General features: G+C 47.4%; 2 protein-coding genes and 1 long non-coding RNA gene across 5 annotated transcripts in view; 1 reads left to right on the top strand and 2 right to left on the bottom strand.

Moving 5' to 3' along the window:
* Positions 1-106315, bottom strand: part of ASXL2 (ASXL transcriptional regulator 2) — a 131873-nt gene extending 25558 nt beyond the window's left edge. Inside the window, exons 1-6 of one of the 2 annotated variants that reach the window (XM_040348220.1) lie at positions 106088-106315; positions 74740-74822; positions 71104-71212; positions 47501-47660; positions 12935-13050; positions 6456-6591 (exon numbers count right to left, since the gene is read on the bottom strand). In XM_040348220.1, coding sequence (XP_040204154.1) covers positions 6456-6591; positions 12935-13050; positions 47501-47660; positions 71104-71212; positions 74740-74822; positions 106088-106183 — 700 coding nt within the window. In that variant the 5' untranslated portion in view covers positions 106184-106315. Of the gene's footprint in view, positions 1-6455; positions 6592-12934; positions 13051-47500; positions 47661-71103; positions 71213-74739; positions 74823-106087 lie in introns of those variants that run through there. The other variant, XM_040348221.1, reaches the window with a different exon arrangement.
* Positions 106316-140345: 34030 nt separating this feature from the next.
* Positions 140346-146166, top strand: LOC120936103. The gene is made up of 3 exons (XR_005748586.1): positions 140346-140950; positions 145513-145647; positions 146080-146166. It is a non-coding gene; the product is annotated as an uncharacterized LOC120936103 (long non-coding RNA).
* On the bottom strand, positions 145679-277859 carry KIF3C (kinesin family member 3C). 2 transcript variants are annotated; one of them, XM_040348217.1, is made up of 8 exons: positions 275984-277859; positions 172051-172158; positions 168947-169069; positions 162340-162458; positions 162134-162250; positions 160053-160164; positions 152289-152464; positions 145679-147067 (listed from the first exon to the last, which is right to left on the bottom strand). In XM_040348217.1, exons 1-8 carry the CDS (start codon positions 277391-277393, stop codon positions 146974-146976), a joined length of 2259 nt encoding a protein of 752 aa, XP_040204151.1. In that variant the 5' UTR covers positions 277394-277859; the 3' UTR covers positions 145679-146973. The 2 variants fall into 2 exon arrangements, with proteins under 2 accessions (XP_040204151.1, XP_040204152.1); XM_040348218.1 differs by having other exon boundaries at positions 172051-172152.
* Positions 277860-288358: the final 10499 nt, after the last annotated feature.

Genomic DNA, 288358 nt, shown 5'->3' with positions numbered 1-288358 from the left:
GTTAGTCCAATGTACCTGAATCTACCTATCTGTCTGTAACTTCTGAACTGGCCAAACTTCGATCAATGTTCAATGAGAACTGAAGACGATGTTTGAATGAGTGTCTTAGGCTGGGTTCACACTATTCCCTGCATCCAAATTTGCATGTCAGGGGATTGTGACTGGCTCTCTATGGAGGAGTCCTGTGCGTCTTCTGGTTTGTTTCAGGTCCGAATTCAGTCAAAATTTAGGACCGAAATTGGATCTGAAACGGTGAACAGGGAAGCACCGACCCCTGCTGTGAGCCCCTCTGTGCCGCAATGTGAACCCAGCCTTAAACATTACAGAACAAATTAATTTGAATGTAACTACTAATTATATATTATGAGCTGGATAAATGAGACCTTTCATAGACTCATGGAGTCCTTAGTGGTGAACTTTTCAATACTGTACATAGGCCCCCTTCTCAACTGTACAATGTAATGGCGTGCAGTGAGCTGCAGCCATTCATAAAACCCCCTCCACTGGCAGTATTTTTTTATACTTATTCTTTACAAAATCACTTGAAGTCACAGGGTCCTCTTTGCCTATTCTCTGGGATGGAAGGTCCTCAAAAAGGCAGAGAGCCCTCTCTGCACCATTTCACAATGAATGCAAATCATGGCGATACCCCTTCAGGGTTAATGACTCCCTGCACTCACTATATGTCCTCAGTCTTCCATGTTGAGTCATCTCGAGTGTCATTCAACATGGAAGACTGAGAATATCTTGTGACAGAAAAGGGGTGCTGCATGGCAACAGTTAAAGATAAAAAATAGTATAGAAGCCTGATCTGCTATTTTTTTTTTTTGCAAACAGACATTTTTAGGCGAATAAAATAATAAGCCCAGAATACGGAATCATGCACACGGCCATAAAGCATACAGAGCCTGTGTACTGATATTCCCAGGGTACAGTGCTGTGAAAAAGTATTTGCCACTTCCAGATTTTTTTTATATTTGTCATACTTAAATGATTCAATTTTATTTTTAAAAATGTTATTTTTAATATTACAAAAACATAACCAGAGTAAATACAACATTCAGACTTTAGATAAATTCATTTATTAAGGGGAAAAGTTGTCCAAATCTGCCTGACCCTATGTGAAAAAGTAATTGCCCCCCTAAACCTAATAACTGGGTGTGCCACCCTTGGCGGCAACAACTGCAATTAAAGTGGTTGTAAACTCTCGTTTACAACTTTATGTTACAGGTAGGCCTATATTAAGGCTTACCTGTAGCGAACAAGGATATCTCCTAAACCTGCACAGTTTAGGAGATATCCCTGTATTTGCATCTGCCGACGTCATGCGGCACATGCGCACTTAAAGGAACACTAAAGGCAAACTTTTTTTTTTTTTTTTAAATAACAAACAGTGTTCCCTAACCCTGTCTTCTGGGGTCCCTCGGCGGCTGTCTTGGCTCCTCCTCGCAAAAGCTTTCCACCTTCAAGCGAGCGAGCATGGTGGAAAGCTTTTGCGAGTGCGCTCCCGTGATACAGCCGACTGTATCACTCGGCCCCAGCTGATTATGCCTTTGCCTTGCTATTTTTTCAGTTTTTTTCGGAGGGCTTACCGTATTTATCGGCGTATACTGCGCACTTTCTTGCCCTGAAAATCAGGGAAAAATCGTAGGTGCGCGATATACGCCGATAACCCGCTTTCCCGCGCCGAGTTTGAATACTGCGCCGGCATATACCGAGCGCAGTACACTCGTGTATAGTCGGGTCCTCTCGCGCCTACCCGACTATACACGAGTGTACTGCGCTCGGTATATGCTGGCGCAGTATTCAAACTCGGCGCGGGAAAGCGCAAAACGAGCGGGGAGGACGCCGGACCCGACGAAGAGGACACCCGAAGCCGCAGACGGATGCCGGACCCAACGAGGCCGCCGCGCAAGACACCAAACTGTAAGTACAAAAATCTTTTTTTCCACAGGAATTTCGGGGCAAATTTAGGGGTGCGCGCTATACCCCAATAAATACGGTACTTCCACTTTAAGCATTTGTGATAACTGGCAATGAATCTTTCACATTGCTGTTGAAGAGCCAATGGCTGTGCTGCTATCAATCTATCCAATTAAGAGTCGGGACCCCGTGGAGAGAGGGGCGGCCCGCAGAGGAAAATTTGGGGTTCAGGTAAGTAAATAGGGGGGCTGGTCACTGCATGGTGTTTTTTCACCTTAATGCATAGGATGCACGAGGGTTTTCAGCACCTTTGAGTCCAGATTTTGACTAGGCCACTCCAAAACCTTAAATTTTGTTTTGTTTTTTTGAGCCACCACCATGTGTGACTGTTAGTATGATGTTCTTATTATGAAATGCTGTATTAGTTTTACACCAGATGTAACGGGACGCACACCTTCCAAAAAGTACAACTTTTGTCCACAGAATATTTGCCTAAAAGTCTTGGGGATAACCAAGATGTTTTTTGGCAGATGTGAGAGGAGCCTTTGTGTTCTTTTTGGTCAGCAGTGGCTTTCTTCTTGGAACTCTCCCATGGATGCCATTTTTGCCCAGTCTCTTTCTTATTGTTGAATCATGAACACTGATCTTACATGAGACAAGTGATCAGTTCTTTAGATGTTGTTCTGTTTTTTTGTTTTTTTTTATGACCTCCTGGATGAGTCGTCGTCATGCTCTTGGAGTAATTTTGGTAGGTTGGCCACTCCTGGGAAGGTTTACCACCATTCCAAGTTTTCTCTATTTGTGTATAATGGGTCTCACCGTTGTTCACTGGAGTCTCAAAGCCTTAGAAATTACATGTCAATGACTTTGTTTCTCATCTGTTCTTAAATTTCTTCAGATTGTGGCATGATGTGTTACTTTTTGAGATCTTTAAGTGTGCTTCACTTTGTCAGACATCTATTTAAGTGATTGCTTGATTCAACAGGTCTGCCACTAATCAGGTCTGGGTGTGGCAAGACCAATCTAACTCAACTTTCCAAAAAATGTGTTTAATCACAGTTCAGTCATAATTTAGCAGGGGGGGAGAGGGTGAAAATACGTTTTCATATAGAGCCAGGCAGGTTTGGACAGCTGTTTTTCCCCTTAGGGCCCTTTCAGACGTGCAGACCTTATGTCCGCTTTTTCATCCATCCGTTTGCGGAAGAAAAAGGGACATACATTGGTCCCTATGTGATTGCGGGTGTCAGCGGATAAACATCCGCTGACACCCGTAATCTTCCGCTTCCGCAAAGATCCGATTTTGCAGAGGGAAGAATGTCCTATTTTTCCTTCCGTCTGCGGATCGGATGAACACAGACACACGGTCCGTGTTCATCCGATCCCCCATAGTGGAGAGCGGAGAAAAGACAGGGCGGTCCCTGCACAGTGTGCGGAGACCGCCCTGTCATCCGACGGCTCAGCGGGGATCTACGGAGCGATCCCCGCTGAGCTTACGGGCACACAGAGGCAGATCATTACTGGTCCGCCCCATGTGAAAGGGCCCTTAAAACGGAGGTTCACACAAAAAGTGAACCTCCGCTTTTTGGATCCCTCCCCCCTCCGGTGACACATTTGGCACCTTTCAGGGGGGAGGGGGGTGCAGATACCTGTCTGAGACAGGTATTTGCACCACTTCCGGGTCTGATCCCTGCGGGGAATCCAGTCTGTGACGTCACCCGTCCCCGCTGTCTTCTGGGAAACACTGTTCCCAGGAAAGAGCGGGGACCAGTGACGGCGCGCCGCGATCCTCGCGCATGCGCAGTAGGGAATCGGGCAGTGCAATTGCAAAGACTTCCTGATTCCCTCACCGAGGATGGCGGCGGAAGCAGCCGCGGACCGAGCGATTGCTCAGGCTCGGCTGCTGACATCACGGGCGCGCTGGACAGGTAAGTGTCCATTTTTTAAAAGTCAGCAGCTGCCGTATTTGTAGCTGCTGACTTTAAAAAAATAAAATAAAAAATCAGCGGAACCTCCGCTTTAATAAATGAAATCATTATTTAAAAACTGCATTTTGTATTTACCCGCATTATCTTTGTGTAATAGCCCCCCGGTTTTACTTACCTGAGTCCTGTATTCCCCCGCCGGAGACGCGCTCTTCCCCTCTGCCCATTGTCTCGGCTCTTGATTGGACAGATTGATAGCAGCGCTGCCATTGGCTCCTGATGGTATCAATCAGATCCAATAACACAGGCGGGGCCAAGTCAGGTATTCTGCATCTATGGATGCTAATGCTGGACTCGGGAGCACGCCCGCAAGGCAACCCCCCAGGAGAGCGCTTCTCCTATGGGGTTATACGATGCAGGGAGGGGGACCCCAGAAGTTGAGGGCCACTCTGCAAAACGAACTGCAGAGTGGAGGCAAGTATGACATGTTTGTTATTTTAAAAAAAAAGAAGCCTTGGAATCACTTTAAATCTAATTGAGATGCTGTATCATGACCTTAAACAAGCCGTTCATGCTGGAAAACCCTCCAATGTGGCTGAATTAAAACAATTGCAAAGACAAGTCAGGCCAAAACTCCTCCACAGTAATGCGAAAGACTCATTGCCAGTTATCACAAACGCTTAACTGCAGTTGTTGCCACCAAGGTTGGCACAACCAGTTCTTAGGTTTAGGAGGAAATTTCTTTTTCGCATAGGGCCAGGCAGGTTTGGACAACTTTTTTCCCTTCATAAATAAAATGATCTTAAGATGGCATTTTGTATTTACTCGGGTTATCTTTGTGTAATATAAAAATTTGTTTGATGACCTAAATCATTTAAGTGTGACAAATATGCAAAAAAAAAAGTCAGGAAGGGGGCAAATACTTTTTCACAGCACTGTTCAGCTGATCATTAAGTGCTGTAGAAGAGGGAGCCGTACGTGGTTGTGTGTCAGGGATTGTGGAAAGCACCCGCATGCACACCAACCTATGCTCCGAACACACAGTGGGGTTGATTTACAAACCCTGGAGAGTGAAAAATCTGGTGCAGCTGTGCACTGTAGCCAATCAGCTTCTATCTTCAGCTTGACAAAAAAAAAACCCTGGAAGCAGATTGGTTTCTATGCTGAGCCACACCAGATTTTGTAAACCAACCCCACTGTCAGTATGCAGGCACTGGCAATAGTGAACGTTTTGTTCCATTGTAGATCAGTGGTTCTCAACCTGTATAGTGCCGTGACCCCTTTATAAAATTTCCCAAATTGTGGGGACCCCTAAGGCCTCGTACAGACGAGAGGATATCCGCTGGAAACGGTCTGCCGGACCGTTTCCAGCGGATAAATCCTCTGGCGGATTTGGATCTGATGGCTGTACACACCATCAGATCGAAATCCCCGCGGAATACATCGTGCGCGACCCTGGAAGGAAAATACTTCCACGCATGCGTCGAATCATTACGACGCATGGGAGGGAGGGGAGCGGACGGACTGATCCGGTGAGTCTGTACAGACGACCGGATCAGTCCGCTGGACTGGTTTCCAGCGGATAGATTTCTTAGCATGCCAAGAAATTTTTATCCGCTGGGAATCCGTCGGCTGGATTTTTATCCGCTGGGAAATGTCCGCTCGGACGTACACATGACCGGATCTATCTGCTGGAACTGATCCGCGGATCAATCCCAGCAGATAGATCCGGTCGTGTGTACGGGGCCTAACAGTAAAATTATTTTTGTAGTGTGGGTTGTGGGCACTCAGAGAAAGACAAGTAATTTGCGCCCCTAACCCACAGACATTTATCGCTCCCTGAGTCCCTTCCACTCGTACAATATTAAAACCCCTTATGGTACATTTTAGGATGTACTACTCTTTCTCTTTGTTCTCCTTTTTTTTCCCTTTTATCTCTCTCTATCCTAATTTCTTGTTTCCCCCATCCCTCGCTCTCTAGCCATCTTTTTTTGTTCTTTCTCTCCCTTTTTCTGTGTTCCTCCCCCTCTTTTCATACTTTCTTTTTTATTCCCTTTCTTACTCTTTGGTGGGGGGAATGGGATGAGTGGCAGTGCAGCAGGGGGTTCTCATCAACCAACTTTGGTGCTCTTGATCAAGGTCACCTGCTGATCTGAGAACTGTAGTGGGGGCTTTTAATGGCAACTATAATCACAGGTAGTGTTACTGTGTGTCTCTGACTTTGTGGTGTCTCTTAGCAGTGACACCTATGCCGAAATAAGGGGAAAGGGTCACCTCCAGCCCCTCCCACTTCACATTCCTCACCAGTCAGCTGACCTCTAGTCTCTGCCCCCCAGCCATACCGTGAACTGAATGGGCAGCTGCGATGAGGCTGAGTGGGCGGCCGCATGCGGACGGCCACAGAATCCAGGGACAGCCCTGCTGGGCAGCTGCGAGAAGGCTGGTAGAGCGGTGCAGGCTTCAGGAACAGCCCAGGATTCAGGGACCCATGGCAAATCGTCATTTGACCCCCGAGGGGGTCCCGACCCCCAGGTTGAGAACCACTGTTGTAGATGAAGTGCCAGAATCAATCCGATCTCTAGTCAGAAAGCAGACTCCTTGTGTACGTACTTTGTGCCGGCGCCGACTTGGACGCTGCGATATTGCTGGTGCTCTTCGCGGCCTTCAGTAAAAGGTGCTGGCTGGCCGCGACCGGCATCACAGCCCTGCGTTGCTGCTTCTTCCGCTGTTGTTGTTGTTTCAGGGCCTGCACAAGGGACAACCACAGCATCATATAATAAAGGTTTCAGTATTTTACATACAGTCATGGAAAATAATAACACAGAGGAGGAAAGCTGCGTGAGCTTTAGCTTGCGGATCTCTCACAATGACAGCACGTGGCGCCCCTAGGGACTCGGTCCAACTCCCCAACAATGATTTTATAATAACCTGAGCATACAGACCTCCCCTTCCTGAACCCCACACTGATCTCTACAAGTAGAAGAGCACACCAAGTTTGTATCTTTTATGAAGTTTCTACGAGCATGGAGAGGTTTTCTGACACCTTGGGGATTTTTGGTTGTTTTTTTAACTTCTTATTCATGACAGGTTAGCTTGGAGAGAACATGTGGCGCCACAACTTGCCAGCTTTACCCCTGACTAGCTAGGAAACCTTCCTCGGTGTACCCCTCTGAAATCGGATTCACTTTGTTAACCGCTTCATCCCCAGAAGAATTTACCCCCTTCCTGAACAGAGCACTTTTTGCGATTCGGCACTGCGTCACTTTAATTGACAATTGCGCGGCCGTGCGACGTTTCACCCAAACAAAATTGACATCCTTTCCCCCCCCCCCACAAATAGAGCTTTCTTTTGGTGGTATTTGATCACTTCTGCCGTTTTTATTTTCTGCGCCATAAACAAAAAAAGAGCGACAATTTTGAAAAAAAAAAAATATTTTTTTGTCTTTTTGCTATAATAAATATCCCCCCCCAAAAATATATAAAAACATTTTTTTTTCCCACAGTTTAGGCCGATATGTATTCTTCTACATGTTATTGGTAAAAAAAAAAAAACAATAAGCGTATATTGATTGGTTTGCGCAAAAGTTAGAGGCCCAGATTCACAAAGCGCCGACGTATAACAAGTTACGCCGACGTTAGTGCAAATGTGCGCCGTCGTATCTGTGCGTCAGACCCACAAACAGATATGCGCCTAAAACCAGGCTACACCCTGCCGACGTAGCTTGCTTACGCCGGTGTAGGGTGGGCGCACATTTAGGCTGGGTGCATGGTGGCCCTCCCATTGATTAGCCATTCAAACATGTAAATGAGGGAAATACGGGATTCACGAACATACGTGCGCCCGACGCAGGCTACGCGAGGTGCGCGTAAGTTGTACGTCCGGCGTAAAGTTATTCCCCATAAATGAGGTGCAACCCAGCAACAGACATGCAAAGGTGTGCACCAGGGAACACAAGCCGGCGTATTTTATTTTGGACGTGTGTCTGGCTGGGCGTAGGTTACGTTCACGCCGTACGCAGTGATCCGGCGTAGTTTAGGCAGTTGTTCCGACGTGGTTGTGAGCAGGCGCAGGGGGATGCGTCCACGTCACGGCGCATGCGCAGTTCGTGATACGTATCTGTCTGGCGCTCTGCCCATCATTTGCATGGGGTCACGGCTCATTTGCATGGGTCACTCCCACTTCCACCTACGCCGGCGTACACCTTCAAATCCCACGCCACGCTGGCGCATTGTTGAGAGCACTGGCTTGCTGAATGCATTGCTTGCCTCTCTGTGCTGCGTTGGCGTAGCGTACATTGGTTACTCTACGGCGGCGTAAAGTGCGCCTTGCTCTCTGTGAATCTGGGCCATAGTGTCCACAAAATAGGGAAAAGATATATGGCATTTTTATTAGTAATTTGTTTTTATTAGTAATGGTGGTAATATGCGATTTTTATCGCGACTGCAATATTGCGGCGGACACATTTGACACTATTTTGCGATCATTGTCATTTATACAGCGATCAGTGCTATAAAAATGCACTGAATACTGTGTAAATGACACTGGCAGTGAAGGGGCTAAACACTAGGGGGCGATGAAGGGGTTAAGTGTGTCCTAGGGAGTGATTCTAACTGTGGAAATGTCTTATTTACATAGGAATCTCCCCGTTCTGCCTCTCCATGACACCAACATCGAGTTTGCTGGGCCCGCGGACTCGGTCACAGCGAACGCGGCAAACTAAAGGGGACATACCTGTACACCCATTTGCCCACCACTGCCATTGTGCCGACGTATATCGGCGTGCAGCGGTCGGCAAGTGGTTAACCTGCCCAACTGTAAATCAGAACTCCAGTCTGCATCAATTTTTATACGCTGGCTTAGTGGTTTGCAATTCAGCCTTGCAGCACTGGGACCTTCGGTTTCAATCCCACCTAGGACACTACCTGCACGGAGTTTGCATGTACTTGCGTGGGTTTCCTCCTGGTTTTCTGGTTTCCTCCTACACTCCAAAGACTTGCTGGTAGGTTAACTGTCTCCTGTCTAAATTAGCCCTAGTATGTGTCTGCATTAATGTATTCATGTGAGATAGGGACCTTAGATAGAGTGTAAGTTCCTTGAGGACAAGCCTTCTCATTTTTCATGCTGTTCAGCATTTCTTTCCTTATTTTATTTCTTTAATTTCTTTCCTTATTTTAACATTTATGTGAAGAGGGGTACATCTTCTGCGGTCCTAACACACTTCATTTGTTAGGGGGACGCTGCGGCTCCTCCATAGATACAGTACAGTGAGCGTTGTCACCCGAGAACAGAAGTGTCTTACTAGCGGAATCACCATGTGAGATAAAAGGAAAGAAATAATAATTAATGCCAACAACACACTGGTAATATACATTAAGCTTAAAGATGAATTTTAGTCTGAAACTTAAGTCCTGCTAGAACACTTCTGGCTGGCCCCTTCTGTGGGTATAGCTAGGTAAAACTAAGTGCCTCAATCCAGGAATACACGGTCTCACCCTGCTCTGCACATGCTCAGTTGCTCTCTATATTTCAGCATGGTGCTGCAAATCAGAGCCACTAGAGGACAAACTGCTGACAGCCTAAAGATTTACCGTTGCTCAGGGGCTCTGGGCTTCAGCAAAATGGCGGCCCCCAGCAAGAAGAAACAGGAACAATGCTGGAGGCAATTTACAGTACCCACTAATGTTGGTAGCATAATTATCAATGTGGAATGTATGTTCCTTGCTGTGACGGGAGTCACTTTGGGTGGAGGGCTTGTGGAACCCAGCTTACCTTGGAGAGCACTGTAACTTGTCCAGCTCCCCCCGTCCCTCCTATGTGTAAGCTACCCTGTGTCTATTAGGGGCACAGGGAGACCGAGAACCCCAGTCTGGTCTGCCTAACCCAACTCCCAGTACAACCACACCGGACTCAGCATTTCATTTTACCCCTGTTATCCTGGATTCTATATGTGTGGTTTGTGCTGAAGGAATGAAGGAGCTCTTTCACTTGGGACTTTAATATTTCTGAACAATATCTCTCAAGAAAATATGAAGATACCGTATTTGCCGGCGTAAAGGACGACCCCCTAATTTTACAGGAAATATGTTGGTTTTGGGATATACTCGCCGTATAAGATGACCCCCTTCCTACAAGTCTGTCTGGAAGCTGAGGGGTAGCCGGAACAACCGCTGACAGGAACAACCGCTGACAGAAACAGGCTTTTTTCAAATCTCACTGTGCCATTACATGCCTCACTGTGCCATTCCATTACATGCCTCACTGTGCCCTACATTACATGCCTCACTGTGCCATTACATGCCTCACTGTGCCATCACTTGCCCCCACTGTGCCATCATTTGCCTCCACGGTGCCATCATTTGCCCCCACTGTGCCATCACTTGCCCCCACTGTGCCATCACTTGCCCCCACTGTGCCATCATCTGCCCCCACTGTGCCATCACTTGCCCCCACTGTGCCATCACTTGCCCCCACTGTGCCATCACTTGCCCCCACTGTGCCGGCCAAGACGATCTCCCTACCTTATGTTTTTGCAGATTCTGTCTTCCAGGCTGCGGGCATCCATGATTCAAAAGCTGCGCCTTCTCCTCAGACTGTTCCGTGATAGGCGGAACACAAATTTTCCCAGCAGGGCCTCTGTTCAGTGTTCCGCCTATCACGGATGTCCTCTCGTCCGAGGATGAGAAGGCATCCGTGATAGGCAGAACACTAAACAGAGGCCCCGATGGGAAAATGTGTGTTCCGCCTATCACGGAACAGTCTCAGGAGTAGGCGCGGCTTTTAAATCACGGATGCCCGCAGCCTGACGGAGACTGTCCTCGGCGTATAAGACGACCCCCGACTTTGGATGCATTTTTTTGCATCCAAAAAGTCGTCTTATACGCCGGAAAATACGGTAAATACATTTCACCTTTCAGATTGCTAGATTGTTTGAGGTGTGGCTGTATCCCATTGTTCTATTGTTTGTGTCTGCCTTGGGAGCAACCTATTATAGGATGTATATGTCTATGTGGATTAGCTGTGTGGGGGGGGGGTTCTCCAGCAGCCCCTCCCAAAGAGGGTCTACTATTGGAAAGTTGAATACGCCTGTGTCATGCTACTGGTGGAGGTAACATTTACCCCGCCCTGTGTCATTATGCAAAGAGGGGGATTGTCCTCTTGAGTGTATATCTGTGTGGACCTGTGTTTGATGTTTTTCCACCCTACACTGATGCTTCGACAAGTGGCGGGGTGGGCTAAGGGATCGTGGATCAGGCTGGTTACTGGACAAAGGGAGCTTATACAGCGGGCAGACTCCTGAGTATGGGGGTCTGTGACACTTACTAAAGAACATCATTTTTTTTATCAAATTGTTATGAGTAAAGTTCTGCTTTAATTTTTTTACTCTTGGGTTTCAGCACACTTCTTGTACATTTCAGCATATCCCAGCAGTACATTGGGGAAACTTCGCTGTCATACCAATAAATCATGTCCTATTCATATTTTTGCACTAGATTGGTATACAGAAAAACCACAAACTGCATTAACCTACAATTAATAATGCATTAAAACCAAGATGTAAAATATTTTTTAACACCAAGATTTTTCAGTAAGAAAACAACATTTCTTTTGCATTATGGAAGTAAAAAGCATTGGATATCTTCAGCACACTACTCTGCTGCCACCTGCTGTACAGAAATCAGTATGCACGCTGAAATCTTAGGGCCAGATTCTCAAAGGGCTTACGACGGCGCAACGCCATCGTAAGTCCTAATCTGGCCCGGCGTATCTATGCGACTGATTCTTAGAATCAGTTACGCATAGATATCCATTAGATCTGACAGGCGTAAGGCTCTTACGCTGTTAGATCTTAGATGCATTTTTTTTCCCGCCGCTAGGTGTCGCCGACGTCGTTTTCCCCGTAGTCTATGCAAATTAGCTATTTACGCGAGATTCCCGAACGTACACGCGGTCGACGCAGTGAATTTACGACGTTTCCGTAGCTTTTGCGACACGCAACGTTGCCCCTGCTATATGAAGCTAAAAGTGCAGGAACTCCGTTCCCACGCATTCCCACAGGACTTGAGCCCTGGCTACCTGACATTTACATGAGTCTCTTGAGCCACTGGCTGCAGACAACTGAACCCTTTCATTAGAAGGCCCTGTGTATACAATAACCTAACTGCTACAGACAACAGAAGACTGTGGCCCAGATTCTCGTAGATGGGCGCAAAACTGTGCGGGCGTAACGCATCTGATTTACGCTACGCCGCCGCAAGTTTTACAGGCAAGTGCTTTATTCACAAAGAACTTGCCTGTAAAGTTGCGGCGGCATAGCGTAAATCACCCAGCGCAAGCCCGCCTAATTTAAATTAGCCGAGTAGGGAGCGTGGAGCATTTAAATTAAGCGCATGCGCCGTCCGGAAAATAGCCCAGGGTGCATTGCTCCAAATGACGTCGCAAGGACGTCATTGGTTTCGACATGAACGTAAATGGCGTCCAGCCCCATTCACGGACGACTTACGCAAACAACGTAAATTAAAAAATTTCGACGCGGGAACGACGGCCATACTTAACATTGGTTGCCCCTCATATAGCAGGGGCAACTTTACGCCGCGCAAATCTAACGTAAACGTTGTAACTTCACTGCGTCGACCGCGCGTACGTTCGGGAATTCGCGTATTTAGCTAATTTGCATACTCGACGGGGAAAACGACGGAGGCGACACCTAGCGGCAAAAAAAAAAATTGCATTTAAGATCCGACAGCGTAAGAGCCTTACGCCTGTCGGATCTAATGGATATCTATGCGTAACTGATTCTAAGAATCAGTCGCATAGATACGACGGCCCAGATTAGGACTTACGACGGCGTACATTGCGTTGCTCCGTCATAAGCCCTTTGAGAATCTGGGCCTGTATGTCTGTCTTGCACTCTACACTAAGATAAGTGCCTGTAGATACATGTGACGAGACCTCACCTTCCAGCAGTCGGTAGAGCTTGTGTGACAATACAGTTCTCTCTATTATGTTATGGATGGACTGTGTGGTGACAAATGAGGATGTGATGTATATGGAGTGACACGTGAACCTCCCCGCTCGTCCCCTCTGTTACCTGTTTCAGTGCTTTCTTGCTGAGCTTCTGAGATGGAGAGATGACTTTCCCCGCAGGGATGGGGGGTGATGGACAGCTGGGCTGGGGTGAAGATGGCTGGGACACTCTAGATGTAACTACAAAGCAAATGAGAAACAAAAATATGAGTTCTGACGATCGGAATGACAATGGCACATCTGAGATAGGACATATAGGATGAAGTAGTGCTGGCTGTCTTATACTAAAGCTGGGGGTTTCCTGACCCACAATGCACGCTATACTACACACCATTCATCCCTACACCCAACGTGAAAAGGATTGTTATGTTCGGCACATGCGTGTATGTTCGGTGCATTTACATTTTGCAAATGTAAAGGAAATTTGTAAGTTCTGTATATAATTGTATTCTAATTTGTATGTATTGCACACCGCCCTCCCTGTGCACACGGCACCAATAATGTTTTCATTCTCTTGAGTCCTGATTAGAATTAGCCTGCCTATGTTACGCCCCTTGTCACCATAAAAGTACAATTGTAATATTAATGTGATACCTACGTAGTCATGTGTATAAAAACCTTCAATTGCGTCAAAATAAAGCAGAACAGTTGTTTGGAAAGATGCAGAGTGCATCTTTTGTGTCTGTTCCCTACTGCAGTAGTTATTATTCATTTGGAACCACTAATCAATATAAGGATAGGAGTTGTCTATCTATAAAATATCCAGGACACAGAGCAGCGAGTATTTAACGTGACACTAACTGCTTGCCGACCAGCGCACGACTACTGTATTTATCGGCGTATACTGCACACTTTTTTGCCCTGAAAATCAGGGCAAAATCGTGGGTGCGCAATATACGCCGATACCCGCGCTGTGTTCGAACCACTGCGCCGACATATACCGAGCGCAGTACACTCGGGTATAGTCAGGCAGGCTTGGCTCCTCTCGCGGTCGAGCGGGGAGGACACCACGATGGCCGCAGAAGGACGCCGGACCGGACGAGGACGCGATGGACGAGATGGACGACAGGCATCCAAACTAAGTATTTTTTTCAGGAATTTTCCTTTAAGTTCGGGGGTGCGCGCTATACGCCGGGGCGCATTAAAGCCCGATAAATACGGTATATATGTCGGCAGCATAGCACGAACAGCCAGAAGGACGTTTATATACGTCCCCTTTAAGATCGCGGCATTGTGGACGCGTGCGTGCCCGCGGGTCCCGTGGACTCGATCACCATGGGGATACCTGCGCTCGTCTCACGGTGAGGAAGAACCGTTACATCAGCATCTCCCCACTCTGCCTAGTGACAATGACAGTGATCACCGCTTCCTGTAATCGGAAGCAGTGATCACTGTCTTGTCACACACAGCCCATCCCCCCTACAGTAACAATCACTCACTAGGGCAAACATAACCCCTAGGAGTGCCACCTAGTGGTTAACCGCTGGGTCCCTGCAACAAGGGCACATTGACAGCTGGGTCCCTGCAACAAGGGCACATTGACAGCTGGGTCCCTGCAACAAGATCGCACCAACAGCTGGCTTTCTATTAAAATGACACACTGACAGCGGTGTTCCTATAACAAGTATTGAGAGACAGGTTCAAAACAAAGGCACATGGCTGGTTTGCTACAACAAGGGCACAAAGACAGCTTGGTTCCTATCACAACGGCATGCTGACACCTGGGTTGCATCAACGATGGCATACTGACAGGGGGATCCTACAACAATGGCGAAGAATTTTAGCCATTAAATATACTATGAAGTCTTACCCAAAACAAGTCCAGGACTACGCCAACTGCTACTGAAATAGTCACTTCTGTTCACTACAGCGATATAAACGGTGTGTAACCTTCTCTGTTAGAATCTCACGCATTGTTTTCAAGATGCCAATTAGTCAAAAAGCATTCCAAGCAAAAAAAAAAAAACGCAGAACATGCCTTTAAGAAGTGCTGAGAAAGGCGTAATAAATAAATGCCTTGTGTTTTTTCCCCAAAGGCTGTGTTTTGACATGTGCTTTCCAAGAAGTTCAGATTGGTGGTGATTTCAGCTGGGAACGCGACCATGGGGTCTCCGCCAGCCGCCCGGCCCAGAAACTAAAAATACATCATTGGTTCTCCTCTAAGCTCGGCCAAATTGCACAGTCAGCAGCCAAAAATAAACCAGCTTTTACAGCAAGCATGTAATCAGATCCAGATGTGAGAACCTCACCGACAGTCAGCAGGCTTTAGGGAAATTTCTTATATTACAATAGTCTAGGTCGACTCAGTAAATTTTTGTGCTGATTCAACCTGGGTGCGGTTACATCTCAGCATGGAACTGTATGCTTTCTGTGCCAATAAAGGAAATACAAACTTTTAGCTAGAGAGGTATGGGCTGGGTGGGGCTGGGTGATGCAGAGATGTGGCAGCGCTGGGTAAATCTCAGAACAGGATGGGCAGAAATACAAAACCATGTCAAGTAAAACGGCTCTCACATATGTATTCCAAAAACAGGTTTAGATTAGGTTTGACCAATACTGTTTTTTTGCTGGCGAGTACTAGTACTGAAAGTTTTGGTCAAGTATTCACCGATAAAGAGTGCCAATACCTTTGTGGTGCAATTGAATCCATACAAAATGAATGGGCTCAAATTGCACTGCAAAGAATCACATGCAATTTGAACAAGAATGTGGTGTGATTCCTGTCTGAATCGCTTGCAGTTTCCCCCACCGATTCTATGTGAACCCAGTAAAGACAGAGAAGCCCTGTGAAGCAATGGGCAAGGTTAAAAGTACATATCTGTAATACTGTATGTACGTTCGTGCGCGGTGACGCCAGACGCCACGTGTGACGGGGGTTCGTCAGGTTGACGAGTCCCTTAGCTTAATTAGGATGCAGGTGATAGAGTGGAACGTTCACTTCGTGAGCCCTCCAATCACCGACATTTTTCCGCCCTAGGTATTGGTCCACACTTACCCTATGGGCGTACACTCACCTGTACCCTATCCACAAATAAGACAGATCGCTAGATTGACGTAGGGCGCCACATCTTTATGGCGTAGCGTATCGTATTTACGCTACACCGCCTTAAGTCAGAGAGGCAAGTACTGTATTCACAAAGAACTTGCCTCCTAACTTACGGCGGCGTAGCGTAAAAGGGGCCGGCGTAAGCGCGCCTAATTCAAAGGAGGATGGGGGGGGGCGTGTTTTATGTTAATGATTGGTGACCCGACGTAATTGACGTTTTTACGAACGGTGTACATATCCCAGTGTGCATTGCTCCAAAGTACGCCGCAAGGACGTATTGGTTTCGACGTGAACGTAAATTACGTCCAGCCCCATTCACGGACGACTTACGCAAACGACGTAAAAATTACAAATTTCGACGCGGGAACGACGGCCAAACTTAACATTGACTAGGTCAGCTACTTGTTGGAATAACTTTACGCTGGAAAATGCCTTACGTAAACGGCGTATCTTTACTGCGACGGGCGCACGTACGTTTGTGAATCGGCGTTTCTAGGCATTTACATATTCTACGTCAAACTCAATGGAAGCGCCACCTAGCGGCCAGCGTAAATATTGCCCCCCAAGATACGACGGCGCAGGCCGTCGTATCTTAGCTAGGTTTAAGTGTATCTCAGTTTGAGCATACACTTAAACTTACGACGGCTTCCATTCAGAGTTACACCGGCGTATCTGATACGCCGGCGTAACCCTACCTGAATCTGGCTAAGAGTCATTACCTACAAGTTGCACAACTTGAGACTCTACAGCCCCCTGAAGCGAGGATATGGGTTCTATATATGCACAATAAGTTAGTCATACCTGGGTATACTCCATCTGCTGTGTTGCTTTTCAATAGCTCTTCCAATACTGCATTTGCTATGGCTTTTCCATTCTCATGCCGCGTACACATGACCGTTTTTCATGACGAGAAAAATGCAATTTTTTTAATTGGTCATTAAAAACGACAGTGTGTAGGCTCCAGAGCATTTTTCTCGTTGTGAAAAAGGGGCATTAAAAATTTAGAACATGCTTTAATTTTTCTCGTTGTCGTTTTTCACATCGTGAAAAACGGTCGTGTGTAGGCTTTAAGGCCCTGTACACACGAGCGGATATCCGATGAAAACGGTCCGCCGGACCGTTTCCATCGGACATTTCTGCTCTGGATTTTGATCTGATGGCTGTACACACCATCAGATCAAAATCCCAGCAGAAAACATACGCGGTGACGTGGCCGCGCCGTCGCCGCGACGATGACACGGTGACGTGCGCGACCCTGGAAGGTAAAAACTTCCACGCATGCGTCGAATCACTTCGACGCATGCGAGGGATGGGGATCGGTCGGACTTATCCAGTGAGTCTGTACAGACGACCGGATAAGTCCGAAGGACAGGTTTCCAGCGGATAGATTTCTTAGCATGCTAAGAAATTTTTATCCGCTGGAAAACGGTCGGCTGGACAAATGTCCGCCGAAAAATGTCCGCTAGGCCGTACACACGACCGGATTTGTCTGCTGGAACTGATCCGCGGATAAATCCCAGCGGACAGATCCGGTCGTGTGTACGGGGCCTGACGACGGGAAAAAAACGTGCATGGTCAAAAGCAAGTTATGAGACGGGAGCACTCGTTCTGGTAAAACGTTTAGCGTTTGTAATGGAGATAGAACATTCATCACGCTGTAACAGACTGAAAAGTCTCTCACCTAACTTTTACTAACACGAAATTAGCAAAAGCAGCCCAAAGGGTGGCGCCATCCGAATTGAACTTCCCCTTTATAGTGCCGTCGTATGTCACCGCGCTTTGTTCGAGCATTTTTTTTTTTTTTTTACAATCGTGTGTATGCAAGGCAGGCTTGACAAGAATCACGTTCAGAAAGGCGTTGTTTTTTCCATGACATTAAAAACGGTTGTGCGTACGCGGCATCAGTGTTTTCATCTCTGAACTTGGGCTGCTCATGTTATCTCCCTACAGACATGGCTTTCCCTTGCTGTCTATTACTGCTCCCAAGAGACTTGAAAATGCCTGTTTGTGCATTTATACGCTTCTCATGTACATAGTTTATATTAAATTATAAATTTTTCTATTTAAAATTTTGTGCTAGGGTAATCTCTTCCTTTTCTGTCGATCCTCGGGAGTGCTTGCATATATGCGGCAGCAACATCTCCCACCTCACCTTTCTTCATTTTTGCATACATTTTGTTTGGGATTTTGAAATATTGCCATATTCATTCCCAGGGGTTTCACCCCCCTTTCTCCTATGCAATGGGATGCTGTGGAGAGACAAGGCCTAGGAACCAGAAAAATTCAAACTTCGACGCGGGAACGACGGCCATACTTAACATGGCAAATCTAACTATACGCCGCAAAATACCAGCTTTAACTATACGCCGGAAAAAGCCGACTAGAGACGACGTAAGAGAATGCGACGGCCGCGCGTACGTTCGTGGATCGTCGGAAAAAGCTAATTTGCATACCCAACACGGAAAACGTCGCAAACTCCACCCAGCGGACGCTGAAGTATTGCATCTACGATCCGAAGGCGTGCGAAGCTGTACGCCTGTCAGATCGAACCCAGATGCCGTTGTATCTTGGTTTGAGGATTCAAACTAAAGATACGACGCGGGTAATTTGAAAGTACGCCGGCGTATCAGTAGATACGCCGGCGTACTCTCTCTCTGGATCTGGACCAGTGTGTCTTAGGATATAGCTGTGTTTACCACATCATGGCTATCATTATTTGCTTTTAGTGACGAACTGTGTTATTTCTGTTATATTTGTAGTGCATGTAGAGTTGTTTAATAAACCAATACTATCTAAAAATAAAAATACATTTCTAAGATACAAGCAAGCTTTCCAAGAAGGAAGAACAAATGGCATCAAAGGTCCAATGGAAGGGGTGCACATAATAGTGTGTATGTCAGGTCTCTTAGCCCAGCCAGGGCTATGCTATGTAACATAAGGGTTCAACACAACCATCTGTTCAATCAGACATATCTCATATCTCCTCTGTATCTGCTAATCTCTCTCGCTCCTCTTCCAAACAACCTAGATTCACCAGACGACCAAAACAACGTTGATATGGTGAAAATCCTCCACCCACTAAACGACCCTCCGAGCACTCTACTCCTGGCAACACTGGAACTATGTCAGCATCGGCACACGGTGATGTACCGAGCCCCCGCTATGTGGCGCCCATAGGTGTTGGGTCTAATGCTTCTTCTCTTTTTTTCTACACATAATATCCCCACCATCTTTTTTCCCAAAAAACAGCAGAACCCTCCTGCCCCCCTGGTTCCAACACCAATATAGGCAACAAAGGACCTCAACCCCAATTCAATGTAGTCAATCTGTCCTCCTGCTCCCTCACATTAGATTAAATTAATGTCCTGTCCAAGGGACTTACCTTTTGTCCAGATCACAAATTGGATACATTTGAGGTCATGCACCTTTATACATGCAAGCTTCTACCAAGAAGCATGTACGATAAAAGCCAACCAGGGCCAGAGGAACCGCGCACCTCGAGTGAACGCCAAGCCATGGCAAACCTCATTGCTTTGCTATAGGAGAATGACTCAAGAGATTTAATTAAAACCATCGATATTGAATCTCTATTACTGTAAATCAAGTAGATGACCCACCTATGGGCACTGCCACCACATATGATAAACCATCATTAAAGAAAAAATCTGACATGTACCCAGCTCCAAGTTCCAACCATGGCATTGCCACTTTCTTAAGATTAACCTGCCAAGAAATTAGATCCTTGGATACTTCATCTAACATCTAAATATCCACGTAACCTTACCTTAAATGAAAAGCTGGCCCTAAAAACATTGGCCCGGATTCACATACATCGACGCATATTTATGCCGCCGTAGCGTATCCTTTTTACGCTACGCCGACGCAGCGCAGAGAGGCAAGCACTGGATTCACAAAGCCAGTGCTGCCAAATCTGCGCTGGGTTTCTTAGGCGTAAGTCCTCGTAAGTCCGCGTGAGCCATGCTAATGAGGCGTGACCCCATGCAAATGATGGGCCGAGCGCCAGATAGATACGAATAACGAACGGCGCATTGCGCTGTCCCGTGGACGCATCCCAGTGCGCATGCTCAGAATCACGTCGGAACGAATGCCTAAGATATGACGGATCACTGCCTACGGCGTGAACGTAACCTACGCCCAGCCATATTCACGTACAACGCAAACAACGTAAAATACGACGGCTTGTGTTCCCTGGTCCATACCTTTGCATGGGTTGCGCCTCATATATGGGGAATAACTTTACGCCGGACGTACGACTTAAGCAAACCTTGTATATTATGCAACGGGCACAAGTACGTTTGTGAATCAGCGTATTTCCATATTTAAATTGGAAATCAATGGGAGCGCCAGATGCCAGCGTAAATATGCGCCCACGATACGCCGGCGTAGGCAAGTTACGTTGGTCGGATGAAGCCTATTTTTAGGCGTATCTGAGTTTGTGGGCACGGCGCATAGATACGACGGCGCATATTTACACTTACGTGGCGTATCGAGATACGTCGGCGTAAGTGCTTTGTGAATCCGGGCCATTGTCTAGGAATCATACAATAACTATCAAACCTTCAGATAAAGGAGGAAAACATTGTCCTTATGGGGGGGGCCTGTGAATCGGTGAGAGCTGTAAACAGTGGGGGGGGGGGGGCTGTGACGAGGTGAGAGCTGTAAACAGTTGGGGGGCTGTGATGAAGTGAGAGCTGTAAACAGTTGGGGGGGCTGTGGTGAAGTGAGAGCTGTAAACAGCTGGGGGGGGGGGGCTGTGGTGAAGTGAGAGCTGTAAACAGTTAGGGGGGCTGTGGTGAAGTGAGAGCTGTAAACAGTTGGGGGGGCTGTGACGAGGTGAGAACTGTAAACAGTTGGGGGGGCTGTGACGAGGTGAGAGCTGTAAACAGTTGAGGGGCTGTGATGAAGTGAGAGCTGTAAACAGTTGGGGGGGGCTGTGGTGAAGTGAGAGCTGTAAACAGCTGGGGGGTGGCTGTGGTGAAGTGAGAGCTGTAAACAGTGGGGGGGGGGGGCTGTTACGAGGTGAGAGCTGTAAACAGTTGGAGGGCTGTGATGAAGTGAGAGCTGTAAACAGTTGGGGGGGCTGTGGTGAAGTGAGAGCTGTAAACAGCTGGGGGGGGGGGCTGTGGTGAAGTGAGAGCTGTAAAAAGTTGGGGGGCTGTGACGAGGTGAGAGCTGTAAACAGTTGGGGGGGGGGGGCTGTGAAGAGTGGGGGAGTTTACAGATGAAGGGGTGGATCCTAAACAGCTGGGGGGGGGGGGGCTGTGGTGAAGTGAGAGCTGTAAACAGTTGGGGGGCTGTGATGAAGTGAGAGCTGTAAACAGTTGGGGGGCTGTGACGAGGTGAGAGCTGTAAACAGTTGGGGGGGGGGTGAAGAGTGGGGGAGTTTACAGATGAAGGGGTGGATCCTAAACAGGAAGGAGTGGGATACATTTTAGATTAGGAGGGGCATCTGATTTTAGTCTTGCCCGGCAGCTCAAAACCAAAAATACACCTCTGGGTATCGGAGAATTTGCACGAGTATGAGTACTTGTGAAAATACTCAGTATCAGCACTCATACCGGTATTGGTACAATCCTAGTTTAGATATTTGTCTGAAATTCAGTTATAAATGTGTTTTTAAATGCAAGCAGTGCAAATACCTGAATCTGCAGAAAATCTAATGCCTCGTACACACGACCGGTTTTCCCGACGAGAAAACTGCCATTCTTTTTGATTGGTCGGGAAAACCGGTCATGTGTATGCTCCATAGCAGTTTTTCCGACGAGTATGTGTATGCTTTTCCGAAGGGAGAAAAAACTTGCATTCTCAGAATCAAGTATGAGATGGGAGCGCTCGTTCTGGTAAAACTAGCGTTCGTAATGGAGATGGCACATTCATCACGCTGTAATGGACTGAAAAGCACGAGGCTAAAAAGCGCGAATCGTCTCTCACCAAACTTTTACTAACATGAGGATCAGCAATAGCAGCCCAAAGGGTGGCGCCATTTGAATGGAACGTCCCTTTTATAGTGCCGTTGTACGTGTTGGACGTCACCGCGCTTTGGTCGAGCGTTTTTTTGACTGAACGTGTGTATGCAAGGCAGGCTTGAGGAATCACGTGAGGAAAAACATCAGGTTTTGGCATGTCAGGAAAATCGGTCGAGTGTACAGGGCATAATAGTGTGTATGTCAGGTCTCTTAGCCCAACCAGGGCTATGCTATGTAACAGAGCTGTGTAAATTCCAAAAGTGGATAGACAGAAATACAAATCCTTTGGCAGGTTAAACAATACTCATCTTTTCATTTCGATTTTTGTATGGGGTTAAGCTTTAATTAGCCAGATTCAGAAAGACTGGCTTAACTTTGAGGCGGCGTAGCGTATCGCATATACGCTACGCCGCCGTAAATGAGAGAGAGTCAAGTGCTGTATTCACAAAGCACTTGCCTCCTAAGTTACGGCGGCGTAGCGTAAATGGGCCGGCGTAAGCGCGCCTAATTCAAATGAGGAACAGGGGGGCGTGTTTTATGTTAATGACTCGTGACCCAACGTGATTGACGTTTTTAACGCATGCGCCGTCCGTGGACATATCCCAGTGTACATTGCTCCAAAGTACGTCGCAAGGACGTATTGGTTTCGACGTGAGCGTAAATTACGTCCAGCCCCATTCACGGACGACTTACGCAAACGACGTAAACATTTCAAAATTCGATGCGGGAACGACGTCCATACTTAACATTGGCTAGGCCAGCTTTTTGTTTTATGCCGGAAAACGCCTTACATAAACGGCGTATCTTTACTGCGACGGGCAAGCGTACGTTCGTGAATAGGCGTATCTCGCTGATTTATGCATTCTAGGCGTAAATCAGCGTTCACGCCCCTAGCGGCCGGCGGAACTAGACAGCTAAGATACGACGGCGCAGGCAGTCGTATCTTAGCTACATTTAAGTGTATCTCAATTTGAGAATACACTTAAATGTACGACGGCTTAGATTCAGAGTTACGACGGCGTATCTACTGATACGCCGGCGTAAACGTCTCTGAATCTGGCTAAATGTGTATACCCTCGTCAAATGTTATGAAACCCACAGAGAACACACTGAAGAGTCATCACTTCCTGAGAGAAGAGTATAAACATATTCTATATGTAGAAAAGAACAGAAATGACCCGCAGTACACCAGTGACAGCTCAAAGCATACAAGTCAGGAAGCACCTGCGCTACCCCAGAATCACCGCACACAACACCTGCTGTCAGGGTGGCCAGCAGAGTTTTTACATACAGTGTGTCTTAGGGGAAAGTATAACGGTTTTCTAAGTAATTTCGTTCTTCTGTACTATGGTTGGTATAAAAATGTGTTTAAAAAGTTTATGCAAGTATGTACATTATATACTGTACAGTTGTATGCAAAAGTTTAGGAACCCCTGACAATTTCCATGATTGTCATTTATAAATATTTGGGTGTTTGGATCAGCAATTTCATTTTGATCTATCAAATAACTGAAGGACACAGAAATATTTTTGTAGTGAAATGAGGTTTATTGGATTAACAGAAAATGCGCAATATGCATCAAAAGGAAATTACACAGGTGCATAAGTTTGGGCACCCGAACAGAAAAATAGCATTAATATTTAGTAGAGCTCCTTTAGCAGAAATATCAGCCTCTAGACACTTCCTATAGCCTGTAATGAATTTTGGACCATCCCTCCTTACAAAACATCTCCAGATGGTTGCAGAGCATGGACAGCCCACTTCAAATCACCCCAAAGAGAACAACAACTTGCAATTGGCCACCTAAAGTGGTTGTAAACCCTTTACAACCACTTTAACCTACAGGTAAGCCTAGATTAAGGCTTGCCTGTAGGTGCTTGAAATATCTCCCAGACCTGCGCGATATTTGCAAATCGCCTTACAGCAATTTGTTCTGCGCATGCGCCAGAGTTAGAAAGGGCACGCTGTGCCCTTTCTAACTCGAGTCATGTCGTGAGTGGAGGCTCCCACACACATGCGTGACGTCACGCAACTCCGGCCCCTCACAGAGCCGGAGTTTGAGGCCAAGGAAGGAAGAGGGATGAAGAATGGCCGCTCGCTACTCGCGAGGAAGACGGGGACATCGCGGGCTTCTCCTGCAGGTAAGTGTCACATAATGGGCTACTATGCGATGCATAGTAGCCCATTATGCTTTACCTTTGCAGGGAGACTCTTAAATACCCTTTCTCATGATTGGATGTACCTGTCTATGAAGTTCAAGGCTTAATGAGCTCACCAAACCAATTGTGTGTTCCAATTAACCAGTGCTAAGTAGGTATTCAAATCAACAAAATGACAAGGGTGCCCAAATTTATGCACCTGTCTAATTTTGTTTTGATGCATATTGCAAATTTTCTGTTAATCCAATAAACCTAATTTCACTACTAAAATATTACTGGGGTAGATTCAGAGAGCAATTGCGTCTGCATAACCATAGTTACGCAGCGCAATTGCTTACTTGCCCCGGCGTATCGAATGCTCCTGATTCAGGAACCTCAATACGCCGACTGCAACCTAAGATATGACTGGCATAAGGCTCCTTATGCCGCCATATCTTAGGCTGCATTCTTACGCAGGCCACTAGGTGGCGTTCCCGTTGTGGTCAGCGTATAGTATGCAAATTGCATACTAACGCCGATTCACAACCCTACGCGAGCCCTGCGTACGCAGTTTACGTCGTTTGCGTACGCCGGTTTTTGCGTAAGGCTGCCCCTGCTATTAGCAGGGGCAGCCAATGCTACGTATACCAGTCGTTCCCGCGTTGCGTTTTTGAAAAATTACGTCGTTTGCGTAAGTGAATCGTGAATGGCGCTGGACGCCATTCACGTTCACTTTGAAGCAAATGACGTCCTTGCGACGTCATTTACCGCAATGCACGTCGGGAAAGTTTCCCGACGGAGCATGCGCACTACGCTCGGCGCGGGAACGCGCCTAATTTAAATGATCCACGCCCCCTACGGGATCATTTAAATTAAGCGCCCTTACGCCGGGCAATTTTCCGGAGCGCACACGCAATTTACGGAGCTACTGCTCCGTGAATCAAGCGTGGCGCAGGAAATTTACGGAGGCGCAGCGGCAAAACGGTGCGCTGCACCTCCGTAATAAATGGGCAAATGTACCGGAATCTACCCCGTGTCCTTCAGTTATTTGATAGATCAAAATGAAATTGCTGATCCAAACACCCAAATATTTATAAATGATAATCATGGAAATTGTCAGGGGTTCCTAAACTCTTGCACACAACTGTATAAGATTTGGTCAAAAGTATTTTAGTAAAAGTAAAAGTAAAAATTTCGACTAAGCAGAGTCTATGGAAATAGTATACTTGGCCTTTGTTACAGCCTTTTGACACAATTTCCAACAAAGTGCTAATGTTTAACCACTTGCCGACCAGCGCACGCACTTTTACGTCAACAAAATGGCACGGACAGGCAAAAGGGCGTACAGGGACGTCCACTTCAAATTGCCGCCGTGTGGTCACGATATTGCATTATTTTCAAAATTGACGCTCTATTTTTGTTTATAGCGCAAAAAAAAAAAAAAACGCAGAGGTGATCAAATACCACCAAAAGAAAGCTCTATTTGTGGGGGAAAAAAGGACGCCAATTTTGTTTGGGAGCCACGTCGCACAATTGTCAGTTAAAGCGATGCAGTGCAGAATCGCAAAAAGTGTATGCTTATTGTGCAGAAGACAGTAAAGGGTGTGCTTGGAATCGGTACCAATACCAATACCAGAATCGGTATCGGGACAACCCTCACCAGAACCCCTGTGTCCCTCTACCCCCCACATTCCAAATGCACAGATCTGTAGAAATAAATTGAGGTCTATGGAAAGTCTTCAAATCCCACTATTACATTTCTCTGAAGGCAACAAACCTACATTTGTACATTTCCCATCAGGGTCAATGAAAAAACATTCTACAATGCAGCAAGCAGAAAAAATAGACACTGAGGGCCAGATTCTCAAAGGTGTTACGACGGCGCAACACCATTAGCGCTGTCGTAACTCCTCATCTGGCCCCGGGTATCTATGCGACTGATTCTTAGAATCAGTTGTGCATAGACACCCATTAGATCTGACATGCGTAAGGCTGTTACGCTGTCAGATCTTAAAAGTAATTTTTTTTCCCGCCGCTAGGTGTCGCATCGTCGTTTTCCCCGTCGTCTATGCAAATGAGGTAAGTACGCGAGATTCCCGAACCTACGCGCGTCCGACGCTGAGCATTTACGTTGTTTCCGTAGCGTACGCGACGCGTAAGGTTGCCCCTGCTATTAGCAGGGGCAACCAATGTTAACTATGGCGGTCGTTCCCGCGTCGAAGTTTAAAAAAAATACGTCGTTTGCGTAAGATGTCCGTGAATGGCGCTGGACGCCATTTACGTAAACGTCTAAGCAAATGACGTTGGGGCGACGTCATTTAGCGCAATGCACGTCGGGTAATTTACCCGACGGAGCATGCGCAGTACGCTCGGCGCGCGCCTAATTTAAATGGTGCCCGCCCCATTTGAATTGGGCGGGCTTGCGCCGAGCGAATTATCGATACACCGCCGCAAGTTTACAGGTAAGTGTTCTGAGAATCAGAATGTAAACCTGTAAACCTGCGGCGGTGTAGCGTACAGCACATACATTACGCTGCCCAGGAGCAACGTTAATGTATGAGAATGTGGCCCTGAAGTTTTAATAGCACCCTTTTCTTTGACAGATGAAGTCTGAAGGGAAGCTGTAGTGCTACATATCTCGGGATGAATTCTAGTTACTGTGCCGGATTTAGATACAATGGCGTATCTGTCCAGCCCGCGTAACGTATCTCAGATACGTTACACCGCTCTAACTTTGGGCGCAAGTTCTTTATTCAGAAAGAACTTGCGCCCTTAGTTACGGCGGCGTAACGTATGTGTTGCGGCGTAAGGCCGCGTAATTCAAATGGGGATGTAGGGGGCGTGTTTTATTTAAATCTAACTTGACCCCGCGCTTTTGACGTATTATTTGAACGGCGCATGCGCCGTCCGTAAAATATCCCAGTGTGTATTGCTCTAAATGACGTCGCAAGGACGTCATTGCTTTCGACGTGAACGTAAATTACGTCCAGCCGTATTCGCGAACGACTTACGCAAACGACGTAAAATTTCAAAACTCGGCGCGGGAACGACGGCCATACTTAACATTAGCTACCCCTCATTATAGCAGGGGTAACTATACGCTGAAAAAAGCCGAACGCAAACGACGTAAAAAAAAAAACGCCGGGCGGTCGTTCGTTTCTGAATCGGCGTAAATCCTCATTTGCATATTCCTCGCGTAAAAATACGGAAGCGCCACCTAGCGGCCAGCCTGGAATTGCAGCCTAAGATACGACGATGTAAGACACTTACACCTGTCGGATCTTAGGGATATCTATGCGTAACTGATTCTCTGAATCAGTCGCATAGATACGACCGTCGAAACTCAGAGATACGACGGCGTATCAGGAGATACACCGTCGTATCTCTTTCTGAATCCGGCCCACTGAGTGTGACGGACCGCCTGGCATCTCGCCTGGGTGCCTCTGCCAAACCGTGCCTCCTGCCCTCCAAACCCTTCCATCAGCCCAATAGCGAATACCAGCCCTTTACCCCAAGTATCATATGCGGACAGGATTTTGAGGTTACAAATTAAAAGGAACAACCAAAGAAATAACTCTTTATTGAAGAGAAATACAGGTTGTTTTATACACTTCAAAAAAAGGGGCAGTCACTGCATGAAGGATAAAAACATATAGGACACATCGTGGTAAAGATCCCACAATTATTAGGTAACGTGGTAAAGGTGCCACATGACTCATCACATCCTGTATGTTTAGCAAACACACAGAAACAATTAACAATGGGAATTTGCACCAAGGAGGCAAACAATGAGAAATTACACAATAGGAGAAAGACACTAAAAGTCATTGTAATTTTTTTTTTTTTCATAAATAACAAACATGTTCTACTTCCCTGCTCTGTGCGAGGGTTTTGCAAAGAGCGGCCCGATCCTCATTTTCTGGGGTCAGCAGAATGGCACGGGCAGGCAAAGAAACGTACAGGTATGTTGCTTTGAATCTGCCATCTAGCGTGCGCGTGCACGCCACATGTGCCGGCGCAACCCGCAGACTCAATGTCCGCCGGTGTCCCGCAATCGTGTCACTGAGCGGCAGAACGGGGGGGATGCTGTTGTAAACAAGGCATCTCCCTGTTCTGCCTTGTGACAGGACACTGATCATCTGCTCCCTGTCATCAGGAGCAGCGATCAGTGTAATGTCAAAGGAAGCCCAGCCCCTTCACAGTTAGAATCACTCCCTAGGACACACTTAACGCCTTCCTCACCCCCTAGTGTCTAACCCCTTCCCTGCCAGTGTCATTTACACAGTAATCAGTGCATTTTTAAAGCACTGATCGCTGTATAAATGACAATGGTCGCAAAATAGCATCAAAAGTGTCCGATTTGTGTCCGCCGCAATATCGCACGATAAAAAAATAAAATAAAATAAAATCGCAGATCGCCGCCATTACTAGTAAAAAAAAATAATAAAGAAAAAGCCATAAAACCATCCCCTTGTTTGTAGACGCTATGGCCCGGATTCACGTATGAGTTACGGCGGCGTATCTCCAGATACGCCGTCGTAACTCTTGAGTCCGTGCCGTCATATCTATGCGCCTGATTCTTAGAATCAGTTACGCATAGATTTGGATTAGATCCGACCGGCGTTAGTCTCTTATGCCATCGTATCTTAAATGCATATTTACGCTGGCCGATAGGGGCGTGTACGCTGATTTACGCCTAGAAATATGTAAATCAGCTAGATACGCCAATTCACGAACGTACGCCCGGCCGACGCAGTACAGATACGCCGTTTACATTAGGCTTTTCCCGGCGTAAAGTTACCCCTGCTATATGAGGCTTACATGAGGCGTACCAGTGTTAAGTATGGACGTCGTTCCCGCGTCGAATTTTGAAAATTTTACGTCGTTTGCGTAAGTCATTTGCGAATAGGGCTGGGCGTCATTTACGTTCACGTCGAAAGCATTGGCTTCTTGCAGGTTCATTTGGAGCATGCGCACTGGGATACTTTCAAGGACGGCGCATGCGCCGTTTGTAAAAAGCGTCATTTACGTGGGGTCACATTAAATTTACATAACACACGCCCACATCTACCACATTTTAATTAGGCTGGCTTACGCCGGCCTATTTACGATACGCCGCCGCAACTTTGGTTTGAGAATACGGCACTTGCCTGTCAAAGTTGCGGAGGCGTAACGTAAATTGGATAGGTTACGCCCGCACAAAGATACGCGATTCTACGTGAATCCTGGCCTATAACTTTTGCGCAAACCAATCAATATACACTTATTGCGTTTTTTTTTACCAAAAATATGTAGAAGAATACGTATCGGTCTAAACTGAGGAAAAAATATTATTTTTTATAGATTTTTGGGGGATATTTATTATAGTAAAAAGTAAAAAATATTTTTTTTTTATTTACGCTCTAAAAACCGCAGAGGTCATCAAATGCAACCAAAAGAAAGGATGCATAGGATGCATTAAGGTGGAAAAACATGAAGGTTTACAACCCCTTTATATCCGAAGTAATAATACACCAAAAAGGTCCCCCAGGCACACACCTCCTAAATAATGCCAGGTCCCATAGTCAGTAGGCAAGAGGATAGCCTGCAGTCCTCTCCAAAAGCCCCTGTCCTGGCTGGGTCCTGGGATGTATATTAGTTACGGGGGGCTAGATTCACATACACTACGCCGCCGTACCTTGCCTGGCGTATATTCGAATCCTCAGCGAGTTCGCGCCGTAAGTTACGGCGGCGTAGTGTATTTCTGGCGGCGGATTTCAAATTGGGCGGGTTTCATTTAAATGAAGCGCGTCCCCGCACCGAATGAACTGCGCATGCGTCGTCCAGAAATTTCCCGCCGTGCTTTGCGCGAAATGACGTCGCAACGACGTAATTTTTTTAACTTAGACGTGCGTTACGTCCATCCCTATTCACGGACGACTTACGCAAAAAAAAAAAAATTGGACGCGGGAACGACGGCCATACTTAACATGGCAAGTCTATCTATACGCCGCAAAATACCAGCTTTAACTATACGCCGGAAAAAGCCGACTACAGACGACGTTAGAAAATGCGACGGCCGCTCGTACGTTCGTGGATCGTCGTAAATTGCTAATTTGCATATCCGACGCGGAAAACGACGTGAACGCCACCCAGCGGACGCCGAAGTATTGCATCTTAGATCCGAAGGCGTACGAAGACGTACGCCTGTCGGATCTAACCCAGAAGCCGTCGTATCTTGTTTTGAGGATTCAAAACAACGATACGACGCGGGAAATTTGAAACGGCGTACTTGCTCTATGAATCTGGCCCTGGGCAATTAATGTGAACTTATCGACTCAAAACAAAACAATTTTCATCCCAGGAGACAAGGAATGTCAGCTTCCAGCTGATGCATTTCACTTTTTGATAATCTCACAGGTGTAATAATTATTAAGAAAATAATAATTAATGTTATATTGAATAATTAACATTTAAAAAACAAATTGAGAACAATCCACACTCCTTTATTGACACACAAGTCACTGATAAGTATTATAAACACGGCTCTGGCTCTGTTCCCGCACTGACATCTACACTGTGTTGCATCACCTGTCCCTGGCAGCCTGCAGGAACTGAATACGGGAAGTCGTTCATACATGTCAGCGCCAAGACTGTGACACGGCTGTCACCTCCCTCCTCATTATGGCTGGTCTAATGCTGGAACATTTCTGATCCCTGCTATCAGTCAGACAGCCGGAGAATAAACGTCAAAATCTTACCAGTAGCCTTTGGACTGAAAAGGGGTCAGTCACCTATATTTATTATAAGTTTTGCTTAACCACTTCAGCCCCGGAAGATTTTACCCCCTTTCTGACCAGAGCACTTTTTACAATTTGCCACTGAGTCGCTTTAACTGATAATTGCGTGGTCGTGCGACGTTGTACCCAAACAAAATTTGTGACCTGTTTTCCCCACAAATAGAGCTTTCTTTTGGTGGTATTTGATCACCTCTGCACCTTTTTTTTTTTTGTGCTATAAACAAAAGAAATTTGAGAATTTTGAAAAAAAATATATATATAATATATAATATATATATATATATATATATATATATATATATATATATATATATATATATATATATTTTACTATTTGCTATAATAAATATATCACCACATTTTTTAAAAAAAAAAAATGATTTCTTCCTCAGTTTAGGCCAATATGTATTCTTCTACATATACTTGGTAAAAAAAAAAAAAAAAACACAATTAGGTAGATTCAGGTAGGGGCGCGCTAATTTGCGGAGGCGTAGCCTAGCGTGTTTACACTAAGCCGCCTTAAGTAAGAGAGGCAAGCACATGATTCTCAAAGCACTTACCTCCTTACTTAGGGCGGCGTAGTGTAAACGCGGCGGGCGTAAGGGCGCCTAATTCAAATGGGTTGGAGGGGGGCGTGTTTAATGGTAATGAGGCTTGACCTCACGTTTTTGACGTTTTTTGGCTACTGCCCATGCGCCGGGCGCCTACATTTCCCAGTGCGCATTGTGGCTAAGTACGCCGTACGGGCCTATTGATTTCGACGTGGACGTAAACGACGTAAATCCCGATTCGCGGACGACTTACGCAAACGACGTACAAATTTCGAATTTCGCGGCGGGAACGGCGGCCATACTTGACATTACTATTCCACTAGGGCCTAGCTCTAACTTTACGCGGCCTATCTCTTACGTAAACGGCGTAAAAGTACTGCGTCGGCCTGGCGTACGTTCGTGAATCGGCGTATCCCCTCATTTACATATTCTACGCCGACCGCAATGGAAGCGCCACCTAGAGGCCATCCAAAATATTGCAATCTAAGATAGGACGGCGCAAGCCGTCGTATCTTAGATATGTTTACGCGTATCTCTGTTTGAGCATACGCTTAAACATAGGTCGACTTAGATTCTGAGTTAGGTCGGCTTATCTACTGATAAGCCGGCCTAACTCTACCTGAATCTACCCAAATAAGCGTAAATTGATTGGTTCGCACAAATGTTATAGGCCCGGATTCACGTAGAAGCGCGCATCTTTCTGCGGGCGCAACGTATGCTATTCAGGTTACGCCTCCGCAACTTTGACGGGCAAGTGCAGTATTCTCAAACCAAAGTTGCGGTGGCGTAGCGTAAATAGACCTAAGCCTGCCTAATTCAAATGTGGAAGATGTGGGCGTGTGTTATGTAAATTTAATGTGACCCCACGTAAATGACGCTTTTTACGAACGGCGCATGCGCCGACCGTGAAAGTATCCCAGTGCGCATGCTCCAAATTAACCCGCAAGAAGCCAATGCTTTCGACGTGAACGTAAATGACGCACAGCCCTATTCGCGAACGACATTTACGCAAACGACGTAAAACGTGAAAAATTCTACGCTGTTCCGACGTCCATATTTAACATTGGTACGCTTCATCTACGCCTCATATAGCAGGGGTAACTTTACGCCGGGAAAAGCCGAACGTAAACGGCGTACGTTCGTGAATTGGCGTATCTAGCTGATTTACATATTTCTAGGCGTAAATCAGCGTACACGCCCCTAGCGGCCAGCGTAAATATGCAGTTAAGATACAACGGCGTAGGAGACTTACGCTGGTCGTATCTTATACAAATTCTGGCGTATCTGATTCTTTGAATCAGGCGCCAAGATACGACGGCGTATCTGGAGATACGCCGTCGTATCTCCTACGAGAATCTGGGCCATAGCGTCTACAATCTATGGGAAAGATTTATGGCATTTTTATTATTAGTTTTTCACTAGCAATGGTGGTGATCTGTGATTATTAGTGGTATTGAGACATTGCGATGGACAGATTGGAGACTTTTGACACATTTTTGGGACCATTGACATTTATAGAGCGATCAGTGCTATAAATATGCAAGGATTACCGTATTTTCCGGCGTATAAGACGACTTTTTGGATGCAAAAAAATGCATCCAAAGTCAGGGGTCGTCTTATACGCCGGGTACGGTCTCCGTGCAGCTGCGATCGTCATAATTTCAAAGCTGCGCGCCGTCTTCTCAGCACGTCCTCGCTGTCCTGTGATTGGCGGAACAGAAATCTTCCCAGTAGCGCCTTTGTTCTGTTTTCCGCCTATAACGGATGCCTTCTCATCCTCGGACGAGATGAGAAGGCATCCGTGATTGGCGGATCATAGAACAGAGGCGCTACTGGGAAAATGTGTGTTCTGACAATCACAGGACACGCTGAGAAGACGGCGCGCGGCTTTGAAATCATGGACGCTCGCAGCAGACGGAGACTGTCACCGGCCTGCAAAACGTGAGTGATGGCACAGTGGGGGGGGAAAAGTGGCGGCATGCAATGTGATGGCACTGTGGGGGAATGCAATGTGATGGCACTGTGGGGGAATGCAATGTGATGGCACTGTGGGGGAATGCAATGTGATGGCACTGTGGGGCATGCAATGTGATGGCACTGTGGGGGAATGCAATGTGATGGCACTGTGGGGCATGCAATGTGATGGCACAGTGGGGGGGGGAAGTGGGGGCATGCAATGTGATGGCACTGTGGGGGAATGCAATGTGATGGCACTGTGGGGCATGCAATGTGATGGCACTGTGGGGCATGCAATGTGATGGCACAGTGGGGGGGGAAAGTGGCGGCATGCAATGTGATGGCACTGTGGGGGAATGCAATGTGATGGCACTGTGGGGCATGCAATGTGATGGCACTGTGGGGGAATGCAATGTGATGGCACTGTGGGGGAATGCAATGTGATGGCACTGTGGGGCATGCAATGTGATGGCACAGTGGGGGGGGAAGTGGGGGCATGCAATGTGATGGCACTGTGGGGGAATGCAATGTGATGGCACTGTGGGGCATGCAATGTGATGGCACTGTGGGGGAATGCAATGTGATGGCACTGTGGGGGAATGCAATGTGATGGCACTGTGGGGGCATGCAATGTGATGGCACTGTGGGGGCATGCAATGTGATGGCACTGTGGGGGCATTTAATGTGATGGCACAGTGGGGGCATGTAATGGCACAGTGGGGGCATGTAATGGCACAGTGGGGGCATGTAATGGCACAGTGGGGCTTGAAAAAAAGGGGGTAGTCTTATACAGTGAGTATATCCCAAAACCAAAAATTTTCCTGGAAAATTAGGGGGTCGTCTTATACGCCGGGTCGTCTTATACGCCGGAAAATACGGTACTGTATAAATGCCACTGGCAGGGAAGGGGGTTAACACTAGGGGGCAATCAAGGGGTTAAAGGGTCACTAAAGGAAAAAAAAATTCGCGTTCGCTACGTCGCCGCTAGTCTAGTTTCCCGTCGCAAAGTTAGTCGTCGTTTTTGGTGCCCTAACTTTAGTCAGCAAACGTATTGCTGTCTAAAGTATGGCCGTCGTTCCCACGTCGAAATTTAAAAAATAACGTCGTTTGCGCAAGCCGTCCGGGAATACGGAATTATGCTACGCGCATCGCCGTTCGAAAAAAATGACGTCACGGCGCGCAAAGCACGGCGGGAGTTAAGAAACGGAGCATGCGCAGTAGGTCTGGCGCGGGAGCGCGACTAATTTAAATGGCACACGCCCATTTAAATTGGCCCGCCTTGCGCCGGAGGCCGCCGGCGTAGTTTTCATCGCAAGTGCTTTGTGAATCAGGCACTTGCGATGAAAACTTGCGGCGGTGTAACGTATTTATGATACGTTACGCCGCCGCAGTTCTACGTGAATCTGGCCCAATGATTCCAAACATGCGTCAAATTGGTTCTAAGCATATGCAGCAGTTTTGTGCATCGGAAATGGCTACACATCGGAATTTCCGTCAAGAACTTTTGCCGCGTAAATTGGATGTGATTGACAGCAGCACGAGCCAATGGCTGCTCTGTCATCAATCCATCCAATCAATGGCCAGACTGAGTGGAGAAGAGGATGTCAGGGGCGAACGCAGCAGGGGAACAGGCTCAGGTAAGTAAAACGAGGGGGGGGGGGGGGGCTGGCCATCATTGCCAGGTTTTTGTTCACCCTAAAGCATAGGATGCATTAAAGCGGAGTTCCGGCCACAATTTCACTTTTTAAATATAAATACCCCTGTAATACACAAGCTTAATGTATTCTAGTAAAGTTAGTCTGTAAACTAAGGTCCATTTTGTTAGGTTGTTGCAGCATTTAGACACTTTATAAAATAGAAATTGGCTGGGGCCATCTTAAGTGTGGGCATCATGAAGCCAGACTGTATGACTTCCTGGATTTCAGCCTTGCAGATCTCGCACATGCTCAGTGCTGCACAAGCAGTGTAATAGGTTTCAGATCAGGTTTCAGCACCTGTACTGTCCAAGTCACATGATTCTTCGAGACTGGGGAGTGCACAGACTCCTGGAAAGTTACACCCACTACATTCCCAGGCGTCTGTGCGGTGTAGGTTAGGAAGCTTAACCACTTCCATACCAGGTACTTACGCAGCTTCCCGCCCAAGCCAATTTTCAGCTTTCAGCACTGTCGCACTTTGAATGGCAATTGCGCGGTCATGCTACACTGTACCCAAACAAAATTGGCGTCCTTTTTTCCCCACAAATAGAGCTTTCTTTTGGTGGTATTTGATCACCTCTGCGATTTTTTTTTTTGCGCAACAACTAAAAAAAGGCTGAAAATTTGGAAAAAAAATTACGTTTTTATTTTTTTCTGTTAATTTTTTTGTAAATAAGTTTTCTCTTTCAATTACGGGCACTGATATGGCGGCACTAATGGGCACCGATGAGATGGCACTGATGGACATCGATGAGGTAGTACTGACGGGCACAGATGAGGTGGCACTGATTGGCGGCGCTGGTATGCGACACTGATGGGCACACATAGGCGGCACTGATGGGCACACATAGGCGGCACTGATGGGCACACATAGGCGGCACTGATGGGCACACATAGGCGGCACTGATGGGCACACATAGGCGGCACTGATGGGCACTCATGGGCGGCACTGGGCACTCATAGGCGGCACAGATGGGCACTCATGGGCGGCACTGATGGATACTTATGGGTGGCACAGATGGGCACTGCTAGGTGGGCACTGGGCATGGATGGGCACTGTGGGGTGGCACTGATGGACACTGGGGTGGCGCTGATGGACACTGGGGTGGCGCTGATGGACACTGGGGTGGCGCTGATGGACACTGGGGTGGCAGCACTGATTGTTGCCAGTCAGTGCCCATTTGTGGGCACTGACTGGCATCTTTTTTCTTTATGTTTTTTTTTTAGACTTTTTTTTTTTTTTTTAGCTTTTTTTTTTTTTTTGCCCACCCTGGTGCTCCAGGGTGGGCATCCCTGGTGGTCCAGTGTGGCGATCCGAGGGGGGGCTGCACTGATAAACAATCAGCGCTAACCCCCCCTGTCAGGAGAGCCGCCGATCGGCTATCCTCTACTCGCGTCTGTCAGACGCGAGTGAGGAAGAGCCATCGGCGGCTCTTCCTGTTTACATCGTGATCAGCCGTGGTTGGACACGGCTGATCACGTGGTAAAGAGTCTCCGCCGGAGGCTCTTTACCGAGATCGGAGATGCAGGGTGTCAGACTGACACCCCGCATCACCGATCGCCGCGATGCGCGCCCCCACGGGCGCGCGCGGCATTAAATCCTGCAGGACGTTCTAGAACGTCCTGTCAGGATTTCATAACCACTTCCCGGACGTAAATCGGCCATAGGCCGGGCGGGAAGTGGTTAAGCACCTGCAGTTGTGTTCAAAAGTATTCAACCCCCAATGCTGTAAAGGGTTTTAGTGAATTTAGTGTACATTTGTAATTGTATTCAGAATGAAATCCTACAAGGACTTCTTAAAGAACCATATGCAACTAAAAATACATCAATTGGTTTTGTAATACAGTAGTAAATGTTTCTTTTGTGAATTCTTCATTTACACAATTATTCAACCCCTTAAAGACTACCACTCTGAAGAACAGAGGTTCATTGAAGTGTTTTCAATCAGGTATTGAAAACACCTGTGGATGTCAGGGATAAAGCCAATAAAGCCTAATAAGCACCAATTAGGCAGCTTTAAAATGACTTTGATACTCGGCTCCTTCTAGACATTTACTGGTGTGGTTACAAACATAGGGAAGTCAAGAAAATGGTCCAGGAAGACAAGAGAAGAGGTGATTACTCTTCACAGGAAGGGCAATGGCTATAAGAAGATTGCAAAGATGTTAAACATACCAAGAGACACCATAGGAAGCATCATTCGCAAATTCAAGGCAAAGGGCACTGTTGAAACGCTACCTGGTCGTGTCAGAAAGAAGATGCTGACTTTGACTGCTGTGCGCTACCTGAAGCTTAGAGTGGAGAAAAGTCCCCGTGTGACTGCTGAGGAACTGAGAAAATATTTGTCAGATGTGGGTACTGAAGTTTCTGCTCAGACAATACGGCGCACACTGCGTAATGAAGGCCTCCATGCCAGAACACCCCCTTGCTGTCTCCAAAGAATAAGAAGAGTTGACTGCAGTATGCCAAAAGTCATGTGGACAAACCACAGAAGTTTTGGGATTGTGTTCTGTGGACTGATGAAACAAAATTAGAACTGTTTGGGCCCATGGATCAACGCTATGTTTGGAGGAGGAAGAACAAGGCCTATGATGAAAAGAACACCTTGCCTACTGTGAAGCATGGCGGGGGTTCAATCATGCTTTGGGGCTGTTTTGCTTCTGCAGGTACAGGGAAGCTTCAGCGTGTGCAAGGTACCATGAATTCTCTTCAGTACCAGGAGATATTGGATGACAATGTGATGCAGTCCGTCACAAACCTGAGGCTTGGGAGACGTTGGACCTTTCAACAGGACAATGATCCCAAGCATACCTCCAAGTCCACTAGAGCATGGTTGCAGATTAAAGGCTGGAACATTTTGGAGTGGCCATCGCAGTCACCAGACTTAAATCCGATTGAGAACCTCTGGTGGGACTTAAAGAAAGCAGTTGCAGTGCGCAAGCCTAAGAATGTGACTGAACTGGAGGCTTTTGCCCATGACGAATGGGTGAAGATACCCGTAGATTGCTGCAAGACACTTGTGTCAAGCTATGCTTCACGTTTAAAAGCGGTTATAACTGTAAAAGGATGTTGTACTAAGTACTAAGATTGAATGTCAACTGGGGGTTGAATAAAACTGATAATGATGTGAGCACAGAAAAGACATTTGTAGTTATTTTATTATAAATGTTATGTTATATTTGTCTGACCTACACGTGCCTCTTTGATTTAATTGTAAGCAGGATGACTGAATGATCAAAATCAATGTCAAACTGGCCAAAACAATCAATTTCAGAGGGGGTTGAATAATTTTGAATACAACTGTAGGTGCAGGAAGAGGGAAGATTAACTATTCTGCCTAGAAACAACACTTTGAAGGCATCTAGAAAAAAAAAAAAAAAATTCTTAAAGGACTAATGACATTTTTTTAAAACTACTGATGTAATGTTATATTTATGGGTGGAACTCCACTTTAAGGTGGAAAAAAAAAACCTTTACAACCCCTTTAAGTCTCTAACATATTCATAGAGGGGCAGACAGCAATGGAAAATGCCTTTCAGGGGCAAGAAGTCAGTCAGTAATGCTGCTGTGCTCACGTGCAAACATGGTGCACACTGATAGGAGGAGATGGCAGAGGTGAGCTCCTCGTTCTACTTCTATCACTGTCTCAGAGAGGGGCGGGACCTGTAAATCTTGCAGTAGATAAAACCTGCACAGATGTCTCTGAAATTGCGTCCGGAATCGGGATTCAGCTGAACTCGCACGGCTCATTGTGAACCTAGGCTTAAACCTGGGCTTAAAGTCCACGTTGTTTTGTTAGAACTCCCATTCCAAGCTAATAAAAGGACGGCACACATTATGCATTTGAATTGCCCCTACCTGGAAGCATTTCTGCCATACTGTCTGGGGCTGTTGCATTTTTTTTGTTCTCAAACGTATGACAGACCGATGGATATAAGCTAGAATGACAGACAGACAGACATGGCACAGGAGGGGATTTCTTGGCAGTTACAAGAGTGAGTGAAAATGTGTTTGGTTGCCCCAGATCAGCTCCTATAAAATGCATATGTATAACAATGTGCTCTCACCTGTAGCCTGCCGCTGTCTGTCCATGGTCCCCGCAGTCGCCCTGCACACTGATCAGATACTCCGTCCCTCCAAGTCCTCAGAGCCCACCGCTACAATCTCACAGTTTAGAGTTTTGTTTTTCTGGTGACATACGTTGATTCTTCTGCTCTAATAAGGAAGTCGTGGTTTCTACATATCGGTTTCCTGTTTCAGACACGTATATGTATCTTGCCTGGTGATGTCATGTTCACAAGGACTCTATTCCTCATCAAAAGTATACCGAGATATACATCAGTTGTGTCTCTAGATATACAGAAGTTTGGGTCTCCGGAATAGCAAACAGGGGTCTCCGGAATAGGAAACAAGGGGCTCCAGAATAGGAAACAAGGGGCTCCAGAATAGGAAACAAGGGGCTCCAGAATAGGAAACAAGGGGCTCCAGAATAGGAAACAGGTGTCTCCGGAATAGCAAACAGGGGTCTCCAGAATAGCAAACAGGGGTCTCCAGAATAGCAAACAAGGGTCTCCAGAATAGCAAACAAGGGTCTCCAGAATAGCAAACAAGGGTCTCCAGAATAGCAAACAAGGGTCTCCAGAATAGGAAACAAGGGTCTCCAGAATAGGAAACAAGGGTCTCCAGAATAGGAAACAAGGGTCTCCAGAATAGGAAACAAGGGTCTCCAGAAAAGGAAACGGGGGTCTCCAGAAAAGGAAACGGGGCTCCAGAATAGGAAACAGGGGGCTCCAGAATAGGAAACAGGGGTCTCCAGAATAGGAAACAAGGGTCTCCAGAATAGGAAACAAGGGTCTCCAGAAAAGGAAACAAGGGTCTCCAGAAAAGGAAACAAGGGTCTCCAGAAAAGGAAACAGGGGTCTCCAGAATAGGAAACGGGGGTCTCCAGAAGAGGAAACGGGGGTCTCCAGAAGAGGAAACGGGGGTCTCCAGAATAGGAAACGGGGGTCTCCAGAATCGGAAACGGGGGTCTCCAGAATAGGAAACAGGGGTCTCCAGAATAGGAAACAGGGGTCTCCAGAATAGGAAACAGGGGTCTCCAGAATAGGAAACAGGGGTCTCCAGAATAGGAAACAGGGGTCTTCAGAATAGCAAACAAGGGTCTCCAGAATAGGAAACAGGGGTCTCCAGAATAGCAAACAAGGGTCTCCAGAATAGCAAACAAGGGTCTCCAGAATAGAAAACAAGGGTCTCCAGAATAGGAAACAAGGGTATCCAGAATAGGAAACAAGGGTCTCCAGAATAGGAAACAGGGGTCTCCAGAATAGCAGACTTGCAAAGGCTGTGTGTCCAGTACCACAAATATTTGGCTGCTGTGTCTCCAGAATAACAATAATGTGCGGCAGCAGTGAGGGGGGGGGGGGGCGACAACTCACAGTAACCATAGCAGGTGTGCAGACCCAGGAACACAAACCCACCAGTCCCTGGGAGATAGAAGAAACTGGTAAGAGGCCTAACTTTCTAGCAGCAAAAAAAAGCTGAATATCAGTTTTGGGTAGAATAGATCTATAACCTTTGCAGACATGACTGTCCAGGTCAAAGCTAGGGCTTTCCAGCTGCTCTTCCATTTGCAATAACAACCTCAACAGAAACATGGAGTGTAACACCCTATATACGGTACATCGTATGGACAACGTTTTTTGTTTTTTTTTTAAAACCTGACCATCACATTCCCAAACTATGGGCATAAATATGGAGTTGCCCTTTTTGGATACAATGGCTTTATTACACGATTCTGGGAAGGCGTTACCCAAGATTTTGCAGTTTTTCTGTTGGAACTTGCGCCCAATCAACCAAAAGAGTATTTGTGAGATTGAGTACTGATGTTGGATTGGGTTGATGTCAAGGCTCTGTGTAGGACAATAGAAGTCCTCCGCACCAAACTGGTGAAACCATGGGTCTATGGAGCTGGCCACCACTTGAGGTCAGGTACTGATATTTGAGGAGAAGACCTGGCTCACAATTGGCATTCCAATTCATCCCAAAGGTGTTAAATAAGGTTGAGGACATGGTACTGTGTAGAACACTCAAGTTCTTCCACATCAAACTTTTCAAACCATGCATTTTTAAAGGTGGATTTGTGCACCTAAAAACTCAAATAGTTTTGAGGGATGTCCATGTACAGTATCTCACAAAAGTAAGTACACCCCTCACATTTGTGTAAATCTTTTCTTCTATCTTTTCATGTGACAACACTGAAGAAATGACACTTTGCTACAATGTAAAGTAGTGAGTGTACAGCTTGTATAACAGTGTACATTTGCTGCCCCCATAAAATAAATCAACACACAGCCATTAATGTCTAAACCGCTGGCTACAAAAGTGAGTACACCCCTAAGTGAAAATGTCCAAATTGGGCACAAAGTGTCAATATTTTGTGTGGCCACCATTATTTTCCAGCACTGCCTTAACCCTCTTGGTCATGGAGATCACCAGAGCTTCACAGGTTGCCACTGGAGTCCTCTTCCACTCCTCCATGATGACATCATGGAGCTGGTGGATGTTAGAGACCTTGCGCTCCTCCAGCTTCCGCTTGAGGATGCCCCACAGATGATCAATAGGGTTTAGGTCTGGAGACATGCTTGGCCAGTCCATCACCTTTACCCTCAGCTTCTTTAGCAAGGCAGTGGTCGTCTTGGAGGTGTGTTTGGGGTCATTATCATGTTGGAATACTGCCCTGCGACCCAGTCTCTGAAGGGAGGGGATCATGCTCTTCCTCAGTATGTCACAGTACATGTTGGCATTCATGGTTCTCTCAATGATCTGTAGCTCCCCAGTGCTGACAGCACTCATGGAACCCCAGACCATGACACTCCCACCACCATGCTTGATTGTAGGCAAGACACACTTGTCTTTGTACTTCTCACCTGGTTGCCACCACACACGCCTGACACCATCTGACACCAAATAGGTTTATCTTGATCTCATCAGACCACAGGACATGGTTCCAGTAATCCATGTCCTTAGTCTGTTTGTCTTCAGCAAACTGTTTGCGGGCTTTCTTGTGCATCATCTTTAGAAGAGACTTCCTTCTGGGACGACCGCCATGCAGACCAATTTGATGCAGTGTGCGGTGTATGGTCTGAGCACTGACAGGCTGACCCCCCCCCCCCCCTTTAACCTCTGCAGCAATGCTGGCAGCACTCATAAGTCTATTTCCCAAAGACAACCTCTGGATATGACGCTGAGCATGTGCACTCAACTTCTTTGATTGACCACGGAGAGGTCTGTTCTGAGTGGAACCTGCCCTGTTAAACCGCTGTATGGTCTTGGCCATCATGCTGCAGCTCAGTTTCAGGGTCTTGTCAATCTTCTTATAGCCTAGGCTATCTTTATGTAGAGAAACAATTATTTTTTTCAGATCCTCAGGGAGTTCTTTGCCATGAGGTGCCATGTTGAACTTCCAGGGACCAGTATGAGAGAGTGAGAGCGATAACACCAAATTTAATACACCTGCTTCCCATTCACACCTGAGACCTTGTAACACTAACGAGTCACATGACACCGTGGAGGGAAAATGGGTAATTGGGCCCAATTTGGAAATTTTCACTAAAGTGTGTACTCACTTTTGTTGCCAGTGGTTTAGACATTAATGGCTGTGTGTTGAGTTATTTTGAGGGGACAGAAAATTTACACTGTTATACAAGCTGTACACTCACTACTTTACATTGTAGCAAAGTGTCATTTCTTCAGTGTTGTCACATAAAAAGATATAATAAAATATTTACAAAAATGTGAGGGGTGTACTCACTTTTGTGAGATACTGTATTTTTGTAGGACAATCAAGGTCCTCCACACCAAACTGGTCAAAGTATGACTTTATGGAGCTGGCCACCATTTAGGCTGCATTCACATCTGAGCGACAGCCGCGATCGCGTGTAGCGGCGTATTTTGCCGCGAGTACAAAACTTTCACTTTTTTTTTTTTTTCTCTCAAAGTCTTCCCATTGCTGTCAATGGGAAAACGCCTATGTCGCCTGAAAAAAAGGGTCCGGGACTTTTTTTCAGGCGACAGGCGTTCGGCGTCTATGAGATGTGAACCATCTCCATAGACAGCAATGGGAATTCTCCCCTCGAGCGACAGAAGCGTCCGGCGTTTTGTCGCTCAGGTGTGAATGGGGTCTTATATGGTCAGGTATTGGTGTTGGATGAGAAGACCAGGCTCACAATCTGCATTCCAATTTATCCCAAAAGATGTTCAGTATGGTTGAGGTCATGGCACGGTGTTGGACACTTAAATTCTTCCACATCAAACCAGGTCTTTTTGAAGCTAGCTTTGTGCACCTGAACTCAATAGTTTTGAGGGTTGTCCATGTAATTTTGGTATAGTATATACCGTATTTATCGGCGTATATCGCACACTTTTTTCCCCTTAAAATAAAGGGAAAATCGTGGGTGCGCGATATATACGCCGATAGCCGCTTCCCACGCTCAGTTTGAATAGAGCGCCGACATATACCGAGTGCCGTACACTCGGGTACATTTGGCTAGGCTCGGCTTCGCTCGTGCTCACGCATAAACGTCACAGAGCATGAGCACTAGCGAAGTCGAGCCTTGCCGAATGTACCCGAGTGTACTGCACTCGGTATATGTCGGCGGAGGCGTTCAAACTGAGCGCGGGAAGCGGGGACTCGACTTGAGGCACGCGCTGGAGAAGCCGGGAGGACACCACCGAGGCCGCAGACGGACGCCGGACCGGACGATGGACGCTGGGCAAGACATCAAAACTGTAAGTAATACAATCTTATAACATTTTTTTTTTTACAGGAATTTCGGGGCAACTTTAGGGGTGCGCGCTATACCCCAATAAATACGGTACCTACAAGTATTGGTCTACGTTGTTAGAGATAAAATTGCGGAGACCTAGAAAACCATGCCGGTGCATTGCCATGAAATGCGATTTGCCATGAAATGTGATGGTCCGCCTCCATCTCATCCTATTGGCTCACTCATGTCATGTGACATATAGACACGTCATCAGTCTCAGCTAGGCTATCATAGGGAGAGGATGTCCTCTCCCTGTGATAGCTTCAGCTATATATGTGGATGAGGGCTCAAGTGTCGCCCCTCCACCTCTTCTGCGCCTGCTCCTTCCATAGAACTGAGAGTGATACCCGTGTAACCAAAAGATAATATAAAAGTCGTATTGGACAGTATGGGGGATTTCCAGGGTGCAGAATGCAAGAATCAAAGCACAGAGCTGGTATATACTGTTAGGAAGGAGAAGCCAGTGTGATATGCACAGCTCTGTGAGGAGCAGCCTGTGTTGCAGTGACTGCATTGCTCGTGTAACAATGTATAGAAACAATGATCTCACACACATCTATAGGCTGCCTCTCCCCTCCTCCTGCTCTCAGGCTGTGTGACCAGCAGCACACACACACCATGGGCAGCCTGTATAATGGAGCAGCCTCCCATCTGCCTGCCCCCTTCTCCTCTCTCTTAGCCCTTTGAAGAGCTGCACGGGGGCTGACCTCCCTGGGCTGACCTCCCTGGGTGTGCGAGTAAGCTACATTTAGTACTACAGCTCCGTGCAGCTTCAGCTATTACAGGGAGAGGAGATCCTCTCCCTATGATAGCCTAGCTGAGACTGATGACGTGTCTATATGTCACATGACATGAGTGAGCCAATGGGATGTGATGGAGGCGGACCATCACATTTCATGGCAAATCGCATTTCATGGCAATGCACCGGTGGGGATTAGATTTTAACATGACTTCAGCAATTATGTAAACAAATTGAAAGACTTGTACGATGCAGAGCAGTGCTGGCAATAAAGTCAATCTGACAGAGTTGCAAATATAATATTAGCCTAAACAACATTTCTGGCTCCACTGCTACCACAGATCGTTCCAAGTCAATTGTGACAAATAGCAAAAGAAGTCTTCATTCCACAAACCCACAGGAACCTGGAGCTCCATTCAAACTCACTACAGAATCTCCTGAGGGGTTAAATAAACTGATAAGTACCTCCTTGCAGGGTCCACAGAGGAAACAGAAGTGCCACACCATTGGTTTCTAGTCCAAAAATATATTTTATCCTGTAATAAAATGTTTGCAGACACATTTTGGAGGCTTATGCCGCGTACACGCGATCGGTTTTCCCGTCGGAAAAAGTCAGATGTGAGCTTTTGGATGGGAATTCCGACCGTGTGTAGGCTCCATCGGACTTTTTCTGACGGAATCTCCCTGCCAGCAAAAGTTTGAGAGCTGGTTCTCTATTTTCCCAACAGAAAAAAAATCCTAGCGGAAAAAACGTTCATCTGTATGGAGTTCCGACGTGCAAAAAAAACACGCATGCTCAGAATCAAGCAGAAGAGCCGAACTGCCTATTGAACTGCATTGATCTCGGCTCATCGTACATGTTGTACGTCACCACATTCTTGACGGGCGGAATTTGGTGTGACTGTGTGTATGGAAGACAAGCTTAAATGGAATTCCGTCGGAAAAATCATTCAAGGTTTTTCCGGCGGGAAAACCGAACGTGTGTGCGCGGCATTAAGCTACCTCCATTCATCAGGGCTTGAAAAGCTGATGGCAAGATATTGGACTCAAAAGGGTTAAAAGATAGGAAAAAATAGGATTTTTTTACTCACCGTAAAATCCATTTCTCTGAGTTCATAGATGGACACAGCATCCTTTGACAGTAGGGTTATATCCGCTTCCCTACTGTCAAAGGATGCTGTGTCCGTCTATGAACGGAAGAGAAACACAGTAAAAAGGATGCTTCTGCAGCTGGTTGTTGTCTTTCCTTTCTATTAACAAATTGAACATCTCTTTAGGATCTACAGTCTCCTACCAATACATAAAAAAGTACCTTGTTGCTCTCATAACAAGATGCAGCCTGTTAAGTAAATGTGAAATACAATTTAGGTAGAGTAACCCCTGACTCCATACCCACACAGAGGCACTTGCTAGGTCTTCCATCTACAAAGACTCTGATGACACCTAGCCGGGAGTGAAGTGGATGGATCACAATGCAAATGGTCCAGTTCCTCTTCTCAGTTCCACTTGGTATACTTGGTCCTAGCAATATGTGCAATAAGCTGACGTCATGACAATGACGCTCTGACCTCTTCCTGGTAAGTTGTATCCAATTTATGCAGAAGTGTTACAGTATATGTTAAAAAATGTACAACCACAACATTCATCTGGGGCAAGCAAATGAACTGGTATTGCTGCTGATAAAAGGCAGGGATGCCAGTTCATAGGTGGCATCATTCTAAGGACTCTTGCACACAGGCACTTGAGCTTGGGCAATGTAAATTCCAGTGTATTTACCCTGTACGGAAAGCCCTGGTGCTGTGTACAGTCACCCTACAAATTCTGGAGCTACCTTGTGTTTGCCTAGGTACAGGGGAGGGATGTCAGCCTTAGGCATGGGGGCAAGTCCAGTCAAGTGGCCCATAGAGGGTGGAAAAGTGATGGATCGAGGAAAACAGTCTAAAGCCCCATACACACTATCAGTTTTCCTGACGGTTTTCTCTTCAGGTTTACCAAAACCATCTAATATGAGGTCAAACCTCAAGAGTTTAAATTTGTATGCAATCAGGCAGGCCCTTGTACTACATGGTTTTGGTAAACCTGATGAGAAAACCGTCAGGAAAACTGATAGTGTGTATGGGGCTTAAGATTTTTCATGATCACAAGAGTCCGCACAGAGGCTCCCCTTACATCAGAGTCCGCACAGACCCCATATACATCAGATCTGATGTAAGGGGTGTTCTGGGAAACTTGATTTAAGGGTGCATGCTGTGGACTATTGTGTAAAGAGGGTCTCTGCTCACCAAAGCCTGCCCCCCCTCCCCTTTAACAAAGTCCACAGAGCACCCCTTTTTGTACACTGGGAGGCAGGAGAGACTAGAGAAGGTGAGCTTACCAGGATGGAGGCTGAGACGCAGGCAGGCTGTCTGATGCTTTTTTGGGTTCAAACTTCCTGTCCAGTGCCCACACATGCCCGGAGGGTGTGGGCAGGGCAGACTCAGAAGGAGAAGGAGCAGATGAGCTCTATCTCTCCTTGTGTCTGTGCAGAGAGAGAAGGGGATGTCAGCGCTGGTGTGCGCTGAGGCTGAGCTATGTGTGAGACGAGACATAGCTCAGCTCTGCAGCCATCTACCACGGAGCTGACACAGGCACGGCTGCACAGTGGGAGGTGAGCAGTGGCTGTGACCTGTGCTAACAGAGCTCCAGCAGGCATATTCCTGCTCTGCAAAAACAACATTTTGTAGTGGCGGGCCAGTGGCTGTGCATAGTGTCACCAGCCTGGGGGGAGATTTCCAGCCTGCCCCCCCTACCAGCCCTCCCCTGCCTAGGTAGCAGAAACTATAATAATCAAAAACGTAGTGACTGCTGCAGAGGCCTACAGGGCAGCCAAGGTGCTGTTCTATACCAGGCTGTAATGGGATCGATTTTTACCTTTCCTCTTCCAGCAACTCCTTCTCCTGTCTTTGTTGCTGGCAGCGCTGGTGCTGCTGCTGCTGGAGGTGCTGTGTTCTGAGCCCTGGGAATCCGACTGGGCTTCGCTGCTGTCCTCTGAGCAGTCCGACAATTCTTTTACCACATCTGCCACATCTTTCTGTAAGGAGAGAAGAAAGCATGAGATGGACACACATCTTCACATACCAAGTTTACAAAGCTCACAATGAGAGCTGGCAAGGCTCTGGAGCTTGGAGCTGGCTCCTTGGCCTAGATTTGGTGCAGATAATACTCCAGAGAAGCCATTCTCAATCAGGGTTCTGTGGAACCTTAGGGGGGGTTTTCCAGAATTGGCTAGGGGTTCCATTCTCAATCAGGGTTCTGTGAAACCTTAGGGGATTTTTCCAGAATTGGCTAGGGGTTCCATTCTCAATCAGGGTTATGTAGAACCTTAGGGGATTTTTCCAGAATTGGCTAGGGGTTCCATTCTCAATCAGGGTTCTGTGGAACCTTAGGGGGTTCTTCTAGAATTGGCTAGGGGTTCCATTCTCAATCAGGGTTCTGTGGAACCTTAGGGGTTTCTTCTAGAATTGGCTAGGGGTTCCATTCTAAATCAGGGTTCTGTGAAACCTTAGGGGATTTTTCCAGAATTGGCTAGGAGTTCCATTCTCAATCAGGGTTATGTAGAACCTTAGGGGTTTCTTCCAGAATTGGCTAGGGGTTCCATTCTCAATCAGGGTTCTGTGGAACCTTAGGGGGTTCTTCTAGAATTGGCTAGGGGTTCCATTCTCAATCAGGGTTCTGTGGAACCTTAGGGGGTTCTTCTAGAATTGTCTAGGGGTTCCATTCTCAATCAGGGTTCTGTGGAACCTTAGGGGGGTTCTTCTAGAATTGGCTAGGGGTTCCATTCTCAATCAGGGTTCTGTGGAACCTTAGGGGGTTCTTCTAGAATTGGCTAGGGGTTCCATTCTCAATCAGGGTTCTGTGGAACCTTAGGGGGTTTTTCCAGAATTGGCTAGTGGTTCCATTCTCAATCAGGGTTCTGTGGAACCTTAGTTTTTTTTTTCCAGAATTGGCTAGTGGTTCCATTCTCAATCAGGGTTCTTTGGAACCTTAGGGGGTTCTTCTAGAATTGGCTAGGGGTTCCTTGAGCTGTAGCTAATTAACTTCCCATTTGATTGTGCCTGCATAGTTCCAGGACCAACGCCACATGGCACAGTCAGTGGCAGGACAGCTATAATCTTTTTAGCTAGCTGTAAAGGGGGCATTTTGACCATCAATGTATGGAGGCCACCAATATAGGAGGCATCTTTCTCACTGTCCTCCAATAAATGTGTTTTAGCAATGGTTCCTCTGTTAAAAAGGTTGGGAAATGCTTCCCCGGATGTTTATTAGCAAAGCTGAAACCAGAATAAAGCTGAGCTGCGGAACTGGCATTCTGCAGGTTGCTTCATTCAATGCTACTTTTATTGGTGGTATACTTTATAACACAATCTAGTTCAGTCACTCCAGCTGATCGGCAACTCAGCTTGAGTGCGGCTCTGTCCTGCGCTATTTGATTGGGGGGGGGGGGGCAGGCCGACTGGGGGCCCGGGAGATGAGGATGGGTGGGAGGTGCAGGCTGCGAGGGAGCTGATGGAAGGAACAGAGCAGAGAGCACACACCTACCTGCAGACAGAGACTGGGATGGGGGGCAGAGCAGTGACTGCAGAAGGGGACAGAGCTAGGGGTCTCTCCCTCATCTCGCCCCTTACTCTCCTCTCTCTCAGCCCCCTGTCTCTCTCAGTCACCTCTCTCAACCCCGGGGATCGGACATATAGTGGGGTGAGCGGAGTTCTGTCCCCCCCTCCCACACCTCTGGATGCAGTCACATGACCTCTGACCTGCTGCTCTGAACACCTGTTGCAGTTTGGGCACTCAAGCTCAAAAATGTTCGCCATCACTGCTATAGAGCCTTCATTATCAACTACGGTTCTGTGGAATCCTAGAGTTCCTCCTGAGGTTGCTAGGAGAACAAAGAATAGCAAATTGACCAACAACCTAATGCAAGAGGGCAATTTTCCACTGACCATCAATGAATGGGGTTACTTCTACACTAAACACCAATATTTGGGGACAGCACAACTTGCACGATCTGCATTTTATTATTCATTTACAGATTTTACTGAAAATATATTTTTCATTTACATAAAAGGTACCATATATATTCGAGCATAAGCGACCCGAATATAAGCCGAGTCACCCAATTTTACCACAAAAAACTGGGAAAACGTATTGACTCGAGTATAAGCCTAGGGTATCCATCTGCATGCCTCACTGTGTCCATGTGCATGCCTCACTGTGTCCATGCCTCACTGTGCCCATGCCTCACTGTGCCCATGCCTCACTGTGCCCATGCCTCACTGTGCCCATGCCTCACTGTGTCCATGCCTCACTGTGTCCATGCCTCACTGTGTCCATGCCTCACTGTGCCCATGCCTCACTGTGCCCATGCCTAGACTTACGTTTAACATGGGAGTATATAAAAGGGGTGCCAGACTTTGAAAAATCGGTGCTATCCGGCCAGAGGTCCCCTTGTAGAGGAAGAGTGGGGCTATATGTGTGCCAAGTTTGAGGTCCAGTTGACCTACGGCCGGCTGGTACCGGGTCCCCAAAGTCCGGGAGATCAGGCGCAAAAAAGTGACTCGAGTATAAGCCGAGGGGGGCATTTTCAGCACAAAAAAAATGTGCCGAAAAACTCGGCTTATACTTGAGTATATACGGTAATAAAAATGTTCTGCCCTGGATTCCAAATACTCTAGATAAGACCCGTTAAAACGTTCAACAATTGTATTGTGAGGTGAGCTGTAGGTATAATCATTTTTAACGGGTTCACTGAGATCTAAAAATGATCTCAAGGTAGAGTTGCCACCTCATCCCTTTAAACCTAAACACATATTAATTACACAGGCTCTGAGGCTAATTTATTTCAGACAAGGCACTAAGCGAGTTCAATTACCACCGTAATCAGCCGCAGAACCTGTGTAATTAATACGTGTTTGGGTTTAGGCTCGGTTTCCACTAGGGAGACTTGTCATGTGACCTGGGACTGCAAAGTCGCATGACAAGTCATACCCCATGATTTCCAATGAGTACAGTTCATATCTGTGCGACTTCAAAGTAGTCCCTGCACTACTTTGGTCCCACTTTGATGCGACTTGAGGTCCACAGACCTTAAGAATATACAGGCATTGTTTCAAGTCACATCAAAATCATGGCAAAACCACATGACTTTAGGGTTGCAAAAGTGGAAACAGAGCCTTAAAGGGATGAGGTGGCAGCCCTATCCCAAGGGTTCATCTAGTGTAAAAAAGGTGGATAAAGGCTGCTATACAGAATCACTCGGAGTCTGCTGGGACTGCGGACATTGCACTCAAGATGGCGGCGCCCAGCAGTACGGATGGGATCAGGCGTGTTTGCAACAGCACGTGCAGAGCCCGTCAGGAGGTCGGCACTGTACAGCGCCAATCACAGGCAGCGAGACATTTCCCGATCTCTGAAGCCGCGGACCGGAAAAATGTCTCACTGCCTGTGATAAGCGATGTGCTGTTCCGACTTCCTGGCGTGCTCTGCACGAGCGGTTGCAAACACGCCTGAGCCCATCCTTAGCCAGCAGCAGTCTCAGGGCTTATGGATGCCTACACAAAGGAGGATCTTACAGGTAAATAACATACAAACAATATGCTAAATGTACATATCATTTTATGGGAAGGTTTTTATTGAAATGGTCTGGCAAATGGGTCTCTTTTCTGCTTCATGAACAGGTCTGCATAATTATATTAATTAAAGGGGTTGTAAACCCTTCTGACAGTGTACAGCCCCCCAGCCCCCCGTTTTACTCACCTGAGCCCATTCGTTCCCTCGGCGGAGACAAGTTCTTCCTCTCTGCCCGTTGTCTCGGCTCTCGATTGGATAGATTAATAACAATGCAGCCATTGGTTCCCGGCCGCTGCTGTCAATCAAATCCAATGGGGGCGGGGCCTGAGTCCTGCATTCTGCAATGTACACAGAAGCAGAACTCGGGGGTGCGACAGCACGGGTGTTCACCTTAGGAGAGCCTTCTCCAACGTGGGCACTTGATACGGGGGAGGAGCTACCAGCGCCGCCGAAGTCGAGGATCGGGGCCACTCTGTGCAAAACGAACTGCACAGTGGAGGCAAGTATGACACGTTTGTTATTTAACCCCTTCACGCCGATATACGTTGGCAGAAGGGCACAAGCATGTACCTGTACGTCGCCTTTAAGAGCCCAGCCGTGGGTCGCGAGCGCGCCGCTGGAGGCGCGCTCGCGACCTGGTCCTGTGCTCCATGCCTGCGGGACCCGATCGCCGCCGGTGTCCCGCAATCAGGTCACAGAGCTGAAGAATGGGGAGAGGTAAGTGTAAACAAACCTTTCCCCGTTCTTCCTAGTGTGACTGCCACTGATTGTCTGTTCTCTGTCATAGGGAACGACGATCAGTGAAATCACACTCCAAGCCACGCCCCCACACAGTAGTAATCACTCCCTAGGAAACACTTAACCCTTCCAGCTCCCCCTACAGGTTAACCCCTTCACTGCCAGTGTAATTTTCACAGTAATCGGTGCATTTTTATAGCACTTTTCGCTGTAAAAAATGACAATGACCCCAAAATGGTGTCAAAAGTGTCCTATGCGTACGCCATAATGTTGCAGTCACGATAAAAATCGCTGATCGCGGCCATAACTAGTAAAGAAAAAAAATTATTTATAAAAATGCCATAAAACGATCCCCTATTTTGTAGACGCTATAACTTTTACGCAAACCAATCAATAAACGCTTATTGCGATTTTTTTTTACCAAAAATATGTAGAAGAATATGTATCGGCCTAAACTGAGAAAAAATATATTTATTTTTTATATATATTTTTGGGGGATATTTATCATAGCAAAAAGTATAAAGTATTGAATTGTTTTTAAAATTGTCGCTCTATTTTTGTTTATAGCACAAAAAATAAAAACCGCACAGGTGATCAAACACCACCAAAAGAAAGATCTATTTGTGGGGAAAAAAGGACGCCAATTTTGTTGGCTGCGCAATTGTCAGTTAAAGCGACGCAGTGCCGAATCGCAAAAAGGGGCCTGATCCTTTAGCTACAAAATGGTCCGGGGCTAAAGTGGTTAAAAAAAAAAAAAAACGGGGTTAGGCTGAATTCACACCTAGGCATTTTTAGTGCTTTTTGCATTTTGAAGATTTGCACTGCAGTCCATTTAACATGGTTTCCTATGGAAACGGTTCTGTAGTGCAAATCTGCAAAATGCAAAAAGCACTAAAAATGCCATAGGTGTGAATCCAGCCATCCAACCCCTTTCAACTGTGAATATTCAGATACAGGTATAAGCCTGGTTGTAACCAGTTCTCTTTAAACTGCTGAGAGTTTCATACAACAGTCCACAGTACACAATATTCTATATAGCAGAGAGAAAGCAGATGGCGGTACAGGAGAGCAGAATACACATATTCATATCAGACAGCAGTGTATGGTCTTCTCTTACATGATTGCAGCGTGAAGAGATGGAATATGGGCTCAGGAATCAGGACGGGGCTCAGCAATCAGGAACGGGTGTTTACCTGCGAGCTCACCTGTCTCTTCCTGGTCACGGCACACCTGTGTCATGTGAGAGTAAACAGCTTATACCTGGCCTGCCCTGTTCCAGGAAGTAATCGTGTTCCCAGCTCGCCGTCTTATGGGGAAATGCTGACATAAGGTTGAAATAAACAGGCTGTCTGCCTATAGATAACCTGAATTGTTTCTGGAATCTGAGTCAATGATTTACCATCATGTCTGAAAATTGCTGTTTACAAGGCCAATCCACCCAACACTGATAGGCCTTGTACTCACGGCAGGACATGTCCGATGAAAACGGTCTGCAGACCGTTTCCATCGGACATGTCTGGCCGGGGACTGCCCGGGGACTTCTGTTCGATGGCTATACACACCATCGAACAGAAGCCCGCGCGTAAACATTACGCGGGGCGTGTCCGCGGTGTCGCCGCGTCGATGACGCGGTGTCGCCGCGACAATGACACGGCGACGTGGGCGGGCCGCCTTAAAAATGCTTCCACGCATGCGTCGAAGTCATTCGACGCATGCGAGGGATGCGGGCGGCAGGACATGTACGGTAGGTCTGTACAGACGACCGTACATGTCCGGGCGGACAGGTTTCCAGCGGACTGTTTTAAAACAAGTCCGGGAAACAGTTGTCCGCTGGAAACCTGTCCGATCCGTCCCAAAATGGTCCGCTCGGGCCAACACACGGCCAAACATGTCTGCTGAAACTGGTCTGCGGACCAGTTTCAGCAGACATGTTTGGTCGTGAGTACGGGGCCATATAGGAAGGGTGAAAGGGTTAACCACTTAAGACCCGGACCTTTAAGCAGCTAAAGGACCTGGCCAGTTTTTGCGATTCGGCACTGTGTCGCTTTAACTGACAATTGCGCGGCCGTGCGACGTGGCTCCTAAACAAAATTGACGTCCCTTTTCCCCCCACAAATAGAGCTTTCTTTTGGTGGTATTTGATTACCTCTGCGGTTTTTATTTTTTGCGCTATAAACAAAAATAGAGCGACAATTTTGAAAAAAATGCTATATTTTTTACTGATGTCTGTGGATATTACAGTGGGGGAGATGATGGTGGATATTACAGTGGGGGAGATGTCTGTGGATATTACAGTGGGGAGATGTCTGTGGATATTACAGTGGGGGAGGTGTCTGTAGATATTACCGTGGGGGAGGTGTCTGTGGATATTACAGTGGGGGAGATGTCTGTGGATATTACCGTGGGGGAGGTGTCTGTAGATATTACCGTGGGGGAGGTGTCTGTGGATATTACAGTGGGGGAGATGTCTGTGGATATTACAGTGGGGAGATGTCTGTGGATATTACAGTGGGGGAGATGTCTGTGGATATTACAGTGGGGGAGATGTCTGTGGATATTACAGTGGGGGAGATGATGGTGGATATTACAGTGGGGGAGATGTCTGTGGATATTACAGTGGGGGAGATGTCTGTGGATATTACAGTGGGGAGATGTCTGTGGATATTACAGTGGGGGAGATGATGGTGGATATTACAGTGGGGGAGATGTCTGTGGATATTACAGTGGGGGAGAGGTCTGTGGATATTACAGTAGGGGGAGAGGTCTGTGGATATTACAGTAGGGGGAGAGGTCTGTGGATATTACAGTGGGGGAGATGTCTGTGGATATTACAGTGGGGAGATGTCTGTGGATATTACAGTGGGGGAGGTGTCTGTAGATATTACCGTGGGGGAGGTGTCTGTGGATATTACAGTGGGGGAGATGTCTGTGGATATTACCGTGGGGGAGGTGTCTGTAGATATTACCGTGGGGGAGGTGTCTGTGGATATTACAGTAGGGGAGATGTCTGTGGATATTACAGTGGGGGAGATGTCTGTGGATATTACAGTGGGGGAGAGATCTGTGGATATTACAGTAGGGGGAGAGGTCTGTGGATATTACAGTGGGGGAGAGGTCTGTGGATATTACAGTGGGGAGATGTCTGTGGATATTACAGTGGGGGAGGTGTCTGTAGATATTACCGTGGGGGAGGTGTCTGTGGATATTACAGTGGGGGAGGTGTCTGTAGATATTACAGTGGGGGAGGTGTCTGTAGATATTACCGTGGGGGAGGTGTCTGTGGATATTACAGTAGGGGAGATGTCTGTGGATATTACAGTGGGGGAGATGTCTGTGGATATTACCGTGGGGGAGGTGTCTGTGGATATTACCGTGGGGGAGGTGTCTGTGGATATTACCGTGGGGGAGATGTCTGTGGATATTACAGTGGGGGAGATGTCTGTGGATATTACAGTGGGGGAGATGTCTGTGGATATTACAGTGGGGGAGATGTCTGTGGATATTACAGTGGGGGAGGTGTCTGTGGATATTACAGTGGGGGAGGTGTCTGTGGATATTACGGTGGGGGAGATGTCTGTGGATATTACGGTGGGGGAGATGTCTGTGGATATTACAGTGGGGGGAGATGTCTGTGGATATTACAGTGGGGGGAGATGTCTGTGGATATTACAGTGGGGGGAGATGTCTGTGGATATTACAGTGGGGGGAGATGTCTGTGGATATTACAGTGGGGGGAGATGTCTGTGGATATTACAGTGGGGGGAGATGTCTGTGGATATTACAGTGGGGGGAGATGTCTGTGGATATTACAGTGGGGGGAGATGTCTGTGGATATTACAGTGGGGGAGATGTCTGTGGATATTACAGTGGGGGAGGTGTCTGTGGATATTACAGTGGGGGAGGTGTCTGTGGATATTACAGTGGGGAGATGTCTGTGGATATTACAGTGGGGAGATGTCTGTGGATATTACAGTGGGGGAGATGTCTGTGGATATTACAGTGGGGGAGGTGTCTGTGGATATTACAGTGGGGGGAGATGTCTGTGGATATTACAGTGGGGGAGATGTCTGTGGATATTACAGTGGGGAGATGTCTGTGGATATTACAGTGGGGGAGATGTCTGTGGATATTACAGTGGGGGAGATGTCTGTGGATATTACAGTGGGGAAGATGTCTGTGGATATTACAGTGGGGAAGATGTCTGTGGATATTACAGTGGGGGAAGATGTCTGTGGATATTACAGTGGGGGAGATGTCTGTGTGGATATTACAGTGGGGAAGATGATGGTGGATATTACAGTGGGAGAGATGTCTGTGGATATTACAGTGGGGGAGATGTCTGTGGATATTACAGTGGGAGAGATGTCTGTGGATATTACTGTGGGGGAGATGTCTGTGGATATTACTGTGGGGGAGATGTCTGTGGATATTACTGTGGGGGAGATGTCTGTGGATATTACTGTGGGGGAGATGTCTGTGGATATTACTGTGGGGGAGATGTCTGTGGATATTACTGTGGGGGAGATGTCTGTGGATATTACAGTGGGGGAAGATGTCTGTGGATATTACTGTGGGGGAGAGGTCTGTGGATATTACAGTGGGGGAGAGGTCTGTGGATATTACAGTGGGAGAGATGTCTGTGGATATTACTGTGGGGGGAGATGTCTGTGGATATTACTGTGGGGGGAGAGGTCTGTGGATATTACTGTGGGGGAGATGTCTGTGGATATTACTGTGGGGGAGAGGTCTGTGGATATTACAGTGGGGGAGAGGTCTGTGGATATTACAGTGGGGGAGAGGTCTGTGGATATTACAGTGGGGGGAGATGTCTGTGGATATTACAGTGGGGGGAGATGTCTGTGGATATTACAGTGGGGGGAGATGTCTGTGGATATTACAGTGGGGGAGATGTCTGTGGATATTACAGTGGGGGGAGATGTCTGTGGATATTACAGTGGGGGGAGATGTCTGTGGATATTACAGTAGGGGGAGATGTCTGTGGATATTACAGTGGGGGGAGATGTCTGTGGATATTACTGTGGGGGAGATGTCTGTGTGGATATTACAGTGGGGGAGATGTCTGTGGATATTACAGTGGGGGAGATGTCTGTGGATATTACAGTGGGGGGAGATGTCTGTGGATATTACAGTGGGGGGAGATGTCTGTGGATATTACAGTGGGGGGAGATGTCTGTGGATATTACAGTGGGGGAGATGTCTGTGGATATTACAGTGGGGGAGATGTCTGTGGATATTACAGTGGGGGAGATGTCTGTGGATATTACAGTGGGGGGGGGATGTCTGTGGATATTACAGTGGGGGAGATGTCTGTGGATATTACAGTGGGGGAGATGTCTGTGGATATTACAGTGGGGGGAGATGTCTGTGGATATTACAGTGGGGGGAGATGTCTGTGGATATTACAGTGGGGGGAGATGTCTGTGGATATTACAGTGGGGGGATGTCTGTGTGGATATTACAGTGGGGGAGATGTCTGTGGATATTACAGTGGGGGAGATGTCTGTGGATATTACAGTGGGGGAGATGTCTGTGGATATTACAGTGGGGGAGATGTCTGTGTATATTACAGTGGGGGGAGATGTCTGTGGATATTACAGTGGGGGGAGATGTCTGTGGATATTACAGTGGGGGGGGGGAGATGTCTGTGGATATTACAGTGGGGGAGATGTCTGTGGATATTACAGTGGGGGGGGGGAGATGTCTGTGGATATTACAGTGGGGGAGATGTCTGTGGATATTACAGTGGGGGGAGATGTCTGTGGATATTACAGTGGGGGGAGATGTCTGTGGATATTACAGTGGGGGGAGAGGTCTGTGGATATTACAGTGGGGGGAGAGGTCTGTGGATATTACAGTGGGGGGAGATGTCTGTGGATATTACAGTGGGGGGAGATGTCTGTGGATATTACAGTGGGGGAGATGTCTGTGGATATTACAGTGGGGGAGATGTCTGTGGATATTACAGTGGGGGAGATGTCTGTGGATATTACAGTGGGGGAGATGTCTGTGGATATTACAGTGGGGGAGATGTATGTGGATATTACAGTGGGGGGAGATCTATGTGGATATTACAGTGGGGGAGATGTCTGTGGATATTACAGTGGGGGAGATGTCTGTGGATATTACAGTGGGGAGATGTCTGTGGATATTACAGTGGGGGAGATGTATGTGGATATTACTGCTGGGAGATGTATGTGGATATTACAGTGGGGGAGATGTCTGTGGATATTACTGTGGGGGAGATGTCTGTAGATATTACAGTGGGGGCGATGTCTGTGGATATTACAGTGGGGGATATGTCTGTGGATATTACAGTGAGGGAGATGTCTGTGGATATTACAGTGGGGGAGATGTCTGTGGATATTACAGTGGGGGAGATGTCTGTGGATATTACAGCGGGGGAGATGTCTGTGGATATTACAGTGGGGGAGATGTCTGTGGATATTACAGTGGGGGGAGATGTCTGTGGATATTACAGTGGGGAGATGTCTGTGGATATTACAGTGGGGGAGATGTCTGTGGATATTACAGTGGGGGAGATGTCTGTGGATATTACAGTGGGGGAGAGGTCTGTGGATATCACAGTGGGGGAGAGGTCTGTGGATATTACAGTGGGGGAGGTGTCTGTGGATTACAGTGGGGAGGTGTCTGTGGATTACAGTGGGGAGGTGTCTGTGGATTACAGTGGGGAGGTGTCTGTGGATATTACAGTGGGGAGGTGTCTGTGGATATTACAGTGGGGAGGTGTCTGTGGATATTACAGTGGGGAGGTGTCTGTGGATATTACAGTGGGGGAGATGTCTGTGGATATTACAGTGGGGGAGATGACGGTGGATATTACAGTGGGGAGATGATGGTGGAAATTACAGTGGGGGAGATGACGGTGGAAATTACAGTGGGGGAGATGACGGTGGATATTACAGTGGGGGAGATGACGGTGGAAATTACAGTGGGGAGATGACGGTGGATATTACAGTGGGGGAGACGACGGTGGATATTACAGTGGGGGAGATGTCTGTGGATATTACAGTGGGGGAAATGTCTGTGGATATTACAGTGGGGGAGATGACGGTGGAAATTACAGTGGGGGAGATGACGGTGGAAATTACAGTGGAAATTACAGTGGGGGAGATGACGGTGGAAATTACAGTGGGGGAGATGACGGTGGAAATTACGGTGGAAATTACAGTGGGGGAGATGACGGTGGAAATTACAGTGGGGGAGATGACGGTGGAAATTACAGTGGGGGAGATGACGGTGGAAATTACAGTGGGGGAGATGACGGTGGAAATTACAGTGGGGGAGATGACGGTGGAAATTACAGTGGGGGAGATGACGGTGGAAATTACAGTGGGGGAGATGACGGTGGAAATTACAGTGGGGGAGATGTCTATGGAGATTTTTAAATACTAAAGTTTGGTGCCATTCCATGAGTGTGCGCAATTTTAAAGCGTGACATATTAGGTATCTATTTACTCGGCGTAACATCATCTTTCGCTTTATACAAAAAATTGGGCTAACTTTACTGTTTTGTTATTTTTTAATTCATGAAACCGTCTTTTCCCCAAAAAAAGGCATTCGAAAAATTATTGCGCAAATACCGTGCAAGATAAAAAGTTGCAATGAAGACTTGATCCCTCGGGGAGATTAGTTAACTAGTATTCTCTTTCTTCAGTGGTTGGAAGGAGCCGCGGGGGTGAGGGGAGCTCCCTTACCGAGAAATGCGCGGGTGAAGTCCCCCTACTAGGTCAACACTCATAGGGTATAGCGAGTGTAAAAGCAGGGGCTTATAGATATCTCCGGAGGAAGGGGAGGAGGGCCTACGATCTCCTCCCCGCCGTCCGTTGATATCAAATAGAGTAGGGTAGGGGTGGGGGTCTATTTTTAGTTTATTCTTTTTTTTTTTTCGGGGGGCTTATTTTTAAATTTTTTTTTTTTTTTGGGTTTTTGGTTTTGTTTTTTTTGTTTTCTTTTGTTTTTTTTTTTTTTTTTTTTCTTTTTGTTTTTTCTTTCTCTTCTACTTTCTTCTCTCTTTCCTTCTCCTATCTTCTCCTCGCCCGTCTGGTCCCCCCCGGTGGATCCCCAGGTTGTGACTTGATCCGTTTCCGTGGGCACCTTATTGACTGGGAGATGGATACCGTGGCAGTAGTATCAATAAATGTTAAGGGCTTAAATATACCCGAAAAAAGGAAGATTTTGGTACAAGACTTGAAAAAAAGGGGAAGTAATATTGCTCTGATACAAGAGACCCATTTTAAAACAGGAGGGCCGTTCTATCTGGCAAGTGGGTCGTTCCCATGGGTGTATAATGCGACGAATCCAGAGGCCAAAAGGGGAGGAGTTTCTATTTTGATCTCAAGAAACACCCCGTGGGTATTTATGGAATCATTGGTGGATCCAGGGGGGCAGTATTTAGTGTTGAAAGGGACTATAGCAGGCATGGTAACTACCTTGGCCACCTTTTATTCCCCCAATATACAACAAGATAGTTTCTTGAAAAAGTTCTTGAATGATCTAGATGGTTTTCAGGAAGGTCAGTTGCTGATGGGAGGAGACCTGAATATGCCATTAGACCCAAAAGTAGATACATCATCGGGGGGATCCTCAGTTATGGGGGGCACTAGGAAACGAATTCAACATATGCTACAACAGGCGAGATTAATAGATGTATGGAGATTGATGCACCCCGGGGAGCGAGACTACTCATATTATTCTATTCCACATAAGAGCTATTCACGTATAGATTACTATTTTATTCAACATAACCAGCTACATTCGGTAAAAGAGGTTGGAATAGGGGAGATTACGTGGACAGATCACGCCCCAATTTCTTTGAGGTATGCGTTAGCAGATTCTCGCTCTTTGGGGCCTGGACCATGGAGATTGAATGAAAGTTTACTGCAGGTGGAGCCTATTTTAGAGGAGATACGGAGGGAAATAAAGTGGTATTTTGAGACTAATGAGACCTTGGATTGTAATTTGGGAGTGGTTTGGGAGGCCCACAAGGCGGTAATAAGGGGGGTTCTGATGAAGCATGGGGCAAGGATCAAGAGGGAAAGGGAATTAAAGGTAACAACTTTAATGACAGAAATTGTAGATCTGGAATCAAGACATAAACAGTACCCCACTCCAGAGTTAGAACGGGATTTACGGGCAGCTCGTAGACAGATCTCAGAAATACTTTTATACAGGGCTAAAAGGGCAATACAAAATGGTAAAAGGCAGAGCTATGAATTTGGGAATAAAAGTGGAAAACAGCTGGCAAGTTTATTGAAGGAACAACAAATTAAGACCTACATTCCAATGATTCAGGGGATAGGTGGAGAGAAAATGGTGCTACCTAGGGAAATTGCAGGGAGTTTCGGAGAATACTATGGTTCCCTATATAACTTACAAACAAATTCACAGGACCGGGTGGGAATGGATAACTATATAACCTCCTCGGGTATCCCGAGCTTAACCCCAGAAATGAGCCAAGAGATGGAAAAACCCATTACACTAGAGGAACTCCAGGAGGCAGTGAAGAAGGGGAAAGGGGGGAAAGCACCCGGGCCGGACGGATATACCATTCAGTATTATAGAGCCTTTTTACCAGAGCTGGGCCCATATATGATAAAAATGTTTAATAATTTAGGGGAATCAGGGACTTTTCACCCCGACTCATTAAAAGCGGTAATAGCGGTTATCCCTAAAGAAGGAAAGGACCCCTCCCAAAGGGGGAGTTACAGACCGATTTCTTTGCTGAACGAAGATTTGAAGCTTTTTGCTAAGATTCTAGCAGGGAGGGTCCAATAGAATATACCAGGACTTGTCCATAAAGACCAGGTGGGATTTGTGCAGAAACGGGAGGCCCGAGATAACACGGTTAAGACTATGAACCTGATCCACCTGGTTAGCGCTTCCCGAACCCCATATGTCTTTGTAGGGACGGATGCAGAAAAAGCATTCGACCGGATAAATTGGCAATTTATGTTTGCAGTGTTGAGACACATGGGGTTCGGTAGAAAGATGTTGCAATGGATTGCAAGTAGCTACACACATCCAGTGGCGCAGGTTAGAGTGAATGGAGTTTTGTCGTCACCCTTTAAACTCTCTAACGGGACAAGGCAGGGATGTCCCCTCTCGCCGTTATTATTTGCTCTGACAGTGGAGCCCCTTTTGAGTAAAATACGGTTGAATAACGGTGTTAAAGGGGTGTCTTTGAGAGGTGCAGAGTACAAATGTTCAGCATACGCAGACGACATGATGTTTAGTTTAACTAGCCCAATGGAATCCCTTCCCAAGCTAATACAAGAACTGAGTGAGTATGGAGAGTGGTCAAATTTTAAGATTAACTACGATAAATCGGAGGCAATGGGAGTGGCGATCCCAGGGAGAGATTTAAAGCTATTAAAATTAAAGTACAGATTTAGATGGTCAGACACCTCCCTCACGTATTTGGGCACATCCATCCCGGCGGACCTAACACAAGTTTTTAAACTTAATTATGTGCCTTTACTGTCTAAAATACGGGTCCTCCTGGATGGATGGCAGAGGGGGTTCCATTCTTGGTTTGGGCGAATCAGCATCGTCAAAATGAGTGTGTTGCCCAAGTATCTGTACCTCTTTCAGACACTCCCGGTCGCAATACCGAAATCCTTTTTTAAGCAAACACAGTCCCTTATTAATAGATTTATCTGGGCGAACAAACGTCCAAGAATTAAGGCTCGGGTAATGTCATTAGCCAAACGGGACGGAGGAATAGCGGCCCCAGACATCTATGGATACTACCAGGCGGCGTTACTATGTCGACTTGTTGATTGGAGCAGACACGCAGGGGACAAGCTATGGCCAGGGTTGGAGCAAGATCAGTGCGACTGTATACTGCAGAGGGCAGCATGGTGTTACCAGGGGCTCCCAAATGATGTTAAGAAACATCCGTTGATAGGTCCCACTCTTCGGGTGGCCCATAAATTATTTGCCAGAGGGATACTATCAACGGATGATTCACCACTTTTCCCAATTCTGGGAAACCCACAGTTTAAACCAGGCTGGATGAAAGGACCATTTAGTAAATTAATAGAGCAGGGGTGGTTCCAGGCTTCGCACTTCCTGAAGGAGGGGGCCTGGACTACTCGACAGGAGATGATATCGGGTGAGCTACCCTATCAACTCGACTTTTGGCGGTCTTTACAATTACAACATTATTTTAATACCTTGAAACCCCCAGCTAGTTACGGGCGGACCTTGACAAGGTTTGAGAGGTACTGCAGCGGGGAAGGGACCCTGCGGCACCCTTTATCGAGAATTAGAGAGTTACTGAACACCCCAACAGAGGAGTTTCAGATACCCTTCTTCCATAAATGGGAGCGTGAACTGGGGAGACTTTTTACAGATGAACAAAAGAACAAAATAATTCGGAATATTTTTGAAACTTCTATGTGTGTAAAGACTCAAGAGATGAATTATAAAGTCCTGTCACAGTGGTACCGGACACCGGAGGTATTGAATAAGTGTTATCCAGACATGGTAGATAGATGCTGGAGGTGTGGGAAGAGGGGAGGAACCCTAATGCATATTTTCTGGGCCTGTCCTAAGATTTTAAATTATTGGGGTAGGGTCCGGGAAATAACACAGAGATTTAGTGGGACGCAGCTACCAGACGAATGGTCTTTCTATCTGTTGCAAGATACAGAGATGTCAGCGAGACGATATAAGAGAACAATGACCTGCCACCTTCTAAATGCTGCGCGAGCATGTATACCAGGGACGTGGAAGCAGACATCTCCTCCAACTATAAGAATGTGGCTTAACAGAGTTGAAAATTTGAATAGAATGGAGGATTTGGTTTGGACCTCAAGGCAAAAACGGAAGGTATATTTAGAAACATGGGCAGAGTGGAACACATTCAGATATTCGGAGGAGGGAAAGGCCCTGATGGACGCGGATTGAGGGAGGAGTGGACGGGGGGGGACCTGATGGGGGGAGGAACTATGAGTATTTTTTTTTTTCTTTTCCTTTTTTGTTTTTTTTTGTTTTTGTCGATTGTGTTTTTTTCTCATTCTTTGGTGCTTGTTCTGTTTAGTTGGGGGGGGGGTATAGGGGAGGTAAGGCAGGAGGAACAGATTAGTAGCCCCAAGCCCGACGGGACACGGATCCCCCGTCGGTCAGGTGGCAAAAGGGAAGGAGGGCAAAGTGGTATTAGGGGGGCGGATCAACAAAGTAGACCTGGGGTAGTATGGAAGGATCAAGTATAGGAAGAGAGATAATGTAACAGATTATGAGCCTCCTTTCTTCCCCCAAAAGAGATCCACTTCCCCTTTACTTTTTTACTTTTACTAGATGAATTGTTATGAAGATAATACTGTTACTTATGTATTGACTGACTTAAACCAGAGGAATGCCTCCTAGGTTTCTGTATACTCTTGCTTTGCTAAAAACCAATAAAAGAAGATTAAAAGAAAAACACTCCTTGGATGCTCATAGAGCGTGGTTTGGGTTAATTGCAGGTGTGTTTTAAAAAAAAAAAAAAAAAAAAAAAAAAAAAAAAAAAAAAAAAAAAAAAAAAAAAAAGTTGCAATGACTGCCATTTTATTCCCTAGTGTGTCTGCTAAAACCATACAAAGAGCGGGGGGCCGGGAAAAGAAGAGACATGCAGATATAATGAGAACAATACACGGAGCGGGGGGAGAGATAAAGAGACATGCAGATACAGTATGGTTCTCATTACATCTGTATGTCTCTTTCTCTCCCGCCCCCCCGCTCTGTGTATGTTTCTCGTTACATCTGTATGTCTCTTTCTATCCCGCCCCCCCCCGCCGCTCTGTGTATGGTTCCTCGTCACTTCCGTGACAAATTGTGATGGTTCACTGAAGGGTAGTGTCGTAAATCCCCTGGAACGCATCGCATTTGCCGTTGGAACGCATTGCGCATGCGCAGTTGGCCGCCACGTGACTTCCGCAGCATTCTGCGATAGGGAGCAGAATATGACACTGCACCGGCGTTTTTGAGCGTTTTGCGTCCTTTCCCGTTGAAAAACGGCACTTTGAACGCAAATTTCAGGCGTTCAGACTGAGAAAAGCCAATAAACTCCAAAGCTCATTAACACTAAAAAACGCCCAGGTGTGCATGGGCACATAGGCTAACATAGAGTTCAGTTTATGGGCTTTAAAAAAAAAAAAGCCAAAACGCCAATAAACTACAGTTTATCAGCTTCAGTGTGCATGGAGCCTAAGGCCTAGTACACACGAGAGGATTTATCCGCGGAAACGGTCCGGAGGTCCGTTTCCGCGGATAAATCCTCTGGCGGATTTTGATCTCATGGTTGTACTAACCATGAGATCAAAATCCCCGCGGAATTCCGTCCGCGGTGACGTGTCGCGCCGTCGCCGCGATGATGACGCGGCGACGTGCGCGACGCTGTGATATAAGGACTTCCACGCATGCGTCGAATCATTACGACGCATGCGAGGGATGGATTCGGACGGATTGATCCGGTGAGTCTGTACAGACCAGCGGATCAATCCGTTGGACTGGATTCCAGCGGATCGATTTCTTAGCATGTTAAGAAATTTTGATCCGCTGGAAATCCATCCCCGGGGAAAAAAATCAGCGGAAAAATATCCGCTGGATCGTACACACCAGGGGATCTATCCGCTGAAACCGGTCCGCGGATCAATTCCAGCGGATCGATCCTCTCGTGTGTACGGGGCCTAAGGCTGCATTCACACATGAGCGTAGCTCAAAAATGCCCAAACCGCCCCATTTTTTGAGCTTCAGGCGTTCGGCGTCAGGCGTTTTGGAGTGAAGATGTGAACCATCTCCATTGAGAATAATGTATTTTTTCCCCTCTAGCGTTTTGGAGCGTCGCGCTTCAGGCAACAAAACCCTCAGGTGTGAATGGGCACTTAAGGTTCGTTTTTTTTGTAAATAACAAACATGTCATACACCTGCTCTGTGCAAGGGTTTTGCACAGAGTTGCCCAGATCCTCCTTTGCTGGGGTCCCCTGGTGGCGCTCCTCCTCTTCATCTAGTGCCCCCACGGAGTGCCTCTTTCCATGGGGAAACCCATGCGGGCGTGCTTCCGAGTCCTGCTGCTGCGTCCATTGACACAAACAGCAGGACTTTGCCCCACCCCCCAGCTACGGTGACACTGGTTTTGATTGACAGCAGTGGGAGCCAATGGCTCTTGCAGTTATCAATGTATCCAATGAGGACCCGAGACAGGGGCTGGAGCTGTTGTTCTCATCCCTATCACTGGAACGATCGGGGTTAGGCAAGTAAAAGGGGGGCTCTGGGGGGCTGCTGCAGCACAGAAGGTGTTGAGACTTTACAAAGTTTTTCACAGGCATGTGCAATTTTAAAGTGTGACATATTTGGTATCCATTTACTCAACGTAACATCATCTTTTACATTTTTCCCAAAAATTGAGTATAGTATTGTTTGTGTGCAAAAAAAAAAAATCATAAAGCCTCGTACACACGGTCGGACTTTTGACTGTGCAAGAGTGCGTCGGAAGTCCGACTGTGTTACGCCGACCGTTACGCCGACCCTGTTAACCAACAGGGATGGAGGCGTATGTTTTTCATATGCCTCATTTAAAGTCCCAATCCTAGTTTTCTTTAGAAGTCCAAAAGATAGAAGGAGAACAGGTTCTCTATCTAAGGTCCGTTGGACTTCCGACAAAAAAAGTCAGATGGAGGCTACACACGGCCGGACTTTCTGAAAAAAAAAGCCCGTCAGGCCCCGTACACACGTCCGAGGAACTCGACGTGCCAAACACATCGAGTTCCTCGTCGAGTTCAGTGTTGAAGCCGCCGAGGATCTCGGCGGGCCGAGTTTCCTCATTGAACAACGAGGAAATAGAGAACATGTTCTCTATTTGGCCCGACGAGTTCCTCGTCGGCTTCCTTGCTGAAAAGTGTACACACGACCGAGTTTCTCGGCAGAATTCAGCTCCGATCGAGTTTCTGGCTGAATTCTGCCGAGAAACTTGGTCGTGTGTATGGGGCCTCAGACTTTTTTTTCTCGGAAAGTCCGGCCGTGTGTACGAGGCATTTAAGTGTTTTTTTCCAAAAAATTGCATTCTAAAAACTGCTGCGCAAATACTGTGTGACATAAAAAAATGGCAAAACCCACCATTTTATTCTCTAGGGTCTCTGCTAAAAAAAAAATGATATATACACCGTATATACTCGAGTATAAGCTGACCCGAATATAAGCTGAGGCACCCAATTTTACCACAAAAAAACTGGGAAAACGTATTGACTCGAGTATAAGCCTAGGGTGTCCATCTGCATGCCTCACTGTGCCCATGCGCATGCCTCACAGTGCCCATGGGAGTCTATGGAAGGGGTGCCCAGCTTTGAAAAATCGGTGCTCCCTGGCCGTAGGTCCCCCAGACAACAAACTTTGCACACTTGTAGAGGAGAAATGGGGCTGTCATGCCAAGTTTCCGGGTCCAGGGGACCAACGAACGTCCGGTACCGGGTCCCTAAAGTCACCGGAGAAATGACCATTTAACATGGGAGTCTATGGAAGGGGTGCCCGGCTTTGAAAAATCGGTGCTCCCTGGACGAAGGTCCCCCGGACAACAAACTTTGCACACTTGTAGAGGAATAGTGGGGCATGTTTGGGGTCCAGGGGACCTACAGCCAGCCGGTACCGGGTCCCCAAAGTCTGGGAGATCAGGCGCAAAAGGTGACTCGAGTATAAGCCGAGGGGGGCATTTTCAGCACAAAAAAATTTGCTGAAAAACTCTGGCTTATACTCGAGTATATACGATATATATATATATATATATATATACACACACACACACACACACACACATACACACACACATATATACTGTATATATAATATTTGGGAGTTGCAAGTTATTTTCTAGCAAAAAATAAATAAATCGATTTTTACATGTAGAAGTGTCAGAATCGGCCTGGCTGGCAAGTGGTTAAACTTAAATAAATAAAATCCACAGTAGAATTGTACAGCGGCCAGAAATGCATGTCAGCACAGATTTGTTTGCTGTCCAAGCTCCTCAGGAGCCATAAAACCACAGAGCTCTAGTATGCAAATCTCAATTTTTTTTTTTAAACCGTCAAGTTTTAGCGTACCCTCTACTAACATCTGCTTTTCTCTATTGTTCCATTACAGTGTACATCCTCACTGACCAGAAAGAAGGTTTTACAGGCATGAGTTGGTACAACAGAACTCCATAGTGTCTTAAGAAAATGTGCATAACAGAACCTCAGCCCCACCACCCCAGCCGGGCCTGTAGTGCAGGGGTGCCCAACCTTTTGAACAGTCGGGTCCACTGAGGCGACTTGGTAACCGGACGTGGGCCACAATGAGCGGATGACAGGTCTGTGTGCACTCTGCATATGAAGAGCAGACCCAGACACAGCTCGCTCTACTCTATGGGCCCTCCAATACGATCCACCCAGACAGAGTTTTTTTAGAGGATCGGACTAGAGGTAGGTGGGTGTAAATTGACATTTACAGTACATAATGGGCCAATAGAGGTAAATGGATGGTCCGTCTGGGACCGCATGGAAAACAGACAGGCGGATCCAATTGGACCGATCAAATAAAAGGGGCCTAAGGCTGCTTTCATACTGATGCGCTGCGGTTTACCCGCACTGCAGTGCACCTGTGGCTTCCCTGCAGGTTAGCTGCACTTTGCCATAGACTTCTATTATATATGGAGTTGTGGTGCACTTTCTGAAAGCACACTAAGTCTGGGTTCAAACTATTGCGAATTTGATGAGGGTTTCTCTGCATCCAATTTGCATGTCAGGAGACAGACCGGCTCTCAATGAAGCCAGATCACACAGCTCCGGGATGGCTGTGGAGAGTATTTTACAGGAGTTCTGTGCGACTTTCAAGCCTGAATTCAGCCAAAAATTCAGACCAAAATCGTACCCCTACCTATTTACCAAAAAAGCAGTGAATAAGTAAAAAAAAAAAAACAAGAGCCGGCTTTTGACAAGTCCTTTATTAATAGCGCTGAGCTGTCTTCTCCTGCCGCTGTCTCTCTCTGTGCTATCTTCTTCCGCCGCCGTCTCTCTCTGTGCCGTTTTCTCCTGCCGCCATCTCTCTCTGTGCCATCTTCTTCTGCCGCTGTCCTCTCCCGCCGATGCCGGTTACCCCCCCCCCCCAAAAAAATAAAAGCCGCTGTTGTTCTGTGGCTGTCTTCCTCTGCTGCGTTGTCACCCACTGTCTGGCATCTGTTATATAGAAATGGGGCGTGGCTATCCGATGACGTCAATCGGAGAGCCCACCCTTGTGATGTCACAGTGGGAGGGCTCTCCGGGTGATGTCATCCTATTTTTTTTTAACGAATAACCGGCGGCAAGGAAGAAGACAGCAGGGGGAGAAGAATGCAGCGGGAGAGACGGTACCCGGAGAAGACAGCGGCGGGAGAAGACAGCTCAGATAAAGGACTTGTCAAAAAGACCCCGACCAGGGCTGTCGGTAAGAGGCCCTTGTCCCATTAAAGGAGTTCTCTGACCAAAAACTTTTAACCCCCGCTGTGCCCGGGCTGTAAAAAAATAGAAAATAAACTGTCACTTACCTGCCTACGATCCCCCGTTGTTCCGATATCGCCGTCCCGTTCTCCGGTCCCGGGCCCCTTCCGCTTCCTGTGTGTCGGTGACTCATAGTGCGCTCAGCCTATCAGCGGCCGCAGCAATGTCCCGTCGCGGCCACTGATAGGCTGAGCGCACTATGAGTCACCGACACACAGGAAGCGGAAGAGACCTGGACCGGAGAACGGGACGGCGATATCGGAACAACGGGGGATCGTAGGCAGGTAAGTGAAAGTTAATTTTTTTACAGCCCGGGCACAGCGGGGGTTAAAAGTTTTAGGTCAGAGAACTCCTTTAACATGGGGGCAAGGTGATTTGGGGTGGGGTTGGGGGGCCAGAGCCCCCTCTGCCCCAGAGCACCCCCCCATGTTAAGGGCATGCGGACTGGTATGGTTCAGGAGGGGGGGGGGGGGGGCTCGCTTGTCCCCTCCCTTTTCTGACCTCCTGGGCTACATGTTTGAATAAGGATCTGACCAATTTAAAGTGGAACTAAACCCTCTTTTACAGCCAAAGCTGCCATCTTGGCTTCTGTGTGATCTGCAGTTGCCATGGTGCTGCAAGTGATCAGTTATGACACCAACCGTTTGATGGCTTGACAGTACAGTTGAGAGCACAAACAACTGTGACAGTTATCAATTACTGCATGCCTTGAATATAATGGTTTAATGGTTTGTTGGAAATTCCGACCGTGTGTAGGCTCCATCGGATATTTGCTGTCAGAATCTCCGACAAGAAAAATTTGAGAGCTGGTTCTCAATTTTTCCGAGAAGTAAAAGTTCTTGTCTGAAATTACGATTGTCTGTATGCAATTCCGACGCACAAAAATCCTACGCGTGCTCAGAATGATTAAACATAATTTTCCTCGGCTCGTCATAGCGTTCTTGAAGTTTGGAATTTCCAACAACATTTGTGTGACCGTGTGTATGCAAGACAAGTTTGAGGCAAAATTCCGTCTAAAAAAAATCCACGGTTTTGTTGTCGGAATTTCTGATCGTGTGTACGTGGCATTAAAGTGGGAGTAAACTCCCTTGTATGATTTTTACCTATAGGTAAACCTGTAATAAGCCTTATCTATAGGTACAGCAAATATCCCCTAAACATGTATAATTTATCAAATATTTACTTTAGATTCCGCCAGTGACATCACAGGCGCATGCGCTCTGAAGGAACGGCATACCTGTGCCGTTCCTTCAGAGCCGTGCTGTAAACAGTGACTCCGGCGCGCATGTGCGGGAGTGATGTCTTAGCTGGCTCGGCTATTCATGTCGCCGAAGCCCACGAACCCAGAAGCAAGACCAGGTTAAGATGGAATCGCCTTAGGCTCTTATCAGTTTGGTTGCCCTTCTCTGCACTTTCTCCAGTTCCCTAATATCCTTTTTGTGAACTGGGGCCCAAAACTAAACTGCATATTCCAGATGAGGTCTTACTAATGATTTGTACAGGGGAAAAATGATATCTCTCTCTGCAGTCTATACCTCTCTTAGTACAACATATGCTTAAAGTTCTTCTTTAACAACCACCAGGACAGGCTGACATTGTTCTTAGTGCTGTTTTACCCCATGGCATAATAAATGGTCTTACCTTCAATGTGTAGACCCCCATTCTGCCAGGAACTTTGTAGAACATGCCCTCTTCCCCCCGGGAGTTGGTATGCAGCATGGCATTGAGGCAGGCCAGAGGGGAGGTACCACTGAAAATAAGCACAAGATATGTTACACAACAAGATGTCACCACTGATCCGAGAAGAAGAGAGCTGTCATTTATCACAATGAACTGGGCTGGATAAATCTTAGGAGCAAGGTGACACTTGGGCCTCAATTTCCAGGTGCTTTTCCTTTCATTGTCAGTGCATTTCCGATAAACTATATGTTGACTATAAGAATGGACTGAACATTGTCAGTGAAAAAAAAACACAGTATATGTACACCGCAGGGAACACGTTGTCATTATGAGCTATAGCAGATAAGCAAAGATCAATAGCCCTGCCATGTAGAAATCACTGATCTAGATTCCCATGCCTGCCATTCACGTCACCCAATACCTGGGCACTTAGTCTTATGATCTTAGGGGAAAGGGGGGGGGGATCAGGGTTTATCTTAACGTTGATCCTCTGTGCCCCTGTAGATGAGATCACATTTTTAACACCATGGGAGCTCAGAGAAACATTTCCTGCAGGACAGCTAAGCAGGTTCTTTTCTAATCATTAAAGTGTACCTTTACCCTAAACCAGGGGTACTGAACTGAGGTCCAAATCTCAAGTTTGTGCTATGAAAAATTGTAGTCATTGAATGTCTATCAAAAATTACAAATTTCCATAGCATTTCAACAGTATTTATCAAGTTCCCCCATCAGAGTGCCCTCTTACATCAGGTGTCCCTATCTGAGTGCCCTCAAAGATCGGGTTGCCCTTTATTTCAGATGTCTCCATCAGAGTGCCCCTATAAATCAGATTCCCCCATCAGAGTGCCCCTTTATATTGGGTGCCCCCATCAGAGTGCCCCTTTATATTGGGTGCCCCCATCAGAGTGCCCCTTTATATCGGGTGCCCCCATCAGAGTGCCCCTTAACATCAGGTTCCCCCATCAGAGTGCACCTTTATAATTGGGTGCCCCCATCAGTGTGTCCCCATAGAGCAAAGATTGGGTTCCCCTTTATATCAGGTGTCTCCATCAGAGTACCCCTTTACATCATGTGTCCCCATCTGAGTGCCCCCAAAGATCGGATTCCCTTTTATATCAGGTGTCTCCATCAGAGTACCCCTTTACATCATGTGTCCCCATCTGAGTGCCCCCAAAGATCGGGTTGCCCTTTATTTCAGATGTCTCCATCAGAGTGCCCTCTTACATCAGGTGTCCCCATCTGAGTGCCCCCAAAGATCGGGTTGCCCTTTATTTCAGATGTCTCCATCAGAGTGCCCCTATAAATCAGATTCCCCCATCAGAGTGCCCCTTTATATTGGGTGCCCCCATCAGAGTGCCCCTTTATATCGGGTGCCCCCATCAGAGTGCCCCTTAACATCAGGTTCCCCCATCAGAGTGCACCTTTATAATTGGGTGCCCCCATCAGTGTGTCCCCATAGAGCAAAGATTGGGTTCCCCTTTATATCAGGTGTCTCCATCAGAGTACCCCTTTACATCATGTGTCCCCATCTGAGTGCCCCCAAAGATCGGATTCCCTTTTATATCAGGTGTCTCCATCAGAGTACCCCTTTACATCATGTGTCCCCATCTGAGTGCCCCCAAAGATCGGGTTGCCCTTTATTTCAGATGTCTCCATCAGAGTGCCCCTATAAATCAGATTCCCCCATCAGAGTGCCCCTTTATATTGGGTGCCCCCATCAGAGTGCCCCTTTATATCAGGTGCCCCCATCAGAGTGCCCCTTTATATCAGGTTCCCCCATCAGAGTGCACCTTTATAATTGGGTGCCCCCCATCAGAGTGCATCTTTATAATTGGGTGCCCCCATCAGTGTGTCCCCATAGAGCAAAGATTGTGTTCCCCTTTATATCAGGTGTCTCCATCAGAGTACCCCTTTACATCATGTGTCCCCATCTGAGTGCCCCCAAAGATCAGGTTCCCCTTTATATCAGGTGTCTCTATCAGAGTACCCCTTTACATCATGTGTCCCCATCTGAGTGCCCCCAAAGATCGGGTTGCCCTTTATTTCAGATGTCTCCATCAGAGTGCCCCTATAAATCAGATTCCCCCATCAGAGTGCCCCTATAAATCAGATTCCCCCATGAGAGTGCCCCTTTATATTGGGTGCCCCCATCAGAGTGCCCCTTTATATCGGGTGCCCCCATCAGAGTGCCCCTTTATAATCAGGTGCCCCCATCAGAGTGCCCCTTTATAATCAGGTGCCCCCATCAGAGTGCACCTTTATAATTGGGTGCCCCCATCAGAGTGCATCTTTATAATTGGGTGCCCCCATCAGTGTGTCCCCATAGAGCAGGTGTCCCCACTAGTGCCAAACCTTAAATTTCACTTAGGGAAAGGGATATCACAATTCCAGGTAGGTCAGACAACAGTAAACCTCTCCTCCAGTTTAGAAGCCAAAGGTGCTGGCAATGCATATAGCAAGGAGGTAGGAAGAAGCTAGCTATGATTAAGCGCTGTTTGATAGTGTGAAACGCATCAGCTCTTCTGCGGCATGTATTTTTGATTACATTTTTTTAATAAAAGTCAATTTTCGGAGTGCGGCTGTCCAGAACTTCTTCCTATCTCATTTCTTAAATTTCACTTGTGAACCATCACAGTACTCCTGTAGATTGGTACAGCCCATCTAAGGCAGGAGTGGGAGCCTGAAATAGCGTGCTGCAGAGGGTAGGAGCTGAGTAGAGAAACTTGCTGAAGAAGGTGGGGCGCACAAGTGACATTACTTGTTTCCAGGAATGCCCGCGATCCCAGCAACCAATTACAGTATTGCGGCAGTGATTTAGTGCTGCAGACTGGAGGGCTGTTGGTCTGGACAGGAGCGTCACTTGGTCCGGACCGTGGTCTGCCACGATAAGAAAAATCGTTCGAAAATTCCGTTCTGCGAACGATCGATCGACTTTCTAATCGTTGATGCCCAGCAAGTAATACCCGAGATCGATCTTCTGAACGAAAAAGACCGATTGAAAAAATGGACAAATTGTGTCGTATCGTTTGTGAACGAACGATATTCTATTAGTTGGTGTGAAGGTCGTCCGTAAAACATCTCTTGAACATCATCACGCATGAACGGAACTAGTAAATGACCCCACTTGTATGTGAGACGTCAACACTACATATGAACTTGATTGGTTAATGTCGGCAACGATTTCGACCGACAAACTGTGTTTCGTTGGTCGGTGGTCGAGCGTTCGTACGATTTTCGAACTGTTTTTTTCCTGCTATTAGTGTCGTATTACACTGCCTTCTCCCCACAACCCTCTCTCACAATTGAATATCATTTTTAACTATTTCCATCCGATCCGATGGATGAGAAATAGAACCACCATCCATCTGTTTTTGTGGCACCGCTGCCATCCACCCGCTCTATAGAGGAGACTGGAGGGTCCGATCAGGTCCAATTGAAAAACTGACAGGAGGACCTGATCAGACAGCTTGTGGAAAGGGCCCTTCAGCAGGGAGAAAGGAGAGTTGTCATACATTTTAAGTGGCAGAATCCCTTTAATGACCATTGTCTACATATTAGTAGAATGCTGTGAGAGTGCAGTCCATGTCCTCCACTCACCTGATCTCTTTCAGTCCTTCTTTCTGGATCACCTGAAGAATTTCTTTGTGGCTCATAGGCGTGTTGTGATATTTCTCCAACACCTGCGGAGAAGACAAGAATTCTCAGTACCGGTATTTATTCCCCTGTGACATATTATTATTAGCAGTAGGGCAAATCACCACTGCAAGTGCCTGTCTCTGGGACACCAATGGTCACATTTATAAAAGAAAAAACACACACGCACACGTGCCTGCGCACACACACACACACACACACACACACACCTGCGCACACACTCCTGGTTCTCCTCCTTTTTGGAAAACCGATCATAGAAAACCGATCATAGACGCACGGGGCCAGATTCAGATACATTTGTGTATCTTTAGGCGGGCGTAGCGCATCTCGAATGCGCTACGCCGCCGTAACTTAGCAAGGCTAGTACTGTATTCTGAAAGAACTTGCGCCTTTAGTTACGGCGGCGTAGCGTATATAGGCCGGCGTAAGCCCGCCTAATTCAAAATAGGAAGGAGGTGGGCGTGTTTTAGTATAATGATCCGTGACCCCATGTAAATGAGGCGCCGAACGCACAGCGCATGCGCCGTCCGTGGACGTATCCCAGTGCGCATGCGTCAAAATCACGTCGGCTAGAGATACGCCGAACACTGCCTACGACGTGTACGTACAGCCCTATTCGTGTACGACTTACGCAAACAACGTAAACGACGGAAAATTCGACGCTATCCCGACGTCCATACTTAACATTTCATATAGCATATATAGCATATATATAGCAGGGGTAACTTTACGCCGGAAAAAGCCTTACGTAAACGACGTAAAAAAATGCGCCGGGCGGACGTACGTTTCTGAATTGGCATATCTACCTAATTTACATATTCTACGCGTAAATCTACAGAAGCGTCACCTAGCGGCCAGCGTAAATATGCAACTAAGATACGACGGCGTAAGAGACTTACGTCAGTCGTATCTTAGCCAAATTTCGGCATATCTTGCTTTCTGAATACAGAAAGAAGGTACGCCGGCGCATCCTAGAATTTACGCGGCTTGGATTCAACGTAAATTCTTTCTGAATCCGGGCCGCGGTGTCATGCGGAGTCCCTCAGGGGTCACCCTTGTCACCTGTACTATTCAATATTTATCTCCGCCCTCTCCTCGAAATCATCAGTAACCAGAATTTACTCTACCATTCCTACGCGGATGACACCCAACTCTATTTTCGTATCAGCAACAAAAAGGATCATTATCTCGGACTAGAGAAATGCCTTACTCTGATAGAGAATTGGATGATGGAGAGTTATCTTAAACTCAATGGCTCAAAAACAGAACTACTCCTGTTCCACGCCAACCGAAAAAGACCTGCTACGACAACATGGATGCCCCCACCCATTTTGGGACAAACCATCACTCCTAGCACCAAAGTCAAAAGTCTTGGAGTCACTTTTGACTTTGCCATGACAATAGATGCACAAATAAGTTTAGTAGTCAGCGGATCGCACTATCTGCTGCGTCTACTACGTAGATTCATTCCCTTTATCCCAAAAGAAGACATAGCAGTCGTGGTGGGAACGATAATCAACTCCAGACTCGACTATGCAAACGCCCTTTACCTCACACTCCCAAAATACCAAATTGCTCGTCTACAAGTCGTCCAGAATACGGCGGCACGACCTGTAACAGGTAAAAAAACATGGGAATCAATCTCTCCCTCCCTTAGGTCCCTTCACTGGCTGCCCGTAAAAGATGGAATCACGTTTAAGGCACTCTGCCTGACGCACAAATGTGTACAAAACAGTGCACCCCAATCTCTATGCGAAAAAATAAAATATCACAACCCAAATCGCGTCCTTCGATCTACCAACCAAAATATATTCCAAATACTAGAGGCCCGATACAAGTCCAAAGGAGATCGAAGATTCGCAGTCCAAGGACCTCGACTATGGAACGCTTTACCAACCAGCATCCGAACGGAAGGGAATCACCAGGCCTTCAGAAAGAAACTCAAAACCCATCTATTCTGAAGGCAAAAAAATAGTAGGAAATGGATACCAAACGCCTTGAGGCGATTCAGTTCGCATATGTAGCGCTATACAATTTTCTTACTCATTCACTCACAGTCTTCTAGATTTTTTTTCCCGGTTTTCTATTCTTTTTTAATTCCTCCAGTTTTAAAGTGACCATACACAACCCAGTTGCCAGCCAATCTGGTGTCATGATGGGACAATCAGCAGAGGACCAAGACGTGTTGGAGTGCACGATATGGATTTTACATCTTGATGGATAAGATGGGGGTTGTGCGACAGGGCTGATCCTTCCCGCTTCCCGTTAAGGTTCTGTTTTCACTAGTGTGACTTGTCCTGTGACTTTGGACACAAAGTCGCATAACAAGTCACAGACCATTGATTTCAATGGCACCCGTTCCAATCTATGCGACTTAAAGTTGTAGTGACTTTAAAAAGGTGCCTGCGCTACTTTGATCCAAAGAGTGTAAAGTCGAATTAAAGACGCACTAAGGCCCCGTACACACGTCCGAGAAACTCGACGAGCAAAACACATCGTTTTGCTCGTCGAGTTCCTTGTGAAGCCGCCGAGGATCTCAGCAAACCAAGTTTCCCCATTGACTAACGAGGAAATAGAGAACATGACGAGTTCCTCGTCAGTTTCCTCGGCCAAAAGTGTACACCCGACCGGTTTCCTCGGCAGAATACGTCTCCCATCGAGTTTCTGGCTGAATTCTGCCGAGAAACTCGGTCGTGTGTACGGGGCCTGACAGTTGCATTGAAAATTGCGTAACTTTGGAGTCGCACTAGTGGAAACAGAACCTAAAAGGGAAGTATTACATATTCATGCACAGCTACCACACAGGGCCTGAGCTGAAAGTGAATGTCAGGCAAAGCACACCTTAAGGCCTGGTTCACACTAAGGACATTTCAGATGTGAAGTTGCATGAAAATTGTATTGGTTTAAATGGTGCCTGTTCACATCAATACAGCGCAGCGCGATTTTGGAAAATGGCCCTGTGCTTCTTTGGTGCGATGCCAGCTGACTCTGGCCCCATAGAATATTCAAACCACATCCAAGTAGCATCCAATTTGCATCACATAATGGTGCTGAAAGTCGGATCACTATCTGATGGCAGCAGCGTGAACCTAGCCTCAGTGTTTGCTATTGGTATTCCAAGTCTCCCAATGGGGACAGTAGACTACTTTTCCACTTGCCAAGACATTTATCCATATATAGGTAACATATATTCCAAGCATTAAAGTGGAACTTCTCTTAAAAGATAGAGTTCCTCTCCTCCCCCATCCCTTTTAACATATTTAAAAAAAAAAATTTGTTCTGGGAGCAGGTAACCTTTACTGACAGGTACCCACTTCCACATTTCTTGCTTAGGCAAAAATTACAGCACAACACGTATGGATTTGCTAATGTATAGTATCAACACTGAATCCTGAGAATGACAAAAGTTCAGCCTGTCCCCCTCCCTCCCAGCCGATGACCTCTTGGGACCTTACATCAGGGTTTGACAAATTTGCTTGGAGTCTAGGAGCCAGCTAAAAAAGTTAGGAGCCAGAAAACGCACCCCGTCCCGACGAGCTTGCGCGCAGAAGCGAACACATAAGCACCAGCATATGTAAACGGTGTTCAAACCACACATGTGAGGTATCGCCGCGATTGGTAGAGCGAGAGCAATAATTCTAGCCCTAGACCTCCTCTGTAACTCAAAATATGCAACCTGTAGATTTTTTTAAACGTCGCCTATGAAGATTTTAAAGGGTAAAAGTTTGTCGGCATTCCACGAGCGGACGCAATTTTGAAGCGTGACATGTTGGGTATGAATTTACTCGGCGTAACATTATCTTTCAGAATATTAAAAAACATGGGGATAACTTTACTGTTGTCTTATTTTTTAATTTAAAAAAGTGTAATTTTTTTCCAAAAAAGTGCGCTTGTAAGACACGCAACATACGGCGTGAAAGAAAGTATTGCAACGATCGCCATTTTATTCTCTAGGGTGTTAGGATAAAAATATATATAATGTTTGGGGGTTCTAATTAGAGGGAAGAAGATGGCAGTGAAAATAGTGAAAAATGACATTAGAGTTGCTGTTTAACTTGTAATGCTTAACTTGTAATACCAAGGGCCACCACCAGATGGCGCCAGCTCACACAAGGAAGAGCTGGGGACTTCACAAATAATTTATTTATTTTTGCCCACCTTCCAAGCCAAGTTGCCAGGAGGCTATTTCTAGTCGCCATGGCGACCTGGCGGCCGGGATTTGTCGAGCCCTGAATTACATATCCCTGGAGTCTGCGGAGCAGTCTGAAAGCTCATAGAAAACCTCACAGCTGTGGCAGACTTTTTTGAAAAAGTAACTAATTCCTCTGGCCTATAGTCAAATGAAAACCAGGCATGAGTTCTCTCGTTCTGAGTGGACGTCATATGGTGTCCTCCCTGGGACACGCAACAGGTCGCATTAAGGGGCGATCTGTCACCCACTGTGTCCATCAGACACATCGGATAACAGATCAGTGTACCAGCCCGCTTGCCGGTACCATGTGATCACTGTGGACAATCACAGCAGATCACATGACAATTGTACACAAAGGATGGCTTTTAGCCATGCCATTCATGTGTGCCATTGGATTGATCTATGTGATTGGTCACAGTGATCTCATAGTACAGACAGGGCCAATCACAGCCCATCTGTACCATGCAATTAGGTGTAGCCAATCGCAACTAATCACAATTGTAAACACTGAATGAATCGATTTCATTCAAAGAAATGTTTTTTGTTTATAACAGTGATATTCCCTGTTATAAGCAATCATATAGCCAGATTCAGTAAGATGTGCCTAACCTTAGGCAGGCGTAGCGTATCGCATATACGCTACGCCACCGTAAGTTAGAGAGGCAAGTGCTGTATTCACAAAGCACTTGCGTCCTAAGTTACGGCGGCGTAGTGTAAATGGGGCGGCGTAAGCCCGCCTAATTCAAATTGTGAAGAGGTGGGCGTGTTTTATGCTAATGAATCGTGACCTGACGTAAATGACGTTTTGAACGAACAGGGCATGCGCCGTCCGTGGACGTATCCCAGTGCGCATGCGTCGGATAGAATGCCTAACATACGTCGAACACTGCCTACGACGTGAACGTAACCTACGCACAGCCCTATTCGCGTACGACTTACGCAAACGACTAAAAAAGATACGCTTGTTCCAACGTCCATACCTTGCATGGGCTGCGCCACCTAGGGAGCAGCTTTATCTTTACGCCGGCGTATGTCTTACGCAAACGGCGTAACTAATTGCGACGGGCGCACGTACGTTCGAGAATCGGCGTATCTAGCTCATTTGCATATTCAACGCGGAAAACAACGGAAGCGCCACCTAGCGGCCAGCCTAAATATGCACCTTAAGATACGACGGCGTAGGAGACTTACGCCGGTCGTATCTTAACAACATTTAAGCGTATCTCAGTTTGAGAATACACTTAAATTTACGACGGCGTAGATTCAGAGTTACGACGGCGTATCTACTGATACGCCGGCTTAACTCTTTCTGAATCTGGCTAATAGTGTGCAAAAAAATAAAAAATAAATACTGATCACCTCTCCAGAGTAGTACATAGTATTTACTATGGCAACACTGTGTTGGTCACAGTATGCAAAAAAAGAAAAAAAAATGTAATAGAAGAAAAAAAAAATGTTATAAAAAAAGAAAAAATATATTACTAATTATAATTATTATAATAATTAGTAATTATTGAGTATTATTGAGAATTAAATATTAATACTCAAAGCGTGACAGTGCTGGGAGGGGGTGGAAGTGTCCGTACTTACTTACTGGGCACTTTCAGCGCTGTCATGTTTTGAATGACAATTGTGCGGTCATGCAAACTACATTTTTATAATTTTTTTTTTTTTACACAGATAGAGCTTTGGTGGTATTTAACCACTTCAGCCCTGAAAGAAATTGACCCCCTTCCTGACCAGGTAATTTTTTTGCGAATGTCCTTTTTTCCCCCCACAAATAGAGCTTTCTTTTGGTGGTATTTCATCATCTCTGCGTTTTTATTTTTCTTTACTTTTTGCTATAAAATATACCCCAAAAAAATTTCTTCATCAGTTTTGGCCAATATTCTTCTACATATTTTTGGTAAAAAAAAAAAAAAAAAAACGCAATAAGCGTATATTGATTGGTTTGCGCAAAAGTTATGGGCCCGGATTCACATACATTGGCGCATATTTATGCCGGCGAAGCGTAGAGAGGCAAGCACCAAATTCACCAAGCACTTGCCTCCCAAACTGCGCTGGGTTCCTTCGGCGCAACCCAGTGCGCATGCTCAGAATCACGTTGGAACAACTGCCTAAGATACGTCGAATCACTGCCTACGACGTGAACGTAACCTACGCCCAGCCATATTCAGGTACTACGTAAACAACGTAAAATTTGCCGGCTGTGTTCCCTGGTTCATACCTTTGCATGGGTTGCGCCTCCTATATGGGGAATAACTTTACGCCGGACTTACGCAAACCGCGTATATTATGCGCCGGGCGCAAGTACGTTCGTGAATCGATGTATCTCCCTCATTTCCATATTTGAATAGGAAATCAATGGGAGTGCCCCTAGTGGTCAGCGTAAATATGCGCCCACGATACGCCGGCGTAGGAAAGTTATGTCGGTCGGATGAAGCCTATTTTCAGGCGTATCTTGGTTTCAGACTCTGGCGCATAAATACGACGGTGCATATTTACATTTACGCGGCGTATCTCGAGATACGTCGGCGTAAGTGCTTTGTGAATCCGAGACATATCGTCTACAAATAGGGAATAGATTTATGGCAGTTTTATTATTTATTTATTTTTTACTAGTAATGGCGGTGATCTGCGATCGGTACTGTAACATTGCATCAGACACTTTTGTGATCAGCTGTGTCCAAAGCATCACAGATCCCTACCGATGCACACTGCAGAGGGTGAGAAGTGCGATCACGAGAGCATATCCATTAGACGCCCTTCAAGCAATGTGAGCCTGCGCTGTAGTCGCCTTTTGGCTATAGCGTGGGCGGGAGGTGGTTAAACTAGTAACATTTTATTAGGATGAACGCACACAAGAACGGAGAGCTGCCAGAGCGCTTTACAGCTTTGGTAAACAGACCGTGTTTACCTGTACAGCGATGCACAGGTGTGCAGCAGTGCCAGGTGCTGCCATTGAGTGCCCATCAGTGATGCCTGTCAGTGCCCATCAGTCACTCCTGGCTGTGGTACTGGGCAGTATGATGCGCAATTCGGCTCCCCCACTTTTTTTTTTTTGCATAAACTTTATGGCCTTTAACTACAGTGGGGCAAAAAAGTATTTAGTCAGCCACCAATTGTGCAAGTTCTCCCACTTAAAAAGATGAGAGAGGCCTGTAATTGTCATCATAGGTATACCTCAACTATGAGAGACAAAATGTGGAAACAAATCCAATCACATTGTCTGATTTGGAAAGAATTTATTTGCAAATTATGGTGGAAAATAAGTATTTGGTCTCCTCTACAAACAAGCAAGATTTCTGGCTCTCACAGACCTGTATCTTCCTCTATAAGAGGCTCCTCTGTCCTCCACTCATTACCTGTATTAATGGCATCTGTTTGAACTTGTTATCAGTATAAAAGACACCTGTCCACAACCTCAAACAGTCACTCCAAACTCCACTATGGTGAAGACCAAAGAGCTGCCGAAGGACCAGAAACAAAATTGTAGACCTGCACCAGGCTGGGAAGACTGAGAGGCAGATCCACGTACCTTTGTGTAATATTCCGCCGGGCGCAGCGTATCTAAGAAACACTACGCCGCCGTAACTTTTTTATTTTTTTTAGAATCCTCAAAGAATTTGCGCCGTAAGTTACGGCGGCGTAGTGTATCTTTGGCGGCGTAATGGCGCGCTATTCAAATCTCTGTGATGGGGGAGTGTTTTATGTAAATACGTCGTGATCTGACGTAAACAACGTTTTTTTTCTGCGCATGCGCCGTCCGTGGGGGTATCCTAGTGCGCATGCTCGAAATTAACCCGGAACAAGCCAATGCTCACGACGGTGACGTCATTCTACGCAAATCCCTATTCGCGAATGACTTACGCAAACGACGTAAAAAATTCAAAATGCGAGGCGGGAATGCCGGCCATACTTAACATTGAGTACGCCTCATAATAGCAGGTTTAACTATACGCCGGAAAAAGCCGAACGCAAACGACGTAAAAAAAATGCGCCGGCCGGACGTACCTTCGTGGATCGCCGTAACTAGCTAATTTGCATACTCGACACGGAATTCGACGGAAACACCACCTAGCGGCCGCTGAAAAATTGCAGCTTAGATCCGACGGCGTACTAAGACGTACGCCTGTCGGATCTAGCCGAGATGCCGTCGTATCTTGTTTTGAAGATACAAAACAAAGATACGACGCGCAAAATTTGAAATTACGCGGCGTATCAAGAGATACGCCGGCGTAATACTTTTGTGGATCTGCCCCTGAATCTGCAATAGGCAAGCAGCTTGGTGTGAAGAAATCAACTGTGGGAGCAATAATTAGAAAATGGAAGACATACAAGACCACTGATAATCTCCCTCGATCTGGGGCTCAAAATGATCACAAGAACGGTGAGAAAAAATCCCAGAACCACACGGGGGGACCTAGTGAATGACCTGCAGAGAGCTGGGACCAACGTAACAAAGGCTACCATCAGTAACACACTACGCTGCCAGGGACTCAGATCCTGCCGTGCCAGACGTGTCCCCTGCTTAAGCGCGTACATGTCCCGGCCCGTCTGAGGTTTGCTAGAGAGCATTTGGATGATCCAGAAGAGGATTGGGAGAATGTCATATGGTCAGATGAAACCAAAGTAGAACTGTTTGGTAGAAACACAACTTGTCGTGTTTGGAGGAGAGAGAATGCTGAGTTGCAACCAAAGAACACCATACCTACTGTGAAGCATGGGGGTGGCAACATCATACTTTTTGGGTTGTTTCTCTGCAAAGGGAACAGGACGACTGATCCGTGTATATGAAATAATGAATGGGGCCATGTATCGTGAGATTTTGAGTGCAAACCTCCTCCCATCAGCAAGGGCATGGAAGATGAAACGTGGCTGGGTCTTTCAGCAGGACAATGATCCCAAACACACCGCCCGGGCAACGAAAGAGTGGCTTCATAAGAAGCATTTCAAGGTCCTGGAGTGGCCTAGCCAGTTTCCAGATCTCAACCCCATAGAAAAATTTTGGAGGGAGTTGAAAGTCCGTGTTGCCCAGCGACAGCCCCAAAACATCACTGCTCTAGAGGAGATCTGCATGGAGGAATGGGCCAACATACCAGCAACAGTGTGTGACAACCTTGTGAAGACTTACAGAAAACGTTTGATCTCCGTCATTGCCAACAAAGGATATATAACAAAGTATTGAGATGAACTTTTGATATTGACCAAATACTTATTTTCCACCATAATTTGCAAATAAATTCTTTCCAAATCAGAAAATGTGATTGGATTTGTTTCCACATTTTGTCTCTCATACTTGAGGTATACCTATGATGACAATTACAGGCCTCTCTCGTCTTTTTAAGTGGGAGAACTTGCACAATTGGAAGGGCCAGATCCACAAAGAGGCGCCATAACTTAACTATTCCGATTTAAGTTACACTGCCGCAAAATTTCTACCTAAGTGCCCGATCCACAAAGCACTTACCTAGAAATTTTCGGCTGTGTAACTTAAATCCGGCCGGCGCAAGGCGTTCCCAATTCAAATGGGGCGAGTCCCATTTAAATTAGGCGCGCTCCCGCGCCGGACATACTGCGCATGCTCGTGACGTCATTTTCCCGACGGGCATAGCGCGAAATTACGTTACGCCGTGTTTTGTGAATCGCGCCGGGTAAAAAAAGTTGCGTCAAAAAAAAAAGATACGGCGGGAAAAAAAAGAAAATAAATAAATTAAAAAAAAAAATAAATCAGCGTCGCTGCAAAGAAGGGTCTACTTTTACAAGGTGTAAACAGTTTACACTTTGTAAAAGCAGCCCTAATTTTACGATTGCAACGTAAGTATTTACGGAGATCTCCGTGGATCTCCGTAAGTGCTCATTTGCATACGCGAAGCGGCATTTCGACTCCAAATGCCCCCAGCGGCAGATGCGGTACTGCATCCTAAGATCCGGCAGTGTAAGTCCCTTAGGCCTAGTACACACGATAGGATTTATCCGCGGATACGGTCCTCCGGACCGTTTCCGCGGATAAATCCTCTGAGGATTTTGATCCGATGGAGTGTACACACCATCGGATCGAAATCTGCGCCGAATTCCCATCGCGATGACGTGTCGCGCCGTCGCCGCGATGATGACGCGGCGACGTGCGTGACGCTGTCATATAAGGAATTCCACGCATGCGTCGAATCATTACGACGCATGCGAGGGATGGGTTCGGACGGATCGATCCGGTGAGTCTGTACAGACCACCAGATCGATCCGCTGGAGCCGATTCCAGTGGATAGATTTCTTAGAATGCTAAGAAATTTGTATCCACTGGAAATTGGTCGGCCCGAAATATATCCGCGGATAAATATCCGCTGGATCGTACACACCAGCGGATCTATCCGCTGAAACCGATCCGCGGATCAATTTCAGCGGATCGATCCTCTTGTGTGTACGGGGCATTACACATGTCGGATCTTCTGCCTATCTTTGGGAAACTGATTCTGTGGATCAGTTCCAAAGATAGAAACAGGGATACGACGGCGTATCCCTTTTGAGGATCTGGCCCTAAATACTTTTTTGCCCCACTGTGTCTTCAGACACTTTAATAAACGAGGTCCAAACTATGCAAATGTGGTATTTCAGGAAAAGAAATCACGCACTGCCACGCTCTTTGTGTATATACAGTACATATAAATCCTGTCTTATTATATCCATGCACACAAGGCATCCAGTAGGGATTGCAGAGAATCCGTAGTTAGCATTTCTTCTTGGCTTCCAAGTGCAGAAATCTCCAGGATAATTGACTCTTCCCAGAAATATCTGGACCATAGGGAATGTTCTGAGTAGCGAGAGCCTCACCATTCTACCCTAGAGGGCACAGCTTACAGACCCCTGATAGTTACAGCAAGATTCTCTACAGATTTATGTTTATGAAGGAAAAGACTGCAGCACGCGCAGGAGAAAAAAAAAAGACAGAGGTTAGCCATAATCATTATGGAGCAGTCATTTAATGCTGTAAAGGCTGGATCAGCATTATTAAAAAGTGTATGTTGCCCCAACATTCCATATTCCTGATATGTGTCCATGTTACCATGTACTTGTATGAAGTTAGGGATGAATTCAGGGCCATGCACCCCCCCTGGATGTCACATTAGGAGCAACAGCTGTGTCCGTGCAGCCACTGCATCCTAATTGACAGCAATGGATACAGAGAACACCTGTGTATCTCCATAGAGGTAAACATGGCCCTCAACAAGCATACGTATGCCCCATGTGAACAAGGCCTTTCTGTTCTACTTGGGTGCACAGTCTGCCGGGACTCCAGTGGTCTGACTTCTGCTGACACCCCACCCCCAGCACAGCACTTCTATGGGAAGATCAGTGTACCACTGTTTCTTTGCCTCCCTGCATTCTCCACTCCCACCTCTCTGTAACGGGAGGGCCCGTGGAACCAAGAAGCTCTTACAAAGTATGAGCCAGCAAATAATGGATTCAGAATATCTTGGACTACCTGAGATGGGGCAGTAATGATTATCCACAATATATTCCAGGATATCGTTTAAGAACTAATTACTGTTTGTTGATTCTAAACTCAACAGGTGACTCATTCAATGTGGGGACACATACTGTTAGGTGTTAATGTCGTCTGTTGTGATGTAAATGAATCTAGGATGGCTCCTGAAGATCTGTCATTGTGGCTTGTGCCAATTGACACTGTATTGTGTGAAGGAGTCCTGTGATAAATGTGTATTGCAAGTTAACAGACAGTCTAAAGGTCATGTGTCTGAGACATCAGCTGTAGTTAATTAGCTCATGTAAATTATGTCAGAGCTGGAGCCAGAATGTCTGACTAAAAGATGTGTATTGAGGGGGCTCGTTAGGAACCATTGAATGATGTTGTGGGTGGAGTTTAATCATTGTTCATTTTGGTTACTGCAGGATTTTCTCATTAAAGTAGGGGTGCAACGGATCGTCATTGATCCGTGATCCGCACGGATCAATGACTTCGGATCGGCACACACGTGATCCGTGGTGTGCCGCGGGACTGCAGAGCAAAGCGGTAAAAAAACACATTGAAATTGTCTCCGCTGTTTGCACACAGCCCCGCCTGCTCCTAACCACGCTGTGATAGACAGAATGCGTGTCCAATGCGCTGATGTGTTTTGTCTATTACAACGTGGGCTTAGGAGGAGGTGGGGCTGTGTACGAGCAGGAGAGGAGACGTTTAAACATACGGGCGGTGAGTTCAGTTGGTTTCTAGCAGAGAATGTGCTGCTGCCGTCCATCCGTTCCCCCCACACTTCTCCCTGCTGGCTCTGATAACCCCCCCCTCCCGTCCGTCCGTTCCCCCCCCTCCAGCTGCAGTCCGTTCCCCCCCCCCCCCCCCCTCCAGCTGCCTTCCGTCCGTTTCCTCCTCCCCCAGCTGCCGAGTCTCCTGTCCCTGCTGCAAATAGCACACAGTGAGATGGGTGAGCTATGCTCTTCCCATCTCAACTGTGAGGACTGTTTTTGGAGCTGACAGGGTTAACAAAGAGAACCTGTCACCTTCAATTGCTATGACACAGGGAATTGTTTTCTCTTGTGTAATAGCAATAAAGTTAAATGTAAAAAAAAATAAGAAATAATTCAATTAATAAAAAAATAAGTAATTAAAAAGTAAAGAAGAAGAAAAATATTAAAAATAAGAAAATTATACAAAAATTAAAAAAGTAAAAACGACAAGCTACAAAAAAAAAAAAAAAGTGATAATGTAATAAAAAAAAAAAGAAGAAACAAAAAATATTTGAACTAACCGTGCCGCCCCTGCCATCCAACTGCTATTCTCCGGGGGGTGGTTCGGTTGGTGGGGAGGGGGTGCATTGCAAAACCTGGCCTTGGGGTGGCAGGGAAAGGAAATCCAGCCCTGCTGGCTGCCCTCTCACTTCTTCCACCCTGGCGAGGCGGCAATTTGGGGCACAGTGAGGCGGCAATTTGGGGCACAGTGAGTCGGCAATTTGGGGCACAGTGAGGTGGCAATTTGGGGCACAGGGAGGCGGCAATTTGAGGCACAGGGAGGCGGCAATTTGAGGCACAGGGAGGCTGCATATTTTTTTTTTGCTGATCCGAAAAATGATCCGATCCGAGGAACGATCCGAACCGTGAGTTTTTTGATCCGTTGCACCCCTACATTAAAGGGTCTATTCGTGTGGAACCTCAAACAGAGCTGTGTGTCTCGTTATTGGGGTTCGTTTTCCTGACTGTGGAGTGTCGATAGCCGTCTTGGGTTCGGGAATGGAATATCTCTTAAACGGCTTTAACCTCTGTCCCATTTGGGGTTCCGTTACACTCTCTAAGCCCCTTTGCAGCTGAGGACAGAGAGTATGTTATCATCTATTAAAAAAGAGAAAAAGGTATTTAGAATTTTTTATATACTGCGTGCGTATGTGTACACGCACACACAGGGCTCAAAATTTCAAGTCCTGAGCCACTAGGCAGGCCTTAAACGTTACTTGGCACCAGTTGACCCACCCAACCCCACCCCCAAGTCTGCACCTAAACATGGACTCATCAGTGGCCATCAGTGCAGCCTATTAGTGCCCATCAGTGCTGCCTTATTAGTGCAGCCCCATCAGTGCAGCTTATGAGTGCTGTCTCATCAGTGCAGCATATCAGTACCCATCATTGCCATCTCATCAGTGGCCATCAGTATAGCTTATCAGTTCCGGCCTTATTAGTGACCATCAGTGCAGCCAATCATTGCCCATCAGTGCAGCCTATTATTGTATAGAAGCCATGTCTCAGCGAGAGATCACTGCTCCAAGGCTTGGTTGGCTCGTTCTGCGGCCCCATTGGACTGCGGGTGATACGCATAGAAGGAAAGCTGAATTCTCAACTGTGCACAAAAGGCTCACCAAAATCTGAAGACAAACTGGCTATCCCTGTCAGAGATGATAACCTTGGCTAGCCCATGTAATCGAAAGATCTCCCGACCAAAAATGGATGCAATTTCTTTGGATGGGGGCAACTTCTTATGGGCCGTACAGACGACCGAACATGTCTGCTGAAACTGGTCGGCAGACCAGTTTCAGCAGACATGTTCGGTCGTGTGTAGGCCCGAGCGTGCAGGATTCCAGCAAACATTTGCCCGCCGGGCCTTTTCCCAGCGGGCAAATATTTCTGGACTTGTTTTAAAACAGTCCGCTGGAATCCTGCCCGCTCGGACATGTTCGGTCGTCAGTACAGACCTACCGTACATGTCCGAGCGCCCGCCATCCCTCGCATGCGTCGAATTACTTTGACGCATGCGTGGAAGCATTTAACTGGCAGGCCCGCCCACGTCGCCGCGTCATCGTCGCAGCAACGGCGCGGACACGCCCCGCGTATTGTTTACGCGCGGATTTCTGTACGATGGTTAGTACAGCCATCGTACAGAAATCCCCGGGCAGACATGTACGGTGAAAACGGTCCGGCGGACCGGTTTCATCGTACATGTTTGCCCGTGTGTACGCGGCCTTAAAGTGGTTGAAAGCCCTTATAGACCATTTTTACTTACAGGTAAGCCTAGATTAAGTCTTACCTGTAGGTGCAAGAAATATCTCGACCCTATTGATGGCCTGTTTTGTGAGAGAAGCCTGCGCTGTAATTACTTTAGCACTACCTCTGTCTGATACGCAGTGCTTTTCCTTGTTGATCCATGTCTGTGGTTTGAGTGTTAATTTTGTAAAACGTAGACCTCCGTGCCCATTCCAGAGCTGCTGGTGACTACTAATTCCCCTTTATTTCTTTATTGTTTTGTTCTTTTGTTTAGGTTTTAAACCATTGTATGATGTATGTTGACATCCAATAAAAATTGTCAATTATAAAAAAAAAAAAAAAAAAAAAATCTCCTAAACCTACATGGTTTAGGAGATATTTACACTAGAGACATGTGCCGATGTAGACAACTGCGCAGGCGCACTTTAGAAATGGCACTTTAGAAATGGCATTGTGACGTCATCGCGGCTCCAACAAATCACAGCGCCAGAGCCGCGATACATGGAAGTCACAGGAGAGATGGCGGCAATGGAGGAGGGGAACGGTAGGTATCACATGGGTAAGTACAAGAGCATGATGGGACTGTGAGGCCTATATAGGTCCGATGCAAGCCGCGCACCCGTCATTGCAGCGAGGAAAGGCGACGTGTCAACATCGGGAGAAGAAGAGAAGTGAAGAACATGACGTCACAGCACGGAAGAAGAACTCACAGCACGGAAGGAGAAGAAGACGTACAGCACGGAAGAAGAAGGCACCGGACAGCGAGAGGAAGAACCGGGGTGCGCCGAGTCAACAGCGGAGAGCGGCGAACATAGAAGGAGACCCCCGGAGAGTTGAGAAGACCCCCCGGATAGCGGAGAAGACCCGTCGGGATAGCGGAAGAAGAAGCCCCCCCGCCGAAGACGCCGGAGGAAACCCGCCGGGGGGTGGGGGCTTTTTTAAAAGCGACCCCCCCCGGCGGTGGAAGAGAACCAGACGGCGGCCCCCACCCACCCGAAGACGTCAAAGAAGAAGCTCCCCCTGGTAAAAGAGCTAATAAAGAAGACAGGGGGAGCCTCCGGAGCAGAAAAATAAATTATTTTAAAAACTCTTGTGTGGTGTGTTTATTAACTTTGACATTTTTCCTACAGGTGAATGGTTAGGGGGTACGATGTACCCCATATCCATTCACTTAGGGTGGGGGCCGGTATCTGGGGGCCCCCTTATTAAAGGGGGCTCCCAGATTCCGATAAGCCTCCCGCCCGCATACCCCGACAACCAACGGCTAGGGTTGTCGGGAAGGGGCCCTGTCCTCATCAACATGGGGACAGGGTGCTCTGAGGTGGGGGGGCCGCAGTGCGCCCCCCTGCCCCAGAGCACCCAACCCCCCCCATGTTGAGGGCATGCAGCCCGGTACGGCTCAGGAGGGGGGGGGGCGCTCGCTCGTCCCCACTCCTTTCCTGGCCGGCCGGGTAGCGTGCTTTGGATACGGGTCTGGTATGGATTGTAGGGGGACCCCCTACGCCGTGTTTTCGGCGTAGGGGGGCTCTCCTTACAATCCATAACAGACCTAAGGGCCCGGTATGCTCCTGAGGGGGGAACCCATGCCGGATTTTTATTTAAAATCCGGCGGGGACTTCCCCCTCAGGATTCATAACAAACGCTGCACACGTGTAGAATTGGCGGGAATCCAAGTCGGATCTCCCGTCGCTTCTATGACGGCTTTGTCTCTATCGCGGCAAGCCAGCTCGGCGCTGGCTCCCGCGATGGGGCTCGTAGGTGCTCAATCTCGCCGAGAAAGGGAGCGAGATTGACACAATATCGCGTGCACCTACTGTAAAAGAGACCTAAAGCTCATACCCTTTGAAATCGGTGCAACTTAAAGTCGCAGACAATTAGAAAAGGTGCCTGCACTACTTTGGTGCGACGTTGATCCATAGAGTGTAAAGTCGGATCAAAATTGCACCACAAGTCACATCAAAGACGCTGGGGAAATTGTGCGACTTTGGAGACGCGCTAATGTGAATGAAGCCTAAAGGCAGTAAGAGCATTCAAGATCCAAAACACTGACTGTTGATGTTTACAACTGATTATGTGGCAAATGTACACACTTTTACAAAGGTGCACACTTGTGTCTATATAGAGGGACGTGCTTAGCAGACATCCCTGACCTCTATAAAGAGAACACAATAGCAATCAGCTGAAAAAAAAGCAAGACAGCTGATTGACTCTTCCCTCATCAGGGAAAGTTTAGGTACAGGATATCCTCTGTGATCAGATGGGAAAAATATATAAGAATGTCCCCTATACCTTGCAACTTACTTGATGTAGGGCTACCCAAATGCAGCCTCACCATCACCAAAGAGCTGTTTACAATACTCAGTGATGCTGTCAGAGACTGCAGGCATGATACAAGAGACGGTCAGAGACTGCAAACGATAGGAGAGATGGTCGGAGACTCCAGGCATGATACAAGAGATGGTCAGAGACTGCAGACATGATACAAGAGACGGTCAGAGACTGCAAACGATAGGAGAGATGGTCGGAGACTCCAGGCATGATACAAGAGATGGTCAGAGACTGCAGACATGATACAAGAGATGGTCAGAGACTGCAGACTTGATACAAGAGATGGTCAGAGAATACAGACATGATACAAGAGATGGTCAGAGAATACAGACATGATACAGGAGATGGTCAGAGACTCCAGGCATGATACAAGAGATGATCAGAGACTCCAGGCATGATACAAGAGATGATCGGAGAATACAGACATGATACATGAGATGGGAAAAGACTGCAGACATGATACAAGAGATGGTCAGAGACTGCATACATGATACAAGAGATGTTCAGAGAATACAGACATGATACAAGAGATGATCAGAGACTCCAGGCATGATACAAGAGATGGTCAGAGAATACAGATATGATACAAGAGATGATCAGAGACTCCAGGCATGATACAAAAGATGGTCAGAGAATACAGATATGATACAAGAGATGATCAGAGACTCCAGGCATGATACAAGAGATGGTCAGAGAATACAGACATGATACAGGAGATGATCAGAGGCTGCAGACAGGATACAAGAGATGGTCAGAGGCTGCAGACATGATACAAGAGATGGTCAGAGGCTGCAGACATGATACACGAGATGGTCAGAGAATACAGACATGATACACGAGATGGTCAGAGAATACAGACATGATACAAGAGATGATCAGAGACTCCAGGCATGATACAAGAGATGATCGGAGAATACAGACATGATACAAGAGATGGTCAAAGACTGCAGACATGATACAAGAGATGGTCAGAGACTGCAGACATGATACAAGAGATGGTCAGAGACTGCAGACATGATACACGAGATGGTCAGAGAATACAGACATGATACAAGAGATGGTCAGAGAATACAGACATGATACAAGAGATGATCGGAGAATACAGACATGATACAAGGGATGGTCAAAGACTGCAGACATGATACAAGAGATGGTCAGAGGCTGCAGACATGATACACGAGATGGTCAGAGAATACAGACATGATACAAGAGATGGTCAGAGAATACAGACATGATACAAGGGATGGTCAAAGACTGCAGACATGATACAAGAGATGGTCAGAGACTGCAGACATGATACAAGAGATGGTCGGAGAATACAGACATGATACAAGAGATGGTCAAAGACTGCAGACATGATACAAGAGATGGTCAGAGACTGCAGACATGATACAAAAGATGGTCAGAGACTGCAGACATGATACAAGAGATGGTCAGAGACTGCAGACATGATACAAGAGATGGTCGGAGAATACAGACATGATACAAGAGATGGTCAAAGACTGCAGACATGATACAAGAGATGGTCAGAGACTGCAGACATGATACAAAAGATGGTCAGAGACTGCAGACATGATACAAGAGATGGTCAGAGACTGCAGACATGATACAAGAGATGGTCGGAGAATACAGACATGATACAAGAGATGGTCAGAGACTGCAGACATGATACAAGAGATGGTCGGAGAATACAGACATGATACAAGAGATGGTCAAAGACTGCAGACATGATACAAGAGATGGTCAGAGACTGCAGACATGATACAAAAGATGGTCAGAGACTGCAGACATGATACAAGAGATGGTCAGAGACTGCAGACATGATACAAGAGATGGTCGGAGAATACAGACATGATACAAGAGATGGTCAGAGACTGCAGACATGATACAAGAGATGGTCGGAGAATACAGACATGATACAAGAGCTGGTCAGAGACTGCAGACATGATACAAGAGATGGTCGGAGAATACAGACATGATACAAGAGATGGTCAGAGACTGCAGACATCACATAAGAGATGGTCAGAGTTGCTGGAAACACTAAGTGCTGTGTTAGTCACTATTTCATGAGTTTACATCTGTTTTTAAATTGGGGAATATTTTTACTATTAGTAAAGAGAGGTGCGCAATGATCTTTTGTTTGTGGCTTCCCTATGTGTTGTACTGATCTGTGGTGAGGAGGCACCTGGAGCGGAGCACTGGCCTATCAGAACAGTGGAATATTACAGGAAGTCTATGGTCCATGTAATGGAGTTCAATTTGACCCGAATTAGATAAAGGGTCACAATAACTCCGGTTTGTAGCACTTTTGTTTGATCAAGCACTTGTGCACAGTGAAGAGTTCACTATTGTGTTTGAGACTATATTTTTTTTGTTTAAAGGGGTTGTAAACATAAAAAAAAAAAAATTTCAGGCCGCATGCCCTCAACATAGGAGGGTGGGTGCTTTGGGCACCCACTGTCTTCTGGAGCCCAAACACTTGAAGTTCAAACAATAAGTGACAAAAGGCTGCATGTGGCTCCCGGCTCACAAGTTGGGTACCAGGGCTCTATACAATCACAAACATTTGGATAGGCGATCACCCTTCAATGTCTGTAGGCCCGGGTTGGGTACCAGGGCTCTATACAATCACAAACATTTGGATAGGCGATCACCCTTCAATGTCTGTAGGCCCGGGTTGGGTACCAGGGCTCTATACAATCACAAACATTTGGATAGGCGATCACCCTTCAATGTCTGTAGGCCCGGGTTGGGTACCAGGGCTCTATACAATCACAAACATTTGGATAGGCGATCACCCTTCAATGTCTGTAGGCCCGGGTTGGGTACCAGGGCTCTATACAATCACAAACATTTGGATAGGCGATCACCCTTCAATGTCTGTAGGCCCGGGTTGGGTACCAGGGCTCTATACAATCACAAACATTTGGATAGGCGATCACCCTTCAATGTCTGTAGGCCTGGGTCTTCCCCCTCCCACAATGAAATGCTGGAGACTCTGGGAGCTCAACAGCTGTTCACAATAACAGCCAAGAGGCAATAAGTGTAGTTCCTGGTCATGTGATCTCTCTTTGACACCTGCTAGTCAACAAACACCTTCCGTGAGCTTGGTTATATCTGTACACACACACATATCTGCAGATAAAATTCAGTGAATGTTCAATCTCAGTGACAGCAGACATACAACAGGATACAGTCAAAATCTATGGGTATGGTGCAAGAGATGGCCAGCAACTGCGAGACAGGATACAAGAGACGGTCAGAGACTGCAGGACAGGATACAAGAGACAGTCAGACTGCAAGACAGGATACAAGACACGGTCAGAGGCTGCAGGACAGGCTACAAGAGATGGCCAGTCACTGCGGGACTGGCGACAAGAGACGGCCAGCGACTGCGGGACAGGATACAAGAGACGGTCAGAGGCTGCGGGACAGGCTACAAGAGATGGTCAGAGACTGTGGTACAGGATACAAGAGGCGGTCAGAGACTGCAGGACAGGATACAAGACACGGCCAGAGACTGCAGGACAGGATACAAGAGACAGTCAGAGACTGCAAGACAGGATACAAGAGACAGTCAGAGACGGCAAGACAGGATACAAGACATGGTCAGAGGCTGCGGGACAGGCTACAAGAGATGGCCAGTGACTGTGGGACTGGCTACAAGAGACGGCCAGCGACTGTGGGACAGGATACAAGAGACGGCCAGCGACTGTGGGACAGGATACAAGAGACGGTCAGCGACTGCGGGACAGGATACAAGAGACGGCCAGTGACTGCGGGACAGGCTACAAGAGATGGCCAGCGACTGCGGGACAGGATACAAAAGATGGTCAGAGACTGCAGGAAAAGGTAAAAGAGACGTCAGAGACTGCAGGACAGGCTACAAGAGACAGCCAGCGACTGCGGGACAGGATACAAGAGACGGCCAGCGACTGCGGGACAGGATACAAGAGACGGCCAGCGACTGCGGGACAGGATACAAGAGACGGCCAGTGACTGCGGGACTGGCTACAAGAGACAGCCAGCGACTGCGGGAAAGGATACAAGAGACGGTCAGAGACTGTGGGAAAGGATACAAGAGACGGTCAGAGACTGCGGGACTGGCTACAAGAGACAGCCAGCGACTGCGGGAAAGGATACAAGAGACGGTCAGAGACTGCGGGACTGGCTACAAGAGACGGCCAGCGACTGCGGGACAGGATACAAGAGACGGCCAGTGACTGCGGGACAGGATACAAGAGACGGCCAGTGACTGCGGGACAGGATACAAGAGTCTGTGGACACAATACAAGAGATCGTCAGAGACTGTGAATGTGTTGTTGAGTTGTTGAAAACTGGGAACATGCTTCAAGAGAGTCACTGACTGCAGACATATTACACAAGAAGGCATTGATGCAGCGGCAGTGAGCGCAGGGGCCAGGCATCAGGTCGGCGGCAGTGAGCGCAGGGGCCAGGCATCGGAGCGGTGGCAGTGAGCGCAGGGGCCAGGCATCGGCAGTGAGCGCAGGGGCCAGGCGTCGGAGCGGCGGCAGCGAGCGCAGGGGCCAGGCGTCGGAGCGGCGGCAACCAGTGCAGGGGCCAGGCGTCGGAGCGGCGGCAGCCAGCGCAGGGGCCAGGCGTCGGAGCGGTGGCAGCGGGCGCAGGGGCCAGGCGTCGGAGCGGTGGCAGCGGGCGCAGGGGCCAGGCATCAGTGCGGGGGCAGCGAGCGCAGGGGCCCGGCGTCGGAGCGGCGGCAGCGAGCGCAGGGGCCGGGCGTCGGAGCGGCGGCAGCGAGCGCAGGGGCCAGGCGTCGGAGCGGCGGCAGCGAGCGCAGGGGCCAGGCGTCGGAGCGGCGGCAGCGAGCGCAGGGGCCAGGCGTCGGAGCGGCGGCAGCGAGCGCAGGGGCCAGGCGTCGGAGCGGCGGCAGCGAGCGCAGGGGCCAGGCGTCGGAGCGGCGGCAGCGAGCGCAGGGGCCAGGCGTCGGAGCGGCGGCAGCGAGCGCAGGGGCCAGGCGTCGGAGCGGCGGCAGCGAGCGCAGGGGCCGGGCGTCGGAGCGGCGGCAGCGAGCGCAGGGGCCAGGCGTTGGTGCGGTGGCTAGTGAAGTGGGGACAGGTGGGAGAGATGGTAAAAGCAGGGAAGGAGGCCAGTCATCAGGCAGTGGTGAGACTGGGGGTTGATTAGCAGGTGTAGTGCCAGGGAACTGGGATGGGGTGAGTGGTGAGTCTTCCAAACCAGCAGCAGAGGTCAGGCAATGGATGTAGCGGTGTAAGCTGCCAGGCCAGGGATTATAGTGCCCGTGCAGGTGAAGGGATGAGCTTGAAACACAAGTCTTAACCCACCTGAGCTATCCCACCAGTAATCTGTCACAGTGGACAGACAACCAATGGTGGTGAAGGCATGCAATTACAAATATGCACTGAAAAGAGTATGCTGGGGATGTCAGATGACCAGGAAAGGAAGGGGCATGGTGACCACTGGTTTTATATAGAGGAAATAAAGGAGGAGGGATAATAGGCCCTTATTATACAGAATTCACAGAGTGACTTCACAGTAAAAAATGCCATTCATAAAGCCGCATTAAAAATAAATTCTGCCCGGGTTCAGCGCAAAGAGAACCAATGCCTGTGTCGTCAATGGGCACTTCAATATTATCTTCTCTAATGCTCTATAATAATAATAAAACCCCCTATTACTGTAAATATCTAGAAGAAGCCGGATGTTTTGGTCCGGCACATAAGACAGACGATGAGACATTTGGCTGAACCCTTCGTTAAATCTCACGGCTCTCAGCCTCCTCCATCCGTTTCCTGCAGGATTAACCCAGCCGACTGATCCAGTCCACATTAAATCGTCTAATCCCGCCGGGCCAAGCTGTCCGCTGTCTTCACCAGAAGATCCCATCCTTCGTATTTCTGACCCGAGGCGCACTCTGGTTTGTTTTTATGTTTCCCTCAACCGGATTGGGCAGCTGGAGTAGTAATTACACCATAAATGAATTAGAAAGGTGGTACAGAGGAGCTCAGGAGCCAATAAGCAGCATACTAGAGACCAGTAGTTATCAGGTTAAAAAAATAAAAATAAAACAATTATAATTGGCATGTGCGTATGTATTCACCCCCTTTGTTATGAAGCCCATATAATGCTCTGGTGCAACCAATTACCCTCAGAAGTCACATAATTAGTGAAATGATGTCCACCTGTGTGCAATCTAAGTGTCACATGATCTCTCATTACATAGACACACCTTTTTGAAAGGCCCCAACACCTAAGCAAGAGGCACCACTAACCAAACACTGCCATGAAGACCAAGGAACTCTCCAAACAAGTAAGGGACAATGTGGTTGAGAAGTACAAGTCAGGGTTAGGTTATAAAAAAATATCCAATCTTTGATGATCCCTAGGAGCTCCATCAAATCTATCATAACCAAATGGAAAGAACATGGCACAACAGCAAACCTGCCAGGAGACGGCCGCACACCAAAACTCACGGACCGGGCAAGGAGGGCATTAATCAGAGAGGCAGCACAGAGACCTAAGGTAACCCTGGAGGAGCTACAGAGTTCCACAGCAGAGACTGGAATATCTGTACATAGGACGGCAATAAGCCGTACGCTCCATAGAGTTGGGTTTTATGGCAAAAAAAAGAAGAGAAAAGAAGAAAAAAAAAATGGTAAAAGGAACCAAAAGTGTGTAAAAACTGGATGTGTTCTAATGAGATTGTAATACAGGGTTCGACTAACCACGGGCGCCATTGCGACTAGAATTAGCGACCTGGCGCCTGGAGCGGCACAGCTGGGGTATCCTGTGTCTCTGTGCTCCCCCCCGGCACCCGATCGAGTCGGGCCGGCCGGTAATTGAGGCCGCAGCTTTGCAGCCTTCTGTAGGCCTATGACACAGTCATGTGTCATGCACAGATATCCGCCTGTGGGATGTGTCCGCTCTGCAAACGCATTGTTGGTTTAGCGGATATATGCTTTTTGTCATCTCTCGGTGCCTGATCAACATTGATGTTGTGATGTGAGCATACACCTGCAGATAAGCTCCCCTCATCAGGAACTGTGTACATTGGTTATGGTAGTATTATTATTATTTCTGTATCGTTATTGTATCACGCTATTGTTGTGTTATTGTCCCATCCATATATGGGCATTTGCTGTGTGGAGTCCCCATGCTGTGTCCTGGCTTCCCATGGAGGAGGTCACATGCTGTGACATCACTTCCTATGGTCACATGCTGTGACATCACTTCCTATGGTCACATGCTGTGACATCACTTCCTATGGTCACATGCTGTGATCTCCTCCAATCAGCTGTGGTCTGTGAAGGTTTTTGTTGTAATAAAAGGACTCTGTGTGGGTGTCGGCAGGGAATCTGGTGATGAGGCCGAGATGAGAAGAAGCTGGTGGCGATGGTGTCTTATTGGATGAATGGTGAGTGAAACTTTTAGCTTAAAGCGGGAGTTCACCCGAAAAACAATTAACATTAGATTGACGCTCATTTTGTCAAGGGGAATCGGGTGTTTTTTTTTAAATCGAAGCAGTACTTACCGTTTTAGAGATAGATCTTCTCCGCCGCTTCCGGGTATGGTCTTCGGGACTGGGCGTTCCTATTTGATTGACAGTCTTACGACGGTCGCATACATTGCGTCACGAGTAGCCGAAAGAAGCCGAACGTCTGTTCGGCTCTATACGGCGCCTGCGCACCGACGTTCGGCTATTTTCGGAAAATCGCGACGCGATGTATGCGACCGTCGGAAGCCTGTCAATCAAATAGGAACGCCCAGTCCCACAGCCCATACCTGGAAGCGGCGGAGATCTATCTCTAAAACGGTAAGTACTGCTTCGATTTAAAAAAAAACACCCGATTCCCCTTGACAAAATGAGCCTCAATCTAAGGGTAAAAATTAAGATTTTGGGTGAACCTCCACTTTAAAGATGGATTCTTTCACTAAGATGAAGTGTGTGCTTATAGCACAAGGCAGGATGGCGGTGTGCTCTGCATCCCACCAAAACTGCCACGTCAAGGAGCTTCAACAAAGGCTGTGAATACTTGGGATTTTTTTCATTTTTAATAAATTTGCAAAGATTTCAAACAAACTTCTTTCAAGTTGTAATTATGGGGTATTGTTTGTAGAATTTTGAGGGAAAATAATGAATTTAATCCATTTTGGAATAAGGCTGTAACATAAAGTGAAGCGCTGTGAATACTTTCAGGATGCACTGTATAATACAGAGAAAGTGTTCATGGCTCAGTGCACTTCCCCTGTCTGCCTCTAGAGGGCTCAGCATAGCTACATGCAGTCACAGGATGTAAACAAGCACCATATGGCACTGTGACCTGTCAGAGAACACAACACTCCCAGCACACTGCAACCCCATATACAGGACATCAATCACAACATTGTATAGAAGAGGCAATAATAACACTAAATATGTACCCAGGAGATTCACACTCACTTTCCTTCTACTCTTCCTGATACATGTCACACAATTTCTAGATCTGTTTAAACTCCATCACACTAATCATAGTACACACTGAACACAACAACCCCCAACACACATAATAGTATACACACCACACAAACATCATACCACACACACACACACCACACAAACATCATACCACACACATACACACACACACCACACAAACATCATACCACACACACACACACATACTACACACACATCATACCACACACACACACCACACTACACAAACCTACCACACATCATACCACACACACCAGACTACACAAACATCGTACTACACACACACACATCATAGCACACACACATCATACTACACACACACACATCACATCATACCACACTACACACACACCATGGCATACACATAATAGTACACAAACCAAACCACAAAAAAACATACTACACATCATAGCACACAAACATCATACTACACACACACCATGGCATACACATAATAGTACACACACACCAAACAAACAAAAAAGCACACACACCACACTATACCACACAAACACCATGGCACAAACATCATAGTACACACACACAACATAGTACACACACACACCATACTACACGCACACCATGACGCACACACACAATAGTTCACACACACCATAGTACACACACACACACAATAGTACACAAATCATAACACACACACATCATACTATACGCACCACGGCACATGTCACAGTACACACACCATAACACACACATCATACTACACAATAGGACACACACACCACGGCACACACGTCATAGTACAAACACCATGGCACACAGGTGCACAGGGAATACTGGATGACTGACACACACAGCTCTGTCCCCAGATATGTGTGATCCATCATCAACTACTCTCATCCCTGAGCACAAAGAACACCCCAGACACTGAGCCAACATATTCTCCACCATCACCTGTCAATGCATTACTCCTCCCACTACCCGTCACAGAATAACTCCTCCCCTCTCCATTACCCCCTCTTTTCTCCATCACCTGTCACATCATTGCCCCTCTCTTCTATGTCACCTATTACAGCATTGCCCCTCCCATCTCCATCACCTGTCACAACATTGCCCCTCCCATTTCCATCACCTGTCACAACATTGCCCCTCCCATCTCCATCACCTGTCACAACATTGCCCCTCCCATCTCCATCACCTGTCACAACATTGCCCCTCCCATCTCCATCACCTGTCACAACATTGCCCCTCCCATCTCCATCACCTGTCACAACATTGCCCCTCCCATCTCCATCACCTGTCACAACATTGCCCCTCCCATCTCCATCACCTGTCACAACATTGCCCCTCCCATCTCCATCACCTGTCACAACATTGCCCCTCCCATCTCCATCACCTGTCACAACATTGCCCCTCCCATCTCCATCACCTGTCACAACATTGCCCCTCCCATCTCCATCACCTGTCACAACATTGCCCCTCCCATCTCCATCACCTGTCACAACATTGCCCCTCCCATCTCCATCACCTGTCACAACATTGCCCCTCCCATCTCCATCACCTGTCACATCATTGCCCCTCTCTTCTATGTCACCTATTACAGCATTGCCCCTCCCATCTCCATCACCTGTCACAACATTGCCCCTCCCATCTCCATCACCTGTCACAACATTGCCCCTCCCATCTCCATCACCTGTCACAACATTGCCCCTCCCATCTCCATCACATGTCACAACATTGCCCCTCTCTTCTCTGTCACCTATTACAGCATTACTCCTCCCATCTCCATCACCTGTCACATCATTGCCCCTCCCCTCTCCATCATCTGTGGGGGGGGGGGGGGGTATCGGTGATTAGACTCCAGAGTGTGTCACATCCCTAAATACAAATATAGACATGGAGGTTCAAACACAGAACATAAATTGATCAAACAGATATTTATTATGAATCATCAGTAAAAGACAGGAAACATAAAACATACATGACATGACCAACTGAAAGAGCAAGATGGTGATACAATCTGGTATCCTCCACCCGACGTGTTTCAGAGACCATGTGTCTCCATCAGGGATATAAGAGGAAACCTTGTATTCCTTCATTGGACATTCCATGTTTGGTCTCAGAACTTTCTGCTTTTCCACCCAACCTTGGAGGTCATGTATGATGTACTGGATACAAGAGCCAATCGTAAGGAGGAGCATCCCAATATGCTACACTCAACGTGGAAACACCAGGGGGCACTGAGGCCTGGCAAACAGGGTCCTGCCCCCTATGGGCACACCATTACCCCTCTCCATCTCCTATCGCAGCATAACTCCTCCCCTCTGTCACACCATTACCCCTCTCCATCTCCTATCACAGCATAACTCCTCACCTCTGTCACACCATTACCCCTCTCCATCACCTATCACAGCATAACTCCTCCCCTCTGTCACACCATTACCCCTCTCCATCACCTATCACAGCATAACTCCTCCCCCTCTCCATCACCTGTCACAGCATTACTCCTCCCCTCTGTCACACCATTACCCCTCTCCATCACCTATCACAGCATAACTCCTCCCCCTCTCCATCACCTGTCACAGCATTACTCCTCCCCTCTGTCACACCATTACCCCTCTCCATCTCCTATCACAGCATAACTCCTCCCCTCTGTCACACCATTACCCCTCTCCATCTCCTATCACAGCATAACTCCTCCCCTCTGTCACACCATCACCTATCACAGCATAACTCCTCCCCTCTGTCACACCGTTACCCCTCTCCATCTCCTATCACAGCATAACTCCTCCCCTCTGTCACACCGTTACCCCTCTCCATCACCTATCACAGCATAACTCCTCCCCTCTGTCACACCATTACCCCTCTCCATCACCTATCGCAGCATAACTCCTCCCCTCTGTCACACCGTTACCCCTCTCCATCACCTATCACAGCATAACTCCTCCCCTCTGTCACACCGTTACCCCTCTCCATCTCCTATCACAGCATAACTCCTCCCCTCTGTCACACCGTTACCCCTCTCCATCACCTATCACAGCATAACTCCTCCCCTCTGTCACACCATTACCCCTCTCCATCACCTATCGCAGCATAACTCCTCCCCTCTGTCACACCGTTACCCCTCTCCATCACCTATCACAGCATAACTCCTCCCCTCTGTCACACCATTACCCCTCTCCATCACCTATCACAGCATAACTCCTCCCCTCTGTCACACCATTACCCCTCTCCATCACCTATCACAGCATAACTCCTCCCCTCCATCACATCATTACCCCTCTCCATCACCTATCACAGCATAACTCCTCCCCTCTGTCACACCATTACCCCTCTCCATCACCTATCACAGCATAACTCCTCCCCTCTGTCATATCATTATCCCTCTCCATCACCTATCACAGCATAACTCCTCCCCTCTGTCACACCATTACCCCTCTCCATCACCTATCACAGCATAACTCCTCCCCCTCTCCATTACCTGTCACAGCATTACTCCTCCTCATCACCTGTCACAGCATTACTCCGCCCCCCCTCCATCACCTGTCACAGCATTACTCCGCCCCCCCTCCATCACCTGTCACAGCATTACTCCTCGCCCTCTCCATCACCTGTCACAGCATTACTCCTCCACCACTCCATCACCTGTCACAGCATTATTCCTCCACCACTCCATCACCTGTCACAGTATTACTCCTCCACCACTCCATCACCTGTCACAGCATTACTCCTCCCCTCTGTCACACCATTACCCCTCTCCATCACCTATCACAGCATAACTCCTCCCCCTCTCCATCACCTGTCACAGCATTACTCCTCCCCTCTGTCACACCATTACCCCTCTCCATCTCCTATCACAGCATAACTCCTCCCCTCTGTCACACCATTACCCCTCTCCATCTCCTATCACAGCATAACTCCTCCCCTCTGTCACACCATCACCTATCACAGCATAACTCCTCCCCTCTGTCACACCGTTACCCCTCTCCATCTCCTATCACAGCATAACTCCTCCCCTCTGTCACACCGTTACCCCTCTCCATCTCCTATCACAGCATAACTCCTCCCCTCTGTCACACCGTTACCCCTCTCCATCACCTATCACAGCATAACTCCTCCCCTCTGTCACACCATTACCCCTCTCCATCACCTATCGCAGCATAACTCCTCCCCTCTGTCACACCGTTACCCCTCTCCATCACCTATCACAGCATAACTCCTCCCCTCTGTCACACCGTTACCCCTCTCCATCTCCTATCACAGCATAACTCCTCCCCTCTGTCACACCGTTACCCCTCTCCATCACCTATCACAGCATAACTCCTCCCCTCTGTCACACCATTACCCCTCTCCATCACCTATCGCAGCATAACTCCTCCCCTCTGTCACACCGTTACCCCTCTCCATCACCTATCACAGCATAACTCCTCCCCTCTGTCACACCATTACCCCTCTCCATCACCTATCACAGCATAACTCCTCCCCTCTGTCACACCATTACCCCTCTCCATCACCTATCACAGCATAACTCCTCCCCTCCATCACATCATTACCCCTCTCCATCACCTATCACAGCATAACTCCTCCCCTCTGTCACACCATTACCCCTCTCCATCACCTATCACAGCATAACTCCTCCCCTCTGTCATATCATTATCCCTCTCCATCACCTATCACAGCATAACTCCTCCCCTCTGTCACACCATTACCCCTCTCCATCACCTATCACAGCATAACTCCTCCCCCTCTCCATTACCTGTCACAGCATTACTCCTCCTCATCACCTGTCACAGCATTACTCCGCCCCCCCTCCATCACCTGTCACAGCATTACTCCTCGCCCTCTCCATCACCTGTCACAGCATTACTCCTCGCCCTCTCCATCACCTGTCACAGCATTACTCCTCGCCCTCTCCATCACCTGTCACAGCATTACTCCTCGCCCTCTCCATCACCTGTCACAGCATTACTCCTCCACCACTCCATCACCTGTCACAGCATTACTCCGCCCCCCCTCCATCACCTGTCACAGCATTACTCCTCGCCCTCTCCATCACCTGTCACAGCATTACTCCTCCACCTCTCCATCACATGTCACAGCATTACTCCTCCACCTCTCCATCACCTGTCACAGTATTACTCCTCCACCACTCCATCACATGTCACAGCATTACTCCTCCACCACTCCATCACCTGTCACAGCATTGCTCCTCCCCCTCTCCATCACATGTCACAGCATTACTCCTCCCCCTCTCCATCACCTGTCACAGCATTGGTCCTCCCCCTCTCCATCACCTGTCACAGCATTGGTCCTCCCCCTCTCCATCACCTGTCACAGCATTGGTCCTCCCCCTCTCCATCACCTGTCACAGCATTGGTCCTCCCCCTCTCCATCACCTGTCACAGCATTACTCCTCCCCCTCTCCTGTCACAGCATTACTCCGCCCCCTCTCCATCACCTGTCACAGCATTACTCCTCCCCCTCTCCATCACCTGTCGCAGCATTATTCCTCCCCCTCTCAAAGCATTACTTCTCCCCCTCTCATCACCTGTCACAGCTTTGCTCCTCCCCCTCTCCATCACCTGTCACAGCATTGCTCCTCCCCCTCTCCATCACATGTCACAGCATTACTCCTCCCCCTCTCCATCACCTGTCACAGCATTACTCCTCCCCCATATGTCACCTCCACCCCCCTCTATATGACCCCCATCTCTATTACTCACACACAGTGTCCCCTGACAATTTTGGGGAGTCAGGCCCCTCCCCTCCAAGTCTGGGTGTCAGGCTCCTCCCTCTTCTCTCTATGCCCCTCCCCCTTCTCTCCAGGCCCCGGGGTCGCCCCTGCCCCCTCTCACCGTACGTGCCGCCTCAGCCCAGGTCCGGCCCTTCTTCTTCCTCCGCCGTTTCCTCCTCTTCCGCCGGGCGGCGTCTCTCGCCGTGTTGTGCGGCATGGCGGCCTCCGCTCCTCTCACCGCCCCGCCGCCGCCACCGAGGCCATAGCAAGGCCGCTACTGTACGGAGGGCAGCGGGGGTCATGTGACGGTGACGTCACCTACTGTACGGCGCCTGTCAGATGGAGGGGCGGGGCGACAAGAGGTCGTGAAGGGGCGGGAACCAACGGGGCCGTGACATCACCCTGTTTTGACCCTCCGTCAGAAGGAGAGGGCGGGAATTAGCGGGCGCGCTGCGCAGGCGCAGTGGCCGTGGAGACGATAACATACATCGTTGCTAGGCAGCGTCTCCAAGCTGTCAGTGCGCTGAAAGGCCTTAGTGCAAACTCAGTGGGCTAGATTCAGAAAGATAAGTGTATCTTTCTGTGGGCGTAACGTATCTCAGATACGTTACGCCGCCGTAAATTAGGGCGCAAGTTCCGTATTCAGAAAGAACTTGCGCCCTAAGTTACGGCGGCGTAACGTATGTGGACCGGCGTAAGTCCGCCTAATTCAAATCGGGATGATGTGGGCGTGTTTTATTTAAATTAATGGTGACCCCGGCACATGCGCCGTTCGTGAAAGAATCCCAGTGCGCATGCTCGAAATTCCGCCGCAAACCGTCATTGCTTTTGACGTGAACGTAAATTACATCCAGCCCTATTCGCGAACGACTTACGCAAACAACGTAAAAATTTTCAAAATTCGACGCGGGAATGACGTCCATACTTAACATAGGATGCGCCTCATATAGCCTGAAAAAGCCTAACGTAAAAAAATGCGGCAGGCAAACGTACATTTCTGAATCGACGTATCTACCTAATTTGCATATTCGACGTGTAAATATATGGAAGCGCCACCTAGCGGCCAGCGTAAAATTGCAACTAAGATACGACGGCGTAAGAGACTTACGCCGGTCGGATCTTAGTCAAATCTATGCGCAACTGATTTTATGAATCAGGCGCATAGATACGACGCCGCACACTCAGAGATACGCCGTCGTATCTCGTACCTGAATCCAGCCCAGTGTGTGTGTGTCAGCTGTACAGTTATAGGAGTGTGGAGGTCTGCAACCAATAATAGAGAGCTGTGTACTCCATGCTGTTCTAGTACCACCCTTTCAAGGTCCTCCATAACCACATAGACCAGGAATTTTCAGGCACTTTTTGAATTTTTTGGTAGAAAATGACTTAGAACCCCCAAACTTTTTATATATATATATTTTGGCCAGTGGCGGCTGGTGCTCAAAATTTTTGGGGGGCGCAAACGGAAAAAAAATCTGCAGCCTCACTGTGCCCATAAAATGCAGCCACTGTGCCATCAATTGTCACCACTGTGCCATGCCATCAAACGCAGCCACTGTGCCATCAATTCGCACCACTGTGCCATGCCATCAAATGCAGTCACTATGCCATGCCATCAAACGCAGCCACTGTGCCATGCCATCAAACGCAGCCACTGTGCCATCAATTGTCTCCTCTGTGCCATGCCATCAAACGCAGCCACTGTGTCATCAATTGTCACCACTGTGCCATGCCATCAAACACAGCCACTGTGCCATCAATTGTCGCCACTGTGCCAATTGTCACCACTGTGCCCTTTAGGTGTCGCCATTGTGCCCATTGTCGCCACTGTGCCCATTGATGTCACTGTGCCCTTTAATTATCGCCACTGTGCCCATTAATGCCGCTGTGCCAATTGTCCCCACTGTGCCCATTGTCCCCACTGTGCCTATTGTGCCCATTGATGTCACTGTGCCCTTTAATTGTCGCCACTGTGTCCATTCATGCCGCTGTGCCAATTGTCCCCACTGTGCCCATTGATGTCACTGTGCCCTTCGTCGCCGCTGTTGCCCTCTAAAATGCACCTCCCCCCCCCCCCGCCGCCTGGCACATACCTTTACTGGAGTCAGCCATCCACGTCCTCGACCCTCGATGTCTTCTTCCGCCCTCGATGACGCTTCAGCCAATCAGGTTACCGGTAGCCAGAACCGGCCAACCTGATTGGCTGAGACACCTGTCAGTCTTATCCAAGGAACGCACACCCGAGGATAAGCTTCCGGGGACCCGAGGGCTGTACTCGGAAAGCCTATCAGAGCCAGCGGCTCTGATAGGCACTTCCGTACAGCCAACCAGCTGCCGTTATTCAGATGGTCGGCGCTCATGTCCGGCCATCTGAATAGAACAGCGGCAGCGGCGACAATAACATAGATTCGTGCAATGCATGAATCTATGTTATTAGACTCAGTGGCGGTGAGAGCCAGAGGGGGCGGCGCTCCAGCGCCCTCTATGGACGAACCGCCACTGTGTTTGGCAGAGACCCTAGCCGCTTGCACGACGATATACGTTGACAGAATGGCACGGCTGAGTCCGACGGCGGGTCTCGTGGACTCAATGCTTGCGGGGGGTTCCCGCGATCGTCTCACGGAGAGGAAGAACGGGGAAATGCTGATGTAAACAAGCATTTCCCCATTCTTCCTAGTGACAGTACACTGATCACAGCTCCCTGTAATCGGGAGCAGTGATCAGTGTCGTGTTACGCGTAGCCACGCCCCCACAGTTAGAACACAGCCCTAGGACACACTTAACCCCTTCAGTGCCAGTGTCATTTTCACAGTAATCAGTGCATTTTCATAGCACTGATCGCTGTAAAAATGACAATGGTCCCAAAAGTGTCCCATGTGTCCGCCATAAAGTTCGCTGATTTCTGCCATTACTAGTAACTTTTGTGCAAATCAATCAATAAATGCTTAATGCGATTTTTTTTTTATCAAAAATATGTAGAAGAATACGTATCGGCCTAAACTGAGGGAAAAAGATTGTTTTTTTATATATTTTTGGGGGATATTTATTATAGCAAAAAGTAAAAAATATTGCTTTTTTTTTCAAAATTTTCGCTCTATTTTTGTTTATAGCGCAAAAAAAAAACGCAGAGGTGATCAAATACCACCAAAAGAAAGCTCTATTTGTGGGAAAAAAGGACGTAAATTTTGTTTTGGAGCCACGTCGCACGACCGCGCAATTGTCACTTAAAGTGGCGCAGTGTCGAATCACAAAACAATTCCTGGTCTTTGCTTTGGCCAGCCAAATGGTCCGGGGCATAAGTGGTTAGAGAATAAAATGGCGATTGTTGCAATATTTTACGTTGCACGGTTCCTTCATCCCAAAGCTCATCCGTGGGCCGGATTCAAAGAGATTTGCGCATTATTTACGGAGGCGCAGGGCAACGTTTTTGCCCTGCGCCCCCGCAAATTTGCTCCGCTGCCCTTGATTCACGGGCGCGAATCATTTAAATTAGGCGCGTTCCCGCGCCGATCGTAGAGCGCATGCTCCGTCGGGAAACTTTCCCGACGTGCATTGCGGCAAATGACGTCGCAAGGACGTAACTTGCTTCAAAGTGAATGTGAATGGCATCCAGCGCCATTCACGATTCACTTACGCAAACGACGTAAAATTCTAATTTCGCGACGCGGGAACGACGGGTATAAGTAACATGGGCTGCCCCTGCTAATAGCAGGGGCAGCCTTGCGCGAAAACCGCCGTACGTAAACGACGTAAATTGCGTACGCAGGGCTCGCGCAACGTTGTGAATCGGTGTTAGTATGCAATTTGCATACTATACACTGAGCACAACGTGAACGCCACCTAGCGTCCACCGCAAAAATGCAGCCTAAGATATGCAGGCATAAGAGCCTTATGCCGCGCAGATCTTAGGCTGCAGTCGGCGTAACAAGGTTCCTGAATCAGGAGCACTTGTTACACCGGAGCAAGTAAGCAATTGCACTGTGTAACCTATGGTTACACAGGCGCAATTGCTTCTTGAATCCGGCCCCATGTCTTTATGGACCTTGCTTTGTGCATTGGTGCGCAGTCATGTTGACCTGGCCCCGCTGTTTGCCGGCCGGTGCGGCACTTACGCCATCGGCGGAGGGTGGCAGGCAGCGTGGTGCAGCAGCTCTGCGTCCTCTCTTCCAATGGCAGCTTCCAGCTTTTCCCCTCCTCCTCCTAGGCATCCAATAGGATTGGCTGTCCTTTCAGCCAATCGGGTGACCGGTGTCAAAGCCTCTGGCTCTAATCGGTGCTTCAAAAAAAACAGCCCCTCCCCCGCATTGGAATCCATGTGCCGGTGTACTGAAAGGGGCCGGGCGCATGGATGGGGGGTGGCAATGGACAGGATGTGGCGGTGCCGTGCGCCCTGAATGGATGGGCCGCCTCTGCACTGTACCCATATGACATTTTTATCATGTTTCTCACACAAATAGAGATTTATTTTGGTGGTATTTATTTAATCACCACTGAGTTTTTATTCTTTGCTAAACAAATGAAAAAAGACCAAAAAAAATATATCTTATAGCCAGATTCAGGTATAGTTACGCCGGCGTATCAGTAGATACACCGTCGTAACTCTGAATCCGCGCCGTCCTACATTCAAGCGTATGCTCAAACTGAGATACGCTTAAATGTTGCTAAGATACGGACGGCGTAAGTCTTCCTACGCCGTCGTATCTTATCTGTCTATTTACGCTGGCCGCTAGGGGCGTGTACGCTGATTTACGCCTAGAATATGTAAATCAGCAAGATACGCCTATTCACGAACGTACGCACGCCAGTCGCAGTAAAGATACGCCGTTTATGTAAGGCGTTTTCAGGCGTAAAGATAAACCACCAAAAAGATGGCGCAGCCAATGTTAAGTATGGACATCGGAACCGCCATCGAATTTCACGTCGTTTGCGTAAGTCGATTCAGCATAGGGCTGGGCGTAGGTTATGTTGAAAGCATTGACTATTTGCGATGTGATTTGGAGCATGCGCACTGGGATACGACTGCGGACGGCGCATGCGCCGTTCGTTCAAAACATAATTTACGTGGGGTCATGCTTTATTTACATAAAACATGCCCACCTCTTCACAATTTGAATTAGGCGCGCTTACGCCGGCACATTTACGCTACGCCGCCGTAAGTTAGGACGCAAGTGCTTTGTGAATACAGCACTTGCCTCTCTAACTTGCGGCGGCGTAACGTAAATTACATACGGTACGCCAGCACATCTGTAAGCCGCCGTACGTGAATCTGGCCATTAGTTTCTGTTATACAATTTTGCAAGGAGGTAATTCTTCTCCTTCACTGATGGGCTACACTGATTATTATATTATTATTATACACGATTTTTATAGCGCTAACAGTTTACACAGCGCTTTACAATGTATAGGGGAAAACACAATTACAGTACAGTTAGGGCCCTGCTGTAAAGGGGGTGGTGGTACAAAAGGTAATAGCTGCAGGGAATGAATTGATGGGGGTGGCTCGGGGACAATTGTTAGGTGGGTGTGGGATAGGCTTCCCTGAATAAATGAGTTAGGTGGACAGGGTAGGGGCTGATCGGACATACTGGGGCAGGGAGTTCCAGAGGATGGGAGAGGCTCTGGAGAAGTCCTGAAGGTGAGCATGGGAGGAGGTAACAAGGGAGTGCTGCATATCAGTTCATCCTATCAGTGCCGCTGCATCAGTGCCACCTATCAGTGCAGCCTCATCAGTGTAAAGTAAAATTCAAAATGCTAACCACAAAATACAAGGCCATTCACAACATCGCCCCCTCTACATCACCAAAACCTCATCTGCAGATATCACCCCTTCGCTCCTCCCAGAACCTCCTGCCAAGTGACAGTCCCCATCTGGCAAGTGGCAGTCCCCATCTGGCAAGTGACAGTCCTCATCTGGCAAGTGACAGTCCCCATCTGGCAAGTGACAGTCCTCATCTGGCAAGTGACAGTCCTCATCTGGCAAGTGACAGTCCCCATCTGGCAAGTGACAATCCGCATCTGGCAAGTGACAGTCCCCATCTGGCAAGTGACAGTCCCCATCTGACAAGTGGCAGTCCCCATCTGGCAAGTGACAGTCCCCATCTGACAAGTGACAGTCCTCATCTGGCAAGTGACAGTCCCCATCTGGCAAGTGACAGTCCCCATCTGACAAGTGACAGTCCCCATCTGGCAAGTGACAGTCCCCATCTGGCAAGTGACAGTCCCCATCTGGCAAGTGACAGTCCCCATCTGACAAGTGACAGTCCTCATCTGGCAAGTGACAGTCCCCATCTGGCAAGTGACAGTCCCCATCTGACAAGTGACAGTCCCCATCTGGCAAGTGACAGTCCCCATCTGGCAAGTGGCAGTCCCCATCTGGCAAGTGACAGTCCCCATCTGACAAGTGGCAGTCCCCATCTGGCAAGTGGCAGTCCCCATCTGACAAGTGGCAGTCCCCATCTGGCAAGTGACAGTCCCCATCTGACAAGTGGCAGTCCCCATCTGGCAAGTGACAGTCCCCATCTGACAAGTGGCAGTCCCCATCTGACAAGTGGCAGTCCCCATCTGACAAGTGGCAGTCCCCATCTGGCAAGTGACAGTCCCCATCTGACAAGTGGCAGTCCCCATCTGACAAGTGGCAGTCCCCATCTGGCAAGTGACAGTCCTCATCTGACAAGTGACAGTCCTCATCTGGCAAGTGACAGTCCCCATCTGGCAAGTGGCAGTCCCCATCTGGCAAGTGGCAGTCCCCATCTGGCAAGTGGCAGTCCCCATCTGGCAAGTGACAGTCCCCATCTGGCAAGTGACAGTCCCCATCTGACAAGTGGCAGTCCCCATCTGACAAGTGGCAGTCCCCATCTGGCAAGTGGCAGTCCCCATCTGGCAAGTGACAGTCCCCATCTGGCAAGTGACAGTCCCCATCTGGCAAGTGACAGTCCTCATCTGACAAGTGACACAGTCCCCATCTGGCAAGTGACAGTCCCCATCTGGCAAGTGACAGTCCTCATCTGACAAGTGACACTCCCCATCTGGCAAGTGACAGTCCTCATCTGGCAAGTGACAGTCCACATCTGGCAGCAAGTGACAGTCCTCATCTAATGGCAAGTGACAATCCGCATCTGGCAGCAAGTGACACTTCCAATCTGGCAAGTGACAAGCTACATCTGGTGGTAGGCGATGGTGACAAGTGACACACTCGGGGTTCCCACTGATTCTGCATTATGGTGAGTTGAACTATTTCTTTTTTATTACAATGTAATAATAGAAATTATACGTTTCAATCATCCTGACACCATATAACCATGGTGTTGTGGTGATTGAAGCGCCAACACCAGCCATTTCCCCCAAAAAATCACCCGCAAAAAAAGACCCCCCCCCCCCCCCTTCCCTGTGCCGTAGCATAATTTTCTTCCACACAGCCGGTCCCCATTGTCAGAAAGGTTGGGGAGCGCCGATATATGGTTTTCACGTAACCTGTCAGTGGTCATAAAGTTAAGGCTACTCAGTGAAGAGCAGACAACCGTTGTCATCACCTTTTTTCATGTTTTTATTTCTGTCTGTGCCATTATTTCACATACTGTCCCTGTGATACCCAGCAGGAAAGCACAGACAGCAATAAAAAACAACAGCAAACCCACACAAAGAGCTTCTAGAATGATCCATCAATGAACAAGAAGTCATGCAGGCCAACAATAGACCTGAGCCTGATGGCCTCCCAATGTTGTATCACAAAAAACCTGCTGAACTTCTCATCCTTCTCTTAGTCAAATGATTTATTTGTCTATCGAAACATCAAACCTTCTGACAGGAAACCCTCACTGCCATAATCACTAGGATGGCCAACCCTAACGCAGATAATACAGCCTGGTCCATTTACTGCCTGATATCATTCCTCAACATGGATGAAAAAATCCTAGCTAAAATGCTTACTTTACGTCCAACCCCATGATCGGATCTTCGATTTATAAAGACCAATAGCTAGATTCACGTAGGGTGTCCTAACTTTGCGGCGGCGTAGCTTAACGTGTTTAGACTACGCCGCTGTAAGTTAGCGAGGCAAGTACATGATTCACATAGTACTTGCCTGCTAAGTTACGGCGGCTTAGCCTAAAGCGGGCGGGCGTAAGGGCGCCTAATTCTAAATAGGCTGAGGGGGCGTGTTCTATGTTAATTTGTGTTGACCTTACGTTATTGAAGTTTTTTTGGACGGCGCATGCGCCGTCCGCCTACATTTCCCAGTGTGCATTGCGGCAACGTACGCCGCATGGGCCTATTGATTTCGACGTGGACGTAAATCCCTATTCACAGACGACTTACGCAAACGACGTAAAATTTTCGAATTTCGAAGTGGGAACGGCGGCCATATTTTAACATTGGCTACGCCACCTAGGGGGCATCTTTAACTTTAGGTGGCCTATCTCTTACGGAAACGGCGTATCTGTACTGCGTTCGTGAATAGGCGTATCTAGTGATTTACATATTCTACGCCGAACGCAATGGAAGCGCCACCTAGCGGCCAGCCTACATATTGCACCCTAAGATAGGACGGCGCAAGCCGTCGTATCTTACATAGGTTTAAGTGTATCTCTGTTTGAGAATACACTTAAACTTAGGTCGGCGCAGATTCAGTAGATACGCCGACCTAACTCTACCTGAATCTAGCTACAAGTTATGCCACGTACACACAATCGGGTTTTCCGTCTGAAAAACCTTGGATGGTATTGGTCTTTATAAATCATACAATGTATGAACAGAAGATCAGTCATTTCCCCTAGTGAGGCCACCCCCCTACAGTTAGAACACACCCAGGGAATATACTTCACCCCTTCCCCGCCCCCTAGTGTTAACCCCTTCACTGCCAGTGGCATTTTTATAGTAATCCAATGCATTTTTATAGCACTGATCGCTATAAAAATGCCAATGGTCCCAAAAATGTGTCAAAGGTGTCCAAAGTATCTGCCATAATGTCGCAGTACCGAAAAAAAATCGCTGATCGCCGCCATTACTAGTAAAAAGAAAATATTAATAAAAATGGCATAAAAATACCCCCTATTTGAAAACGCTATAACTTTTGCGCAAACCAATCATTAAACGCTTATTGTGATTTTTTTTACAAAAAATATGTAGAAGAATACGTATCGGCCTAAACTGAGGAAAAAAATAGTTTTTTTTATATATTTTAGGGGGATATTTATTATAGCAAAAAAATATAATTTTTTTCAAAATTGTCGCTCTATTTTTGTTTATAGCGCAAAAACTAAAAACCGCAAAGGTGATCAAATACCACCAAAAGAAAGCTCTATTTGTGGGGGAAAAAGGACACCAATTTTGTTTGGGAGCCGCTTCGCACAAACGCGCAATTGTTAGTTAAAGCGACGCAGTGCCGAATCGCAAAAAGTGCTCTGGTCTTTGACCAGCAATATGGTCCGGGGGTTAAGTGGTTAATGAAGTGCTAAGAAGAGCTTCACAGGAGATCCTGGACAGGATCAAGGGGCTATGCAATCAGATCCATTCAAAGAGCCAACAAAAAAAAAGGCCAAATGGATGGTACCTGAGCCTCAAGGAAGAAGAACAAGGTTTCTGCCTGTAATGCTTCTTTTTGAGGGCTGGACCCTGGGATCCAGCGCCTTGGCCACATTACAATACCAAAGGTTTGCTCTGGCAGGGTGCTGTACAGGTCCAATGGAGTGGACCCTAAATGTAAAAATGTAAAGGGGATCCAGTCCTTGAAGTTTTGTCATGACATGACCCGCTGTGATGGGTGAAGATTGGGTCTGTCTGTGATTTCCAGCAGTATCTTGTGGCGCGAATGATAAGTTAAAGGAGATCCTAAGGATCACTTATGGACTTCTTTTGAGTGGATGATGTCTTGCCTGTTTTTGCCATTAGAGGGTGTAAAGCATAACATACATACCTGGGGCCAGATTCAGATAGATCAGCAGATCTTTAGATCCGCGTAATCTATCTGATTTAAGATCCGCTGCCGCAAGTTTTAGTGGTAAGTGGGTAATTCACTAAACACTTACCTCCAAACTTGCGGCGGCGTATCTTAAATCCCCCGGCGGAATTCAAATTCCGCAGCTAGGGGGAGTGTAGCATTTAAATCAGGCGCATCCCCGCGCCGATTTAACTGCGCTTGCGCCGTCCGCGAATTTTCCCGGCGTGCATTGCTCCCAATGACGTCGCTAGGACGTGAGCGTAACTTGCGATGAGCGGGTTTGTGAATCGACGTACGCAAACGACGTAAAAAAAAAAAATTGACGCGGGAACGACTGCCATACTTAACATTGGCTGCGCCTCATAGAGGCAGGGGTAACTATGCGGCGGGAAAACGCTTACGTAAATGACGTAAAGTGACTGCGTCGGGCCCGCGTACGTTCGTGAATTGGCATATCTCGCTGATTTACATATCGTCGCCGTAAATCAGCGAGAACGCCCCCAGCGGCCATTTTTAAATTGCAGTTAAGATCCGACGGGGTAACACAGTTACACCTGTCGGATCTTAGGTATATCTATGCGTAACTGATTCTATGAATCAGGCGCATAGATACGACGGGCCTAACTCAGAGATACAACGGTGTATCAGGAGATACACCGTCGTATCTCTTTGAGAATCTGGCCCCTGGTGTCAACATTACCATGCTTACCCAGATTGTGCTTAGTCTCAGCATAGATTGTGGACAGCATTGCTCCTACTCCGCTCCTGTCACGACCACCTGAGGGGGTTTAAAGGACCCCCCGCCTCACGCGGGGCAAGGCATTTCCAGTCACACAACTGCCGCTCACTGGATATTTCCTCTTTTTTGGATCATTCTCTGTAAACCCTAGAGATGGTTATGCGTGAAAATCCCAGTAGATCAGTAATTTTTTTAAATACTCAGCCCAGCCCGTCTGGCACCAAAAATCATGTCACATTCAAAATCACTTAAAGGATCACTAAAGAGAATTTTTTTTTTTTTAAATAACAAACGTGTTATACAGTACTTACCTCCGCTGTGCAGCTCGTTTTGCACAGAGTAGCCCCGAACCTGGTCTTCTGGGGTCCCTCGGCGACTGTCTCGGCTCCCCCGGCAAGAATTTTCCACCTTCATGTGGGCTCTCTCGCATGATGGAAAGTCCTTGCGGGCGTGCTCCCGTGATATAGCCAGCGGCTACATACGCTTACTGTATCATTCGCCCCCCCCGGCACGCCGCGTCATTGGATATGATTGACAGCAGTGCGAGCCAATGGCTGCGCTGCTTTCAATCAACCAATGAATGAGCCGAGAAGCCGACCGAGAAGCTCGCGCGTTCATGGCGTAGGAATAGCAAAGGGTCAGGTAAGTGGGGGGAGGGGGCTAATGTTGAGATGTTTTTCACCTTAATGCATAAAATGCATTAAAAAAGGTGAAAAAACACGTACCTTAAGGGCTCTTTCATACGGGCGGCCCGTTCAGGTCCGCCTGACAGTTTTTTTTTGCGGACCTGAACGGGCGCTCCGTGCTCCTCTATGGAGCCGCGGATGTCAGCGGTGACATGCACGCTGACATCCGACCCGCTCCGATCCGCCAAAGTGTGACGGAGGAAAAACCTTCTTTTCCATCCGTCTGGCGGATCTGATCGGGTGAACACTGACAGACGGTCCATGTTCATCCGATCCCCCCATAGGGGAGAGCGGAGAAAATAAAAGGGTGGTCCCAAGACAGTGTGCGGGGACCGCCCTGTCATCCGCCGGCTCAGCGGGGATCAACGGAGCGAGCGGAGATGCACGGGGCGGATCATCACTGATCCGCCCCATGTGAAAGGGGCCTTACAACCCCTTTAAATCACCTTTCTTCCCCATTCTGATGCTCAGTTAGAATTTCAGCAAGTTGTCTTGACCACGTCTAGATGCCTAAATGCATTAAGTTGCTGCCATGTGATTGACTGATTAGCAATTTGTGTTACTAAGCAATTGAACAGGTGTACCTAATAAAGTGGCCGGTGAGTGTATAGGCTTCATTTGCTAAATGTTTTTTTTTTTTTTTTAAATACTAGTTCTATGGCTATTATGCTGGTCCAACAATTTCTACGTTTTTAGAATTCAATATTCATATTAAGATTTATTTAGGATTTATCCCTTACTTCACTGTCTGTGTGCTTCTTCCTGGTCACTGACAAAAAGTAGACCGAAGCCAGGCAAGCTGTCTTTTATTAGGAGAAGGTAAGCAAAATTCATACCTCCCAACTGCAGGCATTTGCCACACCCCCTTAACCACTTAGCCCGTACCTGTACACCCTCTTTAAGTGCCCAGCCGTGGGTCCGAAGCTTCGTGGCCACGGGACCCGCGGACCCGATCGCCGCTGGAGTCCCGCGATCGGTCCCCGGAGCTGAAGAACGGGGAGAGCTGTGTGTAAACACGGCTTCCCCGTTCTTCACTGTGGCGCTGTCATTGATCGTGTGATCCCTAATATTGGGAAACACGATCAATGACGTCACACGTGCAGCCCCGCCCCCCTACAGTTAGAAACACAGATGAGGTCACACTTAACCCCTTCAGCGCCCCTAGTGGTTAACTCCCAAACTGCAATTGTCATTTTCATAGTAAAGAATGCATTTTTAAATGCATTTTTTGCTGTGAAAATTACAATGGTCCCAAAAATGTGTCAAAATTGTCCGATGTGTGCGCCATAATGTCGCAGTCATGCCGCCATTAGTAGTAAAAAAAAAATAATAAAAATGCAATAAAACTATCCCGTAGTTTGTAAACGCTATAAATTTTACGCAAAGCAACCGATAAACGGTCATTGCGTATTTTTTTTTTTTTACCAAAAATAGGTAATATCGGCCTAAACTGAGGAATTTTTTTTTTATATATATTTTTGGGGGATATTTATTATAGCAACCAGTAAAACATTTAGCATTTTTTTCAAAATTGTCGCTCTATTTTTGTTTATAGCGCAAAAAATAAAAACCGCAGAGGTGATCAAATACCACCAAAAGAAAGCTCTATTTGTGGGAAAAAAAGGACGCCAATTTTGTTTGGGAGCCACGTCGCACGACCGCGCAATTGTCAGTTAAAGCAACGCAGTGCCGAATCGCAAAAACTGGCCAGGTCCTTTACCTGCCTAAAGGTCCGGGTCTTAAGTGGTTAAAAGAGAATCGCCCAAAAAAACAAGATTGGTTAAACCCACAAGTGCTTTTTTTTTTTTTATCACTACTATTCCTTTATTTTGCAGTTTACAAATGCAGCAATTTAGAAATCAGATTAAAGGTTTAGCGCTGGGAAAACACTTTTGATAGATAAAAAGTGCATTTTATATACATCTATATAGAATAGACCAAAATGAGGGACAAATGAGGAGGAATGAGGGACAGAGGGACATTGCTCCAATTTAGGGACAGTCCCTCGAAATCAGGGACAGTTTGGAGCTATGACAATGGCAGCCTCCATGTTTCAGCATTTTCTTATAGCAAAATGTTTACCTGCACTGCCCAGCTTTGTCCAGGAGGTGGCGGCGTAACATTAGCACTGCAATCCGCTCTGAAAGGCTCCCCATTTGTTCAGCTGTCACTGAGGACAAAATATTTATGTTCCTTTGTGTCTGTGACCTTTAAATAAGAACTTGGAGACGCAGAGGACCGTTGATAATAGATTATCAAGTATTTTATTTTTTCTTCCTTTAAGATTTTTATTACAGAGCTGATGGTATGCCTTATTGCAGGAGTTCAGTATAGAGATAACAATGACACAGACAAACGGTACTTATAATATTGATGAATTGAACGCCGACAGTTCAACTTGATTTCATGGCGTTTGTTTTTGCACTGTATGGCCGGGATTCACGTAGATCGGCGCATCTTTAGAGCGGCGTAGCGCATCTTATATGCGCTACTCCGACGTAACATAGAGAGGCAAGAACAGTGGGGTAGATTCAGAAAGCAATTGCGTCTGCATAACCATAGTTACGCAGCGCAATTGCTTAGTTGCGCCGGCGTATCGACTGCTCCTGATTCAGAGAGCTCGATACGCCGACTGCAGCCTAAGATATGACTGGCATAAGGCTCTTATGCCGTCGTATCGTAGGCTGCATTCTTACGCTGGCCGCTAGGTGGCGTTCCCCTAGTGGTCAGCGTAGAGTATGCAAATTGCATACTAACGCCGATTCACAACCGTACGCGCGCCCTACGTACGCAGTTTACGTCGTTTACGTTCGTCGGGTTCCGCGTAAGGCTGCTCCTGCTATTAGCAGGGGCAGCCAATGCTAAGTATACCCATCGTTCCCGAGTCGCGATGTTTGAAAATTACGTTATTTGCGTAAGTGAATCGTGAATGGCGCTGGACGCCATTTACGTTCACGTTGAAGCAAATGACCTCCTTGCGACGTCATTTGCCGCAATGCACGTCGGGAACGTTTCCCGACGGAGCATGCGCACTACGTTCGGCGCGGAAACGCGCCTAATTTAAATGATCCACGCCCCCTACAGGATCATTTAAATTACGCGCCCTTACGCCGGGCATTTTTAAGGAGCGCCCGCGCAAATTACGTAGCTACTGCTTCATGAATGAAGCGTAGCGCACGTAATTTACGGAGGTGCAGCGTTAAAACGGTACGCTGCGCCTCCGTAAGAGGGCGAAAAGTCGTACCTGAATCCACCCCAGTATTCACAAAGCACTTGCTCCCTTTTTTGCGCCGGCGTAACATAAATTGGCCGGCGTAAGCCCACCTAATTCAAAGTAGGAAGGTAGTGAGCGTGATCTATTAAAATGAAGCGTGACCCCATGTAAATGAAGGGCCGAACGAACGGCACATGCTCAGATTCACGTCGCATAAACTCCCTAAGATACGACGGCTCAATGCCTACGACGAGAACGTAACCTACGCCCAGCCCCATTCACGTACTACTTACTTAAACGACGTAAAATACGATGGCTGTTCCCTGGTCCATACCCTAACATGACTTACACCTGCTTTATGTGGCTTAACTTTACGCCGGACGTACGCCTTACGTAAACGGCATAGCTTACTGCGACGGGCGTAAGTACGTTCCTGAATCGGTGTATCTCTCTCATTTACATATTCGACGCGTAAAACAATGGAAGCGCCCCTTGCGCCCAGCGTGAATATGCGCCCAAGATACGACGGCGTAGGAGACTTACGTCGGTCGGATGGAGCCAAAATTCAGGCGTATCTTGTATTAAGAATCAGGCGCAGAGATACGACGGCGCATCCGTGCACTTACGCGGCGTATCAGAAGATATGTCGTAAGTGCTTTCTGAATCCGGCCCTATGTATTCTCAGTATCTGTGATGGTTCCCATTTCTCTAGGTCATGGTGTATCTAGCAGTAGTTAGTCACATTCATATGGACTTGTTCTGTAATGTTGAAGATGTTTCGTTGCTGCTTTGTAATCACTTTTTCGATTTCGAATTTCTAAGATACTTCCGAAATGATATCCAAAACCTTAAAAGAGATGTCTGTTTTTTTTTTCTTTTCAAGAATCATACTTACCTAGGTGGATGCAGCATTGGTCCGATGCTGCATCTGTCCCCCGGCGCCTCTAACATTGAGAACCGAGTGATCAAACACTGCAGATCGCTCGGTTCTCACAGCTCCCTGAGCTCTCTGCTCTCCCCCCCCCCCCCCCCACACACACACACTCTCTGGAGCGATGAGCTGTGGAAGCTATGATGTCAACTATGTAATATGAGCGCCTTCCAGTGGTGTCGATAGGTGGTGGTTTCTGGGGCTATAGCCCAGAATCTGGGGCCCATAGTCCCTAGTGTCTTACCAGGTGCAGAGGTGCTGTCGGGGCCGGACTGGCCTACCGGGATACTGGGAAATTTCCCGGTAGGCCGCCCGCTCTCAGTGCCCTGGGGCTGCTTTTGGCTCGGAGCTTGCTAAAGGCCAGTTAGCAGCGACGACAGCCACTTTTCAAATGCAATGTTTTCTCTTATGCGTGATATGCAGCAGCAAGAGAACGGCCGTGGTGCTGGATTTCTCCTTGCATCCGGCCACTAGTCTGGTGTCTGGCCTGCAGAGTCGTCAGGAGTCACTCTGTGATTATGCCTGAGGGGGGCAGAACGGAAGAACGGCCGTGGCTGGGGCGGAAGAATTAAGGTTGCTAGAATCTGGATATATTCATTCACTTACTCACTCCCTCTCTCTCTCTCTCTCTCTCTCTACATCTCTCTCCCTCCCTCCCTCTCTCTCTACATCTCTCTCCCTCCCTCTCTTCCTCTCTCTCCCCTCTCCCTCGCTCTCTACCCCTCTCTCTCTCACCTCCCTCTCTCCCCCTCTCCCTCTCCTTCTCTCTCTCTCTCTCTCTCTCTCTCTCTCTCTCTCTCTCTCTCTCCCTCTCTCTCTCCCTCTCTCTCTCCCTCTCTCTCTCTCTCTACATCTCTTTCTCTCCCTCCCTTTCTCTTTCTCTCTCCCCTCTCCCTCTCTCCCTCCCCTCTCTCCCTCCCCTCTCTCTCCCTCCCTCCTTCTCTCTCTACATCTCTTTCTCTTTCTCTCCCATCTCCCTCTCTCCCCTCTCCCTCCTCTCTCTCTCCCCCCTCTCTCTCTCTCTCTCTCTCTCTCTCTCTCTCTCTCCCTCTCTATCTCCCTCTCTCTCTCCCTCTCTCTCTCTCTCTCTACATCTCTTTCTCTCCCTCCCTTTCTCTTTCTCTCTCCCCTCTCCCTCTCTCCCTCCCCTCTCTCCCTCCCCTCTCTCTCCCTCCCTCCTTCTCTCTCTACATCTCTTTCTCTTTCTCTCCCATCTCCCTCTCTCCCCTCTCCCTCCTCTCTCTCTCCCCTCTCCCTCCTCTCTCTCTCCCTCCTCTCTATCCCCCCCCTCTCTCTCTCCCCCTCTCTCTCCCTCCTCTCTCTCTCCCCCCCTCTCTCTCTCCCTTCCCCCCCCTCTCTCTCTCTCTCTCTTTCCTCTCTCTCTCTCTCTCTCTCTCTCTCTCTCTCTCTCTCTCTCTCTCTCTCTCTCTCTCTCTCTTTCCCCTCGCTCTCCCTCTCTCTCTTTCCCCTCTCTCTCCCTCTCTCTCTCTTTCCCCTCTCTCTCCCTCTCTCTCTCTTTGCCCCCTCTCTCCCTCTCTCTCCCTCCCTCTCTCTTTACCCTCTCTCTCCCCCCTCTCTCCTTCTCTCAACCCTCTCTCCCTCTCTCTCTCCTCCCTCTCCCTCTCTCTTCTCCCTTTCTCTCTCTCTCTCTCTCTCTCTCTCTGTCTCTCTCTCTGTCTCTCACCCTCCCTCTCACCCTCCCTCTCTCACCCTCCCTCTCTCTCCCCACTCTCTCTCCCCACTCTCTCTCTCTCTCTCTCTCTCTCTCTCTCTCTCTCTCTCTCTCTCTCTCTCTCTCTCCCCTCTCTCATCCTCCCTCCCCCTCTCTCGCTCTCCACCTCTCTCTCTCCCCCCTCTCCCTCTCCTTCTCTCCCTCCCTCTTTCTCTTCCCCTCTCTCTCACCTCTCTCTCTCTCTCCCCTCTCCCACTAACACACAGCCCCTTTCTCTATCTGCAATGTAGAGAGCGTCCTGACTCTCCTGTAGTCCAAGGGAGGGGGCCAGCACGACACTCCACACCAGGGAGAAAGCCTTGCATTACTGCGTGTAGTCACAGACAGAAGAACAGGAAGTGAGGATTTCTCAGAAGAAATAAGGACATTTAAAAGAAAAATGGAAGGATGAGGTAAGTGAAGGAGGACTGCACTAAGGTAGAGGAAGCTATTTAGGGAAATAAATTGTACAACCCCTTTAAGGCCTGACTATGAGAGTAGAAGATAACTTACCGATGACATCATACCACCTGGAATATTTGGGAGCTGTTGAAATACTCTATATTGGATTTCTATTTGTACAGTATCTTGTTATGTGAAGGTTTGTTTTGACTTTTATTATCTTTAACAGATTCCAAGGACGTGAGCCACCCTTTGAAGTTCACACATTTGTATGTATCATTTGTATTATTATCATTGAGTTACATTGAAAAGAACTGAATCATTTTTGTGTGTTGGCATTGTGGTTTGTCTAGTGCTGTTTGATTGGTGGGTGGTTACAATGTTTCATTCATCTCTTCTGATGACATGTTTCCTTTTGTGTGTGTATATATATATGTGTGTGTGTTCGTTTACCTTGAACTTGAAGGTTGGGGATGCTCAAAACTGTCTTTTGTACGCTTTTACAGTATGTACAATCAGAATTTAACAGAATAAATACTGTGAATTTGCAAAAGAACTAAAAAAAAGTATTGCAATGTTTTGTAGCATTTATATTAACCACTTCCATACCGGGCACTTATACACCCTTCCCGCCCAGACCAATTTTTAGCTTTCAGCGCTGTTGCACTTTGAATGACAATTGCGCGGTCGTGCTACACTGTACCCAAACTAAATTTTTATCATTTTGTACCCACAAATAGAGCTTTCTTTTGGTGGTATTTGATCACCTCTGGGATTTTTATTTTCTGCAAAAAAAAATGACCGAATTTTTTAAAAAAAAAAAAGTTTTTTTGTTTGTTTCTGTTATAAAACATTGTAAATAAGTACGTTTTTTCCTTCACTGATGGGCACTGATGGTACTGCACTGACGGCACTGATAAGGCGGCACTGATGGGCACCGATGAGGTGGCACTGATGTGGTGGCATTGATGGACACTTATATGCGGCACTGATGTGCGGCACGGATGGGCACTGATAGGCGGCATGGATAGGTGGCACAGATGGGCATGGATAGGTGGCATAGATGGGCACTGATAGGCGGCATTGATGGGCACTGATAGGTGGCACGGATGGGCATAGATGGGCACTGATAGGTGGCACTATCGCATGTGTTGTACTAATGGATGCCAATCAGTGCCAAACAATGCCTGCCAATCAGTGATGCCCATTGTGGGCACTGATTGGCATCCATTGCGGCCAGTGATTGGCATCCATTATTGTGTCATTGTTATCCCTGGTGTGGCATACCTGTGTTTTTTTGTTTTACATCCCTGGTGGTCCAGTGGGCAGCCCTCGGGGGGGGCTGTGCTGAAAATCGATCAGCACAAACCCCCCCCCTGTCACAGGAGCAGCCGATCGGCTGTCCTCTACTCGCATCTGACAGACGCGAGTGAGGAAAAGCCGATTACCGGCTTTTCCTGTTTACATCGTGATCAGCCGTGATTGGACACAGCTGATCACGTGGTAAAGAGTCTCCGTGAGAGACTCTTTACCTGGATCACTGTTGCGGGGTGTCAGACTGACACCCTGCAACAACGATCACTGCAATGCTCGCCCCCGGGGGCGCATCGGCTCAATATACTGAGGACGTCATATGTTGTCCACTCAGGATATTGAAACCACTTTGCCGCCATCAATCTGTCATTGGCGGGCGGCAAGTGGTTAAAGTAGGAACTGAAGGCATTTTTTTTTTTCATTTTGGATAGAGTAAAGGAGGGTTATAACCCCTGTCAGATTTTTTTTTGCCTTTTGTGTCCCATTTCAGAGATTTCCCTTCACTTCCTGTCCCATAGCCAAACAGGAAGTGAGAGGAAATCCCTGCAAATTAACCACTTGCCGACCCCTGCAGGCCGATATACGTCGACAGAATGGCAGCGGTAAACAAGTGGGCGTACCTGTACGTCCCCTTTAAGAATCCGTGCGGCGGCCACACTCCCTGTGACCGTGCCTGCGGGACCCGCGGACTCGATGTCCACCGGTGTCCCGCGATCGGGTAACAAAGGGACAGAACAGGGGGATGCCTGTGTAAACAAGGCATTTCCCTGTTCTGACTTGTGACAGGACACTGATCGTCTGCTCCCTGTGATCGGGAGCAGTGATCAGTGTCGTGTCACAGTAAGCCCAGCCCCCTCACAGTTATAATCACTCACTAGGACACACTTAACTCCTTCCTCACCCCCCTAGTGGTTAACCCCTTCCCTGCCAGTCACATTTATACAGTAATCCGTGCATTTTTATAGCACTGATCGCTGTATAAATGTGAATGGTCCCAAAATAGCGCCAGAAGTGTCCGATGTGTCCGCCATAATGTCAGTCATGATAAAAATCGTGTTTCGCCGCCATTACTAGTAAAAAAATATGTATTTAAAAAAATGCCATAAAACTATCCCCTATTTTGTAGACGCTATAACTTTTGCCCAAACCAATCAATAAACGCTTATTGCCATTTGTTTACTAAAAATATGTAGAAGAATACGTATCGGCCTAAACTGAGGAAAAAATATTTCTAAACTGAGGAAAAAATCGTTTTTTTTTAAATATTTTTTGGGGATATTTATTTTAGCAAAAAGTAAAAAATATTGCTTATTTTTCAAAATTGTCGCTCTATTTTTGTTTATAGCGCCAAAAAAAACGCAGAGCTGATCAAATACCACCAAAAGAAAGCTCTATTTGTGGGGATAAAAAGGACGTCAATTTTGTGTGGGTGCCACGTCGCACGACCACTCAATTGTCAGTTAAAATGATGCAGTGCCGAATCGCAAAAAGTGGCCCGGTCATTGGGCAGCCAAATCTTTCGGGGCTCAAGTGCTTGAGTGAATTCCTTGGGGACCCCTAGATCACCAGAAGTGGTGTACTCATCTATTACATCTTTGAGGACAACCCAAAATGTTGTGATTTTCTTTTCTTAAGACCCGGACCATTATGCAGGTTAAGGACCTGGCCCCCTTTTGCGATTCGGCACTGCATCGCTTTAACTGACAATTGTGCGGTCGTGCGACGTGGCTTCCAAACATCCCAAGTGTCCTTTTTTTTACCACAAATAGAGCTTTCTTTTGGTGGTATTTGATTACCTCTGCGTTTTTTTATTTTTTGCGCTATAAACAAAAATAGAGCAACAATTTAAAAAAAAAATTGTTTTTACTTTTTGCTATAATAAATATCCCCAAAAAATATATTAAAAAAAATGTTTTTCCTCAGTTTAGGCCGATACGTATTCTACCTATTTTTGTTAAAAAAAATCACAATAAGCGTTTGATTGGTTTGCGCATTTATAGCGTTTACAAACAGGGGATCGTTTTATGGTATTTTTATTAATAATTTTTTTTTACTACTAATGGTGGCGATTTTTTTCGTGATTGCGACATTATGGCAGACACACTTTTGACACATTTTTGGGACCATTGTCATTTTCACAGCAAAAAGTGCTAAAAAAATGCACTGATTACTGTGAAAATGACAATGCCAGTGAAGGGGTTAACCACTAGGGGGCGCTGTAGGGGTTAAGTGTGACCTCATGTGTGTTTCTTACTGTAGGGGGTGTACAGTTTACACTCACCTCTCCCCGTTCTTCAGCTCCTGTGACCCGATCGCGGGACACCAGCGGCAATCGGTGCCGCGGGCGTGGTCACGGAGCTTCGGACCAGGTCCCAAGGCTGGGTTCTTAAAGGGGACGTACATGTACGCCCTTGTGACCAGCCGTGCCATTCTGTCGACGTATATTGTTGTGCAGCGGTCCTTAAGTGGTTAAAAGAGATGTATGGCCAACACTTTATTGGCCATACTTCTCTTCTGGGTCTCAGTAGTGCACTTAATTTTGCTCTCCTGTGACTCGGAATCAGTCAACAGGAGGCTAAAGCCCGCTGTCGGCTGATGTCGCTCAGCCACTCAGGCTCTGAAAGGATCCCAACCACTGGGTGAGACTTCCTGTCCCCAAACATGGGAGCCTTTAGATATCTTCAGGCTTAAGTATATAGCGACCCTGCACACCTGTGTACTCACACCGGCTGAAGGCATCCAGTAAGATCCAGACACGGGATTGAAGGTTCCCTCCCACTGAAGACTCTTTGGAACCTTCAAGCTCCAGAACTCAATCCAGGTTTACAGATACCAGAGAACGCCAAGAACACAGCTTTCTCTGCTCAGAAACAAACCTTAATGCCAACCCTTTGTAATTTTCTCTTACATTTTCACAGTGTCAGGGTCTCACACTATCACAATATATGTTGGAAATCACATTCTGGAAAAAAAATAACATATATATATATATCAGCACTTGTTGACAGGATTGTGGTTGGTGTATATGTGTCACCTTACATTTTGCACATAGACATAATGAGGTGCTCCAGGGTTGATGACTGATGTTGGTAAAACAATCTTTTTGTTTTCTCATAATCTGATAAATCCTCTTCTGGGTTCTGGAAGCCGGAGGTTCTGTAAAGCTTTGGCTGTGATAACGTTTCTATTCCTAAGTCCACATCTTATCTGATTGCCAGACCTCATTATAAGTCTCAACTATCCACAGGCCTTTATATACTGTATGAGCTGAATGATGCTCAGGGCTCTCTTACTCCTGCTGATGGGTGAAAAGGCTGACTTCTGACAGAACACTAAAAAGCTAAAAGTGCTGCCTGTTTGTTTTGAGGAACCCATTATTGGACACCCTGCTAGTTAGACCTGAGTTTAGTTAGTGGCTCAGGTGAGAACATTTTTACATTTGTTTTATTAAGGCTATAGAGACTTGCTGGGAAAATCCTTCCTGCTTTGAAACTGTGTCTGTTTACTGCCCTGCTGAAATAAATGCAGGACAAACCTCCTTGGACTATTTCTGGGTGTCCTTGTCTCATGCATGGTTTACCACTGCTAGTACCAGTTGAGCCTGTCCCTCTTACAATACATACATACACATATATATATATATACACACATACACACACACACACACACACACACACACACACATATATATATATATATATATATATATATATACATACACACACTATATTACCAAAAGTATTGGGACACCTGACTTTACACTCACATGAACTTTATAGGCGTCCCAGTCTTAGTCCGTAGGGTTCAATATTGAGTTAGCCCGCCCTTTGCTGCTATAACAGCTTCACAAGGTTTAGGTTTAGTGTGTCTATGGGAATGTTTGACAATTGTTCCAAAAAGCACATTTGTGAGATCAGGCACTGATGTTAGACGAGAAGCCCTGGCTCACAGTCCCGCTCTAATTCATCCCAAAAGTGTTCTATCTGGTTGAGGTCAGAACTCAAGCCAGGCAAGTTCCTCCAGCCCGAACTCACTCATCCATGTCTTTATGGACCTTGCTTTAACTGGGAAGCCATTAAAGTTCATGTCTGTGTAAAGGCAGATGTCCCAATACTTTTGCTAATATAGTGTGTGTATGTATATATATATATATATATATATATATATATGTGTGTGTGTGTGTGTGTGTGTGTGTGTATGTGTGTATATATATATATATATATATATATATATATATATGCAGCAGGGTGGTTGCTTCACAGCAGGGCGGTTGTTGTGCAGCAGGGGCTGTTGTAGTTCAGCAGGGCGGTTGCTGTGCAGCAGGGGTGGTTGTGGTGCCGCAGGGGCGGTTGTGGTGCAGCAGGGGCGGTTGTGGTGCAGCAGGGGTGGTTGTGGTGCCGCAGGGGCGGTTGTGGTGCAGCAGGGGCGGTTGTGGTGCAGCAGGGGTGGTTGTGGTGCCGCAGGGGCGGTTGTGGTGCAGCAGGGGCGGTTGTGGTGCAGCAGGGGTGGTTGTGGTGCCGCAGGGGCGGTTGTGGTGCAGCAGGGGTGGTTGTGGTGCCGCAGGGGCGGTTGTGGTGCCGCAGGGGCGGTTGTGGTGCAGCAGGGGCGGTTGTGGTGCAGCAGGGGCGGTTGTGGTGCAGCAGGGGTGGTTGTGGTGCAGCAGGGGCGGTTGTGGTGCAGCAGGAAGTGGTTGCTTCACAGCAGGGCGGTTGCTTCAACATGGCGGTTGCGGTGCAGCAGGGCAATTGCGGCGCAGCAGGGCTGTTACGGCGCAGCAGGGCAGTTGCTTCACAGCAGGGTGGTTGCGGTGCAGAAGGACAGTTGCTTCACAGCAGGGCAGTTGCGGTGCAGCAGGAAGTGGTTGCTTCACAGCAGGGCGGTTGCTTCACAGCAGGGCGGTTGCGGTGCAGCAGGGCAATTGCGGCGCAGCAGGGCTGTTACGGCGCAGCAGGGCGGTTGCTTCACAGCAGGGCGGTTGCGGTGCAGCAGGGCGGTTGCTTCACAGCAGGGTGGTTGCTTCAGCAGGGCGTTTGTGGTGCAGCAGGGCAGTTGCGCTTCAAAGACTAGGCTGCATTCACACCTAGGCGTACAAAATCGCGGCGTTTTGTCCCGCGAATTGCGGCAACAAATTGCGGCGTTTTGTACCGTGATTTGCGGCGACAAAACACCGCGATTGTGAATGCAGCCTTGACCCCCTCTATGGAGATGGTTCCCATCTCCTATGCCGAACGCCGAAAGCCGCCTGAAAAAAAGGTCCGGGACTTTTTTTCAGGCGGCAGGCGTACAGCGTTCGGCATGGACATGTGAACCATCTCCATAGAGGTGCATGTTAAATCATCCCTCTGGCGTCTCGGGGCTGCTGCGGCGTCACACTACAGGCGACAAAACGCCTAGGTGTGAATGGGGGCTTATGTTCGGCAAAAGTACTACCCGCAGAACGCGACAGGGGGGTTTCATTGCATTGTGTCCGTGGCATAAAAACAGTCCTGAACACCTGCATGTCCTTAGGGCGTAGGTGGGTGCTTAGGGGTGCGGTAAAACTGCAGCTCAACTGACTTGCCTTTAATGTGCATTTTTTTTTATCCTCTTTAAACCCGAAAGTTTCATTTTTTGGCGATTTCTAAAAAAAAAAAAAAAAAAGAATACTGTCAAAAGACACTTTTGCGTAATCTCCTTGAGAAAAACAATGAAATTGGAGTGCAGGGGCCCTTTAAGCTCACCTAGAAGGAAAGACGAGAATAACACGGAGTCGCCGAGCAGCAAATCCCCCGTGTATCGCATGGAAGGATGCAGAACGCCCTCAGTTACTGTTGCCATGGAGACCGCATCCCTGGAAAGACACTTGTTGTATTGGCTGCTAGGCCTTCAGGAGAGTGGAGGCGGAGGAGTTTAATCATGATTGACGAGCGGCTCATTACCCAGAATCCATTGGGGAGGGGGGTTTAATGAAGAACTAGATTGTCAGACAAAAGATCTTCCTTTTTCTTTTTAATTCCTACTGACATTTTTGTATCTTTTTCATCTGACTCCTACCCTGACCTTCCCGGCTGCTTTGTAGGTCAGGGTGGGATTATCTCTGATCCTAGAAATCTCCGCTGCCACGTTCTTCAATAATTTAGATGGCGCTACAGGATGGGATGATTGGAGATTCGCCAGATCCCAGGATGGATCTGATCCGGGCGCACATGGAGACGTTTCGACGTGTCGGCGTTCGCTCCAAACTTGACCCGTACCGTCGCCTCGCAATCTGCTTTTTTCAACTCGCGCGCAGCTGCGACTCGAGCCAAAGAGTTTGTACAATCTGTTGGAGGAGGAGAAGAGGAATGCGTCCCAAATATGCAAAATAGCCCATTGCAATCTGTGCCTGCGCCTGACAACGCCACACATGTACAGATGTCCCGGGGGCCAGGAAAATACTCAGCTTGGGAGAACATTAACCACTTCAGCCCCCGCGGATTTGGCTGCCCGATGGCCGGGCCAATTTTTTGCGATTCGGCACTGCGCCGCTTTAACTGACAATTGCGCGGTCGTGCGGCGTTGCACCCAAACAAAATTGACGTCCTTTTTTCCGATAAATAGAGCTTTCTTTTGGTGATATTTGATCACCTCTTCAGTTTTTATTTTTTGCGTTATGAACAAAAAAAGTTTTGAAAAAAAAAAAGAAATATTTTAAACTTTTATAAAATAATAAACATCCCCCAAATATTTAAAAAACGTTTTTTTTCCCCCTCAGTTTAGGCCGATATGTATCCTTCTACATATTGTTGGTAAAAAAAAATCGCAATAAGCGTTTATTGATTGGTTTGCGCAAAAGTTATAGCGTCTACAAAATAAGAGATAGTTTTATGGCATTTTTATTAATATTTTTTTTTACTAGGGATGGCGGTGATCAGCAATTTTTATCGTGACTGCGACATTATGGCGGACACATCGGACACTTTTGACACCATTTTGGGACCATTGTCATTTTTACAGTCATCAGTGCTATAAAAATGCACTGATTACTGTGTAAATAACACTGGCAGGGAAGGGGTTAAACACTAGGAGGCAATCAAGGGGTTAAGTGTGTCCTAGGGAGTGATTCTAACTGTGGGGGGATGGGCTACCACTGACATGACAGGGAGCAGTAGATCTCGGTCATGTTACTAGGCAGAACAGGGAAATGCCTTGTTTACATAGGCATCTCCCAATTCCGCCTCTCCGTGAGACGATTGCGGGCACCTGGAGGACATCGAGTCCACAGGACCCACGGGCACGCTCACGGAGCGCGCCATCAGCAGAGCGTGCACGCCCGAAAATTCGAAGCGACGTACAGGTACGTTGCTTTGCGCAGCTGTGCCATTCTGCCAACGTATATCGGCGTTAGCCGGTCGGCAAGTGGTTAATTTACCAGAATGTCTTTGGAGTGTGGGAGGAAACCCACACAGGTGCAGGCAGAACATGCAAACTCCAGGCAGGAAGTGGTGGTTAATGGTTGGGAATTAAACCAACGACCCTAGTGCTACTAGGCAGAAGTGCTAACCACTTAGCCACTATGCTGCCATTTTGGGCAACAAACATATGGCTTATATTTAAAGGAGCTATAAAAATGCACTGATTGCTGTAAAAATGACACGGGTAGTGAAGGGGTTAACCACTAGGTGGCGCTGTAGGGGTTAAGTGTGACCTGGTGAGTGGATGGGCTGTGTGTGACAAGACAGTGATCACTGCTTCCGATTACACGGAGCGGAGATCAGTGTCATTTTCACTAGGCAGAGATTCTTGTTTAAATTAGCATCTCCCTGCTCTATCTTTCCGTGAGACGATCGCTGGTATTTCCCAGAAGCGATCGAGTCCACGGGACCCACGGTCAGGCATGCACGCGACCACACAGTGGCATCTTAAAGGGGACGTACCTGTATGCCCATATGCCTGTCCGTGCCATTCTGCCTACGTAAATAGTGCAGCGGTCCTTAAGCGGTTAACCAGTTCCCACCCGGCCTTCAGCAAAATGGCGGCTGGGTAAGACTTTTGTTTATCCGGATGGACATCATATCACGTTCTCCCAGCTAAAATCCTGGGGCTATGCTGTGGAGTGATCTGTCAATGGGTGTGTCCATTGGTCACAGCCAATGACTGATCCGTGTATCGGCCCGCTCTGACAACAGCAGATCACATGACAATTGTAAACAATGGATGACTTCCTTTCATGCCATCCATTGTATACAATTGTGTTGCTAGCTTTGATTGGTCACAGCGATCACATCGTAGAGACAGTGATTGGTCACAGCGATCGCATCGTAGAGACAGTGATTGGTCACAGCGATCACATCGTAGAGACAGTGATTGGTCACAGCGATCCCATCGTACAGACAGTGATTGGTCACAGCGATCACATCGTAGAGACAGTGATTGGTCACAGCGATCACATCGTAGAGACAGTGATTGGTCACAGCGATCACATCGTAGAGACAGTGATTGGTCACAGCGATCACATCGTAGAGACAGTGATTGGTCACATCGATCACATCGTAGAGACAGTGATTGGTCACATCGATCACATCGTAGAGACAGTGATTGGTCACAGCGATCACATCGTACAGACAGTGATTGGTCACAGCGATCACATCGTAGAGACAGTGATTGGTCACAGCGATCACATCGTAGAGACAGTGATTGGTCACAGCGATCACATCGTAGAGACAGTGATTGGTCACAGCGATCACATCGTAGAGACAGTGATTGGTCACATCGATCACATCGTAGAGACAGTGATTGGTCACATCGATCACATCGTAGAGACAGTGATTGGTCACAGCGATCACATCGTAGAGACAGTGATTGGTCACAGCGATCACATCGTAGAGACAGTGATTGGTCATAGCGATCACATCCCAGAGACAGTGATTGGTCATAGCAATCACATCGTAGAGACAGTGATTGGTCATAGCGATCACATCACAGAGACAGTGATTGGTCATAGCGATCACATCGTAGAGACAGTGATTGGTCACAGCGATCACATCGTACAGACAAGGCCAATCGCAGTTCATCTACATAGCTCCCAACTGTCCCTGATTTCAAGGGACTATATCTGATTTCGAGGGACTGTCCCTGATTTGCAACAAAGTACCTCTTTCCTCCTCATTTGTCCCTCATTTTGATCTGATCTTTACACACTTGCCAGCCACTTTATTAGGTACATCTTGCTAGTAGCGGTTTGGACACCCTTTTGCTTTCATTCTTCGTGGCATAGATACAACAAGGTGTTGGAAACATTCCTTGGATATTTTGCTCCATAGTAACACACAGTTGCTGCAGAATTGTCGGCTGCACATCCATGATGCAAATCTCTCGTTCCACTACATCCCAAGTCCGGGGCCATGGGGAAACGGCATCCATGGTAAAAGCGGAAGGAACTCGGGGGTGATCTGTTCCTCGATTCCCTTTCCTTTTAGGTAGATTCAAGTACCTATGCCTAACTTTGCGGCGGCGTAGCTTAAGGCATTTAAGCTACGCCGCCGTAAGTTAGCTAGGCAAGTACATGATTCACAATGTACTTACCTGCTAAGTTACGGTGGCGTAGCCTAAATCGGCCGGGCATAAGGGCGCCTAATTCAAATGTGTTTGAGGGGGGCGTGTTGTATGCTAATGGGGCTTGACCTTAAGTTTTTTACATTTTCTGCTAACTGCGCATGCGCCGGGCACCTACATTTCCCAGTGTGCATTGCGGCTAAGTACGCCGCACGGGCCTATTGATTTTGACGTGGACGAAAACTGACGTAAATCCCGATTCACGGACGACTTACGCAAACGACGAAAAAATATTGAATTTCGACGCGGGAACGGCGGCCATACTTGACATTACTATTCCAATAGGGCCTAGCTCTAACTTTACGCGGCCTATCTCTTACGTAAACGGCGTAAAAGTACTGCGTCGGCCGGGCGTACGTTCGTGAATCTGCGTATCTCCTCATTTACATATTCTACGCCGACCGCAATGGAAGCGCCACCTAGCGGCCATCCAAAATATTGCAATCTAAGATAGGACGGCGCAAGCCGTCCTATCTTAAATATGTTTAAGCGTATCTCTGTTTGAGCATACGCTTAAACATAAGTCGGCCTAACTCTTACTGAATCTACCTATTTGTCCCTTGTTGATCTGTATGGGCCATATTCTTGTACTTTCTGCGGCGGCATCGCGTAAGCTATTTACACTACGCCGCCGCAACTTACTGGAGCAAGTGCCGTGTTCCTCAAGCACTTGCACCGTAGTTTGTGGCGGCGTAGTGTAAAAGGCCCGGCGTATCCCCGCATAATTCCAAGGGGGCGGCTTGTATTTAAATTAATCGTGCCCCCGTGCCGTTCGAACTGCGCATGCGCCGGGCTTAAAATAGCCCAGTGCGCATGCTCCAGTTCTCGACGGAAAACATCAATGACGCCGACGTGTGCGTCATTGATGTAAAGTCGTATTCAAGAACGACTTAGGAAAACGACGTACCCGACGGGAAAAGACGACGCGGACCCGACGCCATACTTAACATGGCATACGTGGGACTGGCGTAAGGTTACCCCTCATATAGCAGGGGTAACCTTACGCAAACTACGTAAGCGATGGTTACGCGACGCGATTTCGTTCGGGAATCGGCGTATTAGGCTCATTTGCATAAACAAATGAGACCTGAACGTAAACGCCACCTAGCGGCCGGCGGAAAATTACATTTAAGATCCGACAGTGTAAGTGACTTACACATGTCGGATCTTCAGCGTATCTATGCGAAAATGATTCTAGGAATCACTCGCATAGATACGCGGGTCAAAAAAGAGAGATACGACGGAGTTTCCTGAGATACTCCGTCGTAACTCTTCTGAGAATATGGCCCTATGTCTTTTAGTGGATCTGAGATTCTGAGGATTGGAAAGAAGCAGTCTTGGAGTGCGCAAAGCTATAAATACAAATATCTGAACATTGGTGGCCGGCAAAGAGAGCAATCCAGACACTTAGCTGAACAAGAGATAGGACGGCTACACTACAGATATCAGCGGTGGGAGAGCGGGGGGTGAGCCGTGATAGAAAGTCACTGATCGCATTTGTTGGCCGCCGTTTGACAGTGATGTCATTCTGTCAGAGTGTCTGCTAAAGTGGACCTATACCAGATATGTTTTTTTCATGTATGCTTAGTAATGTGTAAGAGGTCTATTCATTCCACTGACACCAAACATGGGGCACTATTCCTCCCACTGATCCCAACGACAGGGCACTATTCCCCCCACTGACACCAATGATGTGGAATGATGTGGCACTATTCCTCCTGCCGACACAAATGATGGGGCATCTAATGTTATGGGGGCATCTGACATCGAGAGGGGCCTCTGATGTATAGAGGGGACACTGTCATCAAGAGGTGGCACTGATATAATGAGGAGACCTCTGATATGAACGGGGGGGGGGGGGGGGCTTCTTATGTGATGGGGAGACTTTGATGTAATGGGGGACTTCTAATGTTATAGGAGATCCTCTGATATGAAAGGGGGCTTCTGATGTGATAAGGAGACTGTGATGTGATGGGGGGACCTCTGATGTCATGGGGAGACTCTAATGTTAAGGGGGGAATCTAATGACATGGGGGGTCACCTTTTGTGATAGGGGGGCCTCTGATGTGATGGGAAGACTTTTATGTTATGGGAGAACCTTTGATATGAAGGGGGGCTTCTGATGTGATGACAAGACTGTGATGTGATGGAGGACCTCTGATGTGATAGGGAGACTCTGATGTGATGGGAGGACCTCTGATGTTAACAGAAGGACCTCTTATGTGATGGACGGATCTCTGATGTGATGGGAGGACCTCTGATGTGATAGGAAGACCTCTGATATGATGGAAGGACCTCTGATGTGATAGAAAAACCTCTAATGTGATGGGAGGACCTCTGATGTGATAGAAAGACCTCGGATGTGATAGGAAGACCTCTGATGTAATAGGAAGACCGCTGGTGTAATAGAAAGACCTCTGATGTGATAGGAAGACCTCTGATGTGATGGGGGAACCTTTAATGTGATGGTGGTACCTCTGATGTGATGGGGGGTCACTGATGTGATGGGAAGACTTTTATGTTATATTATACCTTTGATATGAAGGGGGGGCTTCTGATGTGATGACAACACTGTGATGTGATGGGGGGACCTCTAATGTGATGGGGAGACTCTGATGTGATGGGAGGACCTCTGATGTGATAGGCGGATCTCTGATGTGATAGGTGGATCTGTAATGTGGTGGAAAATCTCTGATATAATGGAGGATCTCTGATATGATGGGGGAACGCTGATATTATGGGGTGAACTCTGATAGGAAGACCCCTGATGTGATGGGAGGATCTCTGATGTGATAGGAAGACCTCTGATGTGATAGGAAGACCTCTAATGTGATGGGAGGACCTCTGATGTGATAGGAAGACCTCTGATGTGATAGGAAGACCTCTAATGTGATGGGAGGACCTCTGATGTGATAGGAAGACCTCTCATGTGATAGGGAGACCTCTGATGTGATAGGAAGACCTCTGATGTGATAGGAAGACCTCTGATGTGATAGGAAGACCTCTGATGTAATGGGAGGACCTCTGATGTGATGGGAGGACCTCTGATGTGATGGGAGGACCTCTGATGTGATGGGAGGACCTCTGATGTGATGGGAGGACCTCTGATGTGATAGGGAGACCTCTGATGTGATAGGAAGACCTCTAATGTGATGGAAAGACATAAGTAGCATTTATGTTGTTTTACATTTTAAAGTGGGATTTCTTGAGATTTTGCAAACTTTTGAAGGAAACATTTCGACCATCACCATCATCACCCATATTTGAAATCTCAGCTTTGGGTAGTCTAGCTGTATATACAAAAAGCTGTAGAGGTTTTACAATGCACATACACACTTTCTGTTGTGTTTGTTGCGTGAAGGAGCAGAGACATTCTCATGAGGACCTCTGATGTGATAGGCGGATCTCTGATGTGATGGGTGGATCTGTAATGTGGTGGAAAATCTCTGATATAATGGAGGATCTCTGATATGATGGGGGGAACGCTGATATTATGGAGTGAACTCTGATAGGAAGACCTCTGATAGGAAGACCTCTGATGTGATGGGAGGATCTCTGATGTGATGGGAGGATCTCTGATGTGATAGGAAGACCTCTAATGTGATGGGAGGACCTCTGATGTGATAGAAAGACCTCTGATGTGATAAGAAGACCTCTAATGTGATGGGAGGACCTCTGATGTGATAGAAATACCTTTGATGTGATAGGAAGACCTCTAATGTGATAGGAAGACCTCTAATGTGATAGGAAGACCTCTAATGTGATGGGAGGACCTCTGATGTGATAGGGAGACCTCTGATGTGATAGGAAGACCTCTGATGTGATGGGAGGACCTCTGATGTGATGGGAGGACCTCTGATGTGATGGTAGGACCTCTAATGTGATGGGAGGACCTCTGATGTGATAGGAAGACCTCTGATGTGATAGGAAGACCTCTGATGTGATAGGAGGACCTCTAATGTGATAGGAGGACCTCTAATGTGATGGGAGGACCTCTAATGTGATGGGAGGACCTCTGATGTGATAGGGAGACCTCTGATGTGATAGGAAGACCTCTGATGTGATGGGAGGACCTCTGATGTGATGGGAGGACCTCTGATGTGATGGGAGGACCTCTGATGTGATGGGAGAACCTCTGATGTGATGGGAGAACCTCTGATGTGATGGGAGAACCTCTGATGTGATAGGAGGACCTCTAATGTGATGGTAGGACCTCTAATGTGATGGGAGGACCTCTGATGTGATAGGAAGACCTCTGATGTGATAGGAAGACCTCTGATGTGATAGGAGGACCTCTAATGTGATAGGAAGACCTCTAATGTGATGGGAGGACCTCTGATGTGATAGGGAGACCTCTGATGTGATGGGAAGACCTCTGATGTGATGGGAGGACCTCTGATGTGATGGGAGGACCTCTGATGTGATGGGAGGACCTCTGATGTGATGGGAGAACCTCTGATGTGATGGGAGAACCTCTGATGTGATGGGAGAACCTCTGATGTGATGGGAGAACCTCTGATGTGATGGGAGAACCTCTGATGTGATAGGAAGACCTCTGATGTGATGGGAGGACCTCTGATGTGATGGGAGGACCTCTGATGTGATAGGAGGACCTCTAATGTGATGGTAGGACCTCTAATGTGATGGGAGGACCTCTGATGTGATAGGAAGACCTCTGATGTGATGGGAGGACCTCTGATGTGATGGGAGGACCTCTGATGTGATAGGAGGACCTCTAATGTGATGGTAGGACCTCTAATGTGATGGGAGGACCTCTGATGTGATAGGAAGACCTCTGATGTGATAGGAGGACCTCTAATGTGATAGGAGGACCTCTAATGTGATGGGAGGACCTCTAATGTGATGGGAGGACCTCTGATGTGATAGGAAGACCTCTGATGTGATAGGAAGACCTCTGATGTGATAGGAAGACCTCTGATGTGATAGGAAGACCTCTGATGTGATAGGAGGACCTCTAATGTGATAGGAGGACCTCTAATGTGATGGGAGGACCTCTAATGTGATGGGAGGACCTCTAATGTGATGGGAGGACCTCTGATGTGATAGGAAGACCTCTGATGTGATAGGAAGACCTCTGATGTGATAGGAGGACCTCTGATGTGATAGGAGGACCTCTAATGTGATGGGAGGACCTCTGATGTGATAGGAAGACCTCTGATGTGATAGGAAGACCTCTGATGTGATAGGAGGACCTCTAATGTGATAGGAAGACCTCAAATGTGATGGGAAGACCTCTGATGTGATGGGAGGACCTCTGATGTGATGGGAGGACCTCTGATGTGATGGGAGGACCTCTGATGTGATGGGAGGACCTCTGATGTGATGGGAGGACCTCTGATGTGATGGGAAGACCTCTGATGTGATGGGAGGACATAAGTAGCATTTATGTTGTTTTACATTTTAAAGTGGGATTTCTTGAGATTTTGCAAACTTTTAGCCCAGGTTCACACTGGGCTGCGGGAGTGAAGCCGTGCGAGTTCAGCTGAACTCGCACGATTTCACTCCCGCCGGCAGTCCCGATTTCGGCCGCGATTTAAGAGACATCTGTGCAGGTTTCTGCACAGATGTCAATGTAAATCGCGGCCAGAAATCACAAAAAGTAGTACAGGAACTACTTTTTGAAATCGGTGCAGTGCCGGCAAATGCCGCCGATTTGAGATGCTGTTTCACATGTGAAATCGCATCTCAAATCGAAGGAAATCGTACCCAGTGTGAACCTGGGCTAAAATGAAGCATTTCGACCATCATCACCCATATTTGAAATCCCAGCTTTGGGTAGTCTAGCTGTATATACAAAAAGCTGTAGAGGTTTTACAATGCACATACACACTTTCTGTTGTGTTTTGTTGTGTGAAGGAGCAGAGACATTCTCATGAGAAAAATCACACACAGCACCAGGAGTGACAATCATCTTCTATTATTAGGATAGAAATAAGACCGTTCTGTAGTTAGTGGAATGCTTGCTTTAATAACAGCTCTTTATAACCTCCATCACACAGTCACTAAGCATTATATACAGATTTACCCAACATGAAAAGACTTGTCTCATTCAGACACATATAAGGAAAAGTGCCCAGACAATGACAGGAGTGAAGAGTTTGAACGTTACATTGAACCTCTTTGTATTCATTAAACCTCATTGCCAGCTCTTTTTGGCCATTTCAGGCTCAGATAAGATACGGAAAGTATACTGCATAGGGAGTACTGTATATTGTGCATAGAAAATGTTTTATTTATTTTTTCCCCATGAATGATCCTATGATGCCTAAAATAATTACTTATATCCAGATCCAAGATCTAGAACTCAGAGAAAACCTTTGAGCAAGTTGTCGAAGAATCGATTTTGCCAAGTTGGTTTGTGAAGATCAGAAGAAAGTGAGAGGTCTTACCACAATGGTTATCATCCCTGCTACAAGTCTGTCCCACAGCTCCAGCTAAAAGGAACATGCTCCATCTCAGGTCACTAAATAGACTTTACACAATCACTATTGTTATTCCAGATATCTCCATGCGCTTAAATGGGTTGTAAGGGGAAAAATATAATAGGAGGGTCAACGTTGGAATTTACATATTGCAGTGATCACACAGCTCTACACACTTGTATATCACCGGCCTCATATCCTGCTAGCCTTGCTGTCACAGTGATATGGGGCAAACACAAGAACAAAATGGGGCGCTGGATTCGGATTTTCTAAGGGTCACTAAAATAGCCATTGAGCTTACTGGCTCTGGTTCGGCACCACTCCACAAGACGAGACCACCTCAGGAGAAAGGGAAAGGACCAAATACACACACATACCATCCAATTTCACCAAACGTCCAAGAGTCTAAGGTAATTTGTTGATAAAACTGATTCATGGGCCAAATAGAACCAATGCGTTTTGGGTGCCAAAAACACTCCGCCTTCATCGGGGCTTAAGAATTCTGACTGTGCTTAACCACCTCCCACCTGGCTAATGTACATATATAGCCGGGCCAGTGCTTTCCGGTTCCAGGAGGATGTCCAAAGACGTTCTGAAGGTCATGCAACTCATACACGCCCTCCTGGGGCACGCAGCAGCGTGTGTCTGTGGATACTCCATATTCCCATCGCACATGTTTCATGGAGAGGGCCGTATTTAAGGCAGGGCAAAAGGGGAAGCTGCCCTGGGCCCTGGAATTGTTGTGGGGCCCAAAGCAGCTGCCTTATACTTGCCAAATTTCTCAGTTTAAATTCACTTGTCCATTGAAGTTTTAGTCCTTTGCTGTGTCCTGATATCTCAGTGTGAAGTGCTGCTACTAATGCTGCCCAGCCCTGCCCTATTGTTTTGTACAGATGACTCACCTACAGACCCTGGCCGGGATTCAGAAAGAAATGCCTATCTTTAGGCGGGCGTATTGTATCTCATATACGGTACGTCGCCATAACTTTGAGAGGCAAGTCCCGTATTCAGAAAGAACTTGCGCCCGAAGTTACGGCGGCGTAGCGTATATGGGCCGGCGTAAGCCCGCCTAATTCAAAATAGGCTGGTAGTGGGCGTGTTGTATGCTAATTAATCGTGACCCCACGTAATTGACGATCCTAACGAACGGCGCATGCGCCGTCCGTGAAAGTATCCCAGTGCGCATGCTCCAAATTACGCCGCAAATAGTCAATGCTTTAGACGTGAACGTAACTTACGCACAGCCCTATTTGCGTACGACTTACGTAAACGACGCAAAATTCGACGCTGTCCCGACGTCCATACTTAACATTGGCTATGCCTCATATAGCAAGGGTAACTTTACGCTGGAAAAAACCTTACGTAAACGACGTAAATCAATGCGCCGGGCGCATGCAAATATGCAGTCCAAGATACGACGGCGTAGGAGACTTACGCTGCTCATATCTAGGCAACAGTGAGGCGTATCTGATTCTATGAATCAGCCGCAGAGATGCGACGCCTCACACTCAGAGTTACGACGGCGTATCTGGAGGTACGCCGACGTAACTCCTTTCTGAATCCGGGCCCCTGTGTTTAGATGTAAATAACCATCATTCATATGTAAATAACAGGAGCATTCAGATGTAAATGACGGCAACATTCATATGTAAATAGCTGAGGCCGGTGGCATTCATATGTATATCATGCCCCTCTGCAGTGAAGAGACAATGTGCTGTAACCTTTAGCAACCAATCAGTGAGCAGTATTACTGTACAGTAATCTCTAGCAACAAATCAACAAGAAATCATGTGCTGTAACCTCTAGCAACTAATCAGTGAGCTGTAATGTGTGCTGTAACCTCTAGCAACCAGTCAGTAAGTGGTAATCATATAATGTAACCTCTGGCAACTAATCACAATCACTGCCGTATCTGATACAGTAATCTGAATTTAAGTCTGTTTTTTTATTGTAGGTCTCAGAGCAGGTGGAGAGCAAAATTGCATGGGGGGGGGGGGGTCCCAAGAAATGTTTTGCCCAGGGTCCAATCAACATTAAAGACGGCCCTGAGGGCACTAGAGTTTTGGGTGTTGTAGCAACCACCAGCTGGAGACTGGATCAGAAAGCCACAATAAAGATATTTGCCAGCACACCACGGATCATCAAGTTGAGTCCAAGCGTTTTTTATTGAAGCATGATCACATCACAATAAAGACAGGACAACCTTTTGGAGCCACGCAGGACCCCTTCGTCAGGCATGTGATATGATCATGCTTCAATGAAAACCACTTAGGCTCAACTTGATGATCCGTGGTGTGCTGGCAAATATCTTCATTGCCGCTGTTTCTGGTTGACACAGTGCTCGATATCAGGCTACTGAGATTGGCCCAGGTACCATGTGATTGCTGTGACCAATCTCAGCAATCAAATGAGAACAGGTAAACACAATTGTCATGCATGGCTTACATTCACGACACTTACCATTGTGATCTCTGTGATCAGCCCCAGTGATCACATGGTACAGGGCCACTCACAGCAGCCCTGTCCCATGTGATAGCTGTAGTCAATCACAGAATTCATGACAGTAAAAACGATTGCTTTTACAGTGATCATCACTTTACAAGCAATTACAATGTAAAAAAAAATTAAGATCCAGATCACCTTCTCAGAGTAGTACAATGTAACTATGGTGACACTGCACTACTGTGGTGACAGTATGTAAAAAAATTAAAATAAATTGTAACAACAAAAAAAAATATATAAAATATATTTTACATACTGTTACCAGTCAGTGTCCCTAATCACCGCCACCCACTCAGTGAATCAGGTGAGCAGATACTAACTAAAACTGTAAATGCAGCAGATAAAGGCATATAGCTGGATTCAGGTAGATGGGCGCATTTTTACGGCGGCGTAGCATATCGTATTTACGCTATGCCGCCTTAAGTCAGAGAGGCAAGTGCTGTATTCACAAAGCACTTGCCTCCTAAGTTACGGCGGCGTATCGTAAATGGGGCCGGCGTAAGCGCGCCTAATTCAAATGAGGATAGCGTGTTTTATGTAAATGATTGGTGATCCGACGCGATTGACGTTTTTTACGAACGACGCATGCGCCGTCCGTGTACATATCCCAGTGTGCATTGCTCCAAAGTACGCGGCAAGGACGTATTGGTTTCGACGTGAACGTAAATTACGTCCAGCCCCATTCACGGACGACTTACGCAAACGACGTAAAATTTTCAAATTTCGATTGGCCATACTTAACATTGGCTAGGCCACCTAGGGGGCAGCTTTATCTTTACGCCGGTGTACCTCTTACGGAAACGGCGTATCTTTACTGCGACGGGCAAGCGTACGTTCGTGAATCGGCGTATCTAGTCATTTACATATTCTACGCCGAACTCAACGGAAGCGCCACCTAGCGGCCAGCGGAAAAATTGCACCCTAAGATACGACGGCGCAGGCTAGGTTTAAGTGTATCTCAGTTTGAGCATACACTTAAACTTACGACGGCTTAGATTCCGAGTTACGACGGCGTACCTACTGATACGCCGGCGTAACTCTTTGTAAATCCAGCTATTAGTGTGTTAGGCTCTCGAAACGCATTGGCTCTATTCTGCTATCAGTCTGATCAATGAATTACCTTGGACATGTGTTTGGTGTTTTCATTGCAATTATTTAGGGATCAGATTGAGGGAGAGAGAAGGGGAAGCTACGGAAAAGCTGTTCTAGGATATTTATAAGCTTGTTTTTTTGCATTTATCTCTTCTTTATTGCACTTTAGCAAACTGCATTAAAACTCCATTAGTGAAAGCCATTAAATCTTTCTGTTTCTGCCAGGGCTCCCATTTGCCTCCTGTTCACTCCTGACATTACACTGACACCAAGTCTCAGATAAGATCACAAATTAAAATTATATTCCCCCTTTAATTATACTTTTAATGAAAGACTGTGCTCTGCCCATGAGGGCAAATTCCCCCCTCTACCCCAGCAATACATACTTTTCCGCTGCTCTGTCTATCCACCAAGAGCAAAGATAAAGTCCAATATATATCTGTGTTGTGGTGACTGGCCCAGTGCTGTCACATGGGTTTGGATAGTCTTCAGATGGGTGGAATCTTGGACTGAAGCAGCTCAGAGCCCTTGCTTACAGCAGCTTAACAGAGTGGTGGGGGTGCAAAGGAATAGTGGGGTACTAAAGCGATTCTGCTATTGGCCCCTGCAATAGGGGACCTACGGTCGGCACTGGGTCCCCAAAATCCGGGAGATCAGGTGCAAAACGGTGACCCAGTATAAGCCGAGGGGGGCTTATACTCGAGTATATACAGTACATTTTAAAAAAAAGGGGGGGGGGTTTGTAGGCCCTTCCAGATATTCTTGATCGTGCCAAAGAGTCTTACGGAGGCTCTAGCTCTGTGATGGAGGGACGTTAGGAGACACAGGTGACCGAGGGGACGTGGTTCTAAAAGCTTTACCATTGCAGGACCTTTCATTTTGGATTTTTGCTCTGCATGGGCAAAGCACAGGTATGCTTTAGGGATTATATATAGCTACGCTAGTTTGTAGCGTTTTTGATTTATTTTTTTGTATGCTTTTAATGGTTATTTGTATGTACATTAGGACTGGAAACAGAGATGGGCAGCTGGCTTCTCCAACAATTGTACATCTACAAGCATCACCCTTGGAAGGTTCAACTCAGTACCGCCTGTCATTCCCACAACAGCTAACCAGCCGCAAGTTGCCCAAGTCAGCAAGGTTTGTGACTGCATAGAAAGACTCAACATTATTGCACAACATGTTATATTCATTTCCATGAGCCCACAAAATACATTTTGTGGTGTGTCTGTAGCACGCTGATGATTTGGGAAGAGAGATCCACACATCCCCACAAACTTTCTGTTTTTGTATAGTGGTTATGCCAGAAAAAATTACATAAAAAAGAAACTTCACTTTCAAGTATTAAAAGAAAATAAAAGTTGTTTTCAGCTGTAAATGTGCATACAGCTCTTATATTCCATGCCATATTGAAGACCAATGTATAGATTTAATGTTGTATGCCAAATGGACGTTTGGCGTTCTCCGTCCCTTCGTAAAAAGTGCATCCTCTGCCTATTTGCTGAGATCTGGTATATCCAGGTCCTTAGTAGTTCAATATCCCGTATGATCCTTCATTTTTGTTTCATTTAGATTTCACTTTTCCACCAATGAAAGATGATTACCTCTCAAAAGTGTCTATCCTGCCTCACTGTCCACCCTTTACGTTGCGTCTGGACCATGTCAGAAGAAGAAAGCCAAAACATCAGAAGAAGCAACCATCTAAAAACAGATTCGGGTACCACCTATAGATCTCACCGGCAAAGGATTGATGGCATCCAACTTTCCATCAACAGTCTACTAACATTGCCATCCCTTGTAACACAGATCTTATCTTGTGACCTTGTTGTACTCCCTTTTTTTTTTCCCGAAGTGGTGAATGATGACGCTGAGAAGCCTTTGGGTTAAGGCACTGGCGATTGAAGCATAAGCTTTGAAGTCTTAGAAATTCAAGCCAGGATTAAATTGTGCCTCATATGCTGAAATACAGTGTTGAAGAAGTGAGCAGAACCCACCAGTCCTAGTGGGATACTGTATATAGACATCGCTGAGCTTCTGGGAAAAAAAAAACTTGGCTGCTGGATTTACAAAGACAGCACAGGCTGAACCTTCTGCCAGCTGGAGAAATAGACAGAAAACACCTAGTTCACTTTCAGGTAAGTGGCCAACGCTCAGCTTCCAAACAGATTTGTCTAGAAACAAACTTCTAAATCCACATGGATCTACTTTCCAAGCACCTGTAGTGAGCCAAGAGGTGCTGAAGATCGACAGCATGGACTTTCCACAGGAGTAATAAATAAATAAATATGTAAATTCCATAAATACAAAGTCTTGACTTCTTTACCGGCTGAGGTCTCATCTCCAGGCAGATCGAAGCTGAGCAAGGATAGTGGTGGGTACCCCCGCTATCTGCTCCTCATCAGTTGGAAGCAAAGCCTGGCTTTAGGGGGTAATGTGCATGGTTAGATAGATCTAAGGAGGTTAGTGTCACTCATGGGTAGGGGAAAGCTGACGCCTTTGGCTGCTTGAAGACAAAGAGATGTGAGTGGTTGAAGATGGAAGAGCCTTGGGCTGCTGACACCTGGGAACACAAAAAACATGGTTGTTATCAGTGGTAGCATCAGGGAACCATGCCTTAAGATATCTGTGACATATCTGTGACAAAAAGCATTGCTGAAAAAATCCAGTACATGGTGATGGATGTTGTAGGAATCTTCACTGCTAGGATGTCCTGTGCTCTTCCTGCTGCTCAACTTTTGGCGCTGCATGGGGTTAACAGCTTTGGGCCCTCTATGATTGTTCCCAATGAGAAAGTGCCTTCCATTGATATAGATTCCTTTATTGTTTTCACTGCCTGTAACATGATATCTATATGGGGAAGAGTCTAAGGCAGGGATCTTCAAACTGCGGCCTGAGGATGTGGCCTTTTGCCAGCCTTTATCGGGTCCTTGGGGCACTATTAGGCCTTGTACACACGACCGGATCTGTCCGCTGAAACTGGTCCGCGGACCAGTGTCAGCGGACAGATCCGATCGTGTGTACAGGCTAGCGGACAGATATCCGGCGGACAAATGTTTCTTAGCATGCTAAGACAGTGTTTCTCAACTCCAGTCCTCAGGGCGCACCAACAGGTCATGTTTTCAGGATTTCCCTCAGATGAAACTGCTGTGGTAATTACTAAGGCAGTGAAACTGATAAAATCACCTGTGCAAAATAATGGAAAGCCTGAAAACATGACCTGTTGGTGTGCCTTGAGGACTGGAGTTGAGAAACACTGTGCTAAGAAACATGTCCGCTGGAAAGATGTCCGGCGGACATGTCCGCTGGTTAGTACACCTAACCAGCGGACAGATATCTCCCGCATGTGTCGAATGGATTCGACGCATGCGTGGAAGTATTTTACTTCCCGGTTTGGTGACGTGGCGGCGTCAACGTCATCGCGCTGTCTGTCTGTGGGGATTTCGGTTTGATGGTGTGTACAAGCCATCAGACCGAAATCTCCGAGCGGACATGTCCGATGAAAACGGTCCGGCGGATCGTACAAAAACATACGATTGGTTAAACCCACAAGTGCTTTTTTACCACTACTATTCCTTTATATTGGCTCTTGGAATTTAAAAATGGAGCAAATTAGAAATCGGATGAAAGGTTTAGCTCTGGAAAACACTTTTTGTTAGATAAAAAGTGCATTTTATATACATCTATATAGAACAGACCAAAATGAGGGACAAATGAGGAGGAAAGAGGGACAGAGGGACATTGCTCCAAATCAGGGACAGTCCCTCAAAATCAGGGACAGTTGGGAGGTATGTATAAGATACTATTCCTCCCACTGACACCAACAGTGGGGCACCATTACTTCCACCGATAAATTTGAATGGATACTATTCCTTCTACTAATAGGGACACTACTCCTACTCCTATTGACCACCAACCCTGAGGCCATATTAATTCTCACTGATGCCGGGCCCGGGACATTTTCTGCCCACACTTGCCACAATTTGGCCCTCCTAAAGTCTGAAGGACTATAAAAGTTTGGAGACTCCTGGTCTAAGGAGCACAGGATATTCTCCCCCATTCACAGATCCTGTTTCAGGTAGTGAAAGCAATGAGAGAACTTTTCTCAATGGGGAGGAGAAAGGAGGGGGGTGGGTCATCGTTTGAAACAATTTCACAGCACCCCCGAAGATGATAATCCCTGCAGCACCATAAATTCAGAGGCAGGAAGAGGAGGGGGCATCCCTGCAGTGAAGATTTTTACAGGATCCAGCTAGCGCCATGATTTTTAGACATCGTACATTACAGGTAAGTTGTAGAAAAAGGGGGATCTGATAGAGAAAACTAGTGTAGGTGTGCCACATCCCAATGAATAGTCAATTAAAAAAATGGGAAACCCTGGGGTGGGACTTTAAAGGTACTACCAGCAAAATAAAGAAAATATATATGGATTTAACAAGTAATTTTATTCAAAAGACATATAAATAGAACATATACATATGGATACAATTAAAACTGTCAATGAGAAATACATTTTCCTGAACCAGACACGTTTCGGAAAATCCTTTTCTTCATCAGGGTTCTTACAAGAAATAACCCTGATGAAGTAAAAGATTTTCCAAAATGCGTCTGGTTCAGGTAAATGTATTTCTCATTGACAGTTTTAATTGTATCTATACGTATATGTTCTATTTATATATCTTTTGAATAAAATTACTTGTTATATCCATATATATTCTTTATTTTTCTGGTAGTGCCTTAACCACTTAAGGACCTTGCCTGTTTTTCAGCAAAGTAAACTTGGTATTTACAAGATTAAAACATTTTTTTTTGCTGGAAAATTACTAAAATCCCCCAAACATTATATATATATATATATATTTTTTTTTTCTAACACCCTAGAGAATAAAATGGCGGTCATTGCAATACTTTTTGTCACACTGTATTTGCGCAGCGGTCTTACAAGCGCACTTTTTTTGGAAAAAGATCACTTTTTTTAATTAAAAAATAAGACAACAGTAAAGTTAGCCCAATTTTTTTTTTAGATTGTGAAAGAAAGATAATGTTACGCCGAGTAAAATGATACCCAACATGTCACGCTTCAAAATTGCACCCGCTCGTTGGAATGGCGTCAAACTTTTACCCTTAAAAATCTCCATAAGCGACATTTAAAAAAATAGTGAGTGAGTGAGTAACTTATATAGCGCTACAAATGCGAACTAAATCGCCTCAAGAATAAGTGGGTCTTGAGTTTTTTTCTGAAGGCCAGGTGATCAATTTCCGTTCGGATATTAGTTGGTAATGCGTTCCACAGTCGAGGTCCTTGGACTGCAAAACGCCGTTCTCCTTTGGTCTTATACCGGGCTTTGGGGATTTGTAGTAATTTTTGGTTAGTTGATCGAAGAACTCGATTGGGGTTTTGGCGTTTTATTTTCTGACTTAAATATAGGGGCGCGCTTCCGTGTACACATTTGTGTGTCAGGCATAAGGCCTTGAAAGTGACTCAGTCCTTTATGGGCAGCCAATAGAGGGATCTCAGGTACGGGGTGATTTGTTCCCAGGGTTTTTTCCCTGTTACCAGTTGTGCCGCCATGTTTTGAACAACTTGGAGACGGGCAAGCTGGTATTTTGGGAGTCCGAGGTAGAGGGCATTTGCATATTCTAACCTGGAGTTAATGATTGACCCTACCACTACTGCTGTATCTTCTTTCGGGATGAAGGGAACAACTCTTCGTAGGAGACGTAGAAGATGGTGGGATCCGCTAATTACTGATCCTATTTGTGCATCCATTGTCCTGTCCGAGTCAAAAATGACTCCGAGACTTTTGACTTTGGTGCTTGGGGTGATGGTTTGTCCCAGGATGGGTGGTGGTGTCCAGGTAGTCCTGGCCAGTTTCCTTCGGTTTGCGTGGAGTTGAAGGAGTTCTGTTTTTGCTCCATTGAGTTTGAGGTGACTTTTCGTCATCCAATTGTCTATCTGACTAAGGCATTGTTCTAATATGGGGTATTGGTCCTTTTTGTCGCTGATACGAAAATAAAGTTGCGTGTCGTCCATGTACGAGTGATAGAGAAGGTCTTGATTACTAATAATTTTTAGGAGTGGGCGGAGGTAAATGTTGAATAGCACGGGCGATAGGGGAGATCCCTGGGGGACTCCGCAAGACACGCTACGTGATTCAGACGTGAAAGGTCCTAGTTTCACTATCTGGAATCGATTTTCCAGGAATGATGAAAACCATGGTAGATCCGAGTCTGCCACTCCCGCTACCTCTGTTAGGTTGCTTCTTTTGAGTTACAGAGGAGGTCTAGGGCTAGAATTATTGCTCTCGCTCTAACGATTGCAGTGATACCTCACTTGTGTGGTTTGAACACTGTTTTCATATGCGGGTGCTACTCAGGTATGCGTTCGCTTCTGCGCGCAAGCTCGTCAGGACGGGGCACTTAAAACATTTTTTTTTCTTATTTATTTTTATTTATTTTATACATTTTTACAAAAAAAAAAAAAAAAATAGGTCACTTTTATTCCTATTTCAAGGAATGTAAGCATCCCTTGTAATAGAAAAAAGCATGACAGGACCTCCTTAAATATGAGATCTAGGGTCAAAAAGACCTCACATCTCATATTTACACAATTGTCATTTGAAAAAATGACAGCAAGAGAATATGCCTTTAAGAAGCATGGGCGGAAGTGGTGTTTTGACGTCGCTTCCGCCCTGCTATGGAGACAGGTGGGGGCCATCTTGCCCTCACTCGTATCCCAGCCGAGCAGGAGACAGGACCCGATCGCCCCCGCGTTGAGGTTTGATCGCGTCATTAGATCCGCCCAGAAAATGAATACAGGGGACCAAACCTCACCGCAACGAATCAGCGTTTATACAAGGATTGGCCGGACTACCCCCATATTAATAACACATGGTGATCACACCGGGTGCCAGGCACAGGCACCAAACAATGTGAGTGCATCCCATTTGTTTATTTCGTATTTGTTAAATAAATGAAGTTTTTTCACTATGGGGGCCCCCCTCTGTCATTCTTTCATCCTACCCATGGAGGACAATCCTAAATAGAGCTGAGTCTGGAACCTACCATCTAGGGCAAGGGTGTAAAACTCAATTTCATTGTGGGCCGCATAAGCATTATGATTGCCCTCCAAAGGGCCGGTTGTATCTGTAAGATTAGATGTCCAGCGCATCCCCTCCCCTTTACATTAGATGTCAAGAGCCACTCCACCATCATGAGTCCCCCAATCTCCCTTACATCACAGTGCACCCCCCCTTTCTTTATGCTGCTGCTGGGAAGAAAATGGATGCATTGCTTGAAAGCAGAAAGTAGGGGTCTGGAGGAGGACCAGAGGAGGTCTGGAGCTCTCCTGCGGCTAGAGAGGTGCAAGGGCCACATGAAATGGCCTGGAGGGCCAGATTCAGCCCGCGAACCTTGTGTTTTTGACACCTGTGATCTAGGGGTTTTGATTCCCCACAAAGCGCAAGTGAACTTCCTAGTGATAGGTGGTCAAAGAGTAAAGGTGAAGACACATCCATGTGGGGCACCTTTGTCTGAACCCTGAACTTCAGGGCACCTATTTATCCATCCACGCACAAGCACTTTATTTCATAACAAATTTTTTACGTTTTCATGTTTTGATTTATTGATGAATATCATGTTTGTTATTTTTATCAGCTAAGTGCGGTGTCCTGCCTTTTTTTTATTGTAAAAAGAAGAGCCTCAACTGGTTTTCATTAAATGTTACGCTCAAAATAACACTTTACTTGAGAAGGCGCATATGAGAAAGCCATATGATTGCTTACCATGACCTGGATTTTCTAACACGTACAGCGGCCGGGCGCTCCAGGAGGCTGTCCAGACGAGTCAGTCTCTCGAGGTGCAGAGCTCGGGGGTCCTGCTCAGCCCGCTCCTTAGAGAAGTCCATTTCAAACACAGTCGGAGGTGTCAGGTCCAGCTCCAAGAACATGATATTTTCCGCCTTGGAATAGAACCAGAAAAATGGTTACAAAATATATTGGGCTAGATTCAGATAGCCCGCCGTAAGTTTGTGCGGGCGAAGCATATCTCAGATACGCTACGCCGCCGTAACTTAGTGAGGCTGGGGCTGGATTCACAAAGAACCTGCGCCGTAAGTTACGGCGGCGTAGCGTAAATCTGCCGGCGGAAGCGCGCCGAATTCAAATTCTGAAGAGGTGGGCGTGTTTTATGCAAATAAAACATGACCCCACGTAAATGACGTCCCTAACGAATGGCGCATGCGCCGTCCGTGAACGTATCCCAGTGCGCATGCTCCTAATCACGTCGCAAATAGTCAATGCTTTCGACATGAACGTAATTTACGCAAATCCCTATTCGCGAACGACTTACGCAAACGACGCAAAATTCTACGCTGTCCCGACGTCCATACTTAACATTGATTACTCCTCATATAGCAGGAGTAACCTTACGCCGGAAAAAGCCTTACGTAAACAACGTAAAAAAATCCGCCGGGCGCACGTACGTTTCTGAATCGGCGTATCTAGCTCATTTGCATGTTCTACGCCGAAATCAACGGAAGCGCCACCTAGCGGCCAGCGTAAATATGCACCCTAAGATACGACGGCGTAGTAGACTTACGCCACTCGTATCTTAGCCTAATTTAAGCGTATCTGGTTTCCAGAATACGCTTAAATTTACAACGGCGTAAATTCAGAGTTACGCCGGCGTATCTACTGATACGCCGGCGTAACTCTCTATGAATCTAGCCCATTCTCTTCTGGGTGATCTATGTAAATTGCAGGGATTGTAACAAAATTTCTTGCACAGTCCTACCTGTAATTCTGAAAAAATAGCTGTTTGTCTGTCTGTGTCCATATGCACAGTGAATCTGTATGGGAGTGGTTTTGTAATTATCAATCAGCTGCTGCATCTGCAGGGCTCTAATGAGAAAGGTGGCAGGGTCTGCATCCTTTTAGACATGATTTACGTTTGGGAGTATTTTACCAAAAATTAAAATTTTGTTGCAGGGGATGCCAAAAAAACTGCTCCATCAGTTGGCCCGGGAAGGCAGCCAAACAGAAGGAGTACACATGGCTGGCTGACAACACTTCTAACAGTCAGCCTGAATCAGGTAGTCCTGTTACTATCACTGGTTGGAAACTTTGCAACCCATTCGCAAAAAAACGAACTTGCGTTGGAAAATCGTATATGGTGAGGCATGATTCCAAACATACAGAAAAATTGATTTTGTGCTTACATATACACTTAAAAAAAGCCTGTTGCTAGAATTTTCAATAAAGGTCGGGTATTGCTAGGCAACAAAAAGCAAAATGTGCCCATAACCTCTACTAGATTAAATTCCTTCTCTACGCCCCCTCAAAGCTCCTGAAGCAGGGTACATTCAAAGCTCAGACTGAATTCTTTCCTTAAAGACTTATTCAGAGGTGTTCATATAGCATTATGAGCAGGACCGCCATCAGGAATTTTGGGGCCCCTTACACCGCTTCAGGCATGGGGGATGCCACCTGGGCCCTGGGGACCACCGGGCCCCTTAGAGGTCGGGGGGCATTGGGTGCTGACCAAAAAAAGGGGGGATGCCATCCGGGCCCCTTAGAGGTCGGGGGGGGGCTTTGGGTGCTGACGAACAAAAAAAAAGGGGGATGCCATCCGGGCCCCTGGGGACCACCGGGCCACTTACAGGTGTACTGCCTGTACCCCCCTGATGGTGGCCCTGATTATGAGATGCAGGGTAAGGGTGTCTGAGTTCTTTCCTGGGCAAAAGTTGATATATTGATAATGAGGGTACCTTGGTTTCAGGGGTGCTCCCTGGGTGTGCAAAGGAGACAATTTCAGAAGCCAATGGCATGCCAACACCTAAAAGGCATTTGTTGCCATTTTATGAAGCTGAACTCCTATCTAGATCATGCACATTAATCTACATCTTCTAAACAAGCAGTAAAATCACTTTTAAATAAACCATTCCTGTCCTTTATTAGCTAGATTCGCAAAGAGTTACGCCGGCGTGTCAGTAGATACGCTGTCGTAACTCGGAATCTAAGCCGTCGTATGTTTAAGTGTATTCTCAAACTGAGATACACTTAAACCTATCTAAGATACGACGGCCTGCGCTGTCGTATCTTAGCTGTCTAGTTCCGCCGGCCGCTAGGGGGGTGTGAACGCCGATTTACTCCTAGAATGCGTAAATCAGCAAGATACGCCGATTCACGAACGTACGCTTGCCCGTCGCAGTAAAGATACGCTGTTTACGTAAGGCGTTTTCCGGCGTAAAGTTAGTCGAACAAATAGCTGGCCTAGCCAATGTTAAGTATGGCTGTCGTTCCCGCGTCAAAATTTGAAAATTTTACGTTGTTTGCGTAAGTCGTCCGTGAATGGGGCTGGACGTAATTTACGTTCACGTCGAAACCAATACGTCCTTGCGGTGTACTTTGGAGCAATGCACACTGGGATATGTCCACGGACAGCGCATGTGCCGTTCGTAAAAAACGTCAATCACGTCGGGTCACGAGTCATTTACATAAAACACGCCCCCCTCATCCTCATTTGAATTAGGTGTGCTTACGCCGGCCCATTCATGCTAGGCCACCGTAACTTAGGAGGCAAGTGCTTTGTGAATACAGCACTTGCCTCTCTGACTTACGGCGGCGTAGCGTATATGTGATACGCTACGCCGCCTCAAAAGTAAGCCAGTCTATCTGAATCTGGCTATATATCTGTAAGCATTGTGAAGAATTAACATTTTTAAAGTCCACAACACAGTTATGGAAATCTTCCCTCTTTCCCTATTGCTATCTGCCAGAATTCTGTCCCTCTGTCCCACCAATAATGTGTCGTAGGCCAATGTCTCTGGATCACAGCATCAACCCTGGTTTAGTTACTTCACATGCACAGTAACTCAAAATGGCATTATTTGCAGGGTGCGAGGGGTTGGTCCCTCCATATTTAATGGCAGGGCTTGGGTACAGTCAACCTATAAAGTGTAAATGATAGTTGCCTCGGAGAGGAGGAGGGAGGGGAGCACTCTGGCGCTGAAGCGCCCCCCACCTCTGTGGTTCCCGGGTGCACTGCACCCCATGCACCCACCCAGAATCGGCCCTGCCTCTGAATATTTAGAGACGGGACCAACCCACACAGTGGCTGTCGGTGTGATCTGGGTGCAGGGGACCGGGCCCTATTGTGGGTCCCACTGGGTCCATTGGACCCAGGTGGCACTTTGAGAGGGGTGACAAATTGACGCTCACGGATATTTATTTCTAGCAGTTTTGTGTGTCATCGGCAGCCCTCAAAATTTCCACTCGCCTGCTCACATTTTGGTGAGTGGAAATAGAGTGCGAGCGTGGAGCCTGCACCAGATCAGATGTACAGCTTTCCTCCACCTGGACCAGCAGACTCAACAGGTCTGTTCCTTCTATAAGATCGCAGCACTCCCCCTCCCCTACCTTACACAAGATGGGAAGCATGGCAGGCCCAGGCAAAGGGCGGGACTTTTCAAGTTAAGAAGCGGGTGATTGGTTACTAGACAGCGGGGCAGTCCCTGCAATCAATCACCTGTCTTTCACATAAAAGGTCCCGCCCTTTGTCTGGACCTGCCATGCTTCTGTCTTGTGTAAATAAGGTAGGGGAGGGGAGGGGGAGTGCTGCCATCTTATGGAAGGGACAGTCTGTAATATCGATGAAGAACTGTGATGGGGGGGGTCTGGGGTGGGGGGACTCTTTGATGGAGAGGATATTGATAAGGATGTTTGTACTATTACACTGTTTTGGTATGTGATATAATGTTAAATGGAAATGCTAAAAAAAATCAATAACATTTTTGATAATAAATAAAAAAAAGATGTATCTGGGGGAATATTGTTTTTTGTTATTAAAGGTTATGATTTGAAATGTTTAATAAAATGTCCGGTGCGACCAATTTACTCCAAAACAGGTGTTGTCTGGTTATTTAATAGGGTATGTAGAATTAAGAGGTAACAAGCGGTTTGCATAGGCTACACCACAGTCAAGGGGCCAGATCCACAGAAGAATTACGCCGGCGTATCTATTGATACGCCGCGTAATTTCAAAGTTCCCGCGTCGTATCTTTGTTTTGTATCTACAAAACAAAATACGACTGCATCTGGGCTCGATCCAACTGGCGTTCGTCTTAGTACGCCGTCGGATCGTAGATGCATTTCCGCCGGCCGCTAGGTGGCGTTTCCGTAGAATTCCGCGTCGAGTGTGCAAATTAGTTAGATACGGCGATCCACGAACGTACGTCCGGCTGGCACATTTTTTTACGTTGTTTCCGTAAGGCTTTTTTCGGCGTATAGTTACCCCTGCTATATGAGGTGTATCCTATGTTAAGTATGGCCGTCGTTCCCGCGTCGAATTCTGAATTTTTTATGTTGTTTGCATAAGTTGTTTGCGAATAGGGATTTGCGTAGAATGACGTCATCGTCGTAAACATTGGCTTGTTCTGGTTTATTTTCGAGCATGCGCACTGGGATACCACGGACGGCGCATGCGCCGTTAAAAAAAACGTCATTTACGTCGGGTCACGACGTATTAACATAAAACACGCCCCCATCACATACATTTGAATTGCGCGCCCTTACGCCGCTAAAGTTACACTACGCCGCCGTAACTTACGGCGCAAATTCTTTGAGGATAAGGAAAATGCTCTGTTAGTTACGGCGGCGTAGTGTATCAGAGATACGCTACGCCGTACGTAGGAATGCGCTGCGCTACGAGGATCTGGCCCAAGATCTTTTAGAATAAATAGTGTAATTTCATATTAAAAGTAGGAATGCGCTGCGCTACGAGGATCTGGCCCAAGATCTTTTAGAATAAATAGTGTAATTTCATATTAAAAGTACTCAGAAAGATCAGGGATGGCCAATATGCAAAAAGTTAATTGACCATAGTCTAAGCAAAGGCTTCATTCCACTGCAGGCAATTTTTCAAAGACTGTTAACAAACACTAATGCCGCGTACACACAACCGTTTTTCATGACGAGAAAAAATGCCATTTTTTTAATTGGTCGTGAAAAACGATCGTGTGTAGGCTCCAGAGCATTTTTCTCGACAAAAAAAATGGGCGTTAAAAATTTAGAACATGCTCTATTTTTTCTCGTCGTTTTTCACATCGTCGTTTCCTCGGTGTGAAAAACGGTCGTGTGTACGCTTTGACGAGGGGGAAAAAAATGTGCATGCTCAGAAGCAAGTTATGAGAAGGGGAAATTAGCATAAGCAGCCCAAAGTGTGGAGCCATTCAAATGGAACTTCCCCTTTATAGTGTCGTCGTATGTGTACGTCAACGCGCTTTGCTCGAGCATTTTTTTTCACGATCGTGTGTATGCAAGGCAGGCTTGACAAGAATAACGGTCGTGTGTACGCGGCATTAAAGAGAATTTCTGCCTCAATGATAGTAAATGCACTTAATGGCCTGGATTCACGTAACACTTACGCCAACGTATCTACAGATACGCCGCGTAAGTGTCAATGTGCGCCGTCGTATCTATGCGCCGTACCCATAGAACTAGATACGCCTGAAATTAGGCTTCATCCGACCGATGTAAGTTTCCTACGCCGTCGTGTCTTGGGTGCATATTTACGCTAGCCGCAAGGGGCGCTCCCATTGATTTACGCGTTGAATATGCAAATGACTGAGATACGCCGATTCACGAACGTACTTGCGCCCGTCGCAGTAATATACGCCGTTTACGTAAGGCGTAAAGTTATTCCACATATAGGAGGTGCATCCCATGCAAAGGTATGGACGACGGAACAGCCGTCGTATTTTACGTCGTTTACGTAGTACTACGTGAATAGGGCTAGGCGTAGGTTACGTTCAATGATTCGACGTATCTTAGGCGTTCGTTCCGACGTGATTCTGAGCATGCGCACTGGGAAGCGTCCACGTGACGGCGCATGCGCCGTTCGTTCGGCCCATTATTTGCATGGGGTCACGGTTCATTTAAATGGATCACGCCCACCGTCCACCTACTTTCAATTACGCCGAATAATTTACGTTATGCTGGTGCAACGTAGGGAGCAAGTCGTTTGTAAATACTCTGCTTGCCTCTCTGAGTTACGTCGGCGTATCGCATATGAGATGCGCTACGCCGGCAGAAAGATGCGCCGATCTACGTGAATCCAGGCCAATGGCATCAACACCTAAAGTTCTAAGCATTCCAATTTCCTTCGATATTGGGCAACCAGGTTTTATTCTGGTCATAGTCTACCCCATTTAAATTGCCTATTAGCCCCATCAGACACTGTAGCCAATACAGAGGTGGGAAGAACTGGAAGGAGTGGAGTGGACTACACAGTTTCTACAAAGAAACCTGTTTACTTCTTGTAATACAGCTCCCAGTTTTGAAGGTGTGCAAGGCTCACTACAGAACTAACCGTACGTACATTAGCCACTAGCCGACCGCCCACCGCAGTTTTACGTCGGCAAGTTGGCTCGGCTGGGCGAGAGCACGTAGTATAACGTCCTCTCTCCCAGCCGCCACTAGGGGCGCGCGCGCGCCCCCCGCTCGCCCCCAACTCCCGTGCGTGTGCCCGGCGGGCGCGATCGCCGCCGGGCACACGCGATCGCTCGTTACAGAGCGGGGACCGGGAGCTGGGTGTGTAAACACACAGCTCTCGGTCCTGTCAGCGGGGGAAATGCTGAGCCTCTGTTCATACAATGTATGAACCGAGGATCAGTGATTTCCCCTAGTGAGGCCACCCCCCCCCCCACAGTAAGAACACACCCAGGCATACTTAACCCCTTCCCCGCCCCCTAGTGTTAACCCCTTCACTGCCAGTGGCATTTTTATAGTAATCCAATGCATTTTTATAGCACTGATCGCTATAAAAATGCCAATGGTCCCAAAAATGTGTCAAAAGTGTCCGAAGTGTCCGCCATAATGTCGCAATACCGAAAAAAAATCGCTGATCGCCGCCATTACTAGTAAAAAAAATATAATAAAAATGACATAAAAATTCCCCCCTTTTTTGTAAACGCTATAACTTTTGCGCAAACCAATCAATAAACGCTTATTGCGATTTTTTTTTACGAAAAATATGTAGAAGAAAACGTATCGGCCTAAACTGAGGAAAAAAAATGTTTTTTTATATATTTTTGGGGATATTTATTATAGCAAAATTTAAAAAATATTATTTTTTTTCAAAATTGTCTCTCTATTTTTGTTTATAGCGCAAAAACTAAAAACCGCAGAGGTGATCAAATACCACCAAAAGAAAGCTCTATTTGTGGGAAAAAAAGGACGCCAATTTTGTTCGGGAGCCACGTCGCACGACCGCGCAATTGTCTGTTAAAGCGACGCAGTCCCGAATCGCAAAAAGTACTCTGGTCTTTGGGCAGCAATATGGTCCGGGGGTTAAGTAGTTAGGCAATGTCTTTAATATCGCTGAGGCTAATTCGTTTTAGGTGTCAAGTTTTTTTTATAGGTGTCACTCCCATTGAGATTGAGATGGTTGGTGTGTATGATGGACTAGATCACACAATAAAAGTTTAATATATTCAGCTGATTAAAACCCTTAGGTGCCCCTGGAATTTAATATTAATATTAATTACTCACCCGGTACCTTGGGTGGTAGCCCATCACCATGGCAACCCTGGCATACTGACTAATAGGCCTCTTGTAACCAACAGCAGAAGACGGGCGCCTCTTCATTGTACTGCCACCGGCGCTAGATCAAAGACAAAATGATAACATGATTTAATTATAGACAGTAGATTGGGACACATTCATAGCAATGCAATTTGCTGTGCATTTTGTCGCTCAGCAAACCTTGCTGAAAAAGCATGTAACTGCCAACAGCATGGTTCACAAATGCACAACAGTATATTTAAAAATTGTATTTTGTATTTTTTTTTCTGTCATTAAAAATACAATGGATTTGTAAATTAAACTGGGGGCTGGCCTGGATAAACTGGGAGAAGCAATACTTCTCTCCTCTGAAGATTAGGGCTTGATGTCCTGCCTCCTCATTCTTTGGCTGGAGGTTCCCTTTGAGTGCAGGAAACTAAAGGTGTCCATGCATACGTTCAAAAGTCTAGACTTGACCCTAGAAGCATGGGGTGCTCCCAGTGGCGGTGCATCCATAAAGGGCGCAGGAGCGCCGCCCCCTCTCTCCTGCACCGCTCTAATCAACATAAATAGATTCATGCATTGGTCGCTGCTGACACCCCCTATTCAGGTGTCTGACCCCTTTTCGGGCGCCGGCACCTGAATTACAGCGGCGTTTTTTTTTTTTGGAAGCGCCTGATTAGAGCCTACGGCTTTAATAGGCGCCCAAAAATGTGAACAGCAGGCGTCATGCTGGGCGTTCGCTGTTCACTCAGCTGTGTGTTAGCAAAGCAAATGAATTTGATTTGCTAACACTGAATCCGCCTCTCAGCCAATCAGGTTGACGGGTCTGTTACCGGTCACCTGATTGGCTGAAACATCAGGCGCTGTGATTGGATGCCTGAGAGAGGACAGAAGAAGACATGGAGGACGTGCAGGAGACCGCCGCTGACCCGCTCCAAGACAGGTAAGTGCAGGCAGCATCTGATGGGCACAGTAGCGGCAATTGATGGGCACACTGGCAGCATCTGATGAGGCACAGTAGCGGCAATTCATGGGCACACTGGCAGCATCTGATGGGGCACAGTAGCGGCAATTCATGGGCACACTGGCAGCATCTGATGGGGCACAGTACTGGCAATTGATGGGCACACTGGCAGCATTTGATGGGGAACACTGGCAGCATTTGATGGGGCACACTGGCAGAATTTGATGGGGCACAGTGTCAGCAATTGATGGGTACAGTGGCTGTGTTTGATAGCACAGTGGCGAGTGAGTTAGTGAGTAACTTGTAGAGCGCTACAAATGCGAACTAAATCGCATCAAGGCCCTTTTTGCAGCCAGTGTACGCCTGTGTCTTCAGAAGACAGCAATTTATGGCGTAAAATTTTTTGGTTGCTGCATTTGATGGCACAGTAGCTGCGTTTGATGGCACAGTAGCTGCGTTTGATGGGCACAGTGGCTGCAATTGATGATTTTTTTTCCAGTTTGTTTGCACCCCCCAAAAAATGTTGAGCACCAGCCGCCACTGCTGTTAGGGCACAGTAGTGGCAATTGATGGGCACACTGGCAGCATCTGATGGGGCACAGTAGTGGCAATTGATTGGCACACTGGCAGCATTTTATGGGCACACTGGCAGCAATTGAGGGGCAGTGTCAGCAATTGATGGCACAGTGGTGGCAATTTAGGGGTACAGTGGCTGCGTTTGATGGCACAGTAGCTGCGTTTGATGGGCACAGTGGCTGCAATTGATGATTTTCTTTTCCAGTTTGTTTGCGCCCCCCAAAAAATTTTGAGCACCAGCCGCCGCTGGGTGCTCCAAATCTGCAAGATTCAACATTTCATAGTAGTGTGAAAGACTGGCCTACCCCCATCTTCCTCTTGTTATTGACCCATCCCTGTTGTTGAAGTGCAAAAAATGTAACTCAACTGTGCCGTCACCTTCCTTGATCCACGAATTGCAAGACTGAACAGAATAATGGATATTTTGTATTTCAACTGTGTATTTAGCTTTTTGGCCAACACAGCCCCCCAAATTAAAAGCCGACTTTTCCAAAAGCATTTCTGGAGAAAGCTGTGATTGACTCACTTTCCTGGTAGAACAAGCGGCTGGAACTTCCACTGGTCCTCCTCAGCATCGTACAACAGGCGGTTCATGATCTTGTTCTTCTCTTCCGGAGGAATAAAGTTTTCGATGATCAAATACCTGCAAGGAACATAAAAAGAGGAACCAAACATTCAATCTGGTGTTCTCAGGACCTTTTCTCCGAACAAGAAACATGGCCTGACACTCACTTGTATTTCAGCTCTCGGGTCTGCTCATTTTGTGCTTGCTCCAGATCTTGTCTCACCCGTACGTATTCGTCATGTTGGTCTTGGATCTCTCCCTTCACTGCCTGCAGTTTGGCATAAAGCTGAAAGCAGAATAAGAGCCTTAAAGTGATTCTGTCACTATTTTTCAAACCTCAAAAAAGCAAGTCCTCTGCAAAGAAAGCAGTCAATGCTCCTCTGGGAACTCAAAACTCTTAGGCCCCGTACACACGAGAGGATATCCGCTGGAAACGGTCCGACGGACCGTTTCCAGCGGATAAATCCTCTGGCGGATTTGGATCTGATGGCTGTACACACCATCAGATTGAAATCCGCGCGGAATACATCCGCGGTGACGTGTGGCGCCGTCGTGGCGACGATGACGTGCGCGACGCTGGAAGGTAAATACTTCCACGCATGCGTCGAATCATTACGACGCATGCGAGGGAGGGTGTATCTATCTCCCTCACTCATGGGAACCTGTTTTTTGCTTTTCATACTATATTGTATTAATCATTGATGGCATTGTATGTCCCTGTGTCCATGGTTCATATGCAAACCCATATGTCATGAAGTTCCGGGTTGACATTATCATGTATCTCTATTGTCCTTTATTGTTATGTCTACATGCTCAGCCCCTGTGATTTTGTGAGTATATTACACCTTGTTTTGCATGTCAATAAACATGTTTTCCTTCTATGCATTCCCACTCTGTCTTGAACCTCATTCAAAGTCCCAATTCCCTTGTTCTACATGCGAGGCAGAGGAGCAGACGGACTGATCCGGTGAATCTGTACAGACGACCGGATCAGTCCGCTGGACTGGATTCCAGCGGATAGATTTTGTAGCATGCTAAGAAATTTTTATCCGCTGGGAATCCGTCGGCTGGATTTTTATCCGCCGGGAAATGTCCGCTCGGACGTACAGACGACCGGATCTATCTGCTGGAACTGATCCGCGGATCAATCCCAGCAGATAGATCCGGTCGTCTGTACGAGGCCTTAGGCCCCGTACACACGACCGGATCTGTCCGCTGAAACTGGTCTGACGGACCAGTTTCAGCAGACATGTTCGGTCGTGTGTAGGCCCGACCGGACAATTGTCCGGCGGATCGGACAGTTTCCAGCGGACAAAAATTTCTTAGCATGCTAAGAAATCTGTCCGCTGGAAACCTGTCCGTCGGACATGTTCGGTCGTCTGTACAGACTCACCGGACACGTCCGATCGGCCGCCATCCCTCGCATGCGTCGTACTGATTCGACGCATGCGTGGAAGCTTTGAACTTCCAGGGCCGCCCACGTCGCCACGTCATCATCGCGGCGACGGCGCGGCCACGTCCCCGCGTATTGTTTACGCACAGATTTCTGTCTGATGGTGTGTACAACCATCAGACAGAAATCTCCGGGCGGACATGTCCGCTGAAAACGGTCCGGCGGACCGTTTTCAGCGGACTGTCCTTCCGTGTGTACGAGGCCTTAAGTCACTTTGAGTATGTTGGTGTGCGGTGGGTGTATCTGCACGCACGGTGAAAGTGGAGGGAGGTAGTGGGGGGGCAGGTCAACTTTTGCATCTGGGCCCACAGGCTTCAAGCTACGCCTCTGGATGTAGGGGCCATAGAGGAAACCATAGAGGGCAGAGTGGGGAATCATCTGTCAACACTCCCAGGAGTTTGCCTGATACACCCTGTAAAGAAAGCAAATAATACTTAAAGTACCCGTGCCACCACCCATGCCCCCAAACCCCTTTGGGTTGAAGGATTAAGCTTGCGCAAAGACCTTTACCATTCTGCACATTTTCGAGTGTGTTGGATCATGGCTTCCTCCTCTGTGCTATGTGGTTTCTTCCACCAGCCTGTAAGTACCGTATTTATTGCGGTATAACGCGCTCCCGCGTATACCGCGCACCCCTAAAGTTGCCCGAATCCTGTGGAAAAAAAGTTTTTTTTGTACTTACAGTTTTGGTGTCTTGCGCGGCGTCCATCGGCGGCATCGTCGGGTCCGGCGTCCGCATGCGGCTTCGGGTGTCCTCTTCGTCGGGTCCGGCGTCCGCATGCGGCTTCGGGTGTCCTCTTCGTCGGGTCCGGTGTCCGTCTGCGGCTTCGGGTGTCCTCTTCGTCGGGTCCGGTGTCCTTCTGCGGCATCCTTGCGTCCTCCCCGCTCGTTTCCCGTGCCGAGTTTGAATACTGCGCCGACATATACAGAGCGCAGTACACTCGTGTATTGTCGGCAATGCTCGGCTACCCACGCTGACGTCCTGTACGTCCAGGACGTCAGCGCGGGAGGAGCCGAGACTGCCCGACAATACACGAGTGTACTGCGCTCGGAATATGTCGGCGCAGTATTCAAACTTGGCGCGGGAAAGCGGGTATCGGCGTATACTGCGCACCCACGATTTTGCCCTGATTTTCAGGGCAAAAAAGTGCGCGGTATACGCCGATAAATACGGTAGGTGCAGTGCTGTGCGGCAGACAGTAAACACACTGGGCCAGATTCTCATACATCCACGCAATTTTGTGCGGGCGTAACGTATCTGATTTACGTTACGCCTCCGCAACTTAGACGGGCAAGTGCTGTATTCTCAAAAGCACTTGCTCCGTAAGTTGTGGCGGCGTAGCGTAAATCGGCCGGCGTAAGCCCGCCAAATTCAAATTTGGATTAGGGGGGTGTGTTTTATGTAAATCTACTGTGACCCGATGTGATTGACGTTTTTCCCGAACGGCGCATGCGCCGTCCGTGGAATTTCCCAGTGTGCATTGCTCCAAAGTTCATTGGTTTCGATGTGAACGTAAATGACGTCCAGCCCCATTCATGGACGTCTTACGCAAACAACTTAACTTTTTCTAATTTTGACGCGAGAACGACGGCCATACTTAACATTGGTACGCCGCACTTATGCCTCATATAGCAGGGGCAACTATACGCCAGGAAAAGCCTAATGTAAACGTCGTAAGTTTACTGCGTCGGTCGGGCGTACGTTCGTGAATTCGAGTATCTAGCTGATTTACATATTTCGACGTGTAAATCAGCTTACATGCCCCTAGCGGTCAGCGGAAAAATGCAGTTACGATCCGACGGCGTAAGAGACTTACACCTGTCGGATCTAATGGATATCTATGCGTAACTGATTCTAAGAATCAGGCGCATAGATACGACGGGTCGGATTAGGACTTACGACGGCGTACATGGCGCTGCGCCGTCGTAAGTCCTTTCAGAATCTGGCCCACTGGGTCCACGTTTGGCAGTAACAATATATTGTAGAAAAGTTCTGCAAAACAACAGGCCCAGCTGGGAGCACACCTGACTGGAGCCACTTACAACAGAGACAGTGGTGGACCAGTAATATGCTGATAGGATAGATGCCAACAGCGGCTGCAATGAGGAGCTCCTTTAAATATAAGCCATATGTTTGTTGCCCAAATGGCAGCATAGTGGCTAAGTGGTTAGCACTTCTGCCTAGTAGGGTCGTTGGTTTGAATCCCAACCATCAACTACCACTTCCTGCCTGGAGTTAGCATGTTCTGCCTGCACCTGTGTGGGTTTCCTCCCACACTCCAAAGACATTCTGGTAAATGAACCACTTGCCGACCGGCTAACGCCGATATGCGTTGGCAGAATGGCACGGCTGCGCAAAGCAACATACCTGTACGTTGCTTCGAATTTGCGGGCGTGCACGCTCTGCTGATGGCGCGCTCCGTGAGCGTGCCCGTGGGTCCTGTGGACTCGATGTCCTCCAGGTGCCCTCAATCGTCTCACGGAGAGGCGGAATGGGGAGATCCCTATATAAACAAGGCATTTCCCTGTTCTGCCTAGCAACATGACAGGGATCTACTGCTCCCTGTAATAGGGAGCAGTGATAGCTGTCATGTCAGTGGTAGCCCATCCCCCCACAGTTAGAATCACTCCCTAGGACACACTTAACCCCTTGATTGCCTCCTAGTGTTTAACCCCTTCCCTTGCATTTTGCATTTCCCAGTGCGATTTTTATCGTGACTGCGACATTATGGCAGACACATTGGATACTTTTGACACTATTTTGGGACCATTGTCATTTTTACAGCGATCAGTGCTATAAAAATGTATAAAAAAATCGCAGATCACCGCCATTACTAATAAAATAAAATTGTAATAAAAATGCCATAAAGAGAGTACGCCGGCGTATCTAGTGATACGCCGGCGTACTTTCAAATTTCCCGCGTCGTATCTTTGTTTTGAATCCTCAAACCACGATACAACGGCATCTCGGTTAAATCCGACAGGCGTACCTCTTCGTACGCCTTCGGATCTAAGATGCAATTATTCGGCGTCCGCTGGGTGGAGTTCCCGTCGTATTCCGTGTCGAGTATGCAAATTAGCTGTTTCCGACGATCCACGAACGTACGAGCGGCCGTCGCATTCGTTTACGTCGTTTCCGTTCGGCTTTTTTCGGCGTATAGTTAAAGCTGCTGTTTGGTGGCGTACGCAATGTTAAGTATGGCCGTCGTTCCCGCGTTGAATTTAAAAATATTTTATTTTGTTTGCGTAAGTCGTCCGTGAATGGGGCTGGACGTAATTTACGTCCACGTTAAAACAATGACGTCCTTGCGACGTCATTTAGCGCAATGCACGGCGGGAAATTTAGGGATGGCGCATGCGCAGTTCGTTCGGCGTGGGGACGCGCTTCATTTAAATGAAACACGCCCCCTACTCGCCGATTTGAATTACGCGCCGTTACGCCACAAGAGATACACTACGCCGCCGTAACTTACGGCGCGAATTCTTTGTGGATTCAAAGATTAAAAAAGTAAGTTACAGCGGCGTAGCGTATCTCACATACGCTGCGCCCATGCAATTGTACGAGGATCTGCCCCTATAACTTATTCGGAAAACCAATCAATATACGCTTCTTGCGATTTTTTTTTTTAAACAAAAATATGTAGAAGAATACGTATCGGCCTAAACTGAGAAAGAAATTAGTTTTTTTTACATATTTTTTGGGGATATTTATTATAGCAAAAAGTAAAAAATATTGCTTTTTTTCAAATTTTGCTCTTTTTTTGTTTATAGCTCAAAAAATAAAAAACGCAGAGGTGATCAAATACCACCAAAAGAAATCTCTATTTCTGGGAAAAAAAGGACGTCAATTTTGTTTGGGTACCACGTTGCAATACGACCGCGCAATTGTGAGATAAAGCGGCGCAGTGCCGAATCGCAAAAAAGTGCTCTGGTCAGGAAGGGGGTAAATTCTTCCAGGGCTGAAGTGGTTATTTGTCTCCTGTCTAATTTGGCTCTAGTATGTGTATGAATGTGAGTTAGGGACCCTTAGGCCCAGATTCTCAAAGGGCTTACGACGGCGCAACGCAATGTACGCCGTCGTAAGTCCTAATCTGGGCCGTCGTATCTATGCGACTGGTTCTAAGGCTCCATTCACATCTATGCAACCAAATGCCCGACGCCGGACACTTCTGCCGCTAGAGGGGAGAATTCCCATTGCTGTCTATGGAGATGGTTCACATCTCATAGACGCCGAACGCCTGTCGCCTGAAAAAAAGTCCCAGACCCTTTTTTTCAGGCGACATTGGCGTTCGCCCATTGACAGCAATGGGAAGAATCTGAAAAAAAAAAAAAAAGATACACACTCGTGGCAAAATACGCCGCGTACGCCGCACGCCGCTGTCGCATAGATGTGAATGGAGCCTTAGAATCAGTTACGCATAGATAACCATTAGATCCGACAGGCGTAAGGCTCTTACGCTGTCGGATCTTAAATGCAATTTTTTTTTCGCCGCTAGGTGTCGCCTCCGCCGTTTTCCCCGTTGAGTATGCAAATTAGCAAAATACGCGAATTCCCGAACGTACGCGCGGTCGACGCAGTGAAGATACAACGTTTACGTTAGATTTGCGACGCGTAAAGTTGCCCCTGCTATATGAGGGGCAACCAATGTTAAGTATGGCCGTCGTTCCTGCTTCGAAATTTTAAAATTGACGTTGTTTGCGTAAGTCGTCCGTGAATGGGGCTGGACGCCATTTACGTTCACGTCGAAACCAATGACGTCCTTGCGACGTCATTTAGCGCAATGCACGTCGGGAAATTTTAGGGACGGCGCATGCGCAGTATGTTCGGCGCGGGAACGCGCCTAATTTAAATGCTCCACGCCCCCTACCCGGATCGTTTGAATTAGGCGGGCTTGCGCTGGGGGATTTACGCTACGCCGCCGCAACTTTACAGACAAGTTCTTTGTGAATAAAGCACTTACCTGTAAAACTTGCGGCGGCGTAACGTAAATGACATACGTTACGCCGCCGCAGTTTTGCGCGATTCTACGAGAATCTGGGCCTTAGATTGTAAGCTCCTTGAGGGCAGGGAATGATGTGAATGTACAATATATAAGATGTGGTGTAAATTGACAATGCTATACAAGTACCAATAATAAATAAAATATATTTTATATAATAGGTATATAAGTACCTGTAATAAAGTGGGGACACTTTTTGGACCTTGAAGGTTAGTTTTGCATTAAAGACAAAGTATATGTCGACAAAATAGGACATTTATTGTTGTAATGAACAGCGGTGTGCTGTATACGGTAATCCAGGAAGAAGCGTATGGTCCCCACCTTTTTCAGTTTCTTGGTCTTCATTTCAACCTCTTGTTGCAGAGATGTATACGTTCCTCGTAGCTCCACCGTTTCCTCATCGCGCAGCATCATCTGTTGCAGAATCTCGCGCTCTCGCCTTTTCTGTAAACAAGAGTGCGTATAGTGATTTTCTGGGTATATTGTTCTCAGCGGGTGCATTTCTGGGAATTTTTTTTATGTACCATTCATCGCAATGGACGTTGCTCCAAAGCTGTAGCATGCAACTACAAGCAAGTTCTTCAAAGCCCCTCCCACTTTCCCCAGCCCAGTCCAATTAAAAAATGCTCAGATGACAGGGGGGTTGCCATCCGGGGGGCCCTGGGGACCTCTGGGCCCTTTAATAAAAATTAATAAACAAAATAAAAAAATATATAATTTTATTTAAATAAAAATGTATAAAAAAAGGGCCCCTGGGGACCTCTGGGCCCTTTAATTGTTTATTAAAGGGCCTAGAGGTCCCCAGGGGCCCTTTTTTTTATACATTTTTATTTAAAAAACAATGTTTATATATTTTTTTGTTTTGTTTATTTTTGTTGCAAAAAAATAAATAATATATAATATATATATAAATAAAAAAAATAAATAAAAAAAAAATTATATATATATATATATATATATATATATATATATATATATATATATATATATATATATATATATATATATATATATAAATAAAACATTTTTTTTATAAAAAAATAAATAAAAAAAGGGGGGGTTGCCATCCAGGGCCCCTTACAAAAAAAAGGGGGTTGCCACCCGGGCCCCTTACAGGTGTACTGCCTGTACCCCCCTGATGGTGGCTCTGCCTCTGGCTGAGTCTCACCTGATTAATCGGTGATCAGAGGGGCCAGAAAACATTGTCTTGATAATGTCTTAGATTTGGTGATGACACCTCCATGCTAGATTTCTAAGGTCTACACAACCATTTTAAGGAGTTTCGATTCCCTCTGATAATATTTTTATATTAAGGGGAAAGGTAACAGGAGAAATGGAGGCATCTGAAGGTGGGCAAGAATATCCAAAAGGAACCATGGCAAGGAAATGTCACTAATGGACACCACAAGTGACAAATGGGTTCTTAAAAGGAGTTGTAAAGGAAAAAAACATTTTTGCCTAAAATTATTGTCTGCAAGGTAGACAGACAGAATAGTGTAATGATTCTGTTAAAAAACAAGTAAATACCTATTAAATTCCTTCATCTATATCACCTCCGGCGTTCTAGTTTCTGTTCTCTCATTCACTTCCTGGTTTGCATCGCTCATTCATGTAAGAACTACATTTCCCAGTATGAATTGCGGCACGCCCAGTAATTCACACCTCCTTGAAGTCTCTAACATGTAGAGAGCGTCCTGCCGCACAGATGTAGTTCCCACGAGGGGGTGAGCACGTTTCTGACCACCGCAGTAAAGCCTCCCTTCACGGTGGTCAGTAAAATCAGACAAGCAGGAAGTGAACAGAACAGAGAAGAAATAGAGCAACTTCTGAGCAAAAACGAACAATGAGGAAGTGAAAAGAGGAATGTCTGCAGGTAAAGGATGCTTATTATGAAAATACATTGTTTCCTTTACAACCCCTTTAAGTCCAATCATCTCTAGATGAAACTCAAATGTTACTTCTGGATAAACCGACTCTTTACACTAGCAGCTATAACAGCAATAGTGCTTTATCCTCTTGACCACCGCCCCATGTCAAAAAGACGTCCTCCTTTTTAAAGTTGAATATCTTGATAACGGCAGCAGCTGCTGCCACAACCGAGACATTCATCTTTTCAGGGGGCGGTGGTGTACACGATAACGGCGGTCTCCGTGGCGGATTCGCCGCGAGATCGCCGTTATCGGTGGCGGGAGAGGGCCCCCCCCCTCCCGCCGCTCTCCCGCGCCCTCCGCCGCTTACCGGAGCCGTCGGTAGCGGCGGAGGGGATCGGATGTGTCCGGCAGCTGAGCGGGGACGGGACTGAAGGAGAAATCTCCTTCACCCGTCCTCATAGCTCTGCTGGGCGGAAGTGACGTCAAAACGTCAGTCCCGCCCAGCCTCTTAAAGAAACATATTTTTTTTTGTCATTTGAAAAAAAATTTATTATTATTTATTATTATTTTTTTTTTTTTTTTTTTTTTTTTTTTGCATTTAAGTCTAATTATGAGATCTGAGGTCTTTTTGACCCCAGATCTCATATTTAAGAGGACCTGTCATGCTTTTTTCTATTACAAGGGATGTTTACATTCCTTGTAATAGGAATAAAAGTGATCAATTTTTTTTTTTTTTTTTTCAGTGTAAAAAATTATAAAACTAAATAAAAATAAATAAGAAAACCAAAAAAAAATTTTTTAAAGCGCCCCGTCCCGACGAGCTCGCGCGCAGAAGCAAACGCATACGCGAGTAGCGCCCGTATATGAAAACGGTATTCAAACCACACAAGTGAGGTATCGCCGCGATCGTTAGAGTGAGAGCAATAATTCTAGCCCTAGACCTACTCTGCAACTCAAAAAATGCAACCTGTAGAATTTTTTTAAACGTCGCCTATCGAGATTTTTAAGGGTAAAAGTTTGACGCCATGCCACGAGCGGACGCAATTTTTAAGCGTGACATGTTGGGTATCATTTTACTCGGCGTAATATTATCTTTCACAATATATAAAGAAATTGGGCAAAATTTATTGTTGTCTTATTTTTTAATTCAAAAAAGTGATTTTTTTCCAAAAAAAGTGCGCTTGTAAGACCGCTGCGCAAATATGGTGTGACAAAAAGTATTGCAATGACTGCCATTTTATTCCCTAGGATGTCTGCCAAAAATATATATAATGTTTGGGGGTTCTGATTAATTTTCTAGCAAAGAAATTGTGATTTTTACATGGAGAGAAGTGGCAGAATAGGCCCGGTGGGCAAGTGGTTAATGTGATAAGTGTCACTGTCCCCCCCCCCCCCCGCTTCTCAACTTTAATGTGACATGTCATTTTGCTTAGGGCCCCAGGGAGGTCAGGATTGGCACTGTTCAGGGTAAAGCAATCACAGAATCATGTAATGAGAATCGGGGGTCAGGATTCAATGCACAATGTATATGAGGGGAACCTGCTTTTCACCTACCTGCTCAGCAATCTCCTGGCGCTTTATCTCCAGCATCTTCTGTTGCTCATTGGTGTGGTCAATGATGTTCTTCCCTCCAACCAAAAGCTTGCTCTCCATCGCCTGTGTCTCAACAAGAAGTACAGAAGAGTCAGCTGTCTTCGTGATAACACAGCTACCTATACTAGGAAGTGCTAAAGATTTACAGACACAATTTTAGGCACGACCCCAACAATAAAAACACTGCAAGAATGCATTTATATTCACTTGACCTCAGGAAGATTTACCCCCACCTTCATGACCAGGCCATTTTTTGCTATACGGCACTGCGTTACTTTAACTGACAATTGCACCTTCATGCAAAGCTACACATAAATGAAATTTGTGTAATTTTTTCCCACAAATAGAGTTTTCTTTTGGTGGTATTCGATCACCACTGGTATTTGATTTTGCGCTATAAACTAAAAAAAGTCAATTTAAAAAAACAACAACATTTTTTCCTTATGCTGCGTACACACAATTGGATTTTCTGTCGGGAAAATTTTGTATCTTTTTTAGACGGAATTCCGCTCAAGCTTGGCTTGCATACACACGGGCCCAGATTCAGGTAGGGGCGCGCACTGATCGTTTTTACGCTAAGCCTCCGTAAATTACTGGAGCTACGCTTCATTCACGAAGCATTTGCTCCGTAATTTGCGGCGGCGTTTCGTAAAAGTGGCCGGCGTAAGCACGCGTAATTTAAATGATCCCGTAGGGGGCGTGGATCATTTAAATTAAGCGCGTTCCCGCGCCGAACGTACTGCGCATGCTCCGACATGCATTGCGGTAAATGACGTCGCAAGGACGTCATTGGCTTCGACGTGAACGTAAATGGCGTCCAGCGCCATTCACGAACGAGTTACGCAAACGACGCAAAATTTGAAAATCGCGACGCGGTAACGACGTCCATACTTACCATTGGCTGCGCCTCCTAATAGCAGGAGCAGCCTTACGGCGAAAACGACGTACGCAAACGACGTAAAAAACGAGCGCCGGCCGCGCGTACGTTTGTGAATCGGCGTAAGTATGCAATTTGCATACTCTATGGGTGCGCCACCTAGCGGCCAGCGTCAGAATGCACCCTAAGATACGACGGCATAAGAGACTTATGCCAGTCGTATCTTAGGCTACAGTCGGCGTATCTAGCTTTCTGAATACAGAAAGTGGATACGCCGGTGCTACTTAGCAATTACGCTGCGTATCTATGGATACGCAGGCGTAATTGCTTACTGAATCTACCCCAAGGTCACACAAAAGTTATCTGAACTTTCGTCCATCAAGAACGCGGTGATGTACAACACTACGACGAACTGAGAAAATAAAGTTAAATTCTTCCGAGCATGCGTCGAATTGTTTCAGAGCATGCGTCTGAATTTTGCGCATCGGAATTGCAACAGGCGATCGGATTTTCCGATAGGAATTTTTTCCGTCTGAAAATTTGAGACCCAGCTCTCAATCTTTTGTTGGCGGAAATTCTGACAGCAAAAGTCCGATGGAGCCTACACACGGTCGGAATTTCCGTTCGAAAGCTCACATCGGACTTTTGCTGTCGGAATTTCCGATCGTGTGTACGGGGCATAACTGCTACAAAACATATTCAATATAAAAATCTGGTGGTCCACAAGATCTGCACACCCACACTTGAAGTCCCACCACTCAGGGCCATCTTAATGCAAGGGCACTCCTGGGCACTGCCCAGGGGCCCCAGGTACATGGGGGGCCCACAATATTCTTGCATTACATCATACTTGCAAACTTTTCCGGATTTGCTGGGACAGTCATGCTTTTTACTAAACTGATGATTGGATGACTGAGAGCTCCCTTAGGGCCCTTTCACAGGTACGGACAAACGGTCCGTTTTTTACAAGTCCGTAAACGGACTTGTAATGCTTCCCTATGGGATTGCAGACGTTAGTGTTTGACGTCCGCAAACATCTGCGTCCGCAAAGATCCGCTTTTGTGGATGGAAGAAAACCCTATTTTTCTTCCGTCTGGCGGAACGGATCGGATGAATACGGACAAACGGTCCGTATTCATCTGATTTCCCATAGGGGAGAGCGGAGGAAAGACAGGGCGGTCTCTGCACAGTGTGCGGGGACCGCCCTGTCCGCCGACAGCTCAGCGGGGATTTACGGATGATCCCCGCTGAGCCGACGGACACACACGGGGCGGATCAATACGGATCCGCTCCGTGTGAAAGGGCCCTTAAACTCAATGGGCTAGATTCAGATAAAATGGTCTATCTGTCCGCCCGGCGTAACATATCTCAGATACTTTACGCCGCCGTAATTTAGGGCGCAAGTTCTGTATTCAGAAACAACTTGTACCCTTAGTTACGGCGGCGTAAGGTATCTGTGTTGGCGTAAGCCCGCCTAATTCAAATGTGGATGATGTGGGCGTGTTTTATGTATATTAACTGTGACCCCGCGTATTTGACCTTTTTTTACGAACGGCGCATGCGCCGTTCGTGAAAAAATCCCGGTGCGCATGCTCGAAATTCCGCCGCAAATCGTCATTGCTTTCGACGTGAACGTAAATTACGTCCAGCCCTATTCGCGAACGACTTACGCAAACAACGTAAAATTTTCAAAACTCCAAGCGGGAACGACGGCCATATTTAACATAGGATACGCCTCATATAGCAGGGGTAACTATAAGCCGAAAAAAGCCTAACGTAAACGACGTTAAAAAATGCACCGGCCGGACGTAGGTTTCTGAATCGGCGTATCTAGCTCATTTACATATTCCTCGTGTAAATCTATGGAAGCGCCACCTAGCGGCCAGCGTAAATATGCAGCCTAAGATACGACGGTGTAAAACACTTACGCCGGTCGGATCTTAGGGAAATCTATGCGTAACTGATTCTATGAATCAGGCGCATAGATACGACCGGCCGGACTCAGAGATACAACGGCGTATCTGGACATACGCCGTCGTATCTTCTCTCTGAATCTACCCCAATGGATCCAAAACAGAACTTCTTCTCCTCCATGCCAACCGAAAGATAAAAGCTAAGACTTCATGGACACCACCCACCATCCTTGGACAGACCATTACCCCGAACACCTAAGTCAAAAGTCTCAGGCCCCATACACACGATAGAATCTATCCGCAGATAAATCCCATCGAATGGGTTTCTGCGGATAGATTCTATGGTGTGTACACTCCGGCGGATATTTATCCGCGGATATTTCCGAATTCCAGCAGATAAATATTTGTCAACATGCACAGCATATCTATCTGCTGGAATCGGATCCCACGGATGGATCCGCTCGTCTGTACAGACTCACCGGATCCATCCGTCCAAAGGGATTCCCCGCACGCGTCGTAATGATTTGACGCATGCGTGGAATTCCTTATATGACAGCGTCGCGCCCGTCGCCGCGTCATAATCGCGGCGACGGCGCGTCACGTCATCGCCAGAGGATTTCGGCGCGGATTTCAATGCGATGGTGTGTACACGCCATCGCATAGAAATCTGCTGAAATCCTCGAGAGGATTTATCCGCGGATACGGTCCGCTGTACCGTATCCGCGGATAAATCCTCTCGTGTGTATGGGGCCTCAGAGTCATCTTTGACTCTGAGATGTCAATGGATGCACTCATCCCCATCATCCCGGAAGAGGAAATAGCAGTAGTAGTTGGAACAATCATCAATTCACGACTCGACTACGCAAACTCCCTCTACATAGGACTACCTAAATACCAGATTTCGCGCATACAAGTCGTCCAGAACACGGCAGCAAGACTGGTAAGGCGAAAAAAACTGGGAATCCATCACCCCTTCACTGAGGACCCTTCATTGGCTAACCGTAAAGGATCGGGTCACATTCAAGACCCTCTGTCTCACCCATAAGTGCACACAAGGAAACGCTCCTCAATACTTACGCGAGAAAATAAAACACTACACCCCCAATAGCATTCTCCGATCAACCAAAACCTCCTCCACATCCCCAAGTCCCACTACAAATCTAAAGGAGAACGTAAATTTGCAGTCCAAGGACCACGGCTATGGAACGCTCTACCCCGTGGACATCCGCATGGAAGAAAAACATCGGGCCTTCAGAAAAAAACTTAAGACCCACCTCTTCTGAAGGATCTGGACGACATTGGATACAAAGCGCCTTGAGGCGATTTAGTTCGCATTTGTAGCGCTATACAAGTTATTCACTCACTCACTCTAAACTGTCCCGATAGGGCTGTGTCCCGGGAAGCGTCCCAGAACCTATACTGTGCCCTCCTAATCTTAACCTTCGTACACACGATCAGTCCATCCGATGAGAACGGTCTGAAGGACCGTTGTCATAGGTTAACCGATGAAGCTGACTGATGGTCCGTCGTGCCTACACACCATCGGTTAGAAAACCAATCGCGTCAGAACGCTGTACAGTAAAACACAATGACGTGCTGAAAAAAACGAAGTTCAATGCTTCTAAGCATGCGTCGACTTGATTTTGAGCATGCATGGATTTTTAACCAATGGTTGTGCCTACTAACGATCGGTTTTGACCTATCGGTTAGGAATCCATAGGTTAATTTTAAAGCAAGTTGGCTTTTTTTTTAACCTATGGATAAATAAACTATGCAGGGCTCGACAAATCCCTGGCGCCAGGTCGCCATGGCGACTAGAAATAGGGTCCTGGCGACTTTGTTTTTGTGAGCTGGCGCCATCTGGTGGTGATCCGTTGGTATTACAAGTTATTACCACCAGATGTGTAAGCTGGCGCCATCTGGTGGTGGCCGTTGGTATTACAAGTTAAGCATTGCAAGTTAAACAGCAATTCTAATGTAATTTTTCACTGCCATCTTCTTCCCTCTAATTAGAACCCCCAAACATTATATATATTTTTTATCCTAACACCCTAGAGAATAAAATGACGATCGTTGCAATACTTTCTGTCATGCCGTATTTGCGCAGCGGTCTTACAAGCGCACTTTTTTGGGAAAAAATTACATTTTTTTGGGAAAAAATTACACTTTTTTGGGAAAAAAATACACTTTTTTGGGAAAAAATTACACTTTTTGGGGAAAAAATTACACTTTTTTTAATAAAAAAATAAGACAACAGTAAAGTTATCCCCATTTTTTTTATATTGTGAAAGATAATGTTACGCCGAGTAAATCGATACCCAACATGTCACGCTTCAAAATTGCGTCCGCTCGTGGAATGCCGACAAACTTTTACCCTTTAAAATCTTCATAGGCGACGTTTAAAAAAATCTACAGGTTGCATGTTTTGAGTTACAGAGGAGGTCTAGGGCTAGAATTATTGCTCTTGCTCTACCAATCGCGGTGATACCTCACATGTGTGGTTTGAACACCGTTTACATATGTGGGCGCTGCTCACGTATGTGTTCGCTTCTGCGCGCAAACTCGTCGGGACGGGGTGCGTTTTCTGGCTCCTAACTTTTTTAGCTGGCTCCTAGATTCCAAGCAAATTTGTCAAACCCTGACCTATGGGGCCCACACACGATCAGTTTTGACCGATGAAAACGGTCCATCAGACCGTTGTCCTCTGGTTAACCTAACGTGTGTACGCGGCCTAAGGCCTTGTACACACGGTCGGACCAAACCGATGTGACTGGTCCGTCGGACCGTTTTCATCGGTTCACCTCTGAAGTGGCCGTACGGCCTGATATGTGTACACATCGTGAGTCCAAAATCCGATCGGGTCAGAACGCGGTGACGTCAAACACACGACATGCTGAATAAAACTAAGTTCATCGCGTCCCCGAGATGCCGATGAGCGTGCCTGGCGGTCGCGATGTCCGCCAGGTACCCGCGATCGGTAATGACAGAGCAGGGACGTGGAGCTCTGTGTGTAAACACAGAGCTCCACATCCTGTTAGTGGAGAGAGGAGACCGATCTGTGTCCCTTGTACATAGGGACACAGCATCGGTCACCTCCCCCAGTCACCCCCCTCCCCCCACAGTTAGAACACAATACAGGTGCACATTTAACCCCTTCCTCACCCCTAGTGTTAACCCCTTCAATGCCAGTCACATTTATACAGTAATTAGTGCATATTTATAGCACCGATCGCTGTATAAATGTGAATGGCGCCAAAAATGTGTCAAAAGTGTCCGATACAATCGCCATAATGTCGCAGTCCCAATAAAAAATCGCAGATCGCCGCCATTAATAGTAAAAAAATAAAATAATAATAATAATAATTCTGTCCCATATTTTGTAAGCGCTTATTGCGATTTTTTTTTTTTACCAAAAATATGTAGAAGAATACGTATCGACCTAAACTGAGAAATTAAAAAAAAAAACAAAAAAAAAAAATGGGGCTATTTATTATAACAACAAGTAAAAAATATTGATTTTTTTTTCAAAATTGTTGCTTATATACCCCCCCTCCTGGGCAGGAGGGGGGGTATATGTGCCCAGTAAGCAAGTGGTTAAGCTAGCCAGAGACGACACACCAGTTCAAAATTTTGCAAATAATTTATTTTTTCTACAAGCTTCCAGCCATTCCAAGGTGAAGAACATGCAGAGATGGCTGACTGCCACATCATTTAATCATAAATTACAGAGCTTCTATTAACCACTTGACCACTAGGCACGTAAACCCCCTTAATAACCAGACCAATTTTCAGCTTTCGGTGCTCTCACAATTTGAATGACAATTACTCAGTCATACAACATTGTACCCAAATGAAATTTTCGTCCTTTTTTTCACACAAATAGAGCTTTCTTTTGGTGGTATTTAATCACCGTTGGGTTTTTTATTTTTTGCGCTATAAAAGAAAAAAGACTGAAAATTCTGTAAAAAAAAAAATTTTTTCTTTGTTTCTGTTATAAAATTTGGCAAATTTAGTATTTTTTCTTCATTCTTTTGCATAAATGTGAAAGATGAAGTTACGCCGAGTAAATAGATACCCAACATGTCACCCTTCAAAATTGCACACGCTCGTGGAATGGCGCCAAACTTCGCTACTTAAAAATCCCCATAGACGACGTTGCAGGGTATTGCGGAGTATTGTGGGGTATTGCGGAGTATTGTGGGGTATTGCGGAGTATTGTGGGGTATTGCAGGGTATTGCGGAGTATTGCGGGGTATTGTGGGGTATTGCGGAGTATTGCGGGGTATTGCGGGGTATTGTGGGGTATTGCGGGGTATTGCGGAGTATTGCGGGGTATTGCGGGGTATTGCGGGGTATTGCGGAGTATTGTGGGGTATTGTGGGGCATTGCGGAGTATTGCGGGGCATTGCGGAGTATTGCGGGGCATTGCGGAGTATTGCGGGCATTGCAGAGTATTTTGGGGTATTGCAGAGTATTTTGGGGTATTGCACAGTGTGGGGGCATTGCAGAGTATTTTGGGGTATTGCACAGTGTGGGGGCATTGCAGAGTGTGGGGGCATTGCAGAGTGTGGGGGCATTGCAGAGTATGGGGGCATTGCAGAGTATGGCTGGTACTGCAGAGTATTGCACAGGGAGGGATGGATGGCTGGATCTGTGACTGCATGTGTCACAGATCCAGCCCGCAGCAGCAGCAGCAGCTGCTGCTGCTTCCGCTCTCTCCCCTCTCCTCTCTCACACTGTACCGTTCGGTACAGAGAGGAGAGGGAGGAACCGGCGTCATCACATGACGCCGGTTTGTTTACTAGTGATCGCTCCGTCATTGGACGGAGCGATCACGTGGTAAACCGCCGCTATCAGCGGCGATTTACCGTGATCCGTGATCAGCCGGGTCCGGAGGACCCGGCGGTCACGAAGACTCCCGTGTGCGCGCCCCACAGGGCGCGCGGGAGCGCGATTCTCGGAGGACGTACATTGACGCCCTCCCAGAGTTAAGCAACCGCCTTGTAGACGTATTTCGTCTATAGGGCGGTTGCTAACTGGTTAAACTGTCAAATCAACAAACTGCAGTAACAACTCCCTTAAATAAGAATTAACATTATCTTTAATGATGGAGTACAGTATTATCAGTGTGAAGCTGGGATCAAGAACACAGAGACATGACCTCAAACTAGCAAGAGGAAGGTTCAAGAATAATCTTAGAAAGTATTATTTTACTGAAAAAGTAGTTCATGCTTCAACCAGACTTCCAGCAGAGGTAGTGAACCAACAGTGATTGAATTTAACCACTTCAGCCCCGGAAGAATTTACCCCCTTCCTGAACAGAGCAATTCGGCACTGCGTCGCTTTAACTGACAATTTTGCGGTCTTGCGACGTGGCACCCAAAAAAAAATTACGTCCTTTTTTCCCCACAAATAGAGCTTTCTTTTGGTGGTATTTGATCACCTCTGCGGTTTTTATTTTTTGCGCTATAGACAAAAAAAGAGCAACGATTTTGAAAAAAAAGCAATATTTTTTACTTTTTGCTATAATAAATATTCCCCAAAACTATATATATGTAGCGCTACCCCCGAAGGAGCCGCTGATTTGTTATTGGGATCGGCATATTGAGTAACTTTAATGTGGCGTATGCAGGGGTCAAGTCACGGGGAAAAAAGTGTGGGAACTCCCACCCAAGATCCACTCCTCCACCAAAAAATAAATAAATGATACGCTCATATGCATAATTACTAAACCGCATGTTCTTTCTAAATCCCACGATAACTCGCGGCAGACCTCCGCAATGTCTCCTGGGAACAATGACAAAAGCTCCCAGGAGACATTGCGGCATCAAGGAAGTGACGGAATACCCGCACACTACCCAATGAATCCATATACAGGAAGTGGCCAGTAACATAAAGGATTACTAAGGTTCGCCTGCCCCTGATAGTTACCTCAAGCTGGGCATCGCCGCTTAGTGAAGGATTGGCTCGGGCGGCTCGGCTGCTCTAGTCCTGCAAAGGGAACTGAGTTCCTGCTATGAAAAAAGTGCAAGAACTCCGTTTCCAAGCGTTCCCGCAGGACTTGAGCGTATGGGTGCGGTTGGAGAACAAAGCAGTGAGCGAAAGTCCAGACAGTGAATAAAGGGTTTTCCAATGCTTTATTCCAGGCCAAACTAGGCCAACATCAACATTAAAGTGGTTGTAAACCCACTTTTTTTACTTTTACCTACAGGTAAGCCTATAATAAGGCTTACCTGTAGGTATAAAGAATATCTCCTAAACCTGCGCGGTTTAGGAGATATTCCCCTCGCAATGCGCCGCTGATTGCAGCGGCGCATGCGCAGGGGGGATCCTCAGCTAAAGGACCGGCAGCCGCCGGACCTTGCCGAATTTAAATCTCCCGCGCGCATGCGCGGGAGTGACGTCATCGCCGCTCCAGCCAATCACATCGCTGGAGCGGCGATACCCGGAAGACACGCTGAGTCAAGATGATATCTCGCTCGGCGTGGACCAGGTAAGTTCTACACACCTCGTTCCGAGTTAAGTATTTCATAATGAGCTAATATGCGGTGCATACTAGCTCAATATGCCTTTTGCCTTGCAGGAGAAAAAATAAAAAAAATTTTGATGCAGGTTTACAACCGCTTTAAGTGGGAAGAGCAGGTTGATGAAGAAAAAAGAAGAACCTTGCAGTGTCAGGCCCGGATATTAATTGAGCAGTACTTGCTCAATATAGTACCAAATGTTATTCGTCGCCACCCTAGTTGGAGTGGGTGAAGTGCCCCCTGGACAGACCCCTCTCACAAGCCTGGCAGCCGAAGTGTCACTTAGGATTTTCTGGGAGGAACAGATCTCTCGCCCAGACCTGGCTCTAGGGCCCCTGCCACAGCCCAATTACTTTTAGGTGAGCTAAATGGATGAATGGAGCGAATCCTCCCAGTGGATTTGTAGCATAGGTCACCGGATGACAGCAAAATGTACCTGTCAACATTTCGGTCACCAGATCCCCAATAGTTCGTTCAAGCCCCGTTGGACAACCTGCCTCCGGGTTCTACTCAAGCCGACCCCCCAATCGAACGGCACCCAGCCTGGGATCCTCTCAATAGAACCGGGGACCCAGTAAGTCACTGGAGTCCCTTTTTACCTCCGGATGAGGGTTTATGTAGACTGCAATTCTGGCCTGGTGGGCCTCGCTGGCGGGGTCCATGGATGCGCGCACTCTGAAGGTGGATGCCGCACCTGGAACCGGGACTCCGCGAAACTCGGTTAGCACATGACACCTGACACAGATATACCCCTCCCCAGCATGCCTTGCGAGGGAGAAACTTCTCTAATTGGCTGCTGGGGAAAGTTGCTCTGCCAGAACCCCTCTGGTGCCAACTGCTGGCCAGGGATGGTATTGCATCCCCGGAGCACAGACTGACCCAGTGGACGTTTCTGGATTGACAGAAGTCCCAATTTTAGCAAATTTTTGAATGGGAGCGAAGTAACTCTCCCATTCCCCACTAACTTTAGCGTAGTGCCCATACTGAAAGTAAGGGGGCGCTACATATAAAAACTAATTTTTTCCTTAGTTTAGGCCGATACGTATTCTTCTACATATTTTTGGTAAAAAAAAAACGCAATTAGTGTATATTGATTGGTTTGCGTCTACAAAATAGGAAATAGATTTATGGCATTTTTATTATCATGAACGCAACATTGCGGCGGACACACCGGACACGTTTGACACTATTTTGGGACCATTTTCATTTATACAGCGATCAATGCTATAAAAATGCACTGATTACTGTGTAAATGACACTGGCAGGGAAGGGGTTAAACATGGGGGGGGGGGGGGATCAAGGGTTTAAGTGTGTCCTAGGGAGTGGTTCTAACTGTGGGGGGGTGGGCTCACTACAACATGACAGAGATCACTGCTCCCGATGACAGGGAGCAGTAGACCTCTGTCAGGTTGCTAGGCAGAACAGGGAAATGCCTTGTTTACATAGGCATCTCCCCGTTCTGCCGCTCCGTGACACGATCACGGGCACCCAGCGGACATCGAGTTCGCAGGACCCGTGGGCATGCTCACGGAGCACATGGCGGGCGCTTTCGGTGGCACGCGCCCACTAGGCTCTGATTTAAAGGGGACATACAGGTGCGTCCCTTTGCACAGCCGTGCCATTCTGCCGACGTATATCGGCAAGCGGTTAAACATGTTTGGAATAAATATGGGTCAGGCTGGACCAATTTTACCTGTGCTCTGAAAGATTAAACAGAACAGAAGTTTTATTTTAGAACATTTCATAACTTTCATCAAACAGATTGATGAATATATTATCCCCTTGAAGTTGTAGTGCTTGGGTGACTGAAGTACTGGTTCTAATCAAAGCAGGCCACAGAGCCCAGCGAAGAATGTATTGGGAGCCAGGATAGCAATAATTCACATTGCACCTTTCTGTCTCCTGGGTTATCTCAACCCCAGGGGAAATCTCACAATCTTCTCATCTCTATGCCTGCGAGAATTACAGGGTCTGCATGCAACTGGGACCCTGCTGTGTCTTACCATTCATAATTTATGACCTCATAATGGAGAAAGCATGTTGTAGGAGGGTCCATGGGTGTCCAGAGCACGTTATAGCTCAGCTGACGCTGCAGGAATAGAAAGCCCTGGCTGCCGGGTGTTGGCAAAAAGCAGAATAAAAACGTAAAACTGAATTGTTTCAGAACAGCACCAAGAGTGGTGCCAAAAAACAATCACAACCTTCCCTTAAATTAGATGCCAAGCCAAATCTTTTTTATTTTAGTTTTGGATTTAGCATAGGGAACGATTAAAACTCCTGTCTGGTTTTTACTTCATTCCAGGCTAAACGTTTTTGACAACGTTTATATATGTGCAATGCATAGCAACCCTATTGACGGGGCCAACATGTCAATATGAATAATGTATAGCCAGAGGTGCCTGTGCCCCTGATTACACACTATTGATGGTAAGGCTCACTAAGTGCTAAAACCAATGCTCATTACTCCGTACTCCTACTACTAAACCTTTCTGCTGCCTTTGACACTGTTGACCTTCTCAAAAAACTCCACTCCCTTGGCCTCCAAGACTCTACCTCAGGGGTGCCCAACCGCTGGCCCGCTGATGTGGCCCGTCATGTCTTGCTCTGAGATGGCGGGTCAGCAATCCCAGATCGCGGGTTCCCGACCCGCCATCTCCGAGCATTATGGGGTCATGTGCGGCGGTGGCCTATCTGTGGGCCTGTAAGGGGATAAGGGGCCCTTACAGGTGTAATGTCTGTACCCCCCTGATGGCGGCCCTGGAAGTAGAAATCGATAGCCAGGCTCCTGCACACCTCGCCCGGCGGCCCGATTGGTTAGCAGGTAAAAGCAGCCTCAACTCGACTCCAACATGTTTCGCCCCTACCCAGGGCTTGGCTTGGATGAAACGAACTAAGGCTGCTTTTACCTGCTAACCACTCGGGTCGGGCGAGGTGTGAAGCAGCCTGGGCGAGGTGTGAAGCAGCCTGGCTATCTCTTCCTACTTCTACAACAGGATTTGGGTCTGGATGAACCTTTCCCAAGCCTGCACCCTCACTAGTTAGTTGCATGACCCCTGGATTCTGGAAGGTTCAAGAATTTAGTGAGTGGAGGGGGCAGACGCATTCTGCATACTCATGCAGAATCAGCTAATCCCTGGCAGAAAGAATGCCCAGTAGGGGGCTGAGGTGTGTATAAATAGGCTGGGGCCTGGAACAGCAGAGCCCTTGTCCTGGAGAGAAGACTCAGCCTGGGAAAAGGCAACCTGTAGTTGCAGGAAAGAAAATCCTTCTATCTATGGCCGGCCTAAGGCCCCGTACTCACGACCAAACATGTCTGCTGAAACTGGTCCGCGGAACAGTTTCAGCAGACATGTTTGGCCGTGTGTAGGCCCGAGCGGACCATTTTCGGGCGGATCGGACAGGTTTCCAGCGGACAACTGTTTCCAGGACTTGCTTTAAAACAGTCCGCTGGAAACCTGTCCGCCCGGACATGCACGGTCGTCTGTACAGACCTACCGTACATGTCCTGCCGCCCGCCATCCCTCGCATGCGTCGAATGACTTCGACGCATGCGTGGAAGCATTTTAAAGGCAGGCCGCCCACGTCGCCCCGTCATTGTCGCGGCGACACCGCGTCATTGTTTACGCGCGGACCTCTGTTCGATGGTGTGTGCAGCCATCGAACAGAAGTCCCCGGGCAGTCCCCGGGCAGACATGTCCGATGAAAACGGTCCGCGGACCGGTTTCATCGGACATGTCTGCTCGTGACTACTCGGCCTTACTCTTAAGCCGCGTACACACGACCATTTTTCATGTCACAGGAAAAACTGTGTTTTTCTCAACGTGATTCTTGTCAAGCCTGCCTTCCCTACACACAAAAATGCTCAAGCAAAGCGCGGTGACGTACAACACGTACGACGGCACTATAAAGGGGAAGTTCCATTCGGATGGCGCCACCCTTTGGGCTGCTTTTGCTAATTTTGTGTTAGTAAAAATTTTGGTGAGAGACGATTCGCGCTTTTCAGTCTTCGCGCTTTTCAGTCCGTTACAGCGTGACGAATGTGCGATCTCCATTACAAACGCTAGTTTTACCAGAACGAGCGCTCCCGTCTCATAACTTGCTTCTGAGCATGCACGTTTTTCTCCCGTCGTTAAAGCCCACACACGACCGGTTTTTACGACGTGAAAAACAACGAGAGAAATTAGAGCATGTTTTACATTTTTAATGGCCATTTCTCACGTTGAGAAAAATGCTCTGGAGCCTACACACGGTCGTTTTTAATGACCGATTTAAAAAATTTCCCTTTTTTTCATCGCTTTTCTCGTCATGAAAAACGGTCGTGTGTACGCGGCACTAAGCAGGCCATACATGAAACAATTTTCTTCCCTTGAAGCACGGGTTGCAGGAAAGAAATTTGCCTGATTTCCCCATCAACACTTAATCCCGCCCCCCCCCCCCCCCCCTTTTGTATTCTGAAAGCAGGAGGTTTCCCAACTGTCAGGATACAATGATAACTGTGGGCTCCTAGAGCCGCCGGCAGTGATCAAACAATGGATTGACTTCAGTACAACCAGTCTGCCCATACATGGATCAAAATTGGGCCGGTTTCTGCACCGGTTGAATTTCGCTCTATCTATGGCCAGCTTCAATCCCTAAATTTGATAGTCCTCTTGAAGCAAACCCACACAGTGATACGGCAATGAAAACTTTGACACCAGCATACAAATCATCCTCTGAACTTCTGAAGTGGAACACGACTTGTACTTTTCATTCTCACGCAATGCTGAAAATCCCGTGCAGATGGTTTGTGTTTCGGTGAAATTGTCGGACAAGGAAGAAGAGAGTGGAACAGAAGGATTGGGTTGAGTGTGATGTCACAGGAGGGGAAGAGGGGGAGGAGCACTCAGGCAGTAATAAAGTAATCCTGACACCACAATGAAGACAAGAGGAAGGCTCTGGGGAGGTGAATTCATCTCAACGCCATTTCCTTGGTTTATAGTGCTGACATATTACACAAAACTTGTAGGGCTGGATTCACAAAGAGTTACGCCGGCGTATCAGTAGATACGCCGACGTAACTCGGAATCTAAGCCCATCGTAAGTTTAAGTGTATGCTCAAACTGAGATACACTTAAACCTAGCTAAGATACGACGGCCTGCGCCGTCGTATCTTAGGGTGCAATTTTTCTGCTGGCCGCTAGGTGGCGCTTCCGTTGATTTCGGCATAGAATATGTAAATGACTAGATACGCCGATTCACGAACGTACGCTTGCCCGTCGCAGTAAAGATACGCCGTTTCTGTAAGAGATACGCCGTGTAAAGATAAAGCTGCCCCCTAGGTGACGTAGCCAATGTTATGTATGGCCGTCGTTCCTGCGTCAAAATTTGAAAATTTTACGTCGTTTGCGTAAGTCGTCCGTGAATGGGGCTGGACGTAATTTACGTTCACGTCAAAACCAATACGTCCTTGCGGCGTACTTTGGAGCAATGCACACTGGGATATGAACACGGACAGCGCATGCGCCGTTCGTAAAAAAACGTCAGTCACATCGGGTCACCAATTATTTACATAAAACACGCCCCCTCATCCTCATTTGAATTAGGCGCGCTTACGCCGGCCCCATTTACACAACGCCGCCGTAACTTAGGAGGCAAGTGCTTTGTGAATACAGCACTTGCCTCTCTGACTTACAGGGGCGTAGCGTAAATACGATACGCTACGCCGCCTCAAAGATGCGCCGATCTACGTGAATCCAGCCCATAGAACCAATGACATGAGAACCAGAAGCAGTACATTATTTTACAGCAATCACCCACACATTATGGATGACTAGGTTAGATGCCGCTAAGGTACACCTTGCCGTACACCTTAGAGAAACGCAAAGAAATACACCTTTTTAGTAGTGGTGCACAGCAGTGCCATTCATTTTTAAAGCAGCAGTAAAGTCTTGGAAAAAAAATAATTGCCCCCCCCCTGCAGCTTAACCACTTCGGCCCCCGGAAGTTTTCAACCCCTTACTGACCTCAGCACTTTTTACAATTTGGCACTGCGTCGCTTTAACCACTTAAGACCCAGACCTTTAGGCAGCTAAATGCCCAGGCCAGGTTTTGCGATTCGGCACTGCTTCGCTTTAACAGACAATTGCGCGGTCGTGCGACGTGGCTCCCAAACAAAATTGGCATCCTTTTTTACCCCACAAATAGAGCTTTCTTTTGGTGGTATTTGATCACCTATGCGGTTTTTATTTTTTGCGCTATAAACAAAAATAGAGCGAACATTTTGAAAAAAATGCAATATTTTTTACTTTTTGCTATAATAAATATCCCCCAAAAACATATATATATATAAAAAAAAAAAATTCCTCAGTTTAGGCCGATACGTATTCTTCTACCTATTTTTGGTAAAAAAATCGCAATAAGTGTTTATCGATTGGTTTGCGCAAAATTTATAGCGTTTACAAAATAGGGGATAGTTTTATTTTTATTTTTTTTACTACTAATGGCGGCGATCGTGACTGTGACATTATGGCGGACACTTCGGACAATTTTGACACATTTTTGGGACCATTGTCATTTTCACAGCAAAAAATGCATTTAAAATGCATTGTTTATTGTGAAAATGACAGTTGCAGTTTGGGAGTTAACCACAGGGGGCGCTGTAGGAGTTAGGGTTCACCTAGTGTGTGTTTACAACTGTAGGGGGGTGTGGCTGTAGGACTGACGTCATCGATCGAGTCTCCCTATAAAAGGGATCACTCAATCGATGCTGCCGCCACAGTGAAGCACGGGGAAGCCGTGTTTACATACGGCTCTCCCCGTTCTTCAGCTCCAGGGAGCGATCGCGAGGGGGCGGCTAGAAACGAATAGCCGCGCCCTCATCCCGGATCGCTCCCCGACGATTTCCGAATTTCCGACCGTCGCATGTACCGGGGGGGGGGGGGGGGTGGGGTTTTCCCGTTAGGACCCCCGACCCGCGGAAAGGCAGGGACGTACCTGTACGCCCATCTGCCTGTACGTGCCATTCTGTGGACGTACATATACATGCGGCGGTCGTTAAGCGGTTAACTGACAATTGCGCGGTCATGCAATGTTGTACCCAAACAAAATGTGCATCTTTTTTTCCCCACAAATAGAGTTTTTTTTTTGGTGGTATTTGATCACCTCTGCGGTTTTAATTGTTTGCGCTATAAACAAAATATTTATTTTTTATTTTTGCTATAATAAATATCCACCATATTTAAAAAAAATACATAAAATTCTTCATCAGTTTAGGCCAATATATATTCTTCTAAAAATACGAAGGAAACTTAGACAGCCGCACTCCAAAAATGTTCTTTTAATTGAAATCGATCACAAAATAAACATGCCACAGCAAAAAAATTGGAACAAAAGCTAACGTTTCGCACTGTAGCTTCAGTGCTTAGTCATAGCTGGTACACTATATTCTTCTACATATGTTCGGTAAAAAAACATCGCAATAAGCGTATATTAATTGGTTTGCGCAAAAGTTATAGGGCCAGATTCACAGTCAGCGGCGTAAATGTAGGCGGGCGTAGCGTATCGTAGTTACGCTACGCCGCCGCAACTTAGAGAGGCAAGTGCTGTATTCACAAAGCACTTGCGTCTAAAGTTACGGCGGCGTAGCGTAAATGTGCCGGCGTAAGCGCGCCTAAATCAAATGAGGAACAGGGGGGCGTGTTTTATGTAAACTAATCATGAACCCACGTAAATGACGCTTTTTTCGAACGGCGCATGCTCAGTATCACGTCGAATTTTCAAATTAAATTCCGCCCGCTCAATGCCTAGTCGACGTGAACGTAACTTACGTCCAGCCCCATTCACGGACGACTTACGCAAACGACGTAAAACACGACGCTGTTCCGATGTTTCCGACGTCCATACCTAACATGACTTACCCCTGCTTTATGAGGGGTAACTTTACGCCGGCGTATGTCTTACGTAAACGACGTATCTTGCTATGCCGGGCGCACGTACGTTCGTGAATCGGCGTATCTAGCTCATTAGCATATTCGACGCGGAAATCGATGAAAGCGCCACCTAGCGGCCAGCGTAAATATGCACCCTAAGATACGACGGTGTAAGAGACTTACGCCGCTCGCATCTTAGCCGAATTTATGCGTAACTGATTCTAAGAATCAGCCGCATAGATACGATGGCTCTCATTCGGACTTATGACGGCGTACATGGCGCTACGCCGTCGTAAGTCCTTTGAGAATCTGGGCCATAGCATCTACAAACTATGGGAAAGATTTATGGCATTTTTATTATTCTTTTTTTACTAGTAATGGTGGTGATCTGCGATTTTTAACGGTACTGCGACATTGAGACGGACAGATCGGACACTTTTTTGGGACCATTGACATTTATACAGCGATCAGTGCTATATAAATGCACTGATTACTGTGTAAGTGTCACTGGCAGGGAAGGGGTTAACACTAGGGGGCGATCAATTGGTTAACTGTGTGTTCCCTAAGAGCCGGTTCACACTGGGGCGACCTGGGATCCGACTTCAAGTCGCCCAAAGTTGCCCCAAGTCGCGCGGTCGAGAAAATGAATGGAAGTGAATGCGAGCCGTCTTAATGTACACTACTGAAGTCGCGAAGATAACATACATTTCTCAGGCAAACCCCTCCCTCCCACAGAGCTGATTGTTGTTTGATTGGCCACTGGAAAGCCTCCTGTCCTGGAGGCGACTTGAAGTTGCCTTGTAAGTTGCCTGATGATTCATGCTCAAGTAGTGCTAGAAGTCGTGTTGCCCCTGTGTGAAGTGTGTTCTAACTGTTTGGCAAAGGGACTGACTAGGAGAGGAGACATATTGTTTTTCCTATTTAGTAGGAACAAACAATATGTTTCCTCTTCCCTGACAGCACATGGATTTGTGTGTTTACACACACAAATCCCCCTGCTGGCACTCGTGCACGCGATCGGGTGTAGCCGGTGGCGATTGTGCAAGCCGGCCATAGGTGCCCACTGGTGGCTGAAAAAGATAAGAACGTACCCGTACGAGATTTCACCCAGGGAGGGGAGCTATTCTGCGTGAGCCGGTCAGGAACCGATTAAAGTGGTTGTCATACTTACCTCCGCTGTGCAGTTGGTTTTGCACAGAGTGGCCCCAATTCTCCTCTTCTGGGGTGCCTTCGTGGCGCTCTTGGCTCCTCCTCTTCTTGAGTGTCCTTCTGGAGAAGCGCTCTCCGCCCCCCTCCCCCCCGGCGCCCACAACATTGGATTTGATTGACAGAAGCCAATCGTTCCGCTTGATCGTTCTTATAGGTGGCGGGAGGGGACGTCGCCCCCCCCTCCCGCCGCCATCCGGTGCTTCCCCGGGGTCTCCCGTGCCATTGGGGGCCTGGAGACCGAATCGTCCGGCGCTGCCTGTGAAGCATAGAGATGACCGCCGGAGGCCTGGGTGCGACGTTATGACGTCATGCCCGGTACCCGCAAGTAAACAAAACCGCAATTACGGCTGTCGGCATGTGATTGGTGAATTTTTTCTGCTTGTAAGCCTGGAGGAGAGATGCGGGGTCTTATTGACCCCACATCTCTCCATAAAGAGGACCTGTCACAGTGATTCCTATTACAAGGGATGTTTACAATAGGAATAAAAGTGATCAAAAAAAAAAAAAAAAAAGTGTAAAATAAAAAAAGTAAAATAAAAATAAAAAATAAAAAAAACTTTTTTAAAACGCCACTGTCCCCGGTAGCTCGCGAGCAAAAGCGAACACGCATGCCAGTCCCGCCCACATATGTAAACGCCGTTCAAACCCCACATGTGAGGTATCGTCGCGTGCGTTAGAGCATGTGCAACAATTTTAGTACTCGACCTCCTCTGTAACTCGAAAATAGTAACCTATTTAAAGCATTGCCTATGGAGATTTTTAAGTACCGAAGTTTGGCGCCATTCCGTGCAATTTTAAAGCGTGACATGTTAGGTATCTATTTACTCGGCGTAACATCATCTTTCACATTATACAAAAATTTGGGCTAACTTTACTGTTTTGTTATTTTTTAAATAATTTTCCCTAAAAAAAGGCGTTTGAAAAATATTTTAGCGCAAATACCGTGCGAGAAAAAAAGTTGCAATGACCGCCATTTTATTCCCTAGGGTGTCTACCAAAAAATATATATAATGTTTGGGGGTTCTGAGCGGTGCCACCTGCGATTGTTCACGGTAGAGGCAGAATGGCGGTCTGCCTATGTAAATAAGGCAGACCGCCATTCTGTGAGGGAGGAAAATGCTAAGCGGAAACACAGACCTCTGTTTTACTCCACTAACAGCACCCCCCCCCCCCACAGTTAGAAAGCACTCCCTAAAAGCACACTTAACCCTTTGATCACCCCTGATGTTAACCCCTTCCCTGCCAGTGTCATTTATACAGTGACAGTGCAATTTTTTTAGCATTGATCACTGTATTGGTGTCACTAGTCCCCAAAAAGTGTCACATAGTGTCAGATTTATCTGCTGCAATGTCGCAGTCCCGCTAAAAATCGTTGATCGCCGCCATTACTAATAATACATATCCTTTCTCGGTCCCCCCATTTTAGCCATGGACTCAGCCCTGGGGTGAGATGCTAGCTCGCCCCTGGAGGTGCTATCCTGCCTTTGGGGTGCTATATATATATGGACACCTAGCCATCACACCCACATGATATGGAAACAGGTATGTGTACACCTATGAAGGGTACTGGTTCATGCTACACCATACAAAGACATTTTAGACAAATGCATGGTTCCCACCTCGTGGTAACAGTTTGGGGAAGATCTTTTTTCGGTTCCAGCATGACTGTACCCCTGTGTACATGCCAGCTCCATACAGACATGGTTTGATGGGTTTCATGTGGAAGAACTCCAATGTCCTGACCTCCACCCTACTGAACATCTTTGGGATGACTTGCTGAATTGGGATGAAATTATTTTTGTAGTATTTGCGTTTCCCTACGGATATAAAGCTGTTCAGATTGCAAATGACCAAATGTATGGCCATTATAAAGTGTCATAAGACATCATAGGAAACACAAAGGGGAGACTTATAGGGCCAGATTCACGTAGATCTGCGGCGGCCTAACGTATCGCATTTACGTTACGCCACCGCAAGTTTTACGGGCTAGTGCTTGATTCACAAAGCACTTGCCTGTAAAGTTGCGGTGGCGTAGCGTAAATCCCCCGCGCCGAACGTACTGCGCATGCGCCATCCCTAAAATTTCCCGACGTGCATTGCGCTAAATGACATCGCAAGGACGTCATTGGTTTCGACGTGAAGGTAAATTGCGTCCAGCCCCATTCACGGACGAGTTACGCAAACTACGTAAAATTTTCAAATTTCGACGCGGGAACGACGCCCATACTTAACATTGGATACGATACCTAGGGGGCATGTTTATCTTTACGCCGCGTATCTCTTACGGAAACGGCGTAAATTTACTGCAACGGGCAAGCGTACGTTCGTGAATCGGCGTAACGACTCATTTGCATATTCTACGCCGACCGCAATGGAAGTGCCACCTAGCGGCCAGCGTAAATATTGCACCCTAAGATACGACGGCGCAGGCCGTCGTATCTTAGGCATGTTTAAGTGTATCTCAGTTTGAACATACGACTGGCTTAGATTCGGAGTTATGTCGGCGTATCTGCTGATACGCCGTCTTAACTCTTTGAGAATCTGGCCCATAATTTCTATATTCACAGAAGTAAGTCCATAATTCATTATTTAGTCATACTCTTGGTGGTGGGGGGCGCAGGATCTTATCAGGGCGTTCTCTCTCAGACAGATAATGGATGCGCTGTCTGTGTCGCCAGCACTCCAACCATCCCAGGCCCAGCGGAACAGATAGGATGAGCTGTCTGGCACCATGCCAGCTATTAATGGACTTGCCACCGACGATGACAAAGGTCAACAGCGTCACATTCACTTGATCCATACTGGGGTCATTACAGCATCATTTATTCCTCGGTCATTTGTAACGCTATATTACTGCGATTAGTCAGTCGCTACATTAAACACATGCTGTTACTAATAAAAATATAATAAATACAATGTATACATAGAGGTCACTTTGCTAATTTGTATTTTAAATTTCTATTGAAAAAAGGAAAAAAACTACTAGGTTTATTCTTGTTAATTATCTGATATACCAACTGTAAGGCCCCTTTCACACTGACACGTTTTTCAGGCGTTTTAGCGCTAAAAATAGCGCTGCTATACCGCCTGAAAAAATCGTGCCCTGCAGTCTTTAATGTGAAAGCCCGAAGGCTTTCACACTGAAGCGGTGCGCTAGCAGGACCGCTCCAAAAGTCCTGCTAGCCGCATCTTTGGAGCGGTAAAGGAGCGGGGTGTTTACCGGCTCCTACACCGCTCCTTCCCGCACCGCTAGCGGGCAAATATTGCGGTAAATACGACGGTATAGTGCCGCTGAAAATCATGCCTCTATACCGCCACCGCACCTCCAGTGCCCAATGTAAAAGGGGCCTAATAGAAGATGCTTTGAATGGTTGGGATTTTTGACCTTCACACCCAGGCCCGGACTGGGACAAAAAATAGGTCCGGGCATTTTAGACTGGGCAGCCTGGAGGGGGGGCACGGCGGCACTTTGTGGCGGCGGTTCATGATGGGATGTGGGGTTCCAGCACCTTGTACCTCTGGACCCCTTTACATTACACAGCACCTTGCACCTCTGGATCCTTTACATTACATAGCACCGCACCTCTGGACCCTTTTACATTACACAGCACCCTGCACCTCTGGGCCCCTTTACATTACACAGCACCCTGCACCTCTGGGCCCCTTTACATTACACAGTACCTTGCACCTCTGGATCCTTTACATTACACAGCACCCTGCACCTCTGGGCCCCTTTACATTACACAGCACCCTGCACCTCTGGACCCGTTTACATTACACAGTACCCTGCACCTCTGGACCCCTTTACATTAATCAGTACCCTGCACCTCTGGGCCCCTTTACATTACACAGTACAATGCACCTCTGGGCCCCTTAACATTACACAGCACCCTGCACCTCTGGGCCCCTTTACATTACACAGCATCCTGCACCTCTGGACCCCTTTACATTGCACAGCACCCTGCACCCCTTTACATTACACAGTACCCTGCACCTCTGGGCCCCTTTACATTACACAGCACCTTGCACCTCTTAACATTACACAGCACCCTGCACCTCTGGACCCCTTTACATTACACAGCACCCTGCACCCCTGGACCCCTTTACATATTACACAGCACCTTGCACCTCTGGACCCTTTTACATTACACAGCACCCTGCACCTCTTAACATTACACAGCACCCTGCACCTCTGGACCCCTTTACCTTACACAGCACCCTGCACCCCTTTACATATTACACAGCACCTTGCACCTCTGGACCCTTTTACATTACACAGCCCCCTGCACCCCTGGACCCCTTTACATATTACACAGCACCTTGCACCTCTGGACCCTTTTACATTACACAGCACCCTGCACCTCTGGGCCCCTTTACATTACACAGCATCCTGCACCTCTGGACCCCTTTACATTGCACAGCACCCTGCACCCCTTTACATTACACAGTACCCTGCACCTCTGGGCCCCTTTACATTACACAGCACCTTGCACCTCTGGACCCTTTTACATTACACAGCACCCTGCACCTCTTAACATTACACAGCACCCTGCACCTCTGGACCCCTTTACATTACACAGCACCCTGCACCCCTGGACCCCTTTACATATTACACAGCACCTTGCACCTCTGGACCCTTTTACATTACACAGCACCTTGCACCTCTGGACCCCTTTACATTACATAGCACCGCACCTTTGAACCCCTTTACATTACACAGCCCCCCACAGTTTGTTACACAGACACCCCCCTAACAGTTCGGGACCCCCTGCATGTTACACTGGTGGGAGACGTGACATGCGGCCCGCAGGCCGCCACACCCCACCAGGCATATGCCCGGTGTGCCCTATGGTCAGTCCGGGCTGCTTACACCAGATAAAGCCAAGCCAAGAGAAATAACTTGGCCCTGGTTTAGCCTAATTTATTCCCCCGGCTGTTCTACAACACTTTATTTTTCTATATGGGTTCATTCAATTCTATTCTCTTCATAGATATTATTTCAATCAACTTAATTTTTCAATTACTTGTCGTCAAATAGCTGCCATGAAGCTATGATTATGACACTTCATGTTACATAATCTTATCCTACAATCCGCTAGGTTATCTATTTTCATTTACATTTCTAAGAGTAATACCGCATACACATGATCGGGCTTTTGCCCGGCCAAAACACATGGGCCCGGATTCAGATACAATTGTGTATCTATCCGCGGGCGTAACGTATCTCAGATTCATAAAGAACTTGCGCCCTAAGTTACGGCGGCGTAACGTATGTGGTTCGGCGTAAGCCCGCCTAATTCAAATTTGGATGATGTGGGCGTGCTTTATTTAAATTTATTGTGACCCCACGTATTTGAAGTTTTTTTTACGAACGGCGCATGCTCCAAATTAGGCCGCAAACTGTCAATGCTTTCGACGTGAACGTAACTTACGTACAGCCGTATTCGCGAACGACTTACGTAAACGACGTAAAATACGACGCTGTTCGGTCATTTCCGACGTCCATACTTAAAGCGGTTGTAAACCGCATAAACTTTTTTTTTTTTTTTTCAAACCTGCAAGGCAAAAGGCATAATCAGCTAGTATGCACCGCATACTGGCTGATTATGAAATACTTACCTCGGAACGAGGTGAAGAACACTTACCTGGTCCACGCCGAGCGAGATGTCATCTTGCTCTTGCGTGTCTTCCGGGTATTGCCGCTCTAGCGCTGTGATTGGCTGGAGCGGCGATGACGTCACGTGCGCGCGGGAGATTTAAATTTCAGGAAGGTCCGGCGGTCGTACGTGAATGGGGCTGTGCGTAGGTTACTTTCACGTCACAGGCATTGAGCCGGCGTATCTTTGGGCGTAAATACGACGTGATACTGAGCATGCGCGCGCATGCGCCGTTCGTTTGGCCATGCATCCACATGGGGTCACGCTTAATTTAAATACAACACGCCCACGACCTGTCTACTTTGAATTACGCGCGCTTACGCCGGCCGATTTACGCTGCCGTAACTTAGAACGCAAGTGCTTTGTGAATATAGCACTTGCCTCTCTAAGTAGCAGCGGCGTAGCGTAATAAAGATACGCTATGCCCGCACAACGTAAAGCCGCCCTACGTCAATCTAGGCCTATAACTTTAACGCAACACAATCAATATACGCTTATTGCTATTTTTCTTACCAAAAATAGGTAGAAGAATACGTATCGGCCTAAACTGAGGGAAAAAAATGTATTTTTATATCTTTTTGGGGGATATTTATTATAGCAAAAAGTAAAATATATTGATTTTTTTTCAAAATTGTCGCTCTATTTTTGTTTATAGCACAAAAAATAAAAACCGCAGAGGTGATCAAATACCACCAAAAGAAAGCTCTATTTGTGGGAAAAAAACGACGACAATTTTGTTTTGTTGCCACGTCGCACGACCGCGCAATTGTCAGTTAAAGCGACGCAGTGCCGAATCGCACAAAGTGGCCTGGTCTTCGGCCAGCCAAATGCTCCGGGGCTGAAGTGGTTAAAGCCTCATTTCGGGAAAGAGTTTTTTTTACCATTTTATTGTAGAGAGGAGTCGGTACAACTGTGCAAGACTAAAGGGAAAGCCGGCGCTCAGATTTATATTCCGGCAGAGCTGCGTTACTCTCTCCACCTAAATATTTAGACATCACCCCATTTATACTGCGAAGGGAAGAGGTTTGTTTTTAGAAGTTTATGAAAAGTTTGGAGCCCCTTGGAGGATTGGTCTGAGCCGTTCCCGTTCATACATTCCAGACTGTTCCTGCTCAGTGTCTCTCACCAATCCCGCAATCACCGCTGATCCTTCGCCTGCGTTACCGCGCCAGGAGAGAACCGCAGAGCGGCTTATCACACCGCAGAATGATGAGGCTGGGGAGGACGGTGCTGACACAGCTACACACAGACACAATGAGATCCTTCTTATTAAAGGGTCAGGCCACTCATTGTTCCATCTGGTGGGCGGGGTCACCACCGGACTTTTATAGGGTTTGGGGAGTCCGGGACTCAGTTCCTAATCTCACACCTCCAAATAATGAATGAAAAAATTCCTCTGGCAATGGCCAAGGCAGGTGTGCGGACTCAGGAACTCATATCTCACCGATACTGTCCCCGAGAGATAGAAGGAAGGGTCCCTGCCAAGTGGAGCTAAAGTAAAGCAGATGTAAACCCTTTACTAAATAAGAGTTATCCGAAGCATGGAGCATCATAAACAATTACCATTTAACTTTTCACAAAGTTTTTGTTTTCTCTTCTGTTATGCATTTCTGCCTTGCTGATCTCCTGCGGCCTCTGTGCAGCTACTTCCTATCTAAATGCACTTCATTGATGGCTGCATTGCATTTCTCAGGGCAGGTTTCCTTGTAACAACAACATGCCTGTGCAATGTGAGTTGAAACAGCTACTTGTAGTCCTCAATTAGAGGCCTGTGTGACAGGGTGACAACGCAAATGTACATTTGGGGGACAGAAGAAGAGTGTTGTCACCCATGAGCCTGAGCAAGGACCTTCAAGGCAAGATCACCCGGTAGTATCCTAACCAGTTCATGACAGGCCTATATCAGTACAGGGCGGCCATTCTGTTTAACCCCTTAGTGCCGACCGTACGCAAATTTGCGTTCTCGGCTTGAAGGGGTTATAGCGTGGTGATGACTTTTTTTAGAGCAGGTGGTCGGCTCTTTAGTAAAAACAACCGATGTGGCTAAAAGCCGCCCTGCTGTTATCCTTAAAGGGGTTGTAAAGGTAATTTTTTTCTTCCCTAAATAGCTTCCTTTACCTTAGTGCAGTCCTCCTTCACTTACCTCATCCTTCCATTTTGCTTTTAAATGTCCTTATTTCTTCTGAGAAATCCTCACTTCCTGTTCTTCTGTCTGTAACTCCACACAGTAATGCAAGGCTTTCTCCCTGGTGTGGAGTGTCGTGCTCGCCCCCTCCCTTGGACTACAGGAGAGTCAGGACGCCCTCTAACACACAGCTCCTTTCTCTGTCTGCAACGTAGAGAGCGTCCTGACTCTCCCGTAGTCCAAGGGAGGGCGCGAGCATGACACTCCACACCAGGGAGAAAGCCTCACATTACTGTGTGGAGTTACAGACAGAAGAACAGGAAGTGAGGATTTCTCAGAAGAAATAAGGACATTTAAAAGCAAAATTGAAGGATGAGGTAATGTAAAGGAAGCTATTTAGGAACAAAGGCCCAGATTCACAGCCAAGATACGACGGAGTATCTCAGATACTCCGTCGTATCTCTCAGAGTATCTATGCGACTGATTCATAGAATCAGTTACGCATAGATATCCCTTAGATCCGACAGGTGTAATTGTTTTACACTGTCGGATCTTAGGATGCAGTACCTCGGCCGCCGCTGGGGGGAGTTTGCGTCGTAAACCAGCATCGGGTATGCAAATTAGTAGTTACGGCGATCCACAGCGGTTTTTCACGTTCGCTACGTCGCTGCTAGTCTAGTTTCCCGTCGCAAAGTTAGTCGTCGTTTTTGGTGCCCTAACTTTACACAGCACACGTTTGTGCTGTATAAAGTATGGCCGTCGTTCCCGCGCCGAAATTTGAAAATGTTTCCTTCTTGCGTAAGGCGTCCGGGAATACGGAAGTACGCTACGCACGTCGCCGTTCGAAAAAATGACGTCACTTCGCGCAAAGCACGGCGGGAAATTCAAAAGGGAGCATGCGCAGTAGGTCCGGCACGGGAGCGCGCCTAATTTAAATGGCACACTCCCCTTTGAATTACACGGGCTTACGCCGGCGGAAGTTTTCTCGCAAGTGCTTTGTGAATCAGGCACTTGCGATGAAAATTTGCGGCGGTGTAACATATCTACGATACGTTATGCCGCCACGATTCTACGTGAATCTGGCCCAAAATACCTTTACAACCCCTTTAAGGAGCGGGAGAGGACGTCCCCCCTCCCGCCACCTTCCGCCACTCTTCCCGGGCCTCCCATTCCACCGGGAGACCCGATCCACGATCTGGTGTTCTAAAAAAATCCTGGACTTATGAAATATCTCGACCGTGTCACTTCCAGTGTGGCTACGTTACAAAACTGTGATTCTGAATCCTTTTTAAAAAAATCACCACCATTGGCAGCGAAGTAAACTGGAAGGGACGTTGTGACGTCGCTTCCGTGCTTTAACATAGGAGACTGGAACAAAGCCGTTTCCGGCTTTGTTTCAGTGTCAGCCTAGCCAGCAGAAGTGCCGGTGTAATGAAAAAAATCATGAAGAATTAAGACAGTTCTGAAGGCAAAAGGGGGTTCCACCCTGGTACAAGCAAGATGTACCTAATAAAGTGGCCTGTGAGTGTATATAAATGGCTCTTAATGTTCCTGGGATGGAATACGTGGCTCACTAATGGATTTTAATTATGGCCTTGAGCGGCTCTGCGGACAACCATACACTATGCAGGACATAAAGCAGGACACCGGGGACGTTCGTCATCCTGATAAATATAAACTCATATATCAGACTGCTATGAGTCAGAGATACGGGCGCCGTGATTTATCCTCCTTCGTGACACTCCGATCTGTGATCTCATTGTGCTCAACGCAATCCACTCACTTATCGGATTAGTCTAATTCGCTTATGCCTGGCCCTGAAGCTCCTGGACCCTTTCCTGGACACAAGAAGTCTAGGAGATTAAAGTCTATAAGTCTGCAGAGTCTTTAGAGGGGTCAGAAGTCCGTACCTTCCATGTATATATATTATACACAGTATATGGTACATCACACAACCGGCCATGTATGGGCCTATGGAGAGCTGCCAGGGTCATGCAATGTGGTCACCTCTGGCACTGGCTTATCAGGCCGAATACAAGATACCAGTTCCCACCCTGCCTAAAGCAAAGTGGCTTTTGTTGCTCCGGGTGGATGTCACATTACGGACACCGCCGATGACTGATCAGTGTACCAGTACCATGTGACCTCTGTGACCAATCACAGCCGGTCACATGACAGTTGTAAACAATAGATGGCTTCCTTTCATGTCATCCATTGTATACAATTGTGTTGCTAGCTGTGATTGGTCACTGTGATCACATGTTACATACAGGGCCAATCACGGCCCATCTGTACCATGTGATTAGCTGTGGCCAATCACAGCTAATCACAACAAAACGAACTTAACCGGTTAACGCCCGCCGCATGTACATATACGTCCACAGAATGGCACTTACAGGCATATGGGCTGACATGTACGTCGCCGCCTTTCCGCGGGCCGGGGGTCCGGTAACCCGCGAGGAGCGATCTGGGACGAGGGCGCGGCTATTCGTTTCTAGCCGCCCCCTCACGATCGCTCCCCGGAGCTGAAGAACGGGGAGAGCCGTATGTAAACACGGCTTCCCCGTGCTTCACTGTGGCAGCTGCATCGATCGAGTGATCCCTTATATAGGGAGACTCGATCGATGACGTCAGACCTACAGCCACACCCCCCTACAGTTGTAAACACACACTAGGTGAACCCTAACTCCTTCAGCGCCCCCCTGTGGTTAACTCCCAAACTGCAACTGTCATTTTCACAATAAACAATGCAATTTAAATGCATTTTTTGCTGTGAAAATGACAATGGTCCCAAAAATGTGTCAAAATTGTCCGAAGTGTCCGCCATAATGTCGCAGTCACGAAAAAAATCACTGATTGCCGCCATTAGTAGTAATAAAAAAAAAAACTATCCCCTATTTTGTAAACGCTATAAATTTTGCGCAAACCAATCGATAAACGCTTATTGCGATTTTTTTTACCAAAAATAGGTAGAAGAATACGTATCGTCCTAAACTGAGGAATAAAAAAAAATGTTTTATATATGTTTTTGGGGGATATTTATTATAGCAAAAAGTAAAAAATATTGCATTTTTTTCAAAATTGTCGCCCTATTTTTGTTTATAGCGCAAAAAATAAAAACCGCACAGGTGATCAAATACCACCAAAAGAAAGCTCTATTTGTGGGGAAAAAAGGACGCCAATTTTGTTTGGGAGCCACGTCGCACGACCACGCAATTGTCTGTTAAAGCGACGCAGTGCCGAATCGCAAAACCTGGCCTGGGCATTTAGCTGCCTAAAGGTCCGGGGGCTTAAGTGGTTAAAGCAGAGTTCCACCCAAAAGGGGAAGCTCCGCTTGTCTGCCTCCCCCCCCCCTCCAGTGCCACATTTGTCACGAGCGGGTACCTCGTTTTGCCGTATTCATCCCTCACTGCAGCCGGCCCAGTAAAAACAAAAAAATTCTTTAAATATAGTCCCTGGGGGGGGGGGGGTCCCCTTGCTCTGCCTGTAAAGTGGTGCATCTGTAGCATGCATAAAACATTCTGAAGCAAAAATAACATTTCTAAAGAAAAAAAACTAGTAAAACCACATTTAAATTGACTCGCGGTTGCAAAAAATCTAAATAAAGAAAAAAACGGCGTGGACCACGCTCCCCCCGGGTCTGGTGTGGATTTTTACCACTTAAGGACCAGAAGATTCCCCCCCCCTAATGACCAGGCCATTTTTTGCTATACAGCACTGGGTCGCTTTAACTGACAATTGCATGGTCATGTGACTCTGTAACCAAACACAATTTCCCCACAAATAGAGCTTTCTTTTTGTGGTATTTGATCACCTCTGCTGTTTTTATTTTTTGCGCTATGAACAAAAAGCGACAATTTAAAAAAAAAATATATATATTTTTAAAACTTTTTGCTATAATAAATATCCCCCCGAAAAAAAAAATCTTCATCAGTTTAGGACGATATATATTCTTCTACATATTTTTGGTAAAAAAACAAAACAAAGCGCCTACAAAATAAGAAATAAATTTATGATTTTTTTTTACTAGTAGTGGCGGCGATCTGCGATTTTTAGGGGGACTGCAACATTGCGGTGGACAGATCGGACACCTAACTGACATTTTTGACACTTTTTTGGGAACCAGTGACATTATTACAGTAATCAGTGCTAAAAATATGCACTGTTATTGTACTTCCCTGCAGGTGTGTCCTAACTGTATGGGGGATGGGCTGCCTGAGTAAACACACAGATCCGTTATCCTGCTAAGCAGAAAGACAGGATCTGTGTGATCTCCCCTGTCAGAACGGAGATCTGCCTTGTTTACACAAGCAGATTTCCGTTCTGTCACTGCGGGGAACGATCGCAGGGTGGCCGGCAGACATCGACTCCGCCCCACCCAATGATTGGCTCCCCTGGCTTGCCAGTGGGCGCACGTACGCCCACAAACTAGAGTTCCCAAGCTGACGTACAATGACAGCGATTCGCGGGAATGAGCCGACCTGCCGCAGTACAATGACGGCGGCTGGTCGGCAAGTAGTAAAGGGGGACCCCACGCAGTTTTTTTTTACTTAATTTTTTTTTTTACCCATTGTGTTTCACGGCTCCGCTCCTTAGCAACCGGCTGTGCCCTGATAGCCGCACAGGAGGGAAATGAGGAGGGCTTTTTTTCAGCAGGAACGCGGGGGAAACGCAGTTCCGGCACCTCCAGCAAGGAGTACTGGTGTGTGCTGGAGGGTCTATTGATGCTTGTTGCTGGGTTCTCTTGTTGCTGGGTAGATCTATTGTTGCTAGTGGGGGGGTCTTATGTTTCTAAGGGGGAGCAACTGTTGCTGGAAGGGATCTACTGTTGAAGGAGAGGTCTATTATTGCTGCCTCTTGGAGGGTCTATTGATGCAGTCTGCTGGGACATCTGTTGTTGCTGTCGGGGGTCTATTGTTGCTGGGGTGGTATTTTGTTGTGTGGGGGCTCTATTTTTGCTGGGATGAGTCTACTGTTGCTGGGGTAGGGTCTATTGTTGCTCACTGAAGGCGATCTATTTTACTGTCTTTCTTGTTATCATTAACAAATTCCGGGCAAATCACTAATGCCTCGTTTCCACGGAGCGGATCGGTTCGGTACGGTTCGGTACGGTACGCTTTTTTGGGTGTTTCCATTATGAAAGCGTGCCATAAAAGCGAACCGTACCGGACCATTCTGGGTCCTGCTTCAGATGTGGGGCCATAGAGAATGGAACGGTTCCATTAGGGCGGACCTACAAATACATCTCACTGATTGGTGGACGTGCTAGGCTTTTTTTCTAAACCTTGCATGGTCCCGGATGGTCCGATTTGCAGTGGAAATGCTCTGCAGAATAGACCGGTCCCATTCTAACCGCTCCATTCTTTCTGACCCGAACCGATCCGTGCAGTGGAAACAAGGCATTAGTAGCAAAAATGATACTTGGTTCTGTATTCTCTAAAATGGGCGGTCCAGGGAGGCCTGTAGGAGGTGGAACCAAGGAGCGGTGCTCAGGGGTGAGTAGGGAGCAGAAACAAAGGGTGAAGGTCGGAGGTCCTGCACCTATTCTCTGAGAAAAAAAGGAGTGACAGATTCCATCGTCGCCTCTTAGTGACACGTACCTTGGGAGTGAGCCTGACGTGCAGAGGGAGACCTCTCGTACCGTCCTGGTTCCGGGGTCACTGGGGTTGAGACAGTGACCGTAGGAGCACAGTGGGGTATGAGTGCCTGCAGAGTCTCTGAGATTGGAGATGAAGTCTAATGAGAAGGGCTGAAGCGCTTGTAGGTGCAGGTCAGCTGGATGCAGATCAGCGGATGCTGATCAGCGGATGCAGGTCACCGGATGCAGGTCAGCGGATGCCGATTAACTGGTTAGCAGGATGCTGGTCAGCGGGATTCAGGTCAGCGGATGCAGGTCTGCGGACGCAGGTCACCGGATGCAGGTTAGCGGACGCAGGTCACCGGATGCAGGTGCGCCTGAGAGCAACATGCACATGCAGGTGCAGGCGACAGCAGGAGAGGAGTCAGACAGGCCAGGTCATACACGGAAGATCAGTACAGACAAAAGCAGCAGGCAAGGAATGGTCAGATTTCAGGCTGGATTCGGCAACAGAGGATCTTGCAGACAGGTAAACAGAGCAGGTCAGGACTGGAGATGGCAGCGGAGTCAGAAAGCCAGGTCAGAATGATGCAGGTTCAGGATCAGGTCTCTGGATAAGATGCAGATCAGACAGCAAGGACACAGTGCTGCTGAGGGGTTTAAATAAGGCAGCCTGTTGCCAATCATTGGAATCAGTCTGCACTGTTAACCCTTAGGTGGCAGATCCCTGACATTGCCCCCCCCTTATGGGCAACCTCCGGGTGCCCAAAAGAGCTCTTTTTTGAGGGTGGCTTCGGAAGAAGGCCTGGATCAGCTCTTGGGCATGCACATTCTGCTTGGGTTCCCAGGAGTTCTCCTCTGGTCCATACCCCTTCCATTTGACCAAGTATTGTAGTTGGTTACCTCTTTTCCTGCAGTCTACGATAGCCTCCACCTCATATTCCTCGTCTCCATCAACCATCACAGGTTCAGGTGGCCCCGGTCCTCTGTCTGGGAAGGGATCAGGTACTGTGGGTTTCAGCAGGGACACGTGGAACACCGGGTGGATCTTAAGTGAATTAGGTAAGATAAGTTCATAAGACACTTCATTTAGTTTTTTCTTGACTGAAAAAGGCCCAATAAACTTTGGTGCCAATTTCTTCGAGGGACAAGCCATTCTAAGATTGGTAGTAGACAACCACACTTGGTCCCCTGGTTGGAGACACAATTCGCCTCTTCTCTTTCGGTCATATATTCTTTTATTAGTTGCCTGTGCCTTGACCATAGTCTCTTGTAACAATTTGTTGTTGCGACCCAGGAAGTCAACAGTATTCTGTACTGCTGGAACTGGAGATTCAGGGATAATGTTAGGTAAGAAGACAGGATGGAACCCATAATTTGCAAAAAATGGAGACTGACCCGTAACCGAGTGACTGGCATTATTGAAGGCGAATTCTGCCAACGGTAATAGTGCTACCCAATCGTCCTGAACAAATGTGGTAAAGCATCGTATATATTGCTCAAGAGTCTGGTTCGTCCTCTCGGTTTGTCCATTTGTCTGAGGATGGTAGGCAGAGGACATAGATAGTTCAATTTTCAGGGCCTGGCATAGTGCCTTCCAAAAGCGAGAGGTGAACTGGACCCCTCTGTCAGACACAATGTTGGTTGGAATTCCGTGTAGCCTTACAATCTCCCGGATGAACACCTGGGCTGTTTCCATTGCAGAAGGCGTCTTTTTCAGGGGTATGAAGTGGGCCATCTTGGAGAGGCGGTCGACCACTACAAAGATGGCTGTATGTCCTTCGGATGGGGGTAACTCGACTATAAAGTCCATGGCTATCATACTCCAGGGACGGTCAGGGACTGGTAACGGTCTTAGAAGACCCCAGGACTTGGTCCTAGCAGATTTGCTTTGGGTACAAACAACACATGACTGCACATATTCTTTGCAATCCTTCTCAAGCCTGGGCCACCAAAAAATGCGCTGAATCAGGTCAAGGGTCTTGTGGACCCCGAAATGGCCAGCCAAGGGATGATCGTGACACAGGCTCAGAACTTTGGTCTGGAAACTTGCCGGTACAAAGATTTTACTGTCTTTCCAAAGTAACCCATCCCTGGGTATCAAGGACACCCCTGGTGGACTGGGCATTCCTGCTGAAACTTGCTTTAAGCTGGACATCAGATCTGTCTGGACCAGCAAAAAGTTGCCTTCGGATAGAATAGTATCCGGAACTAAGGCATCCTTTGGATCATCGAACATGCGTGAGAGAGCGTCTGGCTTGGTGTTTCTTGATCCTGGCCGATAGGTGATGTGAAATGAAAATCTGGAAAAGAATAGCGCCCACCGTGCTTGACGCGGCTTCAGGCGCTTGGCAGTTCTCAAATACTCCAGATTCTTGTGATCTGTATAAATAAGTATGGGATGTGCTGCGCCCTCTAAGAGATACCGCCACTCTTCTAGTGCGGCCTTAATGGCCAAAAGTTCACGATCCCCCACATCGTAATTTCTTTCGGCTGGGGAGAGTTTACGGGAGAAAAAAGCTATGGGATGCATGAGATCTTTGAGGCCTTGACGCTGGGAGATAACTGCCCCTACCGCTGTTTCCGAAGCATCTACCTCGAGTAGGTAAGGTAGTGCGGGATCTGGGTGGCTCAGGATGGGAGCAGAGGTAAAAAGTCCCTTCAGTGTAGAAAAGGCAGCCTGGGCCTCGAAGTTCCAGTGGAAACGGATGTTCTGCTTTGTGAGCTGAGTAATGGGGGAAATGATTGCAGAGAATCCTTTTATAAATCTCCTGTAAAAATTGGCAAAGCCAACAAAACGCTGCACCCCTTTCTTGTCTGAGGGTGCAGGCCAATCCAGAACAGCTGTTACCTTTTGTGGGTCCATCTTAAACCCCTCCGTGGAAATAACCAAGCCCAAGAACTGAATACTCTGCCGCTCGAATTCACACTTTTCTGGCTTGGCATATAACCCATGCTGACGGAGGCGGCAGAGTACCATCTTAACGTGTTTCCGGTGTTGATCCAAGGATGTGGAAAAAATCAGGATGTCATCAAGGTAAACGATTACAAAGATATCTAGCCAGTCTCTGAAGATATCGTTTACAAAGTGCTGAAAAGTGGCCGGGGCATTGCACAGGCCGAAGGGCATCACCAAATACTCAAAGTGGCCGAACCTGGTACGGAAGGCCGTTTTCCATTCGTCCCCTGCACGGATACGAACTAAATTATAAGCCCCTCGAAGATCAAGTTTAGTAAAAACAGCGGTAGTTCTCAGTCTCTGGAACAGCTCGGGCACCAGGGGTAAAGGATACCGGTTCTTAACTGTCACTTTATTTAGTTCCCGGTAATCCACACAAGGACGTAAGGAGTGGTCTTTTTTCTCCACAAAAAAGATTCCGGCCCCTGCTGGAGAGGTGGATGGTCGGATGAATCCCCTCTTAAGGTTCTCGTCTACATATTCCTTTAAAACCTCTAGTTCCCGTTCGGACAGGGGGAAGATCCGCCCAAAGGGGATCTCGGCTCCAGGCAATAGCTCAATTGGGCAATCGTATGAACGGTGGGGAGGAAGAGTCTCAGCCCCCCGTTTGCTGAACACATCTAAAAACTCGTGATATGGCTTGGGTACTTGTGAGAGTAACTCTGTATCAGATTCCAGGCATAGCAGCGGGCCCAACACCTTAGGAAGTGAGGGCAAGCAATGTTCTTGACAGTAAGAGGACTGGAACTTTATTTCCCCGGTGACCCAGTTAACTTGCGGATTGTGGGCCTGGAGCCATGGTAGGCCGAGGATGACCGGGAACAAGGGAGATGCAATTGCATCGAGTTTCAGAAGTTCCTTATGACCCGTGGCCGTAACTACGGGTAAAAATGGAGTCTCCTGGGTGACCAGGCCAGATTTAATACGGGAACCATCTGCCAGAAAGATGGAGAGTCCTTGTGCCCTGTGCTGGAGTGGAATGCACTGTTGGTTGGCAAAGTGCAAATCAATAAAGCAACTACATGCTCCAGAGTCTATAATTGCAGTAGCAGGCACAGTCCTTCCTGGGAGCTGGAAAGAGATGCAAAGGGCCAGGTGAGTTGTATTGGCAGAGGGTGCTGGTTGGCTGGTAGGCGAGATGGACAAACATCTTTGGGTTTTTACTGGACATGAATGTACATAGTGGCCGGCCCCCCCACAGTACAGGCAGAGATTAAGCCGTTTCCGGCGTGAACGTTCCTCAGCAGATAACGAGGGTCTTATTAAACCGACTTGCACTGGTTCAGGAGAGATTGGCAAAGATCTAGCTGAGACAGGTCTGTTGGCAGCAGGATGTGTGGTCATGACCACATGGGGTAACATCCAGGTGGGACGAGTCTGTTTTATTTTTTCTGCACTGCGTTCCCGAAGGCGCCAATCTATCTGGATAACCAATGCCATTAGGTTCTCCAAAGAGTCTGGTATGCCAACTCGGGCCAGTTCATCCTTTAATCTTTCAGACAGGCCTAAGCGGAACTGGTGCCGTAAGGCTGCATGATTCCATTGGGTATCTGCACTCCAGCGCCTAAAGTCCATTATATAGTCCTCGACCGCTCTGCGGCCTTGCTGGAGTGCATGAAGAGCAGCTTCGGCTGTGGAAATCCGTTGGGGATCCTCATAAAGGAGCGACATGGCCTTGAAAAAGGACGACAAGGAGTCCAGTGAAACATGATGTTCTTCAAGCAAATTATGTGCCCAGGACTGAGGTTCCCCCAGCAGTAATGAAATGACAAACCCCACTTTAGTAGTTTCCTGGGAGAACGTTAGGGGTTGCAGGGAGAAGTACAACTTGCATGCATTGCGAAACGCCCGAAACTTACTTCGGTCCCCGGAGAACCTCTCTGGGATGGGGACCCTTGGCTCTGGAGGCAGCATTGTTATAGAGGGTGCAGAAGTGGCTTCTGTAGGTATCCTGTTGGTAGGTGGATCCGTGGTGGTAGCCTGGTGTTGCATTTGTCCCTCTAAGCGTGCATGGCAATCCTGGAGACACTTCACCTCTAGAGAGAGATCAGAGAGGAGTTGGCAGATCTCGGTGCAAGAGGTCCCTCTTGCAGGCTCAGGCATGGCTGTCTGATACTGACACGTACCTTGGGAGTGAGCCTGACGTGCAGAGGGAGACCTCTCGTACCGTCCTGGTTCCGGGGTCACTGGGGTTGAGACAGTGACCGTAGGAGCACAGTGGGGTATGAGTGCCTGCAGAGTCTCTGAGATTGGAGATGAAGTCTAATGAGAAGGGCTGAAGCGCTTGTAGGTGCAGGTCAGCTGGATGCAGATCAGCGGATGCTGATCAGCGGATGCAGGTCACCGGATGCAGGTCAGCGGATGCCGATTAACTGGTTAGCAGGATGCTGGTCAGCGGGATTCAGGTCAGCGGATGCAGGTCTGCGGACGCAGGTCACCGGATGCAGGTTAGCGGACGCAGGTCACCGGATGCAGGTGCGCCTGAGAGCAACATGCACATGCAGGTGCAGGCGACAGCAGGAGAGGAGTCAGACAGGCCAGGTCATACACGGAAGATCAGTACAGACAAAAGCAGCAGGCAAGGAATGGTCAGATTTCAGGCTGGATTCGGCAACAGAGGATCTTGCAGACAGGTAAACAGAGCAGGTCAGGACTGGAGATGGCAGCGGAGTCAGAAAGCCAGGTCAGAATGATGCAGGTTCAGGATCAGGTCTCTGGATAAGATGCAGATCAGACAGCAAGGACACAGTGCTGCTGAGGGGTTTAAATAAGGCAGCCTGTTGCCAATCATTGGAATCAGTCTGCACTGTTAACCCTTAGGTGGCAGATCCCTGACACTTAGTTAGGGTGGCTGTGTCAGTTTCATTCCGGGACACTGTATTGTCCCGGAATGAAGGAACCCAGCACCCGGGGCAGACCTGCAAAATGCGGGACTGTCCCGGGCAATGCGGGTCTGTCCCGGGCAATCCGAGACACGTGGTCACCCTAGCATAGACACGTAGGAGTTGATTTACTATAGACTAATAGACTGTTCACTTTTTAATGTGCAGTTGCCCTCTGCAAGTGCAGTTGTTCCAGAGCTTAGTAAATGACGTAAAGGCTTCACTTTGCAAAGAGTACCCAATCACGTGCAAGGAAAATAAAAAAAAGTTGCATTTTGCTTGCACATGATTGGATGATGGAAGTCAGCAGGGCTTCTGCTCATTTACTAAGTGTCACAGACTCACCTGGGACAGAGGCTTTTGGAGGGGACTGAATGCTAGCCTCTTGCCTTGCGATCATGGGCCCTGGCATTTGGGGGAATGGTGCTCTTTGTGAGCTGTATGCCCGGGGACCCTGTATATGCCATATTAGAGTGACTGATTCATACTGTTGGGACATACAGTGTAAGGAGATGCTAATACCATCCCCTCCAGCCATCTGTTTGTTCTCTGTGCTAATTGACCCTGCTAGTGTGTGAAGATGTCCTGTGTTTACACTTATGATAATGTGTATTGTATAGCAGGTGAGCGAGGAGACGTGACATCTACCCTGAAAGGTCACATCTATGAGTCGCCTAGTCTGGGTAAATGATTAGTTAATTAGCTCATGTTAATTTATGTTCTGGTTACCTCCTCCTTAAACTGTATATAAGGTTGTATTCTCGGTTCTATTAAACACTCCATGTTCAGCAGACAAACAAGTTTCGTCTCGTTGTGTGCTTGTGAGCAGCTGGAATATCTGATATCTATATCCAGACTGACAGGAAGCGATATATGACGGAAGCACTCAAGCGGAGTGTGGGACGTTCCGTTACACTAAGCTCTGGAGCAACTGCACTTGCAGAATGCACAGTCTTTTTGCCTTTAGTAAATAAACCTCATAGGCTAACATGCAAAAAAGCCAGATATACCGTATTTATCGGCGTATATCGCGCACTATTTTACCCTTAAAATAAGGGGAAAATCGTGGGTGCGCAATATACGGCGATAGCCGCTTCCGGCGCTCAGTTTGAATTCCTGCGCCGACATATACCGAGTGCAGTACACTCGGGTACATTCGGCTAGGCTCGGCTTCGCTCGTGCTCACGCATAAACGTCACAGAGCGTGAGCGCGAGCGAAGCCGAGCCTTGCCGAATGTACCCGAGTGTACTGCACTCGGTATATGTCGGCGGAGGCGTTCGAACTGAGCGCGGGAAGCGGGGACTCGACTTGAGGCGCGCGCTGGAGAAGCTGGGAGGACACCACCGAGGCCGCAGACGGACGCCGGACCAGACGATGGACGCTGGGAAGACACCAAAACTGTAAGTAATAAAATCATACAACATTTTTTTTTACAGGAATTTCGGGGGCAACTTTAGGGGTGCGCGGAATACGCGGGAGAGCGTTATACCGCGATAAATACGGTACCCAACAGCAGCGTTAAAAACGGCCTAAAGTTCACTCTTCAATATGCTTACAAATCTGCGTGAATAAATTCCTGACTCATAAAAAAACTCATCCTCAGTGGCTTTGTCTAGTCTGAGATGATGATCAGTCTGCTGCAAGCAGGGGGAAGCATTTCCTCAGTCTCCCCTTCCGCAGTGATTAGACTGCTAAATCGTAACGCTGTAGCAAGTCACAAGGTGAGAGGCTGCAGCAGGGGGCTGATCTGACTCAGATCACTGCACTTTCCGGTTAGTAAAATGTGTTAAGCCCTGTACCCAACCATTATACTGTACTTTTTTCTTTTTTTTAATAACGTTTTTACGACACAAATATACTTACCTTAACATCCTGCCCCATGTTCTCCCATGTTTTGTAATGGAAAGAAAGAAAATCAGCAGAAAATAATAGCTAAGGAGAAAAGGGGAAGAAGGAGTTAATTAGGGCTGATTAAGGCTGGTCACACACCAGAAGAATTTCATTAGAAAACATTTTCGTTCGTTTAATTTCCGAATTGTTAGTGGGGTCAAATTGATTTTCGCTTTCAACTGCAGTGACAAGAATATTTAAAGGAGAAGCACCTTTGCGGTTTTTAGTTTTTGCGCTATAAACAAAAAAAAAGACCAACAATTTTGAAAAAAAAAACAAAACAATATTATTTACTTTCTGCTATAAAACATACCCAATAAAAAAATAGAAAATAAATCGAATTTCTTCCGAAATTTAGGCCAATATGAATTCTGCTACAAATTTTTGGTAAAAAAAAAAAAAATCACAATAAGCGTATATTGATTGATTTCCGCAAAAGTTATAGCGCCTACAAACTATGGGATATATACTAGAAACTTTTTGTTTTTATACTTGTAATGGCGACAATCAGTGACTTATAGCAGGATATTGCGGTGGACAATTGGACACCAACGGACATTTTTGACACTTAACTGGGGGTTAAACATCTACGGTGATCAAAGGGTTAACTGTGTGCCTAGCCAGTGTTTTTACGGGAAGTGATGGATTTTCCCAACCCCCCTTCCCCAAACCAGAACGAAGCTCTGCCTTGTTAACATATGTAGAGCTGACGTCCTTTTTTTCCCACAAATAGAACTTTCTTTTGGTGGTATTTGATCACCTCTGCGGTTTTTATTTTTTGCGCTATAAACAAACAAAAAGCGTCAATTTTTTTTTTAAACTTTTTGCTATTATACATATCCCAAAAAATATTAAAAAAAAACATTTATTCATCAGTTTAGGTCGATATACTTCTACATATTTATGTTAAAAAAAATCGCAATAGGTGTATATTGATACAGTATATCAGTAAATACAGTACAGTGATCAATGTAAAAATGACACCGCATGGAAGGGGTTAACACTAGGGGGCGATCAAGGGGTTAAAAGTGTTCCCTCAGCGTGTTCTATCTGTAGGGGGGATGGGCTACCAGGGACATGACAGAGATCACTGTTCCCGATCACTGGGAACAGAAGATGTCTGACATGTCATCTGGCAGGACGGGGAATCGCCTTGTTCACAAAGGCAGTTCCCCTTTCTGCCTCTGTAATAGGCGATCGCGGGTCGCGGGCAGACATTGAGTCCGCCCGACCCGCGGGCACGCTCCCGCAGTGTGCAATGGGTGCCCGCCTGCAACTGCACGAGGCGCCGTACAGGTACGGCGATTCACGCAGGAGAGCTGTGCTGCCGTAGTATATCTGCGTGAGCAGGTCGGCAAGTGGTTAATGTTTTTTTTTTTTGGGAGGGGGGGGATAACTCTCATACATCTTGGGGGGGGGGTCACCAGGGCTGCCCCGCCCCCCCTGGGGACGAGATTAGGCAGAAGTGAGAAACTCCCAGGCCATAGCTGTTGAGTCAGCTGTCTGTCCCCTCCCCCGTGCTCCTCTATTGTCCCCCCTGCTCCTCTGGTCCTCCCCTGTTTCTTTGTTCCCCCCAGGTGAGCGCTGCGGGGAGGGAGAGGAGGTGAGCACTGCAGGAAGGGAGAGACAGAGGAGCGGAGGGGGGCGGTGGTCCGCTGTCACTGGCCCACCGGGAAACTCCCTGTAATCCCAATGGCCAGTCCATCCCTGGGGGTCACAGTTCGGTATGTTCGCCTCGGAGTCAGATGACCTTGTCCCCAGGGCCGCTGATAGGGCAGTACAGCCAGCCCTGGTGTACGGGGCCCGGCCCTATCAGCTGCATAGAGGGGCCCGGCCAGCATTACAGCTCATTGCTGCATTAAATAAAAACAAAAAAATAAAGCTTGGTAAACTTCTCCCCCGCTCCTCCTTGTGTTATGGAGCGGGGTTATACCATTTTCCTGGGCAATGTCAGGTCAACAGAGGGGCCCAGGTGCTCACAGAGAAGGGACTATTTCTTCATTTTCGGGAGCGGATGTATATGCAGCAGTTCACTACTCACTGAATTAGTTCCGGCCGGCGGAGTGATACTATGATTCAGGTGCTGAGATGCAAGGAGGCTGACATGAAGGAGAGCCTGGCTGCAGTGGACACAGTGAGTAAAGAATAAAGCATAGAGTCCTCACTGTGTCCTTAGAATAGAACTCAGCAGGTTATCATTAGCATTACAATAGTCTTCACAGGCAGCACAGTTATGTAAGTAGGGACTCTATCCTGGCTCTGTGTCTCATGGCTGCTGACTTTGTTATGGCTGTGCTGTGTTACAGTCTGTTATATACAGTACAGCCATAAGTTAACAAAGTCAGCAAACAGCCATGTCACATACAGCCATGATAGAGCCCCTGCTTACTGTGCTGCCTGTGATGATGATTGTAATGCTACTTCAGTTGGGGGGAGCAGTAAACATGTGCAGTGGAGCTGCATTTTACCCCCATCACTGCAGCAATGATCAGATATAATTTTTTAGCCCCAGTGATTCGGCAGAAAGTAAAAAAGAGGACCTGTCATGGCTCTGCTATCACGAGGGATGTTATTAATTTCTTGTGAAAGCAAAAAAACAAAAACAAATGAAACCTTCAATGTAATTTTATTAACAAAATGCTTACGCGCAATTGCGAACGCACATGTTGGCCCCCGCACGCACGTGTAAACAGCAACAAACCTGCCTTTTGTTTTATAATGGGGTTAGGGGTGGGGTCAAAGGTGTGGTCGAAGGGGGCCCCGTCAGGTAGGCTGTACGGGGCCCCATAATTTCTAACAGCGGCCCTGCTTGTCCCTCTACTGCCGGTGAACATCCATTGCCTGACACCTGCAGATCAGCTTCTGCTGTGAGTAATCACAGCAGAAGAGGCCCGCCGGCAACACGCACACGCGTGCCCTCTAGGCACAAGTACAGAATCACGTATATAGATGTGATTCTGCACAGGTTCGCCCTGTAGCAGTATATTTGCTATAGGGTGGTCCTTAACTGGTTAAGTGATGTCATATACAGATCAAAGGTTACACCTTTGATGTATATATGAATGAAATAGTAAATACAATGTAACAATACACTGTTACATTGTATTTACTCAATGACACTATCAATAAACTATCAGCAAGTGTCAATATACACAGGGCTGGTTGCATTTTGACAGTCACTCCCGCTGTGTTTTACAAAGCAATTTCCAGCTGTCATTTTGACAGCCGGTAATTGCCCATAATAGCGACAAGGGGAGCGGTGGAAGGGGAAGAAGAGCCGGATGTAATAGATGCGTCCTAAAAAATCTGTTGATGTTTATTAGGACATATCCCTTATGATCGAAAACCATAACGTGGTTAATTCTTTATGGTCCATGTTACCAAAAGCATGGCAAGGGCATGCCCTCTACTTAACCACTTCAGCCCCAAAAGATTTTATCCCTCTTCCTGACAAGAGCATTTATTACAATTTGGCACTGCGTCGCTTTAACTGACAATTGCGCAGTCATGCAATGCTTTACCCAAACAAAATTTACGTCCTTTTTTCCCCACAAATAGAGCTTTCTTTTGGTGCTATTTAATCACCTTTGCGGTTTTTATTTTTTGCAAAAAAAGGGCGTAAATTTTGAAAAAAAAAACCAATATCATTTTTGCTATAATAAATATCCCCAAAAATGTTTTTAAAAAACAAATTTCTTCATCAGTTTAGGCCAATATGTATACTTCTACATAATTTTAGTAAAAAATAAAAAATAAAACGCAATAAGCTTATATTGATTGGTTTGCGCAAAAGTTATATAGCCAGATTCAGAGAGACGGGCGCATCTTTAGTTAGGCGTAGCGCATCTCATATGCGCTACGCCGACGTAACATTGAGAGGCAAGTACTGTATTCACAAAGCACTTGCTCCCATATGTACGCCGGCGTAACGTAAATGGGCCAGCGTAAGCCCGCCTAATTCAAAGTAGCAAGGCAGTGGGCGTGTTGTATTCAAATGAATCGTGACCCCATGTGAATGCATGGCCGAACGAACGGCGCATGCGCACGCATGCTCAGAATCACGTCGCAAATACTCCCTACGATACGACGGCTCAATGCGTACGACGTGAACCTAACTTACACCCAGCCCCATTCACGTACGACTTACGTAAACAACGTAAAATCCGACGGCACTTCCGACGTCCATACCCTAAACGACTTAGACTAGCTTTTTGGTGGTTTAACTTTACGCCGGAAAAACGCCTTACGTAAATGACGTAGATTACAGCGACGGGCGCAAGTACGTTAGTGAATCGGCATATCTAGCTCATTTACATATTCAACGCGTAAATCAACGAAAGCGCCCCTTGCGGCCAGCGTAAATATGCACCCAAGATACGACGGCGTAGGAGACTTACGTCGGTCGTATCTTGGCAAAATTCAGGCGTATCTCATTTTAAGAATGAGCGCATAGATACGACGGCGCACATTCGGACTTACGACAGCGTATCTACTGATACGTCGACGTAAGTCTCTCTGAATCTGGCTAATAGTGTCTACAAAATAGGGAATAGATTTATGTCATTTTTATTATTAGTATTTTTTTACTAGTAATGGCAGTGATCAGCGATTTTTATAGAGACTGCGATATTGTGGTGGACAGATCGGACACTTTTGACACATTTTTGCGACCATTGACAATTATACAGCAATCAGTGGTATAAAAATGCACTGATTACTGTATAAATGTCACTGGCAGGGAAGCGGTTAACACTAGTGGGGCGATAAAGGGGTTAACTGTGTTCTCTGGGTGGGTTCTAACTGTGGAGGGATGGGACTGACTAGGAGGAGAGAGAGATCGGTGTTCATACTTAGTATGAACACACGATCAGTCTCCTCACCCCTGAGAGAACTGGGATCTATGTTTACACACACAGATCATGGTTCTCGCTCTGTCACGAGCGATCGCGGGTGCCTGCCGGTCATCGCGCCTGCCGGGCACTCGCATCGGGTGCCTCTGGCCGCGTGCACGTGTGCCTCCGGCGGCGGGCACGCACCCCCTAGTGACCAAAATGCGAAGGTAATGTCATTTCGCCCAGGGGAGCCAACCTGCCACAGTAGAACTGCACCGGCTGGTGGCTAAGGGGTTAAAGGGATAGTTCGCCTTTACCACAAAACTGTCTATACAGATAAGCTGCACCTGTAGATAAAAACAAAGGCCGGGATTCGGCGCATCTTTAGATAGGCGTAGCGCATCTCATATGCGCTACGCCATCGTAACATTGAGAGGCAAGTACTGTTTTTTTTACAAAGCACTTGCTCCCATATGTACGCCGGCGTAACGTAAATGGGCCGGCGTAAGCCCGCGTAATTCAAAGTAGCAAGGCAGTGGGCGTGTTGTATTATAATGAAGCGTGACCCCATGTAAATGAATGGCCGATCGAACGGCAAATTCGCACGCATGCTCAAAATCATGTCGCGAATACTCCCAAAGATACGTCGGCTCAATGTTTTCGACGTGAACGTAACCTACGCCCAGCCCCATTCACGTACGACTTACGCAAACGACGTAAAATTCGACGCTGTTCCCGCGCCCATACCTTAACATGACTTACCCCTGCTTTATGAGGGGTAAAGTTACGCCGGGCGTACGCCTTACGCAAACGGCGTAGCTTAATGCGAAGGGCGCAAATACGTTCGTAAATCGGCGTATCTAGCTCATTTACATATTCGCCGCATAAATCTACGGAAGCGCCCTTAGCGCCAGCGTAAATATGCACCTAAGATATGGCGTAGGAGACTTACGTCTGTCATATCTTGCCAAAATTCAGGCGTATCTGCTTTCCTGAATAAGCGTATAGATACGACGGCGCACATTTGAACTTACGACGGCGTATCTGGAGATACGTCGTCGTAAGTCCTTTCTGAATCCTGGCCAAACTGTGCAGCTCTGACTAAAATTAAATAATGCCCTTGTTATAGATGTAGGCCATTAACATACTTTATGAATCCTGACTGGAATACTCCCAGGACATTGCTAAGTACTCCCAGCATGTTGCTAAGTGAGGCCTAGTCATTACTGCTAACTTCCACCATCACAGGAGTGAGTTCTGAAAAGATGAGCTTGAGAGAGAGATGCCGCGTACACACGGTCGTTTTATGTGATGAAAAAAAATGACGTTTTTAAAAACGTCACTTTAATTGACCGTGTGTGGGGGAAAACGTTGTTTTATGTCTTCTAAAAAACTACCAAAAAAAATTGAAGCATGCTTCAATTTTAGGTGTCGTTTTTGAAAACGTCAACTTTTACTTCACAGAAATTGACCGTGTGTAGCAAAAACGTCGTTTAAAACAAAGTTTTTTCATCCGCGCATGCCCAGAAGCTACTTATGAAGCGAGCTTCAATGGAAAAACGTGGTGGAACGTAACCTCGCTTTGCTAGAACATTGTGAGAAAAACGATGGTGTGTAGGCAACTTTGTCTTTGAAAATTGAAGTTTCAAAAACGTCGTTTTTTACTTCACAGAAAATGTTGTTTTTTTTCATCACATAAAGTGATGGTGTGTATGCGGCAAGAGAGTATGTGAGGGGGTTTGAATCAGAGAAAGATCTCATTCCTGTGATGGTGGAGGTGAGCAGTGATGACTAGGCCTCACTTTGCAATGTCCTGGGAGTACTTAGCTATATCCTGGGAGTATTCCAGTCAGGCTTCATAATGTATGTAAACGGCCTACACCTATACCAAGGACATAATTCATCTTTAGTCAGAACTGCATGGTTTGTTTTAATCTACAAACATCCCTTACTTGCATAGGTTTTTTTTTTAAAGGTGAACTCTCCTTTTAAATAGTTTGCGCTCTCTCTTTCATTAACTGGTGGTGGGCATTTGTTGTCCTTTTTACATAAACCATTCAATAGTGGCTACTACGTGAAGTTGCCCTGTGTGGGGGCCGGCAGGGCATGCTGGTTCTTGTAGTTCTCCACCTTCAAATGCCCGTACTAGAAGTTTCCTCATTTTGGGGGAAGTGTCAGATTTTATTTCTCAAGGTAGAGATTCTGGGCTGCGCCGTCAGCTGGAAAAATAGGCCATTTCAGTGATTTTATCTGCCGCAGCAGAAATAACGCAATTTATTCCAGATGTTTACGACAGATTGCTCAGATAAAACATTGACATTTCAGCGCGGCGCGGGGCCAGAATCCTCTCCTTTCCCCAGAGGGCCGGCGGCCATCTTATCACCTACTAAAAATAGCACGGCTCAGTGCTCCTCCATGACAGCTGTGATAGCAGGAATCTTCCCTCTTCATTTCTATGGGGACGGATATAGGAAGGACGGTCGAACACGGAGAAGAAAATGTAGTTGTATAATGACATGTGGAATACACGGAAATGACTACAGGGAAAGGAAGACCTGAAACGTATTTTTATTAAAGCGGGAGTTCACCCATTAAACTATTTTTTCAAACAACCCCCTTAGATTCCTGCTCGTTTTGTCTAGGGGAATCGGCTAGTTGTTTTAAAATATGAGCCGTACTTACCGTTTTCGAGATGCATCTTCTCCGTCGCTTCCGGGTATGGGTCTTCGGGAGCGGGCGTTCCTTCTTGATTGACAGTCTTCCGAGAGGCTTCCGACGGTCGCATCCATCGCGTCACGAGTAGCCGAAAGAAGCCGAACGTCGGTGCGGCTCTATACTGCACCTGCGCACCGACGTTCGGCTTCTTTTGGAAAATCGTGACGCGATGGATGCAACCGTCGGAAGCCTCTCGGAAGACTGTCAATCAAAATAGGAACGCCCAGTCCCGCAGCCCATACCCGGAAGCGGCGGAGAAGATGCATCTCGTAAACGGTAAGTACAGCTCATATTTTAAAACAACTAGCCGATTCCCCTAGACAAAACGAGCAGGAATCTAAGGGGGAAAAGTGTCATGTACGGGTGAACCCCCGCTTTAAGGTGACAGATCAACGATTGCATGAGACGATTGATTGAGGAGATTGCTCCGCACACCTGCAGGTTCACATTATAGCCTCATGTACATGGGGACTTATGAGCATACAGCGGAAAAACTGGACTTTTTTGGGTGCTCAGGAGGCATAGTTGAAGCACACTGCCTGTGGTTGATTTTGACGTGGCAGCTGTATGCTGTTCCAAGTGGTACCTGCATACAGGGATGTATGTCACAAACAGAGAAATGCCTTACAAAAAAATAAATGCCCAAATTCTGTAGTAGAGGAGAGAAGGGGTAAATGGGAGGCAACATGCCCTGGAGGGTGAAGTTTCGGCTTCAAGGGCCAGTTCACACTATAGGAACACAGTCCAGATGCGTTCCCGATGCTTTCCTGCTTGCGTTTATTTGATGCGTTCAAGTGCGTTTTTGATTCAGTCCAGTGCATTTTTACCCCCCCTTTTTTCTTAACCTTAAATAAGGACACGTGTTTGAGTACGAGAGTAAGAACTTGCGCAAGCCTCTGAAGGAACCCTGGTTGAGAAAGACTTTCTTTTTGACCTGACAACCTGGAGAGTGTGCTGGCGATGTTTTTTTGGTATTGTTCGATGCATGCCGTACTGCAAATGTACCAACTGATCATCTGCGATGCTTAACTTCATCGTCAGCAATCCTCCATGGATTGCTTTGTATTAGAAGAAGCCGTCTTCTTGACGACAGGCTTAGGAAAGGCTCCTCTGGAGGAACCTTGGTTGAGATAGATTGGTTTATATCTTCCTTTTGATCAGACAATCTGGAGAGTGTGCTGGGGATGTTTTTTGGTGGGGTTCGGTGCTTGCCGTGAAATATGTATACCAACCGCTCACCTGTGATGCTCCACTTTATAATCAGCAATCTCCATTGGCTTGCTGTGCACTAGAAAAAGCCCAAGCCCTCTTAAAGACAAAAATGCACCTCTAGAGGAACCCTGATTGAGAAAGGCTAGTTTGGACCTTGTTTTTGACCTGTCTTTTTGTATTGTTCAGTGCTCACCATCCACCTGCAAAGCTTTACCTCATCATGAGCAATCTCCATTGGATTGCTTTGTATTAGAAGAAGCCCTCTTCTTGAGGACAGGCTTGGGTAAGACCCCTCTAAACGTTCCTCTGGAGGAACCCTGGTTGAGAAAGGCTGGTTTAGACCTTTTTGACCTGACAATCTGAAGAGTGTGCTGGAGATGTTTTTGGTATCATTCGGTACTTGCCGTGATATAGGTGTGACAACTGTTCACCTGCAAAGCTCTACTTCATCATCAGCAATCTCCATTGGATTGTTTTGTATCACAAGAAGCCCTCTTCTTGAGGACAGGCTTGGGAAAGACTCCTCCAAAGTTTCCTCTGGAGGAACCCTGGATGAGAAAGGCTGGTTTAGACCTTCTTATTTGACCTGACAATCTGAAGAGTGTGCTGGGGATGTTTTTTTGGTATCGTTCGGGGCTTGCCGTGATATAGGTGTGCCAACCGCTCACCTCCGATCCTCCACTTCATCATCAGTGCAGTGCATCATCGTTCAGTGCTCACCGACCCCCTGTGAAGCTCTACTTCATCATCAGCAATCTTCATAGGATTGCTTTGCATTAGAAGAATTCTTCTTCTTGAGGACAAGCTTGGGAAAAGCTCCTCTAAAGGCTCCTCTGGAGGAACCCTGGTTGAGAAAGACTGGCTTAGACCTTCTTTTTGACCTGACAATCTGGAGAGTGTGCGGGGGATGTTTTTTGGTATTGTTCGGTGCTTGCCGTTCTGTAAGTGTGCCAACCGCTTATCTGCAATGCTTCACTTCATCAAGAGCAATCTACATTAGGTTGCTTTGCATTAGAAGAAGCCCTCTTCTTGAGGACAGGCTTGGGAAAGGCTTCTCTATGCAGTTTAAGCCTCTGGCAGAATTGCGTTTCCCGCTTCTAGGTCAGCGAGCAATGATCACTTATCATTAGTTTCGCAAATGAGCACAAATGAGCATTTTTTTCCCTTTAAATTCTGCAAAATGTAAACAGACTATTCCCAGCGGTCCTGTATACACCTTAGGCGACAGGCCCTCTTAATTGTCTCAGTTATTAAGCCCTTTGTTCATGTTGATCTGACACTAAAAAAGGTCACGTGTACGTAAAAAGGATGATTGTTAATCCGTCACTCGGTCCCTGACGTCCTCCCCTCCTTTTCAGTGCTCAGGGTGCTAATGTAAGCCGCTTCCCGTAACAAATGGATCATGTCGGGAATAATGGCACCCTGGGTTGGGGTCATTGATGATATCATAGAAGATGCAGATAAAAAGCCATCAACCACATTCATCCCCCTCCTTGCCTTTGTCTGCAGAGTGCAGTCACCGAGGCAAGGATGGGTCGTCATGGCAACAAGATGGGCTCAGGCTGAGCGACAGAGCCTGAGCCATGCGCAGCTGCCGGGGCCCATAGGATAGTAATCTATAATGCGATCACGGCCTGAGAGATGACCGCATCTCCGGTATGACTCTATTCGTAGAGGGTAGGATGCTGGATAAATGAGTATTGCTGTTGCCCTGCCTTCAATTTTCTCTATGTCTGTATAGGTTTCTTCCCACAAACTGATTGGTTAATCAATGACTGGCTTTCAATGACAAGCTGAATAAAATAAATATTCAATGATAATATAGCTAAATTATAAGCTATATATACACTGATTAGCCAGAACTTTATGACCACCAACAGTAAAAGTGAATAACATTGATTATCTTGTTACAATGGCATCTGAAAGCAGAAAAAAATTATCATCGCAGTTTGTTGTGTACGGGGCTGTGTATCCACAAACCAGTCAGGGTGTCCATGCTGACCCGTGTCCAGGGGCAGACTGACAACTCATGGGGGCCCTGGGCAATAGGAGATTATGGGGCCCCCGGGTAATAGGAGATTATTGGGCATCCAGGCAATAGATTATGGGGCCACACAGTATACACACACACACACATACGAGTATACATACACAGTATACACACACAGACACACACACAGTATACACATTGTGAGGGGTTAGCTCGGTAGCGGGGTGTGTGACCCCTTGGATGGGTTCACCACACACTGAATTTATACTGGCAGTCGAAGACGGTTGAAAACAAAGTTTCTGGTTTATTTTTCCATCTTGCTGGAAAACAATTGCAAGCATCCAAACAGCATAAACAAAATCAAACATAAAGTAAATCCTAGCCACTTTGGGCGTCTACCTTCCACACAGGAACCTATCTATGAAGTCTAACACAGCCTACTGCTGGGTAGACAGTGCTGGTCATACAGCACAAAACAATAGTCTTTTGATTTTTATCACACAGAAAAATCAATCCTCTCCTCACCTCCACAGAAGACCTTCTGGCACTGCTCTCCTACTCACACAGCCTTAGGAGTGATGCAGCAATTAGTGGTAACCCTCTGGACTTCTTATAGAGGCCTTAATTGCCTCATTCTGAACAGCTGGAGTCTTCCAACGCCCTCCAACCTTTCCTGGCTATTTCTGGCAGCCGACGCCTAATAATGATTAGTGTATTGTCTAAGCAAGGCAGAAATGTATGTCCCGTTTGTGACAACACCCACAGATTTACCTGACTTCCTGTCACAACATACACACACTGAAAAGGTACTGGAGAGGCGAGGCAACTATAATCTTGGGATTAAAAAAAAAAAAGATTTTTACATACTGTCCCTGGTTTTACCGAGGCTGGAAACCCTGATGGGGCCCCCTAGTGGCATGGGACCCTCAGGCAGTGCCCGGGTGGTCAGTCCGCCCCTGCCCGTATCCACAGTTAAAAGCGCCTTCAATAGGCATGTGAACATCAGAACTGGACCACAGAGCAATGTAAGAAGGTGACCTGGTCTGATGAATCGTGTTTTCTTTTACATCATGTGGATGGCCGTGTGTGCGTGTGTCGCTTACCTGGGGAAGAGATGGCACCAGAATGCAGTATGGGAAGAAGACAAGTCGGCAGAGGCAGTGTGATACTTTTGGTAACGTTCTGCTGGGAAGCCTTGGGTCCTGCCATTGATGTGGATGCTACTTGACACAGATGACCTACCTAAACATTGTTGGTGACCAAGTACACCCCTTCATGGAAATAATATTCCCTGATGGCAATAGTCTCTTTCAGTAGGATAATGTCCCCTGCTACACTGCAAAAGGTCAATGCTTCCACGCATGCGTCGAATCACTTTGACGCATGCGAGGGCTTTCGGCCGAGCGGACATGTCCGACGGACAGGCTTCCAGCGGACATGTTTCATAGCATGCTAAGAAACATTTGTCCGCTGGAAACCTGTCCGCTAGGCTGTGAATCCGGTCCGGACCGTTTTCCTCTGCAAAATCAATCAAGAAAAATGCTGGCAGAGCATTTTTGCCAAGAAAAAAGGTTGTGTCATTTTTTCAGTCTTATGGTCGTTCTCTCCAAAACGTGTCAGCGTCATTTCATTGTTTAAGTCATCACATGCACAATAGTCTGTTCAATTGTCAAAATTATTCAGGAACATAATACCATGAATACCATATATGAATCTCTTGGAACATTTGATAAAATTATTACAGAAATTGACAGTCGGGTGCAACTAGAACTTGACTAACGAAGGAGGAGTTGGAGTTGGTCTCAGATGACCAATCAAACAGTATGTTTAGTTACTGTACCTGACAGGTGCTGTCCATGATTGTGAATGCTGCCAAACATGTATATATAGAGCTTGACCATGCAGGAACAGTACAATTTCTGAACATGGAGTCACCTGGCCAAGTAAATGAACAATGGCAACTGTCTGCTCGAGGAAGAAGAAGAGGAGGAGGAGTAAGGGTGTGTGGTGGTGGAATAGGGGGAAGAGGCCGAGGAGCACGAAGACACCATGCTGTCCCTGATGAAATTCGGGCCACAATTATAGACCATGTCATCAGCCATGGCCTCACAATCAATGATGGAATTATATAATGTATAGGACAGGACACTATGCATAGAGCAACAAATATGTTTATTCATTTACATATTCATTTAGTGTGTGTGATAGGCCTACAGTATAACAGTATCTTACCTCAGTGGGATGTTACGTATGATACTAACAATGACAAGAAAAATATTGTAGATGTAGCGCCTGTGTACTTCCAAGTACTGGTGCCATTACTGTAAAAGTTAAGGGATAATCAGAGTGTAGATGACTCTGATTCTGATTGCAATTTTACAAATGGTCTCTGTTTCAGCTGGGCTGTGCTGCGGGTCCATTCTGTGGTTGCTGGGGTGTCATACCACCCCGGGGCGACAGTGGAGTCCAGGCTGGGGTGCCTCTTGCCAGCAGCCAATCGGGAGGGAGTTTCTCTCGCGGGGCATGCTGGGGGAGGGTACTTCTGGAGCAGACGCCATTGAGGCGGGGTTCTTTTGCTGAGGTGGCACCCACCTTTAGGGTGACCACACATCACGGCCCCCGGGCAAGATGGCCTACCAGACAGGGGTGCGCGTGCCACGCGGTGTTCCTAGTTCTGGGACCATGTTGGCCCGGAACATTTAAAGCTGTGGCGGGGGCCCCAGTATTCGACTGGGTCCCCAATTCTGAGAAGAACATGTACCCCAGGTTTGGAACCACTGGAATACTGGCCAGTAGTATATTGAACTTGTGGAACATAGAACATTCCTATGTAGCTGTCTGTAACTCTAGTGTATGACTGGTTTGATGTTTTCTTTTTTTACTCTATTGTAGAGAATAATGGCACTGGAAGGAAATGAGACCTCTCACATACCCGTGTATGTGGATGAGGCTGGCTTCAACCTGGCCAAGGGCCAAAGACGTGGCCGTAATTTTATTGGCCACAAGGCCACGGTGGATGTCCCAGGCCAGCGAAGGGGCGTGCTGCCATTTCTGAGAATGGTGTGGCCACTCACATCCCCAGTCTTGGCCCATACAATACACAGAAGCTCCTCATCTTCTTGGACCACCTTCATTTGGATTTGATCCCTGAAAATGAGGGCCTCACCTACCACAATATATAATTGTATGGGGCAATGTGATTTTTCACCATGGCCCGCTTTTCAGGGCCTGGTTCACTGCTCATCCAAGGATGGATATGGTGTTTATACCACCTTACTCTCCTTTCCTCAATACTATTGAGGAGTTTTTCTCCGCTTGGAGGTGGAGAGTGTATGAGCATCGGGCTCAAGATCAGAGGTCCCTGCTCCATGCAATGGACGCTGCCTGTGAGGATATTACAGGAGATCAGTGTAGGGGATGGTTGCAACATGCACACCGTTTCTTCCCTAGTTGCATCGCAAGGGAGGATATACGCTGTGATGTTGATGAAAATCTGTGGCCAGACAGACAGCAGCGTGTGGATGGGCAGGAGGGTGAGGGCAGTGCCCAGGAGAGGGAGGGTGAGGACAGCAACCAGTGAAGAGATGTTACAGTAGTTGTAAAACTCCAGCTTTATTTACAGCATTGTAGGCTAAATGTAATTTTCCTTGTTTCATGTTTGTGCATTTATATTTCCGTATATATTATGCTGTATACATATTCTTTTTACTCTGAAGTATGGAAGTTACAGTACCGTATTTATTGCGGTATAACGCGCTCCCGCGTATACCGCGCACCCCTAAAGTTGCCCCGAATCCTGTGGAAAAAGTTTTTTTTTTACTTACAGTTTTGGTGTCTTGCGCGGCGTCCATCGGTGGCCTCATCGGGTACGGCATCTGTCTGCGGCTTCGGGTGTCCTCTTCGTCGGGTCCGGCGTCCGTCTGCAGCTTCGGGTGTCCTCTTTGTTGGGTCCGGCGTAATTCTGCGGCGTCCTCGCGTCCTCCCCGCTCGTTTCCCGCGCAGGCTCGGCATCTCTCGCGCTGACGTCCTGTACGCTCAGGACGTCAGCGCGAGAGGCGCCGAGACTGCCCGAAGATACACGAGTGTACTGCGCTTGATATATGCCTGCACAGTATTCAAACTCGTGGCCGGAAAGCGGGTATCGGCGTATACTGCGCACCCACGATTTTGCCCTGATTTTCAGGGCAAAATAGTGCGCAGTATACGCCGATAAATACGGTACTTTGTGTGTGAATGATAATGGTTACAATACTGTAAAGTAATTTTTCCTTGGCAGTATGAGTGCAGTGTGTGATGTCAAACCTTGAAGGCGACTCTTACCCTAAAATCTTTTCTTTTTTTCAGTTTTATACAAAATTGTATTCAGTTAGCTAGATCAAAACTGTACAGTAACCATTGTCAATGAAGGACTGGGCTAAGACTGAAAGGTGGACATGAGGGATATTTCAATGGTCCTCTGCCATAGAGACAAAACATCTAAACATTTTGACTTGCAGTGCTTACACAATGCCAAAGGGATGAAGCATTTTGGGGGCACTGACTATTTGAATGAGAAAGAAATTTAGTTTTGACACATGAGTGAACTGTTTTGGGAAATATATGAACTTTTGAAGGGGAACCATGGTGTTGTGCCGAACCATCCGGGTTATTTTGGCAAAAGTACCAAGAGAGCTGAGAACGTCCGGTCTGTATCAAGAAATGAGCCAAAGCAATTGAGAAGAATATTTTCCATTTTGAGGGCACTGACTCTTTATATGGGAAATGAATACGGTTTTGAAGCAAGAGTGAACAGTTTTGGGAGAGATATGAGTTTTTGCACCTGAGTTAGGCTGCATTCACACCTAAGCGACAAAACGCCCGACGCGGGACGCTTCTGTCGCTAGAGGGGAGAATTCCCATTGCCGTCTATGGAGATGGTTCACATCTCATAGACGCGCAACGCCTGTCGCCTGAAAAAAAGTCCCGGACCCTTTTTTTCACGCGACAGGCGCGTTTTCCCATAGACAGCAATGGGAATACTTTAGAAAAAAAAAAAAAAAAAAAAGATACATTTGTAATCGCGGCAAATCTGCCGCTACACGCGTACGCGGCTGTCGCTTAGGTGTGAATGCAGCCTTATACTGTTGTGCTAAACTGTAAGACTGTTTTGCCAAATGATCTTAGTGTTTTGAGAATGCCATTTCTGTTTCAAGAAATGAGCCAAAACAATAGAGAAAAACTGTAACACGCAGTAACATGAGATCAGCAAAAGCAGCACCAAGGGTGTCGCCAGTGGAATGGAACTTCCCCTTTATAGTGCCGTCGTACGTGTTGTACGTCACCGCGTTTGAGAACGACGAGATTTTGTCTTGACAGTGTCTATGCAAAGAAAGCTTGTCAAGATTCTCGACAAGCCTGACAAGAACCTCATCGAGGAAAACGATGTTTCTTTTACGACAAGATTCTCGGTCCTGTGTACGAGGCTTGAGAGAAATAAAAAATGAGAAAAAGAGAAATGTAGAGAAAGAGAGAGAGCGGAATAAAAATACAAAACAGAAAAAAACGTGTGAAAAATTGAGAAATGTAGAGAAAGAGAGAGAGCGGAATAAAAATAAAAAAAACAGAAAAAAACGTGAGAAAAATTGAGAAATGTATAGAAAAAGAGAGAGCGGAATAAAAATAAAAAAAAACAGAAAAAAAGTGAGAAAAATTGAGAAATGTAAAGAAAGAAAGAAAGACAGAAATTAAAAAAAAAAGTGAGAAAAAATAAATACAAAATAAATAGAAAAAAGTGAGAAAAAGAGATGAGAGAGAGAGAGAGAGAGAGAGAGAGAGAGAGAGAGAGAGAGAGAGAGAGAGAGAGAGAGAGAGAGAGACAGAACGGGAGAGGGAAAGAAAGGGAGATAAAGACAGAATGAGAGAGAGGAAAAGAGAGATGAAATGAGGAGTAAAAGAAATAGTGAAAGTGAGAAAAAAAACGAAAGACAGATGGAGAGAGAAAAGGACAGAATGAAAGAAAAGGAGAGAGAGTAAGTGAGAGGAAAGGATAGGTTTAAGACAGATCAGTAAGTGAGACAGAAATGTAGAGAGAAAGAGAGAGAGAGAGAAAAGGCGAGATTGAAAGAAAGAAAGGAGAAAGAAAGAAAGAAAGGGAAAAAAAGGAGAGTTCAAGACAAAATGGGAGGGAGAAAATGGAAGGGGGGGAAAAAGGGAAAAGGAAGGAAAGGTTCAAGACAGAACAGAAAGAGAGAGAGAGAGAGAGAGAGAGAGAGAGAGAGAGAGAGTTCAAGACAGACATGGAGTGAAAAAAGGAGAGAATGAAAGAAAAAGGGAGAAAGTGAGTGAGTGAAAGGAAAGTTTCACGACAGAGCGAAAAGTGAGAGAAATGTAAAGAGAGATAGAGAGATAGAGAGATAGAGAGAGTGAGAGAGAGAGAGAGAGAGAGAGAGAGAGAGAGAGAGAGAGAGAGAGAGAGAGAGAGAGAGAGAGAGAGAGAGAGAGAGAGAATAGGCAAGAATGAAAGAGAGAAAAGGAAAAAGAGAAAAAAAAGGAAAAAAGGAAGAAAAAGAAAAAAGAAAGGAAGAAGAAAAAAGAAAGGAAGAAAAAGAAAAAAGAAAAGAAGAAAAAGAGTTCAAGACAAAACGGGAGAGAAAGAGAGAGAGAGAGAGAGAGTAGGAAGGAAGGAAGGAAGGAAGGAAGGAAGGAAGGAAGGAAGGAAGGAAGGAAAATAGTTAAATTTCAAGACAGAAAAGGAGAGGGAAAATGAGAAGGAGAGGGAGAAAAAGGGAAAGGGAAGGAAAGATTTAAGACAACAGAAAGTGGGACAGAAATGGAGAGAGAGAGAGAGAGAGAGAGAGACAGAGAGAACGTGAAAGACAAAAAGGTAGAGAGAAAGTGAGATAATGCAAGAGAGAGTGAACAGGTGAGAATGAAAGAGAAACGGATAAAGAGAAAAAAAGGAAGAAAAAGAGAGTTTAAGACAAAAAGGAGAGAGAAAATGAGAGGGAGAAAAGGGGAAAGGGAAGGAAAGGTTCAAGACAGAACAGAGAAGAGAAAGAGGAGAGAGAGAGAGAGAGAGAGAAAGAGGAGAGAGAGAGAGAGAGAGAGAGAGAGAGAGACACACACACACACACAAAAAAAAGGAGAGAATGAAGGAAAAAGGGAGTGAGTGAAAGGAAAGGAAAGGAAGGTTTCATGACAGAGCGGAAAGTGAGACAAAAATGTAGAGATAGAGAGAAAAGGCAAGAATGAAAGAGAGAAAATGAAAAAGAGAAGGAGATTAAGAAAAAGAGTTCAAGACAAAAAGAGAGAGAGAGAGGGAAAATGAGAGGGAAGGAAGAAAAAGAGAGAGTTCAAGACAGAAAAGGAGAGAGAAAATGAGAGGGAGAGTGAGAAAAGGAAAGGTCCAAGACAGAACAGAAAATGAGACAGAAATGAAGAGAGAGAGAGAGAGAGGTCCTGCCAATAAAGCTTATTTGAATTTGAATTGAATTTGAATTTGAGAGGGAGAGAGAGAGAGAGAGAGAGAGAGAGAGAGAGAGAGAGAGAGAGAGAGAGAGAGAGAGAGAGAGAGAAAGAAAGAGAGAGTGAAAGATAAAAAGGGAGAGAGAAAGGGAGATAATGCAAGAGAAAGTGAAAATGTGAGAATGAAAGAGAGAGAAAAGGATAAAGAGAAAAAAAAGGAAGAAAAAAGAGAGTTCAAGAGAAAATGAGTGAGTGAGAAAGAGAGGGAGGAGAGGAAGGGAGTTCAAGACAGAAAGGGAAAGAAAAGAATAAAAAAAAGAAAAAAAGAAAGAATGGAAAGGTGAGAAGGAAAAAGAGAGAAAGGCAGAAAGAGAAAGAAAGGAAGAAAAAAGAGAGAGTTTAAGACAAAAAGGGAGGAAGAAAATGAGTAAATGAGAAAAAGAGTGAGAGAAGGAAGGACCCCAGGTAGATTGAAAGACCAGAAACTATGGTGGGGAAATCTCACCGCTGTAATTGCCATGATAATAACACCCCATCAGACTGATTCTATATATCACACATCACTTTTGGGTGGTCTGACACTATTCCTATAATAGAAGGTCTTATTATTATTGGAAGGATAAAGATTGTAATTGGCTGTTGAGTGGCGGTGATTGGCCATGATCCCTATTAGAAGGACCCCTGGAGTCTCTCCATTGAAGCCTGTGTGTCTTCTCTCTGTATTGTCTCCAGCACGCTGTACATGAGCAGAGCTTTCTCTATGGAAAGAATGCAGGATGAGTGCGATTCTAATGAATGTAGAGCCCTATCCGGAGGATGATTGTGTATACAGAGAACATGCACAGCGCTCAGTCACGTGTATTCTCTTCACACTGAAGTCTCAAACTTTCCCTAAATGTCTTTTCTCCACAAAGGTTTAAGTGGCCCCCCGGGATCTGTGGTACAACTAAAGATCCCTTCACCTGGGGGCCCCACCGAGATAATCTTGAATGTGGAACCTTAGCCACCAGTGCTCTGCCAATTGTTATATTTGGCTTATGTTTTTTTTTGTGGTTGAACTGGGTGGACTTGTGTCTTTTTTCAACTATGTGAGCACTATTCAGTTAAAGGGGTGTGTTTATAACACATTTACATAGCAATTCACCCAGTGAAAATGGATGTACAAATGTGTAAAAAGATAACTGATATCAGGCTATTTCCTGTGCTGCTTGAATGTTCTTCATTGATTTAAAACTGAAAATACAGCATTTGGCCATTAGATGGTGTTAAGTATCATAGGAATCTGATATGATACTTAGCACCATCTAGTGGCCAAATGTTGTATTGCCTTTCTAAATAAATGAAAAACATTCAAGCAGCACAAATAATAATAAATAGCCAAATAACAAATAATAGCCAAATACATTTTGAATTATTTTTTTGCCCCATTTGCACAGAATGTATATACATGCACTTTCATTGTGTGAATTGCTATGCAAATGTTTAAAAAAAAAATACACCCAAAGTGTATGTAAACCCAAGAACAAAAATGTCATATATTGAAGCTTACCAGTCTGTATTTTTTTTTTTAGATCATTGAATGTCAGTATTTTTCCATCGTGTGGAAGTGTCCTGAAATGTCACACTGCCCTGTAGGACACCGCATCACCCTGTGTAATCCGCGGCTTGTAATTAGTCACTTCAGCTCTAGAAAGTTTCTGCTGGCACAGATAAAAGTTTTAATGAAGAGGTGGCATCCTGCCCAACAAAGACATGCCAGGTTTACAAAATACGTTCCCGGGGAAGTGTCTCTACATGGAATGCGGCAGGGAGGCCCAATGTCTGACGGGATCACTGCAGTGCTACTGAATTCCCAAAGAATCATTTTAAAGTGACCGTACGATGGGGGTTATGACTTTATAGGGGTTCTCTGGGAAAGAATTTAAAGAGACCCTGTCACCAGACCATTCATTTTAACACCAGTCTTCCCATAAGCTTACGTCTCCATTTAAAGCTGAACTCCATCCTTACCTTCAGTAGGTTGTACCGGCTCCTCCCTTGTACTGAAATGTCTTTGTACTGAAATGGCTCCTGTAGCGAAACGTTATTGGTCCTATGCCAAAAGGGGGTGGGGGGTCACACAGTGATGTCACCAGATGGCCCCACCCCTTTGTTTACTTTAGCAGGAGGGGGAAACCAGTAATATCAATTTGTGGCGGCAAGCGATGGCCAGCAGGTTTATTTTTTCCTTGTGGGTCAGTGGCCATCGTTCATCGTGATTGACGTGGACCTACACCAGGGGTCCTCAAACTATGGCCCTCCAGTTGTTCAGGAACTACAATTCCCATCATGCCTAGTTATGTCTGTGAATGTCAGGCCTCGTACACACGACCGAGTTTCTCGGCAAAAACCAGCAAGAAACTTGCTGGGATTTTTTTTTTGCTGAGGAAACCGGTCGTGTGTACATTTTTCGACGAGGAAACTGTCGAGGATCCCGTCGAGTCAAAAAGAGAGCATGTCTTCTTTTTTCTCGATGGGAATGGAGAAACTTGCCTTGTCGAGTTCCTCGACAGCCTAAGGCCCCGTACACACGAGAGGATCCATCCGCTGGAATTGATCCGCGGACCGGCTCCAGCGGATAGATCCCCTGGTGTGTACAATCCAGCGGATCTGTTTCCGCTGATTTTTATCCCCTGGGATGGATTTCAAGCGGATAAAAATTTGAAGACATGCTTTAAAATCTATCCGCTTGAATCCATCCCAACGGATTGATCCGCTGGTCTGTACAGACTCACCGGATCAATCCGTCCGAATGGATCCCCCGCATGCGTCGTAATGATTCGACGCATGCGTGGAATTCCTTATATGACAGCGTCGCGCACGTCGCCGCGGCGACAGCGCGACACGTCATCGCGATGGGATTTCGGCGCGGATTTCGATCCGATGGTGAGTACACTCCATCGGATCCAAATCGGTGGACCGTATCCGCGGATAAATCCTTTCGTGTGTACTAGGCCTAACAAGGAACTTGACGAGCAAAATGATGTGTTTCGCCCGTCGAGTTCCTCGGTCGTCTGTACGAGGCTTCAGAGTTTTACAATGCCTCATGGGACTTGTAGTTCTGCAACAGCTGGAGGGCCGTAGTTTGAAGATCCCTGATCTCCTCTCCACCTTTTCTTTTTTGGGTTACCGACTTACGCTACTATTTTTTTTTTTTTTGTGAATGAGCGGGGGTACTATGTACCTCATATTCATTCACTTGGGGGGGGGGGGGGGCAGGATCTGGGGGGTTTCAGATAAATTCTGGATAACCCTCTGAGCACACTGCTCTACATCCTTTCTAGCAAACTTTGCAATGAAAAACAGGGATTTTTAGTTCACACATATTACAATACATGTTTAAGCTGGCCAACTGCGTCAAAGTAATCCCTCTTATGGTCAGTTCTACTGTGCTTTGCCCGATTCCAATAAGTCATCCCCCGCACCCCCACAACCACCGGGCCAGGGTTGTGGGGAAGAGGCCCTTGTTCTCATCAACATTTCGACAATGCGCTTTGCCAGGGGGGGGGGTCGGGATTTAGCCATGTATGGAAAAAAATAAACAACAGGATCAATTGATCAACTTCAGCACAGCCAACCTGCCCATAGATGGATTGGCATGTCAATATATCTATCACTGGCTTAACCACTTTCCGGAACAGATCATGCCGATATACGTCGGCAAAATGTCACGGCCGGGCAGATCAACATATATAAACGTTGCCCTCTAAGACGTGGCATTGTGGGCTCGCGTGCACCGTCGGCAGTGTGACCGCGGGTCCCGTGGACTCGATGTCTGCGGAGATACCCGCGATCGTCTCACGGAGAGAAAGAACGGGGGGATGCTGATGTAAACATTTCCCCAGTCTTCCTAGTGACAGGACACTGATCACCGATCCCTGTAATCGGGAGCGGTGATCAGTGTCGTGTCACACATGGCCCACCCCCCCTACAGTTAGAACACATCCCTAGGACACACTTAACCCCTTCAGCGCCCCTTCCTGGTTAACCCCCTTCACTGCCAGTGTCATTTACACAGTAATAAGTGCATTTTTATAGCACTGATCGCTGTGTAAATGTGAATGGTCCCAAAATAGCGCCAAAAGTGTCCGATGTGTCCACCATAATATCGCAGTCACGATAAAAATCGCTGATTGCCGCCATTATTAGTAAAAAATAAATGATTAATAAAAATGCCATAAAACTATCCCCTATTTTGTAGACGCTATAACTTTTGCGCAAACCAATCAATATACGCTTATTGAGACTTTTTTAACAAAAATATGTAGAAGAATACGTATCGGCCTAAACTGAGGAAGAAAAACGCGTTTTATATATTTTTGGGGGATATTTATTATAGCAAAAAGTAAAAAAATATTGCTTTTTTTTTTTAAATTGTCGCTCTATTTTTGTTTATAGCGCAAAAAATAAAAAACGCAGAGGTGATCAAATGCTAGTGTAAAAAAAAAAAAATATTAATTAAAATGCCATAAAACTATCCCCTATTTTGTAGACGCTATAACTTTTGCACAAACCAATCAATATACGCTTATTGCGACTTTTTTAACAAAAATATGTCGGCCTAAACTGAGGGGAAAAAAATTATATATTTTTTGGGAATATTTATTATAGCAAAAAGTAAAAAAAATATCTTTTTTTTAAATTGTCGCTCTATTTTTGTTTATAGCGCAAAAAATAAAAACCGCAGAGGTGATCAAATACCACCAAAAGAAAGCTCTATTTGTGGGGAAAAAAGGACGCCAATTTTGTTTGGGAGCCACGTCGCACGACCGCGCAATTGTCAGTTAAAGCGTATCTCCACTCTAAAGTGGAGTCCCGCTGATCGGCACCCTCCCCCCCTCCGGTGTCACATTTGACACCTTTCAGGGGGGAGGGGGGTGCAGATACCTGTCTACAGACAGGTATCTGCACCCACTTCCGGCCCTACGATACGGGCAAAAGACGGGTTTATTCCTCGCTTACCGTCCGTCCCCCGTTGTATGCTGGGAACACTCGGCTCCCAGCACACAGCGGGAGCCAATCGGCGGGCGCAGCGCGACTCGCGCATGCGCCGTAGGGAACCGGGCAGTGAAGCCGGAGCGCTTCACTTCCTGGTTCCCTCACCGTGGATGGAGGGGGGAGCAGCAGGGTGACGAGCGATTGGCTCGTCATCTGCTGCGATCGGCGCTGGACTCCAGGACAGGTAAGTGTCCTTATATTAAAAGTCAGCAGCTGCAGTATTTGTAGCTGCTGGCTTTTAATATATTTTTTTAGTGGCACATCCGCTTTAAAGCAACGCAGTACCGAAACGCAAAAGTGATGACATCACTGGGTCCCACTGTGACATCACTGTGTCTAAAATAAGGTGAAAGGTGCAATGAAAAAGGAAAGGTGGTATAAACATGTTTTTATTGAAAATCTTGATGCGCAAGGAAAGAAGGAACCAGGGAGGGAAACATGTAAGCAGATTCAACTTCAAAACAAGGACTCTCTTGACTCTTTCAGGACCAGCTGGCTGACCTATGATCTAATTTCTATCCTTGCCAATTCAGCTTTTCCACTCTCGGTTCCCCCCCCATATTGGTGGCCCTGGGGCAGATGCCCTTTTTTCTCTCTTTTTATTAAAACGTCCTTGTCTATACATGGCGGTGATGCGCACAGCAGGCCGCACGCTCCAGGATGGAGGATAGCGTGCCTGTGTAATGAAAGCTCGGATGATATACACACACCAGCTGCAAAAGCTATGCACAGAGGGAAATCCTTTGAGGAAAAAAATGCAGCTGTGCGATTGTTAAAGCTACAGGAAGAGCGATATCTACGCAGACCCTGCATTTCACACAGTGAGAGGACGCTGCTAGGGTGAGGGGCACAGAGGGAATGGACAATATATTGTACCCCAGGGTTATATCTCTGCACCATGCACAGAGGGGAATGGGTTCTGCCAAGGGGATGACTTGTTTAAGGCGCCAATATATCGCAATACCAGCATGCCACTCTGTACCTTAAAGCTGAACTCCAGCCGGGAGGAATATAGTAACATAATTATGTATACAAAATATATCATTATAATCCCAGAGGAACACAATAATCCTCCAACCAAGAGGAATATTAACCCATAGCTTCCAACTGTCCCTGATTTCGAGGGACTGTCCCTGATTTGGAACAAAGTCCCTCTGTCCCTCATAGCTCCTCATTTGTCCCTTGTTTTGGTCTGATATACATAGTTGTACATTTAATGCACTTTTTGGCGGCGCTTCGAGGGCAAATATAATGCTGATGCGGCCCACGATGAAATGGACACCCTTGATCTAGAGCAGTGGTTCTCAACCTGGGGGTCGGGACCCCCTTGGGGGTCAAATGAGGATTTGCCAGGGGTCACCAAAACCTGGGCTGTTCATGAAGCCCGCGGCCGCCCACTCAGCCTCTTCACAGCCGCCCCCATTCAGTTCACGGCATAGCTGGGGGGCAGGGACTAGAGGTCAGCTGACTGGTGAGGATTGTGAAGTGGGAGGGGTTGGAGGAGACCCTATCTGCTGATTTCAGCATAGGTGTCACCAGGGCTGGACTGGGACAAAAATTTGGCCCTGGACTTCATCCAGACTGGTCCACTTTGACAGGTCTCTCCCATGGTGGCCGGACAACTCCCGCACCCCACCGGCCACCCAAGCCCCCTCTCCCCCTTCACTAGCCATTCTACTTTATTAGAGTAGAATGGCTGGTACTGGTACTCTTATAGGCAGTACCAGTGGGGAAGCTAGACATTATTTCACCCGGGGCAAAGAATCAGTTCAGTTTCCCCTCCCTTATGGGACAAGGTTAGGCAGAAGTGAGAAACTCCCAGGCCATAGCTGTTGAGTCAGCTGTCTGTCCCCTCCTCTATTGTCCCCCCTGCTCCTCTGGTCCTCCCCTTGCTTCTATGTTCCCCCCAGGTGAGCGCTGCGGGGAGGGAGAGGAGGTGAGCAGTGCGGGAAGGGAGAGACAGAGGAGCGGAGGGGGGAGGCGGTCCGCTGTCACTGAAGTCGGCCCACTGAGCCATCCGCCCACCGGGAAACTCCCTGTAGTCCCAATGGCCAGTCCATCCCTGGGTGTCACTTCTACGAGAAACCACAAAATCGGAGACACAGTGAGTAACACTACCTGTGATTAGAGTTGCCTTAAAAAGTCCCCACTACAGTTCTCAGATCAGCAGATGACCTTGATCAAGAGCACCTAAGTTGGCTGATCCCAACTCCCCAACAGCACTGCCACTGATCCCAACTTCCCGCCAGCACTGCCACTGATCCCAACTTCCCGCCAGCACTGCCACTGATCCCATAATGCCCACCAGTGAGTAAGAGATGGAATAAAAATAGAGAATACATGGAAGGAAGAGGAAAAGAGGGGGAGGACCAAAAAAAAAGGGAGAGAAAGAATAAGAGAAAGAACAAGAAAGATGGCTAGAGAGGGATGGTGATATCAAACAAGAAATTAGGATAGAGAGAGATAAAAGGGAAAGAAAAAGAGTGGTACATCCTAAAATGTACTATTAGGCCTCGTACAGACGGGCAAACATGTACGATGAAAACGGTCCGCCGGACCGTTTTCAGCGTACATGTCCGCCCGGAGATTTCTGTATGATGGCTGTACACACCATCATACAGAAATCCGCGCATACGTGATACGCGGCGACGAGGCCGCGCAGTCGTCGCGAAGATGACGCGGCGACGTGCACAGCCCTGGCAGTTTAATGCTTCCACGCATGCGTCAAAGTCATTCGACGCATGCGAGGGATGGCGGCCGCTCGGACATGTACGGTAAGTCTGTACAGACGACCGAACATGTCCGACGGACAGGATTCCAGCGGGCATGTTTCTAAACAAGTTTAGAAACATTTGCCCGCTCGAAAAAGGCCCGGCGGGCAAATGTACGCTGGAATCCTGTCCGCTTGGCTGTACAGACGACCGAACATGTCTGCTGAAACTGGTCCGCGGACCAGTTTCAGCAAACATGTTCGGTCGTGTGTACGGGGCCTAAGATGTTTTAATATTGTACGAGTGGAAGGGACTCAGGGAGCGATAAATGTCCATGGATTAGGGACGCAAATTACTTGTGCCGACAACCCACGATAGGAAAATAATTTTACCGTTAGGGGTCCCCACAACTTGGGAAATTTTATCAAGGGGTCACGGCCCTAGAAAGGTTGAGAACCACTGGTCTAGAGGGATTCCACAGGTATGGCACAAGCTAGACCAGTGGCCTCCAATCTATGGCCCGGGGGTCAGATGTGGCCCATAGCTTGCTTTTATGGCCCTTGGGGCCATAATTCCTCCCAATGAGACCAACAATGGGGACCAATGACACCAATGGTGGGGCACAATTTCTCCTAATGACACAAAGAAAAATTCTGAAAAAATTGGTTAGCAGGCACAAGTTGCACCAGATTCGGAGTGCTCCAGTTTTAGTAAATCTCCCCCCCCCCCCCCAAGTGTGGGAGGATATCTGCTTGCGTGCTCTGCAATATGGCAATGTACTAAAAGACAGGGTGGAAAGAAAAGGCAGAACTCTTCGTTAGCCTGTGAAATGTATTCCCCATGTACAGCACTTCTTCTGGGTAACGAATGTTGATAATCAGAGCGCCGTAGCGGTGCCTGGTGAGTGCGTGAGAGCCCGTCCCCGGACGTAGCCATGGGAAATGATTAAAGACAAGCGGTGGCATCAGATCACAGGATTTTCCGCTTTCACTCCTCTGCTTTCCTTTGTTGGCATTTCTACCATTTCCAGGAAAAGATTCATTAGCCTCTGACCCCGACCATTATCACAGCCCGACTTTTCTACGGCGACATGAAATATTCCATTGTTTATATTTCTGCCATGAAAACCCAGATCTACCCGCACAGCGTCATCCTGACCTACTTCTATCATCTGGAATAGGGATCTCCGGGGGGGAGAGCTTATATCTGTAGAAACTCTTCTTACTCTAGGATCAGTTATTTCATCACAGTGAGTGTCTATACTGTGCAAACTGACCCCATTTCTCATATTCTTTATTTTTTGCGCTATAAACAAAAAAAGAGCGACAATTTAAAAAAAAGCAATTTTTTTACTTTTTGCTATAAGAAATATCCCCCAAAAATATCTAAAATATATAAAAAAAAAAAATCTGATTTACGTTACGCCTCCGCAACTTACACGGGCAAGTGCTGTATTCTCAAAGCACTTGCTCCGTAAGTTGCGGCGGCGTAGCGTAAATCGGCCGGTGTAAGCCCGCCTAATTTAAATGTGGAAGGGGGGGCGTGTTTTATGTTAAACTACTGTGACCCGACGTGATTGACGTTTTTGCCGAACGGCGCATGCGCCATCCGTGGAATTTCCCAGTGTGCATTGCTCCAAAGTACGCCGCAAGGACGTCATTGGTTTCAACGTGAACGTAAATGACGTCCAGCCCCATTCACGGACGACTTACGCAAATGACGTAACTTTTTCAAATTTCGACGCGGGAACGACGGCCATACTTAACATTGGCTGCGCCTCATATAGCAGGGGCAACTATACGCCGGGAAAAGCCTAACGTAAACGTTGTAACTTTACTGCGTCGGCTGCGCGTACGTTCGGGAATTCGCGTATCTAGATAATTTGCATACTCAACGCGGAATTCGATGGAAGCGCCACCTAGCGGTCAAAAAAAAAATGCAGTTAAGATCCGACGGCGTAAGAGACGCCTATCGGATCTAATGGATATCTATGCGCAACTGATTCTAAGAATCAGACGCATAGATACGACGGGTCGGATTAGGACTTACGACGGCCTACATGGCGCTGCGCCGTCGTAAGTCCTTTAAGAATCTGGGCCATAGTGTCTACAAAATAGGGGATAGATTTATGGCATTTTTATTATAATTTTTTCTTTTTAACTAGTAATGGTGGCGATCAGCGATTTTTATCGTGACTGCGACATTATGGCGGACACAACGGACACTTTTGACACTATTTATACAGCGATCAATGCTATAAAAAAGCACTGATTACTGTGTAAATGACACTGGCAGGGAAGGGGTTAAACACTAGGGGGCGATGAAGGGGTTAAGTGTGTCCTAGGGAGTGATTCTAACTGTATGGGGGCTGGGCTACAAGTGACACGACAGCGATCAATGCTCCCGATGACGGGGAGCAGTAGATCAATGTCCTGTCACTAGGCAGAACAGGGAAATGCCTTGCTTACATAGGAATCTCCCCATTCTGCAGCTCCATGACACGAATGTGGGACACCGGCGGACATCGAGTCCGCGGGTCCCACGGGCACGGTCACGGAGCATGTGGCAGGGGCGCGCGCACGGCGGCAAATTCAAAGCAATTCATAGAGGTAGGTTGCTTTGCGCAGTCGTGCCATTCTGCCAATGTAAATGTACAGGTGGTGGTCGGCAAGCGGTTAAGGAAAAAGGAAGGCCAGTGACAGTCAGGCTGGGGAGGAAAGGGCTAGGTGATGCTGGATAACCTTCAGCCAGGAAATGAGGTGGGCTCTGTCTGACTTGCTTCTAATGCACATTGTGTGCCGTAAAATCAGAGTAAGAAACTTCAGTACAATACAAAAGAGGAGCCTGTACAACTGTGCAAGACTGAAGGCTGGAGCCAAACTGGTATAATTTGATGGGGCAAACTGGCATCATTTGATGGGGCAAACTGGCGTAAATTGATGGGCAAACTGGCGTCATTTGATGGGGCAAACTGGCGTCATTTGATGGGGCAAACTGGCGTCATTTGATGGGGCAAACTGGCAGCGTTTGATGGGGCAAACTGGCATCATTTGATGGGGCAAACTGGCGTCATTTGATGGGGCAAACTGGCATCATTTGATGGGGTAAACTGGCGTCATTTGATGGGGTAAACTGGCGTCATTTGATGGGGCAAACTGACATCATTTGATGGGGCAAACTGGCGGCGTTTGATGGGGCAAACTGGCGGCGTTTGATGGGTCAAACTGGCGGCGTTTGATGGGGCAAACTGGCGGGTGTTTGATGGGGCAAACTGACATCATTTGATGGGGCAAACTGGCTGCGTTTGATGGCACAGTGGCTGCGTTTGATGGCACAGTGGCTGCAATTGATGGGCACACTGGCAGCGTTTGATGGGCACAGTGGAGGCAATTGATGGGTACAGTAGCTGCTTTGATGGCACAGTGGCGGCAATTTATGGGTACAGTGGCTGCGTTTGATGGGCACAGTGGCGGCAATTGATGGGTACAGTAGTTGCGTTTGATGGGCACAGTGGCGGCAATTTATGGGTACAGTGGCTGCGTTTGATGGCACAGTGGCGGCAATTTATGGGTACAGTGGCTGCGTTTGATGGGCACAGTGGCGGCATTTGATAGGCACAGTGGCGGCAATTGATGGGTACAGTAGCTGCATTTGATGGGCACAGTAGCTGCAATTGATGGGCACACTGGCAGCGTTTGATGGGCACAGTGGCTGCATTTGATGGGCACAGTGGCGGCAATTGATGGCACAGTGGCTGCGTTTTTGTTTTTTATCGGTTTATTTGCGCCTCCCCAAAAATTTTGAGCACCAGCCGCCACTGAGCTGCACCTAAGGCTGAGGAAGCCTGAAGAGCCTGTGGTCTGAGACACCAGAGACTAGGCAGGGAGCCAGGTGACTTAGTATTTTTCATTACCTGTTTGCTTCTAACGCTTTGTGAAGCAGAAACCCCTGTTTGGGCAAATACTGACCCAAAAGGCCTTGTCTTCTTTTAGTTTGATTAATACAAGTTGAGCTGGCAAGCCTTTAAAAACCCACAAAGTTCTGACTGGCATTAAAAACGCTCACCAACAGCTTAAAGTGGTTGTAAACCTCAGCCATGAAATATGAATAAAGCATATCCCTCTATAGTGGGTACTTGTCTCAATCCAGAGACATTTATCATTTCTGTCTGCTGCTTCATTTCTTTTTCTACTATCAGCATAAAACACTTTTCCTGACACCAAATAAAAAAAGGTGACAGGGGAGGGAGTTCCAGCACACAGCCTGTGATTGACAGCCTCAGCTCTGATCCTGTGTGCCATATGTCTACTAGGTCAGCAGAGAAATACAACCCCCATTATAAAAAAAGACCACAAACCTGATTATAGTGGGAACGCACGCTCCTGCTTATTTTTTGTGCGTTTTCACGCTTTAACGTGCGCCGTGCCTAGGGCCTACACACGTGACAAATGCCTCAAAAGTAGCTCCAGAACGTTTTAGATTGTGGTTCTTCGTTGTGAGTTTTGGTGTGTTTGTAGCGAGTTTTATTGTGTGGCAAAACGCAGATCTACTACTAAGTCCGGCTCCGTGTTATACATTCAGGATAATCACATCCCGTCTGAGAAAACATCCCGCCAGCTGCTGACAGCACTCAGATACAGGACACGAGCTCAGGAAACCGGGGGGGGGCTGCTGAAGTGTGTGCGGATGTATGGAAGTCGCGTGCCCCCTCTGCTAACATCACCTTTCCTCTGTGCAGCACTGCGCTGCCATTGTATTGCCATTCACAATGCAGTATAAAAATACTGCTCCCGCCACTGTGCAATCATCACCGGGATGGCGTATCTATCTATACCCTGGGCCAGATGCACGTAGCTCAGCGGATCTATAGATCCGCTCGATCTACGTGAATTAAGATCCGCTCCCGCAAGTTTAGGAGGCAAGTGGCTAATTCACAAACCACTTACCTCCAAACTTGCGACGGCGGATCCTAAATCCCCCAGCGGAATTCAAATTCCGCGGCTAGGGGAGTGTCATATTTAAATCAGGCGCGTTCCCGCGCCGATTTAAATGCGCATGCGTCGTCCGTAGAAATTTCCCGGCGTGCATTGCTCACACTGACGTCACTAGGACGTCAGTGGTTGCGACGTGAGCGGGACTTGCGACGCGCGTGTTCGTGAATCGGCGTACGCAAACGACGTAGGAAAATTCAAATTCGACGCGGGAACGCCGGCTATACTTAACATTGGCTGCGCCTGATAAAAGAAGGGGTAAGTATACGATGGAAAACCGCTACGGAAACGACGTAAGAACACTGCGACGGGTCCGCGTACGTTCGTGAATTTGCGTATCTCGCTGATTTACATATTATTTATCGTAAATCAGCGGGAATGCCCCCGGCGCCATTTTTAAATTGAAAAAAAGATCCGACAGTGTAACACTGTCAGATCTTAGTCCTATCTATGCGTATCTGATTCTATGAATCAGGCGCATAGATAGGACCAGTTTACGTCAGAGATACGACGGTGTATCTGTAGATACACCGCCGTATCTCTTTGTGAATCTGGCCCCTTCTGTAGACACAATGGGCCAGATTCTCATACATTTACATTGCTCCTGGGCAGCGTAACGTATGTGATTTACGTTACACCGCCGCAGGTTTACAGCCTGATTCTCAGAACACTTACCTGTAAACTTGCAGCGGTGTATCGTTAAATCGCTCGGCGCAAGCCCGCCCAATTCAAATGGGGCGGGCACCATTTAAATTAGGCGCGCTCCCGCGCCGAGCGTACTGCGCATGCTCCGTCAGGTAAATTACCCGACATGCATTGCGCTAAATGACGTTGCACCGACGTCATTTGCTTAGACGTTAACGTAAATGGCGTCCAGCGCCATTCACGGACGTCTTACGCAAACAACATAATTTTTTAAAATTTCGACGCAGGAATGACGGCCATACTTAACATTGGTTGCCCCTCATAATAGCAGGGGCAACTTTACGCGTCGGAATGGCTACGGAAACAACGTAAATTCTCTGCGTCGAGCGCGCGTACGTTCGGGAATCGCCGTAATTTGCTAATTTACATAAGCGACGGGGAAAACGACGTCCGCGACACCTAGCGGCGGGAAACAAAATTGCATTTTAGATCTGACAGCGTAAGAGCCTTACGCCTGTCAGATCTAATGGGTATCTATGCGTAACTGATTCTGAGGCCTCGTACACACGACAGAGTTTCTCGGCAGAATTCACCGAGAAACTCGGTCAAAACCCGGATTCTGCCGAGAAACTCTGTCGTCTGTACAGTTTTGGCTCGATGGAGCCGCCGAGGAGCTCGACGAGGAAATAGAGAACATGTTCTCTATTTTCTCGTTGGCCGCGTTGTTCTATAGGAGAAGGCGGCCCGCCGAGGTCCTCGGCGGCTTCATCCCAAAACGAGACGAGGAACTCGACGTGCCAAGCACGTCGAGTTCCTCTGTCGTGTGTACGGGGCCTAAGAATCAGTCGCATAGATACCCTGGGCCAGATGAGGAGTTACGACGGCGCAAATGGTGTTGCGCCGTCGTAACGCCTTTGAGAATCTGGGCCAATGATGACTTTTATTACATCCGCATACAAAGAAAATACAATAAAAAAAAATGACGTCTGCCGGAACTCTGTCCATAGCATTAACCACTTAAGGACCGGAAGATTTTCCCCCTTAACCACTTAAGACCCGGACCATTATGCAGGTAAAGGACCTGGCCCCTTTTTTGCGATTCGGCACTGCGTCGCTTTAACTGACAATTGCGCGGTCGTGCGACGTGGCTCCCAAACAAAATTGGCGTCCATTTTTTCTCACAAATAGAGCTTTCTTTTGGTGGTATTTGATCACCTCTGCGGTTTTTATTTTTTGCGCTAGAAACAAAAATAGAGCGACAATTTAGAAAAAAAATGAAATATTTTTTACTTTTTGCTATAATAAATATCCCCCAAAAATATATAAAAACATTTTTTTTTCCCTCAGTTTAGGCCGATACGTATTCTTCTACATATTTTTGGAAAAAAAGTTATAGCGTTTACAAAATAGGGGACTGTTTTATGGCATTTTTTTATTATTTATTTTTTTTCCTTACTAGTAATGGCGGCGATCAGCGATTTTTTTTCGCGACTGACTTTATGGCGGACACATCGGACACTTTTGACACTATTTTGGGACCATTGTCATTTTTACAGCGATCAGTGCTATAAGGCTGCATTCATACCTAGGCGTACAAAATCGATGCGTTTTGTCCCGCGAATTGCGGCGACAAATTGCGGCGTTTTGTACCGCAATTTGCGGCGACAAAACACCGCGATTGTGAATGCAGCCTCACCCCCTCTATGGAGATGGTTCACATCTCCTATGCCGAACGCCGAAAGCCGCCTGAAAAAAAGGTCCGGGACTTTTTTTCAGGCGTACGGCGTACGGCGTTCGGAGTGGAGATGTGAACCATCTCCATAGAGGGCAATGTGTTTTCATCCCTCCAGCGTCTTGGAGCTGCTGCGGCGTCACACTACAGGCGACAAAACGCCTAGGTGTGAATGGGGGCTAAAAATGCACTGGTTACTGTAAAAATTACACTGGCAGTGAAGGGGTTAACCAGGAGGGGGCGCTGTAGGGGTTAAGTGTGCCCTAAGGGAGTGATTCAAACTGTTAGGGGGCGTGGCTGTGCGTGTGACGTCACTGATCTTCGTTCCCTATGACAGGGAACAGACGATCACTGCCACACTAGGAAGAACGGGGAAGGTTTGTTTACACTCACCTCTCCCCGTTCTTCCTCTTTGTGACCCGATCGCAGGCCACTGAGAAGAGGACTGGGTTGCGAGAGCGCCGCCGGCGGCGCACTGCGTGACCGACGGCTGGGCTCTTAAAGGCCCTTGTGCCCAGCCGTGCCATTTTGTCGACGTAAATCGTCGTGCTGCGGTCCTCAAGTGGTTAATGACCAGGTCGCTTTAACTGACAATTGCGCGGTCGTGCGACGCTGTACCCAAACAAAATTGGTGTATTTTTTTCCCCCACAAATTGTTTTCTTTTTGTGGTATTTGCTCACCTCTGTGGTTTTAATTTTTTTTCACTATAAACAAAAAAAAGAGTGTCAATTTTGAAAAAAACACAATATTTTGTACTTTTTGCTCTAATAAATATCCCCCCAAAAAAGTATCAGTTTAGGCCAATATATATTCTACATATTTTTGGTAAAAAAAAAAACGCACTAAGGGGCAGATCCACAAAGATCTTCCCCGGCGCAGCGTATCTGAGATACGCTACGCGCCGTAACTTACTTTTTTTGGTTTGAATCCTGAAAGAATTTGCGCCGTAAGTTACGGCGGCGTAGTGTATCTCTCGCGGCGTAACAGCGCCTAATTCAAATCGGCGAGTAGGGGAGCGTGTTTCATTTAAATGAAGCATGTCCCCGCGCCGAACGAACTGCGCATGCGCCGTCCCTAAATTTCCCACCGTGCATTGCGCTAAATGACGTCGCAAGGACGTCATTGTTTTGACGTGGACGTAAATTACGTCCAGTCCGATTCACGGACGACTTACGCAAACAAATTTTTTTTTTTTAATTATACGCGGGAACGACGGCCATGCTTAACATTGAGTACGCCACCAAACAGCAGCTTTAACTATACGCCGGAAAAAGCAGACTAGAGACGACGTAAAAGAATGCGACGGCCGCTCGTACTTTCGTGGATCGTCGGGGTTAAATGTGTTCCCTCAGTGTGTGTTCTAACTGTATGGGGGATGGGCTGCCTGGGGAAACACACATATCTGTCATCCTGCATAGCAGAAAGACAGGATCTGTGTGATCTCCCCTGTCAGAACGGAGATTTGCCTTGTTTACACAGGCAGATCCCTGTTCTGTCACTGCAGGGGGAACGATCGCGGGTGGCCGGCGGACATCGCGTCCACCCCACTCGCTGATTGGCTCCCCCTGCACGCCCACAAACCGCTGTGTACGAGCCGACGTACACTGGCGGCAATTCGCGGGAAGCAGCCACATTGCTGCAGTACAACTGCGGCCAGGGCAGGACTTAGGGTGGTGGGGGCCCCTAGGCTTAATAATCGAAGGGGCCCCCCGGAGCAGAGAAGCACGCCGACCAATCATACTTGTTGAGCGGGGGGGATCCGCCGACGCGACCGTTCAAAGTTGTTGAGCAGGGGGGCAGCCGCTGGACGGACTTTTTACCTCTTCCCAGGGCCGCCTTCAATAATTTTGGGGCCCCTTATACAGCTGCAGTGAAGGGGCCCCCTGGTGCCGAGGTTTACATCCATCCGCCGAAGTTGTTGAGCGTGCGGGGGGGGGGGGGTTTGCCGAGAAATTGCGGGGGGGGGGGGGGTTTGCCGCGATTGCCGCAAACAAGGGATTGCCGTGAAATTGCGGCAGGGGGTTGCCACGAAATTGCGGGAGGGGGTTGCCGCAATTGGGCCCGGGGCCCCCCATGGGCTTAGGCCCAGTCAAGTCCAATGGTAAGTCCGGCCCTGACTGCGGCGGCTGGTCCTTAAGTTTTAAGCACTTTCATCAGCTGATTAAGGCTCCGCTCACCCCAGGGGCGGACTGGCCATTGAGGCACTTGGGCACTTCCCGAGGGCCCCATGCCACTAGGGGGCCCCATCAGGGTTGCCAGGCTCAGTAAAACCAGGGACAGTATGTAAAAATCTGTGTTTTTTTACATCTGTCCCTGATATGTCCGAAACCGACATGCTTTTGATGTGAAAATCCCGAGATTTTAACTGCCCTGCCTCCTGGCATGGTGGCCATCTGTAAACCCGGGGGCCCCATAATCTTCTATTTCCCGGGGGCCCCAAGAGTTGTCAGTCCACCCCTGGCTCACCCTTGGCATTTCAGGAACACGCGACAAAGCGCACAGAAAACGCACGTTTCGAAAGCACGTTGCAAAACGCGTATCACGCTTGCAGTGCTATTAAATATTGATGGTACCCTAAGCACAGGTAGCAGGTGCATGTTTTCCATGCATTTTGTCACACGGCAAAAACATGCCAAAACGCGCAGTGAAAAAACGCGCTTAAAAAAAAAAAAAGGTTTTGGCACAGGATTTTTTGAAAGATGGGACTGGAAGTTTCAGTCGCCTGTAATGAGCATGCAGGTTGTATGACGCATTGTACTGGACAATGCATGGAATGAGCGTGGTGCGGCGGACGGGGTGGAGACAGCTAACAATGGCGCGTTGTCTAACGCTTAATGACTTCATTGTCCTGACACTTGGGTTATGGGCGGCCTCTGCCTACACTTCACTGTGACCCCCATCTCTGATGCGCTCACTAAGTGCCTGTACACTGACACCCCACACAACTGTCACATGGGAGAGGGGGCACATCATTATCCCAAATCTAACCCCGGGGGGCGGGGCTTATTCACCCCACAGCACATAGAAAACGCATGCTTGTCAATGTGCGTTTCCATTAGATTGTAAGCTCCCTGAGCAGGACCCTCCTATTCCTACTGTATTAAACTGTATTGTAATTGTATCGCCCCCCCCCCTCCCCCTACATTGTAACTATATAAATCCTGTATAATAATATTGCGTTTTGCTGCGTTTTATTTTTTTGCTGTGCTTCGTTGTATTTTATTCTGCATTGAATTGTGTTTTTTTCGGTGCGTTTCTTTTGTACAGTTTTTTAACCACAATAAACAATTGGCATTTTTTCCATTAACCACTTGCCGACCGCTGTGCACACTTTTACGTCGGCAAATGGGTATATACATACCTCCCAACCCGCCCAGATTCTGCGCGAACTTCACGCACAGACTGCATCCTCCCGCAGTCCCACAAAGGGGTTAACTTTCCCGCACAGGAAGGAGAAGAAAAAGTTCTGACAGGAGACATGCGAGGAGAACTGACAGTCCCCCCCCCCCCCCCCCCGCTCAACAACTTAGATCCCCCCCCCGATCCACAATTTCGATTGTAGGCCCACCCCCCCGCTCAACAACTACGATTGGCCGCCCCCCCCCTCCACTTAACAACTGTGATCGCCCAACCCTCCCCCCGCTCAACAACTTTGATCGGCCTATCCCTCCCCCCACCCCGCTCAACAAAAATGTCCCGCAGTGGATTTTTTAAATGCTGGGAGGTATGTATATACGCCCCTTTAAATTTGCCGCCATGTGGGCGCGCTCGCGCCCCTGCCGCAAGCTCTGTGCCCGCGTGACCTTTGGACTCGATGTCCAACGGTGTCCCGTGATCGTGTCATGGAGCGGCAGAACGGGGGGGGGGGGATTCCTGTGTAAACAATGCATTTCCCTGTTCTGCCTAGTGACAGGACACTGATTGTCTGCTCCCTATCATTGGCAGTGATCGCTGTCGTGTCATTCGTAGCCCAGCCCCCACACAATTAGAATCACTCCCTAGGACACACTTAACCCCTTCCTAGCCCCTTAGTGTTTAACCCCTTCCCTGCCAGTGTCATTTATACAGTAATCAATGCATTTTTATAGCACTGATCGCTGTGAAAATGACAATGGTCCCAAAATAGTGTCAAAAGTGTTCGATGTGTCCTCCATAATGTCGCAGTCACGATAAAAATCGCTGATCGCGGCCATAACTAGTAAAGAAAAAAAAATATTAATAAAAAGGCCATAAAACGATCCCCCATTTTGTAGACGCTATAACTTTTTGCGCAAACCAATCAATAAACGTTTATCGCGATTTTTGTTTACCAAAAATATGTAGAAGAATACATATCGGCCTAAACTGAGGATTTTTTTTTTCTTATCTATTTTTGGTGATATTTATTATAGCAACAAGTAAAAAATATTGGGGTAGATTCAGCTACATTTGCGCTTTTTTTACGGAGGCGCAGCGCACCGTTTTGCCGCTGCGCCTCCGCAAATTAACTGCGCTACGCTCAATTCACGGAGCAGTAGCTCCGTAAATTGCGTGTGCGCACCGGAAAACTGCCCGGCGTAAGCGCCTGCAATTTAAATGATCCCATAGGGGGCGTGGATCATTTAAATTAGGCGCGTTCCCGCGCCGAGCGTAGTGCGCATGCTCCGTCGGGAAACTTTCCCGACATGCATTGCGGTAAATGACGTCGCAAGGACGTCATTTGCTTCAAAGTGAATGTGAATGGCGTCCAGCGCCATTCACGATTCACTTACGCAAACTATGTAAATTTCAAATTTCGCGACGCGGGAACGACGGGTATACGTAGCATTGGCTGCCCCTGCTATTAGCAGGAGCAGCCTTACGCGAAACCCGACGGACAGAAACAATGTAAACTGCGTACGCAGGGCTCGCGTAACGTTGTGAATCAGCGTGAGTATGCAAATTGACACTGGCCACTACGGGAACGCCCCCTAGCGGCCCTCGTAAGAATGCAGCCTACGATACGACGGCATAAGAAGCCTTATGCCATTCATATCTTAGGCTGCCGTCGGCTTAACGAGGTTCCTGAATCAGGAGCATTCGTAACGCCGGCGCAAGTAAGCAATTGCGCTGCGTAACTATGGTTACGCAGACGCAATTGCTTCTTGAATCTAGGCCATTGCTTTTTTTTCAAAATTGTCGCTCTATTTTTGTTTATTTGGCGGAAAAAAAAAAAAATCGCAGAGGTGATCAAATACCACAAAAAGAAAGCTCTACTTGTGGGGAAAAAAGGACGTCAATTTTATTTGGGAGCCACGTCGAACGACCGAGCGATTGTCAGTTAAAGCGACGCAGTGCCTGGTCATTGGGCAGCCAAATCCTCTGGGGCTGAAGTGGTTAACTACTGTTTTCAGAAAACTACAGGAGGGGGCGGAGACAAGACCAATCACCCTGCACAAGGAGCGAGGGCAGAGCTGCGGGAGGGGCCTAGCAGGCCACACCCACTACAGGCTGCCTGCAGAGAACTACAGGAGGGGCGGAGACAAGACCAGTAACCCTGCACAAGGGGAGAGAGCAGAAGTGACCAGTCTGTATTGCATGAAAGAAAAGTCACACTGGATTACTGCACAGGTTTAGAACAAATCCACAAAACACACCAAGATTACAAGATTACGTTACAATCTGATTTAACAATCTCTGTACAATGTATCCAATCATTCTGTATCCCATCAGGCAGGCCCTTGTACTACATAGTTTGTTGGAAGATGTAAAGTAGAACATACAATCAGATTGTAATGTGTATGGTGACCCTTCCATTGCATCTGAGTTTTTTTACAACAATAAAGAAGAGAAGGGTAGACAAGGAAGGGCGGTGAGGATTGGTGACGGATCGGCTCTCAGAGACCGCACTGATCTTACTGAATATTATTGATCTGAATGCATTGAGTTCCATGTACTCCCAGCACCCCTCCCCCACCCGCCATCCTATAATATTACTACACAATGGAGGGGCTTTATGACACATCCATGACTGCGGAGTGCGGAGCCATCTCCCCTTTTTTCCAGGAATTACAGAGGAACAAATTGATCTGCAAATCCCATTAAACCGTGAAAATTGGAGAAAATCTGATTTACATACATCAGAGGAATACTATTTAAGGGTGAACTCCATCCTATCCCTTCAGTCTTTGTATCGCCTCCTCTCCTCTCCCAAAATGTCTGACTCCCATTTCACTGCACACTGTGAGCTTCTTGTAGTGTGCAGGGCCGCCATCAGGTGATTAACCACCTCCATACCGGGCCTATTCTGGCACTCCTCTCCTACATGCAAAAATCATAGATTTTTTGCTAGAAAATTACTCAGAACCCCCAAACATTATATATGTTTTTTAGCAGACACCCTAGGGAATAAAATGGCAGTCATTGCAACTTTTTATCTTGCACGGTATTTGCGCAATAATTTTTCAAACACCTTTTTTTGGGGGAAAAAACGGTTTCATGAATTAAAAAACAACAAAACAGTAAAGTTAGCCCAATTTTTTTGTATAATGTGAAAGATGAAGTTATGCCGAGTAAATAGATACCCAACACGCCGCGCTTTAAAATTCCACACACTCATGGAATGGCGCCAAACTTCAGTACTTAAAAATCCCCATAGGCGACGCTTATTGATTTTTATTTTTTACAGGTTACCAGTTTAGAGTTACAGAGGAGGTCTAGTGCTAGAATTCTTGCTGGCGCTCTAACGCACGCAGCGTACCTCACATGTGTGGTTTGAACGGCGTTTACATATGTGGGCGGGACTTACGTGTCTGTTCGCTTCTGAGCGGGAGCTACCGGGTATAGGGGACTTTAAATGTGTTTATTTTATTTTTTATTTTACTTAATTTATTTAATTTTTACACTTTTTTTATAAATATTTTTTTTTTTGATCACTTTTATTCCTATTACAAGGAATGTAAACATCCCTTGTAATAGGAATGGTTCGTGACAGGTACTCTTTATGGAGAGAGGCGGGGTCTCCTCCAGGCTGGAAAGCATGAGATTGTGAAAAAAAAATCACGGATCTCATGCTTCCAGCCGTGATTGCGGCTTTGTTTACATTCCGGTACCCGGGCGTGACGTCATAACATCGCGCCCGGGCCTCCGGCGATCATAGAGATGACTGGTGACCATCTGGTCACCAGTCATCTCTATGCCTCCCATCCGGATCGTTTCTCCGGGTCCCAGATGGCACGGGAGAGCCCGGAGAAGCACCGGATGGCGGCGGGAGGGGGGGATGTTCCCTCCCGTCGCCTATAAGAATGATCAAGCGGCGGAACCGCCGCTATGATCGTTCTTATGGTGCACAGGATCGCCGGCTGAAGAGATGGATATCTGAATGATGACTGTAGCTGCAGGCATCATTCAGATATCCCCACTCAAAGTCCAGGACGTCATATGACGTCCAGCGGTAGGGAAGTGGTTAATTGCTACTCAAAAGAAAGTTCTATTTGTGTGAAAAAAAAATAATGATAAAAATATCATTTGGGTACAGTGTTGCATGAACGCGCAATTGTCGTTCAAAGTGTGAGGCCTCGTACACACGACAGAGTTTCTCGGCAGAATTCACCGAGAAACTCGGGTCAAACCCGGATTCTGCCGAGAAACTCTGTCGTCTGTACACTTTTGGCCCGATGGAGCCGCCGAGGAACTCGTCGAGAAAATAGAGAACATGTTCTCTATTTTCTCGTTGTTCTATGGGAGAAGGCGGCCCGCCGAGCTCCTCGGCTGCTTCATCCCTGAACTCACCGAGGAACTCGACGTGTTTGGCACGTCGAGTTCCTCGGCCGTGTGTACGGGGCCTGACAGAGCTGAAAGCTGAAAATTGGCCTGGGCAGGAAAAAGTGCCCAGTAAGCAAGTGGTTAACCTGATACAGTTGAATATAACAAAAAAAATCTATATTGTAGGTGGAACAGAACACACTTAAAGGAGTTGTAAAGGAAAAAAAAATGTTTGCCTAAAATGAATGTCTGCAAGGTAGACAGACAGAATAGTGTAATGATTCTGTTAAAAAACGAGTAAATACCTAATAAATTCCTTCATCTATATCACCTCTGGCATTCTAGTTTCTGTTCTCTCATTCACTTCCTGGTTTGCATCGCTCGTTCATGTAAGAACTACATTTCCCAGTATGAATTGCGGCACACCCAGTAATTCACACCTCCTTGAGGTCTCTAACATGTAGAGGGCATCCTGACTAGGGTGACCACGTGTCCCGGATTGCCCGGGACAGTCCCGCATTCTGCAGGTCTGTCCCGGGCACCTTCAATCTGGGACAATACAGTGTCCCGGAATGAAACTGACACAGGTCCCAGCATGAACCCCTCAGAGCTTAAGATGTGACCCCCCCAAATTAGTGAAGAACTACAGGTCCCTGCATAGATCTGTGAAATCTATGAATCTATGGGGTCACACTCTTAGATCTCACGGGTTCATGCTGGGAGTTTCAAAATTGGGGGGGGGGGGGGGGGTCACATCTTTAGATGTCATCGGTTCATGCTGGGATTGGTAGTCCTTTACTTTGGGGGGGGGGGTGTGACCTCCTCAAAGTTAAGGACTACAGGTCCCAGCATGAACCCCCCCCAGAGCTGAAGATGTGAGACCCCCTGCCCCCCAAAGAGTGAAGAACTACAGGTCCCATCAAAAAACTGTGAAATCTATGGGATCACACCCTTAGATCTCAGGGGGTTCATGCTGGGTGTTGTAGTCCTTCAAATTGGGGGGGGGGGGTCACATCTTTAGATATTAGGAGTTCATGCTAGGACTTGTAGTCCTTCACTTTTGGGGGAAACGTGACCCCCAAAAGTGAAGGACTACATGTCCCACCATGAACCCCTCAGAGCTGAAGATGTGACCCCCCCCCCCCAACTAGGACTACAGGTCCCAGGATGAACCAGTGAAAACTAGGGGGGGGTCACGTTTTTTTTTTATAAAAATGTATCTTTTTTTAGGAGGGGGGGGGGGTGTCCCTGAATGGCAGTTTGGATATGTGGTCACCCTAATCCTGACACACAGATGTAGTTCCCAGGAGGGGGTGAGCACGTCACTGACCACCGCAGTAAAGCCTCCCGTCACGGTGGTCAGTAAAATCAGACAAGCAGGAAGTGAACAGAACAGAGAAGAAATAGAGCCACTTCTGAGCAAAAACAAACAATGAGGAAGTGAAAAGAGGAATGTCTGCAGGTAAAGGATGCTTATTATGAAAAAAATGTTTTTCCTTTACAACCCCTTTAATGAACAAATGTAAGACTTTCAATGGTGGATTTAAGTCCCAATTAAACGTTCAGTTTAAATCCGCTAAACACCTTCCAATTATGTTTTTCCAGTCTTTGGAAGTGTAAGAAGACAATGAATTTCCTGGACCCCGTCTCTGCCAATAACTAGCTCTGAGAGAGGGATCATGGGAGAAAATGGGGAGGGTCTAGCTAGGACTAAACTAACAAGTACTAAACAGAAGGGGAGGACAGAGGAACATACCAAAAATCCAAATTAGCAAACAAGTTGTAGTGGCCTAAAACCTCCACTAGATGTCAGCATACTACTCAACAATAATCGCCTAATGCCGTTCAATACAAGACAGAAAGAAAATGACATGAACGTGGGACAAGAGGCTGCAGTGCTGCACAGAAGCAAAACCTGCAAAACTGTAAATCATTAGATAAAAAAAAAAGAATTAAAATGAAACTAGTTGCCCTCGGCTCAACTTTACTAGACGCATCCTAAGCCACGTGTGCCGGTAGTTTTTCGAAGATGAAAGAATTAGTCTAAAATGCAGCGACTGTTTTTTTTTTTGTTGCTGTTCGTGAAGCACAAACCATAACGGAAGTATTCCACATCTGGCAAAAAGACGCAAGACGCAGCAATTTCATTGTGCCGAGCGAGCGCAGCCCGAGAGAAGATGTTGATTTTTCAGGCCACATGTATCTATACTGCTGAGATAGCTGGGAGGAATTCCCATCAGGGAGACCTTCCAGCTCCGGATCGTGGAGCCAGGGCTTGGACCCGAGACAAGCCGATTTCCTCCTGGCAAAACATCAGTTGCTTCCGAAAAAAATGGATGAGCAGCCTGCCGTAATCTGGACGCCATATATTAATCAGACGCGTTTACTGACAAGAGAAGGATAAAAGATTGATGGTGGAGGACGTTCTAGGCCTGACTTAAAATAAGATAGGATTTCTTTCTAAAGCTTTGCCAGATAGGACAACGGCTGGGACCGCGACAGAACGGCTACAGATGGCGCGACAAGAGCCAAGAGACGTGCCATGCAAAGGCCTCACATTGGAGACACGGCCTGCCAGAGCCACATGGTATAGTCCACACTTTCTCAACCTTTCAACACGGAGGAACCCTTGAAATAACTTTCCGGTCTCAGGGAACCCCTACTAAAAGTGACGATATCTACATCTCATGATACATCAGTGTGATGGTCAGTGGCGGCTGGTGCTCACATTTTTTGGGGGGGGGGCAAACAAACGAAAAAAAAGAAAAACATCAATTGCAGCCACTGTGCCCATCAAACGCAGCCACTGTGCCCATCAATTGCCACCACTGTGCCCATCAATTGCCACCACTGTGCCATCAAATGCAGCCACTGTGCCCATTAAACGCATCCACTATGCCCTCAAATGCAGCCACTGTTCCCTCAAACGCAGCCACTGTGCCCTCAAACGCAGCCACTGTGCCATCAAACACAGCCACTGTGCCATCAAACACAGCCACAGCCACTGTGCCATCAAACACAGCCACTGTGCCTATAAATTGCCACCACTGTGCCATAAAACACAGCCACGGTGCCATCATACACAGCCACTGTGCCCATCAATTGCCACCACTGTGCCCATTAAACACAGCCACTGTGTCCTCAAACGCAGCCACTGTGCCCTCAAACGCAGCCACTGTGCCATCAAACACAGCCACTGTGCCATAATACGCAGCCACTGTGCCCATAAATTGCCACCACTGTGCCCATCAATTGCCACCACTGTGCCCATTAAACGCAGCCACTGTGCCCTCAAATGCAGCCACTGTGCCCTCAAACACAGCCACTGTGCCATCAAACGCAGCCACTGTGCCATCAAACGCAGCCACTGTACCCATAAATTGCTGCCACTGTGCCATCACACGCAGCTACTGTAACCACCAATTGCTGCCAGTGTGCCCCATCAATTGCCACAAGTTTGCCCCATCAATTTCCACCAGTTTGCCCCATAAATTGACACCAGTTTGCCCCATCAATTGCCACCAGTTTGCCCCATCAATTGCCACCAGTTTGCCCCATCAATTTCCACCAGTTTGCCCCATAAATTGACACCAGTTTGCCCCATCAATTTCCACCAGTTTGCCCCATAAATTGCCACCAGTTTGCCCCATCAATTGCCACCAGTTTTCCCCATCAATTGCCACCAGTGTGCCCCCCCCCACCCCACGGCTAGAGATGGAGCAACAAGAGCCAAGAGACGTGCGATACAAAGGCCTCACATTGGAGACACGGCCTGCCAGATCCACATGGTATAGTCCACACTTTCAACATGGAGGAACCCTTGAAATAACTTTCCGGTCTCAGGGAACCCCTACTAAAAGTGACGATGTCTACAACTCATGATAGATCAGTGTGATGGGCAGTGGCAAGCAGTGGCGGCTGGTGCTCAATTTTTTTTGGGGGGGCAAACAAACGAAAAAAAAAGAAAAACATCAATTGCAGCCACTGTGCCCATCAAACGCAGCCACTGTGCCCATCAATTGCCACCACTGTGCCATCAAACGCAGCCACTGTGCCATCATACGCAGCCACTGTGCCATCAAACGCAGCCACTGTGCCATCAAACACAGCCACTGTGCCATCATACGCAGCCACTGTGCCCATCAATTGCCACCACTGTGCCCATCAGTTGCCACCACTGTGCCCATCAATTGCCACCACTGTGCCCATCAATTGCCAACATTGTGCCCATTAAACGCAGCCACTGTGCAAGCAGTGGCGGCTGGTGCTCCAATTTTTTTGGGGGGGTGCAAACAAACAAAAAAAGAAAAACATCAATTGCAGCCACTGTGCCCATCAATTGCCACCACTGTGCCCACTAAACTCAGCCATTGTGCCATCAAACGCAGCCACTGTACCCATCAATTGCCGCCACTGTGCCATCAAGCGCAGCTACTGTAACCATCAATTGCTGCCAGTGTGCCCCATCAATTGCAGCGGCACCATCCGAGGACCGAGCGACTGCTTGGCCTCGTCTGCCGACATCGCCGACGCGCTGGACAGGTAAGTGTCCATTTTTTAAACGTCAGCAGCTGCAGTATTTGTACCTGCTGGCTATTAAAAAAAAAAAATCTGCTTTAATTGCCACCAGTTTGCCCCCCCGGCACTTACCTGTCTCGGATCCGCGCACTCCTCCTAGCTCCACGTTTTTTTTTCTATAAAACATATCCAATTTTTTTTTTTTTTATAAAAACATTTTTTCTTTATAAATTTAGGCCAATCTGTATTGTGCTGCAAGTGGCTCTTTTTTCTCCGAGAATAGGTGCGGGAACTCCCCTTTTCCGAGTCACCCCTTGTCTCCGCCCCCTACCCACCTCCTAGTACCGCCCCTTTTAGAGAATACAGAACCAAGTAACGTTTGAGGTTCTAAGCACTTTGTATGGAGTTTGGTAATGATAACAAAGAAAAGCACTCAAATAGATCCCCTACAGCCACCAACAATAGACCCTCCAGCAACTATAGACCCCCCCTAGCAGCAATGGACCACTTGCAACTACATAACCCCCCCCCCCCCAGGCAAAAATAGACCCCGGGCATCAACAACAAATCTCCCCACAGCCAGCATTAATAGACCCTCCAGCAGCCAGCAACAATACACCCATCCCTCAAAAGCAGATTACTCCCAGCAACGTAAAACTTACCCCCCAGCAACATTAGACCCCCAACCAGAAACAATAGATCTCTCCAGCAACATGAGACCTCCCCTGCAACAAAAGAACCCTCAATGAGCAGCATGAACAGGCCCTCCAGCAGCCAGCAAAAATCCCCCCTCCCTCAACAGCAAATTACTCCCAGCAACCTAAATCTTACCCCCCCCCACCAGTAACAATAGATCTCCCCAGCAACATCAGACCTCCCTGCAAAAATAGATCCCCCTAGTGACAATAGATCTCTCAATGAGCAGCATTAATAGACCCTCCAGCAGCCAGCAACAATACACCCATCCCTCAAAAGCAGATTACTCCCAGCAAGGTAAAACTTCCCCCCAGCAACATTAGACCCCAACCAGAAACAATAGATCTCCCCAGCAACATCAGACCTCCCCTGCAACAATAGATCCCCCTAGTGACAATAGATCCCTCAATGAGCAGCATGAATAGACCCTCCAGCAGCCAGCAAAAACCCCCCCCCCCTCCCTCAACAGCAAATTACTCCCAGCAACCTAAAACTTACCCCCCACCAGTAACAATAGATCTCCCCAGCAACATCAGACCTCCCTGCAAAAATAGATCCCCCTAGTGACAATAGATCCCTCAATGAGCAGCATGAATAGACCCTCCAGCAGCAGCCAGCAATAACACACCCATCCCTCAACAGCAAATTACTCCCAGCAACCTAAAACTTACCCAACCCAGCAACATTAGACACCCCCCCCCCCCACCGGATAATAGATCCCTCAATGGCCAGCATGAATAGACCCTCCAGCACACCCCAGCACCCCTTGCTATTACATACATTCAGAGCTGGAGGTGCCGGAACTGCGTTCTCGCTAAAAAAAGCCCTGAGGCTACATATTACTGGTAAAAACAAAGGGCCAGATTCAGCAATAACTGCGGCGGCGTAACATATCGTCTTTACGTTACACCGCCGCAAGTTTTCAGCGTAAGTGCCTGATTCACAAAGCACTTACCTGTAAACTTGCGGCGGTGTAACGTAGACGTCCGGCGCAAGCCCGCCTAATTCAAATGGGGTGTGTACCATTTAAATTAGGCGCGCTCCCGCGCCGAACCTTCTGCACATGCTCCGTTAGGAATTTTCCCGACGTGCTTTGTGAGAAATTACGGCGCCCCGACGTGTTTGTGAATGGCGACATGCGTAACGTACTTACGCCGAAAAAAAAAAATGTAAAATTTGACGCGGGAACGACGGCCATACTTTAACATGGCTGGTGTAAAGTTAAGTCATGAAAAAGCATGACTAACTTTGCGACGGGAAAAAACGACTTGCGACGACGTAACGCACGCGAGTACCTTTGTGGATCGCCGTAAAACCTAATTTGCATACGCGACGCTGGAAAACGACGCAAACTCCACCCAGCGGCGGCCGAAGTATTGCAGCCTAAGATCCGAAGGCATACGAAGCCGTAAGCCTGTCGGATCTTAGCCAAAAGCCGTCGTATCAGTAGAGTATCAGTAGATACTCCGGCGTATTTGTTCTGTGAATTTGGCCCAAAATCCCTACAGGCGTATATTGATTGGTTTGCACAAAAGTTATAGCGTCTACAAACTATGGTATATACAGTGAAGTGGAATTTTTATTAATTTTTTAATACTAGTAATGGCGGTGATCAGTGACTTACAGCAGGACTGCGATAGTATGGCGGGCAATCTGACACTAACTGACACTTTGTGGGGTCCAGTGACACTAATACTTAGATCAACGCTAAAAATATGCACTGTACTAATGACACTGGCTGGAAAGGGGTTAGTGGTGATCAAAGGGTTTAAATAAATCGCGTTTAGCATTTATTGATTGGTCTGTGCACAAGTTATAGCGTCTACAAAATAGGGGATAGATTTATGGCATTTTTTTTATAACTTTTTTTTATATATATTTTTCTTTATTTCTTCTTTTTTTTGTAAAGGCCCCCCCCCCGCTTCTCAATTTATGGCAGCCCCCCCCCCGCCTCTCAATTTCAGGCGGCAGCACCCCCCCCCCCCCCGGTTCTCTGCTCCTGGTGGGCCCATGCCTGTGTAAGGGGCCCCATAAATCCTGATAGCGGCCCTGCTCGGCAGACAGAGGAGGGCCCAAGTCAAGAGGGCTCCACCCAGTGCAGCAGGAAGTTGCTAGCTATATACATTGGGGTAGATTCAGGTAGGGACGCGCAATGATACGGCGGCGCAGCGTATCGTATTTACGCTACGCCGCCGTAACTTACAGGAGCAAGCGCTGTATTCACAAAGCACTTGCACTTGCTCCGTAAGTTGTGGCGGCGTAGCGTAAATGGGGCCGGCGTAAGCCCGCGTAATTCAAATGTGGAAGGGGGGGGGCGTGTTTTATGTAAATAATGGATGACCCGACGTGATTGACGTCCGTGTACATATCCCAGTGTGCATTGCTTCCAAGTACGGCGCAACGACGTATTGGTTTCGACGTGAACGTAAATTACGTCCAGCCCTTATCGCGAACGACTTACGCAAACGACGTAAAAAATTCAAATTTCGACGCGGGACAGACGTCCATACTTAACATTGCGTGCGCCTCATAATAGCAGGAACAACCTTACGCCGAAAAAGCCGAACGTAAACGACGTAAATAAATTGCGCCGGGCGTACGTACGTTTGTGAATCGGCGTATCTAGTTAATTTGCATAATCTACGCCAACAACAACGGAAGCGCCCCTAGCGGCCAGCGTAAGAATGCACCCTAAGATACGACGGCGTAAGAGACTTATGCCAGTCGTATCTTAGGCTAAAGTCGGCGTATCTAGCTTTCTGAATACAGAAAGTCGATACGCCAGCGCAACTTAGCAATCACGCGGCGTATCTATGGATACACCGGCGTAATTGTTCTCTGAATCCACCCCCCTGTCAGTCTCGAAAAAAATAAATCCTACCTGAAACTTCCTGAAATGGAAAAGTTATAATCCTCACCTCTCGGTGTCTCCTACCTTCCCGATGTCCCAGCGCTGCAGCCTCTGTAAGGCTCATAAGAACTCAACACGTCTGGATTGTCTGATGTCCCCTGGCAAACTGTGGTTCTGTTCTCCCACCCCTACACTGCTATGCCCTTTAGGCGTGGGCATCAGAGGAAAGAACCAGTGCATAAGGGCGGGCAGAAGTATTAAATGTTAGATTTTTATAGAGCTTGCAGCAGCAAAACAATAGGAAAGTGGGAAACACAGACCACCAGAGAGATGAGTATAATAGATTTTCTGTTACGGCTAGTTTTTTTTGTAGGTGTTCTGTCAATATCTCCAACCCATCAGAAACTCCAACCACGTCACTTCCTATTTATTTAAAACCTTAGTAATCTGAGATTTTGACGGGTGGTTGGACACAACACCGACATCCGAATAGAGTCCGGTACAGGAAGACTGAGCTGTTTTGACAGCACAGCGGCTAACGAGGACAAAGTTGTCACCGCATCCGCGGCGGCCATTTTGTTGGCTAGTATTGGAGTGGAGTAAGAATCTCCGCTCATAATATCCTGCACCGAACTCTGTTCGGTTGCCAGTGTTGTGTCCAACCACCAATATGTCAAAAACTCCAATTACTGCTGGTTTTTAATAAACTGGAAGTTAAGCGGTTGAAGTTTCTGACAGGTTGGAGAACTTGACAGAACACAGGCACTAACAGAGCCTCTTTGGGAACACAGTCACAACTCCTTGTTTGTGTTATCATTCACATTGGTGCGTGCTGATCACATGTGTTGTGCATGTGTGGTTTCCTGTACATTTCTACCCCCGTAGGAGCCGCTGGGCTCTTAACCAAGATTAGTGCAGAGATAGGAGGTCACACAGCAGTGATTCAGTCACTCCGGCTCAAATTAATAATAAAGGGCAGTGGTTCCCAAACTGCGCCTGCAGGCCAAATACGGACATTTGCTTGCCTTTATCTAGCCCTCGGGGCACTATTCCTTCCACTGACACCAGCAATGGGGCACTATTCCTCCAAATGACACCAAGAATGGAGCACTATTGCTCCCAATGACGGGGCAATATTTCTCAGAATGACACAAATGATGGAGCACTATTCCTCCTACTGACACCAGAAATGGGCCACTCTTCCTCCCTATGACACCAACGATGGAGCACTATTCCTACGATGGAGCACTATTCCTACGATGGAGCACTATTCCTCCCTATGACACCTACGATGGAGCACTATTCCTACGGTGGAGCACTATTTCTCCTAATGACACCAAAGATGGAGCACTATTCCTCCTAATGACACCAACAATGGAGCACTATTCCTACGATGGAGCACTATTCCTACGATGGAGCACTATTCCTACGATGGAGCACTATTCCTCCTACTGACACCAGAAATGGGCCACTATTCCTCCCTATGACACCAACAATGGAGCACTATTCCTACGATGGAGCACTGTTCCTCCTAATGACACCAACGATGGAGCACTATTCCTCCTAATGACACCAACGATGGAGCACTATTCCTCCTAATGACACCAACGATGGAGCACTATTCCTCCAAATGACACCAATGACGGAGCACTATTCCTACGATGGAGCACTATTCCTCCTAATGACACCAACGATGGAGCACTATTCCTCCAAATGACACCAACGATGGAGCACTATTCCTACGATTGAGCACTATTCCTCCAAATGACACCAACGATGGAGCACTATTCCTCCAAATGACACCAATGATGGAGCACTATTCCTACGATGGAGCACTATTCCTCCAAATGACACCAACGATGGAGCACTATTCCTATGATGGAGCACTATTCCTCCTAATGACACCAACGATGGAGCACTATTCCTACGATGGAGCACTATTCCTCCTAATGACACCAACGATGGAGCACTATTGTTACGATGGAGCACTATTCCTCCTAATGACACCAACGATGGAACACTATTCCTCCAAATGACACCAACGATGGAGCACTATTCCTACGATTGAGCACTATTCCTCCAAATGACACCAACGATGGAGCACTATTCCTACGATGGAGCACTATTCCTCCAAATGACACCAACGATGGAGCACTATTCCTACGATTGAGCACTATTCCTCCAAATGACACCAACGATGGAGCACTATTCCTACGATGGAGCACTATTCCTCCAAATGACACCAACGATGGAGCACTATTCCTCCAAATGACACCAACGATGGAGCACTATTCCTACAATTGAGCACTATTCCCACAATGGAGCACTATTCCTCCAAATGACACCAACGATGAAGCACTATTCCTACGATGGAGCACTATTCCTCCTAATGACACCAACGATGGAGCACGATTCCTACGATGGAGCACTATTCCTCCTAATGACACCAACAATGGAGCACTATTCCTACGATGGAGCACTATTCCCACGATTGAGCACTATTCCTCCTAATGACACCAACGATGGAGCACGATTCCTACGATGGAGCACTATGACCCCTAAGCTAGTCGGCTCCTCGGCGGGGTGTAATTATGATTTCTTTTTTTTTCAATTCTGCACTGACTGTCTTTGAAATTGCCCCAGCCCCTGTTCAAATCCAATCCAGGGACAGACTTGGCCCGGGGACAGTGTCCTCAATCGGGGGACTGTCCCCGGAAACCGGTCACTCTACCCTTGGGCCGTAGTTTGGAGCCGCTTGCTGAAAATCACTCAACCCTGGATTTTGAGGGATGGGAGGCCAGTTAAAGCATTGGGGAAAGCATGTTTTTTGCGTAGCAAATCTAAAATATATTGACACCAAACGGATGCACGTGAAGCCATCATAACGAAGGGAGGTGGGGGAGGATGGTATGAAGGCAAATACAAGGACAGTACAGCGGGGGAGTGTTTGCATCATTGGTATCATTGTACTCTGTGAATGTATGATATGCATTGTTATAGGACATGGCTGCCATCCCAGAATATACAGCTGCTTATGAATAGTCTCCGTATGTCACCGAGACTAGAGCGCCAGATAAGACGGATATCCTCACCCAAGGTGCTAATGAAATTCCTGTAAAGCCCAGACACACAAGGGGTTAAATAATAGAGCTGCAACAATGCTGCTCCCATCTGACAGTAATGCCCCGTACACACCATCACTTTATGTGATGAAAAAAAACGACATTTTCTGTGAAGTAAAAAACTAAGTTTTTGAAACTTCAATTTTCAAAGACGAAGTTGCCTACACACCATCGTTTTTCTCACAATGTTCTAGCAAAGCGAGGTTACGTTCACCACGTTTTTCCATTGAAGCTCGCTTCATAACTAGCTTCTGGGCATGCGCGGGTGTAAAAACGTCGTTTTAAACAACGTTTTTTGCTATAGACGGTCAATTTCTGTGAAGTAAAAAACGACGTTTTGAAAAATGACACATAAAATTGAAGCATGCTTAAATTTTTTTTGGTCGTTTTTTACAAGACAGAAAAACAACGTTTTCCCCCACACACGGTCATTTAAAGTGACGTTTTTAAAAACGTCGTTTTTTTTTTATCACATAAAGTGATGGTGTGTACGCGGCATTAGTTACAAAACGCATAGGTGTGAAGGGAGCCTAAAGGTCGGTCACGTTTTATGTCCTAAACTGATTCTGCAGAGCGACAGGCCCAGCCGCACCGGGACGGAGGTGTGTAAATCCTTCTGGGAAATAAAGGGTTAAACACAAACCGGTGATAGCAAAGCCCCAGCCGGCCAAAAAAATAAACCTTTTAGGCTCCATTCACACTTCGCGTTTCCTGAATGCACGAAAAAAAAAAAAACACACGAGAAACGCACGTTTTGCCGCACACTTTGGAAACGCTTTCAGAGCAATTAATGAATTAATTGTTGATGGGGTCAGAGGGCACGCGTTTTGGCATGGGGCAACAAATGCGCCAAAACTCGCGTCTAAAAAAAGATTGCGAGGTTCCATGTGCTCTGAAGCTTCTTTGGCGCATCATTATGTGTGACTTGTGGAAGGGTGTGAAAAACAAGCAAAAATAAAAAAACCTCACAACTTTTACCCGGACCTGACAATACAAGAACCCTAGTATGTGACCGTACATCCCTGGCCCGGAAATAAAGGGTTAAAGAACCCTGGTGATATTGCACACTGACAATAAGGTCCCGTTCACACTTTGACAGTTCCAAATCGCATTACAAGTCGCACCCCATTGCCGGCAATGGGGCCGTTCATATTGCCGCGGCTCGAGTCATGCCGCAGTGATTATGAAAAAGGTTCCTGCATGACTTTATAAAGATTTCATTGCGACTTGCATAGACTTCTGTTAAATGAAGTCGCAAGCCTCAACGCTTTTTTTTTTAAATTGCTGAACAGCACTGCTGGGATATTGTCTGGTTCCTGATCAGGGATGAGCTCAGACATGTTTGTATCCTCCTGAACCCACCTCAGCTATCGCACCAGAAAGATGTCACTGCGCCCTGCCAATCACAAGTGTTCTTCTCCCTGCAGCCGTATGCACGTAAGCCCGCCCCTTGTGCGCAGTGACAGTTTCCTGGTGGCATAGCTCAGGTGTGTTTGAACAAGAATCTTTATTTTTTATTTTTTACTAGTAATGGCGGCGATCAGCGTTTTTTTTTTTTTTTAGCGGGACTATGACATTACGGTGGACAATTCTGATAAGTGACTCTTTTTGAGGACCGCTAACACTGAGGCCGCGTACACACGGTCGAACATGTCCGCTGAAACTGGTCCGCGGGACTATGACATTGCGGCGGACAATTCTGATAAGTGACTCTTTTTGAAGACCGCTAACACTGAGGCCGCGTACACATGGTCGAACATGTCCGCTGAAACTGCTCCGCGGACCAGTTTCCGCGGACATGTCCGACCGTGTGTACGGCCTAGCGGACAGGTTTCCAGCGGACAAAAGTTTCTTAGCAAGCTACGAAACTTGTCCGCTGGAAACACGTCCGTCGGACATGTCCGATGGTTAGTACACCTAATCGGACATGTCCGCTGGTTATGACGTGTAACCAGCGTCCCGAAATCCCGCGCATGCGTCGAATTGATTCGACGCATGCGTGGAAGCATTGCACTTCCGTGTTTGAGAACGTCGGTGTCTTCTACGTCACCGCATTCTCTGTCCGCGGGGATTTTGGTCTAATGGTGTGTACACACATCAGACCAAAAGCTCCCAGGAGACATTACCGATGAAAACGGTCCGCAGACCGTTTTCATCGGACATGTCTCCTCGTGTGTACGGGGCCTGAGGGTACTTTCACACTGAGGCACTTGGTGCACTGGCAGTAATGCCCCACTATTTGTAGCAGCGTTTTACTGTCTTGGTTTCCCGTGATTTTCGGGCGCTAGCGGGGAGATTTTAACCCCCGCTAGCGGCCGAAAAAGGGTTAAACCCGCCCGCAAAAACACCGTTTTGCAGCGTTTTGCAGGCGATTTGGAGGTGCTACCCCATTGATTTCAATGGGCAGGGGCGCTATAGGAGCGGTATTTTTACCGCACCTACCGTGCCTCAAAGATGCGGCTGGCAGGACTTTTTTTACCGCCCCGTCAGCGAAACGCTCACTGGAAACACTGGATTTTTAAAGGGGGGGCTCTTTTAGGGCGCAGTGCAGGCGCTATTTTTAGCGCAATAGAGCCTGCAAAGTGCCTCAGTGTGAAAGAAGCCTTATACAGTGATCAGTGCTCATCCCTATTCTTAAAGGGGCTGTAAAGCTTTATGTTTTTTGCATCCTATGCATTAAGGTGAAAAAACACCTTGCAGTCACCGGCTCCCCCGAGCCCCCGTTTAACTTACCTGAGACCCGAATCTCCGTGGGCACGATCCCGCGTTGCTTTCACAGAGTTCTAGTCGGCTCTTCATTGGATGATGGATAGCAGCGCAGCCATTGGCTCCCTCTGCCGTCAATCAAATCAATGATGCGGTGCGCCGGGGGGCGGAGCCAAGTCATACACTTGGCGGCTATGACCGCCGAGTGTATCACACGGGAGCGTGCCCGCAAGGTTACCCTCTCGGGAGAGAGATTCCCAGAGGAGGTTAGCTCTTGCGGGGAGGAGCCGCGAGAGGCGCCGTGGGACCGTATGACATCACTTTAACACGAACCTATAAAATCATTTTAATGAGGCAGACAGAATTTGCCTGGTGGGTGGCACTGTCACCAACCCTCCCAACCAACATCTTTTAATTGAAAAATTGAAGGAGCTGGTGGGAAATTGTCAGCCGAACAGTTGCTGCATTCAATCAGAAGAAGCTGCTGTTTGGGTATGCAATCCTATTGTCTCTTGATCCTTGTTGAGAAGAAAGGGTTAAACAGAGGGCTGAAACAGAATCCTCCCAAATGTCACAACATGCGTGGGGCAGTTTAGCAGAATGGATAATTGGAGGCATTAATAATTCAAAGCTGGCTGCAGGCTACAAGGACCCCTCTATACATCCCGTTCTAGTACAACTTCTATAGATTTATACATTCTATACAATGGTACCAAGACGGACCTGTTTTTGCAGACAATCCGACCGTTCTCAGAACCAATGCTAAAGATCAGACAACAATAGCAGAAGTTGCCCAAAGGGTGGCGGTAAAGAGCAGAAAAAACACGTAGTACATCTATTACGTCACTACGTTCGTGTTTGTTGGCCGTGTGCAGGGATGGACTGGCCATCGGGACTACTGGGAGTTTCCCGTGAGCCGATGACTCAGTGGGTCGGCTTCAGTGACAGCGGACCGCCGCCCCCCTCCGCTCCTCCTCTCCGTCCCCGCAGCGTTCACCTCCTCTCCGTCCCCGCAGCGTTCACCTCCTCTCCGTCCCCGCAGCGTTCACCTCCTCTCCGTCCCCGCAGCATTCACCTCCTCTCCGTCCCCGCAGCATTCACCTCCTCTCCCTCCCCGCAGCGTTCACCTCCTCTCCCTCCCTGCAGCGTTCACCTCCTCTCCGTCCCCGCAGCGTTCACCTCCTCTCCGTCCCCGCAGCGTTCACCTCCTCTCCGTCCCCGCAGCGTTCACCTCCTCTCCGTCCCCGCAGCATTCACCTCCTCTCCCTCCCCGCAGCGTTCACCTCCTCTCCCTCCCCGCAGCGTTCACCTCCTCTCCCTCCCTGCAGCGTTCACCTCCTCTCCGTCCCCGCAGCATTCACCTCCTCTCCCCCTCCGCAGCGTTCATCTCCTCTCCCTCCCCGCAGCGTTCACCTCCTCTCCCTCCCCGCAGCGTTCACCTCCTCTCTGTCCCCGCAGCGTTCACCTCCTCTCCGTCCCCGCAGCATTCACCTCTTCTCTGTCCCCGCAGCATTCACCTCCTCTCCCTCCCCGCAGCGTTCACCTCCTCTCCGTCCCCGCAAGGGTCCACCTCCTCTCCCTCCCCGCAGCATTCACCTCCTCTCCGTCCCCGCAGCGTTCACCTCCTCTCCCTCCCCGCAGCGTTCACCTCCTCTCCGTCCCCGCAAGGGTCCACCTCCTCTCCCTCCCCGCAGCGTTCACCTCCTCTCCGTCCCCGCAGCGTTCACCTCCTCTCCCTCGCTAGTTAGGGGTTGTAAAGGAAATAGCTTCCTCTACCTTAGCGCAGTCCTCCTTCACTTACCTCATCCTTCCATTTTGCTTTTAAGTGTCCTTATTTCTTCTGAGAAATCCTCACTTCCTGTTCTGTCTGTAACTACACACCGTAATGCAAGGCTTTCTTCCTGGTGTGGAGAGAGCCTTTTGAGGGGGGAGGGGGCGAGCAGGAGTATCAGGACGCCCACTAACACACAGCTCCTTTTTTCTATCTGCAAAGTAGAGAGTGTCCTGACCCTCCTGCTCGCCCCCTCAAGAGGCTTTCTCCACACCAGGGAGAAAGCCTTGCATTACTGTGTGGAGTTACAGACAGAAGAACAGGAAGTGAGGATTTCTCAGAAGAGATAAGGACATTTAAAAGCAAAATGGAAGGATGAGGTAAGTGAAGGAGGACTGCACTAAGGTAAAGGAAGCTATTTAGGGGGGGGGGGGGGGGGGGAATTCCTTTACAACCCCTTTAAGTTCAGCATGACTGAATACAGACATGCTCCTCGGGAGTCGCACTGAGAAGCTCATCATACGATCCGGAAAGAAGGACGGCGGCCACACACAGCTGTGACATAAGCTTCCTCGGCACTCGTTCCCCTGGTCTTTCCTTTCCCCGCTCTCCAACCTGTCTACTGCCGCGGAGAATCTAAATGGAGAGCGGGGGAAGGAAAGACCAGGAGAACGAGTGCCGAGGAAGCTTATGTCACAGCTGTGTGTGGCCGCCGTCCTTCCGGATCGTATGATGAGCTTCTCAGTGCGACTCCCAAGGAGCATGTCTGTATTCAGTCACACTGAAGTTAACTAGCCAGGGAGAGGAGGTGAGCGCTGCGGGGACCAGAGCATCATGGGGGGGGGGGGGGGTAGAGGCGCATTGATGGACCATAGAGGCGCATGGGGGACCAGAGCATCATGGGGGGGGATAGAGGCGCATTGGGGGACCATAGGGACGCATGAGAGACCAGAGCATCATGGGGGGAGACCAGAGCATCATGGGGGGGGGGGGTGATAGAGGCGTATGGGGGACCAGAGCATCATGGGGGGGGGAAGAGGTGCATGGGGGACCAGAGCATCATGGGGGGGATAGAGGCGCATGGGGGACCAGAGTGAGCAGCACATGAGGGACCAGCGCAGCACGGGGGGGGGGGGAAGAGGAGCACGGGGGACCAAAGCAGGTTGGGGGGAATAGAAAAGCATGGGAGGTGACCAGAGGAGCACGGGGGACCAAAGCAGGTTGGGGGGAATAGAAAAGCATGGGAGGTGACCAGAGGAGCAAGGGAGACCAGAGGAGCATGGGGGGACCAGAGGAGCATGAGGGTACAGATGAACAGGGGGACCAGATGAGCATGGGGGGAACAGAAGATCAGGAGAGGAATGCAGAAGCATGTGGGGGACCAGACAAGCATGTGGGGGACCAGAGAAGCAGAGGGGGCACCAGTGGAGCACAGGGGTGGACCAGAGAAGCGGAGCATGGGGGAACAGAGGAGCAGGAGAGGAACAGAGAAGCATGTGGGGGACCAGAGAAGCAGGGGGGGTACCAGTGGACCACAGGGGGGGGGGAACCACAAGTGTACAGAGGAGCATGGGGGGGAAGAGAGAAGCATGTGGGGGAACAGAGAAGCAGGGGGAGGACCAGAGGAGCAGGGGGAGGACCAGAGGAGCAGGGGGACGACGACAGAGGAGCATGGGGGGGACCAGAAGGAGCACGGGGGAGGGGACAGACAGCTGACTCAACAGCTATGGCCTGGGAGCTTCTCACTTCTGCCTAATCTTGGCCCATTGGGGGGGGGGCCCAAACTGATTCTTTGCCCTGGGTGAAATAATGTCTAGATTACCCACTGGTACTGCCTATAAGAGTACCAGTGCCAGCCATTCTACTATAATAAAGTAGAACGGCTAATGGCTAGTGAAGAGGGAGGTGGGGCTTAGGTGGCCATCGGGGTTGGAGGGGGCCGGTTTGTCTGGCCGCCATGGGAGAGACCTGTCAAAGTGGGCCAGTCTGGATGAAGTTCACGGACAATGGCCTTCGGAGCAAAATCCACAGAAAAGTCAGTTGGAAGTCCGATCGTGTGTATGAGGCTTTAGACAAGAGGATCTAGCAAGGATCATTGGGATAAAATAAAGGGAAAAAAAATAAAAAATAAAACTAATGCAGTCACCACATCTGTTAAGCTAGCCATACACAAGATTTCTCCCATTACTCCGTCCTTATTGTGGAATGGGGAATCTCATTGCATTCGCAGCGACTTTGAAAAGGTGCCTCCACGACTTTGGTGCGACTTAGATCCATTGAGTGTAAAGTCGGGTCTGAGTCTCACGCGAAAGTCGCGTCACAGTGGCGCTCCAAAGCTGCAGTTGGAAATCGCGCGACTTTGAAGATGCGCTAATGTAAATGGAGCCAGAGGAACGGTTTAATACAGTCTCGGGCTCCCCGAGAGAACAAGAGAGCCCAGGAACCACAACCGGCGCACCTTCAAAGACTTGTTAAAAGTGATCTAGAATCGCCCGAGAGCCCTTCGCCAGCTCTAAAATCCAATGCCAAGCAGAACACGAGCTTGCTTTAACGCCGCAGGGACTGGCGCCCTCCAGCTGTGACAAGCGTGTAAACCGCCCACACAAAATTGCGAGTGGGAACGCGCGTTCTCTTTACTCAAACTGTGAACGGGGGGCCTTAGCACTACTTAAAGCCTGCCGAAGCCAGCTAGCAGCTTGTTTAAAGTGACAGTCAGCACTCCCATTAAGATCTATGTAAACCTTAACAATGAACTATTCTATTCTTTAGTATGTTAACGATACCATTGAAAACATTTTATTATATTTGCTCGATAATGCGAGGAAAAAAAATATAGCTTGTAGAGCCCAGTGCTGCCATGTACAGTGCTATCCCAAGCGTTGTTATCAGTCCTGCAACGTTCATCTGTTCAAACTGTGAACTACAGAACGCCTCTTACGGCTCGTTCTTACATGAAGCAGCCTTTTCCACCCTTTTGAAGCGCAATCGACAGTGGGTCAGGTCAGGTGATAAGTCACCTCCTCGCTGCTTTTTTGAGCCTATTTATGCCACAATGCACGTTGCTGCAGAGTGTTGCGGCACGGCCCCATTAACTTTAATGGGTCACACTCAGCGGCAGTAATGCTCGCCAAATGCAGCGGGGATTACATTTTTTGCTGCAGCGACAATGCTTTGCCTTATGGTTATGGCAAAAATGAAAGCCCTTTGCATTTGGGGGGGGCTGTACTGCCGCTGAATGTGACCTATTAAAGGGGTGGTTCACCCTAAAAACTACTTTTTATTATTACACTGGCCCCCCACATTACAATACGATTAAGGCTCTTATTTTTTTTTTGATGCTGTACATACCTTTGTACAGCATATTCACCCGTGGCTTCGGGGTTGCGAGTCCCACGGGAGTGGGCGTTCCTAACATGTCTGTGATTGACGTTTTGACCAAAAACGAGCTCCCCCCGTCGCGTAAGCCGCGTCACGATTGGCGAAAGGAGCCGAACGGCGGTGCGCATGCGCAGTATAGCGCCGACTCGCCGTTCGGCTCCTTTCGACAACCGTGACACGGCTTACGCGACGGGGGGGAGCTCGTTTTTGGTCAAAACGTCAATCACAGACATGTTAGGAACGCCCACTCCCGCGGGACGCGCAACCCCGAAGCCACGGGTGAATATGCTGTACAAAGGTATGTACAGCATCAAAAAAAAGATAATAGGCTTAATCGTATTGTAATGTGGGGGGCAAGTGTAATAAAAAAAAGTAGTTTTTAGGGTGAACCACCCCTTTAACGTTAATGGGACAATGCCGGTGTACAGCCCTAAACGGCTGCAATTCTTTGTTTAGGTGGGTGGTCAGGGGGCAGTAAAAACCACGGCTGCCTGCTTTTACCACTCCCTGGCTGCTGGTCTGAATGAGACTTAAGGCCGGGTTCAAACTGTCTCCGCATGCGGTGCGTGCTGGTTCACGTCCGATTTCAGCCGGAATTTTGGGCTAAAATCAAACCTGAAACGCACCAAAAAAGGCACGCGTTTTTCCGGCACACCGCACCGGATCCGCTGGGGAGATATGTGAACCGGCTCCATAGAGAGCCAGTCACATTCTCCTGCTATGCGAATTGAATGCGTGGAAACACGCATTCAATTTGCATAGGTGTGAACCCGGCCTAAAACACTTCCTTTCCAATCACCCTAGGAGAGGAAGTGTGTTCTTGGCGGGATCACCAGGTGGAAATCTAGGGGAAAAATGTCTGAAAAAACGAATGTTAAAGGGGTAGTAAACTGCACACAGAGCCCCGCAGCATTGTGACGGCTCCCCGGTGCCCATCTTCACCTGGTCTTCCTTCCGGGTTTGGGGGCGCCGTGATGACGTCACTCCCATGCATGTGGAGCTCAGAGCTCTGAAGGTGATGTCATATAAGGCTTACCTGTATAATAATCTATATACAGTGGAACCTCGGATTACGAGTTATGCGGTTAAAGCGGAGGTCCACACAAAAAGTGAAGCTCCGCTTTTCGTAACCCCCCTCCATTAGCCACCTTTCAGGGGGAGGGGGGGGGTGCAGATACCCGTATAATACAGGTATTTGCACTCACTTCCGAGAATAAACTCCTGCAGGAGTCAAGCCCCTTCCCGTCCCCTCGCTGTCTTCTGGGAAGCACACTGGTCCCAGGAGACACCGGGAACCAGTGAGGACGTGCCGCAAGACTCGCGCATGCGCAGTAGGGAACTGCCCAGTGATTCCCTCACCGAGGATGGCGGCGGGGGCAGCTGAGAGACGAGCGATTGCTCGGCTTTGGCTGCCGACATCGCGGGACAGGTAAGTGTCCATTTATTAAAAGTCAGCAGCTGCAGTATTTGTAGCTGCTGTTTTTTTTTTAGGTGGACCTCCGCTTTAATGAGCATTTTGAATAATGAGTAACTTTTAAAAAAAAATTCTGACTCGGTTTGTGAGTGTTGTCTCACAAAACGAGCAGAATTCAAGCTAATGGGGCATGCAGTACCGCATTTGGCCAGCGGAGCCGATTTAAACCGTTCGGAAATACTTTGAAATACTCCGTTCCCGAGCCTTTCCAAGGTTTTCAGAGTTCAGCCAAGCTGTCCCCAGGCCTTTCTGAGTATTTCCGAGGCTCTCCGGCGCCCCCCCCCCACCTCTGGTCACATGCGGTATTGCATGCCATAGAAGTCAATGTGGAACAAATTATTTTAGTTTCCATTGACTTCTATGGGGAAACTCGCTTTGATGTGAGTGCTTTGGATTACAAGCATTCTCCTGGAACGGATTATGCTCGTAATCCAAGGTACAGCAAATATCTCCTAAACTTGCACTGTTTAGGAGATGTTTGCTGTACCTACAGGTAAAGCCTTATTATAAGCTTACCCGTAGGTCCAAGTTAAAAAGTGGACTCTACTACCACTTTAGGGGCCTGCATCTATGGGCTTTTATCGATGGTATTGGTTTGACATCAGCTTGAGATGCTTCTAAGATCTTTCAGAATTCATTGACAGGTGCAAAAAAGGTGACGTTGACCTCTTTCTGATCGCAGGTTTTGCATTTCCACAGAATTGTATAGAAATGCAAATCCCGTCTAATGTGAACCAAAGCCTATCAACCCTAAAGCAGCCACCGTATCTAAGGACTAATAAGTGGCAATAAATTACATTTTTTAAGTTTGCTTTGAAGGCTTGAACAAAGCTATTTTGAGGCTTGCTTGTAGGTTTCCGGATACAGCGGAACCTTGGATTCAGAGCATAATCCGTTCCAGGAGAATTCTCGTAATCCAAAGAATTTGCATATATCGACGCGAGTTTCCCCATAGAAGTCAATGGAAACACATTGACTTCAATGGCATGCAATACCGCATGTGGCCAGAGGTGGGGGGGGGGGTGCCCCCGGAGAGCAATCGGAAAGGTCAGAGGACAGCTCGGCTGACCTCGGGAACAGAGTATATTCGAACGGCTCCGATCGGCTCCAGCGCCCCCACACATCAGGCCAAATGCGGTACTGCACACCCCATTAGCTTGAATTATACTCATTTTACAAGACAACACTTGCAAACCGATTTAGAATTGAAAAAATAAAGTTGCTCGTCTTTCAAAACGCTTGTGAACTGCGTTACTCGTAAACCGAGATTCCACTGTACTTTGTAATGGCTTTCTTTACAGTCTGATCTTTCTACTGTATAGGCAAGGCCTAAAACCATGGTGGGACTTATCGTATCTCAGCCATGGTGAAACTTATCTCTCAGCCATGGTGAAACTTATCTCTCAGCCATGGTGGACTTATCTTATCTCAGCCATGGTGGGACTTATCGTCTCTCAACCATGGTGGGACTTATCGTCTCAGCCATGGTGGGACTTATCGTCTCTCAGCCATGGTGGGACTTATCGTCTCTTAGGCCCCGTACACACGACCGGTTTTCTCGGCAGAATTCAGCAAGAAACTCGATGGAGACGTATTCTGCCGAGAAAACCGGTCGTGTGTACACTTTTCGCCGAGAAACCCGTCGGGAAACTCGTCGAGCCAAAAAGAGAGCATGTTCTCTATTTCCTCGTTGGGCAATGGGAACATTTGGCTCGACAAGTTTTTTGACAGCCAAACAAGGAACTCGACGGGGGAAAACGATGTGTTTCGCCCGTCGAGTTTCTCGGTCGTGTGTACGCGGCCTCAGCCATGGTGGGACTTATCGTCTCTTAGCCATGGTGGGACTTATTTCTCAGCCATGGTGGACTTATCGTCTCTCAGCCATGGTGGGACTTATCGTCTCTCAGACATGGTGGGACTTATCTCTCAGCCATGGTGGGACTTATCGTCTCTTAGCCATGGTGGGACTTATTTCTCAGCCATGGTGGACTTATCGTCTCTCAGCCATGGTGGACTTATCGTCTCTCAGCCATGGTGGGACTTATCGTCTCTTAGCCATGGTGGGACTTATTTCTCAGCCATGGTGGACTTATCTTATCTCAGCCATGGTGGGACTTATCGTCTCTTAGCCATGGTGGACTTATCGTCTCTTAGCCATGGTGGACTTATCGTCTCTTAGCCATGGTGGGACTTATTTCTCAGCCATGGTGGACTTATCGTCTCTCAGCCATGCTGGACTTATCGTCTCTCAGCCATGGTGGGACTTATCGTCTCTCAGCCATGGTGGGACTTATCGTCTCTCAGCCATGGTGGGACTTATCGTCTCTCAGCCATGGTGGGACTTATTGTCCCACCATGGCTGAGAGATAAGTCCATGTAAGAAAAGAAATGGCTGTCCATCCAGGAATTCCAATTGCCTTTTATTGTTCAAAGTGATAACACCAAAGACACCAACACAAGGTCACACATACATCTTGTGCTTAATCATGATTAAGCACAAGATGTATGTGTGAAACGTGTCTACATGACCTTGTGTTGGTGTCTTTGGTGTTATCCCTTTGAACAATAAAAGGCAATTGGAATTCCTGGATGTGCAGCCATTTCTTTTCTTACAAGTTTCCCACAGAGGCGGGCCGGGGCTGGCACTCTACGAGACATTCCACCTCAGGTTATCATCATACACCTAGAGCAGCGGCTCTTTTTCTTTGTATATTGGCTTATCTCAGCCATGGTGGACTTATCATTTCTTAGCACAACTATCACCTTGCCACACAAATACATTGTATAATGAAGTATTAATTGTGTCTATATTGAAAAAGATCTACCTTGAATTTCACCGCCAGCATCTCTGTTGCTTTCTGCTCCTTTGTTAAATCTTCCATCATCTTCTCCTTCTCTTCAATCAGCTTCATCTTTTCTTCCTCCAACAAGCTGTGGTCCTCCTGGATAGCGGCTTTCTCCTGCTGCAACCTCTCTTGTTCCTTCAAGTAGCTCCCTACATTCTTCTCTATGAGGTTGTCGTCATTCTCCTCCTCGGCCTCCGTATCCGGATTAGTCTCCCCATCCACCGACTTTTTCCTGCGACTGTTCCGCCGGCGCTTTTTACTAAGCATCCCCCTTTTTTCAAGCTGGGCCTTCAGCCTGGCGATCTCTTCTTGGAATTCCCTCAGCAGAGTGTCCTTGGGGTCCTCATTAATTTTTGGCTTGTTCTTGATGTTCTTAGCCCTGTTGGCAAACCTGAGAGTGGACAAGGTTTCGTCGTAGTGGTGGGAGACTGGGCCCAAGGTGGCCACCATGATGGTTTTAGCATTGCCACCTAGAGAGTCTTGTAAAAGACGGGTTAGTTTGGAGTCTCTATAAGGAATGTGGGTGCTGCGCCCATCCACCAGCGCTGATATAACGTTACCCAAGGCTGATAGAGAAAGGTTGATTTTTGAAGCTTCCTTGGGCCTATCTCCATTCATTCCTGTTTTGCTTTGTCTTTCGCTACCAGCCAAGTCCACCAGGTTGAGTTTCCCAACTCGGATGTGTTCCTGCCCATCCACACCCAGTTCGCTGCACTCTATAGTGATAACAAAGATGGTGTGGGACCTGGAACTGTGCTCATTCATGTTTGTGGAGGCCACTGACCGAGCCTGGTTACCTAAATTCATAACGTGTTCGATCTCCTTCACGTTCTTGGTCACAAAGGAAGACAGGTCCTTAATATATACTCCGCTTTCGGGATTCTCCTTGAGTTCTAACTTCTTGTTCTGGTCTTTACATAAGAGGTCTCGGATTTCCTCCTGATAGATCTCCAGGTAAGACGCCCTCACCAAGTATTGCTGGTTTTGGGATCGGGAGATATGGGTGAAAATGTGGTCAAAAGAATTCGGGATCACCCCTTTTTTATCTGACTCGGCCCAGCAACCCTGCATGGTGTAGGTCTTGCCGGTGCCGGTCTGTCCGTAGGCGAATATGGTGCCGTTGAACCCTTGCAAGACGGAATCGATGAGGGGCCTGACCGTCTCATCGTATAAGTCCGTCTGCTTGGAATTGGCATCGTACACGGCATCAAAAGTAAACGTCTTTGGCAGTTCCCCGGGGTTCGCCCTCGGACTCCGAATGGTCACCTGCCCCAGTTTGACATCCATAGCCACTATCCTGTCGTAGCCAGCCGCCTCTTCTTTCCTGCTGATTGGGCGGCATCTTACCACCACCTTCAGGGCTTCGCTGCTCTTGGTTTTACTGCACATCTTGCTCCCCTCCCCTTCTGCGTCTCCTCTGTTGTGATCTTGTTTATTTCCGAGGAGGGCACCTAGGAACGCAGAGCGGTACCCTCAGACGCTGACATTCACCCGTCTATCCGCAATACGTTCCTTCCTCACCCTCTCCCTCCACAGCTGGATCCCACGCCTTCAGTAATCCCTTGGTAGCATCTCTCCGTCAACAGCAGAGCATCCATTGGAGCATCGTTCCTCCAGATGCGGATTTCAGGTGTCAGGATGAAGCTGCTTCCAGCCTTCGAGGCGATGTCCTGGCGCGATGGTGTCAGCTGCAGATTGGGGTGGCTAATCCTCTTTTGATGTTCATGAGAGGCAGCTGGAAACGCCTAGTCTCTTCTGGGGCTGTGGATGCTCATTCATTGCTCTGCGGCCGCCGCTGTCTGTGGGAGAATGACAGGGGAAAACAGAGGCTGAGGATGGGGCGGGGTCTGGGAATGATGCTGTGGACAGAGGAGACGGAGGAGGAGGAGGAGGAGGAGGAGGAGGAGGGGGAGATGCCTACACTGGCTGACACAAGCACTCAGATAACACAACACACTAAGCTGCAGCACTTTTCTCTATCAGAGGCAACCCAACAGGAGGATGACCTCAGCCCCACGGGAGGCAGCCTGATCTTATCCTGCTCTGGAATTCTGGGGGATGTAGTTCCCAAGCTGATAAGATCCCTAATGCCGGCTCATTATACACGTCCTGCCTCTGAGCCACAGATTACGAGAATTCAAACATCAAGGGATATGTCCGATAAAAGCTCCATTCCTTTTTCATGTTTTCCAATGCATTTTCCCCTCTTTTTCTTTCCTTCACCTGGGGACATGTGCGTTTGGGTGCATCTCAGTGCGTTTTTCATGTTTTCCAATGCATTTTCCCCTCTTTTACTTTCCTTCACCTGGGGACATGTGCGTTTGGGTGCATCTCAATGCGTTTTTGATGTTTTCCAATGCATTTTCCCCTCTTTTACTTTCCTTCACCTCGTGACATGTGCGTTTGGGTGCATCCCAGTGTAATTTTGATGTTTTCCAATGCATTTCCCCCCTCTTTTTTTCCTTCACGTGGGGACATGTGCATTTGGGTGCATCCCAGTGCGTTTTTGATGTTTTCCAATGCATTTTTCCCTCTTTTACTTTCCTTCACCTGGGGACATGTGCGTTTGGGTGCATCCCAGTGCGTTTTTCATGTTTTCCAATGCATTTCCCCCTCTTTTACTTTCCTTCACCTGGGGACATGTGCGTTTGGGTGCATCTCAGTGCGTTTCTGATGTTTTCCAATGCATTTTCCCCTCTTTTTTCCTTCACCTGGGGACATGTGCGTTTGGGTGCATCTCAGTGCGTTTTTGATGTGTTCCAATGCATTTTTCCCTCTTTTACTTTCCTTCACCTGGGGACATGTGCGTTTGGGTGCATCGCAGTGTGTTTTTAATGTTTTCCAATGCATTTTCCCCACTTTTTTCCTTCACCTGGGGACATGTGCGTTTGGGTGCATCCCAGTGCGTTTCTGATGTTTTCCAATGCATTTTCCCCTCTTTTTTCCTTCACCTGGGGACATGTGCGTTTGGGTGCATCCCAGTGCGTTTTTCATGTTTTCCAATGCATTTTCCCCTCTGTTTTCCTTTACCTGGGGACATGTGCGTTTGGGTGCATCCCAGTGCGTTTCTGATGTTTTCCAATGCATTTTCCCCTCTTTTACTTTCCTTCACCTGGGGACATGTGTGTTTGGGTGCATCCCAGTGCGTTTCTGATGTTTTCCAATGCATTTTCCCCTCTTTTTTCCTTCACCTGGGGACATGTGTGTTTGGGTGCATCTCAGTGCGTTTTTCATGTTTTCCAATGCATTTTCCCCTCTTTTTTCCTTCACCTGGGGACATGTGCGTTTGGGTGCATCCCAGTGCGTTTTTCATGTTTTCCAATGCATTTTCCCCTCTTTTTTCCTTCACCTGGGGACATGTGCGTTTGGGTGCATCCCAGTGCGTTTTTCATGTTTTCCAATGCATTTTCCCCTCTTTTTTCCCTTCACCTGGGGACATGTGCGTTTGGGTGCATCTCAGTGCGTTTTTGATGTTTTCCAATGCATTTTCCACTCTTTTTTCTCCTTCACCTGGGGACATGTGCGTTTGGGTGCATCTCAGTGCGTTTTTGATGTTTTCCAATGCATTTTCCCCTCTTTTACTTTCCTTCACCTGAGGACATGTGCATTTGGGTGCATCCCAGTGCGTGGAGCAGATACCTATATAATACAGGTATTTTGCTCCTACTTCCGGGCATAGATACCCAAGCCAACCACGGGTATCTACGCCACTTTTAGCGCATTCTCTCCCCCCCCTGCTGTCTTCTGGGAGACACATGGGTCCCAGAAGACAGCAGGGACCAGTGAGATAGCGCAGCGCGAGTCGCACATGAGCAGTAGGGAACCAGGAAGTGAAGCCTTATGGATTCAATTCCTGATTCCCTTACCGAAGATGGCGTCGGCAGAACCCGAGAGCCGAGCGATAGAGCGGCTTCAGGGGCCGACATCGTGGGCGTCCAGGACAGGTAAGTGTCCTTATTTTAAAAGTCAGCAGCTGCAGTATTTGTAGCTGCTGACTTTAAAAAAAAAAAAAAAAAAATTGGCGGAACTCCACTTTTAATGTATTTTTGTGCCTCTGCGTTTTTGGAAAGGGTCAGGAACTTTTTTTCAGGTGCGTTTTTGGTTTAATAGACCTCAATGGAGACGCTGCAGAAAAGCGTGGACTGCGTTTTTTACCGCGATTTCGCCATGGTCTGGGTTTTGCATTTTTTAATCTGCCCAACAACAAATTTGCCCACAGAAAAAAGCACAAAAATTTGTGGCAAAATTGCGGTAAAAAAATGCAAAAAGCACTGCAGAAATGCTCTTAAGCAACATGCATAGATGTGAACCGAGCCTTAGGCTCCATTCCCACCTGAGCGATCCGAATTGCAGGTGAAATCGCGGGAAGCTTGTGTGATGCCCTTACTTCTTAATGGCCTCCTAATCGCAATGCGATTTTGGCGCGATGAATTGTGGAAAATTGCAACGTGCGGCACTTGTCCTTTGAAAAGGAGCAGGAGCTTCTTACGAGGGACAGCGTCACGCGTTGCCTAAGGCTCCGTTCACACCTGAGCGATCCGAATTTCAGATAGAACTGCCGCAATTCTGCCCACGATTCAAAATCGTGGCAAATCGCAAGGGCGCTTGTGTGATGCCATTACTTTTTAAGGGCACCCAATTGTGCGATTTTTGTCGGGATTGTCACACGATAAACCGATCTGTAATCGTGGCAAATCGCAACGTTTGATACTTCAAAAAAAAAGCTCCTCTTTGTCGCGAGTTACGATCTGCCGCGATTGCAGTGTGATTTATTTCCGGCAAAATCGCACCGCAATTGGGGCGCTATTAAGGAGTAATGGCATCGCAGAAGCATCCCGCAATGTGCTGTAAATCGCTAAGGTGTGAATGGAAGCAGTTCACACCACAAAAACGCACTCCAGATCAGTTTCGAATGCATTTCTGCATGTGCGTTTTTTATAGGTTTTTTTTTTCTTCCAATGTACCAGGGTCCGGTGCGTTCTTGATGCGTTCCAGTACAGTTCAGTGCAGGAAAAATGCAGCATGCTCTGGCCAGTTCACACCACATGCAGTCCTGTGCATTTTCTTTTCTTCATCAAAAACGCATGGATAGTAGGTTATATGGTTTCCAATGGCATAATTCACACCAGTGCTTGGATGCACAGGAACGCATCAAAAACGCATCAAAAATGCACCGTGTACAGTAAAAAAAAAACAAAAAAAAAAAACAGCATCTGGAATGCATTCGGAAACACATCAAAAATGCAACGGAACTCACCAAAAACGTGTTAATTCCCAGTTCACACCACAAAAACGCACTCCAGATCTGTTATAGATACGTTTCTGTATGCATGTTTTTAATGCGTTCCGGTGTGCGTTTTTCGTGCGTTTCTGGATGCATTCCAAATGCTTTTTTTCTTCTTTTCTCCTGTTTTTTTTTCTCACTGTACTAGGGTCCAGTGTGTTTTTGATGTGTTTCATTGTGTTTCAGTGCCTTTTTAATGCATTGCAGTGCGGTTCAATGCGTTTTTGATACGTTCTAGAGCAGGGGTGGGCAATTATTTTTTCGATGGGGCCACATGAGAAACTAAAAATATTTTGGAGGGCCGGGCCAAAAGGCTAAACTCAATACTGCATAAAATCAATTGTATTTCTTTATAAAAAACAGTAAATATCATTGTTGGAAAACTGGGGGACAGAGGCTGGGGACATGACACAGGAGGGGGAAAGAGGCTGGGGACATGACACAGGAGGGGGACAGAGGCTGGGGACATGGCACAGGAGGGGGACAGAGGCTGGGGACATGGCACAGGAGGGGGACAGAGGCTGGGGACATGACACAGGAGGGGGAAAGAGGCTGGGGACATGACACAGGAGGGGGACAGAGGCTGGGGACATGGCACAGGAGGGGGACAGAGGCTGGGGACATGGCACAGGAGGGGGACAGAGGCTGGGGACATGGCACAGGAGGGGGACAGAGGCTGGGGACATGACACAGGAGGGGGACAGAGGCTGGGGACATGACACAGGAGGGGGACAGAGGCTGGGGACATGCCACAGGAGGGGGACAGAGGCTGGGGACATGACACAGGAGGGGGACAGAGGCTGGGGACATGACAGAGGCTGGGGACATGGCACAGGAGGGGGACAGAGGCTGGGGACAGGCAGCCACTGTTTAATCAATAACAATTGATTAAACAGTGGCTGCATGTGATGGCACAGTGGCTGCGTGTGATGGCACAGTGGTTGCGTTTGATGGGCACAGTGGCGACAATTGATGGCACAGTGGCTGCGTGTGATGGGCACAGTGGCAACAATTGATGGCACAGTGACTGCGTGTGTTGGCACAGTGGCTGCATGTGATGGCACAGTGGCTGCGTGTGATTGGCACAGTGGCTGCGTTTGATGGGCAGAGTGGCTGCGTGTTATTGGCACAGTGGCTGCGTGTGATTGGCACAGTGGCTGCGTGTTATTGGCACAGTGGCTGCGTGTGATTGGCACAGTGGCTGCGTTTGATGGGCACAGTGGCTGCATGTGATTGGCACAGTGGCTGCGTGTGTTGGCACAGTGGCTGCGTGTGATTGGCACAGTGGCTGCATGTGATTGGCACAGTGGCTGTCTTTGGGAACAGTGGCAACAATTGATTGCACAGTGGCTGAGTGTGATGGGAACAGTGGCTGCGTTTGATGGGAACAGTGGCTGCGTGTGATTGGCACAGTGGCTGCGTGTGATTGGCACAGTGGCTGCGTGTGATTGGCACAGTGGCTACGTGTGATTGGCACAGTGGCTGCGTGTGATTGGCACAGTGGCGACAATTTATGGTGGCGAAGTGGATGCGTGTGTTGGCACAAGTGGCTGCGTGTGTTGGCACAAGTGGCTGCATGTGTTGGCACAAGTGGCTGCGTGTGATGGGCACAGTGGCTGAGTGTGATTGGCACAGTGGCTGCGTGTGATTGGCACAGTGGCCGCGTGTGATTGGCACAGTGGCGACAATTTATGGTGGCGAAGTGGCTGCGTGTGTTGGCACAAGTGGCTGCATGTGTCGGCACAAGTGGCTGCATGTGTTGGCACAAGTGGCTGCGTGTGATTGGCACAGTGGCTGCGTGTGATTGGCACAGTGGCTGCGTGTGATTGGCACAGTGGCTGCGTGTGATTGGCACAGTGGCGACAATTTATGGTGGCGAAGTGGCTGCGTGGGTTGGCACAAGTGGCTGCGTGTGTTGGCACAAGAGGCTGGGGACATGGCACAGGAGGGGGACAGAGGCTGGGGACATGGCACAGGAGGGGGACAGAGGCTGGGGACATGGCACAGGAGGGGGACAGAGGCTGGGGACATGACACAGGAGGGGGACAGAGGCTGGGGACATGACACAGGAGGGGGACAGAGGCTGGGGACATGCCACAGGAGGGGGACAGAGGCTGGGGACATGACACAGGAGGGGGACAGAGGCTGGGGACATGACAGAGGCTGGGGACATGGCACAGGAGGGGGACAGAGTCTGGGGACATGACACAGGAGGGGGACAGAGGCTGGGGACAGGCAGCCACTGTTTAATCAATAACAATTGATTAAACAGTGGCTGCATGTGATGGCACAGTGGCTGCGTGTGATGGCACAGTGGTTGCGTTTGATGGGCACAGTGGCGACAATTGATGGCACAGTGGCTGCGTGTGATGGGCACAGTGGCAACAATTGATGGCACAGTGACTGCGTGTGTTGGCACAGTGGCTGCATGTGATGGCACAGTGGCTGCGTGTGATTGGCACAGTGGCTGCGTTTGATGGGCAGAGTGGCTGCGTGTTATTGGCACAGTGGCTGCGTGTTATTGGCACAGTGGCTGCGTGTGATTGGCACAGTGGCTGCGTTTGATGGGCACAGTGGCTGCATGTGATTGGCACAGTGGCTGCGTGTGTTGGCACAGTGGCTGCGTGTGATTGGCACAGTGGCTGCATGTGATTGGCACAGTGGCTGTCTTTGGGAACAGTGGCAACAATTGATTGCACAGTGGCTGAGTGTGATGGGAACAGTGGCTGCGTTTGATGGGAACAGTGGCTGCGTGTGATTGGCACAGTGGCTGCGTGTGATTGGCACAGTGGCTGCGTGTGATTGGCACAGTGGCTACGTGTGATTGGCACAGTGGCTGCGTGTGATTGGCACAGTGGCGACAATTTATGGTGGCGAAGTGGATGCGTGTGTTGGCACAAGTGGCTGCGTGTGTTGGCACAAGTGGCTGCATGTGTTGGCACAAGTGGCTGCGTGTGATGGGCACAGTGGCTGAGTGTGATTGGCACAGTGGCTGCGTGTGATTGGCACAGTGGCCGCGTGTGATTGGCACAGTGGCGACAATTTATGGTGGCGAAGTGGCTGCGTGTGTTGGCACAAGTGGCTGCATGTGTCGGCACAAGTGGCTGCATGTGTTGGCACAAGTGGCTGCGTGTGATTGGCACAGTGGCTGCGTGTGATTGGCACAGTGGCTGCGTGTGATTGGCACAGTGGCTACGTGTGATTGGCACAGTGGCTGCGTGTGATTGGCACAGTGGCGACAATTTATGGTGGCGAAGTGGCTGCGTGTGTTGGCACAAGTGGCTGCGTGTGTTGGCACAAGTGGCTGCATGTGTCGGCACAAGTGGCTGCATGTGTTGGCACAAGTGGCTGCGTGTGATTGGCACAGTGGCTGCGTGTGATTGGCACAGTGGCGACAATTTATGGTGGCGAAGTGGCTGCGTGTGTTGGCACAAGTGGCTGCGTGTGTTGGCACAAGTGGCTGCATGTGTTGGCACAAGTGGCTGCGTGTGTTGGCACAAGTGGCTGCATGTGTTGGCACAAGTGGCTGCATGTGTTGGCACAAGTGGCTGCGTGTGATGGGCACAGTGACCCCTCCCGGCCCTGCCTACTGTTATCACCGCGGCGGGGAACATAACAGACAGCGTTCGTTTGAACAGCTGTTTTCCCCGCTGCGCATAGACACTCCCCCTTGGACGGATCTGTCCAATCGCGAGCAAGGGGGAGTGTCTATGTGACTCCCCCTTGCTCGCGATTGGACAGATCCGTCCAAGGGGAAGTGTCTATGCCATAGACACTCCCCCTTGGACGGATCTGTCCAATCGCGAGCAAGGGGGAGTGTCTATGTGACTCCCCCTTGCTCGCGATTGGACAGATCCGTCCAAGGGGGAGTGTCTATGCGCGGCGGGGAAAACAGCTGTTCAAACGAACGCTGTCTGTTATGTTCCCCGCCGCGGTGATAACAGTAGGTTGCGGCGGCGGGGGTGGGCCGGATTAAAAGGTCCGCCGGGCCGTATACGGCCCGCGGGCCGTAGTTTGCCCAGGTCTGTTCTAGAGTGTTTACTTCTGCGTTCCAGTCCAGTGAAGGAACTGGAAAGCCCCGGAACTGACTGCACTGGTGTGAAGTATGCCATTGGAAACCACATAACCTACTTTCCATGAGTTTCTGATGCATTAAAAAAAACGCACCGGACTGCATGTGTTGTGAACTGACCCTAAAGCTGAGAAGTAAAAGTCCTCCCTTGTAATGGAACTGCGCCTGCACTGCAAGCTCCTGTTGCGGTTGAGGGGGGGCGGCAAAGACAACCGTATTTTTACAAGCGCTGCATTTTTACTTTTTTATTCAAATGACGCTAAAGATGGGACACAATTCCTCCCAATGACTCCAACAATGGGGCCCAATGACACCAATGATGGGGGTCCATTCCTCCCAATGATACCAAGATGGGGCACAGTTCCTTCCAATGACACCAACAATGGAGCACAATTCCTCCCACTGATGCCAAAGATAGGGCACAACTTCTCCCAATGACACAAACCATGGGGCACAATTCCTCCCACTGACGCCAAAGATAGGGCACAACTTCTCCCAATGACACAAACCATGGGGCACAATTCCTCCCACTGACGCCAAAGATAGGGCACAACTTCTCCCAATGACACAAACCATGGGGCACAATTCCTCCCACTGACGCCAAAGATAGGGCACAACTTCTCCCAATGACACAAACCATGGGGCACAATTCCTCCCACTGACGCCAAAGATAGGGCACAACTTCTCCCAATGACACAAACCATGGGGCACAATTCCTCCCACTGACGCCAAAGATAGGGCACAACTTCTCCCAATGACACAAACCATGGGGCACAATTCCTCCCACTGACGCCAAAGATAGGGCACAACTCCTCCCAATGACACAAACCATGGGGCACAATTCCTCCCAATGACACAAACCATGGGGCACAATTCCTCCCAATGACGCCAATGATGGGGGTCCATTCCTCCCAATGATACCAACATGGGGCACAGTTCCCCTCAATGACACCAACAATGGAGCACAATTCATCCCAATGACGACGAAGATGGGGCACAATGACACCAATGATGGGGGTCCATTTCTCCCACTGACGCCAAAGATGGGGCACAGTTTCTCCCAATGACACAAACCATGGGACACAATTCCTCCCAATGACACAAACCATGGGGCACAATTCCTCCCACTGACACCAAAGATAGGGCACAACTCCTCCCAATGACACAAACCATGGGACACAATTCCTCCCAATGACACAAACCATGGGGCACAATTCCTCCCACTGACACCAAAGATAGGGCACAACTCCTCCCAATGACACAAACCACGGGACACAATTCCTCCCAATGACACCAACAATGGAATATAGTTCCTCCCAATGACACCAACAATGGGGCACAATTCCTCCCAATGGGACACAATTCCTCCCAATGACACCAACAATGGGGCCCAATGACACCAATGATGGGGGTCCATTCCTCCCAATGATACCAAGATGGGGCACAGTTCCTCCCAATGACACCAACAATGGAACACAATTCCTCCCAATGACACCAACAATGGAATATAGTTCCTCTCAATGACACCAACAATGGGGCACAATTCCTCCCAATGGGACACAATTCCTCCCAATGACACCAACAATGGGGCCCAATGACACCAATGATGGGGGTCCATTCCTCCCAATGATACCAAGATGGGGCACAGTTCCTTCCAATGACACCAACAATGGAGCACAATTCCTCCCACTGATGCCAAAGATAGGGCACAACTTCTCCCAATGACACAAACCATGGGGCACAATTCCTCCCACTGACGCCAAAGATAGGGCACAACTTCTCCCAATGACACAAACCATGGGGCACAATTCCTCCCACTGACGCCAAAGATAGGGCACAACTTCTCCCAATGACACAAACCATGGGGCACAATTCCTCCCACTGACGCCAAAGATAGGGCACAACTCCTCCCAATGACACAAACCATGGGGCACAATTCCTCCCAATGACACAAACCATGGGGCACAATTCCTCCCAATGACGCCAATGATGGGGGTCCATTCCTCCCAATGATACCAACATGGGGCACAGTTCCCCTCAATGACACCAACAATGGAGCACAATTCATCCCAATGACGACGAAGATGGGGCACAATGACACCAATGATGGGGGTCCATTTCTCCCACTGACGCCAAAGATGGGGCACAGTTTCTCCCAATGACACAAACCATGGGACACAATTCCTCCCAATGACACAAACCATGGGGCACAATTCCTCCCACTGACACCAAAGATAGGGCACAACTCCTCCCAATGACACAAACCATGGGACACAATTCCTCCCAATGACACAAACCATGGGGCACAATTCCTCCCACTGACACCAAAGATAGGGCACAACTCCTCCCAATGACACAAACCACGGGACACAATTCCTCCCAATGACACCAACAATGGGGCACAATTCCTCCCAATGGGACACAATTCCTCCCAATGACACCAACAATGGGGCCCAATGACACCAATGATGGGGGTCCATTCCTCCCAATGATACCAAGATGGGGCACAGTTCCTCCCAATGACACCAACAATGGAACACAATTCCTCCCAATGACACCAACAATGGAATATAGTTCCTCTCAATGACACCAACAATGGGGCACAATTCCTCCCAATGGGACACAATTCCTCCCAATGACACCAACAATGGGGCCCAATGACACCAATGATGGGGGTCCATTCCTCCCAATGATACCAAGATGGGGCACAGTTCCTTCCAATGACACCAACAATGGAGCACAATTCCTCCCACTGATGCCAAAGATAGGGCACAACTTCTCCCAATGACACAAACCATGGGGCACAATTCCTCCCACTGACGCCAAAGATAGGGCACAACTTCTCCCAATGACACAAACCATGGGGCACAATTCCTCCCACTGACGCCAAAGATAGGGCACAACTTCTCCCAATGACACAAACCATGGGGCACAATTCCTCCCACTGACGCCAAAGATAGGGCACAACTCCTCCCAATGACACAAACCATGGGGCACA

This window comes from Rana temporaria, chromosome 4 (genome assembly GCF_905171775.1).
Source record: "Rana temporaria chromosome 4, aRanTem1.1, whole genome shotgun sequence".
In the NCBI taxonomy this organism is placed as follows: Eukaryota; Metazoa; Chordata; class Amphibia; order Anura; family Ranidae; genus Rana; species Rana temporaria.
The sequence above is the reverse complement of the archived record's forward strand: the minus strand, read 5'-3'. Positions and strand labels throughout refer to the sequence as shown.

Excerpts from the sequence above, each read along its gene's own strand:
- KIF3C (XM_040348217.1), bottom strand. The coding sequence starts at position 277,393 with ATGTGCAGTAAAACCAAGAGCAGCGAAGCCCTGAAGGTGGTGGTAAGA. Across the intron at positions 172,159-275,983 it reads TGCTGGCGGTGAAATTCAAG|ACACAGGCGATGGAGAGCAA; the intron begins GTAGATCTTTTT and ends CTTCTTGTTGAG. Across the intron at positions 162,459-168,946 it reads AGACCAAGAAACTGAAAAAG|CTTTATGCCAAACTGCAGGC; the intron begins GTGGGGACCATA and ends TTCTGCTTTCAG.